At 33.9% G+C, this 234,412-nt stretch overlaps 4 long non-coding RNA genes across 4 annotated transcripts; 2 read left to right on the plus strand and 2 right to left on the minus strand.

Moving 5' to 3' along the window:
* Window positions 1-16,840: 16,840 nt before the first annotated feature.
* Window positions 16,841-23,792, plus strand: LOC146998555 (uncharacterized). The gene is made up of 2 exons (XR_015039537.1): window positions 16,841-19,298; window positions 22,389-23,792. It is a non-coding gene; the product is annotated as an uncharacterized LOC146998555 (long non-coding RNA).
* Window positions 23,793-53,834: 30,042 nt separating this feature from the next.
* Window positions 53,835-177,008, plus strand: LOC146998556 (uncharacterized). Its single transcript, XR_015039326.1, has 3 exons — window positions 53,835-53,886; window positions 54,555-54,617; window positions 176,366-177,008. It is a non-coding gene; the product is annotated as an uncharacterized LOC146998556 (long non-coding RNA).
* Window positions 123,943-129,802, minus strand: LOC146998557 (uncharacterized). The gene is made up of 3 exons (XR_015039325.1): window positions 129,729-129,802; window positions 127,088-127,177; window positions 123,943-124,077 (listed from the first exon to the last, which is right to left on the minus strand). It is a non-coding gene; the product is annotated as an uncharacterized LOC146998557 (long non-coding RNA).
* Window positions 177,009-198,848: 21,840 nt separating the features above from the next.
* On the minus strand, window positions 198,849-204,077 carry LOC146998558 (uncharacterized). The gene is made up of 3 exons (XR_015039327.1): window positions 203,987-204,077; window positions 201,415-201,504; window positions 198,849-198,984 (listed from the first exon to the last, which is right to left on the minus strand). It is a non-coding gene; the product is annotated as an uncharacterized LOC146998558 (long non-coding RNA).
* Between the last annotated feature and the right edge of the window lie 30,335 nt (window positions 204,078-234,412).

Below are 234,412 nucleotides of genomic sequence, written 5' to 3' on the forward strand. Positions count from 1 at the left end.
AATTCAATAAATGGTCAGCACTGCAAATATAAAAAATGCTGGTAGCATTGATGCAATAGCCTAGTTATCATTACTGTCATCTCCCAGATCCTAAGGCACATAAATTATTAACGGCTACAACAAACAGTTTCAGCCACAGCCACTTCAGGAGGTAAAGCTTCTCATGTGTGAATGTGCAGCTGACTCAGCAAAATCATCGACCAAATGTCGGTTGGTATTTCCTTTCATGATTTACGAGTTCTTACCAGTGTAAATTTGAACAGTTAGAAAAAATCCTTATATCAATTTTTGTCACGTAGCAAGGTCTGGATGTCTAGTTGAAGTTGAGCTCCTGCCATCTCTGCCTCGCAGAGCCCTCGTTTGAATTTTATATATGTTTAAAAGTGAAATTTACATATATGTGTGTGTATATTTTATGCGTATCATACAGATAATTAGTCATTCAATAACACAAATAATTTTTAACTCCCAGGTGAACTTAAAAAGATCGATATTTTTCTGTTATTCAGACTGAATTCAGAAATGTATGCTTGTACATACATGGACGCATGCACACACACATACATTTCTGAATGCAGTTCCAATAACAGAAACATACCAAAAGAACCATTACTATATTATTTATATATTTATAATACTTTATACTTGGTTATTAACTAGCAGGCAGACATGTAGTAATCCAGAAGTAAACAGCTTAACTTTGATGATGATTTCAGTAAGTCATTTCTGTTTTTCAGACATACCAACGAGAGCTTTTGGACAAAATGTCATCATTTTAGTCTTTTAAGATTCTAAACACTGTATTACAACAAAAACAAACAAAACAAAAAGTACTTCTTCTTGAGTACTATACAAGTTCGTCACATCTAAATATGAATATCCTGGATTCTTTGACAACATTCTTGAATTATGCAGTTAAGTGCACTATGAAAATCTTTGATATGTAAAAGTTTCAGTTACAAGTTTTCAGTTTACATTGTGAAAATCTGAATCATACCTATAACAATTAAACTCAGTCCATATATCAGCAGTTTACAGAATTCAACAAAATATTATGTAACTCAAAGTACACTCTAATGATTAAAATATGTTTACAACAGGAAGATATATTTTTTGCAAATTATCTACTTCAACATCTACTACATCTCTGTCTGCCAGATAACAAATATTATATAACCAATTATACACATTTACACAGAAAATGTTTTGCTCATTTCATTCCATATCATGAAGATAAGGAGAAAACTCCCAATTCAGTAGTCCCCCAAACAAATCAGAATGCCAACTCGAAGGATAATAAGCCTTAATAATGGCAAAAGAAAACCTAATGTCTAATGACAGTTGGACCCTTAGCGCGAATGATTATGGTTATGGCGCTTATCAATGTGTACATCGACAAAAACAAGGGAGTGTGCAATGCCAAGTTTGTGCAATTCTCTGATTTTTTTTAGTAAAAATAGGTTGATGTGTACATGGATACAGAGTTTGTGCAATTCTCTGATTTTTTACTTTATTTTATTTTATTTTTTAAGTAAAAATAGGTTGATGTGTACATAGATACCAAGTTTGTGCAATTCTCTGACTTATTACTTTCAAATGGCGACTTTGAGAAACGTGTGAAGCAGTGCGCACTTTCCCAGTTTGTCACCGAGGGCGTGGGCTCTCCTAGGATTTTATCAAATTGGGAGTTATGAGGGACTGTTAAATTATGTTTTCTACTAGAGACTGAATAACCTTAAAACTATCAAGAAGTAAATCTATATGTATAAAACAAATTTGTTGAAATAATGCTTATTGAGATTCAATATTTATTTAGTCTTGAATCTGACTAGGGAAGCAATGCTATTTACAGCGTCTCACAAAAGTGATGGGACACTTGTGCTTTGCGAAAGGAAACTGTAGTAAAATAAATTAAAAAAACATGTAAAAATATTTTGTGGGTATGTTTCATACTTAAATTTAGTAATAATTATTACATAACATACATTTTCTCAAAATATTAATTTAATAAAAATACAATTGTTTAGAACGGAGCAAAATATGGCTCACATAAGTGATGGGACATTTACTTTTCCATCAAATATTTATCCAAAAATTTTACTTTTTAAAAGGTTTTAATATTTTGTTGGATTTTCTTTTACTTTTAAAACATGATTTAATCTTCTTGGGATGGATTCGACTAATTGTTTTATGATTTCTTAAGCGATTTTACCCCGTTCTTCTTGAAGCACCGATTTTAATTGTTGCTTTGAAAAAATGGTGTGTTTGCGAATTATTGATTCCAATTCTTGCCAAATATTCTCTATGTGATTTAAGTCTGGAGATTGTGGTGGTGTTTTTATTATTTCACGATAGTTATACAGCAGCCAGAGTCTAATGTTCAAAGCAGTGTGCTTGGGGCCATTGTCTTGGTAGAATTTAAAATCGTTATGAAGGTTCAATTTTCATGCTGAAGATTTCAAATTTTGATTTAAAATGTCAATATACTTGTATTGATCCATTATACTGTAAATAAAAACGAGATTACCAACTCCAGCGGACGACATACACCCCCATACCATAACTCCTTCTCCACTATGTTTTACTGTTGGCACCAAGTTCTGTTTACGAAATTCTTCCCTGGGTTTCCTCCACCCCAAGATTCAACCGTCAGAACTAAATATATTAAATTTACTCTCATCAGAAAATATAACTTCATTCCAGTAATCAGAATTCTTATTTACATTGCATTTTGCGAAAGCCAGTCTGAGTTCTCTATTCTTTTCACTTACGAAGAATTTTTTCCTGGCTGCTCTACTGTGATATCCAGCTGATCGAATTACTCTTCTAATAGTCTCAGGATTAACAATTACTCCATATAATGCTTGTAAATCAGCAGCAACTTTAGGAGCACTCATTCTTGGATTTTTTTTAATATTTCGAACGATAATTCGCTTTATTCCATTGGATACCTTTGATGGTCGGCCAGGTCTTCTTTTATCCTGAATCATATCATTCTTTTTATATCGTTTAATGATATTGAAAACTGTTGAATGACTCTCAAGTTAACTGTTTCAGCAGTTTCTTTAATAGATTTTCCACGTTCAACATGCAAATTAATAACTAATTTTCGAATTTCAGGCAAAGTTTCTTTTCGTTTAGCATTCATGGCTGCACAGAGCTAAAAAACACAAAATTTCCAAAACAAACTGGAGAGAAATACTGCGGACGATTTTATAAATTATTGCTCATTGCTTTTGAGTAAAAATAAAAACCCCAAAAAATATTTTTATTGTAATACGTAGTAGTATCTAATGTGAGCCACTTATGTGAGCCATTTTTTGCTCTGTTCTGAACAAATGTATTTTTATTAAATTAATATTTTAATATTTTGGGAAAATGTATCTTATGTAATAATTGCTACTAAATTTAAGTATGAAACACACCCACAAAAAATTTTTACACGTTTTTTAAATTTATTTTATTACAGTTTCCTTTTCTAAAGCACAAGCGTCCCATCACTTTTGTGAGACACTGTACATCAGTATCAAAAATTCAAAGTATGTGATATAACCAGAAGTTATGCAATTGAAGTTGTAAGCTAATGTGGATGTGTTTTATTAGAATGATGTTCCCAATTTAGTAAATTTATGGAATAATTTATCTTATATATATATTAGATTAGAGATTACGGTTTAATCCTAGTATCTGGTGCTCACGGGATTTGGCTACTTTTGGCGACTTTATGATGAGCAGTAAAAAATGGGACATGTACAATGAGTAGTAAAAAGGTCATTCAAAGAATATATATAGTTATATATAGTATATATTATGAATATACACACATAGTATATAGACGTTCTTTGGATAATTTTTGGTGTTGGCGATAATTTTCAAAATCGTGCCAACGCTGCACCGTATACTAGGATTTTACCGAAATTACTTGGATTGTTATTCCAAGAATGGGAAAAGAAAAGGAAAAGAGATACAGACCTAAGGCATCACATCAAAACAGTCTACCTTCAAAAAAAAAAAAAAAAAATTAACAGACAATGGAAAATGCTCAAATGTCAATATCTTATGCCATAGTTTCATGATCTACAACTTAAAAGTTAATAAAATTAACTTTAAAATTTCATTATTATTCAAATGCAAACAAATTTGAATCAATTAATGCAAAAGTCAAAATTTTCCACGTATATTTAACTGCAAATAGGACAGTGAACATCTTCACACCCTTATATTGCATTTCCTTTATTAGTATACCATATGAATTAATTTCTGCAATATACTGCTATCGATGGCTAAAAATGGAATATTATTTTGAAAAAAAAACTATTCTATTCATAATTAAACTAAAAATTCCATGTAACTAAAAATGTATTTGGGAGATAAGGATTCCAATATCAAATAATAAAATTACATAAAATAAATCAATGTCTCTAAATTAAAGCATAGCTGGATTTTTATTAGCTCTTAAATAGAGCTAATAAAAATCTAATAAAAAGTGGAAAATCGAAACTGAAATAGATAAAAACATGAACTGATATATTTGCGCTGCAGAAGGTAAATATTACAATCCGAGATCAAAACTAAAGTCTCTATAGTTATGCTTAAATGATTTATAAGTATTTTAACACGTTAACACAGGGAGGAAAAGTACAATGCAACGAATAAATAAAAATTACACGACTGATATTATTATATTTTAAATTCTACAATTTTTACATTACTTTCGATAATTAAGATATGAACTAAAATGAATAAGAAAATAGCTGCTATGATACCGATTAAAAAATTTAAATGCAAATACATAAATAACGCCCAATTTCCACTCTGAGATTTCAGTTTACCCAAAATTTAATGCATTCAGAACTTAGTTCACACAGAAATATTTTAACCCCATCAAAATTGCGATAATAAATTTAGATTATTATTCTGGAATTACTAGGTAATTAACAGAATCTAAAAGCTTAGAAATAAAGTCAAGTGAACTTCGCACCTTATACTACAAATAAATCAGACATTCATTACATAAACATAGTACTACCATAAAGATCAGTAACAGACTAAATTTGTTAATGTAACTCATAACAGTAAGTACGTTAATGACTTGGACTATTCACACTTCAACTCCACGAATAGCTTTATACGTTCTTTCTCACCCAACGACAAAGAACGCTAGTATACCATTTTCAGCAACTTCATCAGCAATACATAATCATTTCCTACACATTTTTCGCCGTACCTTCGCATTTTCCACAATTTCGCAAAACATTAAAATTTCACTTTCTTCTCCGGGCCGCGTTCGAAGTGACCAACAGGTGGCGCTTGGATCAAAAAGAATGAGTGGGAGAAGAAGGCAAGCTTCCTATAGTTCCAAATGTCGCTGCACTGCTTTCGACGAGATCCCAGGAGAAGGCATCAAAGTCCGCAAAGCGATCAAAACACCATCAGATTGTTTCGTAGTGATATCTGTGGTATAGCTAGAGACGAGCGAGGGTGGACAACTGTCCCTGGGATGCCAAACTGACGAGTTTTAGAATGAAACAGTTTCCATACTTAGAAAACAGAAGGGTGTACGAAATCTGCAGTTGTCTTTAGGAGCTGAAAACTATAGCCAAGTCTTTAGCCATATTGGATGTCCAGTAATAGATTGCATGCATCTTAGGATTTCACCCACTGTCCCCACCGCGTATTTACAAACCCTACCCCACTTTTCGAATTTTTGACGTCATGGACAAATCGACTAGTTTCGCCTGGATGGTAATTCTTGAGCATGCGCTGAAGGGCGTAAACAGAACTTTCAACTTGTAAACATTATTAAGTATGTTGTCTGAAAGTGCATTCGTTTATGCAATTGCATAATTTTACTGTTTCTGTAATAAGAAAACTTCATTCAGATAAAATTTATTTTAATATTATTATTATCTTGGTATAGGATTATACGAAATGCTGAATACTCTAGGTCCTATCGTAATCTTCGCATAACCATTCCACATTGTATTTTGCCTCATCATTGTAAAATGTATTGTATTATAAAGATTAAAGCAAAGCAAATTACTTTGTTAGAAATGTGAATGTTCTAACTGATTTTTCTTTTTTATCACTTATTATTTATTTCCGCTTTGAAAACACATTCATATTTGACAAATAATTATCTCCGCTGGAAATTTTTTTATTCTTAAAAAACTATACTTGTCAGTAATGTAATAAAAACTCACTAATCTACTGCTTCAAAGATCAATATAACAACGAATTCAAAATGTTTTAAAAACATTTCCTTAATCTTTAGTTTGTAGTAGTCAATAGCAAAATTATTTCTATTTCAGTGAGAAATCCACTTTCAATGCTTATATAACAGAAAAATGTAACATAAGCATTTTATAAGTTTTAAATATAAGCTAAAGGTTTACTGTACAATTTTATGTAAGAAACGTAATAATTTACTTTCATTCATTTTAAATTGGCATATTCCTTTCCAATAGATAACTAAAATTTTTGGCTAGTTAGAGACTTCACTTGAACACACAGTATTCTGTCACTTAAAATATCAATTAATTGTGCTTTTTCATTTAGAAATACATTGGAATTGAAAATACCAAAGGCAAAATGAGTCACAGATCCAACGTAATTCCTTAAAAAATTTTCTGTCAGTTTTATCATATGTTGTTTTAAACAAGAAATCTGTATTATTTTCTTTAGTAAATTCTGAAAAACATGTTCCTGTTGTTTTTGTTCAATTCTCCTTGCCAAAGTATTAGCTTAGTTTTAAAAGCTTCAATATTTGTGCTCAGTATTAAAATGCTTAGGTTTTTAGAAAATGTCTACTATGTAACTGAGTTTTCCTAATTAATCATTGTTAATGAATGAACTTGCTGATGTATGTTTCTTTTCTTCCAAAAATATGTAAACTATACTCTTTAAATATGTAAACTATAGTCAAAAATATATCTCAGTATTTTTCGGTGTGAAAACCAAACGACTTTGGTAATAATGTCTGATATACAGAACTTATCTCATTACATGGTATTAAAAAGAGACAACTGTTTAGGATCTTGCCCTTTAATGTAATTAATTGCAGTAATAACATTGCAATATCTTGTGCAATTTTTTATCAATTTGCAACAAGAGCTTTTCTATGTGTCATACAGTGATGGAATATTATATGGGGAGCAATTTTCATTATTAATCCTGTTAGTCCTTTATAATTACCTGTTGATGCTGCAGCATCATTAGTACAAACTGCGACACAGTGTCTTTAGGTAAGATTATTCGTTTCAAAATGTCTGTTAATAATTTCAAATATTTTCTCTCCAGTTGCTTTTCCTTCCCAAATATTACAACATAAAAAATATTCTACTGCGTCATCTTCAAAATCGTATCTCAGATAAACGATGAATTGAGACATTTTTATAATGTCGGTAGTGTCATCAAGTTTTATAGTAAAGACTGGATTTTGTATTCTATTGTGTCTGTTATGACAGAAATTTGGTGAGAAACAGTATCTTTTTTTAATGCTATTGTTTTTAAATCATTAATATATTTTTCTGTATGCATAAATGATGTCATTTTAATTACTGAAGGAAGAATGAGCGATTCTCCAGTTGTATGAGGTTTTTAAATTTTTTGCAATTAAATATGAAACTTTTAAGATGCCTGTAAATCCTTCTCAGGAACTGTTGTATATTTTTTCAAAAATACATTTTAATTTTTCATGCTCTTGGCTCATTCCTTAAAAAAATTCTTCAGATTTATTTACTTAATCTTTATGTTTAGTTTCTGAGGTACTTTTCCGTTTCACTGGCGCAAATCTCGCCAAGCAGACTTTGTTGCCAACAACAAACAATATACATATAAAACATGTTAACAAACGTTAGTTCTAAGAATTTTTTATTTTGAAGGCAAAAACATTTTAATATCTTTTAAAATTTTGTAAAAAGCCAATAAATAAAGGCAATAAATTTGTAAAAAGACATTAAGAATTGACTGTTTCATGGCTCAACATCCTGATTTGTCGGTTTGTATCACGTGACCCCACCTGATCTCATCTCATGTAAACTATGCTACAAAAATCTAATTCTCTCAGTAATTATCTACATTAATGACAAGTTAAATCTTAATTTGGAATACAAGTTTAAATGCAAGAATTATTTCAATTTGTACGAATAGTTTACTCAGAAATTATGTAAAACCGGAGTGCTTTACTTCGCTAGTGCATTCTCATTAGAATTGATGAATTTAACCCTTGATTTTGCCTTTTCTATATTTTTGCCATCGGGTGAGTGGTGTGATTGCATTCTAATTGACTTAGTTACCGTGAATGGTCTTGGAGCATAAAATTTAATTATCTTCTAAAATTCTATGTAATTTTATGCCAGTACAATCAATCTGATAAGAAATGGCTGCGACTTGTTTTGTAAATGAGGCGTCAAAGGTTGCCAGCGAAGATATTCCGTTTGGCATCAGTTGTACCATTGTTGGCGACTTTATGGTTTGCGCCTGCAAAATGGAAAAGTACCGTTTCTAAATGTGTTTTTAATTTTGCAGGTTTCGTGCTTTCCATGTGCCAAGTTTTCACTGCATTTAACACACAATGGATATTTATTTTCCATTAATAATACAACATGTAAAACAGTATAAAATAAACTCTTTTTGATATTTACTCAATTTTTTTAAAAGTAGAAAGAGAGCAAATGAATTCATTATTGTTTGCATTTTCTTTAATAGTTTTTCTCTTAAAGTTTCTCGTTAAAGTTTATTTGATATTGGTCCATCCATCCAGTTTCTCTTGTGAACATTGAGTATCTATTTTGGGCCATCATGAACAGAACTGCAACTAAAACAAAATTGTTTTTATTATCCTTCGAGACACTACTGAATTTTCCAATACTTAGGAAATGTTATGTGCTTACTTGACAACAAATTTGATTAGAAATAAGAAACATAGTTTATAAATGATGCGTATTACAATTACATGCAAGACACTACTAAGATAGTCGAAAAAAACTACATCTTAGCTGCGCGTATGCAATTGCTTTGAAATTCGATACAAGCTGTTTGGAAATCATCAAGCATAACACACGAATCAAGTGGAAAGCAATAAAATCAAAATTAAAATATGGAAATGTTAAAAAACATCCAAAATTCTCTTCAAATTATGTATATCTTTTATTGTCAAATAAATTTCTTTGAATTTGGTGACACCCCCCCCCACAAATTTATTCATGACACCCAGGTTTAAATTTTGTAAAAAAAACAATACAAGTTATCAATTACATTTTGAAAAAAAAAAGTTTCGGGCGTGTCTTCAACAGAACAGCATGCAATGGAGTATTTTCAAAAATACGGAGAAGTACGACCTATGTGAAAATTGATAAACAATGGCTGTCCAATGTAAAAAGTGAATTATATTTTAATATGTTATGTTCATATCTTGTGTATTTTGATTATCTAACTAAATACAGAATGATCCATTCCATCAAACTTCTGCTGGAATAACTGCTAGAAAATCTATGCCATTTGAGATGAACAGAAAGCAAGCGTTTTATTCTTATTCAACAATTACAGTACTCTCGCATAATACTTACAAAGAATAAGTTAGGTTATTTAACTAAAGTGCAATCAATTTTATTCCTTATTTACATGAATGATGTATACCACAATGCTGTGTAGGCTGGTGACCTAGCGATGATGACTCAAAATGCATCTCTGCATTCAGGCATTCCTTACAAGAATATAACCATGCACTGGAGTCCTAGCTTCAGCAGGTACATTTTGTTGTGCTATGCAATCTCTTTGGGTCCTAAATTCTAAAAACTTTTCCACTCCTAAATTCGAAAAATTTTGCTACTTGATATTTCTGTAAATTCCAAAATTTTGTACACCTGCCATAACTGCACTGGCTGTGGCCTCAGTTATCCAATGTTTTAGCAAAATCAAATATTGTAACGTTATTTTAAACGACTTTCTTAAACTGTAGATCGCAACCCCTATCTACAGCAGGGGGTCGCAAAAAATTTTTAGTAGTTTTGGTATTTCTTAAACTTAATATAATAATTTTACAATTACCAAATATTTTTACACAATGTATCTGAAAATAGATAAAGATAAGACAATACAAAGAGAAAAACAAAAATATTTCAACGCATTCTTTTTATAATATAAATGTTCATTTTACTTGCTTTGCACGTGATGCTGTCATTTAATCTGTTACTTAAAATTTTCACATTGTTCTATGTCTTAAAATGAGAAATTAAAGATAATGACCTAAAACTGCAATATTATCTTACAGTACAAGTGAAAAAATTGATAGCTTCACTCACGCGTGTCGGATTTTCGCAATGCGGTCCCACAAATTTTTCATACAGTCAAAAGTCATTAATTCGGACACCCATAATCCGGAATGATCTATAATCCGGATCTCAAAGCTAAAAACTTTCTTCGCATGCGCGTAAGACCTTTATGACTGCGTATATGCGTGTGCGCAAGCGCAAAATACGTTTTTGCGTGCGCGTTTTATGTATAACGGACGGTATAAGCTAAAATTATCTATTTCAGTTAATGTTGATGATTGTGTTGTTCCTTAATCTTCGAATTGGATCGGCTTATTATTTTTTGCAGACTGCAAGAGCAATTTTATAAAAGTAAACTTGAACTTTCGATTATGTCAAATAGAATTTCCGATGCTGGAGCTCCCAAAGAATCTACAAAACGAAAGTATGTTTTGATGTCTATAAACAAAAAGTGGAAGTGGTGCAAAAAATGGATAAAGATATTAAGAAGGTGACAGAGAGGTTAGTGAAAACGAAAAAATTTCGATTGACAAGTTAGTCGGTATTCTCTGCACAGCAATTACAGGACTTGAACAGCGGAACTTTGTAACTGAACAAGAAATTATGTCTGTTTATAGAATTAAAGAGAAAGTATTATCACATAAAACGAAGCATCTTAAACAACTTACATTGAAAGAAATGTTTAATAAAGTAAACAAATAAATATTAAGCTTTTGTTTTTGTAAATTTTGATACCCTTTATATCATAATTGTTCTTTATTTCATAAATTACAGTTTAATATTTTTAATTTTAGAATTTCTGCATGCCATCTTATGAGATTTAAACTGATGATCTATAATCCGGAATCGCCGAAGTCCCGACGAGTATGGATTAACGACTTTTGACTGTAAATATTTTGGGGTCGTGGAAAAATCTATGATAAAAAAGGATCACGACTGAAAAAAAGTTTAAGAAGCCCTGTTTTAGACTAATCAGTTTCCTGATGCCAACCCATTTTTTTGCCTGTTTTGTTTCTGTGGGAATTTTTCTATATGTTTACTGTTTCAGTTGAATGGCAGGTATTTAATTATGGCAAAGCACACGAGGGCTATCTGCCTAGGGGGGGGATGCCTTTGTGGAGGATTTTCTTTGGGAACTGGCTCGTATACACGTTACACATGGGGAAAACGACCATGCAGCTAGCCCGTTTGCGGGATTCAAACCTCGGACCGAACTACCAGTGTTCAGCGACTTTACCGCTCGGCCGCTGGTGGGCCCCATTTCAGCTGAATGAAAAAACACGCTAACATGTTTCAAATGCCTATTAGGGTAAGAGGATCAAATACCCCACATTATTATTATCTCTATTTATCTCCTGTTTCAATTCTGAGTTGAATTATGTTTTTTGATAGAATTTTTCCATATTACATATTTCAGTTCAACAAAAAATCAACTTTTAAAATATTGAAAAGCATGTACGAAAATATTTCAAAATGAAAATGTGGGATAAATAAATATATAAATTACTTTTTTCTAGGAGTGTAGGAGTTCTTATATATATATATACAGTCAAAAGTCGTTAATTCGGACACCCATAATTCGGAATGATCTATAATCCGGACATCAAAACTAAAAACTTTCTGCGCATGCGCCGCGTTGACACATGCGCATAGGCGTTCACGCGTGCACGTAAGACCTTTTACGACTGCGCATATGAGTGTGTGCAAGTGCAGAATACGTTTTCGCGTGCGCATTTTATGTATAATGGACGTATAAGCTAAATAATTATCTATTTCAGTTAATGTTGATGATTGCGTTGTTCCTTAATTTTCGAATTGCATCCAGCTTATTATTTTTTGCAGACTGTAAGACCAATTTTATAAAAGTAAGCTTAAACTTTCGATTATATCAAATAGAATTTCCGATATATATTTGTTAATATGTAAAGGATCTAAAGCGAAAGTATGTTTTGAAATCCGAAATCTGTTTATCATTTTCACGCTGCTCGGCGGCGGGCGCGTAATGAATTGGAAGTTGATTTGTCAGCACTATCCTTATCTTCAGCGCAGATGTTTTTATTTTATTTGGCTTATAATTCCTTACCAAATGTAGTATTTCATCTCGATATGCTCCGTCTTCGATATGATTTAAAACAAGTTCCTCGTCATTTTAATTCGCTTCCGATAGTGAAGAAAAGTGACAGAGGTTATTGAAAACAAAAAAATTTCGATTGACAAATTAGTCGGTGTTCTTGACACAGCAATTATAGGACTTGAACGGCGGAACTTTGTAACTGAACAAGAAATTATGTCTGTTTAATAGAATTAAAGAGAAAGTATTATCACATGAAATGAAGCAAAACTTAAACAACTTACAATGAAAGAAATGTTTAATAAAGTAAACAAATAAATATTAAGCTTTTTCTTTTTGCAAATTTTGATACCCTTTAGATCATAATTGTTCTTTATTTCATAAATTACGGTTTCATATTTTTAATTTTGGAATTTCTGCATGCCATCTTACAAGATTTAAACTGATGATCTATAATCCGGAAAAATCGATAATCCGGAATCGCCGAAGTCCCGACGAGTCCGGATTAACGACTTTTGACTGTATAAAGAAATTTAGAACCAACTTTTCACAAAGACTAAAAAATTGAAGTTCAAATGATCTTCATTAAATCCTATAAATGTAGAATACGAATACTTTAAAATGTAAAAACTAACATGTTGCCTGCCGCGTGCATTTTATGCGATTTGCCCATGACGCCAACTTAAAATTTTTATTATGCGATATATATTATGATTATCGGCAGAACATAATGTTATATATAATCGCGCTTAATGCATTTTTCATGCTGGGGCATCTGTATACCATTTTTGCGATTTATAATTTAAATTTTTACGATTTATTATTTTTCAAATCATTATAGTAACGATGGTACTATTTAAAAATTTATCAGTATCGATATTTATTCTAATTATGTATTTTACTATTGGTCGCATTGCCAGTGGCACCCACAGTGCTGTAGCCAAGTCGTGCCGGTCACTGGTGACCCCCACAGCAGTTAACATGTTAAAATAAACCATCACAAGAAAAACCAAAAAATAGTATAAAAGAACAAGAAAGGCGAGGAATCCAACCAACTTCAGCATAATATCGTCAAGAGGAGGTATGTCAAATTTAATTACATTTCCCCTTCTAAAACAAAATCCTTGCTTTTCTGTATCCAGAACCAGTTGATGAACCATTTGAATATATTTTTTATCTAATAGTTCACCCGAAAATTCTAGTCCTCCTCAAAGCAAAGGAAAATCATTAAAAATATCTTCCAATTTAAAAATATTTTTCTAATCTAAAAAGAATCTTAAAAAAAAATGAAAAAATGCCCTTAAAAATGTAGAAAAAATTAAAATCTTGCAGTGGAAAATCTTTGAAAGTTCAAAATAATCTTAACATAAAACTTTACTAGAACCTCTTATCAAACAGCAGTAGCAAAGGGAAATTAGGGGGGGGAAGTAAAATCATTAAAAATATCTTCCAATTTAAAAAGATTTTACTAGTCTAAAAAGAATATTTTATATTCTACATTTACAGAATTTTATCAAGTTAATTTGAATTTGAATTTTTCTTCTTTCTGAAAAATTGGTACTAAATTTCTTTCTTTATATATTTACTGATAAATTTTTAGCAGCATAATGCACGAAAATTTTTGGAAGGTTTATAAATTTTTCTTTTAAAAAATTATTTGTGTATACATAGTCCAAACGCATCTGTATACAGTGGAATATGTTTAACGCGAAAACACTTAAGACAAAATATCGGTTGACACGAAATAATGCAACAGTCCCCACAAACTACTATGTATTTTCATGCATTTTGTTTCTTTTAACAGGAAATAAAAATCGCTTAACATGAAAAGATATCCTTTCTGGAAATGAACAAAATATAGAAACACTGGCATCGCAGACGAGATTTAAGCAGGATGTGAAATGAAAGGTGGTTTCACATATTTTGTAGAATAGAGGCTAATTTGGCTTTGAAATACCCTGTGACATGAGCCAGTTTTGTTTATCTATGCTACTTTCGCTTTTCGCCTCTACAAACATCTCATCTCTCATCAGTTAGCTTTGGAATTCGGTGACGAGTTCATGGCAGTGCGAGTAAAAATTAGTGAGTTTGGCTCATATGTTGCACTGCATGGAAATTATTTTCATTACACATGATTCTCAAAAGTATCAGATTCTTCGGCGCCGAAAGAAATGGAGAAGTAGGATATTGAAACTGAGCTGACACTTAATGAAATAATTGAGAAAGTTTCTGTATTAATGAACTGTCCCACTGTACTATCGGAAGAATTCGTTGCAGTAGTTTATGATAATGTGTGTACAGCCCCAATTATGGCAGACAAAGTTATTTTGGAGTTTGTTCAAAGCTAAAAAAATATCATTGGTGCAGATTCTGATGATGAAAATATAATGAATAATGCAGTTCCTGTTCCCACATCATCCGAAATAGGAACATCATAAAAAGTATGGGCAGTTATTTAGACGCTAATGGTGAAATCAATAACCAAATGTTTGACATTGAACAATTTGATGCTAAAAAAGACAATGCAAAGAAAAATATCAGATTATTTTCCCAAAACTCAAAAAATGTTTTGTTTTTCAAAAACTTGAAAATTTTGTATTGAATTCCATTAAGTTCTTGTGGATGTTTTTGTTTCATTGGTTTTTATTAAATACATGCATATATACATATCTATGTAAATAAAATGTACTCTAGTAAGCTTAATTTTGTTAAATATATATATTTTTTTAATATTCTTTAACACAAAAAAATACTTCAGTCCCCTCAGTTTTGTGTTAAATGATTTTCACTGTATATCTATTGCACATAAATCCCTTTCTTACATAAAATATAAATGTATGCATAAAATAACTAAATAAATTGTAAAGGAAGTTTAATTAGCAACTATGAAATCTTAAAAAAGTAGTATACAATTTATAATGGCAAACATTAAAATAGATGAAAGTAAAATTTAAATTATAGAATGTACTTTATAAAATTAATAAAAAGTGGTTAAAAATATATATTTTAATTACATAAAACATGGAAGTTATTTGGCAGAGATTGTTGGATATAAAGTTACTACTTAAAATTTTCAGATTACTGTTGCTCATGTTTAAAGTCTCAATTTGCAGTCTTAATCCACATAACAACCATTGTAAAAATCACCTGTTATCATAATTCAAAGATCAGCAGCATACATTTTTTTCAAAATCGTGCATAATATTAAATATTGGCTTTTGATTGTCAAGTTGATGCAAATAAGATGAACTGTTTTTATGATTTTAGACTAGTAGTTTATTCTTACATTCACTTATTACAGTATTTAATTTTTTATATGCTCGACTATCCAAAATTTCAAGAGCTTTCCGGATATTTTTTTAGTTGAGTTTTTAGTGTACAATCATTTCAGTATTTACATCGTCAAAATTGCACAGACACATACTTGAAGTGAATTTACTTTTAACACAGGAACTGGAAAATGAAAAAGTACTTATTCAGAGATTGTATTTCTTTTTCGTTCATGAAAATCAAAGTTCATTACACAAACATGCAATCACACTGCAAATTCTCAACACATTTAGTAATCCTGATAATTGATTACACATTTAGTAAATAAATCGGAAAATATTTTAATGTATAACAAATGAATAAAGTAGTTAAGCTTTTATAAAACAGAGCATAATACTACAGTTACAAAGATATTTAATGTTATAAAAGTTAGGTAATTTAGTAAATTTCAGTTTTTCACCAAAGCAATGAAATATTTTTAAAATTATGTAGTTCCTTGTATATCTTTATAAATGAAATTTATTGCTGTTTTAAGCAATTAAACAACTGTTCAAGTTATTTTAATACTTTTGAAATATATTCACTAAAAGAAACATTTATTAATCTATTTGTCAACCTTGATTTTGGCATAAAAGTCTGCAGAATGCTTCCTAGTTGTTAAGCACACAGAGGCACTGCAATTCTTTCTTATTCCTTGATCTGAAGTTTTCTGCAAGTGTTTTTTTTTTTTTTTTAATTAAAATATCTGTGTTGGCACACATACAATTTTTGTATAGTGACTTCAGATGTGGATAATTTTCTCGAACACTATTGTTTGTTTTACTGGCGTCGCTGAATTTTGCGATGAATGCATCACATTTATTGCCGAGTATCACCTTCAGATTTTTCATACTGTTAATGTATACATCAGCAGTGAATTATTCTCCTCTTTCCTCAAATACCCTACAGCGATAAACAATAACCATTCACTAAAGATATTGCGTAAATTTCCACTCGTAATAATTTAAATTGCGAAAATCTCACAATTAGCACCTAGACACACTATTCAGAACCACAATTCTTCTGAAAGCGCGCCGTAGTATTCAAAAGTGGGGTACGTTGTCTTGCCAGGTGAAACTAGTCGATATTTCCGTGACGTCAAAAATTCGAAAAGTGGGGCAAAGAATCTGTAAGGAGATTCTTTGAGTGGGGTAGCTCTAGGGTAGGGTTTGGAAATACGCGTCCCCACCACCAGATGATGGGGGTCATTAGCATAGATATCGCATCATTTAAAGACAGCTCTCCAGTGGCCGAGCGGTAAAGCCGATGAACTCGGGCCGGGTTCGAATCCCGGCGAGCAGATTGGCTGCTCACTAAGCGTTTTCATTGTTTCCATATGTGTAACCTATATACAGTCCAATTTCCCTTAGAAAGTCTTTCACGAAGCCATCCCTTCCCTTAGACAGGTAGCCCTCGAATGCTTTGCCATAACTAAATAAACTGAACCCAACTCATCATCTGTAAGAGAAGATATCACTTCTTCATATCCTGCCGTGGTTTTTTGTGGAAAACCACTACCAGGGTTGGATTACCAATTAAGGAAAGTAAGCACGTGCTTAGGGCATCAGGTAAAGGCTGCGTTACAAAAATGTGCTTAAAGATTCAAAGAAAGAGTGCAAAGGCACAACAAAAATAAAATTCTCACTGCAGGTTTTAGAAGGGAATACATAGTGCAGCTAATCCAAGGCCGAGAAAGAGGGAATGATGAGAAAGAGGCGTTATACTATGCCAGGTATGTGGAGGCACCAAAATCTTTCAAGTGCTACGGGCATATAAAAGTCTAATTTGGCAATGAGCATTACTAAACCTTTAGATAGCTGCTCCTTTTGTTCAAAATGTAATCCAAACTGCTGACATGATGTGTGCAGTCGCACTTTGGCCTTCTTTCAAACTTCCAGACAAAGTCGTCCAGGTACTGTCTATAGAACTGTCACGCTGAGATTACAAATCGATGTTGTTAAAACCAAATGTACCGTGCAGTAGCTTCCGTTCATGTTTTGAGAATATACCATTATCAAGCTTTATATCCTCTTCTACACCCCATAGATGTCATGCTATGTATATGTACAAGCTGTACAATACCGGACCCTTAGTGATCTCCTAATTGATCTTTTTGTTGCATCTTCTTGTTTATACTAACGTTACATTAATTTCTCCATTTCATTCTTAATTTTTAGGTATTATATATGTTATAAATATTGCTATTGCCATGAAGACAAACTGGGCAAAGTTAAAATGATACCAACAACAACAGCATTTAATTTATTATAGCTTTTTTCTTACTTTTACTAGAATTCTAATGATAAAATGATTAGTGCATTTAAATACATATTAAATGAAAATATTAAAATAGATATGGAGATGCATTAAATATGATTTGGACTAATTTAATTATGTATTCTTACATATATAGCTATGCACATTTAATTTTTCTCAATAAAAATAATTAAGCTATCCTTATTATTTTTATATGTCTATACATTTTTTAACTCTGCACATAGCTACTTAGAAAGAAAGATATATGGGTAGGATATAAGAAGATAAAAATTATTAATCTTCCTTTCAAAGTCAAATGGATATAGCTGTAGTATATGATTTCAAAAAAAGTAAATCATTAGAATATTAAGCTGAAAATATAAGTCTGAAAGAAAGAGATTTTTCTTAAATTCAAACTGTGCACAAAACATTTCAGATGCATTCAAACTCTGAACTGGAACATGTTAATTTACTGTTGTGGAACTAATATGAAAACAATATTGTTGACAGTATAGTAGTGTACCACCAAAGAATTTATGCTGGGAGAAGAAGCAAAGCTTCGATGACACCACAATGCCAAATGATAACTGGCTTAATTTTTACTCATTTTATGCATAAAATGTCATAGTTGTTAGTATCTCATTAAAATGTATTTTCTAATAATATAATGATTTGCAAATGATGGAAATTTACTTGTCATTAAAACATTTTGTTCTAAACATGCTTCAGCTTATCAAAGAAGTTAAAGCTATTCCAACCTATCCCCCATATTAAAGTTTTTTTGATTAAATCAGGTTCATGTCTAATGCATCAAAAATATAAATAAACTTTCTTTAGTATTTGTCAAACATCAGTTCTCATGGCCTTAAATTGGATGCAAGATTTATTTCACAAAGTTATGTTTTCACTTATGGGACAAAACTTTTAAATTTGTTATTTGAATCTGTTACATTAGTCTTTATTTTAAAGAATATATTGTATGTCATATGGCCATGAAGGCAACCTGGTTAAAGTAGAAATGAAATCAAACTTTCTAATTAATGTGATTTGAAGCCATTGTGTTATACTTCGAGGAATATGTTATATGATAAATATGTGTGCTCATGTTTTTCTGGAAAGGGCATAACATTTTTTTACAGAAATAAGTTACCAACCTAAATCTATTGTCATGGCAATTAAATTTTTCTGAAAGAGCAGGATTATTTATAAGCCAAGTGCTAAACCTTTGTATTGTTACCCTGATCATGAAATTTTAAATGGTGATTTAATTTCTTTTTTCAGGTTGAACTGCCCTTCAATGAAAGCTTTTGCTCGATGTGTGGCCTGTAATAGCAATAAATGGGACTTTTGTGAACTGAAATCTGTTAGGCTTTCCAAAATCCAGAAAGGTAAAGTTTAACTTTTTATTTAAGCCTAATGTTCTTAAAATATATTAGAATATCCATAGGTGTCATTTGATTATTGTTTAATAAAGACACCATAACAAAATAAGCTGATTGAATCACCAAATTTGTAACTTGTAACTTTTAAATATATCCAGACTGTCTGCTTTAATAAGGAAGTAACGTACAGTGCATATATAGTAGTGTTTTGATTTTCATTTATCATTTTATTCTGTTTTAAGTATGAGTTCAGCAATGCTCCAACATAAGGTATTCCAATTTATATGAGCTTTAAGTCGTACAGCTCCTTATTTTATTTTGCATATTTATACTTGTTGTTTTGAAATTGTCAATAATTCATAAAATGCTGATGAACAAAACATTACTATGCCTATATATAAGAATTAGCTTTAATGAAATAAGAAGCATCAAAGTATATGCTAATTGCCATAAAACTCCATACCCTTCTTCAAAACAGTACTTCAGTTATAACTGTGTTAACAGACGATGCAGTTGTTCAACATTTTTATACACTGTGCTGTTACTTTCATACTTTGGTTCAGGAAAGTAAATGGGATTTGATATTCTATATTTCTTCTTTTTTCCCCACATTATAATTATGAATCGAGTTATCAGAAAAGAATAATTAATTTTATGAAACCATTAGCATCAGAATAACTCCATTTCTTGCACATGTACTTTTTGTTTCCAATGGTGGATGCTTGCCTATGCCGGCATTGGCCATTCCTAAAATCAGATATGGTGATCTATTATGGAGGCACCTAATAGGCAGGCCACCTTTGCCTCCTATGAAGGGACAGATAATTTACATCCATGCCTTGTTCGTTATTCGAACCCGGGTCCCTCAGTATTGTACTCAGGCTTCCCTAATCAATATACCATCCGGGCAGCTACGACTTTATTTTAATATGCTATTTTGTATTGATATGTAATATGAAAAATACATTTTTATTATGTATTTTTTAAAACAAGTGCTTTTTAGTCATTGGTTCTATTTAACTAGAATTCACATGTATTGTTTTATATGCAAAATAAATACGACCCAGACTGATTGGAATCTGACTTCAGAGCTTTCGCTCGTTGCATCTGTCACATAGCTTCAGAGCTATAACTGTGTTATATTTAATTTTTAGTACTTAAATATTAATTTGTTAAAGTTAAAAAGTAATAAAGCTGAAGAATGTCAATGTGATATATATATTTCTTAACAATAATGTGCAGTAGTCCCTCTTTAAAAATGGTTTTGATTATCTGCAGACAATAAAAATTGAGAAAGTTATGAAAATTAGATTATTTTGTTGAATTCAAATTGGCCAAATGATAAAGATATACAGTCAAAAGTCGTTAATTCGGACACCCATAATCCGGAATGATCTATAATCCGGACCTCAAAGCTACAAACTTTCTGCGCATGCGTTGCGTTCACGCATGCGCACAGGCGTTTAAGAGTGCGCGTAAGACCTTTACGGCTGCGAATATGTTTGTGCACATGCGCGTTTAATGCGTAACGGAGGTATAAGCTAAGCTAAAATTATCTGATTCAGTTAATGTTGCACATTGCATTGCTCCTTAATCTTTGAATTGGATCCTGCTTATTATTTTTTGCAGACTTTTAGAACAATTTCATAAAAGTAAGCTTGAACTTTCGATTATGTCAAATAGAATTTCCGATATATATTTACTAATATGTAATTTATATCTACAAAGCGAAAGTATGTTCTGAAATTCGAAATCTGTTTATCAATTTCACGCCGCGGATTGGAAGTTGATCTGTCAGCACTATCCTTATCTTCAGGGCAGATGTTTTTATTTTATTTGGCTTATAATTCCTTACTAAGTATAGTATTTCATGTCTATGTACTCCGTCTTTGATATGATTTAAATCAAGTTCCTCGTCATTATAATTCGCTTTCGATAGTGAAGAAAGTGACCCAGAGGTTATTGAAAACGAAAACATTTCCATTGACAAATTAGTCGATATTCTCAACACAGCAATTATAGGACTTGAACAGCGGAACTTTGTAACTAAACGAGAAATTATGTCTGTTTAATAGAATTAAAGAGAAAGTGTTATCACATGAAACGAAGCAACTTACATTGAAATAAATGTTTAATAAAGTAAACAAATAAATATTAAGCTTTTTCTTTTTGTAAATTTTGATACCCTTTAGATCATAATTGTTCTTTATTTCATAAATTATGGTTTCATATTTTTAATTTTGTAATTTCTGCATGCCTTCTTACCAGATTTAAACTGATGATCTATAATCCGGAAAAATCTATAATCCGGAATCGCCGAAGTCCCGACGAGTCCGGATTAACGACTTTTGACTGTACTTGCATATAAATCACTTCTGCATATGATTGAAGCTTTACAATATGTGCTTGTTAACTTCAGTTGTCTATAGTATTATTATTATGACAGTTTAACACTTGATATTTGCAGCACATTACCTCAGATTAGAACTATAGGATAAAATGTAGTTGAAAACTTTGGGAGGTTATAAATGAAATAAACGCAGAAGAAATTAACTCAAGCCATTACTATTGTGAATGAATAACAGAGCAGTTAGAAAATTTATTATAATTCAGAATTAATGTTTAGTACTGGCAAAGAGAAAGTGAATAGTGTATTAAGTTAGATAGTTTTCACAATAGAAATATTAACTTAAATAAAAAGAACAAAACTATAAATTTTCCCTCATTAATTATTAATATTTTTATTATGTTTCATTATTAAACATGTTTATTACTTGTGTATCCTGCCAAATAGACTGGCTGCATGGAAGTTTTCATAATTTTCTCTATGTGTGACATGAATTTATGCATCCAAAATGCTAACCTTTGTATGCAACACTCACTCATTTCTAATGCTTTAAAGTCCCAATACTCGTTTAATTTAGCATTTGCAGTATCAGCGTTGTTACACTATGAGTATTATTAATATTTTAATTCAGTGCTGCTTTCTAATTACTTTCACATTTATTTTATTCAATAAATAAATTAACTAAAATATAAAATTTATTGTGAATTGATTTTGTAATTATTTATGTTTATAATTTTTATCCCTTCCAGCTGATTAGGTGTGCAGAAGCAGCAGACTTGTAAATGTGAAGGAGCTATTTGCTTAGTTATGCAGTAGAATTCACCACCCTGCGGCAAGCTTCATTAAAGCTGTGAACAGCCAAGCTAACCATCTTCAGGGCAAGTAGCTGCATCAAGCAAACCCAGTGACATTCCAAAGAGGAATGTCAGTCAAAATAAAAACTTAATACCTAAATCTCGGAAAATCAGACAATTAAGCCACAAATCTTGTGACCAATTTTTCAGTTGCTGTGCTTAGTGCAATAAAGTTATATGGCAATAAACTGAAAAGCTATGGCAGGTATTCTATTGTACCCTTTAATGAAATCAATTTAAAGCAAGCTTATCATATGATAAGCAAAATGATTGTATCATTGGATGGTAATGATTGCATTGCTGGGTATGCAGGCTATGGTTCTGCAATGAGCCAAATGTAATATCTCAGTATGCTGTGACTATTAAAATTATAAATTATGTATTATTACTTCATATTGGTCATTATGTTCCAAAATAAATGCTCTTTTTATATAGAACTATATAAATGTAGAAAATCTGAGAAGTTAATTTTATATGGAAAGCCTTCGTGCAAAATTAATAGCATCTTGTTAATTTCATATATGTTTTGTGAAAGTAATTGCTGCTGAATCTAGAATTAATGCATTATCTGAGATTTGAGACAAAATTTGTCAAATTAGAAGATAGTGAAATAGATAAATAGGAAATGAAACATGAAATTTATATATTTAATATTGAAATAAATATCTCAGTAAAGTGGCTGTATGTAAAGTATAATGATGCAATTTTTATAATTTTTTACTAAAATGCTAAAATTATGTGCTATGAAAATTTTATTTTCATTAATATTTATAATTTTTTCCTCGCAAATTTTTATCCAAGGTGTATATGTTTTAGCTATTTTAGATTTTTCTGTTTTAATGTTAAAAATATCTTCTTTATCAGCATTACATTAAAATCCATCTCATAATCATTTGAAAATGAAGGAAATTTCATTCTTTTCAATAGTTTAAGAATATTTTCATAAAACATAATTATAGAAAAAATGAACTGATACATTTTTAGTTATATATATGTAAAGAAAATTTTTTAGAAGGATCCTTTTTTCCATACCAGAAACATTTCATGAGCTGTAATATGTAATATTAGTTGGCCTAATATGTAAAAGGAATGTTTAATCAAATTATTTTTATTATGCTTTTATAAATATCACTATAATTTTAAGAGTTATTGAATTTAAAAGTGAAAGAAAAAGCTACAGTTATTTCAAGACTCTTTAATAAAACAATTCTTTATTCTTGTATTCTCGTATGAAAATTTTCTGTATATTTAACATAAAATTGTATGCATGTAAATAAATTTTTTAATTTATTATTATCATTCTGTTAGCTTCAATTTTTATTCTCAATAAATTTGATACATATATTTAATATTCAGCTAAGTTTTATTAACCATGACTGATAAGCATTTTAAATTTCATCCTGTCAAAAAATTTAAAATTCCCTTTTTTTCTTGTAATTTTTTCATACACCTCTCATTTTCTGTTTAATTGTAAATATTGCATACTTATAATTTTATAAAGCATAACTTCCCTTCCCTGAAAAAGCACACAGATTCATTCTTAATTTAAAATTCAATTACAAGTCCAATGTGAAAATGAATTAGCCAATGGAACAAAATAACACATATGTCTTTAATAGAGGACAACATATCAATAATTCCCTTAGTTTCATTTATCCCATTAGCTTCTTTACCTATTAAAAAAATTCTGTCCCCCCCCCTCATGGGGGAATCAGAATTTCAGTGTAAAGTCATAAATACCACTAATGCACACATTTACATATACACATTTGCTTCCCCTTAATGTAGAATAAGTAATGTTACTCTTCATTGATAATGTTTATTTTTATTTTAACTTTGCCTGTATTATTCACTTTTAAAATAAGCACAAATTTCTATTCTGTTTTTTTTTGGTTATCAGTATTTATTTCAAGATTCACACATCTGCAATTTCCAGCTTCATTTATTAAAATATATTATGCATTTTACTCATTATTTACATTATTTATACATTATTACTGGTATTAATCTTATTATCTTTTATGGATTGTAAACTGACTCTGGATGAAGGAAATTTCCATTATTAAATATTTTCTATTAGCTTAAATAAAACATAAATACACACACGCAGAATGTTTGAAATAGGTTTTATGCTTAGTATATTGACTGATCTAAGGATGGAAAAGTTGTACAAATAGAACATGTAATTTTGTAAAATCATTACATTTGTCAAAGTAAGAAATAGGGCAAACATGCAAAAATTTTATCTGTAGTGCCAGACTTAATTATCGATGCTCAGGATGGAAATCTCACTTGGTCACCCTATATCGGAATGATCACCATACAAAATGTCAACACAAATATAAAATTAACATTTATTTAATTAAAATTAAATATTTGAATTGATTTGAAAAGCAAGTCTTAAGATTAAGGGGAAAAATTACATTTAGAAAACAAATTTATATTTAAAAATGCTTATTAATCAGCTATTTTTGATGATTTAAAAAATATTGTTAACTTTTCTAAAAATAAAAAAGCTATAACTGTTTTTAGTGAATTTTGACTTACGAAAGTTTGTTTATAGTTTTGTCAAAAATTCATTAACATGTTTAGCTACCGTATGTTCAATGCAAAAAGACTGACAAGCCATTAAATCTTGGCACCTTGTTGATCGAAGATAGCTTTTAATCCACTTCAACTTCAAAAAGCTTCTCTAGCATGGAGCAACTGAAACATACACCGTCCCAAAGATATCTTTAGTGCCAATTATGAGTTAGGGATTGATTCTCCCAATACAGACCACATTTTAGCTTCATTTTTTTTAATATATACTTAAAAACTTAAGGTTCTTCGGAGGCCTCTCCTCTTAATCAGTGGCCTGGCTGTTCTGCTCCACCTGGTACTCTTCTGCCTAGCCAGAATATGAAAAAGGTGCAATACCCTAGCCAAATTTTCCATTGCGGTAATAAAGGAGAAAATTCCTTGCATTCTCCCCCACTTCTAGGGCGACAAGGAAGGTAAGGATCAGTTGCTAAATCCTGATAGTGACATATTATAGGCTACCACATTTTACTTCAGGCGCCAATAGGCAGGGAAAATATACGTTGCCCTCGCCGAGTTTCGAACTCCTAACCTCATGATTTCTAGGCGGGCGGGCTTCCGATTATACCATTAAAGACCGCTTTAAAGAGGAAAAAATACCTATAACTCTTCCTATTAATAATGATTAGTTTTTCTCAGACTTCGTTTGGCTTATTAAATTACGGCAAAGCACTCGAGGGCTATCTGCATTAAGGGAGGGATGCCTTCGTGGAGGACTTTTTAATGGAAACTGGCTCGTATACACGTCACACATGGGGAAAACCACGAAAACACCCATGCAGCCAGCCCGTTCGCGGGATTCGAACCTCGGACCGAACTACCAGTGTTCAGCGACGTTACCGCTCGGCCGCTGGTGGGCCCCTTGTTTTCCAGTTAATTAATTTAATGTGGCTTCATGTTTTATAGTTTTACTAGCTTTTAAACACGGCTTCGCTCGCGTTAATGTCCTTAAATAAGTTTCAACTTCGCGTGAATTTTAAAAATACACTCTGCGTAAAATTTCAGTAAATACTGCCCTTCTTCTATACCTATAGACCGCGGATATTTTGTATTTACGTGGAGTGTATCGCCATGAAATCTAGTAAAACTGCTACGTATATTTTCTTAATGACTGAAAAATTTTTGTGAAAGATGACCCGAAACCCGTAAATCCTGAAGGATTTCAAATAATAAAATTAAACAAGGATAATATTTATAAATGTTACGCTTTCACGCCTTAATTACTTAACGGATCATCATGAAATTTTCAAGAAATATTTTTGATATATTAGCAGTGGCGTAGCTAGGGTGAGGCTATCTGTCTCTGGGCCCAGCATCCAAGGGGCGCCTTATTGATGCTACGAAATTTTTGAATGAAATGTTTTCCATTTTTGGCACATAGAATGGGGCGCAAATGCTTCAGTTGTCCCCAGGCGCTGGAAACTCTAGCTATGCCCCTGTATATTAGAAAAGGTTATAAATAAAATGTTTATTAAATATTTATTGTCTATAAAATGTTTGCGTGGCTTAAACCACGCAAACATTTTATAGACAAGCCAAGCACCTGTGCGCGCAGACAAACTTTTATATCGTTTAACATTTAATGTTTATACAACGGCAATCATTTTAACTATAAAACTTATTGTATAGTTTAAGTTTCAACTGATAAGTTACATTATATAGCCTATAACCTTTTCTCATCTTTCTTGAAAATTTCATGGTGATCGGTTAAGTAATTAAAAAGTGAAAGGGTAATAAACAAACGCACAAACAAACTCGTATTCGCATTTATAATATTAGTTAGGATTATATAATATTAAAAACAATTTTTTTTTCGTTATGACATAATTACGAATAACCTTGCTTTGTTAAGTTCCCCCACTTTAAAGATAACCTCTCATATGCATCGCAAAATACAATTCATCTTTCTGTTATATATACAGGCTGACTCATCTTTAATAAAAATCAAACGAAATAAACCGTATTTATATGGGGCAACAAGGCCAGAAATGGAAAAACAGATAAATCTGTATTTTGTACCAGTGCTCCTGGTAGGCACTTGGAGAGCTTTCTGATTCCAACCACAGAGTATATACCGTTTTACGAATTCAGAGTTTGCAGACATTCACTTCGTGTATCAAACAGCTGACGGCAATGGAGGAGCCACTGTAAGAATATATGGGAAAAGGTGCCCAACCACGTGTGTATCATAATATTAATGTTTGCACATTTGCATCAGAACCTATTTCAATGAACATGGTCTCTTCAGGGTAAGAATATAGAATGTCAAATGGCAAAGATCAACCGAAACAACTGTTATATAGGAGGATGGGTCGCATGTTATGGAAGCTGTATATATGCTTATACCAAAATTAAAATGCATAGACATATATGCAATTGTGGCTCCAACAGGAGTATCTAGAATCAATGGATATTATGCAGCTCACCTTGCCTTTCTTTAATTTTATCTGCAATGTGCCCAGTTATTGCGATGATAATCTGCGATGTATGGTATTTTTTTGCGGTGGTTCTTAGAGACACCTTCATAATAGCACCCAGATATAATGGTGAATACACCTTTATAAAGATCGATCGCTGTTCGAAAAAATAAAATTCTTTGTAAGGGTGCCTTGGCATAAAGGCATGTGAACCTTACAAAAAATCAATCTGTAATTTTGAAAAATGCAACCTCTGTAAGGATACGGACAATTTAAGGCAGGTCTCTTTATGCGAATGGGGTTTTCATTTGCATTGCAGATTAATTAATTAATGATGCAGTGGATGGAATTAATTTTCGGCACTTTTGTGAAAAACAAGATCTTTCTACGGAAACGCTCGTCACACATTTCTCAAAGGGTACATTTATACAAAGTCCAGTGAAGTGAATTTGCATAAAGGTGCCGAAGATTTATTTGATCCTTCGCTTAATTAATTAGTCAGAAGAGGCGTAGCTAGGGTTTTCGGCGCCCGGGGAAAACCGAAGATTTTGCGCCCCTTTCTCTGTGTCAAGAACGGAAAACATTTCTTTCTAAAATTTCGTAACATCAATTTCGCGCCCCCTGAATTCTGCGCCCGGGGATAGATGTCCTCCCTTGCCCCACCCTAGCTACTCCACTGCTAGTCAGTAATGAAAACAAAAATTGAACTTACATAAGTATGCACTTTTATGAAGAGTGCTTTTCTGAAGTTAGAAAATGATACTCATCAGGGACGCTCGTCTTCAAGGCAGGCGCATTTCTAACAATTTCTTTAGGTAACAAGGATTATCAAACAACAACGATTTGCACAGGTGTGCAAGTATCTTTATGATGCAGGGCCGTTCCTAGTGAAGGTGGAGAGCGTAAAAGTAAGCGGGCTTCGAAAATCAGGGGCGGCCGGACTTCCGCGATACCTAAATATTTCAAATTCATTGTAAATACTTGTCATATTATGTCAGTACTTGTTATACAATGTGTCATATGTAAGTACTTAGTGAGTATGAAATCTAAATTTTATTAATCATTGAGCATTTTGTTTTAAATTTGGGGGCGGCAATCTCGAATGTACTCGGGCATCTAATGGCCTAGGAACGGCCCAGTTATGATGTACTCCTTATCAAACCATCTTGATTCAAGGCAAACTAGATATCTAGTTGGCTTGCTTGATTCTTTTAACAGAGCCCTTGTGATCTAGAATTTAGAAGCTGTATTTATAGATGATAAAGTCCAGTAAAGTGAATTTGCATAAAGGTGCCGAAGATTTATTTGATCCTTTGCTTAATTAATTAGTCAGTAATGAAAACAAAAATTGAACTTACATAAGGATGCACTTATGTAAGTTCAGTTTTCCTCCTTTCTTATAAAGAGGTCTTCTAGATCTCAGCGCAGACTGTGGATTCAGATGAACTCACTGCTACTCAGTCCCATGTTGCGTGACACCGCTTCGCCATTTTTAATATGTAAGTGGATGACTGTTTACTGAGCCTATACCTACTACTACCCAAGATGGGAGAGTAAGATTTTTGTAGGAGAGATTTCACATGATTTCTGAAGATAATCCCATGACTCTGAGCCACTGTTTATGATTCCAACCCGAGTGGCTCCAGCCCATTACGTCATTCATGCATGTGAGTATTAAGTGAAATTTTGTAAAGCAATGGGTTGGGGCATGATGAACCTCTGTCGAAGCTCCCATATTCACATGAATTATTTAGCACGAATTCCTTTCTGAGGAAGACACAAAGCTAGATTTAGACTTGATAAGGCTCTAGGCTGTTTGAAATATAGGGCCCTTTATAAGTCTGTTATACTATATTTTAATTTTAGGGGGGCGAAGAAAGTGGGGGCCCTAAGCTATATATAATAGTAGCTTATATGTGTAGCTTATACGTAAATCCTGCACTGGAAAGACACTTGACACCAATGTGCATTAAATGGCTGTTGTTTCTGATCTAGGGCTTGCTGGAATAACTGCAAAAGTAGCTACTATTAAGCTACGAAATTGAAGGTGTCTTTGTAAATATTTGGCAATCCATGTGGAGTTAATGACGGGGATGCATTACAGAAATTAGCTGAAATTTCAAACATCGTTTTTAAAACCCTATTATGCGGCTACAAGTTTTGTTAGCTGGTCTTCTTACGTTTATTCAATCGGGCCAAAGCTCTATTTATACTGTTATTAATGTTTGATAAGCCAGTAATAATATTTGATTCACTGTGATAATACAGATAAGTAAACTGGAATCATTCTAGCTAATAAATGAAGCTTTTAAAAAAGTTACATTTTCATTAAAAAAAAGTTTTTTTAATCTTGAATTTAATTTTTCTTTCCAAAAATGTAATTTAGAATTGTAAATAGGCAGACAGAAGAGCATCATGGATGATTAATAACTGCTCGGCGCTAAATTCTCAAATGTACATAAATAAGTACATTTAGTATAATTGTTTGCAGCGAAATAACCTATACCATTCTGTTTGAAATAAGTTACTGTATTTTATTTTAATCAAATTAGAAAGCAGTATTATTAATTATACATTCTGAACTGTAAAAACAAGACCTTAAATATAATCAAATGTAGATTGTGAATAAACATAAGAGTAGGAATATAAGAAAAATTATACTATATAACAATTTTATATTTGTTTATTGGCAATAAATAGCATGGCAATAAATAGCAGTTCTAATTTCAATAATTCTATTTACAAGAACTTGCAGAACTTCTTAATAAATTTTGCCAAAATTATTAACTTAACGATCCGAGTTCATCGTTCACTGCAACCGTAACTAGTAACCGTAACTTTGGGCGCCAAATCGATCGCGCGCGAATTCCAATACCTCCTCATTACTCTTCGCTAGATCATTCCCTCCTGTATAAGAAAATTAAACATTTTTCCATTTTGCATTTCTTTTGCAAATTAGTGCACTTATCTGGCAAATACCTATGGATTACAACCTTTCCTATGTAATAAAGTGTGTGCATCTATGAAAAACTGAAGATATCGGATTGTATCCTTGATTACTCCTCAACCTAAATCTACAACAAGCCACCTCCTTTCTACAGTACCTGATGAGCATCTCTTAAAACTATGTCCCAGCAAGCTACCCTGCCACAATGTTCGTTCACTTTAACTGCAATGGACTCAACGGTCGCCTTACTGCCATGCGAAATAGCAACCTTTTCACAAATGCGCATGCTATCTTCCTAAGCGAAACAAGACTGGGAAAGAAAAAATCTCCAAAACTAAATAAATTCATCTTCTATCGCAGAGACAGAGATACTTGCGCAGGCGGAGTCGCCATCCTTGTTCACCGAGATCTCCCTCAATGCGAAGTCTCCCTAGACCACCTCCTGCATGACTCCCGCACGGAAGCGATCGCTGTTAAAATCACCTTCAAAAAAAACCCCCTTCTCCTGATTGAAGTTTACAATCCCCCTCAGCATGTGCTCTCTGAAAACTTCCTTTGGTCTCTCAGCACCTTTTCCTCTATCCCTACTATTATTCAAGGTGATTTCAACGCTCACTCACCCTTATGGGGTTCCTCTAGCACAAACGCTAGTGGGGCCTCACTCGAAAAATTTCTTCTCCAGTCCCAATTCACCCTGATGAACTATCCTGCTCCCACTTACTTTCACCACTCAGGCACTACCAGCACTCTAGACCTTTCTCTAATCTCATCACACTTCGCACACCGTCTTGCATGGCATGCACACCCCCACTTCTACGGCAGCGACCATGTTCCTATCTATCTTCACTTTCCCTCTTCCTCTCCTCCTCAGACGGTCAAGAGAAAGATTCTTGACCACTCTGAGGTTGTCTCTAAAATTGCTAAACTATCTCACCACACCTCCTTCTATTCCCTATCTGACTGTGAGTCTTTTTTCTCTCACATTCAGAACGTCACCCGCGAGAGCTCCCATAAAATTACAGTACAGTCGGTCACAAAAGTATTCGAACACCGGTACCCATTCAGAAAATTTACTTTTCCGTTGAGAAACAAAATTGTCTCCAGAGTCTATCTTGGTTCGATAGAAAAAAAAAAACAAAAGGATGGCTCATGTCCAAAATTGGCTAGGTGCATGAAACAAAATACAACATGACCTCTCTGGGTGAGATGGGAAACAAAATGGCTGCTCACGTAATCCATTATTGCGCTCATAGAAAACGCAAAGTGTGGCTGCGGCTCATCTCGGTTCGCGAAGAGTGAAAACCCAAAACGGTCTGCAGTGTCTATCTTTGTTGAATGAGAAAACAAAAGGATGGCTCATGTCCAGTTTATTTAGGTGTGGGAAAATATATAACGTGACCTATCTGGATGAGATGTCTCCAGCGATCCAGTATAGACTTTTTCCCCATCTGCAATAGGTGACATCTATAAACAATTCCATTGAAATCTCCTCGAAATATAAGAAACAGCTAGCTCGTGAAATTGTAAAGTATTCCCAAAGAATTCCACTTCTTGAAGAAGGAAAAACACCCTAGCTGCAGATGAGGTAGAGAGAGAAAAAGCATGTTGCACCGTGGAGAGCCCGCACGGTTCTGAACAGAAAACGTGGAATGCTTTTATAGAAAAGAGTTGAAAGTGAAAGTAACAGCCGATTGCAAATTTTTCAATTGGTTGCCGACTGGGAAAAAATTTTCAGAGCTCAGAAAAAAAAATCTGAGATGTAAAAAAAAAAAAAAAAAAAAAAACTTTTTGTTAATTTTTATCATGTCTTCTAGACATGATAGAAATTAACCGTACCCCCCTTTTGTGTGGGAATGTTGTCTCACTGTTTCTAAAAATAGACCATGACTCATTCTAGGAATTATATGTTTTAAAAAGGATGAGTTTAAAGTTTATAAGATAAGTTTTTAAAAAGGATATGTTTTAAAAAGTCTTTGGGTTTCTCCATTCCAAAGTAAACAAAGTGAAGACATCAAATTAATAGAAAAAAAAGGAAGAGTTTTTTTTTTTTTTCTTTTTTTTTTTTTTTTTTTTTTTATATATATATAGCTCTGGAAATATTTTTCCAATTCAACAGCCAAGAAATATTTCCAGCCAATACAATTTCATTTTTACTTTCACTTTCAATTCATTTCTTATATCTATAAGAACATTTCATTTTTCTGTTCAGATCAGTGTGGGTTGTTCAAGATGCAGCAACTCTACTCCATCCCACAACCAGGAAAAAAAGATGTTCTTTCATGAGATGTTCTTTTGGCTTTCGAAAACAATGATGACATGATGATTGTAATACATTTCTGTTCTCATGTCCCATACTTGAACTCAGAATTATTTCCAGAACACTGAGAATTTTTCCTAGTCACCTCGATGACCCAACTTTCGTATATTTATTTTTTAAGCCACTCGAGTTTCGACTTCCCATCCGTGTGTGCTGTGCATTCAACCTGGAGACACATTACCTGAGCTCTAAGAAAATGTTTCTCAGCAGACTCAATCGCTGAAATGGATTAAAAATAAATTCTTTCATACATTTTTAAAGCTCAAGCGTGTTAGGTGTCATGGAAAGAGCCTTTTTTTCCCTGAGCTCTAAGAAAATGTTTCCCAGCAGACTCAATCGCTGAAATGGATTAAAAATAAATTCTTTCATACATTTCTAAATCTCAAGAGTGTTAGCTGTCATGGAAAGAGCCTTTTTTCCCCTGAGCTCTAAGAAAATGTTTCCCAGCAGACTCAATCGCTGAAATGGATTAAAAATAAATTTTTCATACATTTTTAAAGCTCAAGCGTGTTAGGTGTCATGGAAAGAGCCTTTTTTCCCCTGAGCTCTAAGAAAATGTTTCCCAGCAGACTCAATCGCTGATATGGATTAAAAATAAATTCTTTCATACATTTTTAAACCTCAAGAGTGTTAGCTGTCATGGAAAGAGCCTTTTTTCCCCCTGAGCTCTAAGAAAATGTTTCCCAGTCCACAGAATCGCTGAAATGGATTAAAAACAAATTCTTTCATACATTTTTAAAGCTCAAGCGTGTTAGCTGTCATGGAAAGAGCCTTTTTTCCCCTGAGCTCTAAGAAAATGTTTCCCAGCAGACTCAATCGCTGATATGGATTAAAAATAAATTCTTTCATACATTTTTAAACCTCAAGAGTGTTAGCTGTCATGGAAAGAGCCTTTTTTCCCCCTGAGCTCTAAGAAAATGTTTCCCAGTCCACAGAATCGCTGAAATGGATTAAAAACAAATTCTTTCATACATTTTTAAAGCTCAAGCGTGTTAGCTGTCATGGAAAGGCCCTTTTTTTTTTCCCCAGCCCCCTCAATCGCTGAAATGGATTAAAAATAACTTCTTTCATACATTTTTAAAGCTCAAGCGTGTTAGTTGTCATAGAAACTGAAATTTATGTCATGGTTTGTGTCTCACACGTCGTCAACGGTATGGTTTGAGGTGTCTTTCAATATCATGACATCTCCTTTCAAATAGGATTTTTCTTAAACTATGTTGAAATCTTTTTGCATCCAAACCACGGATGGGAAATTCTGATTCATGGATGGATCATCCAATTTCGCTAGAACCTGATAAACGGTTGCTGATGAAATCCAAACGAGGGGTCCTAGCTTTTCAAAATGGAAACATTTTCCCCTAAACAGAAGAATGATTTCTATTCTGTGAGACATTAAAAAGTGGAAAGAAACTTGTGTTCACAGAAGCTCTTTCTAGAAGAATGTTCCTGGGTCCAGATGAGATAGAGAAAGAGAAAAAGCATGCTGCACCTTGGATAGCCCGCACGGTTCTGAATAGAAAACGTTGAATACTTTTATAGAAAAGAGTTGAAAGTGAAAGTAAAAGCCGATTGGAAAATTTTCACTTGGTTGCCGACTGGGAAAAAATTTTCAGAGCTCAGAAAAAAAATCTGAGATGTAAAAAAAAAAAAAAAAAAAAAAAAAAAAAACTTTTTGTTAATTTTTATCATGTCTTCACTGTTTCTAAAAATAGACCATGACTCATTCTAGGAATTATATGTTTTAGAAAGGATGAGTCATAGTTTTTGGGTTTCTCCATTCCAAAGTAAACAAAGTGAAGACATCAAATTAATAGAAAAAAAGGAAGAGGTTTTTTTTTTTTTTTTTTTTTTTTTTTTCAGCTCTGGAAATATTTTTCCCATTCAACAGCCAAGAAATATTTCCAGCCAATACAATTTCATTTTTACTTTCACTTTCAGTTCATTTCTTATATCTATAAAAACATTTCATATTTCTGTTCAGATCAGTGTGGGTTGTTCAAGATGCAGCAACTCTACTCCATCCCACAACCAGGAAAAAAAGATGTTCTTTCATGAGGAATTCTTTTGGCTTTCGAAAACAACGATGACATGATGATTGTAATATATTTCTGTTCTCATGTCCGATGCTTGAACTCAGAATTATTTCCAGAGATCTGAGAATTTTTCCTAGTCACTCGATGACCCAAATTTCGTATATTTATTTAAGCCACTCGAGTTTCGACTTCCCATCCGTGTGTGCTGTGCATTCAACCTGGAGAGACATTCCCTGAGCTCTAAGAAAATTTTCCGAGCCCACTCAATCGCTGAAATGGATTAAAAATAAATTGTTTCATACATTTTTAAAGCTCAAGCGTGTTAGGTGTCATGGAAAGAGCCTTTTTTCCCCAGAGCTCTAAGAAAATGTTTCCCAGCCCACTCAATCGCTGAAATGGATTAAAAATAAATTCGTTCCTATATTTTTAAAGCTCAAGAGTGTTAGCTGTCATGGAAAGAGCCTTTTTTCCCCTGAGCTCTAAGAAAATGTTTCCCAGCAGACTCAATCGCTGAAATGGATTAAAAATAAATTCGTTCCTATATTTTTAAAGCTCAAGAGTGTTAGGTATTATGGAAAGAGCTTTTTCTTTTCACAGCCCACTCAATCGCTGAAATGGATTAAAAATAAATTGTTTCATACATTTTTAAAGCTCAAGCGTGTTAGGTGTCATGGAAAGAGCCTTTTTTCCCCTGAGCTCTAAGAAAATGTTTTCCAGCCCACTCAATAGCTGAAATGGGTTAAAAATGAATTCTTTCATACATTTTTAAAGCTCAAGAGTGTTAGGTATCATGGAAAGAGCTTTTTCTTTTCACAGCCCACTCAATCGCTGAAATCGATTAAAAACAAATTTATTCATGCATTTTTAAAGCTCAAGCGTGTTAGCTGTCATGGAAAGGGATTTATTTTTCCCCAGCCCACTCAATCGCTGAAATGGATTAAAAATAAATTCTTTCATACATATTTAAAGCTCAAGCGTGTTAGCTGTCATGGAAAGAGCCTTTTTTCCCAGCCCACTCAATCTCTGAAACGGTTAAAAAATAAATTCTTTCATACATTTGTTTAAACCTCAAGACTGTTAGCTGTCATGGAAACTGAAATTTATGTCACGGTTTGTGTGTCACACGTCGTCAACGGTATGATTTGAGATGAAAATTGAAAACCCGGTATGAAAAATCTCTTTAACTTCACTTTAGAAGAAGGTGTGGGATAGAGAGATTTCGTCATGGGAAAATGTCTTTCAATGTCCTTCATGGGAAAATGTCTTTCAATATCATGTCATCTCCTTTCAAATAGGATTGAAGGATTTTTCTTAAACTATGTTGAAATCTTGATGCATAAAAACCACGGATGGGAAATTCTGATTTATGGATGGATCATCCAATTTCGCTAGACCCTGATAAACGGTTGCTGATGAAATCCAAACGAGGGGTCCTAGCTTTTCAAATGGGAAACATTTTCCCCTAAAAGGAGGAATGATTTCTATTCTGTGAGACGTCAAAAATTGGAAAAATCTTGTGTTCACAGAAACTCTTTCTAGAAGAGTGGTCCTGGGTCCAGATGAGGTAGAGAGAGAAAAAGCATGCTGCACCTTGGACAGCCCGCACAATTCTGAACAGAAAACGTAGAATACTTTTATAGAAAAGTGTTGAAAGTGAAAGTAAAAGGCCAATCGTCTTGGCTGGAGAATTTTCACTTGGTTGCCGACTGGGAGAAATTTTTCAAAGCTCAGAAAAAAATTTTGAGATGTTAAAAAAAAAAAAGAAAAAAAAAATTTTTTTTGTTAATTTTTATCATGTCTTCTAGACATGATAAAAATTAACCCTACCCCCCTTTTGTGTGGGAATGTTGTCTCACTGTTTCTAAAAATAGACCATGACTCATTCTAGGAATTATATGTTTTAGAAAGGCTGAGTCATGGTCTTTGGGTTTCTTCATTCCAAAGTAAACAAAGTGAAGACATCAAATTAATAGAAAAAAAGGAAGAGTTTTTTTTTTTTTTAAGCTTTGGAAATTTTTTTCCATTCGACAGCCAAGAAATATTTCCAGCCAACACGATTTCATTTTTACTTTCACTTTCAGTTAATTTCTTATATCTATAAAAACATTCCACATTTCTGTTCAGATCAGTGTGGGTTGTGAACGATGCAACATCTCTACCTCATTTCACAACCAGGAAGAAAAGATGTTGTTTCATGAGGAATTGTTTTGTCTTTCGAAAACCACGATGGCGTGATGATTGTAATATATTTCTGTTCTAATCCGTGGGGTTTGTGGAAAATACATTCTCGGTACGCAATCCCCCACCCAGGAAGAACAGAAAATGTTATAAAAGGAATACTTTGGCCTGACTTTTGAAAAAAACAATGATCACAGGGCTGTTGGGATAAGATTGAGAACCCATGATGATGTTGTGCGATGGGGCTAATCGTTTTTACTTAAACGGATCTTCTAAACATCCAAGGTATGATTGTTTCCCTAGATGAAAGAAAACAATACTTTTTTTCTTTTTTACAAGAAAAGTATCCTCAATAATGTTACTGAAAAGATTAAAGCGATATTTTGTCATGTAACTATTAGACCGCTCGTCTATAGTCATGTTGCACCTTGGACAGCCCGCACGGTTCTGAACAGAAAACGTGGAATACTTATATAGAAAAGAGTTGAAAGTGAAAGTAAATCGCGTTGGCTGGAAACATTTCTGTTGGCTGTCGACTGGGAAAAAAATTCTCAGAGCTCAGAAAAAAATTCTGAGATGAAAAAAAAAAAAAAAATCTTTTTGTTAATTTTTATCATGTCTTCTAGACATGATAAAAATTAACTCTACCTCCTTTTATCTGGGAATGTTGTCTCACCCTTTCTAAAAATAGACCATGTATACCAATATACTACAAACGGACTTGAACGCGTGTTCTCAGTATGTAGCTATACAAATTTGAAGGTAAAATTAAAAAAAAAGACATCTTTTTTTTTCGGGGGGAAGGCAGTGAATTTGTATAGGAATATACTACAAACGGACTTTAAAGCCTGTTTTCAGCATATAGCTATACAAATTGGAAGGTAAAAAAAAGACATCTTTTTTTTTTCGGGAAATTAAGTGAATTTGTATAGGAATATACTACAAACTGACTTTAATGCCTGTTTTCAGTATATAGCTATACAAATTGGAAGGTAAAAAAAAATAAAAAAAAAAGAAATCTTTTTTTTTTCGGGAAATTAAGTGAATTTGTATAGGAATATACTACAAACTGATTTTAATGCCTGTTTTCAGCATATAGCTATACAAATTGGAAGGTAAAAAAAAAAAAAAAAAGACATCTTTTTTTTTCGGGGGGGAAGGCAGTGAATTTGTATAGGAATATACTACAAACGGACTTTAAACCCTGTTTTCAGCATATAGCTATACAAATTGGAAGGTAAAAAAAATAAAAAAAAAGACATCTTTTTTTTTCGGAAAATTAAGTGAATTTGTATAGGAATATACTACAAACTGACTTTAATGCCTGTTTTCAGTATATAGCTATACAAATTGGAAGGTTAAAAAAAAATAAAAAAAAAATATCTTTTTTGGGGAAAAGGAGTGAATTTGTATAGAAATATACTACAAGAACATCAATAAAAGAACATCATGGGTCCAAGAATTGAAACTGAAAGTCCAAAAACGAAATGTTAACGACTGGGAAAAAATTTTCAAAGCTGAAAAAAGATTTAAAAAAAAAAAAAAAAAAAACCTTCCTTTTTCTTTCTTAATTTGATGTCTTCATTCTTTTGACCTTGTAGAAATAAAAAAATAAATTAAATAAAAAATTTTTTTTTTTTTTTTTTTTTTTTTTTTTTTTTTTTTTTTAATGTATTAAAATTTTTCCAGAGCTCTGAGAATTTTTCCCAGTCGCTTTCTAGAAGCAACTCGTTAATGTATTTAAACCACTTGCGTTTCAGTTTCAGATCAGTCTGTGCTGTGCACTCAACGTGGATACACGCTTCTCACTCTCCTGGGAAGAGCTACTGTGAAGGTATGTGAACATTTTTTTCTTACTCTTTTGTATTTCATAGACTACAAATATTTATTGAGTCACCCATTTTATAGAAATGTATTCTTATTTCCTTTCAATACTTTGAGGTAGGGTAATATTTTCCCCCGTGCTACTGTTTTTGCTTTTCAAGGCTAGAAATGTTTTACTCAATAGCTGTTTTTATAGAAAACATGCTATTATTTCGTATACTGATATATTTTGTGAAACTTTAACAAATCCTTTTCAACAAAGCAAGATCATGTGATCCACAGCTGGCTAGACCCGTCAGTGTAATCGGATCACGATTGTTCCAGCATATACTGATATATTTTGTGAAACTTTAACAAATCCTTTTCAACAAAGCAAGATCATGTGATCCACAGCTGGCTAGACCCGTCAGTGTAATCGGATCACGATTGTTCCATCATATACTGATATATTTTGTGAAACTTTAACAAATTCCTTTCAAGAAGCCAAGATCTCGTGATCCACAGCTGGCTAGACACGTCAGTGTAATCGGATCACGATTGTTCCATCCTATACTGATATATTTTGTGAAACTTTAACAAATTCCTTTCAAGAAGCCAAGATCTCGTGATCCACAGCTGGCTAGACTCGTCAGTGTAATTGGATCACGATTGTTCCATCATATACTGATATATTTTGTGAAACTTTAACAAATTCCTTTCAAGAAGCCAAGATCTCGTGATCCACAGCTGGCTAGACCCGTCAGTGTAATTGGATCACGATTGTTCCATCCTATACTGATATATTTTGTGAAACTTTAACAAATTCCTTTCAAGAAGCCAAGATCTCGTGATCCACAGCTGGCTAGACACGTCAGTGTAATCGGATCACGATTGTTCCATCCTATACTGATATATTTTGTGAAACTTTAACAAATTCCTTTCAAGAAGCCAAGATCTCGTGATCCACAGCTGGCTAGACTCGTCAGTGTAATTGGATCACGATTGTTCCATCATATACTGATATATATTGTGAAACTTTAACAAATTCCTTTCAAGAAGCCAAGATCTCGTGATCCACAGCTGGCTAGACCCGTCAGTGTAATTGGATCACGATTGTTCCATCCTATACTGATATATTTTGTGAAACTTTAACAAATTCCTTTCAAGAAGCCAAGATCTCGTGATCCACAGCTGGCTAAACACGTCAGTGTAATCGGATCACGATTGTTCCATCCTATACTGATATATTTTGTGAAACTTTAACAAATTCCTTTCAAGAAGCCAAGATCTCGTGATCCACAGCTGGCTAGACTCGTCAGTGTAATTGGATCACGATTGTTCCATCATATACTGATATATTTTGTGAACCTTTAACAAATTCCTTTCAAGAAGCCAAGATCTCGTGATCCACAGCTGGCTAGACCCGTCAGTGTAATTGGATCACGATTGTTCCATCCTATACTGATATATTTTGTGAAACTTTAACAAATTCCTTTCAAGAAGCCAAGATCTCGTGATCCACAGCTGGCTAGACTCGTCAGTGTAATTGGATCACGATTGTTCCATCCTATACTGATATATTTTGTGAAACTTTAACAAATTCCTTTCAAGAAGCCAAGATCTCGTGATCCACAGCTGACTCCATTAGTCAGGAAAAACGGATCACGATTTTATCAATCGTATACTGATATATTTTGTGAAACTTTAACAAATCCCTTTCAACAGGGCAAGATCTCGTGATCCATAGCTGGCTAGAGCAGTCAGGATCAATGGATCACGATTGTTCCCTCATATACTGATATATTTTGTGAAACTTTAACAAGGCAAGATCTCGTGATCCACAGCTGGCTAGACTAGTCAGGATTAACGGATCACGATTTTATCAATCGTATACTGATATATTTTGTGAAACTTCTTTAACAAATCCTTTTCAAGAAGGCAAGATCTCGTGATCCACAGCTGGCTAGAGCAGTCAGTATAATCGGATCACGACTGTTCCCTCGTATACTGATATATTTTGTGAAATTTTAACGAATGACTTTCAAGAAGGCAAGATCTCGTGAACTGACTCAATCAGTCAGGATTAACGGATCACGATTGTTCCATTGTATACTGATATATTTTGTGAAACTTCTTTAACAAATGACTTTCAAGAAGGCAAGATCTCGTGATCCACAGCTGACTAGACTTGTCAGAATTAACGGATCACGATTGTTCCATTGTATACTGATATATTTTGTGAAACTTCTTTAACAAATGACTTTCAAGAAGGCAAGATTTCGTGATCCACAGCTGACTAGACCCGTCAGAATTAACGGATCACGATAGTTCCATTGTATACTAATATATTTTGTGGAACTTTAACAAATCCTTTTCAAAAAAGGCAAGGTCTTGTGATCCACAGCTGACTCCATCAGTCAGGATAACGGATCACGATGGTTCCATCTTATACTGATATATATTTTGTGAAACGTTAACAAATGACTTTCAAGAAGGCAAGATCATGTGATTCAATAGAATTGTTCAATCGTATACTGGCATATTCTGATAAAACAACAGAATGATCCAATTTTGAATACGATCCCAATATGTTTTTATAAAATCCATTTCATATTTTGTTAAACGTGAACGACTGACTTTCAAGCTGGCTGCATGGGTGTTTTTTTTCGTGGTTTTTCCCCATGTGTAACGTGAATACGAGCCAGTTTCCCTTCCAAAGTCCTCCACGAAGGCATTTCTTAAGGCAAATAGCCCTCAAATGCTTTACCGTCCTCCAAATCGACTTGACCTCTCTCCAACTTCCACGGTGTCATTTGAACGATCGAGTCGGCTGTTGGAAAAAAATGTCTGACAGCTGAAAACAATATCTCCACACACCTTCACAAAACCTCTTTTCAGGAGGAAGAAGCGTGTATTCAGCTCCAGTGCACAGCACAGACTGATTTAAAGCTGAAACGCGACTGGTTTAAATAGATGAGAACCCTCTATAGAAATAATTTGAATATATCTGGTTTTGTGAATTAAGCCGACTGGGAAAAGAAATTCTCAGAGCTTAGAAAAAAAATTCTGAGATGCAAAAAAAAAAAAAAAAAAAAATTCTGAAAGGATTCAGATTTTAGATTACGTCTAAAGGGGCATTGTCCCCGAAGGACTGTGATTGTGATTAATGATATGATAATTGTTTTTCAATAAAAATGATTTTTACAATAGTTTTTTTTACTAAGGTCTATTTTAATGGTTTCTTCTTACTGCGGTTGCTTAACTACCGTTTTATTGAGAATGATTACTATTCTATTGTTTCATACAACGGGAAATGGTAACTATATGGAAATGGAGGACAAGAGAGAGGAGGATGAGAGAGTGTGGATGAGTAGAGAGAGGAGGAGGATTAGAGAGTGGAGGAGGATGGGAAAACGAGGAGGATGGGAAAGCGACGAGTATAAGAGAGAAGAGGAGGATAAGAGAGCGAGGAGGAGAAAGCGGATAAAGATAAAAGAGAGAAGAGGAGGTGAGAGTGGATCAGGGTAAGTGCGTTATTTTGAAAAGTGATTCGCCGTCTACAGTTGTAAACGCAAAACGCCCAAACGAAACTAATAGTCCTTCGGGGACAATGCCCCTTTGGACTAAAAAACAAAAACAATCTTTTTGTTAATTTTTATCATGTCTTCTAGACATGATAAAATTAACTCCCTTCTCTTTTTGTCTGGGAATGTTGTCTCACTCTTTCTAAAAATAGACAATGACTCATTCTTTCTAAAGAATAGAATTCCAAGAAAAGATTGGATGAGTCATGGTCTATTTTTAGAAAGTGGGAGACAACATTCCCATACAAAAGGGGGGTGAGTTAATTTTTATCATGTCTAGAAGACATGATAAAAATTAACAAAAACAGTTTTTTTTTTTTTTTTTTTTTTACACCTCAGAATTTTTTTCTGAGCTCTGAAAATATTTTCCCAGCCGATCTCATTTCGTTTTTCGACTTTTACTTTCAAATCTTCTCTTTTCTATAAAAGTATTTCGAGTTTCTGTTCAAAATACTGTGGGCTGTTGAAAAGGTAACACATCTCCCTCTCTACATTAATGGGGAATCCAAGATGTTGTAAAGAAGAATTCTTTGAGAATCTCTTAACCTTTCTGAACTTTAGACGAGCTAGCTGGATATTTCTTCATTTCTTTTTCAAGTATGGGTTCAAAGGATTCTTTTAAATAGTTGCAAGTAAGACGTTGTATTATTTTCTGTTGATCATGAATCTATTAAAAAATTTCAATGCCTAATTTTAGGGCTATCTATACCCAACATGATTCATATGTTTTACTCTACGTTTTAGATAAGACCCTCTCTTAAAAACATGATTTTCCTATTCAAAGTTGAAATGAGTTTTCAAAAGTACATACTGAGAACACGCGTTCAAGTCCGTTTGTAGTATATTGGTATACATGGTCTATTTTTAGAAAGGGTGAGACAACATTCCCAGATAAAAGGAGGTAGAGTTAATTTTTATCATGTCTAGAAGACATGATAAAAATTAACAAAAAGATTTTTTTTTTTTTTCATCTCAGAATTTTTTTCTGAGCTCTGAGAATTTTTTTCCCAGTCGACAGCCAACAGAAATGTTTCCAGCCAACGCGATTTACTTTCACTTTCAACTCTTTTCTATATAAGTATTCCACGTTTTCTGTTCAGAACCGTGCGGGCTGTCCAAGGTGCAACATGACTATAGACGAGCGGTCTAATAGTTACATGACAAAATATCGCTTTAATCTTTTCAGTAACATTATTGAGGATACTTTTCTTGTAAAAAAGAAAAAAAGTATTGTTTTCTTTCATCTAGGGAAACAATCATACCTTGGATGTTTAGAAGATCCGTTTAAGTAAAAACGATTAGCCCCATCGCACAACATCATCATGGGTTCTCAATCTTATCCCAACAGCCCTGTGATCATTGTTTTTTTCAAAAGTCAGGCCAAAGTATTCCTTTTATAACATTTTCTGTTCTTCCTGGGTGGGGGATTGCGTACCGAGAATGTATTTTCCACAAACCCCACGGATTAGAACAGAAATATATTACAATCATCACGCCATCGTGGTTTTCGAAAGACAAAACAATTCCTCATGAAACAACATCTTTTCTTCCTGGTTGTGAAATGAGGTAGAGATGTTGCATCGTTCACAACCCACACTGATCTGAACAGAAATGTGGAATGTTTTTATAGATATAAGAAATTAACTGAAAGTGAAAGTAAAAATGAAATCGTGTTGGCTGGAAATATTTCTTGGCTGTCGAATGGAAAAAAATTTCCAAAGCTTAAAAAAAAAAAAAACTCTTCCTTTTTTTCTATTAATTTGATGTCTTCACTTTGTTTACTTTGGAATGAAGAAACCCAAAGACCATGACTCAGCCTTTCTAAAACATATAATTCCTAGAATGAGTCATGGTCTATTTTTAGAAACAGTGAGACAACATTCCCACACAAAAGGGGGGTAGGGTTAATTTTTATCATGTCTAGAAGACATGATAAAAATTAACAAAAAAAATTTTTTTTTTCTTTTTTTTTTTTAACATCTCAAAATTTTTTTCTGAGCTTTGAAAAATTTCTCCCAGTCGGCAACCAAGTGAAAATTCTCCAGCCAAGACGATTGGCCTTTTACTTTCACTTTCAACACTTTTCTATAAAAGTATTCTACGTTTTCTGTTCAGAATTGTGCGGGCTGTCCAAGGTGCAGCATGCTTTTTCTCTCTCTACCTCATCTGGACCCAGGACCACTCTTCTAGAAAGAGTTTCTGTGAACACAAGATTTTTCCAATTTTTGACGTCTCACAGAATAGAAATCATTCCTCCTTTTAGGGGAAAATGTTTCCCATTTGAAAAGCTAGGACCCCTCGTTTGGATTTCATCAGCAACCGTTTATCAGGGTCTAGCGAAATTGGATGATCCATCCATAAATCAGAATTTCCCATCCGTGGTTTTTATGCATCAAGATTTCAACATAGTTTAAGAAAAATCCTTCAATCCTATTTGAAAGGAGATGACATGATATTGAAAGACATTTTCCCATGAAGGACATTGAAAGACATTTTCCCATGACGAAATCTCTCTATCCCACACCTTCTTCTAAAGTGAAGTTAAAGAGATTTTTCATACCGGGTTTTCAATTTTCATCTCAAATCATACCGTTGACGACGTGTGACACACAAACCGTGACATAAATTTCAGTTTCCATGACAGCTAACAGTCTTGAGGTTTAAACAAATGTATGAAAGAATTTATTTTTTAACCGTTTCAGAGATTGAGTGGTCTGGGAAAAAAGGCTCTTTCCATGACAGCTAACACGCTTGAGCTTTAAATATGTATGAAAGAATTTATTTTTAATCCATTTCAGCGATTGAGTGGGCTGGGGAAAAATAAATCCCTTTCCATGACAGCTAACACGCTTGAGCTTTAAAAATGCATGAATAAATTTGTTTTTAATCGATTTCAGCGATTGAGTGGGCTGTGAAAAGAAAAAGCTCTTTCCATGATACCTAACACTCTTGAGCTTTAAAAATGTATGAAAGAATTCATTTTTAACCCATTTCAGCTATTGAGTGGGCTGGAAAACATTTTCTTAGAGCTCAGGGGAAAAAAGGCTCTTTCCATGACACCTAACACGCTTGAGCTTTAAAAATGTATGAAACAATTTATTTTTAATCCATTTCAGCGATTGAGTGGGCTGTGAAAAGAAAAAGCTCTTTCCATAATACCTAACACTCTTGAGCTTTAAAAATATAGGAACGAATTTATTTTTAATCCATTTCAGCGATTGAGTCTGCTGGGAAACATTTTCTTAGAGCTCAGGGGAAAAAAGGCTCTTTCCATGACAGCTAACACTCTTGAGCTTTAAAAATATAGGAACGAATTTATTTTTAATCCATTTCAGCGATTGAGTGGGCTGGGAAACATTTTCTTAGAGCTCTGGGGAAAAAAGGCTCTTTCCATGACACCTAACACGCTTGAGCTTTAAAAATGTATGAAACAATTTATTTTTAATCCATTTCAGCGATTGAGTGGGCTCGGAAAATTTTCTTAGAGCTCAGGGAATGTGTCTCCAGGTTGAATGCACAGCACACACGGATGGGAAGTCGAAACTCGAGTGGCTTAAATAAATATACGAAATTTGGGTCATCGAGTGACTAGGAAAAATTCTCAGATCTCTGGAAATAATTCTGAGTTCAAGCATCGGACATGAGAACAGAAATATATTACAATCATCATGTCATCGTTGTTTTCGAAAGCCAAAAGAATTCCTCATGAAAGAACATCTTTTTTTCCTGGTTGTGGGATGGAGTAGAGTTGCTGCATCTTGAACAACCCACACTGATCTGAACAGAAATATGAAATGTTTTTATAGATATAAGAAATGAACTGAAAGTGAAAGTAAAAATGAAATTGTATTGGCTGGAAATATTTCTTGGCTGTTGAATGGGAAAAATATTTCCAGAGCTGAAAAAAAAAAAAAAAAAAAAACCTCTTCCTTTTTTTCTATTAATTTGATGTCTTCACTTTGTTTACTTTGGAATGGAGAAACCCAAAAACTATGACTCATCCTTTCTAAAACATATAATTCCTAGAATGAGTCATGGTCTATTTTTAGAAACAGTGAAGACATGATAAAAATTAACAAAAAGTGTTTTTTTTTTTTTTTTTTTTTTTTTTTTTTTTTTTTTTTTACATCTCAGATTTTTTTTCTGAGCTCTGAAAATTTTTTCCCAGTCGGCAACCAAGTGAAAATTTTCCAATCGGCTTTTACTTTCACTTTCAACTCTTTTCTATAAAAGTATTCAACGTTTTCTATTCAGAACCGTGCGGGCTATCCAAGGTGCAGCATGCTTTTTCTCTTTCTCTATCTCATCTGGACCCAGGAACATTCTTCTAGAAAGAGCTTCTGTGAACACAAGTTTCTTTCCACTTTTTAATGTCTCACAGAATAGAAATCATTCTTCTGTTTAGGGGAAAATGTTTCCATTTTGAAAAGCTAGGACCCCTCGTTTGGATTTCATCAGCAACCGTTTATCAGGTTCTAGCGAAATTGGATGATCCATCCATGAATCAGAATTTCCCATCCGTGGTTTGGATGCAAAAAGATTTCAACATAGTTTAAGAAAAATCCTATTTGAAAGGAGATGTCATGATATTGAAAGACACCTCAAACCATACCGTTGACGACGTGTGAGACACAAACCATGACATAAATTTCAGTTTCTATGACAACTAACACGCTTGAGCTTTAAAAATGTATGAAAGAAGTTATTTTTAATCCATTTCAGCGATTGAGGGGGCTGGGGAAAAAAAAAAGGGCCTTTCCATGACAGCTAACACGCTTGAGGTTTAAAAATGTATGAAAGAATTTGTTTTTAATCCATTTCAGCGATTCTGTGGACTGGGAAACATTTTCTTAGAGCTCAGGGGGAAAAAAGGCTCTTTCCATGACAGCTAACACTCTTGAGGTTTAAAAATGTATGAAAGAATTTATTTTTAATCCATATCAGCGATTGAGTCTGCTGGGAAACATTTTCTTAGAGCTCAGGGGAAAAAAGGCTCTTTCCATGACAGCTAACACTCTTGAGATTTAAAAATGTATGAAAGAATTTATTTTTAATCCATTTCAGCGATTGAGTCTGCTGGGAAACATTTTCTTAGAGCTCAGGGAAAAAAAGGCTCTTTCCATGACACCTAACACGCTTGAGCTTTAAAAATGTATGAAAGAATTTATTTTTAATCCATTTCAGCGATTGAGTCTGCTGAGAAACATTTTCTTAGAGCTCAGGTAATGTGTCTCCAGGTTGAATGCACAGCACACACGGATGGGAAGTCGAAACTCGAGTGGCTTAAAAAATAAATATACGAAAGTTGGGTCATCGAGGTGACTAGGAAAAATTCTCAGTGTTCTGGAAATAATTCTGAGTTCAAGTATGGGACATGAGAACAGAAATGTATTACAATCATCATGTCATCATTGTTTTCGAAAGCCAAAAGAACATCTCATGAAAGAACATCTTTTTTTCCTGGTTGTGGGATGGAGTAGAGTTGCTGCATCTTGAACAACCCACACTGATCTGAACAGAAAAATGAAATGTTCTTATAGATATAAGAAATGAATTGAAAGTAAAAATGAAATTGTATTGGCTGGAAATATTTCTTGGCTGTTGAATTGGAAAAATATTTCCAGAGCTATATATATAAAAAAAAAAAAAAAAAAAGAAAAGAAAAAAAAAAAAAAAAACTCTTCCTTTTTTTTCTATTAATTTGATGTCTTCACTTTGTTTACTTTGGAATGGAGAAACCCAAAGACTTTTTAAAACATATCCTTTTTAAAAACTTATCTTATAAACTTTAAACTCATCCTTTTTAAAACATATAATTCCTAGAATGAGTCATGGTCTATTTTTAGAAACAGTGAGACAACATTCCCACACAAAAGGGGGGTACGGTTAATTTCTATCATGTCTAGAAGACATGATAAAAATTAACAAAAAGTTTTTTTTTTTTTTTTTTTTTTTACATCTCAGATTTTTTTTTCTGAGCTCTGAAAATTTTTTCCCAGTCGGCAACCAATTGAAAAATTTGCAATCGGCTGTTACTTTCACTTTCAACTCTTTTCTATAAAAGCATTCCACGTTTTCTGTTCAGAACCGTGCGGGCTCTCCACGGTGCAACATGCTTTTTCTCTCTCTACCTCATCTGCAGCTAGGGTGTTTTTCCTTCTTCAAGAAGTGGAATTCTTTGGGAATACTTTACAATTTCACGAGCTAGCTGTTTCTTATATTTCGAGGAGATTTCAATGGAATTGTTTATAGATGTCACCTATTGCAGATGGGGAAAAAGTCTATACTGGATCGCTGGAGACATCTCATCCAGATAGGTCACGTTATATATTTTCCCACACCTAAATAAACTGGACATGAGCCATCCTTTTGTTTTCTCATTCAACAAAGATAGACACTGCAGACCGTTTTGGGTTTTCACTCTTCGCGAACCGAGATGAGCCGCAGTCACACTTTGCGTTTTCTATGAGCGCAATAATGGATTACGTGAGCAGCCATTTTGTTTCCCATCTCACCCAGATAGGTCATGTTGTATTTTGTTTCATGCACCTAGCCAATTTTGGACATGAGCCATCCTTTTGTTTTTTTTTCTATCGAACCAAGATAGACTCTGGAGACAATTTTGTTTCTCAACGGAAAAGTAAATTTTCTGAATGGGTACCGGTGTTCGAATACTTTTGTGACCGACTGTACCTGTTTGGAAGAAAAACCTTACCTCTTTTAACAAATTATGCGCAATCAGAACGCGATACAAAAGGATTGCGTATCGTACTAAAGATCCTAAAGATCTTATATCATATCGTAGGATAAATGCTAAAATTAACCGACAAACCAAATATCTTACAAAAAAAAATGGGAACATGCAAGTCTCTCTTTCGATCCCAAAATTCCAAAATCTAAAATTTGGAAAATTATTAAATCTCTCTCCTCCTCGCCTATCCCAAATCCTGCTTGGCATAGCATCCTCGCTCTTGAAAACCGAGACCTAAATTCTGTCTGCACCCTCTTCTCTTCAGAATTTAACCCCCCTATAAATCCTATCCCATCCTTTCCTTTCCAACTCATTGAGTCCTATATTTTCTTTCATAAACCTCCTCTCAATCATGCCCTTGACTCTCCCTTTATCCCCTGCGAACTGCGTACCGCAATTCGTACCCTCCGCACAAACTCCTCAGAAGGGCCAGACGGCATTTCCAATAAAATACTGAAACTCTTTCCTCACAAAAACTCAGCCTACTTCTCTCAACCTTCAATTTCATGTGGACTAACTCGAAATTCCCCTCCTCCTGGAAACAATCTCTCATCATCCCAATCCCTAAACCGGGGAAAGACCTCTCATCCCCTTCTTCCTATCGTCCCATCTGTCTCAGCTCCTGTCTCGGAAAACTCTTTGAAAAACTTGTTAAGAATAGACTCTCTTGGGCCTTCGAAAACTTCAATATTTATAATCCTCATCTGTATGGATTCAGATCAAATAGATCTGCTATCGACATCGTCCTACTACTTACCCTCGACATCCAAGATGCTTTTCATCACAAAAAAGAGACTGTTGTCTTCTTCGACCTCAAAAGTGCATTCGACTCTATAAACCCAAAAGCACTCCTCTGCAAATTTCTTAAACTAGGATTTGGTAAAATTATTAATGAATATATCCAATTCTTTCTTTCTCCCCGTGATTCCAGTATTAAACTTGGCTCCCATCTTTCCAGCCCTTTCTCCATGGATCACGGCACCCCACAAGGAGGAGTACTTTCTCCCCTTCTCTTTAATCTTATGCTCAATGACCTCCCCTCCCTCATCAATAGCAACATCCGCATCGCCATTTTCGCCGATGATATTGCGATTTGGTCCATCTTGGACAAGGATGTTAACTTACAATATGCAATAGACCAAGTCTGTGACTATTGCACAGAATGGGGTTTCTCCCTAGCCCCAGAGAAATGCCGCCATCTATTCTTTTCCAAAAAACGACATCCATGCCCCCCCACTCTCTTAATCTATGACCTCCCCATTCCTCTCACCTCTTCTCACAAATTCTTAGGAGTCACTCTTGACAACAGACTATCCTTTATTCCACATATCAAACAACTAACCTCTAAAACAAAGTCTACATCTAACATTCTCAAATCCTGTACTGGCACTTCTATCGGCCCTAACCCACACTCGCAGCTCCTCCTTTATATCTCTACTGTCCGCTCTATCTCTATTTACAGCCTCCCCGTGCTATGTAATCTATCCACAAATAAGCTCAAACCCCTGGAGATTGCCCACAAAATGGCTATTAAGAGAGCTCTCGGACTTCTCCGATTTACCCCCACCTCTGAGGTGTACATCGAATCCCAACTAAAACCCATATTCCTTGAAGCCCAACACCAACTCCTCCATCTTCTTCACAGAGTGTGCATCTCAGCAAATAATCATCCCTTAGCTCCTCTGCTACTTTCATCTATGCGTTCAGGCAATATAATGGATTTCCTCAAAATTAAAATTCCAAATCTTTCCTTTCTTACAACCCCCCTGCCTCTCCTATCAATTCCCCAGCCCCCTGGGACTTCTCTCCAGCACCCTCTCGATGCTATATACCTTCCCTTCCCTCTAAATCTTCCCTTTCTTCATCAGCTATTCAGTCTCTCTGCCTGGACACTCTTACTAATCTTCCTCCTAATTCCATTTTCATTTTTACTGATGGCTCCCTTACACCTACCCACAATGGTGCAGCATATGTTATCCCAAAATTGGGCATTCAACAAAACTTCACCCTTCAAGACAAATGTACCATTATGGAGCTGGAACTCATTGCCATACGTGAGGCACTCTCTTGGTTCTCTTCTTCTAATCATCCCCATAGCTTTATTCTCACCGATAGCAAATCTGGCCTACTGGCCCTTCAAAAGCTCCCTTCTTCTACTTCCCTTCACACGCTTCTTTCAGAAATTTACTCGCTTTATAAGACTTGCATCTCGCTCAATAAATCAGTTAAATTTCAATGGATCCCCTCCCACATTGGCCTTGCTGGAAATGAAGAGGCGGATCGTCTCGCTAAACTTCCCATAGGTACTCCAATTTCTCTTCCACCTTCCGCCCTCCAAACCAAAAAATCTCTTATACTCTCTCTCAATACTGACTTCACCTCCTATCTACAAAATCATTCTGCCAACCCTTGGCGCCCCCTCTCTTCAATCACTCTCTCCAATAAGCTACTTTCTCATCCCCAAAAAAAAGTTGACATTTGCCTGCGCCGTCTGAGAACTGGTGCTATCCTCACCCGCGAATTACTATTTAAATTTAATAAAATTGACTCCCCCCTTTGCCTATTCTGTAAGGTCCCTGACACCCTCGAACACCTCCTACTTTATTGCTCTCTCTACTCCGTGCCCAGGAACTCCCTACAGACGCAACTTCTTACACTTTCTGAATCCCCCTCTATCCTTGCTGCACTCTACTCCACTTCCTCTACCATCCTCAAACTCCTAGGAGACTTCGTCAAAGACTGCAATTTCATAAATATGCTTTAAATCACCTCTTTATCCCTTCTACCTCCAGCCCTCTGTCTCCCTCAACCACTACTTCTTCACCAACCTCTTCTAGAGCTCTACATGCCTGCTGGCTTTCCTCCTTCATTAACATCTGTCCACTATACTCAACTTTCTTCTTCCTCTTCTCTCCCTACTACGCATTACTACAAGACCGAGAGTCCAAAGCACTTACTTCTGTAAGAGACAAAAATACTACTCGACTAATGTTCCTCAACCGAGAAACTCTTCTCCTAGCCACCTCCAACACCCTACAACCATCACCGACAAACCTCCGAAATAAGTAAGTATCCAAATTTATGTCTCTGTTCCTATTCTAATTTATATCTTCACTTCACCACGCCAGCTCATCACCTGCTCTACCTCCCTATTCTGAAATAGGTCATGCACATTTTCATCTCCGGCTCTTCTGCTCCCTCATTCTACTTCCATATTACCTCCATCTCCAAAATCCTGCTCTCTAAATATTCCTCCTCAAGATGCACTTACCTATACATCTTTTCACATATATCTGTCCTTACTCTTAAAAATCTTATCAATCACCTTACATGGGCAAGTTTGCACGAATATATAAATTAATGCTACATTATCTGAATTTTCCTGACCTTCCATCCTTCGTTTTCCCGGTCTCTCTCCTCTCTATTATAATTATTTACCTTATATATTCTTCTTCTCTCTAATAACCCGAAAGGGGCCACTCTATCTCCCCCTTTCCCTACTAAATAAAATTCTCCGTCCATTCCTTTTATCCATTTGGATTTAGACTCTGTGCCAAAGATTTCTGAAAATCCATGCACTAACCATTCTAGACTGATATCTAGATTCCAGTGTACTGAAAGTCATAGTTCTCTGGCATCGTCAAGTTCTCGGGAGCCGATCAGGACATCGAAATTGAGACGCCTAGCGACACAAGAAGAACCAAAACAAGGAAATTGGTTTGAGACACTCCTCCAAAACTGTAAGAACTTTCCTTTTTACCTTATCCCCCCCCAAAAAAAATTTATTTATTTATTTTTTTCAATAATTACCCTTTTATCTTATATTTATGAATTAAAATTAGTCTAAATTTTTCTTCTCTTTTTATTAATTTTTTACCCCTTTTTTGCATTTCTATCAAATGTGTAATTACTCAATTCTACTGAAGTTATTATATGATACTATAATTTCTATGCGCAACTAGATATAACTATCCTATGTTGTTAAGTTCTCCTTACCATGATTATATGCTGTATTTACTTGCTTATATACTTAAAAAATACATTTATTTATTTATCTATATATTTATTTATTTATAAATTGTTTTTCTTCCTCTACGTTCAACCTGATGGAATCTACCGTATATTCTATTGTACAGTATATATGAAAGAATACAACGTGAAAATTAAACTACTTATTAAACTTCACAAGTCGACATGCTCTATTACTGCATAATGTACTTATGTTTTCACCAGTTTTTTTTTTTTTTCCTTCCCTCTCCCTGTATATCGTGTAAATTTTTAAATATGTTAAATATTTAGTACCTCCTCGATGCTAACATTCACTGACTGTGGACACAACTATCTTAAAATAATAATATCTACCAAATTTTCTTACCTACACTCATCACATAGTTCCAGCGTCATCATACTCATACGTATTAGCAAATTAGGTTTTTCTTCTCTTCCTTTTCCTCTATTGGCCCTTTTTTTTTTAATATATATATATATACATATCTTTATAAATCTCTGTCCTCTCGATTTCACTATGGGCCATTTATTTTTTAATTTATTTTGTCCCAACTTTTCTTTCGGGCCTTTTGAACTCGTATAAAACAATACGAAGTTCCTTTTTACTATCCTCTAAATCTCGAAATTGCCCTCTTTCTATATACCTTTCCTTCGCACCTATGCTTGATTTTTCGCCCATCGGTGCAGAAAGACTTAGCGGGTGCAAAACAAGACATCTGTCTACTTTGTCTGTCTGTCTGTCGATCGCGCGCGGAAAGGATGTCTCGTGTACAAAGTAAGTGCTAATTTGTTATTAATGCAATTTAATATTATTATTTATATATATTATGATATAAATTAAATTTAATTTCATATATTGTCAGAGGATGCTAACGAGAATAAAGTAAATTCGTAGTTTAAAACGATTACTTAACTTATCCCTTGCTTACGATACTGAGAATTTTTTTTTGCTTTTACTGTATGTTTTAAGTATTTCTAGATTTATAAAAATAGTTTATGTATTTATAAAAGAGTAGGTTTCTTGATTAATTTTATGATAGATATTTCTTTTAGTTTTAAAGCATGAAACTATTTTGTAAAGCTGATTTCTGCAAATCGTATATTTGAAAACATTAAGTAGTTGTATTTAATGTAATTTAAGCAATTTCGTTTATTATTTCTTAAACTTTTGCCCAGCAAAAAAATATTATATATATATTTTTTTTTATAATCGCATATTTGAAAATATTAAGCAGTTGTATTTAATGTAATTTAAGCAATTTCGTTTATTATTTCTTAAACTTTTGCCCAGCAAAAAAATATTATATATATATATATATATTTTATAATTTGCATTTCTGCTAAGCAGTTGTATTTAATGTAATTTAAACAATTTCATTTAATATTTCTTAAACTTGTGCTCAGCAAAAAAATATTATATTTTGTTTTTCTTATTATTTGCAGGTATCCTGATAGATATCTGAAGGAACAGCGATGAGTAGCCTTCAGGATGGCACCATAAATTCGGTAAGTTAGTTTTTTCTTGTTCTTTCCAGGTTTGGTAGGTCAGAGTTGTTTTCCCTGTCCGATTTCCCTCAGACAGGGAAAACAATTTTGGCCGCCATCTAAAATGGCTCCAACTTTATCAAGGAAAGTTTTATTTCCGTCTTCTATAGAGGAACAGAATGTAAGTACTGCTATTAAACTTTTTGATGAAAAGACTTTAGCTGCTCTGCAAATTGAATCGCAGAATAATAGAACTTGGTATGGAAAAGATGTCTTAAGAACTAAACATTTTATTGATGTAATTTTAAAGTGGTGGAAAATTGTGAATGTTAAACACTCTAAAAAGGCCTTACAGTTTCGAGATGTATTTATGCAGCTTATAAGGACAACAGAAGATAAAAGCTTAGAATGTTTATCACAGTTTTGTTCGTGGCTTATATCATGGAACGATTTTTGCCTAACAACAAAAAACTGTAAGTCACAAATTGGGAAAACTGTCAAAAGAAGCCCAAGTTGCTCTTCTCCATACAACAGCAACATTGAATGAACTTTCAAAGTATTTGTTAAAAGAATTTAAATTACCTTTTATTCCTTCAGGAAAATTTCAGACAGATAACCTTGAGGGACGTTTTGGTCAATTTCAACAAATGAGTGGCTGTAATTATAATGTATCCTTACAGCAGATTATAGAGTCAAAAAGAAAACTAAAATTAATTAGTTTGCTTAAAATGCAATTTCTGAGAAAGGTTCATTTATTTTATAACATTTTTCTTGTCATGATATTGAAGATTTTAATGATGAACAACTTATTGATAAGGAATTTGGTGATGTTTTGCATCAATCCAATGATGTTAATGTTACAGAAAAAGATACAATGTGTCTAATTTACATTTCTGAATATGTTTGTAGATCTGTATTGAAGCATATAAATTGTAATCTCTGCAGGAAAAAATTAATTCTTGACAAAGAAATGATAGTTGAATATTGGGAAGATTTTGCGTACTTAGCTGCTATTGATCGAGGTGGTTTATTTTGGCCAACAGAATTCGTGCTTTTCATTAATACCTCTGCATTTAAAATATTTTCAATCCTAATATCTGAAATGTATGAGAAATTATATATTTCATCAAAAAATCAACATTTCTATATTAATAAGTCTCGTCACAGAGAAAGTTGAAAACAGGGTTATTTGGAATGATAATATTTGTGAATATGGCAAATCATTGCATGTCACATGCATTTCCAATATATTGCAGAATATTTACTGTAAGGTTAAAAATAACAATTTAAAGGAAACCAATGACCAAAAAAGAAAAATGGGTAAATTAAATAATTCTGGAATTTAGGTGAATTTTTTATGTAATTTTAAAGTTAAATAATTAGTATTTGCAAACTGTGCATAACTGAGCCATAGAAACTTGCTGCTGCCTACTAGTGGCTGAGTGGTAAAATAGCTGAAAACTGATAGTTTGGTCTGGAGTTCCAATCTCGGTGAACGAGCTGGCTGATAATTACCTTATATGAGCAAATAGAATTGATAATTACCTTATATGATCAAATAGAATCAAAAGTTAATTAAGTTTGAAAATATTGACAAGTGTGATAGAAGCTGATGAACCAACAAAAAGGAAGATGTTAATTTTAAAAGTGAAATAAAAACTTGGGAAATATGGGATGATAATGCGATAGCAAGAAATCTAATGAATTAGACTGTGACAGCTCCATAAGCGTTAAAATATGTGAATGAACAGAGTACAAAGAAATGATGGGAGAAAATAAAAAATGAAATGGCAGCAAGAATAGAAGATATTCATATCAAATGTAGAAAGAATTAGCTCAACTGAAAATGAGTCGAAATGAATCTGTAGATGCTTACATAAATACAGCTGTAATTCTGAAAAGTAAAAGCATTCAAGTTGGGATGAAATAAGAGATAAAAAATTATTTTCCTTCATACTAGAAGGACGTTAAAGTTGATTGTTGTTAAAATTATCAAAAGTAATAAAGAGAAAGATATAGCTTCAATTATACAAGCTTTAAGATAAACAAATTGTAGATCATGATTTAAAAGCAATTTTTACCAAAACTAAAGCAGAAGAAAAGATGAGCGAGAACAATGAAAAAAGATTATGTAGTATGATGTATGAAATGATAGAAAAACTAAGTTCAATGGAGGCTCATGAAGTCTGGAAATTAGTTGAAAGATCTATCAATAAGAAAATTACGATGTTTACGAAAACTACAAAATAAGATTTTTGATGTAAAAACTGCATATTTAAATGGATACTTGAATAAACCAATTTATATGGAACAACCACCTGGATTTAAATCAGATTCAGACTGTCAAGCATTAATAGATTGGATAAAAAAAACAAAACAAAGTAGTAGTTCAAGGCACATTAATCGAAATCCTTTGCCGTAAGCCAAATCAACTAGCTAAATCATGTTCATTTTTGTAGACCTCAAATCAGGGGCTACAATGATAAGCCTGTTTTGGCATTCATATTTCAAAAATTCGAATGGCAAATATTTGTTGATGTGAATTAATGATGTTTAACTTAATAATTAATATCTTATAACATTGTAATGATATGCTGGATTTTTCATTGCTTAATACTGCATGCATCTTTTACTATTTGTCTATTATTAAATAAATTTACAGTGTATATTTAATCAGATGTTCTTTCATAAGAATTTTTATAGCATGATATGGTGCTCATTGGGGTAGACTGCATAGTTATGATCTCACTTTGTTTTCAGGGAATTTTATAATATATTTTTGGATATGCTACAAGATTTCTCGTATAATGTTCATGCTTTAAAACATCTTTAAAATAAAACTTTTTTTGTCATATATTTCCCAAAATGTTCACTTGTATGTTTATAATTAAAAAGTACCTTAAGATATTGGATTAAATGTTGAAATGTTTTTATGGGAAAGAAAAAAAAAATGGCTTTTGCTTCAATAGAATTGCATGTAAAATCATAAATGTAAATCAAAATTTTATTTAAATTAATATGTTTATGAATTTTGTTATGAAATATCACATATCTTTTTAATATTTAAGCAGTATAAATCAATCTAATTAATTTAAGCAATACAAATTAATGTAGTAGTATGTGGTGTATAAAGAGTTTAAATATTTTTAAAAGAAAAAAAAAAGAATGTCTAAATTAATTGAATACTAAGCATCTGTAAACTATATCCATTTTGGTATATAGAATGATATAGATGATATATTGTAATATCAGTGAGTCGTAGAAACTTATTCAAATTTATGAAGTTTATTTTTGTGGACCTCGCATCAGAGTCTGTAATAATAATGTTCCATTATTAATATTTAAAAAATTCAAATGACAACTTATTGCAGACGTGAAATGATAATTTCAACTGGCTAATCAGTATCTTATACTATCGTAATGACTCGCAGGATTTTTCATTGCTTAATATTGTGTATTTTTAATGAGATGTATTAAGAGTGTATTTTTAATAAGATTTTCTTTCATAAGAATTTTTTGGAGCATGATATGATGCTCATTGGGATTGATTGCATAGTTATGATCTTGCTTTTTTTAAGAGAACTTGAAATATATTTTTGAATATTCTGTGTAATGTTTTTGCTATAAAACATCTTTAGAATGAATTTTTTCAATATGTAGACTAAACTTCAGATATACTTTTAATATATTAATGTATTAATAAGATTTGTGTATTTCACTTAATGTCCACATGTGTATTTATTATTAAAAAGCATCTTAGGATCTCTGATTGAATCTTGAAAAATCTTTATGGGAATAAAGAAAAGAGTTCATTTTGCTTCAATATCATTGCACCAAAAACAATTATAAAGCAATATTATATTAGAATTAATGAATTGATATTAATTTTATTATGAAATACTATATGTGTTTGTTTAGTATTCAAGCAGTATAAATCAGTCTTCATAATTTAAGCAATATAAAATCATCTGAGAGCTTTAACATATTTTTTCTTTTTATTACAAAATGAAAACATCTCCTGTTTAGTTCATTACATATGTTATATTTTCATTGATATTATCATACCATATAATTTTTATAAATAATTTTTGTGTCCATTTTATTTCCGTATAAAAGTTCAGATATGTTTCAGTTTAATTTAAATCAGCTCTGCTAAATTTACAATATCACTCAAATCTTATTTTTATTTTCTGTTTAATAAATCGGTATTTAGTATTTAAATATCATTACGATATAACATAGTACGTTATTATTCCTAAAATTGGAAATATTAGTTGTAAAAATTAATTTAACTTGACTTTTGTGTTGGAAATAAAACGCTGCGTACTACATAAATGAAACAGTCGGCTGCGTCTATCGTGGGAACGATCGCCTTCGATTGTGACGTCACAAATCGGTGGAGCAGGCCTGTAGATATTAGATATCTAGTTGGCCTTGATTGGATGCGGCTTATTATTTTTTGCAGACTGTAAGAGCAATTTTATAAAAGTAAATTTGAACTTTCGATTATGTCAAATAGAATTTCCGATGCTGGAGCTCCCAAAGGATCTACAAAACGAAAGTATGTTTCAGTGGTGTACCTAGGAGGGGGGGCATGGAGGACATCTGTCCCCGGGCGCGTATTTCCAAACCCAAGGAGGTTAGAATAGAAGGAGGGAGGGTTCGCAGTTTCCTTCACTATCAGGGAATGAAACTCCGCCGAACAAGCGGCGTCCATGTTTGTGACTTCAAAACATTGCATTACGGCAGTGACATGTACGTGTTTCTAAGCTGTTCCGTGCATTTATTTTCCAGTAAAAATATGTTAAATTTATAATGAAATCCTTCGCTATTGTTGAATTTTTGTTTTAAAGTAATAAAGATGATATCCATAATTTACTATGTACAGCAAATTATTAAGAAATAGTTCGAAATCTAAATGCATGCGCATAACATTAAAGCCTTTAAAAAAATGATGTTTCTGCATATTTCACGAATTTGCTTAGGTTAGAAAATAAATCTTAATAAAATAAAACAGATTTATGTGAATTCAATGATTTCAGTTTATGCGCATTTCATATTTATTAATCTCAAAGAAACTGCCTTTAATTAAGTTGAATTACAGAAATACACCTATATAAGTTTTTGGATACATCTTTCCACATGTTCAATTGTGTAAATATTTTACTTAATTTTATCACTATACTGCCCAGAAATTTGTAAGTTTATGCAAAAAATTTTTAACAACAGAACAGTTTATCTTAACTTAAAAAAATGAATAATAATTAATATATAAAGAAAAGCATTGCTTTATTTAACACCTTTACAATTAATAAAAATAGTAACAATTGATTTCTTACTTTTCATGAAAGTTATAAAACGAATTAACTAAAACGTTCAAATTATACAATTTAAATCCTACCACATAGCATTGTATCTTAAGGAACGAAGATACCAGCTATAAACAGAAACATTAAAATGTATTTAATATATTTTGATTATAGTTATATTAAATAACCTATTTTAAGTCCTTTTTTTTCACATCTGGAAAGAAAACCACATGACATTGTGATATTTTTGACATAGTTGTCATATTACATAAAAAAGAAAATTAATACTTACGTGTGAAAAACAATGCCCGGAATTTTTTTCGAGAATCTATTTGTGCATCCATATGCAATACAAGCTGACATGCTTCAAAAAGAAAAGAAAAAAATGTTGCAATGACGGATTTCCTTGCATAAGTCACGGTGATAACAGGAAGATGGCCGCCAAGCTTCACCGTCTGAGTTGAACCTTCCCTCCTTCTATTCTATTCTCGTTGTTCTAACCTCCTTGTCCAAACCGTACCCCACTTTTCGAATTTTTGACGTCACGGAAATATCGACTAGTTTCACCTGGCAAGACGCGTACCCCACTTTTGAAACAAGCGTCTAGCGCCGCATGTTCCTAAAACGTACTCGCCGTACCCCCTGCTGTGACAATGCTGAATCACTATTGGCTGACCGACTTGCTACGTAAAAAACGTCACTTGTTTGGTCACGTGACAAGCCGATTGCATGGATTCTGAACTGTTGTGAAAGTGTAATTTGTAGTTTGCTGTATAAGACGTAATAAATTTTGTATGCATATACAATTCTGAATTAATAATAAACCGCTAAAAGGTACAGCTGGTAAAGAATATAGAACACAAACCTTTTCAGACATAACGCTTGAAGTATTTTATTTGGACGGCATAAGATATGTTTACTAGGAAGACAAATTTCGGCAAACAAAATATATAATTATGCAAAAGAAATTTCGTTATCGGAGCATAAAAGTATTTATTATTGTACTTTAGATTTTCAAATATCAGAGGTTGTGATATAATGTAAGAGAATTTTGATTTAACATTAGAGATTCAATTTTGAGGGAGTTGGAGCTTGGCATGAAGGGATTTTTTATTTATTTTTTAATAAAACAAGATTGGTTTTGTATTTTTGAAAATTTTTGACAGAAGAACAGTTTAATCTTTTAATATTTCATTGGTATGTTAATATTTTCTGGAACTAAAATTAAAAAATGGAGGACTGTTAATATTTGCAGTAATAACCGATATTCTGAAAAAGAATATTGTTTTCGATTATTTAAAAATATAGAGCAACTTCTGATGACGTCTGTCTTTTAAAAAGGTACAAAAAGGCAAACTAGAACACTACTTTGTCACAAGTAATGTATCAAAAAACATTGTTTCAGTTTTGGATGTGGGTATTCAGTTGCATACTAATTTATGTGAATCACAGGAAAAAAATAAGCATTCAAAAACTTGGAAACAGTCATTATGGTATTTCTAGGCAAAGTTTGGCATGGTGAATTAATAATTTCAAAAAGTTGTGTAGTGGATTTGTCATTCAGAAAGCACTTTGCAAGGTTGGAATGTGCTCAGAATATCATGGTATGCCTTGTATAATAAGAAATGCTTACCAGCAAGGGTCAGAATTCAATAGAGCCAGGATTGTTGCCTATAGAGTGTGTGGATTATCATTCTGTGATATCGCCCGTTCCACTAGTCGACATCCAACCACTGTTAAGCGAATATGGCATGTATGGAATGCTGAGGATTATACTGAACGGCATGCAGGATCTCATTGCCGTCCCATGATTAATACCCGAAAGGACAGGCATATTGTGAGGTCAGTCCTCCAAATTTACAACCACATCACAGACCATTAGTCAGAAAACGGGCATATTTGCAGCATGCCCAGTATCTGCTCGTACGGTGTGTCAACGTTTGCATCAGCATGGACTATCAGCACAGTGTCCATTACTTTAGCTTTCCTTAACAATGCAGCACAGAGAAAGATGGCTACTGTGGTGTGTCCAACAACAAAGCTGGATATAGGAGGGGTACAATGTCGTCTTTTCAGACGAGTCCCGTTTCTGTGTGCATTATTCTGATGGTCGAATAAGTGTCTAGAGGCTCCAAGGAGACCGCACATCGCCTGGTTGCGTTCAGTATCATCATAGGAACCCTAATGTGATGGTATAGGCAGCCACTGAGCACATGGCACACACATCTTTAGTTCGGATCGATGGTAATTTGAATGCCAGATCGGTACATTTGTGACATCTTACATCCAGGGGTTGTGCCCTATCTTTGAGGCCTGCCAAATGCAATCTTCCAACAGGATAATTCAAGACCACATGTTGCACATTGTGTTCTGACCTTCCTCGGTATGCAGTGCATTTGATTGCTGCCCTGGCCTGTACGGTCTCCAGATCTGTCACCCATTGAAAATACATGCTCATGGTTTGCTGAGGACTGGCCTAGCAACCCTCTCCATCTAATACGATTGATGAAGTGTGGCATGGACTTGAATCAGAATGGAATGAGATGCCGATTTCTGTCATTCAAGTGAAATTCTACTCAGTGCCTAACTGGATAAGGGCTTTTTTTAGCTGCCAGGTGGAGCAGTTGTTTCGACTGATTTCGCACCCTTGTAAACCCCCAAGCTGCTTACAAATTTAATCATTTTATCTTCATGCCATACTATTTATGCACAACAAATATTTTTTTTTATTTGCTTTCCTTCATGCTATAGCAATTTTAATGGCTATTAGTGTATTATTGATTAACAGTTATCTAAGAGACTTCAAGAGTAAGTACTTTACATAGATTATAAAACTATTGCATATTTCTGAATAAAAAATTATTGATGCAGGATAGATAGCGCCTAAAGACTTCATGCAGCCATCAATGGAGTTGACAACACATTCATATTAGATGATTTTCTTTTATACTTTTCCCAACCACCAGTAGATTGCAAATAAAAAACAAAGTGACTTACAATTACAACATAGCCAAACTGTCCTGAAGTAAACATTAACAATATATACAAAGCCAAAATAATTATATTCGCATAATATGTGTATGACACTTTGTTACTAATAAATATCAGAGTGTCTTGGATCAAATTAATATTTGAATATATATTAATTAGGGATATCTTTGAAGATATAATTAATAGCATCATTACAACAAGGTAAAGTATAGTAAAACCACCCACTACTAGACAGTTACAGAATTGCTATATGTGTGTACAGTGGTTCTCTGCTTCGAAATCAGGAACTCTCTATTTAATGGGGTATATCTGATAATGTGAAGTGTGCATTACTGGAGGCTCGACTTACATTATCATCATGTTGGGAAAATATTTTCCATCATGACATAATTTGGTTTAATCCTAGTATCCGGTGCACACGGGATTTGGCGACTTTTATGATGAGCAGTAAAAACGGGACATATACGATGAGTAGTAAACGGGTATTCAAAGAATATATATAGTTATACATAGTATATACTGTGTATATAGTGATAGTATATAGAGTATAGTATACTATCACTATATATACATAGACGTTCTTTTGGTAATTTTTGGTGTTGGCGATAATTTTCAAAATCGCGCCAAGGCTGCACTGTATACTAGGATTTTACCCATAATTTATGTGCATGATAAGATACATAAAACTGTTTTGAGTGATATCAGCTGTAAATTTAGAAAGACACTTGGTACACTCCCTTATTAAAGTGGCTTTTCCATAGGTCTTAGGCATTGTTTTAGATTACATAAAGCAGTCAAGTTGATTCATGATGAATTACTAACTCTATCTCAGATTTTATTATACTTATGAAAGCTACAGATCGTGTTTAATAAAAAACACCAGAAATAATCACTGTCTTATTGACTAGCCATTTAGTCGCTCTCATACCATTTGCCATTGTGCATAATGATATAAAACTAATACCTTAGTAGCATTGCTCAGTCAACATCATGATATTCATGAAATTTTCTAAGGGATAAATCAAACAAAAATGTAAGCAAAAGTCTTCTAAAAGATTATCTTCCCTAGAAAATACCAGCCAGATTTAAGACAAAAATACAGCATGTCTTCTGAGAAGAAAATAATTACTTACAAAATCATGTTTCCAACACTAATAAAAGCACCTAATTATACAGTCAAAAGTCGTTAATTCGGACACCCATAATTCGGAATGATCTATAATCCGGACATCAAAACTAAAAACTTTCTGCGCATGCGCCACGTTGACACATGCGCAGAGGCGTTCACGCATGCGCGTAAGACCTTTTACGACTGCGCATATGAGTGTGCGCAAGTGCAGAATACGTTTTCGCGTGCACATTTTATGTATAATGGACGTATAAGCTAAAATTATCTAATTATCTATTTCAGTTAATGTTGATAACGTTGTTCCTTAATTTTCGAATTGCATCTGGCTTATTATTTTTTGCAGACTGTAAGAGCAATTTTATAAAAGTAAGCTTAAACTTTCGATTATATCAAATAGAATTTCCGATATATATTTGTTAATATGTAAAGGATCTAAAGCGAAAGTATGTTTTGAAATCCGAAATCTGTTTATCAATTTCACGATGCTCGGCGGCGGGCGCCTAATGAATTGGAAGTTGATTTGTCAGCACTATCTTCAGCGCAGATGTTTTTATTTTATTTGGCTTATAATTCCTTACCAAATGTAGTATTTCATCTCGATATGCTCCGTCTTTGATATAATTTAAAACAAGTTCCTCGTCATTATAATTCGCTTCCGATAGCGAAGAAAAGTGACAGAGGTTATTGAAAACAAAAAACAAGAGATTATGTCTGTTTAATAGAATTAAAGAGAAAGTATTATCACATGAAACGAAGCAAAACTTAAACAACTTACATTGAAAGAAATGTTTAATAAAGTAAACAAATAAATATTAAGTTTTTTCTTTTTGCAAATTTTGATACCCTTTAGATCATAATTGTTCTTTATTTCATAAATTTCGGTTTCATATTTTTAATTTTAGAATTTCTGCATGCCATCTTACGAGATTTAAACTGATGATCTATAATCCGGAATCGCCGAAGTCCGGACGAGTCCAGATTAACGACTTTTGACTGTATATTAAAATTTCAAAAGATCTACACAATTGATATTCAACTAAGTCTTGTATATCTATTATTTGGCTTCATAAAGTAATATGTTGTCTAAAATGAAGTAGTCATATAAAAACATAAAAACAATATATTTTTCTTAATGATGGTCATATAAAATTTCTTAATAGAATGGTTTTTCTGAGTAAATGAATTAGAGTTTAAAACAATAAATATAATAGTGCTATAATAAAGCTTCGTAGGACTAAGGCTGGATTTCTTGCTAATTTGGAATTTAGATTTTTTTTTTCTGCTTTGTGAAACTTTTCTCTTCTTCATAACATCATGCTTTTAATGTACCTTTAAAAGCTAATTAATTAATTTTGACAAGTATTTTGCTTGAGAGATGCTCTCATGGAGGCTACTAAATGATATTTGTCTCATACCTGCTTTTCTGAATAGAAAATACATGAAAGACCAAGCCAGCCATGACCTGCCTGAGATCAGTGTACAAATGTTTTGTGTCTTTAAATATGAAGCTAGGTTAAGTGATGTATGTTTAGTAAAACTCTTAATCTTTATAATAAAATATATATATCATAAATATATTATACCTACATAAATATGTATCACAGAACATTTGCTTAGATACAGCTAGGATAACTTCTCTTGTTAATGTTATTTTGCACAGATTTTTTAATCAAAATTGTGTCTAAAGTAATGTGCTATAGATTTGTTTTGAGATTTAGAATGATGTCAGACAAAACTGGACAAACTTTATATTTTCCTAGATCCAAATTTTCCAACTTAATGGAAATAATGCTTATTCATCACATGAAGTAAAATTCTGAGAAGGAAAAAAAAAACTTATGAAAGCATTTTAATGAAAAATTAATAACAAACAGCAATACCGGTTTCTAGGAAATTATGATTTAAGTGAAAAAAATATTAATTAGAAAATATGTAAACTGACGTTTAACATGTATGTTACAAAAGTGCATAAAAGATAAGTTAAGTAAAATGTGTTTCATCAAAGAGTAAAATCTTCTATTAATGATTTACTATGAATAAATTATTAGTAGTTAGTTATGTGTACATTTGAGAAAGAGTATGAAAATCATCAGTACAGCGAATATGTTCTACTGATATTATCACTTAACGCAGTTACCATTTGACTGTTAATAGACAAAAATATAAAAATTTCCTCAATTTATTTGCAGAATGAGTGTGGATGAATCTAAACAACATAGGAAAATTTCTTTAGATCAGGGGTTTTCAACCATGGTATACAAAGAAGCAAAGTATTTTTAACTATTAATTAAAAAATTAAAACCCAACATCCTGATTGAGTTTTTTTTCTAACACTCGTAAATTTATGTGATTTGAGCTTTGTTCAGGAGTGGTGGTGATATTAAAGGTTTTCAATTTTTGTTTAGATGGTACGTGTTAGTCAAAAGGTTGAGAACCGTTGCTTTAGATTAAATATTAGAAGAAAATGATAATTGCAGTTTGTCTAATTTGTAGATTTCCACAATGATTTAATATTTTGGGGGGTTAACATTAATATAAATAACTGTTGTAATCTTAAAACACTGATGGCCCTTAAAAGCATAACATTATTGAAGACGGGAGATAAAGCCATATTTATTATACAAATAAATTTTAATACATGGTTTAACTGTACACGTGTAAGCAAATCAGTTAGACGTAAAGTAAATGGTTTAAAAAACAGTTAAACTTGGAGTATACCACCTCATACAGCCATTGCATGAAGATAAACAGATACTGGATGTACACCTAGAATATGTGAGAAAAATAGATTTCAGTTATTACCAGTTTTCAGCTGATGTAGCCATGGGTAGACTGTGGTACATTAGTTTTTTTATAATCATAGGCCTGATATATTCAGTAGATAATAGATCTGATGAAATCATAGATCAAGGGATTAATAGATCAATAAAAAAAATGGTGGGAATTTAGGATTTGTTCTCTGTTATGTGCCATACATTCCTTGTTGATCACTAGTTCTAGACAACCTCTAAAGATAGACAGCAGTGAGCTTCGAAAACCTCAGAATAATAATAAATGATTCATCAGATTTTAAAAACACTGCCTGTTCATAAATGGTATACATACAATAATCAATTTTTGGAAATGAACTAGAAACTAAAAAATTACCTCGCATGCTACATACATTTTATGAACATTGATCACATAGCACACTTCCAAATGGCTATTGATTTCACATTTTTTGTACGAGTTTCCATACTGCATCATCTATCACATTTGAAGTCTTCGATTGGGCAAACATTAAAGAGTGCATTTTTGTACATAATGTACTGTTAATATGTTATGTATAAAATGCACCTGGTGCTCACATGGTATTTTTGTACATAATGTAGCTGGTGCTCACATAACATACACAGCAAAACATTTGTTGTACGTAAAGAAAATTTGGATAATTTCTCATTCTTTACTTGGATTCAATCATTATAATATGCATAATATTTTCAATATTAGAATTTTTAAATCTGATAAATCATTTACAGTAGCCCTAAACAATGGCGCCTGTTCAACTGCACATTAAACATGGAGGCTGTTTTTTTTGGGGGGGGTGTTTAATTTATTTGATTACAGTATAGTAACTTGGCTAAGGGTAGAGGTACTTTCAAAGAGAAGTTAGCTTATACATATTTCATATATGCAGAAAACTATGAAAACACACGTGCAGCCAACCTGTTCGCTAGAATGTAAACCCAGGTTGAATTATTAGTATTCAACTACTTTACTGCTTGGCTGCTAGCGAAGCCAGAGCTAGATATTTTATCACCTAAATAGAATAACTGCTGTTTGCAAATTATGCCTTCCAGTTCCTGCCAAAATTCTAAAAATTTTGACGCTCCTATGTCTTGCTGCCCATTGCACTCATACAGGTTGCCCTGGCCACCGATGAGCATTAAACGTGAAGGCAACTGGAATGTAATGGACCATACGATTACACTTGGTTTCAGACCTGTATGGGGATGCATAATGCATGACATAACGTGGCATTTTTTTGATGCAGACCATGGATGTGATCCTTGATGGTGTTGATGTATTAAGATTCATCTGGAAAAAATGAATTTATATTATTTATCCTTCTATTTGCAAAGTTCTATGCACAACTATAGCTGTAGTCACTTATAATGTTCTAACGAGGGTTTGGTTAGGTTACTTGAACATGGCAAAGCATCTAAGGGCTGCTTATTTTTTCTACCAAAGTTAGCTGAAACAATGGTCACTTTAAAAAAAACTACTTTAACTTTTTGCTATGTAGCACTTACTTAGTTCTGAACTGAAGAATAATATAACTGTAACAGCCATACATATAGATTATGTTATCTTAATCAATGAGTCAAACTAGTGAGTTCATTCACCAAGTCAGGTAGGAAAACCAGATCAAGTAGGATAGTGCTTTTTTTTTTTTTTTTAACATAATTAAATATAAAGCATATGTGCTTTAAAAATGATAATTCAAATTGTGACAAAGGTATCTATTTATTATTAATACATGTCAGATTTTTAGAGGTAGTTATTTCCCAGCAATGATGTCTGTGTGTTTTCTTTGGTGGTAAAATAAAAATCTCATAGATTGAAATAATAATCATTCCAAAAGCATATTGCAATGGTAAAGTTCTGATATATGCAAATAAATCATTATGTGGAAGAAAGGAAATTGGTTTGAGGGAAGCACAGCTTATTAATTTTTGTTCATCACAGTTCACAAAGTGTATAACTTACTCAAAATAATTCTAAAATGATGAATTTTGGTACTTTCTAATTTTCTGAACCTCACCAGAATGCTGTGAAAAAGTATTGATGGTCTAAAGCATGATGCGAAGAAATTGTGTTTTTTGTGTCTAAGAATACAACAATATTTTAAATATTTACAAATAAAATATTAAATTGGAGATTTAATTGGAGCCTCACGAGTTGCCTAGCATTTGAAGCTTGTTAAATACTAATTGTTTGTTGTGAAGTCTAACCCAGGCTGCATGGTTGGTTTTCGTAGTTTTCTAGGTTCTCTTTACAAAGGTTCTCTATGAAAGCATCTTAATCAAATAGCTCCCATGTTCTTTCTATGTTCAAATAACTAACTAACCTACTTTAAGCGCGATTTCCAAGGGAAGTTACTAGCAAAACCCGAATACTCATTAAAAATCATGTAGCTTGCCAATCGGGAGTAACATGAAAGATACGGCGCCAATAATTGCATTGCTGTTACGGTACGCTATTTCTAAACTTAGATGGTCATTCCTTAATTAAATAGCCCACCAGCGGCGGAGCGGTAAAGACGCTGATCATTGGTAGTTCGGTCCGAGGTTCGAATCTCGCGAACGGGCTGGCCGCATCGGCGTTTTCGTGGTTTTCCCCATGTATAACGTGTATACGAGCCAGTTTACCTTAGAAAGTCATCCACGAAGGCATCCCTCGCTTTAGGCAGGTAGCCCTCGTGTGTTTTGCCATAATTAAATAATCCAATCCAATCCTTAATTAAATATAATTGATTTGTAACTTCTACTGGAACTGACGGTAAGAACTGAAGTGCAAATAAATAATATCATGTGCAATCTTGATTAATATAAAATTTAAAATATTTGCATAGAAAAATATTTGCATTCAGACAGAAAGTTTTTTGATATATTTGCAATTACTTTATAAGAAGGATTTATTAATAACCGTAATAATTACTTATTATATTACTGATGATTAGGATTCTGTTCTTGACAATTACATTCTAAATTAGAATTTTAAGGATATAATGAAAATACGCTACGCACAAAAATACATTTTAGGATAAAAATGAGTTGGTTTTTTATGTTTTAAAATTTCTTAAATTCATTTAATAAACATCGTATCCTCATTGTTAATTGAATCCTGAATGTTGGGTGGCGTTTATAGAATTATTCTTACTTGTCCACAGAATCTGCTGACTTATCCAGCCATTAAGTAGCTGCAGATCATTTCTACATAACCATTGAACTTCCATTAATTCAGTCTCTAGAGGGCTGTATGTTTATATCATAATTTGACTTTTATAAAAATGATTATTCTAAATATTATGTTTCTATAAAAATATACTGTGCTTTAAAAATGTGGATGATAGTATCAGCCGCTCTTTCAGCCACTTCAAAAGCAAGAGTTTGTTTAGAAATAAATTATGCAGTTAATGTCATAAAATTCAAATAAATATCAAACGAAAATTCTCAGTTTTAGACAATTCGATTTAAACGAAGTAAAGTAGCAGACGATAAAACGCCGAAGGTAAAAATTTACTCTTATTACTTTTATTTTTTTAAAAAAAGGAAGATAGAGAGAAATTAAAAGAAAAAGTTAAAAATTTGAATAATATCATCTATAATTTTAAAAAAATAGCTTTTTATATAGTATTAATAAATATTTATTACGCTTCATTGAGGAAAAAAATGTCATATAATTAATTCTCCGTAAAATCTTACTTGAAATTTAAGGTTAAAAATAGCTGTGGCAATTCACTGTAACAAAAATCCATAGACCACATTTGGCGTTATTATCGCTCAAAAAAAAAGATGCCAAATTTCAAAACTCGAAAATATGTAAATTCGTATATATCTTAGAAAATTTTGAATAAAAAAGTCTAATTTTTTTGCAGATATGCTTAAAAATACACCTACTTTAAGATGATGGTAAAAATGTTATAGGTTATAATTCAAAATTTGTTTCGAAAGATTTATAAAAATTATTTAAAAATAGAAATTTAAAAAATAAAACACAAAAAATGGATAAATTTTATTTGGAATGAACCTAAATTTCGAAATGTGAGAGAAAAAATGAAAAAAGTTTAATAAAAAAAGAGATATTAATAAATATTTGCCAAATTCAATTAACATTGAGGAGCTAAAATTTTGAGAGCTAATATTTTAAAAACTACTCGTACGATTTTTACGAAACTTGGTATTCTGGCATAATTTGAGACGTAGAAACGAAATATGGAAAAAAATTGGTATATTATTTCAGAAAAAGTCCGATTTTGTGTCAAAATACCTATATTAGAATAGTGCTATATATAAATCTAATATATATCCTAAGTCGCACTTTCGAGACATGAAAAACGCAATTTGAATTTTGTCAATCGGCCCAGTAGAACGGGAGATATAGCACTGTCCCATTTTTTTTTTTTTTTTTTTTTTGAGCAGTGTACCTATTGATTATTTATTACATCTCAAATTTTTAGAGGTAGCTATTTCCCAGCAATGATGTCTGTGTGTTTTCTTTGGTGGTAAAATGCCAATAAATAGTACTATTTAACTGTAACAGTCATGTATAACTGACTTCTGATAATTGTGTATGTAATGTTATATTTCATTTTTGTTAGCCATGTTCTCATTTTATAAATATGGGTCTTTTTGATTTGCTAAAAATAATGAAAACAGAAAACTGTTCGTTTTTTCTAGTTTCAGTCTGCTATGTCATGGGATAGTAAAAATCTCATAGAATGAAATAATAATCATTCCAAAAGCATATTGCCATAGTAAAGTTCTGATATATGCAAATAAAATCATTATGTGGAAGAAAGGAAATTGGTTTGAGATCACAGTTCACAAAGTGTATAACTTACTCAAAATAATTCTAAAATGATGAATTTTGGTACTTTCTAATTTTCTGGACCTCACCAGAATGCTGTGAAAAAGTATTGATGGTCTAAACCATGTTGCGAAGAAACATTTATGTGGCTACACATGTCACTAAAAATCATTTATATGGCAATCCAAGTATACACATAGCATTCTCCCAGACAGCACTTCTCCAGATATTTTCACCAGTGTGGTTGCAGATTATGATCCCTCCTATGGGAATTTCAGTACTTCAGCATTCGGGTGGACCACATACCGCAGTTTCTGTTGTCTCTGTTAAAATCTTTGGCGATGTTGCTTTCTGCATGCATACAACATAAAAGGCATCACATGCCTCTCTTTCCTTTCTCATTTTAATTCTATAATTAATAATTTTCTCATTAGAATTCTGGTGCCAAAATTTTGCAATTTTCTGTTTTTTTTTTTTTTTATTTTTTTATTTTTTTTTTATTAAAATGATTTATAGGGAAAACAACGGTTGAAAAAAAGCCTAGAATTGTGCGTGTCTTGTATTGAAGAAGAAAAATGTAAAACAATAGGTGGTGGTGGATGCATCGTTGAAATAAATTTAAAGATATGCAAACAAACATCCCTCTCCTAACTCACCAACAAGTTTGCAAATGCTCTTCAAAGTTGCCAATGAGTTCATGACTTTTCAGTGCTAATGAGTTCATGACTTACCACATCTGTGGTAAGAATGTAAATTCCATATATTTTATGGCTGTTGTTAAAGATGGAATTAAACACAGGAATTTTAATTTAAATATAGGAATTTTAATTTAATAACTTATATTATTATATTTGTTTCCCTTAATGGGAGAGCAAACATAAATATTGGTGCAAAATGTAGTTTAAAATATTAATGGTAAATTTAAAATACATTCAAAATGCAATTTGTCACACTAGATCATCCCCATCTTAAAAAAAAAAAAAAAAAAAAAAAAAAAAAAATAGATAATGGAAATGACACTGTGTATTTTAAAATATAAATGAAAATTTAGGATAATCCAAGCAATGTTTATGTGTCTAAAAAGTATATTCCTTACTACCTAATGCATACTAAAAGTTACTGATAAAATTAACTGACAAGTTACTTTTAAAACAAGAATATTAAGAGCGATTCAAAGGTTATATTTAATTTTATGGACAGTATGCAATGTAGGCATATATATTTTGCTGTAAATTGACTGGCAAATGTTATTCAGTAAAGGCAAAGATCCCACGTGTGCTTTCTCTATATAACTACTTTGATCTAGTCCATCATTAACAATATTTTTCCTGGGATTCCATCTCAGAGTGAAAACTGAGATAAATTTAGGTGTATAATTGTAAACTTTGTAATCTTGTTCTTAAAAATGTGGTTGTATCACGATAAAAGATTAATAAACTATGTTAAATATTGTTTTTCCAACATTCCATTAGCAAAATGCTATATGGATATAACCCTCTCAAGCAAATAACCCATTTTCCTTCCTTTGTAATGATTCGGTATTTCTCAAGTGTGTATTGCATAAAGTGAAAATATATATTAACATATGAATTAATTCAGTTGTACATAAAATCACCTCTGACTTAACTGATTTTTTTAAAGGATTAAAACATAACCGCTCTAATCCGAACAAGTATGGCTGGAGTACGAGAAGCTTTACCACGTGACAAAACAAATGACGTCGAAAGCTCTATGTTACGTCTAAATTCTTCTAACCAATAGCAGCGAAGCAGCTCTCACAGCAGGAGGTACAGCGAGTACGTTTTAGGAACATGCTCTAGCCCAAAGCTGTTCAGATACTAGTTTCCTCCCGATTCCTCCCTGATCATTTGCGCAGATTCACGCGCAGCGTGTTTACTCCAAGGAGCTCGGCGTGGTCAAAGCCGATTTTTTTAAAATACCGTACGTTTAAAACGTTACGAACTGGGTCCGCGTTACTGAGTGTAAATTAATTTCTTTTGTTAGTTTTTCTGAAACAGTTTTCTTTTTAATTGGTATAAATATTTATTTGTTCAGATGTTTTATTATAAATCTTTACATAAAGGAAGAGTTCATGATTTATTCGTCTACAGATCATCACCCAAAGCTATTAGAGCTACAGATATCAAAACTTAGGAGCTTATTCCTTTTGTACCGAAGATGTCATTTAAGAAGCGATTTTTTAAGATTCGGTGGGCAAAACGTGTTTTTATGCTTTTTCATATAAGGAAGAAACAGATGTACATAAGGTTATTGCTTTAAAATGTATGGAATATGAATACCTAAAAACCAATTTCAAACGTTTTCAAAATTCGGCCCCGAAGGGGGGGAAACGTGTTCTTCACGTATTCCTTCACACATCAGATATCCATAAGATAAACTTATGAATTATTGCTGTAAAATGTAAGGAATACGAATAAATGCTGACATCAACATGTGTGGGGAGGGGAACTGATTGGCATAAAATACAAGTTTATGTAATGTACAAGTAAGCCTTATTAAAGGTACACACCAGAAATATAAAGCTAGTTAGTATAAAAAAAAACTTAAGGTTTCTATTATTTAATGTTATTAATAATTAAAACCCCAAAATAAAAATGTAGCAGCATGTGGCAATTCAAAAAACTGTGATGAGATTGTTACAATGTTCAGTTAATTTTAAACAATTCTACACACAATAAAATGGCCAGTGCACAACATGTGAATGAACATGGGGTTGAATAATTAGAAAATAAAAAACTTGACAAATATTAAATAGTGGAAAATATTGCTTACTGTTCAAATTTGGGATTGACTCAGTTTCTCCAAAATATATTTATCTACATTAAAACGTTTGGTAATAATCTATTGACTGAATAGTATAAAAGTCAATGAATGATTCATTATATGGACAATATTTGGTATTGTTGAACTTGGGGGGGGGAGGAAGGCAGTAATGCAAGGAGGATTAACAAAAATAGACTGATGAACAAAATATATAGACTGATGAACTCAAATAGACTGATGAACAAAAATAGACTTACTCATTAATCACAGAATACATCAGCCTATCACGAGGACCTGAGATAAAGGTTCAAAACCCTGTTCTGACCTTCTACATCTGTTCCTGATCATTTTAAGGATCAGAGTTTGAATTATCTTATTATTAAAGAGAAGTTCTGAAGAATGAGAGAGAGAGAATATTATATAAATAAGAAAAAAATATCATCTGACACATATAAAACACATACAGGCATTCATTATTTGATGTTCAGATTTTGAGCGTGAAGGTGCATTTGCCCCTCGCTCCCTATTTTAACTTCTCTAATTTTTCTTGTCCTTTATGCTTGATCAGATAACCTGGCTCAGTAAAAGTAGGCGGCCAGTGCAACATTGATTAAAAATCCAGTTATAACCACGTGCAGTGCTGATAAGGACCATGTGTTTCTGAGTCTCCTTCTCCTTTATTTTCTTCTTTCTAGGTATTTCTTTCTCCTGATGATGAGGGACCTTTAGCTGCCCTCGAAATCAATTGAGTGTTTCACTATACTTACGCTAAATACAAGGTTGTTTTTACGATTTTGATTCACTTTCAGGCAGTTGAAAGAACATATTTTAGATCATAGAAATGGACAAAAGGAATTGTGAATAGGTACTAATGACTATTGTTAAAATACAGTGGCTCCCAAAAGTGTTAGTACACTTATGATTTTCATTGAAATAGGGCTCTATCCATTAATCAAAAGTAAACTTTCTGAATGAGACTTTAATAATAAGATTTATAATCTATTTGTAACAAAATTACATGAAATATTTTTTAAATATAGCAAAAATTCATTTTTAAGAAATTAATAATCAAAAAATGACAAACATTTTATCTCACAAAAGTCTTCGTACACTTCAAAAAAAAAAATCTTGACATATTAGTAAATATTTTCATTTTTCGTTAAATTAATATCAGTAGGATATCCTTTAGCATCCACAACAGCTTTTAAACATCTGGGAATAGATTTTACTAGTTTTTTTTCGGGGGGGGGGAGGGTAATTTCTGTATTAATGTTCACCCATTCTTTCCATCATGGCTGTTTTGAGTTTGCTTTTCGTTTTGATGTTGTAATTTCATAATTCTAACCTCCAGCTCTTTCCAAATGTGTTTAAATCTGGCGACTGAGGTGGTGTTTTCAAAACCTGTGGATTATAGAGACACTACTGGCAAACGTTGATAGCCATATACTTAGGATCGTTATCATGATTAAAATTAAAGTTGTTTCCAATACCCAAATTTTGGGCTGATAATTTTAAATTGTCTCTTAACTATTTAAATAAAAAGAATGATTCATTATGCCATCAATAAATACCAAATTACCTAGTCCTGATGCTGTCATGCCCCCCCCCCACAAGAACACCTCCAACTAATGCCATGCTTAACTGTTCCAACTAAGTTCTTAGAATGAAGTTCCTCATTTTTTCTTCTCCATACAGTTATTTGACCATCGGAACCAAAAATGTTAAATTTGCTTTCGTCAGCAAATAGGACATTATTCCAGTACGTTTCGGGTGTATTTATCATTGATTTTTGCGAATGCTTTCTGTTTGCCTAAGCTTTCTGTTTTTCTCACTAACAAAATTATTTTTACGGGCAGAACGCCCATGTAATCCAGTTTCTCTGAGAACTCGTTGAACAGTTTCAGGTGAAATCGAAGTAGAAAACTTTTACAGAACTCAAACGTGGGTTTTTTACAAATTTTCTAAGAATAAATCCCTCATCACGTTTAGTTAACTTTCTCAGTCGACTTTTTCTTATCTTGTTTTCAATCCAATTTTCTTCTTTAAAGCGTTTTATCACATACTGCACTGTAGAATGGGGTAAATTAACTATTGATATTGCAGTATTAATTGATATTGCAAATTTATTTACCACTACTATGGTGAATAATGATCAATTTTCGAATGCTGTAATTTCTTTACGACTGCGACCCATTTTTCAATAATAAATATAATATTATGAAGTAAACAGTAAACAATTAAAGCAAATGATTTTTTAAATACCACCAGAATGTAAAAATTAAAAAAAAAGCAACTGATTATTCTAATTTTGATTTTATCCAAAAATATTTCAGTGTACAAAGACTTTTGCGAGATAAAATGTTTATCATTTTTTGATTATTAATTTCTTAAAAATAAAGTTTCACTATATTTCAAAAATATTTCATGTAATTTTGTTACGAATATATTATAGATCTTATTATTAAAATCTCATTCAGAAAGTTTACTTTAAATTAATGGATAGAACCCTATTTTAATGAAAATCATAAGTATACGAAAACTTTTGGGAGCCACTGTATATATTTTTCACTAGATGTGTTAAGTTTCTTCAGTGAAATTATGTGTAACATTTTTGTGATCCAAAATAATTTTTAGAACTGTATTTTTGTCTTCATTCTGTGAAGTTACTGTAGAAGTTTTTGTCAGATTCTTTTTCGTTTTGTATTTGAGAATCTTTTGGGTATTATATTTTTATTAGGTGGAATATCTTTATTAGCAGTTATAAAGTCAAGAGTGTGCGCAATGCCATTTTTGTGCAATTCTGGGATTTTTTTTTAAGTGAAAATAGGTCGACGTGTACATGGACGATACCGTATATGTGCAGTTCTTAAAAACACGGCAAGCAGTGGGCGATTCTGCACTTTCTCTCAATTTCCCACCTAATCTTCATCATGATTAAACATTTTTGTTCCATAAAAGTTCTAGTATAAGCATAATTCGGCTAGCAGATTGTTGGAAAAAATTTTGAGTAAAAAAAAAAAAAAAAAAGAAAGCCGTGAAAACAAAATGGCGTCCAAAACAAAACTAGCAGGTTGCTGTAGCAGAGTTGGTCGCCAAATTTTCGCCAAGTTACCATAATCCAAAGATTAAACGTTCATTTTTTGTATTCCACATCACATTGTTTGTCAGATTTTAATGAATCTACTAATTCTAAACATGTTAGTTCATTCTTTCTGTGTTCCAGTGAGACGGTCTGTGATTTTCTTTTTCTTTTTTTTTTTGGCTACTTAATTCAAAATTCATTTTCATCATCTATACTAAGTGGATAATTTATTATGCATTGTAGTTGTAGTATAAGTAGTAGTATTTCTAGTGTGCTGATGTAAGTAATGTATTTAATAAGTAGCAGTATTTCTAGTGTGCTTGCACATACTCCACCTAACATATAAGGTATTTCTCCCGCCTTCTTGGTGTGGTGGTCTGCACACTGGGCGCATATTCCAAAAGTCTGCGGTTCAATTCCTAGCGAAGCCATTGCTAATTTTTCAATCTCTCTTGCTTCCAATGTAAAATTCTAATGTCTGTACAGTGGCACTCGAACTAAAAGGGTGTTAGATGATTGTCCTCCACACCCAGGATTTGGCAATTAGGTCCCATAAAAACTCCAGTTGTCCTTTAAAAGGGGGAGATAAAGTATTTCTCCCACCTTCTTGGCATGCCTTCATGGTGTGATGTGTATCCAAAGGTCTGCGGTTTGATTCCCGACGAAGGCGTTGAATATTTTTCATCTTGCTTGCTTCCACAAAAATACCTAATATCTCTACAAACTGATGAATCAATACAGCTGCATACATATCAATGAATGCATATATTACACTCGGTGCACTGTATGTGACATGTACATGTTTTGTTACTTTCATGTATAGTGTATATTTCTGTATTATGTGTTTATGAAACAGACCACCCATTCTCATTCTGTATTACTTATAAACATAGTGTTTCATTTGTTTTCTGTCTGATTCTTAAATCCCAAATCTTACTTGTTAATTTACCTTTATTTGCTGCAATTAAGCGATTAATCATTTTATCTCTTACAAATTTCATAATACCATATATAGTGTTATCCAATCTCTTAAATTTTTTTGCATGAAAATAAATATATTTTAATGTTCGGTGCATTCGTTCGATGTGCATGTTTGTGTTAACACCACTGTGAAGTCTATAACAGTATGCCCAACTAGATGTATTTTGTAAATAATATGTTTCAAAGTAATTTGCAAATGCAATAGTGTCAGGATCTTAAGTAATTTTATTGATGCTTCTGTCAGTATATGAAAAGTATGAATGTCTTGTTCTTCTAAGAGAGATCTAATAATTTTATATGTTTTTGCCTGTTTTTCAACACCATTGATTTTTTTAAAAATTGTTTCTCCAGGCTCTATCAATATGCCATGCACAAAAAAGACGTTTCTGTAGTAAACCCATTTCAGACTCCCAAGCATTAAAAAAAGATTCAGCCAAGCCATATCAGACATAAATATTTGTGGTTGTATTTGCCCAACGTTTTCTTTAATACATGAAAAATAATAATAATAATAATAATAATAGCACTGGCTGACCACATCGATTAGAAATTTAAAATGCACACAGGAATCTTTGGTGTAAATCATCTATTGTAAGTAAAGTTATGAAATCTGTATGCATTCACCCCATGTGTACCATCAATACATATGCAAGTCAGAACAAAATTTTTTCAGTATCTCTCTTTGTGCTTCTGTCATCATTATCAAAACAAAATCATTTCCTTTTAGAAATGAATATTGTGTACAATATTCACTCATGCTATCTTGATCCCTGGGTTTTATAAAATGAAATGCATGGATGTTCAGGATTTTGCATTTGAGGTACCCGCGTATCTACACAAACCCAATCATTTTCATGTTTAACAGAATTAGAAGACAAATTGAAAGATTTTTAATGTTATGTAAATCTTGTTTTGCAAGTAAATGAACCCTCTCAAGCCCAGCATCTAATTTCATCTAAAATATTATCCAGAGAAATTTTTGCTGCTATCTTTGATGCAATATTTTTTATTTCATATGTTGTTAAAAATAAGTAACCTAAATCATTCCAATGGCCAATATGTATTTTCTGATATGACACTACACATTTGCCATCTGTATGTTCTGTTACTTTTAGCAGCTGGGCAATATGCATTTATTTTATTGCTACCAAGGATTTTTAAGTGACGCAAACCTTTACTTTCTGATATAAAATTTCCTAAACAGTGGCATTACACCATGTATATTAAATATGCTTACTCCATAAGAAATTTTGTCTTCCTATTATTTTCAATTTCTGCCTTCCATGCCAAAAAATCATTAAATGAATTAAATTCTACCTCAATATGATTCAAATCAACATCATGAACATTATTGAAATGAAATATTATTTCTCGCTTTTCAAAATTAGCATAACATATAGGACACACATAATTACCTGTTAGAAGTATGAATTTTATTTTGATGATATTTCCAATTTTTTATGTCACTAAATTTCAGATGGCAGTCCTCACATTTGCAGCTTGGTGATCGACCACTTTTTAAAGAATCATTAATGTAGTATTATTAGAGTGTAATGTGTTGGTATGCCGTTTCAAACTGCATTTATTTTGGTACGTTTTTAAGCAATCAGAGCATACAAAATTACTCTCAGCCACACTAAAATTATTTGCACAATCAACCAGTTTTCAGAGACTCAATTAATGTAGTATTATTGTAATGAAATTTATATGCATCGCGTTTCAAATTGTATTTATAGTTGAAAGTTTTAAACAATCACGGCAAACAAAATCACTCTGAGCTATACTAAAATCATTTGCACAATGAACCATATCACTCATAACACAACCAGAATTATCACACTGAATTATCGCTCACGATTACTCCTTCCTAATTTTGATTCGATTTAGAATCAAAAATACCTTCTGAGGAAACAGAAGTACTTGGCCCTAAAAGGGGCAGTTTTTCTTGATTTTGTGCAGAAGATATAATAATCGAAACAAAATAACTGTAGAGAGAACTGTATCTGCAATCACACGCTACAATACATAATCTTTGCTACCACAGCAGTAGAGCTGGAGCAAACCGCATGTATTCGTTACTGAGTAACGGGTACATCGGTTGACTCGAAGTACCGATTCGGTACTCACAAATCCATTTCGTTACTCGCATCTGTCGTACGATGCGGTTTATTCGAGTACGAATGATGCAGTTATCGTGCGAATACGAATGATGCGGTTGCTGTTCGAATACGAATGATACAGTTGCGTCACAATGCGCTCGTATTTTTCATTGATAATTTTGAATTCTTTTGGGCATCAGGAAAACTCTTGTTTACATTATGTGTTTTAGTTGAAATATTATTTAGTTGATATTTAAAAAGATGAGCAATTTTGATAGCGTGAAGCGTTATTTTGTATTTCTTTTTACATTAAGATTTATAGTGCATATTATGTTTGTAATTTGAAAATTTAGATGATTATTGATTTTTTTTTTCTTGAGCGTATCATGGTGAGATTTTATTGATTTGAAATATTTATATACTGTACTGAGGTATTGTTTATATAAGAATATGTAGGTTAATATAGGTTCTTTACTTCCTTGTACGAAATAAAAAGGAAGTAAGTATTGTAATCCAGGAAACTTTTGGGTATCATATTTCAACGGAAATATCCATTTTTGACTATTACGGAATCCATGTGAATTATTTTTTTGGGCGACGTCTGTACGTACGAACACAATGAAGGACTCTTTTTTTTTTTTTCCCTCCAAAAACGGATTGTTAAATGTAATCCCATTTACTCTAAGTTGATACCTGAAAGGGATTTTTTCGTGATGTGTAAGTACCTATGTATGCATTTCGCATAACTCAAAAACGATTAGTTGTAGAACGTTGAAATTTTGTATATGGGACCGTTATAACATCTAAATGTGCACATTCCTTTTTATTGCAATCGGTAATACTACCAAACGTAAATATGTATATATATATATTAAATAAATTATAATTAAATGTAAAGTACATATATATATGTCCTTATAATTAAATGTGTGGTGTATTTTAATTATGGCAAAGCACACTAGGGCTATCTGCCTAAAGGAAGGGATGCCTTCGTGGAGGACTTTCTGAGGGAAACTGGCTCGTATACACGTATACACATACATGGGGAAAACCACGAAAACACCCATGCAGCCAGCCCGTTCGCGGGATTCGAACCTCGGACCGAACTACCAGTGTTCAGCGACTTTACCGCTCGGCCGCTGGTGGGCTATAATTAAATGTAAAGTACATATATATATATATATATAATAAAATAAAAGCCAAGTAAGGCGAAAATAAAAACCGCAATCGTTGGTTGCAGTCAGGACTTATTTTTTAAAATTAGAAGTGTTGGAGCTCTATGGAAGGCCATCAGTAAAGATGAATAAATAAATAAATAAAATAACTATTACAATAATAAAATAATTAGCAACTAGAATATTAAATTATTATTATTATAATTCAATAAAAATTTAAAGACAAATAAAAATTTAAAGACAAAGAAAATTTAATTAATTTTTAAATTAATGATGAATAACTAAGTAATGAAATAAAATACCAGACATCGTCTTGTTTGGGGGCTGTAGCTGAAATTGCAATTTAAGAACTAAGCCGAGCATTAGCTAAATTTAGGCTTTTGATCAGCATATAATGTACTGTTTACCACAATATGGATAAAAATTTGGTTATGTAGCCCATTCTTCTAAAACGATGTTTCGTCGCTGCCTTCCACCACCAATTCCCTTTTGTTTTCGGTTTGGGTTTATTTGGTTACGGCAAAGCATACTAGGGCTATTGCCTACGGAGAGGGATGCAATCGGTAATACTAGATACTAATAATCGTGGAGGACTTTTTAAAGGAAACTGGCTCATATGCAAATTACACATGCGGAAAACCACGAAAACGCCCGTGCAGCCAGCCGTTAACCGGAAATTGAACCCTGGACCGAACTATTAGTGTTCAGCGGCTTTACCGCTCGAGCGCTGCTGGGCTCTTTTTTCGTTTCATTCGCTGTTTGAAAAACAGGTGTTCACTTTACGGTAAAGCAAGCACCTGTTTACTTCAATTAAAATGGGTTAGACGATATGATTCTTACTACTTTAATCTTAGCTTTTGATTTCTAATATTGATTCAATATTTTCTGTAGACAAAGTATTCTGATTAGAATAATGGATTTCAAACATGTTCAAAAGGTGTGTATCTGAATATAATTAGATTTTTAAAAGATAGGGCCCATTTTATTAGTTTCACATATTTCTAAAGCAATTGAACCATAATATCGCTGTTTTGAAAGAAAGTAAAATTGTGACAAATGTATAATTAACATTAATATACATGCTTTATTAGAAGTAGTCAGCCTTTTTAAACGTGACCGTCTATGCTTTTAGAATGATTTGGGAGCTCTGTGCATTTGCTCTGCCATCTTAAAAAAGCGATGTTCAATTATCAAAGTATGTTTACGTTCTCAAGAAATACGGGTCTCTCTCAGAAAGCGACCTCTTAGAAGTCGTCAATAAATGATAGAGTATAATTATTTTCTAATAGATAATAGAATTAATTTATTTTAACGTCAATTTAAAAATGGCTGCTTGTACTAAGAATTAAGAGCAATAAGACTCTAATTTTTCTTTCGCAATTAGCTGTTATGCTAGCTGAATTGTTTTCTGTATAATCTTTATTGTGTACAATTGAAATATTTAGTTACGCATTCAACAAATAAACAACAAATGTAAGACAAATCATTTAAAAAATTAAATTTTGAAACATTAATAATAATTTTTCTGTTATACATAATATTATTAATGAATGATGAATTTATATTATATTATATATAAATCAAACTTTAAACTCCTATTCCTTTATAATAAATTGAAGAAAAGGAAGTGAATTAATTTTTAAAAACAAGACGAAAATTTAAAAAAAAAAAAAAAATTTGTCGTATACCTAGAATCTAAAAATAACGAATACTGAATTTATCGGCTCATATAATAATAAATGCGTATTCATATTGTAACAGAAATTTTGTTAGAAGTCTAGCATATGTATAGTTATTTGTAATCTTTTAAAACTGTCGTAACATGATGCATATTTATCATTATCGTGAACCAAAACAGTATGCTTTACATCCTTACAAATATGCGTGATAGATTTTAATATTTATTTCTGCATATACTTAAGTTTCCCAGAGACATGAAAGCAAGTTAAGCAAATTTTTGTTGCATTAAGCAGACTTAAGTCTTAAGTTCTCTGTTAGCTAGTGTAAAATAATTTCGGATTTTATGAGCCTTCCAGAATTATTAGCAAAATAATGGAAATGTCTTTACAAAGTGTTTTGTAAGCAAACAGCAAATGTACACTGAGCAGTGATCAACTGATATATTTCTTAAATGATTTGGTTTAGTTGATTATGACAAAACACACTGGCACTATATGCCTAAAAGGAAAAATGCCTTCGTAGAGAACTTTCTAAGGAAAGCCGGCTCGTATGGTTCGTGGTAAGCTGGCTTGTAAGCAGGTACGTGGAAAAAACCACGAAAACGCCCATGAAGTTCTCTGTTAGCCTTTCGCCTGAGATCGAACTCAGGTCGGAAATGCCAGTGTTCAGCGATTTTACCGCTCGAACGCTGGTGGGCCATTTCTTAAATGAATGAAGCTATACTCATAATATTATGAAATAACACCGATTGAAATATTTAGTGCTTCACTATTATCTCTAATAAAGTAACATAAAAATTTTCCTACCTTTTCTAAATTTCTTTTACGTTCTTTATTAATTCGTACTTAACCTATACATGTGCAAATGTGTTTATCGATCATATTGTTAAGTGTAAAAAGCAATTTGACATTTATCATATAGCATTCCTTGTCTCAACAAAGAGTTTTTGGAAAGGGGGTAAATCGGGGAAAATTCACATTTTCGTCATTAGCGGTTCTGATGAAAAAATGGGGGGAAGCAGCGACCAAAACAACGAATAACGGACAAATAACAAAATCTAATCTTTAATGCAGTCTCCCAGTTTCTGTATTGTATTTGGGAAAGTTTTATGGTCATTATGAAAAGTGAATATTTGATATGGATACCACGACTTCCTTCTACGACTATTTAAATTATGCTTATTTTTGCTGCACTTCTTATTTCCTCGAATTATTCTAACTTAATTAAGCGATACCCGAAGGCAAGTTACAAATGGCATCAAAGATTGCAAATTTTGAAATTAAATTTCTCGGCCAATCTTTGTCCTACGGAACTCAAACTTCTTGTATTTTTATTTTTTCATAATGAGTATAAACTTTGGCAGATATAAATATAGGAACCAGAAGACAACATTAAAATTTAGATTTCATAATTTGTCCAAAATTAATTCTTTTTAAAATTTGACATTGACAAAATATGAATATTTTTGTGTTGTGCAGTGTCACAACTGCCAACACTTCCACCACAGCTCTGACCAATGCAAATTGAGTCCACGATGTGTAAAATGTGCTGGCCCGCACAGGACCGATAAATGTAAATCCAAAAGACTATAAGCAGTCAAGTGTTAAAACTGCGGAGAAACAGGCCACACGGCCAATTACAGAGGTTGTATCAAATTCTTCAAATTGATTTAATCAAACGAAAAAAATGTTAACAACCCCGAGGGGGGAAAATTCTGTTAAAAATATAAGTTCTACCTCACAGGTTAAACCAGGCACTTCTTACGCAAATGTTCTTAAGAATGGTCAAACAACTGTTCAGAAACATAAACTAGAATTGCCTGCAGCTGTTAAAAATATTAAGGAAAAATCTGACCATGGACTTAGTGCCGTCGCAGACATCTTTAAATTTGTTAAAGAATTAAGTGCTATTTTTAAAAACTGTTTTATTTCTAATATTTTACAAAAAATTGTAGCTAAAATGCCTGAATTCAAAGCTACCCGGAATCCTATTGATAAATTATTTATTTTATTTAACTTGTTTGAAGAAATTTTCATGGGTACCTCTGCTAACAATAATGAGTAGAATCTGTAAAGTTTTGAATATTGTAACATGGAAGAAAACGGATTAAATAGTAGTATGAATGAACTAAGGGATTATATAAATGAGTACAGTTCCGATAATGTTATTCCTACAAGACCATAAACTTAGCCCAGATACCCCTATTTATGTTGCTAATTATAATGTTTACAGATTTAACAGAGTTACTGCACCAAACAGACCAAGTGGAGGCACAGCACTCCTTATTAAACGCTGCATTCCCCATTACCCAGTTGCATTACCACAGCTTTCAGCCGTTGAGGCCTCAGCTATTGCATTCACAACAAACACTCCCATAACATACACATTTATCTCCCCCTCACGGAGGACATAAAGAAATTACTTAAAATTGGAACACATCTGATTTTAGGTGGAGATCTAAATGGACGACACCGCGCGTGAAACTGCTCAAATTCTAACAGCATAGGCACCGTAATCTAGAAGTTAGCCAATTCCGTGGCAGGATTACAAATTGCAGATCCAAAAACTCCAACTCGAGATATTACTGGTTCTACGGGAATCATAGATTTCTTCCTCCTCAGAAACACCAGTGTTCCACTGGATGTTTCTGTGCTGGATGAACTCTCATCCGATCGCAGGGTTCTACGGGAATCATAGATTTCTTCCTCCTTAGAAACACCAATGTTCCACTGGATGTTTCCGTGCTGGATGAACTCTCATCCGATCACAGCCCAGTTCGGATACTCCTGGACATCAGTAGTTATACAACAGACAAAAAAGCCCTTACTACTGACTGGCATAAATATATCAAAGCTGTAAACAGCATTCAATACACACTTCCAGCAATATAATCAGGGAATGACATTGACAATTTAGTAAAGAGCTTTATGGAACAAATTTAATTTGCATATAGCAGAAGGGAAAAAAAAGGAAAGAAAGAAATTAAAGCCAGAAACAAAGGTCGCACCAAGGAAATAGCTGAACTTATTAAACAACGAAATGCAGCTCGGAGAAAATTTCAACGCACCAGAAATCCTGTAGACAAAATTAGATTTAACCAATTGTGTAACGCAGTCAAATCTCAGACTAACGTACAAGCACAACTCGACTGGTCCAAATACCTTACATCACTCTCCACGGATGATAATTCGCTGTGGAAAGCTCTCAAAAGATATAAGAAATGCTACAACAACATTCCGCCCCTTAAAGGCCCCAAAAGGATCCATTACACTGAAACTGAGCAGAACATATTGCTGAGCATCTGAAATCTCAATTTCAACTTCACAACATACATGACACAACAACAGAAAATATCACTAGTTTTCAGAACAATTATTCTCCCAATCCACGCACTGACAACATAGCCCCAGTCATGCCATCGGAAGTCCTTGAATACATTCAACGACTTAAGAAGAAGAAAGCCCCAGGTCACGACAAGATCTCAGACCATACAATTCAAAAATTCCCAAAAAAGATAGTATCCATCTTCGTCAAAATCATTAACCTGATCCTAATTTTACTGAAGACTGGAAGCTTGCTACAAATAACCCCGATATTAACCATTTAACTGCTTAAGACGTGTATAAACCTTTTCAAAGTTTCCTTTAAAAATGCTTTAGACGTGTTTACACGAATTTCAAATCGCTCGAAAAATGTTTAAGACGTGTATACACGAAGCCCAAATTTCGCCAAAATTGCTTAAGACGTGTTTAGACGATGCGATCTGGTCTTCTTTCCCCTACCTTTCTGCCATGGAGGTAGGAAAGGGAGGAGGGGCCATTCCGCGCTTCGATAACTAACAACAGCGATTTTGATTATGAATTTGTTTTATAAGATTATAAGCTGTTGCACTACAAAAATATAGATTTTAAGAAAATTGCTAAAAGAGATCTGCCAAAATTTATTTTCTAGAAGATTTGAAAAGTTTGAAACTTGATGGCTAAATGTAAATATAAAATTATGTATGTTAAAATATTTGTAATTAGGCACATAGGTCAGATAAGTTTTTATTAAATAGAGTAACGCATGCAAGGGCTATCTGCCTAAAGAGAGAGATGCCATCGTGGAGGAATTTTGAAGAAAAACTGACCTCTGAGTGGGTATTAAAAATAATACTTATAATTTTCATTCAAATTATATTCATATATATTTTTATGTAAAACTTTCGGGTGTATGCTAAATTAGTGTAAATTACTTTATACGAAAAATATAGTGAATGCACAGAAATTAAAGATTTGCACATGCCGGAAATGATAAATAGGAAATATGTATGGGTATTTATGCATGTGCTTGCAAAAAGCATGTATCTGCCTTTGACAAAATACTTAAATATTCATTAAATTATTTATAAACGTATTTGAAATGAAGAATTTATTCACTTCTAAACAACTGTAAAAGTACTGTGAAGAAATCTAATGATTAAATGTATCTAATTTATAATGATTATAAATGTTATCTAAATATATAATAACCTTAATATTGAATAGTAAACATAAATTGAAATCATGTTGACAAATACGTTATAAAACTATTTAAGCAAGAATTGTTCGTATTGGAAAGCAATCTGTTAAAAGGTATTGTAAAGCAAATGCTATGAGATGCGCACTTAAGAACGTAATAAAGAGTTTTGGAATATGTATTGTTGAAATGAAGGGTAAAAAAAAAAAATCTGATAAGTATAATTAAAAGAATTATTCTCTTTACATTTTATAATAACTCAGTTACAAGTTTTAAATAATACTTAAAAAAAAACTTGTTTTATTCCCTTTCAGAAATGTTCAGAGAAAGTCAAATACTATTTAATACCTATTTAATTATTAGGAATTAGCGAAATACTTATTTAAAGTATTTCGCTAATTCCTAATAATTCTCTAATTTAAAATGAACCGAATAGAGCATTAATTATAAATTGACTTACATTTTTCTATTTAAAAGAAGCCAAAAAATCATGTCATATTTAAGAAAGTATTTTAGGAAGAAGCTCTATAAATAGAAAAGAAATAATGCATAATTTTAATATTAATAATACAATAAACTTTGATCTTAATTTTTGTACCTTAACCGAATAAAATCAAATTACCTTAATTTTTTTTCTAATGTAATTAACGAAAACTTGTGAAAATATTTCATTCAAATTAAACCATTCTGAGAAAACTGTCCTGTGAAAAGTATAGCATTTAATTCCGTTCAAAATGAAATGTTGTTTAAACATATGTTGTTTTCACATACTTAGGACTCTGAAGTGTTGTAGAAAAAGAAAATATATACATTTATATGTATATTTGGGACGTAATTACAAAATATTTACACCCGAACGCGTCAAATCCCATAGAACTCAATGATAAATGACCCAATGTTTTGGTCACCACGTAGGGATCGCCGGTGCTTCAGAGCAGGGTACGGAGAAACTTGTTTAGGGCGACTCCTTCTAAAGGCCCGTCCACACAAGGACGCTCCCGACGTAGTTGACGTAACTTTTTTGACGCCGGCGTAAGTTCGCAGGACGCAGAAGACGTAAAACTGAGTACGCTCCTGTTCAGCTTTTTCGCCCGCGACGCGCGCGTATAGCCAATAGCCGACCGAGTTCTTATCACGTGTCATAATCAGAAAACCTTCTTGCTTACCCGTTTCAATATGGCGTCAGAGCCACTCAGAGATGAGTTTTTGCTTAGAAATATAACTGTATACAGCAATAAAATAACCAGCATTGTTCACGCCATCTTCAGATTTCTCAAACCGTACATATTGGTATACATTTAAAATTCTCATTAAAGGGAAAAACTGTATATTTATAAAGCAATGATCCGACCAGTATATCCATATGCTTCACCTATTTATAACACCGTAATTAATAAGAACCTAAATAAATTACAGTTTCTACGAAATCAAAGTTTCTGCCTTGGAAAATTCTCCTTAATTATTATAAATATTGGCTATATCATGTGTAATAAAAAGCTCTATAAATATCCCAATATTAAATATACCAAAAACTAACTTCAGCAATATAACAACTTCTAAAATAAAGCAGTTCACTGTGAAAGAGTATTCAATAAAATACTATTACGAAATTTTGGAGGAAAGTTACAACTTGTGTCATACAGTAATTATTTATTGAAGTTCAATTAAATTACCTTTGCAGCAACTTCTACTTGTTACATTATTTTTCACAAACACTGCTATGACAGATAGCCGAGTGGTCAGCGCGCTGCTTTGGTGGCGGAGGAATGGAAAGGTGGCGAGTTCAATCCTCACCCGTAAACGGTATATAATTCAATTAGCTTTTCTCATTTTGAAACGTGTTTCTTATATTTAATCGTGAATCATTATATTCTTATTTTACCTATTATTATTGTTTTCATTTCTTATTTTATTTATTATTATTATCATTGTTTTTAATTTAGTTTAAAAATGTGCAGTGCAAATAGAAATCCTTATGTAGTAATATATCTGCATCTCTTTATCATATATCATCTATAAATTCTCTCTTTATTTTTACTTTATTGCATATTTTATCATACACAAAATTTCTCATAAACTGTCCAAAGTTTGAACCTCATTCTAAATTAAAAAATAAATAAAAAGAAAAACAAAAGACCAAGGGAGAGCGAGTTAAAAAAATATGAAGTTGGTTTTATTATATGGTGGATGGTGTATGTAAAGAGAATTAAGTAATTTAATTCTCTTTATATTCTGTATTCCAAACCAATTTTATAAATCCTAATTTTCATACGATATAGAATCTGCAAGTTTGTCAAACTGGTCGATACTCATGCCTAAAGGAATTAAAAAACAAGTAATATACCCCCCCCCAAAAAAAAGTTAAGTCAATTCCTACTTAGGTCCACAAAGAAAAGTTTAAAAATACAAAAATAAATAAATAAATAAATAAAATACAAACATAATTTTTTTAAATTAAAAATTAAAAAAAAAATTAATTTGTGAAAAAGCTGTATTAAGATCAAGTGTCATTCACTGCAAGTTTAAAAAATTGTATTGGAACTTGAGTGGATGAATAAAAAGCATTTTATGTACTGAAAATTTGAACAAGATATAGGGAGAGTGTGAGCTCATAGTAGGAATTTAATATTTCCGGATATTCCTTTCGCAAACGAGGCAGTAAAAAAAAAAAAAAAAAAAAAAAAAAAAAAAAAATCTAAAATCTCTTTGAACAGGTCGCTCTAAATAAATCTTTCGGACTCATTCTTGCCATTTTTTGCGGTTTTGCCTCTGCTTAATAATTGTACATAATAGTAAAGTTTCAGGTATAAAAAAAAAAAAAATAATAATCATCTGATTCGGACAACTTGCCGCAAACATACAGAAGAACAGCGAAGTAATAACATACGGCTCTGTTGACGCTATATTACAGCGTCATGTGATTTTTGCGCAAAATAATTCTATTGGTTAAACGCACTCTTCGCAAGCGTACTCGTTTGGACGCTTTTACGCTAGTAACGTAAAAGCGCGTTCGTCAGCTACGTTTCGAGCGTACTCGTGTGGACGGGCCTTTACTTCCTACCTCCATGCTTTCTGCAGGCGGCTGTCATTTGACACAAAGCTCTTAATAGGGTGTCAAGTCTGTTTGAAAAGAACACTTTACGGAGGAGTTCTGAGAGTTAAGTATCACTGTCAGACAGCAGGTGGGTGTTATCTTTCTCACGACTGCAAGCTTGTAAATGAAGATAAATTGTTTTACAACAGTTTGCATTGTGGTTATTTACGCAAATGAAAGTCAAACAGAATCGCTCCTTGTTATAATACATTACCGAAATTTAGAAGAAACGGAAATAATAAATCATATATTATACAATTAAATATTTTATTTTAGCATTAAAAGTTGATTACAATTTCTGATTCGTCAATAATAGGAAAAAATATAAAATGCTGCAAACATCTATCTTGTTTGCCCTCGTATTTTAAGTGCCGGTGTTTTTAATGGTATATTCTTCTTTTTTATACTTTGAAATAGGAAAACTGTGCTTTAATTATGTCTGATTTTTCTACTCGTATATGTGGCTGTGTGTTCCTTATAAAAGCGAACTGACATATAAAAATTTCTTGGATGTCGAAAGGAAGATATTCTACTCGAAAACTTCAATTAAACCGAATAAATTCATATGCCACAGGAATTTCTAGAAATATTTCTTTTTAAAATTTTTTATTATTAAGATTTGAAATACAAATTAGTTTTAAAATCTAGGGAAAAAAATATGCATTTCTTGGAACTTTTTTCGAAAGATATCTACCGGTATAAAATCGCTTAAAATTAATGAAGTTAAGTAAAACAGTTAATGTATGGAAGGGTTACATATACTGCGCACAAAAAATAGTCAGAGGACAATTAGCTAACGAATTAAATTAATTACATTAAAAGAATTTCGTTAGAAAATAACCTCTCCAAATGTCACTGTTGATAGCAGCACTATGAATAAAAGTTATTAAATTCCTAACTTAATTAATCCGTTGGTACTCAATAATTGTGGCCTACCAGCGGCCGATCAGTAAACGTCGCTGAACACTGGTAATTCGGTCTGAGGTTCGAATCCCGCGAACGGGCTGGCTGCAAGGGCGTTTTCGTGATTTTCCCCACGTGTAACGTGTATACGAAGCAGTATCCCTTAGGAAATCCTAAACGAAGGCATCCCTCCTCTTAGGCAGATAGCCCTTGAGGCTTTGCCGTAATCACATAAAACCAAACCAATTTAAAAACCAATAACTATGTGTTCGCGATTACTTTGCAAAGATTTTTTATAAAGATACAACAAAAGCCCGCAGCGACCTAGACAGCGACCGACCGACCGAAACTAACAGTTTGAATCGAGTTTAAATCCCGGCGCACATGGCAGTTTTCGTGGATTTTTGCTGCCTATATTTAACGCGAATATAAGCCAATCTCATTTAAAAAATCCTTCACGAAGACGTGCTCTGACTACGAGTCTTCGCTTGGGATTACGTTTGGACTGTTAGATTAATGACAAAGCTCGCAAAGGACGATCTGTTTAAAGAGGGTATGCTTTCGTGAAAGACCTTCTAAGGAAAACTATCTCGTACCGGTGTTACATATAGGTAAATTCACGAAAACGCACATGTGGTGAGCCAGTTCACAGGGGTTTCAATCCAGGTCAAACTACCAAATAGTCCTCGTGTATTTTGTCATGAGCTAAATAAAATAAAATACAATATCGCGAAAGTCACTTTATGCTATTGAAAAGGCAATAACTTCGTATTATACAGGCTATAATTTTGCCTTTGTTATGATATTTTGATCTTTTCCGTTATCCAAGCTAGCCCACAATGGAATACTGGTAGTTCTATCAGGGGTTCGAATCCCGGCGAAAGGACTAGCTACATGGATGCTTTAACATGGATGCTTTCGTGTCATTCTCATGTTTAACGTGTACACAAGCCTGCTCCCCTTAGAACGTCTTCCACGAAGGCAACCTTCCCCTTATGTAAATAACTCTCGAGTGCTTTGCCATAATTAAATAAACCAAACGATTACAGCATGCTTAAAATATTTTGTATATAAAAGTTTATGCGTCAAAGTTGGCCCCCCGTTAAATGAAATATGCTGTTTCTTTTTTTTTTCTTTGCTTTTATAGCAATGTTCTTGTTTTCAGAATATGAAATGTCAATGAAACATTTTGAATAATGTCTCATTCTGTTTCGTTTTTTGTTTAATGAAAAAATGAATTTAAGTAACAAATTTCTTATGCTTAGTAAAATTTTACCATCGTCGAAATGAGTTGCTGTCGAAGTGCATTTTCTTACTAGCGCATATATTTGTAAAGAGAAAAATATTTCGCGCGTGTTATCCTATAACTGAAAAGATCAAGAGAAATTACTATAGGGAAATAAAGTTACTAATTTTAAATAAAAAAATAAAGTTATTTGTAAATTTAATGTGTTTTGAGGTAAGAGTAAAAATACGAGATATGCGATGAATTTAAAATAACTATGTATATAATAAGGATTTTGCCGACAGACATTCCCCTCGAAATTTGCTAAAATTTTCTATATGTAGAATTAATGTATATTCCGTTTAGCATTTGAATTTAGTAATAAAACACCTCACTTTATCAGTGTAATTATGTATCACTTTATCAGTGTAATATCGAGATTTAGTTATGTCCGATACAAGCATTTTATTTTTGTTTTATAAATCTGGTTCGTTTACTGATATTATGTTTATTAAATACGATTTATCAGGTTTTCAAATTCTATCAGAGCCCACCAATGGCCCACCTAGCTAAGACCGCTGATTACTATTAATTCCACTCGCACTGAAACCAAAACGAACAAATTGGCTGCATGGTTGGGTTTCATAGTTTTTCCCATGGATATGAGTCACATGGATGTGAGTGAGTTTTACTTAGAAAGCCTACCACGGCGACTTGTCTATCCTTAGACAGACAGATCCCGTTTGCTTTGCCATATTCAAATAATCGGACAAAATTTGACAACAAAGGCTAATAAATGCATATACCGAAATAAAAATAATTTAAACGCATATTACAAAAATAAAATAAATGCATATAACGTAAAAAGTGATATCACAACAAATTTTTAATTATTTTAATGCACTAATTCCTAAATTACACTATTTTCAAATTTTATTTCATTTTTATGTAAGTATTAATGTATATTTTATATGTTCGAAAGTGCGATTGTTTAGTAAATTAAGACATTTTAATAAATTAGGCATTAAATAAATCTGATTTGAAAATACATGCACTTAGGTGAGATTTTCGTAACTTGAAAAACATTACTCGCAAAATAATATCTAAGAAAATATAATAATGTTTTATCTTCCTACTTGATTCTGTGAAAACCAATTTAAATTAGCTTATTACTCTTTTTTTCTATATTGAAAACAACTTGCTGTCAGACCGAAAGCATTTAGAAGTATAAAAGTGGTCTTTTTGAACACATGTTTCTGCGGTATTTCTTTACAGATGTAGATCAACAGATAAGAGGCCAACCCTTGATATAGCCATTGACAGATTTCACCACCAAAAGGCCTTTCCTCTAACATAGCGGAAGCCACTTTTATCTTCTTTTTAATGTAGTATAACTAAACCCCTTGGCCCTGTTTGTTCGAATAGCTTCTGAGAACCGTTCGCATTTGTGTGTGTGTGTGATTATGGCAAAGCCTCGAGGGCTATCTGCCTAAAGGGAGGGATGCCTTTCGTGGAGGACTTTCTAAGGTAAACTGGCTCGTATACACGTTACACATGGGGAAAACCACGAAAACGCCCATGCAGCCAGCCCGTTCGCGGGATTCGAACCTCGGACCGAACTACCAGTGTTCAGCGACTTTACCGCTCGGCCGCTGGTGGGCCCACGTTCGCATTTGAATGCGTCGGAGCTTGAGTGACTGAAAGATTACTTGTTCCCAAAGCTATCAGTCAGACACCAATAAAAATCTGTTGTCCGTATTTCTACTTTCACTCTCTGTGAGTTCTTCAAATCCACGAAAGGGTAATGCGTGCATTTGGGAGCATGTGAGAAAAAAAATTTCTATGCTTCATTTTGTATTACTTGTATAGTGAAACAACTCAAAAAACAGCTTTATATGCAAAGTTTTTCTCTGATGAATGAACTCAGCTGAAAACACGTTACTATCTTCTGTAAATCCGCTCCAAAAAGGATGCCCTTTTAAGTGAATTAAATTCTTATTGTGCTCTTATTACAATTTTCTAAATTTTTCTGTTCCCCTTTTCTTATAACACATAAGCAATTTTTTAAATATGCGTGACCCCTGAGCGCTAAGATCGGTAAGCTCGTTAAAGACTGGTAATTTCTATTAATATAAATTTTGTGCACACTGAGTTATAATATGAACGAAATATAATACTGTTAAGTGAACCTAGCGCCAGTGTCGCTATGGTAAACAAAGAGAGTGGATTTTAAAGAATGCATTTATTTTATTGTGGTTTATGCGCTGTCGGCGAAGTATATTTAATTCAATCAATAAGTTTAAACGAAATGCAAGAAAAAATGCGTATAATTAATATTCCGTACAAGGAAATCATGTGGTGTACACATCAGATTTTTATAATAAGGTAACATGCGCTAAACAGTTTTGAATAGAAAGAAACCGCTCGCGCTATTGGGCTTTCTCAGCTTACGAAATATGTATTTTAAGTTGGTTATTTACATAACAAAAGAACAAAATAAAATGACAGATTATAAATAGTGCATTTTTCTGACAAAATTTCTTTGGAAAAAAAAATAAATAAATAAAAGTACTGCAAAGAATAAGAACGATATAGTTAACTTAACGGCGGACGATTAATTTTGCTATTTAAATAATTTTGCTCGTGCTGTCGTATAACAAAAAAATATCCATAGATTACTTTTACAGTTGTTAAAATAGTCCTGGACTATCTGTTTTAAGAGAATACCTTCTTGGAAAATTTTCAAAAAAAAATTGGCTTGAACTCGCATAACGCATGAAGAAAATTATAAAGACACCAAGCCGCAACTTGTTTGGTTGCTAGCGACAAATCCAGAACAAACATCAAAATCCAGTACTCTTATTCACTCTAGTGAACGTAAATATTTGTTTGTATATTAGTAATAGTATTAAAATACAAATATTTATTCTAATAAAAGCTGTTGTTAAAAAATACACCCTTGTAAGGCATTTTCTTTGGTTAAGGGACTTCATGTGAATAATAAATTCTGCGTTGAAGCAAGACAATTTCTTAGAACTTAATGCTTCAAACAATTGAATGCTGGGATTCCTAGGGAAGAAAATATCCTCAAAAAGTATATTCCACAAAAAATATTGAATTATATTCTTATAATGACTTATTAAATAATTAATAATTGTTATTATTATTAAATATAATGCTTACTTATTTTTTACAAAATGTACAATAATACCCTTTATTTACAAAAATACCATACTGAACAACTATTAATAAAATAACAACATTGTATTGTTTCTTATTAACTATGTGTCATCTTTCCTTTTCAGTTTTCTGTTATAGGATAATGTTTATAATCCTATTTCAGACATAGTGTACTGGTGTTTCAAGGACGGGAAGGCAAGAATTTTAAAATTTAGTCAACAAATTTATGATCAACTGAAAATTCATAAAGAAAAACTATTTCAGGTTAAAAATCAATTTCAGAATATCTTGAATGTATATAAAAAAGTGAAATGCAAATTTGACACTGATATTGTCACTGTTTCAGCCCTTAAATAACTCCTAAATGTTTTGTTTATTGCTCTTAAAAACAGATCAGGTGTTTAAAAGTGAATACCATAATTTTTGTATTAAAAAAAATCTCGAAATTATTGCTAAAGAAAAAGCAGAGACAAAGGCATTATTATTTATTTATATTATTATATAATTTCTTTGAGATCGAGAAGGTATTTAAAGCAAATGTTTATGCTATATCCTGAAATTGTAGAGACATTAGGTATTTTTTAGAAAGAGGCAAGATGAAAAATTAACAACGCCTTCACCGAGAATCGAACCGCGAACTTCTGAAATACCGGCCCAGCGTGCTACCGTTACACCACGAAGGACGCTTGGAAAGTGGGAGAAATACCTTATATACTCCCCTTTTTAAAGGGCGACTAGGGTTTGAGGGGACCTAGTCGCCAAATCCTGGGTGTGGAGAATCTTCATCCACAACCCTTTTAGTTCAGGCGCCACTTGTAGAGACAGTAGGTTAATTGGAAGCAGACAAGATGAAAAATAAGCAATCGCCTTCGCCTGGAATCGAACCACGGACCTCTGGAATACCGGCCCAGCGTGCTACCGTTACACCACGAAGGCACGCTAGGGAAGTGGGAGAAATACCTTATAAAATCACCTAATTTTTTGTTTTCATAAATCAGATGAAAAAGTCACATTTGAAACCCATCCCTTTTTCAAATCAGCTAGCTATCCAGGTATAATCATGAAAATCTTGTTCCGCTCTTGAAATTAAGATATTCAGTTACCAAATCTTAGCTCGCTGAATAATTAACTTTACTTAAAAGAACATATTTGGTAGACATTAAGTATATATTGTTCATTCAAAAAACGAAATCTTTTCAGAAAATAACATCCGTTTTAAAAACTAAGTAAATTTCAGCATTAAATATGCCTTAAAAGTTTAAATTTTGAAATCTGCTTAATATTTAACTAGAGTTTCTCTAAAAGCAAGTTTAAAAGTCACATCAAGTTAAGTTGATTAAATGTGGCAGAAATAATAAAACAGATAGATATTTTTAATAGTAATTATTCAAATATTAGGCTAAATATCTTAAATTATAGGTAATATTTAAGTAAAAAGAAATTATTTAAAATAATTATTATCTGCATGTAAATGCATTACTAATTTATGATAAAAGCATGGAAAATCAGAAATAATATCAAATGCAATCGAACTATAAACATTGCTTTTCAAATGTTTCATCAATTTCACAGAAGGAATGAATATTGCACCAGATATTTTTTAATATGGATTTTATTAATAGCAGTTTAACCAATCTACATTGAAATTCAGATGATAATGAATGACCCAGAGATTTAGGTAACTTAGATTAAACATGAATAATAATGATAAAAGAAGAGCGGTAAAATTTTAAAATCAAGTTATTTCAAAATAAGAGTCTTTTAGGAAAGAAAGCTTTTAAGATAGTATTCGCACCTGTACCCTGCGGCATTCGAACGGTCATCACGGAGAAGCTATTATAGTCATTTGCAACTTTCTTGACAACTCACATCTACAGGTACTAATATTTATGGTAGTAATCCATCTTACTTACAGTCGGAACCCTTGATCTAGTATTCAGGGAGGGGAAAGAAATAACAATAGCAGTTACTACTGCAATCCCAGATAGCAGTAGCTGGCATTTTTCAGAGGTTTAGGGTTATTTTCCCGACATTTTAAGGGAAGTTCGGTCCAAAATTAGTGACAGTTTTAAAGGTATTTGTAGAAAATCACTCGACAGGCTAAGGGTTAAAGCTTGGAAAACCATCAAACAAACCCGATTCTTACAGGCCCATCAGCCTCCTGCCATGCCTAAGCAAAATCACCGAAGCAGTCATTCTACAAAGAGTGAATAAGGATCTGGAAGATAATAATATCCTCATCCCTTTCCAGTTTGGATTCCGAAAGAATCTAGACACAACAAACCAACTGTACAGAGTTGTTGAATTGATTAGTGAAGGAATAAAAAACAAGAAGATCACAAGTGGAATTTTCTTAGACATTTCCAAGGCTTTCGATAAGCGTATGGCTGGAAGCCCTCCTCTACAAAATGCACAATCTGGGTTTCCCAGATTACATCAAAAACATAATTAAATCCTATCTGACCGATAGATACGTCGTCATTCATGTTTTCGATCGTATTCTACACAACGTGTCATATTAGCAGGCGTAGCCCAGGGAGCCCTCCTGGCAACCACACCTTTTAATATTTATATGACCGACATTCCTACAACACCCAACATGACACTCGCAATATACGCAGATGACACAGCGATCCTGACGCAATCTGCATTTGTTGGATCAGTCATACAACGGTTACAAATCACATAAACATACTTGAGATTTGGCTGCAAAAATGGAAAGTCCTTGTTAATGTGGACAAGACGCATGCCATCTTGTTTACCAAGAAAAAGAAAATTGATAAAAACTTACATTTCTACGAAGCATCTATCCCCTGAGCTAAGAAGGTCCCTTATCTCGGGTTGGTTCTCAGTAATTCTCTCACATGGAGCACACACATAACATCTCCTTTACAGAAATTTCGAGCTCGTAAAGCAACACTATTCCCTTTAATTGCTCGAAACAGCGTTCTATCTATAGACAACAAGTTACTCATTTACAAATCCGTATTGCGTCCCATGCTTTGTTATGCCTGCTCAGTATGGGCATATTCTTGCAAATCGGACAGAAAGAGGCTCCAAACAGCCCAAAATTGTATATTACGTCAAATTTCAAACTCACCCTGGTACATTCGTAATTACCGTACCCATTTTGAAGTCAAAATGGACCAGCTTAATACTATATATTGTAAATAAGCAAGGAATTTTTTTTTCGAAAGCCAAAAAAATATTCAAAACCCTGCCATTAAAATGTGTAATTACGACGTTAATGATCCTGCTAACTACAAACGCCCTATGGCCATACTTAATGTAAATACTCATTGATGTCTTCTTACTGGTACCTGCATTATGATTCAGCATTTGTATTATATAGTGAAACTATGCGTATTGTTTTATGTATATACATTGAAATGACAAAAGTCATGGGATACCTCCTAATATTTTGTCGGTCCTCCTTTTGCTCGGCGAAGTGCAGCAACTCGACGTGGCATGGACTCAACAAGTCGTTGGAAGTCCCCTGCAGGAATATTGAGCCATACTGCCTCTATAGACGTCCATAATTGTGAAAGTGTTGACGGTGCAGGGTTTTGGGCACGAACTGACCTCTCGATGATGTCCCATAAATGTTCGATGGGATTCATGTCGGGCGATCTAGGTGGCCAGATTATTCGCTGGAATTGTCCAGAATGTTCTTCTAACCAATCGTGAACAATTGTGGCCCGGTGACATGGCGCATTGTCATCCATAAAAATCCCATCGTTGTTTGAGTACGTGAAGTCCATGAATGTCTGTAATCTCCAAGTAGGGGGAAATTATCCATTTCCAGTCAATGATCGGTTCAGTTGCACCAGAGGACCGAGTCCATGCCATGTAAAAACAGCCCAGACCATTATGGAACCACCACCAGCTTGAACAGTGCCTTGTTGACAACTTGGGTCCATGGATTCGTGGGGTCTGCGCCACACTCGAACCCTACCATCAGCTCTTACCAACTGAAATCGTGACTCATCTGACCAAGCCACGATTTTCCATTCGTTTAGGGACCAACCGATATGCTCACGAGCCCACGAGAGCCGCTGCAGGCGATGTCGAGCTGTCAGTAAAGGCACTCGAGTGGGTCTTCTGCTGGCATAGCCCAAGGAAGACAAATTTCGCCGCACTGTCCTATCGGACACGTCCCTCGTACGTCCCACATTGATTTCTGCGGTTATTTGACCAGTGTTGCTTGTCTGTGAAAATTGACAACTCTACGCAGACGTCGCTGGTCTCGGTCGTTAAGTGCAGGTGGTCGGCCACTGCGCTGTCCATGATGGGATGTTATGCCTGAAATTAGATACTCTCGGCACACTCTTGACACTTGGAATGTTGAATTTCCTAACTATATCCGAAATGGAATGACGCATGCGTCTAGCTCCAACTACCATTCCGCGTTCAAAGTCTGTTAATTCTCCTCGTGCGGCCATAATCACGTCAAAGCCCCCTGAAACAGAGCTCTTTGGCAGTATTTCCACCTAAGGCTCCTATATACCTCTAGAGGAGCCTTATTTCCCCCGACAATAGTACCACACCAGTCGAAAATCGGGTACACTTCGCATAAAAGAAACATTCATTGTTGGATGTTTGGATTCATTGTTTCAATTTGTATAGTTTAATGGCATTTACGAAATAAATACATCTTGGCTATTTTTCGATAAATTGCAACAATGATTTTCTTTATGAATTTGTCTTCTAAAATTCTAAGCTACTGGGTCCTCCACATAATATTGTAACATGTACTTTCTTTTTTAATTTTTAGACTTAATAGTTGCTCATTTTAAACTCATCATTTTATTTTTATGTAACTTGAAAATAATCACTTTGGGTTCAATAAAAAAAAAAAAGAAATTACCCTCGAAATCCTGTAATCCTCGTCAAAATTAATAAATACGTAGACAGATATGCTAATAAGTTAACTTTACCTTTATTTGTAATCACACATTCCATAATGTATTAAACCCCCTGAAATATTTGACGAAGAAATAGACTGGATTAATGAAACCAAATACCTTGGAGTCACCCTTGATCAAAATCTTATCTTCAGAACCCACTTACGGTCCGTAGTACAAAAATTTAAAATCACCACAGCTACTATGCGACCTCTTCTTGGTAGAAAAAGCAACTTATCTACTACAAACAAATTAATTCTATATCGCTCCATACTGCGCCCAGCCCTCCTTTATGCAGCACCGATCTGGGGACATGCAGCTAAAACCAATATTAAACAATTACAAATTCTACAAAATAAAATTCTACGAGAAATTATCAATGCTCCTTGGTATATTCCAAACATCTATATTCACAGAGACCTTCGAATCGAACTTATTCAAGAGTATATTAAACGATTAGCGGTCAACTTCTTTTATTCAGTACAAACCCACAGTAATAGCCTTATTAGCACTCTCAGACACTCCCCGCATCCCAGAGAAAAACATCGTTACCCTATGACATCCTTCCCACATAAGAATCACAACCTTAATTGATTCATTCACGCTAAACTGACTCTGCGATTTACCACCCGCGGCTACATCTTATAACGACACTAAACTTGCCACCCCCCCTTTTTTCGCCGCCTCTAGTGCGGACCTCACTCTCTTTTTCCTCCTCCCACACTCCTTTCACCCTACTCTTTCTCCCCCCACCCGATCCGCGTATTTCCAAACCCTACCCCACTTTTCGAATTTTTGACGTCACGGAAATATCGACTAGTTTCACCTGGCAAGACGCCTACCCCACTTTTGACTACTACGGCGCGCTTTCGAAAGACTTGTGCTGCTGAATAGTGTGTTTAGGTGCTAATTGTGAGATTTTCGCGACTTAAATTATTATGAGTGGGAATTTACGCAAAATCTTTAGTGAATGGTTATTGTTTATCGCCGCTGTATTTGAGGAAAGAGGAGAATAATTCACTGCTGATGTATACATTAACACTATGAAAAACCTGGAAGGTGATACTCGGCAATAAATGTGCTGCATTTCATCGCAAAATTCAGCGACGCCAGTAAAACAAACGAAAGTGTTCGAAAAACTTATCCACATCTGAAGGCACTATACAAAAATTGTATGTGTGCCAATACAGCAATTTAAATAAAGAAAACTTCAGATCAATGAATAAGAAAAAATTGCAGTGCCTCTATGTGCTTAAAAACTACGAAGCATTCTGCAGACTTTCGTGCCAAAATCAAGGTTGACAAATATATTTTATTGTTTCTTTTAGTGTATATATTTCAAAATTATTAAAATAACTTGAACAGTTGTTTAATTGCTTAAAACAGCAATAAAGTTCATTTATAAAGATATACAAGGAACTTCACAATTCATTGCTTTGGTGAACAACTGAAATTTACTAAATTACCTAACTTTATAACATTAAATATCTTCGTAATGCTCTGTTTTATAAAAGCTTAACTACTTCTAAAAGCTAACTACTAACTAAAAGCTTAGCTACTTACTATTCATTTGTTATACATTAAAATATTTTCTGATTTATTTACTAAATGCGTAATCAATCATCAGGATTATTAAATGTATTAAGAATTTCATACATGCTTGTGCAGTGTGAATGCATGTTTGTGTAATGAACTTTGATTTTCATGAACGAAAAAGAAATACAATCTCCGAATAAATACTTTTTTGTTTTCCAGTTCCTGTGTTTAGCTGTAAAAGTAAATTCACTTCAAGTATGTGTCTGTACATAGTATGTAATTTTGACGATGTAAATGCTGAAATGTATGTATAGTAAAAACTCAACAAAAAATATCCAGAAAGCTCTTGAAATTTTGGATAGCTGAGCATATAAAAAATGAAATATTGTAATAAGTGAATGGAAGAATAAACTACTAGTCTAAAATCATAAAAACAGTTCATCTTATTTGTATTAACTTGATTATCAAAAGCCAATATTTAATATTATGCACGATTTTGAAAAAAATGTATGCTGCTGATCTTTGGAATATGATAACGGGTGATTTTTACAATGGTTGTTATGTTATGGTGATTTCCTGTTATGTTTTACCACCAATCCTCGAGTTCCATATCACAGATTATGTTCTTACTGCATTAATATAAATATTAACGAGACATAGTGCACAATAAAAATTAAGCTTTATTTCGGAACTTCGCGCACACTGCACGACAGCCTGCCTCTCTTCGCTCTGCTCGCTACTCGTAAGAAACTTCTCCTCTAGGGTTGCCACACTTATCGGAGGGCGCAAGGCGCGCTCCTTATCGCCATCACCACAGAGTTTCCCCCCAGTTTCTTTAATGGCTATTCAAAGGAACGACATAGGTTATGAAATTATCTCAGAGGATCCGTACTGTCGGGTATTTTTTACATGATTATAAAATAAGAATATAAAATTAGAAAAGATCAAAATGCAATTTAATATATAACAAGGTATTGACACATATAATAAACATGAAATAACAAGAAATATGTTAAGATATGAATTTTAAAAAGAATGTTTTAAATTGTTATGTAAGAAGCAAGTTTCTTAGGGAAGTGAACATGTCTTCCCGATCTGGTGACAGTTTGTGTCTTAGAGAGTTCGTTTGCAGATTTATTCTGCTGAACTGTCTTTAAGTCTTTATTTGTTTTCAGTTCAGGCAATTTAGAGTCCGAAAGCAAATAGGCTGGTTTCACACGGTCTATAGACACAGTAGATTTCAGACCGTTAATATCAATTGTGAAAGTTTTGTCCGTTCTAGAAAGGACTTTATGCGGACCTGTATGTGGTTGGCACAGAGGTGGCTTTACTCGATCGACACGTAAGTATACATGCGTACACGACTTTAAGATAGCACTTACGTAACATTTTTCTTGGCAATGTGCAGATGTTGCTATTGGATTCAATTGTTGCATTCTATGCCGAAGATTCGTGATAAATTGTGTGTCATACGGAGATATCTTAGATGACGTTATCATATCACTAGGCAGCTTGAGAGTTGTGCCGTACATCAGTTCAGCACAAGATGACTGTAGATCTTCCTTTACGGCTGTACGAATACCAAGCATAACAACTGGTAGTGTTTCAGTCCAGTTATTGGTTTCGTGAGCCTTGAGAGAAGATTTTAAATGTCGATGAAATCGTTCAACAATGCCGTTGGACATTGGATGATAGGCTGTTGTTGTGATTCTGTTCGTACCTAAAATGCGCGTAAATTCTGCAAAAAGTGCGGATCTCATTTGAGAACCTTGGTCTGTTGTTATGATCGATGGGCAGCCAAAACGAGATATCCAACAGTTGAAGATGGCTCTGCAAATGGTTTCCGTTTTCATATCCGGGATGGGAAGGGCTTCAGGCCATCTGGAGAATCTATCTATTAGAGTCAAAAGGTACACGTTGCCTTCTGATGGAGGTAACGGTCCGACGATGTCCATATGGATTTCTGAAAAACGTGCATCAGGAAGAGAGAATGTGCCCAGTGGTGCTTTAGTATGCCTAGTAATTTTCGATTTTTGGCAAGATTCACAGGATTTCACCCAATTTTTGATATGACGTTTCATATCGGGCCATACATAACGAGAACAAATAAGCTTCGTAGTAACTGCAATTCCTGGATGTGACAGATTATGCAGATGATTAAAGATGAGTCTGCGAAAGGAATTCGGAACAAATGGACGAGGAATGTCTGTTGATATGTCACAAAGAATATTACCATCAGAATATTGGCACGGTTTAAATTCCAGTTTCAAAGATGATGTGTTGTTTTTGAGAAGGTCTTGTACCTCCGGATCATGCCGTTGAGCTTCCGAAAATTTTTTAAAATCCAAAAATGGAGATTTTGTTATGGAATCAATTTCGATTCTTGAAAGAGCGTCAGCAACGACGTTTTTTGAACCTTGCACATGCCTAATATCAGTAGAGTACTGAGAAATAAAATCTAAATGTCGCAATTGTCGAGGTGAACATTTATGAGGGTTCTGTTTAAAAGCGTATATTAACGGTTTTTGATCCGTATAAATTATAAAATTTCTGCCCTCTAACATGTGTCGGAATTTCTTAATTGCAGAATAAATTGAAAATAATTCCCTATCGTACGCGGACCATTTCTGTTGACTTTTATTGAGTTTCATAGAGAAAAATGCTATAGGTTCCCATGTTTGTTGAGACAATTGCATAAGTGTGCCGCCTATTGCGACGTCTGAGGCATCTACCCAGATGCTTAGCTGGGCTCCGGGAATAGGGTGTCTCAAAAGGGTAGCCTGAGCAATGGCATTTTTGGCAGCAATAAAGGCTTGTTCAGCATTCTCGTTCCAATTTAATTGTGGGGATGAATCCTGAACACGCGAACGAGATTTCTTTTTATTCATATAGCCTTCTAACAATTTTATTAAAGGAGAAAGAATATGTGCTGCTTTAGGTATGAAACATCTGTAAAAGTTAAACATGCCTAAAAATCGGCGAAGCTGAGTGAGAGTGGTAGGTTGAGGAAAATCTAAAATACATTTGACTTTGTCAGGAAGAGGTTCAATTCCGTTTTCACTAAGGTGAAAACCTAAGAAATCAATAGACGTTTGACCAAAGGTGCATTTTGAAACATTTATGCAAAGTCCATATTCCTGAAGTTTGGAAAATAAAGCTTTCAAATGCCTGCAATGTTCCTCAGAATCTTTAGAGGCTATGAGCAAGTCATCGACGAAAGCGTAAACACCTTCTAAATCCCGCGTGACTTCATCTATAAAATGTTGAAAAGTCGCGGATGCATTGCATAAGCCGAATTGCATACGGGTACTTTCGAATAAACCGAATGGTGTGCATATGGCGGTTTTGTGGATGTCGGCTGGGTTAATTGGTATTTGATGGTATGCCTTAATCAGGTCGACATGACTAAAAATTTTAGTACCGTGCAATGCAGCAGTAAAATCGGCTAAGCATGGAATAGGGTATTTGTCTTTTATCGTTTGAGCGTTCAATGCTCGATAATCTCCTACAGGTCTCCATTCCAGACTTCCCTTTTTTGGAACCATGTTAAGTGGGGATGCATAATTGCTGCTCGAAGGTCTCAAATGCCCCAATTGCATCATAGTTTGAAATTCTTGTTTTGCTATTTTTAAGCGATCTGGAGCTAACCGACGAGGTTTTGCAACCACAGGTGGACCTTTAGTTATGATATAATGAACGGTGTTATGTTTAACAGGTTGGTTAGGATCTGGTAATCTAGTAACTGAAGGAAATTCTTTTAAAATTTTGTGATATGGTGTATCACTAAATACAGTTTTTACTGAATAAATGCTTGCATTTTTCACGCAACCGACGGTTTTAAAATGCGTTTTTAAATCTTTGAGACATTTGTTTCTGAGATCAGGCACCAATTCAAAGAAATGGAGAAAATCTGCTCCAAGAATGGGTGTACTAACATTTGCTATAAGAAAAGTCCATGTAAACTGTCGTCTTAATTTGAAATCCAAAGAAAGTGTTTTTTGACCATAACCATGAATAGTAGAAGAATTAGCAGCGAAAAGTGTTTGTTGGGACGAATTCCGTTTTTGAGAATTATTTGCTGGAAGTAAGGACACGTCAGAGCCGGTATCGACCAAGAATGAAAGGTTTGTTCTACGGTCACGAACGAACAGGCGACGTGAAACTTGAGGCAAAGAATAAGTCGCCTCTATTCTTTGCTGGTTTCGTTTCCCTGCCATGAACAAGTTTTTGTACATTTGTCATCTCTACACTTTTTCCCAAAACGTCTATGATACCAGCAAACAGAATAATCTCTCCTTTTGGAATTGCTTCTTTCCTTATTGCTATCTCCGCGATTTGGTGAGCGACCACGAGAAAGAGAAATGCGATCAATACGTTTGTTTAATTTTTCTATTTGTTTAAATAATTTATCCTCAAGAGACTGATCGACTGTGCGAGAAACAGCACAAGTCTCTGGGGTTGGATTTACTTCTAAAATTCTGTCGGCAATTTCTGCAGCTTTATCTACAGTTAAATTGGAAACCGCTGCCAAAATAGACTGAACAGTCGAAGGCAAACGTTGAAGGAATAATTCTAACATTAAGTTATCAGGAACACTTAAAGATTCTGCTCGACGCTTCATATTTCTAAGCAAATCGGAAGGTTTTCGAGAGCCTAATTCTTCTCCAGATAATAATTGGCGAATTTCTTGCTGAGAAGATTCTCCTGAACGATTTATTAACTCAATTTTGAGCTTTGTATATGGATCAATAGGGTCTGGTTTCATAAGTAAATCCCGTACTATTGATGCAGTATCTGGAGGAAGATGAGCAACTATATAATTATATTTAGTAATGGATTCTGTGATAGGTTTGGGGGTGGCAAGAGCAAAGGTACTTTCACACATAATAAACCATAAAGATGGGTCTGATCGGTTATAAACCGGAATTTGGACGGCATGAACATCAGACATTGTGCAAGGTTTTTAAGCCAAAATAAAAGCAAAAATTTTAACTAAAGAAAATGAAATTAAATGATAAGTAGAAAACGTAATTATAAAATGATCTATAATTACTACTCATCTGTGATCCGGAGGATGAAAACCGATGTAATCCATTACTTCTGGTTTGGAGATCTTGAGTGATGGCTTGTAGTCAAAACCGAAAGTGCTTGAGAACTGTTCATACGATTTAACACAGTCCGGGTCACCATTATGGTGATTTCCTGTTATGTTTTACCACCAATCCTCGAGTTCCATATCACAGATTATGTTCTTACTGCATTAATATAAATATTAACGAGACATAGTGCACAATAAAAATTAAGCTTTATTTCGGAACTTCGCGCACACTGCCCGAGAGCCTGCCTCTCTTCGCTCTGCTCGCTACTCGTAAGAAACTTCTCCTCTAGGGTTGCCACACTTATCGGAGGGCGCAAGGCGCGCTCCTTATCGCCATCACCTCAATGTGGATTAAGACTGCAAGTTGAGACTTTAAATATGAACAATAGTAATCTGAAAATTTGAAGTAGTAATTTTATATCCAACAATCTCTGCCAAATAACTTCCATGTTTTAAGTAATTAAAAAATATATTTTTAACCACTTATTATTAATTCTTTAAAGTACATTCTATAATTTAAATTTTATTTACTTTCATCTATTTTTAATGTTTGCCATTATAAATTTCATACTATGTACTTTTTTAAGATTTCATAGTTATTTTATGTAAGAAAGATATTTATGTGCAATAGATATATAGTGAAAATCATTTAACACAAAACTGAGGGGACTGAAATATTTTTTCGTGTTAAAGAATATTGAAAAGAAAAAAAAAAAAAAAAAAAAACACATATATTCAACAAAATTAAGCTTATTAGAGTACATTTTATTTACATAGATATGTATATATGCATGTATTTAATAAAAACCAATGAAACAAAAACATCCACAAGAACTTAATGGAATTCAATACAAAATTTTCAAGTTTTTGAAAAACAAAACATTTTTTGAGTTTTGGGAAAATAATCTGATATTTTTCTTTGCATTGTCTTTTTTAGCATTTTCGCCTAGCACGGGTTTCTCCCCTATATCGGGCTCAAGAGGGAAATTTTGTAAAGCCTCTTTTCACGTCATTTCCCTCTAGGCGTTAAAAAAATCCTTCCGAGGATTTGGCGATTTTCGCCTATTCAAGATAGATGGTGGAAAAAATTGCGCCAAGTGCCGGTTATCTAAGTCTTCCCAACTACTGCAACGAATTCTTTCGATAGTACAGTAAGACAGTTCATTAATACAGAAACTTTCTCAAACATTTCATTAAGTGTCAGCTCAGTTTCAATATCCTACTTCTCCATTTCTTTCGGCGCCGAAGAATCTGATACTTTTGAGAATCGTGTGTAATGAAAATAATTTTCATTCATTCTTGGAGTCGCTGAATTCTATGCAGTGCAACATATGAGCCAAACTCGCTAATTTTTACTCACACTGCCATGTACTCATCACTGAATTCCAAAGCTAACTGATGAGAGGTGAGATGTTTGTGTGGCGTTTGTAGTCGTGGAAGGCGAAAGTCCGTAGATAAACAAAACTGGCTCGTGTCACAGGCTATTCCGAGGGTATTTCCAAATTAGCCTCTTTTCTACGAAACATGTGAAACCACCTCTCTTTCATTTCACCTGCACTCGACTTGGCTACAGCGCCGTGGGTGCCACTGACAACGCGATTAATAGTAAAATACATAACTAGAATAAATATTGATACTGATAAATTTTTAAATAGTACCATTGTTACTATAATGGTTTGAAGAATAATAAATCGTAAAAATTTAAATTATAAATCACAAAAATGGTCTACAGATGTTTGGAGGTCGCTGGTGACCCCCAGCATGAAGCACAATTATATAACATTATTTTCTGTAGATAATGTTTTGACATAATATATATCGCATAATAAAAATTTCAAGTTACCTTCATGGGCAAATCACGTAAAATGCGCGTGGCAGTCAACATGTTAATTTTTACATTTTAAAGTATTCTTGTTCTACATTTATAAGATTTTATGAAGATCATTTGAACTTCAATTTTTAAGTCTTTGTGAAAAGTTGGTTCCAAATTTCTTTATATACTATATATAAGAACTCTTACACTCCTAGAAAAAACTAATTTAAAAATTTATTTATCCCACATTTTCATTTTGAAACATTTTAGTACATGCTTTTCCTCAATATTTTAAAAGTTGATTCTTTGTTGAACTGAAATATGTAATATGGAAAAATTCTATCAAAAAACATAACTCAGAATCAAAACAGGAGATAAATAGAGATAATAATAATGTGGAGTATTTGATTCTCTTCCCCTAATAGTCACTTGAAACATTTTAGCGTGTTTTTCCATTCAGCTGAAACAGTAAAATGTATAGAAAAATTCCCATAGAAACATAATTCGGCAGAGAAACAAAACAGGCAAAAAATTGGGTTGGCGTCAGGAAACTGATTGGTCTAAAACAGAGCTTCTTAAACGTTTTTTCAGTCGTGAGCCTTTTTTATCATAGATTTTTTTCACGACCCCAAAATATTTATGAAAATTTTGTGGGACCCTATAAGCATTGCGAAAATCTGACACATGTGCAAGTGAAACTGTCAATTTTTTCACTTGTATTGTAAGATAGTATTGCAGTTTTAGGTCATATCTTTAATTTCTCATTTTAAGACATAGAACAATGTGAAATTTTAATTAATTAACAGACGAAATGACAGCATCACATGCAAAGCAAGTAAAGTGAACATTTATATTATAAACAGAATGCATTGAAACATTTTTGTTTTTCTCTTTGTCTGTATGGTCTTATCTTTATCTATTTTCAGATACATTGTGTAAAAATATTGGGTAATTGTAAAATTATTATATTAAGTTTAAGAAATACCACAACTACTGAAATTTTTTGCGACCCCCTGCTGTAGATGGGGGTTGCGATCTACAGGTTAAGAAAGTCTGGTCTAAAATAACGTTACAATATTTGATTTTGTTGGAACATTGGATAACTGAGGCCACACCCAGTGCAGTTATGGCAGGTGTGCAAATTTTGGAATTTACAGAAATATCAAGTAGCAAAATTTTTGGAATTTAGGAGTGGAAAAGTTTTTAGAATTTAGGACCCACAGAGATTGCATAGCACAACAAAATGTATCTGCTGAAGCTAGGACTCCAGTGCATGGTTATATTCTTGTAAGGAGTGTATGCCTGAATGCAGAGATGCGTTTTGAGTCATCATCGCTAGGTCACCAGCCTACACAGCATTGTGTGATACATCATTCATGTAAATAAGCAATAAAATTGACTGCACTTTAGTTAAATAAACTAACTCATTCCTTGTAAATATTATGCAAGAGAATTGTAATTGTTAAATGAGAATACAACACTTGCTTTCTGTTCATCTGAAATAGGATAGATATTCTAGCAGACATTTGAAGGAACGGATCATTCTGTATTTAGTTAGATAATCAAATACACAAGCTATGAACATAACATATTAAACTGTAATTCACTTTTCACATTGGACAGCCAATGTTTATCAATTTTCACATAAGTCATACTTTTCCGTAAATTTGAAAATACTCTATTGCATGCTGTTCTGTTGAAGACAAGCCTGAAATCTTTTTTTTTTTTTTTTCAAAATGCAATTGATAACTTGTATTGTTTTTTACAAAATTTTAACCTGGGAGTCATGAACAAATTTGTGGGAGGTCACCAAATTCAAAGAAATTTATTTGACAATAAAAGATATACAGAATTTGAAGAGAATTTTGGATGTTTTTTAACATTTACAAGTAATTTTAAATTAAACATTTCCATATTTTAATTTTGATTTTATTGCTTTCCACTTCATTTATGTTATGTTTGATGATTTCTAAACAGCTCGAATCAAATTTCAAAGCAATTGCATACGCGCAGCTAAGATGTAGTTTTTTTGGCTATCTTAGTAGTGTCTTGCATGCAATTTTTAATTGCAATATGCATCATTTATAAACTATGTTTCTTATTTCTAATCAAATTTGTTGTCAAGTAAGCACATAATATTTCCTAAGCATTGGAAAATTCAGTAGTGTCTCGAAGGATAATAAAAACAATTTTGTTTTAGTTGCAATTTTATACCCAATGTTCACAAGAGAAACAGGATGGATGGACCAACATCAAATAAACTTAGAGAAAAACTGTTAATGAAAATGCAAACAAAAATGAAACCATTGGCTTTCTACTTCTAAAAAAAAAAAAAAAAAAAATTGAGTAAATATCAAGAATTTATTTCATACTGTTTTACATGTTGCATTATCAATGGAAAATGAATACTACCCATTGTGTGTTAAATGCAGTGAAAACTTGGCACGTGGAAAGCATGAAATCTGCGAAATTAAAAAACATTTAGAAACGGTACTTTTCCCGTTTTGCCGCCGCAAACAATAAAGTCGCCAACAATGGTACAACTGATGACAAACGGAATATCTTCTCTGCCAACCTCCAACGCCTCATTTTCAAAACAAGTCGCAGCCATTTCTTATCAGATTGATTGTTTCTTTCAATACTGGCATAAAACTACATAGAATTTTTACAAGATAATTAAATTTAATGCCCCAAGATCATTTGCGTTAATTAAGTCAGTTAGACTGCAATCACTCCACTCACCCGATGGCAAAAATATAGAAAAGGCAAAATCAAGGGTTAAATTCATCAATTCTAATGAGAATGCAGTAGCGAAGTAAAGCACTGCGGTTTTACATAATTTCTGAGTAAGTATTTGTACGAATTGAAATAATTCTTGCATTTAAACTTGTATTCCAAATTAAGATTTAACTTGTCATTAATGTAGATAATTACTGAGAGAATTAGATTTTTGTAGCGTAGTTTACGTGAGATGAGATCATATGATACAAACCGACAAATCAGGATGTTGAAACATGAAAACATAGTAAATTCTTAATGTCTTTTTATAAATTTATTATATTTATTTATTGGCTTTTTACAAAATTTTAAAAGATATTAAAATGTTTATGCCTTCAAAATAAAAAATTCTTAGAACTTATGTTTGTTAACATTTTTTATGTGTATATTGTATGTTGTCACCAACAAAGTCTGCTTGGTGCGATTTGCGCCAGTGAAACCGAAAATTACCTCAGAAACTAAGCATAAAGATTAAGTAAATAAATCTGAAGAATTTTTTTAAGGAATGAGCTGAGAGCATGAAAAATTTAAATGTATTTTTGAAAAAATATACAACAGTTCCTGAGAAGGATTTACAGGCATCCTTAAAAGTTTCATATTTAATTGCAAAAAATTTAAAACCTCATACAGTTGGAGAATCGCTCATTCTTCCTTCAGCAATTAAAATGACATCATTTATGCATGCAGAAAAATATAGTAACGATTTAAAAACAATAGCATTAAAAAAAGATACCGTTTCTCACCAAATTTTTGTCATATCAGACGCTATATCCAGTTTTTACTATAAAACTTGATGAAACTACCGATATTACTAAAATGTTTCAATTAATTGTTTATCTAAGATATGTTTTTGAAGACCATGCAGTAAAATATTTTTGATGTTGTAATATTTGGGAAGGAAAAGCAACTGGAGAGAAAATATTTGAAATTATTAACAGACATTTTGAAACGAATAATCTTACCTAGACACACTGTGTCGCAGTTTGTACTAATGTAAGCTTTTAAAACTAAGCCAATACTTTGGTAAGGAGAATTGAACAAAAAAAAAAACCGGAAACATGCTTTTCAGAATTTACTAAAGAAAATAATACAGATTTCTTGTTTAAAACAACATATGATAAAATTGACAGAACATTTTTTGAAAAATTTAAAAATAAGGAATTAGGTTGGATCTGTGACCCATTTTGCCTTTTGTATTTTCAATTCCAATGTATCTCTAAATGAAAAAGAACAATTAATTGATATTTTTTTAGTGACAGAATACTGTGTGTTAAGTCTCTAACTTGCCAAAAATTTTAGTTGATTGGAAACTAATACGCGAATTTAAAAGGAATGAAAGTAAATTATTACGTTTCTTACATAAAATCATATAGTAAACCTTTAGCTTATATTTAAAACTTCTAAAATGTTTATGTTATATAAGCCCATTGCTTATGTATTGCTAAAATGCTTATGTTATATACCATTTTTCTGTTATATAAGCATTAAAAGTGGATTTTTCACTGAAATAGAAATAATTTTGCTATTGAATTAACATGGAGAGCTTTTTTATTGAAATATTTTTTCTCTGTGACATTACTTGCATCTACTACAAAATAAAGATTAAAGAACTGCTTTTATAACATTTTGAATTCGTTGTCATATTGATCTATGAAGCACTAGATTAGTGAGTTTTTATTACATTATTGACAAATATAGTTTTCAAACAATCAAAAAATTTTCAGCGGAAATAATTATTTGTCAAATATGAATGTGTCGTTGATCTTTACAATATGGTAACTGGTAGTTTGGCGACATTTTGGAGGCGATAAAGGTTACTACCTGGGACTTTGGTAATAATGTGAGCAGTACTCAGTTCCGATTACTCATTATTTTGCGTGAGGGAAATGAGAGATCATGGGATATGTCATGTGATATTAATGGACAAATTACGGTTCTTTAATCGGAAAAGGGGGGGAAATCGGGAAAAAATGTGGAAATTTTGTATTTAGCTTTATTCTGTGTTGTGTGAAACAGTGTTGTTTAATTTTTGGATCCCATGGCCCTAACTAAAGTGAATTCGAAATCGGTATTTAGGCATTGTGATAAAGAGAAAAATTTAAATGTATTTTTGAAAAAATATACAACAGTTCCTGAGAAGGATTTACAGGCATCCTTAAAAGTTTCATATTTAATTGCAAAAAATTTAAAACCTCATACAGTTGGAGAATCGCTCATTCTTCCTTCAGCAATTAAAATGACATCATTTATGCATGCAGAAAAATATAGTAACGATTTAAAAACAATAGCATTAAAAAAAGATACCGTTTCTCACCAAATTTTTGTCATATCAGACGCTATATCCAGGTTTTACTATAAAACTTGATGAAACTACCGATATTACTAAAATGTTTCAATTAATTGTTTATCTAAGATATGTTTTTGAAGACCATGCAGTAAAATATTTTTGATGTTGTAATATTTGGGAAGGAAAAGCAACTGGAGAGAAAATATTTGAAATTATTAACAGACATTTTGAAACGAATAATCTTACCTAGACACACTGTGTCGCAGTTTGTACTAATGTAAGCTTTTAAAACTAAGCCAATACTTTGGTAAGGAGAATTGAACAAAAAAAAAAAAAAAAAAAAAAAAATTGCTTTTTATTTAGCGGAGGAAGTATGGAGGAAAAATTCGCAGAAAAAATCTTTCAATAATTTTATTGAATGAATTAGAAAAGTGTATCCGCCACGTAATCAAGATTCTGAAGAAGATTAGGTAAGTTAGTATTTTTAATTATTTGAGGATATTATTTTTATGCATTGTTCTAAATGTAAGGTGGAAAGGAATTTGGTATTATTGGGAAAATTGTTATTAGCAATGATTTAGTTTAAAGTAATTAGGATTGTAAGGTAATTTTTATTAATTTAATGTATGTGCTCATTTATATTTTAAGTAGTGTTTTTGAATTTAATTCTATTTTAATGAAATGATAGTTATTTTGTGAATTTTATGTTTGTAGGAATTTGGTATATGTTTAAGTTGAAATAAACGTGCATGGAAATAATTTAAATATTTGATACTAAGTATTTGTAATGCTTGCGGTATGAATTCGTTGGCGACGTGTATAATGTAATAGATGATTTAGAGGTAAACGTTTTTGGATATTTTATTTATTTTATATGTGGAAATGTTCATATTTGTAAAAGGTAAATACTTTTTCGCGATCAGGTAATTTCATATATGTTCTTTTTACTGGGTTTAAAGATTGAGAAAATTGTCATGTATTTTCGTGAAATTTTTCTAATTTATGAGAAAAAAGCAGTGTACATGGATATAGTGAAGAGTGTGCGCAATGCCATTTTTGTGCAATTCTGGGATGTTTTTTTAAGTAAAAATAAGTCGGCGTGTACATGGTTTATGTGTATGTGTTATTTTGAAAAACGTGTAAGGAGTATGGTATTGTGCACTTTTTCCCAATTTTGCAGTGAATATTTGTCATGATTAAGCAGTTTTGTTTGATAAAATTTCTAGCATAAGTGTAATTCGGCTAGTAGATTGTTGGAAGAAGTGTTCAGTAGATAAAAAGAAAAGAAACATGTCTTTACTTCGTGAAGACAAAATGGCGGGGGGGAAAAAATAGAGGGTTGTTGTAGGAGAGTTGGTTGCCAAATTTTCGCCAAAAAATCGCCAAGTTACCATAATGTAAAGATTAACTGAATGTGTTTTCAAAGAGGAAATAAATAATAAGTGATAAAAAGAAAATTCAGTTAGAACATTCACATCTCTAACAAAGTAATTTGGGTGCTACTTTGGTAGACGGTTGCACGGATTTTTAGCGATTTACGTTGGCCGAATTGTTGGCGCGATTTTTACAAACGTCAGCCACTTTGAAAAACGCTGTTTTTATGCATAGTAAAGTATTCGAAACTTTAAAAATAAATAAATAAATATCGTTAAAACTGATGGATTAATTTTTTGTTGAAAATGTCATTTGCTTTGACTTAATCTTTATAATACAATATATTTTACAATGATAAGGCAAAATCCAATGTGAAAGGTTATGCGAAGATTACGATAGTACCTAGAGTACTCAGCATTTCGTATAATCCTATAACCAGATAATAATAATATTAAAATAAATTTTATCTGAATGAAGAAGATGAAGTTTTCTTATTACAGAAACAGTAAAATTATGCAATTACATAAACGAATGCACTTTCAGACAATATACTTAATACTGTTTACAAATGCAAGCCAAAGTTCTGTTTATGTCACTTCTCGCCCTTTAGCGCATGCTCAAGAATTACCATCCAGGCGAAACTAGTCGATTTGTTCATGACGTCAAAAATTCGAAAAGTGGGGTAGGGTTTAGAAATACCAAGGAGACCTCCTTGAGAAATACGCTCCCCGGGCGCAGCATCTAGGGGGCGCCAAATGGATGTTATGAAATTTTGTACAATTTTTTTTAATTTTTAAATGCAACAAAAAATAAATTTAAAAAATTCGCATACTTAGTCCATCGCCCCATCATAATAAGGATATCTTTTTCCTACATTTTTTTTTTTTTTTTTATGTCGTGTGATTAGCAAAAATTGAATAGAAAAGCTAGGTTTTCCACAGGGATAAATAGTCTTTTAAGTCCTGGTTTTTACATTTAAAAGTAAGGTCAATGAAAGTCATCCTTCCCCACAAAGCAAACGGCGAGAAAATACTTCGAAGGTTATGTGATATTTTTAAGTCGTAAAGCTTTTGTCCTTTTACAGCTTTGAATAACCCTCCGTATCCTGTCCCATTTTCTCTGTAGCTATCCAGTTTAGCGTCGCGATTCTTTGAAAGTGGAGACACTAAAATAGCACAACCCCTTTCATTTTGAACCAAATATTTAAAATCACAATGATTAAGAGAATTAAGTATTCCAAAAAAGAAAAAAAAAAGTAATTAGGATATTTAATTTTAACATTTATTAATTATTACACAAATATTGCACAAGAGAAGGGAAGAAGCTAAGTCAATTAAACGTATACAAAATATTAATTTATTTTACTTTATTTTTTTATTATTATTATTTTATAATACAGAGAAAAAGCCAACTTCGATGCGTTAAGTACAATGAATTTTACGCTATTAGTCATCTAGTAATTTAAATCCTCTGTTTAAAATTACTTAAGGGAGCAGATGTTAAATATACAGATGGTTTATATAGTTCATTAGTGGGTAGAATGTAAAAGTCTGGTCAACGGTGCTAGTTCGATATTGTTTATAATCTCAGCGAACGGGTTGACTGCATAAATACTTTTATAATTTTCCCTTATATGAAATGCAAATACAAACCAGTTTCCCTTAGAAAGTCTTTCATAAAGCCATCCCTTCCCATAGATGGATAACCTCCACTTGCTTTGCAGTACTCAGTTCAATAATAGCAAGCATATATAAAATGTATTTGTAAGGTTATATACATCATCAACAGCAAGCCAAAACTAAAAACTACATATTATTACAGTTTTATGCAGAAGATAAGAATTTCCCTCGTAAATGCAGGAGGGAATAATAACTTCCCCTCGTAAGTTTTTGGTATGGGCTTGATTTTGTAAAAATCGATGTTCTACACCAGGCATTCCCAAATCTTTTCTTAGATCGATCCCTGTTAAAGGTTTCTTCATCTACCCGCTTACATTTTTCTTTATGATATACAGTCTGCAACATAATAATAATAATAATTAAATATATGTGACTTAAAGATAATAATTAGAACTAAGAACATAAACAAAAATTGGTACTTTTCCGTTTCGCCGGCGCAAATATCGCCAAGCAGACTTTATTGGCGACAACATACGGTATACACATAAAAAATATTTAAAAAATGTTAGTTCTAAGAATTCTTTTTTTGAAGGCATAAACATTTTAATATCGCTTAAAATTTTATAAAAAGCCAATAAATAAAGACAATAAATTTGTAAAAAGACATTAATTTAAGAATTTACTATGCTTTCATGGTTCAACATCCTGATTCGCCGGTTCATATCACGTGAACCCAAACGATCTCATCTCACGTAAACTACTCTACAAAAATCTAATGCTCTCAGTAATTATCTACATTAATTTCAAGTTAAATCTTAATTTGGAAAACAAATTTAAATGCAAGAAATATTTTAATTCGTACGAATAGCTTACACAGAAATTATGTAAAACTGCAGTGCTTTACTTCGTTAATGCATTCTCATTAGAATTGATGAATTTAACCCTTGACTTTACCTTTTCTATATTTTCGGCTTCGGGTAAGCGCTGTGATTGCATCCTGATTGACTTAATTACCGAAAATGGCCTTAGACATAAAACTAAACTAGTATCTGATAAAAATTCTATGTAATTATATGCTAGTATTGAAAGAAACAATCAATCTGATAAGACAAAGCGGCGACTTGTTTTGAAAATGAGGCGTAAAAGGTTACCAGCGAGAATATTCCGTTTGGTATCGGTTGTACCATTATTGGCGACTTCATCGCTTGCGCCGGCAAAACGGAAAAGTACCCAAAAATTTTGAAAAAATGCACATATATGATTCAAAGATAATATTCAGACTAAGAACATACACAAAAGTTTTGAAAAAAATGGTTTACTAGATCAGTGCTCCGCAACCTTTTCTCACCTACGACGCACAAAAAATCTTTCTGGAATTTCGTGGCACACCAAAGAGTTCCGAGTTATCAAGGAAGTGCCGAAAAAATTCAAATGCTGACACACTTACAATCACACACACAACCACACAACAGTGAAATATATAAAAACATTTAAAATAGATATTATTAAGGAAAAAAAAATTGTCATTGTGTATTAAATACATGATAAAAAATTGCAAAATGTCAAATACATGTATTTGATTGCGGCACACCTATATCCTACTCATGGCACACCGGTTGCGAAGCACTGTACTAGATTTATGTTTTGTATAATTATTTTTATTAAGTTTACAAATATAAAAAGTTTTCAGAAAAAAATATATATTACAGATTTTAATTGCCTAAATGTTCGATTTTAATTACTGCCCTTCACATATTGATGCAAATTTTTAAAAATTTAGCATAAAATTGCTTATGCCGTATTATTCCTTGTTTCCCGTAATAAGTTATTGACTTGACTAAAACTTTCTTCAGTTAAGTAAGAAGACGGGAAAATCAATGGTTTTGGGCTAGATAAAAGCTTTTATTTTGTGATACTTCTTTCGGATAACTTTTATTCCAAGACTTAAAGTTATTATAATTATACTTCACAATTCAACTTATACGCATGTTTTGAATAAGTCTTGTCTTTCTGCGATATAGCATTATATGAATAGCGGATTAAATATCACTTTTATCAATAAAGTTTCGTAATCAATGGGATCATTATTGTGCCGATTATCTGCCCATGCAAATTCGACTATCGACTCTCATGTATTCCTTGATCATTCTTTACCTCCTTTAAAATTTTATCGACAACTAGGGGGTCAATACCGACCCCGCTGGAAACCTCTCTTCTACTCTATAATTCTAATACGTTTATCAAAAACAAATGCATTATACTTTTAATCATAAAGAAAAACAAAAAAGTGCAATATTAATATTAAAGGGTATCACTGATGTTCTCGGACGGGAATGCAAACATTTTCTTTGTTTTTTTCTGGATTTATCATATAATAATAGTTTAGATTTAAGTTCTAAAATTTTAAAATGTTAGTTATTCATTTTTCGATTCTAGACGTATTTATTCTTAAATATTTTTTCCCAGTTATAGAGCTTCTTTTCTTTTTTCACAGAAAGTAAACATCTAAATGTAGCAAGAAACTATTTTTCTATTTAAGAACAAAGGCGTGTGAACGAATAGAAGGGTCGCAATTGCAAGAATGACCTAAGGCGCGATCAGCCTTAGGGATAAGGGGAGCAGGAGGGGTGCAGCCAACTTGACCTGAGAATGAGAAAGTGAACAGTAAGGCTCTAACATCTTCGAAAGATACTTTGAAAATTTTCATAAAAACTTAGTTGTGTGTTACAAAACTAATGTTTTAATTTATATTGAGTTACTATAAAAAATTTAATATGGGTCGTCTTGAATAAAAGCAATTAGAAAAAAAAAAAAAAAAAAAAAAAAAACTGTTTTATGAGTATCCTCTAAGAAATTCTACATTTTCTAAGTGAATTCTACTTGGTGCACTTCTGTTTTGGAATAGGTAAGCAATTTCCCCCTTTTTTTGAAAGTTATGGATATTATATAATTTATAATAAGAAAAATAACTTTTTATGTCATTAAAAATTCATGCAGTTGTGTATTTAAATGTATTTACCTAAGCTGAAAATTTCTATTTCAGTTATGGTAATTTGTTCAATTATTAATTATCTGATTAAGAATTGTACTTTTTTTCTTTTGAAATAATCTCAGTTTTATTAAATATGCTATTCAGAGATGTTATTACACAGAGAGTTACTGATTCCTCGTTGTGCAGTTAGACAAAATCATTGTCTTAGCAAAATTATTCCTTCAATGTATGATATTAATAAGAGAATAGTTCTTTTAATTCATATGTAAAAATTTTTCTTCCAAGAATAGCTGATCACAAATGACTGATTTAATTAAGATTTGCTAATAATGCCTCAACTTTACTGATTTTATAGAGCTGTAGAGGGATAATATCTTATACTTATCTAGTATATGCCGAAACATTTTCATTGTTCCTATATACAGGAATTGAAGCGCTTGAAACTCTTATGCTGTATTAAAAATTCTAAGAAATGTGAGAACCACTGAATTAGTGATGTGGGAAAAAGAATAAAGCCCCCTTTCTAATTCTTTAGCAGTGAAGAATTAACTGTAAACAAGTTATAATCTTTGCTGCTTCCATCAATTAAAAAGACTAAATCGATATGTAATTTGACTTATAACTTACGAAAGAGTTAAAGTGTAATTGAGCATATTTAAAGTATTATAGCCCACATAGCACAAAAACATCCTTGGGATATCCCAAGGATGTTGCTCGCAGGATATGCGCACATTCTGAGGACATCCCGGAATATCCTGCGAACCTCCTAAACACCTCCTCCCGAGTGCTTAATGTCACAACACGGGATATCCTCAGGACATCCTAACCAAGTCCCATCGACAGAGTGCGGGATGTTATTAGGATATGAACTCCTACTTACTACATCCTCAGGACATCCCGTAATATCCCAATTTCCTCCTAAACTCAACCTCCTGAGCGCTTAATGTCACATCCCAGTATATCCTTAGGACATCCTATCTACGTCCCACCGACAGCGTATGGGATGTTATCAGGATTTGAAACACTAGTTACAATATCCCTTTAACCTCTTAAATACATACTCTCAACTGCTTAGTGTCACATCCCAGTATATATGCAGAGGAAAATTCCAGTGAAAGTATGTGAAGGTGCGATGATCTAAAACCTACTTTTTTTTACACAGATAGTCTCAAATCGTTCTCCAATGGTTACTATGGAAAAATCAGAAATGTTGAAAATATTTATACAACTTATTTTGTTTTTAAATCTGAATTTGTGAATAGATTAAAACTGAGCAAGGAAATTAAAATGAATTATTAATACAAAATATTAAAACTGAAAATTTTGCTTTTATTTTTAAGATATTAAAAATCTTTTGATCATTTTTAAACATCCAATAGCCCCCAAATTGAATTATTCATAATTAAATTATTTTACAAAATCAGTTTCTAATTTCAGTTTATTCGTATTAAAAATTGAATAATAAAATTACCCATTTAATAATCTTTACATAAATGAATCACCTTTCTTTAAAACATGTAAGGAATTTATAGTGTTTTGATGACACTGTTGGGAAATTGTTAAAAGGAATAAATTGTATTTTTAAAACTAAATCAATTCCTAGCCTCAGAATAAATAAATATGTTTTCGTAACATGAGAATGCTGCAGGCTTTTTTATATATTTAATATTTAGTTGTAAAAATTTGACATTATGTTAACAATTCTTTATATCATTCAAAAGGTAACTCATGAAGCTCTTCTAAAATTCTATCTTTCTGCTCACACAATTAAAAAAAAATCTGAAAGGCCTCAGATTTTAGCAGTCACTCAAAGAGGCTAAAAGTTTATGAATGCATAGATTATCAATACAGATGGGGCAGTAGAAATAGCAAAACATTTTATAAGATACTGACACTAGAAAGTTATATATCTTCTATATATTTGAAAAATGAAGAAATATATCATGTAATTATGTAGAAATATTAAAATGTTTTCAATTAGATACATCATGAATTAAATGCATTTTACATCAATCAGATTAAAAATTAAAAAAAGCATTGTTAAGAACTGTGTGTAATGCTTTTAAATAGCTTGACTTGTTAGTCAATAATATATTAGATTTTAAAGGTAAATATGTTAAATTTTGCCAAATGGAAAGACTTGAATGAAAAGCGAAACAAGTTTACGACTGACAATATGAAGTCACATTTCAAAACTAATAGCCCTTTTAGATTAAAAAAAAAAGTTCTGAAAATAATTTGCAATGTTTCATTGGTATTATTTTACGCAAAATTCAGTAAAATGAAATTTACCCGTTGAAATCAGCACCAAATTAAACTTTGTAAATTCTAGGACATGTTAAAGGTTGTCTCATCCAGAATTTTATTACTAACCATTCATTTCAGAGCAAAATAAAACAGTAATTGCCATTTATATGACAATCAATATCAAAAATTTAAATCTGCATTTTACGCAACATAGAAAAACTTCAAAAGATCTACTGTTTACCATGCAATTAAGGCATTTTATTCTGCTATCAAATCTACCAATTATTAATTCCATTAAGTATATTCAGTTTACTCTTTCTGCTCAATATATGCAATGTAAAATTTTCCATAAATTTATTAATTCATTTTATTTTGAAGTGAGCTTTTATTCAACTCTCAATGTCAACGAGAATGTTTAGTTCATTTTTTATTCGGTCTCAAAAGAGAAATCAAAATATGTGGATTTATGTACCTGTATTTATGAATCAAAATACATGAGAAATCACAGTGAGAAAAGCACTGCTACCTTAAACTGTGATTATATATAACAAATGCAGTGAATTATAGTTAAAAAATGGTGAAAATATTTATATTTCTGAACTATTTCATATCTAACATTTTCAGTTTCGCATATGTGGCAATTTAAGAACTTTTTTACGTATACCAATTTTTTGAAATATCTTCAAATTTTTGTATCTTCAAGGAAAGCTTATTCTTTCACCTTTAGTATATAAGTAATGGTAATTTACCAGATAAAATTACTTAATGGGGAATACAGAAAAATATCTAACCACTTACTTTTGTGACTTCATCTGCAAAGAGACTAAAAAAGTAGTTCAGCTAAATCTGCTATAATAAATATTTATAATAATGCTAAATTATGCAATATCTATTAATATGACAAATTTTTGTAAAGCTATTTATTTAGATGAAAAATAAACACATTCAGAAATTTATGGCACTATATTATGATTAACAGAGGAAAAACACTTTTCAAAATTCAAAATAGTTTTTATTAATCAAATTTATCACATTTTGTTTGAATTCATGAAAAACAATCTTATATCCATGTATTCTTATGTATATAAGAACTCTTGATAAATTGGATCTCTGTCATTGCCTTTCACAGCACCTAAAATAAAAAAAAAAAACACTCACAATTACTATATGTGAATATAATTCATAATTAAATTTAAACAAATGACTATTAGAATGCAAATTAAAGGAAACATTTAAAATATTTTAACATTTAGTACCTATAAACAGAGTAGCAATTATTTGATTTTTCGATTATAGTAACATAAACATGGGGGATGCCTTTTAAAATTTTTTATGTCAGAAAATAAACTCAAACCACCAGCTGAACATATGAGCAGTTTTATCAATCAGCCACTGGTAGGTAACCTGGATACTGAATCAACATATAAAGTTGCCAAGATAAAGAGAGAAACAAAATTATGATAATCACATCTTACCTATTCATAAAACTATTTTAAATTTAATGTGTAGGCAAGTCCAAAAAGAGTGAGAATGAATTTATTTTGCAACACAAAGTAAAGTCTTGCAGGAGCAAAAAAAACTTGTCTCATGAGATTGGCAAGTAAAAAATAATTAACTGCATCTGGTAACATTTATCTGACAACACATAAGTAATTGTAAGCTACGTGCAGAAAATAAAATCTGATCAGGGGCGTAGCTAGAGGGGGGCAAGGGGGGCATCTGTCCCCGGGTGCAGAATCCAAGGGGCACCAAACTGATGTTAGAACATTTTAGAATTAAATGTTTTCCATCCTTGGCAAGCAGTAGGGGGCACGAAATCTTCAGTTGTCCCTGAGTGCTGAAAACCCTAGCTATGACTCTGAATCTGATCATGTTAATGCAATTTTAAACTTTTGAATTTAACCGCAGAAATTTACCAAAGAAGTACTTGTAACAGTAGTACATGAAGATGTGGCTAATCTTTACTGTATGGTACACCTTGGTTTCTGTCTGAAAAAAAATCGCAAAGTGGTATTGGTTGTTTGTGAAATGTGGAATCCCATTGCGTCAAATAAGATTTTCGGTAACCCTAATGTTGATAATGTTGGCGAAAGTAGCCTTTGGGAAAAAAAAAAAACTTTTTCTTTGTCAATAAAAAGGAGTTATTTCTACAAATATTGCCAACGTGCTGTGATAAATTTAGTTTTGGGCTACTTTTTTTAATAGTAAACCTTTTATACGGTCCCAGGTTTTTGGTTCTTACCATTCTTTTCAATTGCTGTGTTTGGTTGCACGGAAGTGGTATGGTCTTGTATTTTGAACATGCTATTTATTATTTTGGTGTGGGTACCATCGTTTGAGTATGTCTGAGGTGACTAAGAGACGAAAAATTTAATTGAATTGCTTACCTGGAGGATGGTGGTGGGAAGCCTAAACATATGCATGTGAAAAAAAAGGTATGTTAAAAAAATGACGTTTAATTTATTTTTTTGTCTCTGTGTGTTAATTTTTGTTAGAAGATTTGTTGTTTAATGTTTTTATGTTAGGAAATATGTATTTTTGGTAACTTATTCCTCTCTGTTTGTGTATTTTTGGTTGTCTGTGTGTTAAGACAGTGGCGAATTGTTTTTGGTAACTGATATTTTTAACTTTCTGATTTTCTTAAAGTGAAAATAGATCAACGTGTACATGGACAAAATTAAGGCAGTGCACAATGCCCAGTTTGTGCAGTTCTCTGTTTTAATAGGTCGATGTGTACATGGACACAGAGTTTGTGTATGTCTTTGACTTCTTATTTTGGTTTTGTGTAGCGGCCACCTTGAAATTGGAGCCGATCCTCTCAGGTGACGATCTTGATATAAAAAAAAAGAAACGATTCGCCAAGGGTTACAGTAGAGTAAATTTTTACCAAAGATGTTCTACCATAATCACCATTTCAGTGGTTTAAACACTAGTGGAGCAGTATGCAGAGATGAAGATTTGAGTTTTGTTTACACAGCATGATGGTTTAGGCACTCCAGCCATTACAGTGAACAAAATTATAATAAACATAGCCACAATAATTGTCTATAAATATTGATGTATAACACTGCATTAACTAATATATTTCTTATGCTAGTATATACAGAATCCTTAATCAAAGGGAAAATCAGAAGACTGTGCATGCATTTTCCTTTAACTGAAACATGGATTTGACCATACAAATCTCAGTCTTACGGGACATGCCACACTATGCAGATAGACAGTAAAAAGTGCTTGTGTTGTTTTTATTTGTTAGAGGTATGAAATAAATATACTTCTAGATTTAAATTTTTTCTTTTCTTGTTTTACATTTGGATTACCTATCAAAAAGTAAGGAATTTTGATATTATTACAATATCGGAGTTAAAATAACAATTATTGGACATGAAGTTAAAGTAATGAAAATTTTAAATTAGGTTAAAAAGTAACCCTTAATGTGGCATATTTTTGAATTAAACTCTATCGACATTAAAAACAACAAAACGTCCCTTTTTATTAAGGACTTTAATTAACTAATTTTAAATACGGAGCTATGAATGAATTTTTTCCTTTGCATGTTATAATAACTGAAACAAAATTACTCTGATACAGTCAAAATTCCTAAATGCAAGTACATAAAATTTACTTTAGCAATTTAAAGAGATGAGACACACTGAACACATGAAAAAATTTCTATCAAAGAATAATTTATTAAATTTGGCCCGTTCCATAGTAAACTTTAACCATTAGATTACATTATTACACCGTGTTATCAGTTTGAAAAGCAAGTCATATGCCAGATCTTGGATGTAAAAGAAATGCACAAAATAATATACAGGTTATTGAAAAATGATGTATACCAATGTTTATAGATATGATTAAATGTAACAGAAAATTTACTGTCACAACCACATTTTTAAGTGAAATGTATTATTTTAACATTTTACAATATTTAAGGTATGGCATTAAATGCAACATTATGTGCCTGGATATAAGTTAGTAAATTTAAAAAAAAATAATAATAATCAAAGAATGAATGTCATGAAAAATTTCAAAAACAAGCAGAATTTAATTTAGAAGACCTTTAGACACTTATGATAAATAAATTTGAGAATTCTTCACCCAAAATTAAATTATAATTAACTAAAACCAGTTTGACTGACCTTCTACAAAATCCTTCAGCTGCAATTTTTTCTAGCTTGAAAACCAAATTCTTCTCCACATGGTAATAACATCTTAACCAGTTGAAATTCCTGCAGAAAGTTTGATAACACAGTAATAGAATTAATAGAATAGAAAAATTAACACAAAAGTATAGAACATCATTTAAACTTAACATTATTACAAATTTTGGTGCTTTCTGACTATCTGCAAAGCTGTGAAAATTGGCAAAATGGTTAGTTTATGGTTCATATCTACTGCTCTGTTCACAAGTAGTAATTCAAATAAGCACTTTATAAGAAACAAGAAATTTTAGGATGCACACACACAAAAATATATACACTGGGTCAATATTCACATATTTTTCATCCAATGGAATACTATTCAGAAATAAAGATTAAATATAAAGCATGTACATACATGTGTGTGGTATGCATATTCATAGTTTGCTATTATTGTGTGCATACTCTTGCTGTTTTAGCATAAGTTGAAGCTGTGAGGGCAGATGATAAGAAAGTATCAGAATTTTTCATGTATAAGAAAAGATTGCCCTGACAATAGTATCTCAATTGTTTAACACTGACATTTACATAGCGCATTAGAAATATATAGTAATATATGTATAATAAAAAGATAATTGCATATTATTTATTCATTTTTTTTAAATGCCAAACTTTAACAATTCTTTCACATATAATTAAACAGAATTCTTTCACATGAACATCTAAAATCCATTCTTAACTAAAGAATAAATAATAAAACCATGTAAATTTCTTATCAAGCCCATCATTTCCGAAATGTCTACTTCTGAAAGTTCCCAGCATTTCTCAATATATCATTAAATTACTAAACTAAGCATCAATGATCGTCTTGTTCGCTAATGTGGCAATATCTTTCACACTTCTTTGTTACCACAAGTAGCAAGTAGGCTTCAATAAATATTTAACTGTTACATGCTACTTTTGTCTAAAATTTGTACAAATAATAAAATTAAATGAGCTCTTTATAATATGCTAAAAGAAATAATTTTGTATGAAAATTTGTATGTTATATATTGGCCTGATTAATGATTCTGGAAATAATTCGGGTTTTCAAAGTGCTTCCAATAATTCAAATTTCAGCTTGTGTCAAAATAAAATCTATAACACAAAGATAAGCAAATTTCCTTATGAACAATGCATTTTAACATTATTCAATCACTGGCAATCACACAGTACTGATTGCTTCAATAAACATTACTGTAACTGTGTTATTTAAAAGACTAATGTTTTAATTATTTCCTTAATTAAAACATTACAGTCTTTTCCTCCTTCTAACACCAAAAGAAAACCCAGATAAGAAATATAAAAATATCAGTAAAAATAAATTATATTATTGAATGACACTTTACATTAATTACACTTATGCATATATTATTTTATTATAAATTATTTCAAAATCAAAGAAGAGAAGGAGAAACTTTAATATTGACATTTCTAAAATGATATAAACATTAATCATTTAGTACAGTTTGTTATTTCAGGCAAAAAAAATTCACTTTTCTGGATAGCATTTATATTTCCATCTCACTTTCAATGAAACATTAAGAGAAATGCATATAATTTAAACACCAGTTTATTTTATTTATCAGACAGATTATGTCAACTCGAAAAAAACCTATCAGTAAAATTCGGTAGTAATAATTCTGAATGTTAGGCAACTTGCAAGATTCAACAAAAATTATCAATACTTTTATTATAATGACAATACTACAGTAACATGAACATAAAATTAAACTGCATATAACTATAAAATAAGCCAGCATATAATAATGGTGCATTGGTTTCTAAAACAATGGGCTTGATGAAAAAATACATGTATTATGGTAGCTATTCATATTCTTCAGCTTTCCTAATATTCTCATGTTCACTTTACATAACTAAAGTATCTAAAATACAATAAAAATGCAAACAATATTTATGAGAAAATGTTAAAAGCAATCATAAGCATTTGATTGAATGACCATATTTTGTCTTCCTGCAAGTCGAATCTTAAAATGATATGCAGTTTGAAAAATGCTTAATCCTTTTATAAAATATTCAAAAAAAATTAAAAAAAGGACCAAAAAAGGTACTGTTCTGTTATCAGGACCGGGTTCAGAATTGTATTTATGTATGCTTGTATATTTGTATGTTTGTGTGTCTACATATACACATCTATGCACATACTTACGAACACAGGTTCATACATTTCCGATTCTGGTCCCAATAACAGAACAGGACCCCCAAAAAAACTTGAATTACAAACTAGATTAAGATAATGTTTCAACCATACATATTTTGGACAAAACAATGCAAACTCTTATTTTTATACATTTGTTCAAACTATTTAACATAAATTTATTGCTGCAATAAAATAATAAGCAATCTGATCACACATATTATTTTGAAACTGAATGCATAAACTAGACTAAAAAAAATTCAGTCATAAACATTTGGATAGCAGGGCAAATTAGATATTTGAAAAGACAGCCAGCCATTGAGATACACGTAATTCACGACAGAATGGTAACAATTCATAAAGCTGTGAAACATTTAACTGTCAAAATGACATAAATTCGAAAAGCAAAAAAAGTAAACATACAAGTATTGCAATTGAACTTACCTTTCATGCAACAAAAAATATCCATACAAGTTAAACTCAAGCGCAGCCATTCTGGATTTCGTTTCAAATCAGACAGATGTTTACGGATTTGCGGAAGAATACGAGGAACTAGTAGTTTGCCGGATACAATGTGCAATGACGCGAAAGAATATAGTTCTGTAGAACTTCCTACATTATTCCGTAATAAACAGTACTATTTCCTAATTTTTTCTTTATCTAATTAATTAATTAAAAGGGAAATAGTTAAATAATGCCGAATTCATTTTTAATGAAATGTAAAATTTTGCATGTATGGGACGACCACCTTCCGTCCAATATTTCTGAGAATATAAACAAATTTTGGAATCTGAGAGTATCAGTAAATAAATATATAGAATATCGCCTCTCAAACGACCACTTCTGAAAGTGACCAATAGTTCTGAGATTATAAATAAATATTGATATTAAGCATTATTTCTATAAGACGACCATCTCTATATAAGACCAAAGTTTCTAGAATCTTGGATAGTCATCAGAGATGTATCTTTACTGCGAAATTATCGCACGACTGTAATTCAATATCAATAACAGATCGCGCGATTGAAAAACATTTTCTGTCCTGTAATTAGAGGAAAAAAAATTTCCTTATGAGGTATTTCTCCCGCTTTCCTAGCGTGCCTTCGTGCTGTAATAGTTCTGCACGCTGGGCCGGTATTTCAGAGGTCCGTGGTTCGATTCACGGCGGAGGCGGTTGCTAATTTTTCATCTCTACGGCTTCCCAAAAAAAAAAAAAAAAAAATCCTAATGTCTCTACAGTGGCGCCCGAATTAAAAAGGTGTTGGATGAGGTATATCCACACCCAGGATTTAGTGATTGGATCCCCTTAAAAAAAAAGTCGGCCTTTAAAAAGAGAAGTAATATAAGGTATTTCTCCTAGCGTGTCTTCGGCCCACCAGCGGCCGAGCGGTAAAGTCGCTGAACCCTGGTAGTGCGATCCGAGGTTCGAATCCCGCGAACGGGCTGGCTGCATGGATGTTTTCGTGGTTTTCCCCACGTGTAACGTGTATACGAGCCAGTTTCCCTTAGAAAGTCCTCCACGAAGACATCCCTCCCCTTAGGCAGATAGCCCTAGTGTGCTTTGCCATAATTAAATACACCACCACCACACCTAGCGTGTCTTCGTGGTGTATTTCGTGGTTTTCCCCACGTGTAACGTGTATACGAGCCAGTTTCCCTTAGAAAGTCCTCCACGAAGACATCCCTCCCCTTAGGCAGATAGCCCTAGTGTGCTTTGCCATAATTAAATACACCACCACCACACCTAGCGTGTCTTCGTGGTGTAGTGGTTCTGCACACTGGGCCGGTATTCCAGAGGTCCGTCCTTCGATTCCCGGCGAAGGCAGTTGCTAATTTTTCATGTTTCCTGCTTCCAAAAAAATACCTAATGTCTCTATACCCAAATTAAAAAAAAAAAAATTCGTTTCCGTAATTAAATATATATATATCTAATTTTACCTATATTTGTAGTAGGGTTTGTAATCTGTAAGTAATTATACATGTAATTTATACATTTTTTATAAAAAAAATATATGTTATTTAGAATTTTGCAAATATTCTAGAAAATGCTAATCCATTGAAAAAAATCTTTTCCATGACTAAATAAATTTTTAAAAACGTCAGAAAAAATAGCAGTTAAAATTAATAACAAAATAACAAGAATAAATCATCAATCATATCAATATTTTTAATGTACAGCATTTAGAAACAACTTAGTAAAATACATATGAAAAATAAAATAATGTGCAAGTTTCAGATGTGCAATGTCAAAAAATTAAAACTGGTAAATTTGAGAACAAATATCCTCAAAATGTTTGACAATGAAAGTCCTCCGGACAATGCAGAATGAATGTCCTCAGGATGTGAAATTGGTGAACTCCTCAGGACATCTGAGAATCAACATCTTCAGGACATCCTGTCATATCCCGGGACATAGCGACTTAAATAAGACATCCTCAGGATGTTAAATTACGATCTCCTCAGGACATCTGAGAATCAACATCCTTAGGACATCCTAAGTATGTCCCGGGATATTGCGACTTAAATGGGACATCCTGAGGATGTTTTGTGCTATGGGGGAGAATCTATCACAAAATTCTAATTCATAAATTAGTAAACTCAGAATTAAAATAAAAGTTTAGAAATAATTTTAATTTATCTCAGTTAATCTCAGTGGTTTAAAAGTTAGTTAATAAAACTATATGATTTTTTAATGTTTTTTATGTTTAATAAAAACAATAAAAGGCAAAAATTTTTACTTCTTTGAACGAAAAAAAAAAAAAAGATATATTGTAATCATGAAGAATTTCGGGTATCACATTTTAAAACAAACCTTCATTTCGACCATTCGCTAATCAATTCGGACAATTTTTTTGTATGACGTCTATACGTAAGGACAAAATAAAGAATTATTTTTTTCGAAAACGGATTGTCAAATGGATTTAAAATATACTCAAAAGGGATATTTTACATGACGTCTGTACGTGGTACATATGTATCTCACATTAACTCGAAAATGATTAGCTGTAGAACCGTGAAATTTTCTATATATCTCACATTACGACGTATGTAACTCACATTAACTTAAAAGTTGAGTAGCCGTAGAACGTTGAAATTTTGTATATGGGACTGCTGTAGCAGTAACTGTGTATATAACACCTTCGTATTTATTTATTAATTATTGTTCATTGAACGGGAGTTAGTTTGTTCCCCTTGAAAACTAATTTCTGATCAATAGCAACGATTACTTGCTTTTAATTTAATTTCTTTTTCAAAGTTTGAAATTTTTGTTAAATTTCAAACTTTGAAAAAATGTTATTCATGATTTACTTCAAGTCCCCGTCAAACATTTTTATTTTAATTTAATTTCTTTTTCAAAGTTTGAAATTTTGTTATTCATGATTTATTTCACGTCCCCGTAAAACATTTTTAACAATTTACATTCAAGTTACTTTAAAAAACAATTTTCGGAATAAAACTTCCTACCTATGGATTCACTCTTTTTAGATACTTCTACTAAAATTAATATTAGGAGATAATATAATCAATATTTCTTTGGTAAATAAATTATTATTATTTTACTTTCCAGCTGTTGCGCAAGTATTATAATAACTTGTTTTCGAACTACGTGAATTTAAGATCATACAACATTATATATATATGATAGATTTTAATAGAGTTTATTTTGTTTTATTAATTATATGTATATTGACTCACCCCTTTACTCAGCCTTTATTTTCTCAATTGTTGGTCTTTTCATATATTTTCTAATTATAGTAGTGTATTAAATGAAGAAAATATTCAACTCTTCTCAAAAAAAGTATTAAATAAATGGCACAGCTTTAGTATAGCCCACCTGGAATTTTAAACAAAAAAAAAAAAAAAAAAAAAAAAAAAAAAAAAAAAAAATCCACCATGAGCGGCGATAAATGATATGATCTGGTAACCCATACTATTCGCCAAACGCAATGTAAACAAGAGGATGGAATTACGGTTACAGCTAATTTAGTAGTCAGTTATTCAATTTCAATACAAATTACCGACACATCCGTTTACTCAAAGTTTAATGCACGTGCCCTGTATTCTTACTTTTCCGGTATAGATTTCTCTTAAAATTTGTCTCGCGCTGCGTTGCAGGAGGAAATACAACATTTTAAATTAGAATTCTACTAAAATTAATATCTAAATACACAATTCGTAACACTGTTATTGGCGATTGTTTAACGCTCAGATACCGTGAATACTATTTTGTATATATACTTTTGGCTACTTGAGGTGATATTTTTGCGTTTAGTTATTGCTTGCTCTAAAACTGCTGTTAGTGATGTTGTAATTAAATATCAGGAGATTATAAAGGAAAATTTAAGGTGGGAGTTTTCAAACAAGCGTAAAATTTTGGGAACAGATATTTTATGTATGAATTAACAATAGAGTATGAACTTTTTAGAGGATTTTTGATGGATTGTCGATTATTGAAGGATAACGTTTTCTGTGAAAAATGTAAGATACCATTCTGATTAGTTAGTCAGAAAAAGTCATCGAATGGTAGTATTTGCAAGAAATGTACGGCTGAGAAATCAATTAGGCTAGGATCTTGATTCGCCTGTAGTAAGCTCAATTTTTCTAGAAACTTTTTTTTTTTTTCCCCAACGCGAATCAATGGAGTTGCTTATGCGCGAATTTCTGCAATTCTCCGATTTCTTTTAAGTGAAAGAAGATTTCTTAGTATATGAGCAATGCAGAGTTTATTCAATTTCTGATTTTTAAGTAAAAAGAGATCGCTATATACGTGGGCTAAGCCAATGCAGTGCGCAATGCTGAGGTTGTGCACGTGCCTAGTTTGTGCAATTCTAGGATTTTTTTTAAGTGAAAATAGATCGATGTGTACATGGGCAGAGCCAATGTAGTGCGCAATGCCGAGGTTGTGCGCGATGCCTAGTTTGTGCAATTCTAGGATGTTTTTTTAAGTGGAAATAGATCGATGTGTACATGGGCAGAGCCAATGTAGTGCGCAGTGCCGAGGTTGTGCGCGGTGTCTAGTTTGTGCAGTTCTAGGATGTTTTTAAAGTGAAAATAGATCGATGTGTACATGGGCAAAGCCAATGTAGTGCACGGTGCCTAGTTTGTGCAATTCTAGGATGTTTTTTTTAAGTGAAAATCGATCGATGTGTACATGGGCAGAGCACTACAGACCAGGCTTCCGGCCTCAGGTATAACCAATCGCAATAGTACCTGATCTGTAGAAATTATCTACTATCTACTTCCGCCACTGCCAGGGCGATCCCCGCAAACCAGCGGCATTTATTGAGTCTAAGTCAGAAGTTACCGATTCACAGTAATGGTTGTTACAATGCCACCTTTGCAGACGTTGTCTGCTACATGAAAAGATGTAAGTGCTGTACTGAGCTGAGTATTATTCATATGCGCGTGTAATTACAATTGCTCTGATTGTGTAATGTTCCATCGGCAGTAATGGGTTAAGAGCACTGCATGAAATTTAGTACATTGAGTTAGTAAGGTGTCCGGACTTCACTACAAATCGTTATTGGTGAACTTGGCTTAATCTATGCTGCGTATCTGTCCGTGTCACATACTAAAGACATACTGTACATACATACATACATAGCATGATGATATACATAGCATGAAGATTACATACATAGCATGCATATTATACATAGCACTAAAAATTACACATAGCATTAAAAAAAATATACATTGTATCAACATTATTACTGTTTTGCTCAATGAACAAATTATATAACTTACTATCCGCACAAATATACTCATTAGTAGCTGTGCACACAGAATATTATAAACATTAAATAGGTCCTAGCAGCCACACGTTATTTACATATTACATAATATATGCGTTTCATAATATGCGCTTACATAATATATAGGATTATAAGATAAATAATTAAATACTCGAATGCAGAACATTGCAAATTTGAATAGGTAAGTAAATGAATGATACTGAGATACTTTAATAACGATTAATAGTGAGTAACTAAAGAATAGTATTTAATACTAAAGCTCATAAGTGCATAACAAAGTTCGCAAATAGTACTATAAGTTTCAAAATTTCTTAATTTAATGCAAAACATACAGCTGTGTTTCAGGAATTTTGTGCGGAAATCGAAATGATGCAACTATCTTATAACTATTAATACTAAGTAAGCGCATGATAAATTCTAGATTAGATATGCTTGCTTAGTAGGTTACACGATTTGCAATAAGGCATAATTACATAGCAGTAAAATAATAAAGAATATAGGGAAGTGCTATGGCTGACATGACTTAGTGCGCATTTTGATTACATGACACTTCTTGGTAATATGCAATAAAAACATAAGAGATAAAAATGGCAACATACTGAGATGAATGAGTACTAATAATGAAGTTTCTGAGTACAGTAAGCAAAGCACAGAATACCATGGTACAATGATTAAACAAGCATGAAATTTTGTACAACTGGCAACACATATTATTGATACGCATACAGGATCTTACATTACTTATGGCAATGCTTAAATATACATAATATAATACATTCTTAAGATAATTTGCTTATGAAACATACTTATAAGAGTGTCAGTTCATTACTTAATGCTGATGGGAATCCACTTACATATATATACGTTGGATTATGTATTTACTACATTCAATTTAAGTGGAAGGCATAAGATAAGATTATAATGATTAAATTAATATATTAGACACGTTAATGTGTTGACAACATATACTGTAGTTACAAAATTCAGATTAAAATGAAAGCATATGATATCAATTATAATAATTAAGTTAATACTATAAACACATCGAGGATGATTATTACAGTCAAGTAAAAGTCACATAAAGTGTAGCATTTAAGGTAATACGTTAAATGCATCTAACGAATAGGATAAGAGTATGATGAAAATAATATGGACATAACAGTAGCAAACAGATATTACTTATCTGGTAGCAGGGTTATGCGCTGGGAGGTATTAGGTAACAAATGAAAAGTGTACCCTGCAGAACTTGATGATCTTGTGAAGCTTAAAGCACGCACCCCTCCGTTCTAGTAACACTTTTGTCCATTCCCTCCAATATCTATCTGAAGGAGGACGCATGTGGTGCGCCTCTGTCAATCTGCATGTAAATGCATAATGGTCTGGCGTTCCGATTAGTCCACATTCACAGAGATCACAGTCTCTAAGTCCAAATCTGTGTAGGTAATCACGAAACGGGCCGTGCCCAGAGAGGAACGTAGTCAATGAAGATGAGTTGGAGAAGACAAGGTCTGTAACTTTTGGGATAAATTTATACGTCCTTCGACCTGTCCGGGAAGTATCCCATCTTTGCTGCCATTCTGCGTAAAGGTCGCCGCGTGTAATCTTTTTGAGATAAGAGGAAGGCAGAGGTAGAGCATGTTCTGGCAGGAAGATACCCGAAGCCGCTTATTTTGCCTGTTCATCCGCCAGCTCGTTGCCGACTACACCTGTGTGCGCTGGTACCCAGCTAATGATTGGACGATAATTGAGTGGGAGGTTGACTAATGCCCTTTGTATGTTGAGTACGAAGGGGTCTCGGCTGGCTGGTCCTTCTATGGCGGCTATGCTCGACAGTGAGTCACTATAGATATAGACAGTTTCTTGGTGACCATATGAGAGATCGATTGCTTTTTTAATAGCTAACAATTCAGCTTGGTAGACTGTGTTGTTCGGATTGAGTCTACGTTTCCAGCGGTATTTGATTTCTCCATCGATCATTGTGCATAAGCCGCATCCAGTGCCATCCTTTGTTTTGGAACCATCCGTGTAGATGGCTATTGAGTTCTGCCGACAGAGAAGTGTCTGCGTGTATATATTTTCCGCGAGGTTATGCTGGGCTGGGTGGCAGGAATAGTCAAAGATCTTGTGCATATATTCCGAGGTATGCAAGTTCCTGTTCCAGAGTTTATAGTCTTTCCCAAGTCGGAGAGTATTGGAGATGGCCGCCTCTCGCTCTGCCACCAAGTCTAGTGGTGGTATCCCTGTTAGGACTTGCAGTGCCGCTGTTGAAGTTGTCCTGTATCCTCTGCTTATTTGCAAAAGGTGTGGGCGTTGGAGTGAGTTAAGTAGGCGCCTCTCTTGTACCGTTAGATGTTTTGCCCAAATGCCGGATCCGTATAAAACTATGGCCTGAGTAACGGTGAGATACCAATGTTTTAGCAGTTTCGATGGAATGCCCCAGGTTGGAGCCGCTGTTCTCTGCATGTAATTTTTAAGACTGTCTGTTTTTATTTTTAGATACTGAAGATACGGAAGCCAGGATAACCTTGAGTCAATGATTAAGCCTAAGTATTTGAGTTGTTTAACTATCTTGATGGGGTTGCCATAAAGTTTGATGGATGGATTCCTTTTGAGAGGTCTTTTGGCGCCTATGAGCAAAGCTTGGGATTTTGAGGCAGAGATCGTGATCTTGTGGTCCCTTGCCCAGAAGCTAAACTTGCGAGGTAGAATTGCGCTGTCATTTCTAATTTGGATCTTCCATGGACTATAATCAAGAAGTCGTCCGCGTAGGCCAGTATGTCACAGTCCTGGCAATTGTCATCAAATTCCTTGAAGATTGAGTTAGCAACTATCGACCAAAGTACTGGTCCAAGGCATGAGCCCTGGGGGCATCCTTTCTTTAGGTGATGTCTGACTATACCATCGTTCGCTGTATACTGGAGTGTGCGTTCGCTGAGGTAACTATGAATTAGCTCTTGTAGTTCTGCCGGGCAGTTCATCTGAAATAAAGCCTGTATAACGTCTGGCCACCACAGGGAGTCCAATGCTCCCTCGATGTCCAGACTAATGATCAAGGAGTGGTGCCCCTTGTTTCTGTTGCACTCTATCAAGTTCATTAACTTGGAGATGGCGTGTTCTGTAGAAAGTCCTCCTCGGAAGCCAAATTGCCTGGGGTCTATGGAATTGTTTCTTTGTAGGAAAAAATTTAGTCTTCCAAGTACTACCCTTTCTAGCAGCTTGCCAAACGAGGGGATGAGACATATTGGCCTGTAGGATGTGGGTTGTTGTGGATCTTTGCCCGTTTTATGGAAGAGTGCTACCTCTGCATTTTTGGTCGATTTCGGAAAGTGTCTATTCTTCCAACAGGCACCGATGTACTCTTCGACTAGGTCAGGCGCAAAAGCATAAATCATGCGTATTACGGCATTGTCTAGCCCGTCCGGGCCTGGTGCCTTCTTTGTGTTTAGGTGTTTGACGATAGCCTCTATCTCATGCCTAGTAGGAGGGGGTTCCAAAGAAGTCTGATATCTGGTGAAGTTATTGAATGAAGATCTTATCTCTGATTGCGCAAGGTTGTCATCTGTCGGTGGGTCTTCTTTGAAGAGTGACTTAAGTATGTAGCTGATTGCTTCGGTTTCACTAGTGGCTGTTGGAGCTATTGACAGGGGGATTTGTGTTGGTCTAAAGACCTTGTTGGTTGCAATCTTGAAAACCTTGTCGTATTTCTCAACGGTGCGAGAGCAGTATTCGCGCCAGGAGTCTTGCTTGGCTATAGAGATCTGTCGCTTATATTGCGCTTGTTGTATTTTGTAACGGGCGAAGAGTGTCCTGCGGACCATTGGCTCCTGTGTGGATTGAGCTTGCCGTCTCAGTTTTCTGAGTTTGCTCCGTTCCTGTGACAATTGGGGTGTCCACCATGAGGCTGATGTCCGAATTTTAATTTTTTTTGTCTTGAAAGTCTTGCGGCAGGCATCAGTGCATTGGTCAATTAATTGGTCATAGGCTTTGTCTAGAGCTACTCTGGTCGTGCTATTCTGAAGTGCTGTTTTAATAGAGGGGATGAAGGGAGAAAGGTGTTGTTCCAGTTTTTGTGTCCCACCATATGCCGTCTTAAATCTTTGTTTAATTACAATGCTGCGTGGGGATTGCAAGTTAAACATGATAGCTTGATGGTCACTAAGAGAAGGGAAGTCTGCTACTGTCCAGGCTGCAATATGTGAGGATAGCTGTGGTGTTGCTAAAGAGAGACCAGGCCAGCCTCTGGCACGTATTGTGTCAAAGGTGGGAGGGGAGTCGCTTTTATTGAGGATGACCAATCCATGAGAACTTATGAAATTTATGACAGGAAAGGAGCGAGGACTGTCTGTTGGTGAGCCCCAAAGGCGGTTAGCAGCGTTAAAATCCCCGCAGATCTGGATGTGGGTTAGAGGAGTATGGTGTAAGAAGTCAAGTTCAGTTAGGAGGTCGTTGATACTGAGACTAGGGGGAAAGTAGCATGAAATGACCATGAGGCTTCTCTCTATTGAGTCCAGAATGATGGCAATTGTGTGGTTTGTCGTTCTCCAGACCATGGGATTCATTGCACCGTTATAGACGATCATAGCTAGCTTGTTATGGGAAAGAAAAATTTTGTTGTGTGAAGTTGAGCCAACTGGAAGACCTTCTTTAGTAATATAAACCTCTTGAAAGATACCTAAGTCCGCCTGCTGTTGGAATTGGACATGCAGCATGTGACTTGTGGCTACTGAGGATCTTTGTAAGTTACATTGTATGACTTTGAGAACTGGAATTCTTGATCTTTGGGTGTTATCTAATGTTGTCCTGCTGTCCGCAGGAGTTTCTGGACCGCAGTCCTGTATACAGGACATTGTCTTGAACTAGCCGCGTGGTGGCAGTCGTGATCTGTACCTTGTTGCTGATTTGCCAATGTGCAGTTTTTGCATATAGGATGCTCCTTGCAGGATCCTATGGGCATGGAATGTGGGCCTGCGCACTGCACACAAGAGGGTTGTTCTTGGCAATTCCTGCTGATGTGGCCTAGACCTTGACAGTTGAAGCAACGAGGGACACGGAGGTATCTTCTAAAAGGGCAGGAGAAGAAGCCTAAGTAGATGCGGCCGCTAGATCCAAGCCTGTTGAAGTAGTCCCTATCCAATTGGATAATCCAGTTATTCTTGGAGTTGGATTGGTGTAGGGGAGTTCTTGGGTGGATAGTCCCTACTTTGTTGGACGGGAGATGTAACTCAAATGCCGTAACGATGTCTTTTGTAGTGAATTCTTCCGGTGCACCAAAGAGGATTATCGACTCTCTTCTTGGCTTTGGCTCTCGAAGGGTGAGTGAATCTTTTAAAGATGGTACTTGTTCTATTGAACTTTTCAGCTTGAGTAATTGCTCGCGGGTGTTACACCTGACTAAAAGCTCTTTGGATCTTGTGGTGCGAATCTGCTCTATAGGGATGCCCAATCTAGAGGGGTTTAGCTGAGAAGTAAGCTGCTTTTGGATGGCAATCGGGGAAGTGGTGGAATCTATGGGGGCTAGAAGTAGGACGTTGTCCGACAGCTTTTTCTGTGGCCGTTTCTTTGTCCGTTGAATCAAAGTGAATGGACCTCCCTTGTCTTCTTGAACTTCCTGCTGTGCCTCTGCAGTGGTGGGGAGATGAGAGGAGGTTGGAACAGAAACTGATGTTGAGGAAGGTTCGAATAATGTTAGCAATTTCTGCAGGGAATCTGCTTGTCCGTTGTAGACTTCCAGTTGTGCTTGATGGGAGTTTATTATTAATTCCTGTTCAAGCACCAATTTCTGAGCCAGGTCCACAAAGTCCAGGATTATTTTGAGATCCTCTTTGTTCAGTTTGCGTTTGGCGTTGTTGGCTGCCAGGAACCGGGAAATGAAGGCGATCTGAGCCAAAAAGTTCTGCGTTCTTGAAAGGGATGAGTCGATAACGGGTGGACACGGTAAGCCTTCTGATGTAACGGAGGGGGGTGTGGAGGGAGGGAGTGAGGAGTCTTTAGCGGCCATTAGAAAATGGTCATATGATGAAATGGCATACACAGTGATTGACAACAGTATAATGACTGATAAAATGGCGAATTAATAATAAAGGTACTATACACTTATTGGTGTAAAGTAACAGGTCTTAAATGCAGCTTTGCAAAATAATTAACAAGTATTTGGTGTAGGTGACAAAATGGCCGACATACAGAATTTAGAAAAAAAATTAAACATACATATGCTAATACAAAATCAAAACACTAATTAATGCAATTAAACAAAATTAATAATATAGAATGATGCAGTAATATATTCCAAGATAATAAATACTTCTTTAGATGGTAAAATACCAGAATTCATTACTGAGAAATTGATTTACAAAAATAAAGCAGTTGTTTAAGACTTAGAATCTGTCAACTGTAACTCTGTCAACTTTTAGATACTGTCAACAGGTAATATCACATATACGCTTATTAATATAGGCAATTAAAGAGATAATGCAGTACCAAATATAGAGATAACATAAATTAGCACTCTGGCTCAACAACGAAAATAGCCTAACGAGATTAATTTAACAATGAATAAATGATGTACTTAAGGTATAAATGCAACATTTTAGAGTAAACAATTAGATATATGAACAGTCGTTAGTAATGAAAATCATGAATGCAAGCATTTTAAATACGATTAAAACATCTGTAAATAGCTGGGATATTAAATAGAAAACTCCCCTTAAGTTTCTGAACTACCTAAGCGGCTAGGTTTGAAAATTAATTACTAATTAACAAAAACACATTTTAGCAAGAGATCATTATAAACCACACTAAAGTATATGTAGATTAAGATTAAGAGCTTAGTAAATGTATAAGAACATTTCAAATCAGTTAAAAATTGCTTAAAAGTGACTGTAGCAGCCGAATTTACTTCAGTAAATACTCTAAGACCTGGTTATGCTGAATAGAACCAGTGTTCATAAATTTTATACATATTAATTTTTTTTAATTAAACAAAAAGAATGATCAAAATTCTGCCTCGACAAGTTTGCCAAACTCGATCTACTATATTGATATAAAAATTTTGGTTGTTCTAAGTATATTAGAAAAATATGACACTTTATATTACAAGAGGTACATTGAAGAGTTGACACGCAGACGGGAACCAGTGAACATCTTACTATTAAGATTGCTGTTGCATACAAGATATTACAAAAACATAGTTATTAAACATTTAGATGTGATGTACAAAGAGAAACTTTCAGTTAAGAGTAGATAGGCGTATTAAATGCTAATAGCTGTATTACAATTAATATAAACTATTGAGTTAAAATTGTTCAATCATAGAAACTGTGATACAAAGGAAGTGCCTGTTACTAGGCTCTATTGAGCTGTGTATGTGACCTTTGCCAAGGACGAGTTGTTGTTGCGTCCTCTTGGCAAGATGGCTGACGTAAAAAATCAGAGTCAACAGTGCAAAATTACATAAGATATTACGATTTAACTAACAATGCTTTAACATGAATTATCAAAGATAATAGGAAAATACACAGCTCAATAGCAAGTTAAAAATTTGCCTACTTTGGTAATGATGAGATGAACTTGTTACAACGAGGTAATCCAAAGAAATGAATTTTACACAATTAATGCACTAATTTTGAGACTTAGAAAAAAAAAACCCATACACTTATCCTATGCTTCACAATGCTGTAAACACGCAATGAACGCTAACAATGACACAACAATAGACGAATCACAAGAACACTTATTACTTAAAAACTACTGCACGCACAAACACAAAACTTATATCGAATTGCTCCGCTAACACTTAGACAACTGATTATCAACTCTGTTTGCACTTTTAATTAGGATTTCCGCTAATTACGAAAGATAATCCAGGAACTTCAACACACACGTCTTTCCTCCTCGGCGGAGGGATGGGCTCTTGTGTACATGGGCAAAGCCAATGTAGTGCGCAATGCCGAGGTTGTGCGCGGTGCCTAGTTTGTGCAATTCTAGGATGTTTTTTTAAGTGAAAATCGATCGATGTGTACATGGGCAAAGCCAATGTAGTGCGCAATGCCGAGGTTGTGCGCGGTGCCTAGTTTGTGCAATTCTAGGATGTTTTTTAAGTGAAAATAGATCGATGTTTACATGGGCATCGCCAATGTAGTGCGCTATGCCGAGGTTATGCGCGGTGCCTAGTTTGCGCAATTCTAGGATGTTTTTTAAGTGAAAATAGATCGATGTGTACATGGGCAAAGCCAATGTAGTGCGCAATGCCGAGGTTGTGCGCGGTGCCTAGTTTGTGCAATTCTAGGATGTTTTTTTAAGTGAAAATAGATCGATGTGTACATGGGCAAAGCCAATGTAGTGCGCTATGCCGAGGTTGTGCGCGGTGCCTAGTTTGTGCAATTCTAGGATGTTTTTTAAGTGAAAATAGATCGATGTGTACATGGGCAAAGCCAATGTAGTGCACAATGCCGAGGTTGTGCGCGGTGCCTAGTTTGTGCAATTCTAGGATGTTTTTTTTAAGTGAAAATCGATCGATGTGTACATGGGCAAAGCCAATGTAGTGCGCAATGCCGAGGTTGTGCGCGGTGCCTAGTTTGTGCAATTCTAGGATGTTTTTTAAGTGAAAATAGATCGATGTTTACATGGGCATAGCCAATGTAGTGCGCTATGCCGAGGTTATGCGCGGTGCCTAGTTTGCGCAATTCTAGGATGTTTTTTTAAGTGAAAATAGATCGATGTGTACATGGGCAAAGCCAATGTAGTGCGCAATGCCGAGGTTGTGCGCGGTGCCTAGTTTGTGCAATTCTAGGATGTTTTTTTAAGTGAAAATAGATCGATGTGTACATGGGCAAAGCCAATGTAGTGCGCTATGCCGAGGTTGTGCGCGGTGCCTAGTTTGTGCAATTCTAGGAATTTTTTAAGTGAAAATTGATGGTTGTGTACATGGGGAAAGCCAATGTAGTGCGCAATGCAGTGTTTGTGCGCGGCGCCTAGTTTGTGCTGTTATAGGATGTTTTTTTTAAGTGGAAATAGATCGATGTGTACATGGGCAGAGCCAATGTAGTGCGCAATGCAGAGGTTGTGCAATTCTCTGATATTTTTAAGGTGGAAATAGATGGATGTGTACATGGACACCGAGCTTTGATGTTTTTCGGGCGAATACGGATCGTTGTTTACAAAGGAAAACGAGATAATGTGTGATGACGAGCTGTAATGTAACGTATTTTATATGCAATGTTTACATATCGTTTGTGTATTTTAAATTTGTATTGTTGTTTTAATTGTGAATTATATTTAAGACATCATTTTTCATTTAAATTGTATTTTAATGTTTTGGTTTTGATATGTTTATAATGCTTTCCGACTTACGATATATATCGATAGCCCGACGATCTACTCAACAGTAGCAAAACTGTAAACTTTGACCCTATAAGTAACTTTTACCTCATTATTATAATACGTAGTGTTTGCAATCCTAATCGCACTTGATAATACGAGTTCTTTGATAATACAATGTCTCACAAAAGTGATGGGACACTTGTGCTTTACAAAAGGAAACTATAATAAAATTAATTAAAAAAGCATGTAAAAATTTTTTGTGGGTGTGTTTCATACTTAAATTTAGTAACAATTATTACATCACATACATTTTCTCAAAATATTAATTTAATAAAAATACAATTGTTTAGAACGGAGCAAAAAATGTCTCACATAAGTGATGGGACACCATTAGATACTACTACGTACTATGCAACAAAAATCGTCTGAAGTAAGCAATAAAAATATTTTTTTGGGTTTTTATTTTTACTCAAAGCAATTGGCAATAATTTATCGCAATCGTCTGCAGTATTTCTCTCCAGTTTGTTTTGGAATTTTTGTGTTTTTTATCTCTGTGCAGCCATGAATGCTAAACGAAAAGAAACTTTGCCTGAAATTCGAAAATTAGTTATTTAGTTGCATATTGAAAGTGGAAATTCTATTAGAGAAACTGCTGAAACCGTTAACCTGATTCATTCAACAGTTTTTAATATCATTGAACGATATAAAAAGAATCATATGATTCAGGATAAAGAAGACCTGGCCGACCATCAAAGCTATCCAATGGAATAAAGCGAATTATCGTTCGAAATATTAAAAAAAAATCCAAGAATGAGTGCTCCCAAAGTTGCTGCTGATTTACAAGCATTATATGGAGTAATTGTTAATCCTGAGACTATTGGAAGAGTAATTCGATTTGCTGGATATCACGGTAGAGCAGCCAGGAAAAAATTCTTCATGAGTGAAAAGAATAGAAACCTTACCCTGGCTTTCGCAAAATCCAACATAAATAAGAATTCTGATTACTGGAATGAAGTTATATTTGCTGATGAGAGTAAATTTAATATATTTGATTCTGACGGTAAAATCTTGGTGTGGAGAAAACACAGGAAAGACAATTAATTAAAATAGGTGCTTCAAGAAGAATGGGGTAAAATCACTCCAGAAATCGCAAAAAAATTAGTCGAATTCATCCCAAGAAGATTAAATCATGTTTTAAAAGTAAAAGGAAATCCAACAAAATATTAAAACCTTTTATAAAGTAAAATTTTTGGATAAATATTTGATGGAAAAGTAAGTGTCCCATCACTTATGTGAGCCATTTTTTGCTCCGTTCTAAACAATTGTATTTTTATTACTCGTAAATTGATCTTTTAATATTTTGAGAAAATGTATGTTATGTAGTAATTGTTACTAAATTTAAGTATGAAACACACCCACAAAAAATTTTTACATGTTTTTTTAAATTTATTTTACTACAGTTTCCTTTTGTAAAGCACAAGTGTCCCATCACTTTTGTGAGACACTGTATGTGTGTGTGTATGTGAAGCATTGCTTAGTGTTCCTAATTTGTAGTATTTATTTTCTTATAATATTTTCTTTCATTGCGAGAAATTAAATTTTTTATTTATTTATGTGTAGAATTCTAGTATGCCTGCCTACAGAGAATATAATGTGATTTAGAAATTTAAGAACCTGTTTTTCATTAATGTGAAGTTTAAAATTTTTAGAAAATAATGAAAATTGTCTACTTACTGGTATATAAGGGATTATGTTGTTACGTAGCAAAACGTTAATTTGTAAATATGATAAAATTGATATGTTCCAGAGTATTAATTAAAAAAAAACTTTTTTTTATTTGTATAAATGCTAAAGCTTAAAAATCTTTGAAAATAAGGAAGCTGTATGAAATACAAGTATGAGAGACTGCGACGTTCTTTATCGTTGTAATAACTGGTAGAATTCGCTTACTGTATCATGATAATTTTAAATATAAACAATTTATTATACTTATTTTCAGTTACGCCTAAGCTCAGAAATGTAAATTTAAAGAATTTGATGTTGATTTACAATAATAAACAATTCATTATTTTTTTTAAAGAGAAAATACAAATTACGCGTAGCATGGAGAATACATTGTGACGTCACACCAAATTATTTATTAAAGGTGAAATAGCTAAAGATTTCCGGTATTGTTTTTAAAATTACATCCTTTTAACCTTAATCATTTTTATTAATCATTTCTTAATATTTCTTTCTCTTAAAACCGTGTATAACAGTCATAAACTTATTTCTATTATCCACGATTTCTGGTGAAATCAAGATGGCTACCATTTTTTTAAACACGGAGTTTCGTCGAAAATCTGGATGGCAACCATTTTTCAAAACAACGTATTTCATGTGCTTTGGCGCCAAACCAAATTCGCCAAACTTTGAAGGTGGGCTATACTAAAGCTGTTCCAAATAAATAAAATGAAATAAAAAATAATTTTCGTCGAGTATCGAAATCAAACTTTTATTGCGATCTCCCGGTTTCTATACTCCTTAAAAAATATACTCCCCAAAGTTTTATATTCCTTAAAAAAAAAAATTAGAAGTTTGGCTTCCGTACGATAAAAATTGACGAGGATATTTTATTTCAAAACTTGAATTGAGGGATTGGTTAATTAAGTTAGAATAATTCAAGAAAATAAGTTTAAATAAACTATAGCAAAGAATGTGTGTAATTTAATAGGTCGTATAATGTTTGCCGCTACATATCCACATAATAAAAACTATTTATCAAGACAAAATCTACGTTTTTAAATAATATAAATAAAACACTTAAATTGTACATTTAAATTAATAAATTCTTATAAGTCGTTTAAGTGAAAATTGCTAAGTTAAAAATTATAAATTCTTCAGGGTATTACCTGATAGAAGAGACGGACATATACACCTTTGGTGGTCGTGTGTGCTTAATGCATGATATAATTAAAGAAAATAAGAGTAGACAATCTCCTATAACAAAAGAATATATTAAGTACTAAATTACAATTTAAATTACATTGCAGAGATCAACACAGAGCTCGGAACACAGTTCATGCTACCGTCGCGTATAGTTTTCTCACGAGAAGTCTGAGTGAGTAATGAAGTCGCTTTGCTGCTCCGATTAAGAACTGGATTTTACACGTGGCGCCATCTCATGAATAGAAGTTGAAGTATCTGTCGGAACGCCACAGTACTCCCCCCCCCTAAGTACCATCGGTACGTTATAAGTACTTTGGGTTAAATTTAACCTTTCTTCCAGATCTGGTAGTTTTAGGTTGCTCTTTAACGGGATGTAAGCTTTCTTCCGGGAGTGATGTTGATGAAGAAGTTGTTGGATCTTGCATTAGAAATGCTGGTTTGAGACGATCGATTCCAATCACTGATTGTTTGCCATTGCAGATGATGGTGAAATGTTTCGGTGTTCGTTTGACAACTTTGAATGGACCATCATATGAAGGTGTTAAAGTTGGCTTAATTGCATCGTTGCGCACGAATACGTGCGAAGATGTCTCAAGCGCAGGATGTACAAAATAGCTTGGCTGGTTATGCGAAGATGCTGGGGTTGGCGAGATATTGCTTATGGTCTCACGTAAACGTTGAAGGAATGTTGGAGGGTCGATAACTGGAGTAGATTCTGGGTGAAAGAATTTACCTGGCAGACGGAGGGTTGCACCATATAACATTTCAGCACAAGTGCTACCAATGTCTTCTTTGAATGCTGTGCGAAGACCAAGCAAGACTAGGAGTAAGGCTTCTCTCCAGTGTGTGCTACTGTGGCACTTCAGACCTTGTTTGAGAGATCGGTGAAAGCGTTCCACCATCCCATTTCCAGATGGATGGTATGGTGTTGTGCGAATATGGCGAATGCCAAAAAGAGAGGTGAGGGATGCGAACAAGTGATATGGAAATTGTCGGCCTTGGTCAGTAGTGATGGTGGTAGGCATTCCAAATCTTGAAAGCCACTGGGAGATGAATGCTCGAGCTACAGTTTCAGCGGATATATTTTCAATAGGAATGGCTTCAGGCCATCTTGTGTACCGATCAATACAAGTGAGGAGGTAAGTGTAACCATTTGAAGGAGGCAATGGGCCAACCAAGTCTAAGTGCACATGATCAAAGCGTCTTGCTGGAAGGTTAAATTGTTGAACGGGGCTGTGAGTGTGACGGGATACTTTACACCGTTGACATCTAATACATGAACGAGTCCATTCTGTGATGTCTTGATTCATTGCTGGCCAGACAAATCTGTCTGCGATCAGCTTTTTGGTGGCACGGATTCCAGGATGTGCCAAATTGTGCAAGGCATTAAACACTTCACGTCTAAAATTGACAGGGATATTGGGACGTATTCTATTGTTCTCTATGTCACAGTAAATTTTAAGCGTTGGATCAATGTGCAGCGGTTGTAACTGAAGGGAGGTTTGTGGATTTGAGATTAGGTTCTTGAGTTCCTCATCATGCAATTGAGCTTTTGCAATTTCAGAGAAATCTGGGGTAGTGAGGTTGATATTGTTTACCTGAGACAAGGCATCAGCGACACAATTATCAGTACCAGAGACATATCTGATATCTGTACTAAACTGGGCGATGAAATCCAGATGTCGAAGCTGACGAGGAGAACATGAGTCAGAGTTTTTCCTAAAAGCGAAGGTTAATGGTCGATGATCGGTGAAAATGATGAAGTCGTGTCCTTCTAAGTTGTGCCGGAAATATTTAACAGCACAGTACAGAGCAAGTAGCTCCCTGTCATATGTGCTGTATTTCCTTTCTGCAGTAGTAAGTTTTCTGGAGAAGAATGCCATTGGGGAAAGTCCTTTAGTGGTATGGGCTTGAAGCACTGCTCCTATGGCCGTGTCAGATGCATCTACCATTATAGAGAGCTGATCACTAGGTGAGTGATAAGAAAGTGTGGCTGCATTTGCCAGATCGTGTTTGCATTGCAGGAATGCTGTAGATGCAGATTCAGTCCAAGGAACAGCTCGTTGATCTTTTTTTTTTTTTTTGCTATTCTTCAGAAACTCATGTAGGCAGGCTTGTGTTTTTGCGGCATTTGGCAGAAAGCGTCGGTAGAAATTTAACATTGCTAGAAAACGCTTCAGTTCAGAGATGGTTTTGGGCTGAGGTAGGTCGTTAATTGCTTTGACTCTTTCCGATAAAGGTTTGACTCCATTCTGGGTGATAAGACATCCAAGAAAGGAAACTGAGGGTTGACCAAGTACACATTTGGATGGATTTAGTTTTAATCCATGATCTTTAAGGCGAGTGAAAATCTGACGCAGATGTTGAAAATGTTCTTCCGCATCTGTAGATGCAAGCAGGATATCATTAAAATATGGGATGCAGAAATCGAGGCCAGACAGTACTTGGTGTATTAAACGCTGAAATGTTTGGCCAGCATTGCGAAGGCCAAATGGCATATATAAGTACTCAAAGAGACCAAATGGTGTAGTCACTGCGGTCTTGGGCACATCTTCAGCATGCACTGGGATCTGATGATATGCTCTGGCAAGATCGAGGGTAGAAAATATGTTTGTTCCATGAAAAAGATGGGTACAGTCTTGGATATGTGGGATTGGATATCTGTCAGGGACTGTGACGGCATTAAGTCGACGATAATCTCCACAAGGCCGCCAGTCACCATTAGACTTAACCATGTGAAGTGGACTGGCCCATGGACTTTTAGATGGGCGAATGGTTCCCTGTGCTAGCATGAATTCAAATTCTTTGCGAGCAGCTTTTAGCATCTCTGGAGAAATACGACGAGGCTTGGAAAATACAGGTGGGCCATGTGTTTCAATGTGATGATACACTTCTGGCTGATGAGTATGCTGCCCTTATTTGGATGGGTTTAAAATGTCAGGGAATTCTGCTAATAACCGATGAAACCGTGTGATGCGCGATACAACACTTATGTTGGTAGGTACGTTCGATATGTGAGAAGCTTGGCCCTGTGATATCAGCTGAGTTGTAGCTTCAATTAAGCAATTATTCTTGACATCCACTAGAAGGTGGAAATGTGTCAAGAAGTCGACACCAATAATTGCTTGAGTTACATCCGCAATAATAAATCGCCAGTTGAAAGTCCGGCGCAAGTTTAAATCAAGTGTCAATAGTTTGGTGTCGTAGGTTGCAATTTGGGTACCATTGGCTGCATACAGTACAAGTTTATTAAGTTGGTGAGCATTTGTTTTAGTTCTCGGGAGCACTGATATGTCAGCTCCAGTATCTACTAGAAAACATAACTGAGTTGAACGATCAGCCAGTACTATTCTGTCGATGTGGCGGACATTCTGTTGGCCAGCAGAAGACCGCCCATTTAGTTTCCCGCTTGTTCAAAAGTGCATGGAGGGGCACACTTGCGAGCTTGAGTGCCAAAATTCATATGATAAAAACATATGCCACTTGTGGGTTCTTTGTACTGCGTTCGAGTATTGTGACGAGATCGACTCCTTCTTCAGGCACGAAATTTATTACGTGGGCCCCGATTTGATCGATTGTATCTCCGTGAAGCATGAAGACTTGTAGAGAGTTCAGATACTTTTTTGGTCAATTCAGCCACTTGTTGTTCGAGGGATGAACTGAAAGGTGCAGAATTAGCAGCACTGACATAAGCTGGAGTAACAAGTTCATTAATTTTGTCAGCCATTGCTGCTAAACGGTTTAGATCTTCGTTGGAAGCAGCAAGAATTATTTGTATGTTATTAGGGAGACGCGAAAGCCATAGTGACTTCAACAAGTCGTCACTAAAATGGCTTCCTGCCAGATCACGCATTCGTGACAGCAAGTATGAAGGTCGCTGATCTCCAAGTTCAAGTCCTTGTAGTAAAGTACGTATTTTTGAAGATTCACTTTCTGAATAGATTTCAATGAGCCGCTGTTTCAGTTTGGAGTATTTATCACAATCAGGTGGTTTGAGAATTAAGTCATACACTGAATTCAGAATATCAGACTCAATTGCTGCAACTACATGGTTGAATTTTGTAGAATCCTCTCTAATGCGAGCTATAGAAAATTGTGCTTCGATCTGAGTGAACCACAATGAAGGATTATTTTTCCAGAAAGGCGGTGGCTTCACCGCAATGCGTGTGATTTGTGGCTCAGGTGGAATATCGTCGGGCATACTGATAGATAATTTTCACTTTAATTAATAAACACTTAACAGCACAAATATTGCAGCATGAGGATACACTATTGATATTTTACCATGATAACAATAAATATTTTAACCATGTAGAAAAAATTTACGTAACGATACACACACAAATAAGATAGGGTCAGCAATTACATACACAAATAATATTTTACCGAAATGCATTTGAAAAGAAACCCCTATTTGAGAAAAAATGATGCGTTCATTTTGCATTGCGCACACACAAAATCACCACTTCACACTGCTAAGGCACTTTCGAAGGAAAAAAGGAAATCACTCCTGTAGCACATGGGAAAAAAATTCACTACTTTCGAACACTGAGGGAAGAATTTTGCCGTAGTACGTTGCAGAAAAATTACTGATGTAGCACATTTAGCGAAAATCACTATTGTATCACATTTGTCACAAAAGTTGAATGATCGAAGAATTATTGCGAAGTCAGCGGAACGGAACAGATCACATTGATGATTTGCTGAAGCTCCTTGCGATGATATGCACGACTTTGAAAAAAACACAAGCAATATATATCAATATATAACGTTGCGCGCCTACAACTAGCACGCAACCTAGAGGTGACTGTGAAAGCTTGTATAAACCACAGAGTCTTATAAAGGGTTTAAGTCCCTTTTTATTCAACGTACTAAATTACAATTGCGTCCTCTTGACGCTTACAACTGTGCCAACTAGGCAGTCAAATAAAAATAAAAACCTGAAAAGAAAGTAAAGACAATATTCTAACTACGAGGCTCTCTAAAATAACTAACTCACCGCGTTTTACAAATACCGCAGCTAATTCAGCAGACTTGAAGCTCACTGGAACAATGGCAACTACTTCCCGCCAAGCACATAAGCCGCAACGCGGGGTTCTTTAATTCTCGATTTCTACCTCCGCGCTCGCGAAGTAAGAATAACTCCCTCACCGAACTTGTTTCCTTCTATTTAAATCATACTACTTCCGCTGATAATTTGAATGCTTGCGCGTTCTACTCAAATTTACATATTCTGGCATTGGCAGTTCCAGGGGAAAGTAAGGCTTGACAGGAAAGATAGTTTAAACTTAAAATAAATGTTAGTTAAAATAAATATAAACCCTACATTTGCCGCTGCCAGAATTTGGAAAACTTGGAAGCAGGTCCTACAAACGACCTGTTGTAAGTTTATCTAATTCTGAACTAACTGGCGAAAGCCTCGTTTACACAAAAAAAATCTTATGTAACAATTAAAATTCTGTTAGTCGTTACAAAGCTTTCTTCTTACAGCAACTTTTCCTGGACTTCATCAATCAATTTTGGTCTTTCCTTCCAGCATCTGGAAGGAATAAGTATCAGTATCTTTCTACATACGACATTATAATTTACACTTTCTTGACACAATAAATTTTTGTTTTTAACGTTTCGTTTTTCTTAGTTATTGCTTACTTCACATTCATTCAATTTTTCAAGCATTAATTTAACTTTACCCTGGCTCTCCACCATGTGTGGTGTCAAACGGGAATATTCGCGTTTTAGTCTTACAACACTTCCCCTAACCACCATGATTTGTTAGAATTCAACAACCAAATAGACACACCTTACTCGACATTCTACAACTCAATGAGCTACTTTAATATTCTTAAAAATTCAAATGTAGGTGGAGAACCCTACGAAACACATTCATTCTAACTTCCCCCTCATTCATCTTTAAACATGCAGGCTTTCGCTCTAAAGCATGACTTTACAGTTTAATACTTAAATTTTGACTTCATTGCTTTTAAGCATTCACTTTTAGCATCTACAATTTTATGCTTCTAGACTAAATTCTACTTTTACATAACATGCAAGTATTTACATACATTTACAAAAGTTTAATACATATGCTTTTTACAATTTACCATAAAATGAATAATAGAAAATAAATTTTTACTTTACTCATTCTTCGCCAAGCTGGCGGAACTGGAACTAAAATTCTTATTAGTACAAGAATACGAAGTTATTTTTATCTCCGGCCAAATTTTGGCTTTAACATAACAGAATTAGTCTTTCGACCAACAGAAAATGCTTGTTTTTAGCTTTTACACTTAAAGAAAATAATACTTTTGCCTTAGCTAAATAAAGTAAAACAAAACTAAGTCTCAACCGAGACATATTGACTTTCGTCAAAACATAGAACTTCGTACTTATGCATAACATTTCGGAACAAAAGAGAAAAAAATTTATAGAAGGTTTTAACTTATCTTTGAGTTTTCGATGCTTGAAACTCCGTCATCCGTTTTTGACAAAATTGATCCCAAGTTAGAGGTGTCATGGATGTCAATCTTCTCCTTATTGATCTCCGATTGTCGTCCCCGTTGTTCTTTCTTTTGCGTCCTCTACATGCTGGCCTCTTGACGGAGTAATCGTCTGGTTGTTGTCCTTTGCGTTTCTGCCTGGGACGGCTGGTCTTGACGTCCTCCGGTCTGGAGTCCTTCTTGAATTTCTTCTGTTCGTCGTATTTTTGTGCCTCCTGTTGGCGTTTCAGTTTCCGGAACGGCGGTCTTGCTGGCACCTGACTCTGTGGCCGTGTGCGCGTTCTCCTTGATGTGTAATTTCTCCTGCCATCTTTTGTAGGTGGTGTTTTCGTCTTTACCACGGTTTCTTTACCCGGTTCATCTGTATTTTTGTTTTTCTTAAACGCCGTAGTTTGAAAATCCTTTTTTCTTTTTGATACTGACGTCCGGGTTGTAGAAGTGCTAGGTCTCTCTTCAGTAAAACAAAACTAAGTCTCAACCGTTTCTTGGGTGGTGGAATAGTTGTTGCAGTCTCTGGCCCTTCTATTTCTTTTAGACTTGAGTCCTGCAAGAAACTTTTAAGGATTTCAAAATCATTTGGATTATAGTATTTTTTCACCTGGTCGGGACTTGCTTTACAGATTTCCCCTCTCTCGTTTTTAAGATATAAGACTACTCCTTTGATTTCCTGAATTACATAGGGGCCTTCAAACTTTGGAGCTAGCTTTGCCATAAAATTGTCTGGGGCACTTGATAAAGAAAATTTCCGTTTCAATACTTTATCCCCAACTTTAAAATCTGCTTCACGGCGTTTTCTATCATAATAAATTTTCTGTCTATTTCTTGCCGTATCCGAAGTTTTAAAGGCCTGATCAATTAGTTTTTGCACGTCCTTTTGTCTAAATTCCTGCTCTCTTTGTTGCACAAAGAATAATTTATCTAAAGGCGTAATTAACTTTCTGCCTAAAAATAATTTTGCTGGAGTTTTTCCCGTAGTATCATGATGTGCCGTTCTTAAAGCATAAGCTAATTCATTTATGTAGCCATCCCAGCGCTTGTGATGTGTGCTAACGTAACTGCGAATTATTTTTACAATGTTTTTATTAACTCTTTCTGCTATGTTAGCCTGTGGTCTATACGGAACCATTTTGATATGGCGTATATCAAGTCCATTGCATATGTTTTCAAATATTTGACTAATGAATTGTTTTCCGTTATCGCTAATGACTTTTATCGGTGCACCGTATTTTAAAATGTATCTGTGTAAGAATGCATCTGCGACTGTTTTGGCTGACGCGCGTTTAAGTGGAACAATTTCTATCCATTTTGAAAAATGATCTACTATTACTAAAAGAAAACGATTTTTATTTAACTCGCTCTGGGGGAAGGGACCAAGGAGATCTATGCCTAAAATTTCATTGGGAAATGTAGCGCGAATGCTATTTAAGTACCCGGCCGGGCTGTAATTAATATCATTTATTAACTGACATTGATTGCAGGACCTGACATACGCCGTTACTATTTTGTATAATTGCGGGAAATATACCGCCTCGCGTACCCTTTTTAAAGTCTTTCTGACCCCGAGGTGGCCCGCTGTTTTTTTTTTCGTGCAACTCCTTCAAAATGCTTAATCGAAGCGAGGCTGGGATGACTGGCTTATACTCAAGATTTTCGTTCGTTGTTTTCGTATAGAATAATAAATTATCTATTATTTCATAGGTTTTTGCTCTATTTCTTATCGCATCGATATCTGTATGCTCAAAGCCTTCGGGGTCTTTCAAATAAGCATAGATATTTCCAAATTCATGATCAGCTTTCAGTTCAGTAATAACCGTATCTCTAGAATCTAAAATTTTTGAAGTCAACACAGCGCATTTAAGTTCATTACCTTCATCGTCCAGTTTTATACGAGAAAGTGCGTCAGCTACATTGTTTTCCTTACCCGGTTTATATTTTATTGTGATATTATATTCTTGGAGTTTTAAAGCCCATCTTATTAACCTGGGCGTTAGGTTTTTTCCCGAGTAAAGTCTACCAACAGCCGCATGATCCGAAAAGACTGTTACTGGCGATTTGCCGAAATAAACTCGAAATTTGTGTACAGCCATTAATACGGCTAATGTTTCTCTTTCTGTAGCTGTATAATTCCTTTGTGTTTGATTCAATGTTTTACTAAAAAATGCCAGCGGATGGTTATTTTGCATAAGAACCGCACCCACCGCATAGTCTGATGCATCTGCCGCAATTTCCAGGTTTTCGTCCCCCTCAGGGAATTTTAAAACAGGGGCATTAATAAGCGCTTCTTTTAATCTTTCAAAAGCCGTGTTAGCTTCCGCTGTCCACGTAAATTTACTCTTTTTTCTTTTGATTACTAAGAGTGGTTCAACAATATTAGCGAAATCTTTTATGAAAGATCGATAGTAAGAACATAGTCCAAGGAAAGACGAAAGTTTCTTGGCGGTGTTGGGCGGTGGGAAATTCTTAATAGCTTTTATTTTTGAATCTTGCGTTTCTATACCCTTTTGCGAAATTTTATAAACGAGATATTTAAGTTCTTTAGTTGCGAACTTGCATTTTGAGGCGTTAATTGTAAGACCGGCCTCTTTTAATAATTTAAAAACTTGTTCGAGGTCATTAACGTGTTGTTCCAACGTACTACTCGTTATAATTATATCATCTAGATAAATTAAAGTTGATTTTCCTAGGACAGGCTTTAGAACAATGTCCATAGCTCTCTGGAATGTTGATGGGGCCCCACACAACCCAAAAGGCATGCGTAAAAATGCATAAGTGCCCGATTTTGTTATAAACGCGGTTTTATGTATATCTTCGGGTCTCATAGCTATTTGATAGTAGCCAGACGTTAAGTCCAAAGTAGACATATATCTTGTCGATTTGATCTGTCTAATGATCTCGTCTATAACCGGCAAAGGGTAAACTGGGAATTTAGTTATGCTATTTAGTTTTCTATAATCGATAGCAAACCTCCAAGCCCTTTTATCCGAAGGAGGAAACTCGTTCTTTTTCCTACATAATACGACTGGACTCGCGTATTCACTATTTATGGGCGTTATTATTTTATTCTTTAACATCTCCTGAATATGTTCTTCGATGATTACGTCTTTTTGTTTGTCATAGCGGTAAGGTTTAGTCCTACAAGGTTTTTCGGCATTTAGTTGAATCTTGTGAGTCACGATCTGACAGTTTCCCGGTTTTTCTGAAAACAAATGAGAAAAATTACTCACCACTTGCTGTATTGCTTTACTTTCCTGGTCATTCAAATGGCTAAGGTCCAATTCAGGTGTCTCCACCGGTTCCACCACCCTCTGGTCCATCTCCAGCACCACGGAACTATCTTGAAAATTTAATTTGGCCCTCGCGGCCCTTAAAAATCCAAATTTAAACCTAAAAAACCTAAAATAAGAGAGTGTTGGAGGTGTTTCACCACAAAAATTAATACTTTGAGATTTTCCTCTTTTACCTGTATGTTTAATGATACTTTCCCGATGCAGTGACATGTTTTTCCTTGCGCCGCTATAATTTCCGTATTTCTGGTTTTAAAGAGTCGTATCCTATAAAAATTCTTTTTGAAGAACTTTTCACTCATGAAATTTCCTTCTGCTCCTGTATCGATGAGGGCTTCTACTGGTACATCGCCAACCAGGACTTGTATAATTGGTAGCTGTGAGTTTTTTACGATGACTGTATTTAGATGTCTATTTGAGGGTTTTTCTAAAACTTCCGGGGTCTGGACCCTCCCTTTCACAGGCCCCTCTAGTCGTTTAAAGCTTTCCTTTCAATCTGTGTCTTCTGGGTACGCGGATGCTTATTTTCAAATTTTCTTTTTGGGCCTTGACCTTCAAGTTTCGATGCGTTAGCTTGATAGTTCTTTCCCCCATACGAGCGATTTCCATTTCTGGTTTCCTCCTTCCTTCTGGTACTTTGAGAATATGTTTCCCCTCTCGCTCTTTCCGCTATTCTGCGATTTTGAAATTTCACCGCCAATTCGAAAAGTTCCTGCAATGTGGTTGGGTTTCTAATTTCAAAGTAGTCTTGGACAGCGGGTAACAATCTTGGTAATATTATTTCAATAATCTCCGCATCGGCTTTCTTGCCATACAGCATATCCGTTAGCTGGATTTTTCGTAAAATAAAGTCCGTCAATTGTGCTGTATCCCGTTGATAGAAACTATATAGCTCGGCTTCCAGCCGTGCGCGATCTTTCACTATGGGGAAGGCCTTTACTAACGATTTTTTGAAATTTTCAAAAGTATACGTCGGGCTTCCAAATTCACCTAGAAGAAATTTGCCTATATTTTCCACCATAGCGCGGCCTGTCCTCTTAGTGCTGATGTGGCGATGGCGACTTTTTGTCTTTCAGGCACAGGGTAGAGCTGAAAGTGGTTTTCTATACCCTCTAAAAATACGGACACCGAATTTTTTCCGTCGAAATAGACGTTTGGCTTGATTGATGCTCTCAAAGTCTGGACCAGGTATCCAAATCCTTCTAACTGAGTTGTCATTTCTTGGTGTTGTCCAGCGGCTTCCATTCAATTTTCGGCCATTTCAGTTCGATAAGTGTTCGGGCGCCAATATAACGTTGCGCGCCTACAACTAGCATGCAACCTAGAGGTGACTGTGAAAGCTTGTATAAACCACAGAGTCTTATAAAGGGTTTAAGTCCCTTTTTATTCAACGTACTAAATTACAATTGCGTCCTCTTGACGCTTACAACTGTGCCAACTAGGCAGTCAAATAAAAATAAAAACCTGAAAAGAAAGTAAAGACAATATTCTAACTACGAGGCTCTCTAAAATAACTAACTCACCGCGTTTTACAAATACCGCAGCTAATTCAGCAGACTTGAAGCTCACTGGAACAATGGCAACTACTTCCCGCCAAGCACATAGGCCGCAACGCGGGGTTCTTTAATTCTCGATTTCTACCTCCGCGCTCGCGAAGTAAGAATAACTCCCTCACCGAACTTGTTTCCTTCTATTTAAATCATACTACTTCCGCTGATAATTTGAATGCTTGCGCGTTCTACTCAAATTTACATATTCTGGCATTGGCAGTTCCAGGGGAAAGTAAGGCTTGACAGGAAAGATAGTTTAAACTTAAAATAAATGTTAGTTAAAATAAATATAAACCCTACAAATACTTCTAGAAATAATTGAAAGGGTACGTTGTAGCATACGTTTAATGTCCATATTCGTTGTTATTTTTAGTCAGTTCTTCAGAATGCCTTGGATGCACGTGGATTAGGGTCGTTGAAAATCCATTGTCAGTAGCGTGCTCAGTCAAAAGGTCACCACTTTTGGTGGTCGTGTGTGCTTAATGCATGATATAATTAAAGAAAATAAGAGTAGACAATCTCCTATAACAAAAGAATATATTAAGTACTAAATTACAATTTAAATTACATTGCAGAGATCAACACAGAGCTCGGAACACAGTTCATGCTACCGTCGCGTAAAGTTGTCTCACGAGAAGTCTGAGTGAGTAATGATGTCGCTTTGCTGCTCCGGTTAAGAACTGGATTTTACACGTGGCGCCATCTCATGAATAGAAGTTGAAGTATCTGTCGGAACGCCACACACCCATGTCTTCTCCGGTATTCGAACCTGGGCCCTTCGGTCGACTCCCTGAATCACTATACCGTCTGGGGAACATAAAAAAACGCAAAATCGCGTTTGATAGCTTTACAGTTATTCGGTTTTTAGATAAAGTCTTTCCTAAAAATCCAGTTTTATTTGAAATACTATTATTTATATTGCGGTAAAAAGTGTGAAGTGAAACTATTATACGATAAGTTTTAAATAGTGTTTTCAGACGTTTCTTTTGTTCCTCAATGCAACAAAAAAAAAAAAAAAAAAAAAAAAAAAAAAAAGATTAAATGGGCCTTTTTTTAAGGTCCAAATATAGGACTATTTATACATTATTATGTGTTACATTTTAGTGGCTAACAAATTTGCATTTTTGAGTACACTAAATTCATAAGATGGCGTCATTCTCCAAAGCAAGACATTTTATTTCGTAGATAATTTTTAGTTATTTATAACTGAAAAGTGCAAAAACATTTCAGATATTGCTCTATTATGCAATTGCTTCATTATGCACCATGGTTTATAAATAAAATATTTACAATCATTTCAAGAATTATGTCTGATAATAAATTCGAAACTTTCGAAAACACATAAATTTTCATATTGAACAAGCTTCTAAATGGGCTATTATTTAATAATTGCTAAGTCATAAAATATTTAAAGAAAGGCAATCGAAGCGACAAACAGTGCAGAAGTTGAGAGTATTCCGCCAATATTTAATGCACAGAAGCAGAAGAAATATCGAAAAAATTAATAAATGTTTTTTTTACAAACACATTATGTAATTTAGTTATATAAAACATGTAACCTCTGTTTTCTATTACGTACCACATTTTATTTTGGATTATATAATAAAAACAGAGTTTCAAAGCTTTACGCATTCTGTCTTCTATTACAATTGCTTATATGCTCATAAATAAAACTGCTGAACACTGGTAGCTCGATCCAGACTAAATTTCCAGGAACAAGATGACTGAGGCATAGGCATTTTGTGGTTTGTTAAAGATTTTTAACGCTCTCGCTGAGTCTTTAGGCTGCTCTTACACTCCCATCTAACACCTGCTAACTCATGTAACTCCCATCTAACACCTGCTAACTCATGTAACTCCCATCTAACAACTGCTAACTCATGTAACTCCCATCCCTCCTGCTAACCCACTTTTATTTGTCTTTTTAGTTGTATTATTAAGCATCACTCATATTTTTAGAATTCCCGATGCAGTGTTAAATGTTGCCATATAATTTTATATTTTATTCAGTGTTTTCTCATTTCATATTATGAATGCTCAATTTTCTTAGTAAAAAACGTGTTTCCTGTCTTTTCATTACTAACTTAGTGTATTAATTCAGAAGTCAGACAACAAAAATCAGCGTTATACCTACAAATTTTCACAGGACTAGTTTCGATGGTTTTACCGAACCATCATCTTCAGCTGCAAAACCGCAAATGAACAAGATAGGAAATAATGATTAGATAAGATAAGAAAGCCTGGACAAGAATAAGCAAGTGGCGCCATCTGTTGGCGAAACCAGAACTAAAACATAATTTCTCTAAAAGCCGAAGGCAAATTTGGATTGGAATTAGGATCGTTAACTAGAACAGAAAGATTTTTATGAATGTGAAATGCCTCTAGAAAATCCAGTTCTCCAATGGAAGATGTTTTTTGAATAATTTTGGCAGCAGAAAAATTGAAAGTGTGATTTTCGGACCAACAATGTTGAGCAACAGAAGACTTCTGTGTTTCCTTTTTTCTAACATATGCCTCATGTTCTTTGACGCGAAATTTTAAGGCTCTCTTAGTTTGGCCAATGTAAATTAAACCACACTGGCAAGGAATCCTATAAATACCCCAGGAATTCATATCCGGAATGGGGTCCTTGAGTATAGAAGTTGGAATTTTATTGATGGGAGAATAAACAACCCGAAAGTTAAATTTCTGCAAAATATGTGCAATTTTATAGCTAATTGATGGAAAGAAGGGAATGACAACAGAATTTTTATAATCTCCTAAAATAAGAGTGTGGCTTTTAGTGTGTTGAGATGAGAATTTTTTAATTGCTTGATTAATAATGTTGGGTGAAAAGCCTCTGTCAATAGCTATTGCTTTTAAATAATTTAGTTCTTCATCAAGGGCTAGTTTGGAGGAGCAAACTTGAAGAGCACGGAAAACATAGGAATAAAATGAAGCTAACTTTTGTTTAGTCGGATGACATGATTTAAAGTGTGGTGGAAGGGAAACCGATGAAGGTTTACGGTAAACTGTAGTACTGAAGTTGGATGTGTTACGTGTGACCAGAATGTCGAGAAACGGAAGAGAATTGCAAGTCTCAAGTTCAAAAGTGAACTGAATAGCAGGATTAATAGAATTCATTGTTGAAAGAACTTTATTTAAATCATCTTTATTACCTTCAAACAGGGTAAAAGTATCATCTACGTAGCGGAACCATGCCGGGAAGTTTAAAGATTCAAACAATTTTGATTCATAATAATGCATGTAGATATCAGCCAGGATGGGACTGAGGGGGCTTCCCATGGCTAATCCCTCAGTTTGCTTGTAATATTTATTTTGGAAAACAAAATGTGTTTGTTTCAAACAGAGTTGAGTGAGAGAAATTAGCTCATCAATTTCGATGCAAGAGAAATGAAATTCGCGAAGTCTGGTTTCTAGACATCTTAATGCACCCTCCACTGGGACATTGGTGAATAATGATTTTACATCAAAAGAAACCATGAGTAAATTACTAGGAGAAATGTTTTTAACCTTTTTTACAAACTCTGAACTTACTTTACAAACTTACTTTACTTACTTTACTTACTCTGAACTTACTTTACAAACTTATAAATTCCTGAATCATCTTGACTTTTTACTTAAATGTAAATGTAAAAAATTGTTCCCTAATTTTATTCAAATCAAATCTAATCAAAAACCTTCGAGTCGCGTTTCAAGCATTCTGTTAAATTGCAAGCTTGCCTTACTTCGGTCCGTGATAAGGGATACACGTCAACAATTGTCCAAAATTGAACATGAACTCTATAAGCTTCATCTGGAACTCGCTAAATCATATCCAAAATTCACTGCCCTTGAAGAAAAGTCTTGGTCTAGAACGGAGAATGCAGTTAACCGTCATAAAAACACCCTTGCAGTTAAATTCGAAAAACTTCTTTTACAGTCTTCGAGTTCAAGTAGTTCAAAAAATCTTCCCATTGTAAACATCAAGCCAATAGTTAATATTTCTAATGTTAGTCTTTCAGAAGAACAAGAGAGAATTCTAAAATATAATTTTAACTTCTCACAAACCTGTAAACCCTCGATTCCAAAGATTTTGGCTCCTATCGAAAAAGCTTTCAAGTTCAGTAAAGTTTCAGATTCACAGAAAGAAATGATTAGGCATCTTATCGCTCATAATGTGAAATTCAATAATAAACCTTTGAAATCAAATCTAACTGCGAGAGAAAGAGCTACAATGCGCGAAATTCATTCTTACCCGGATATTATCATTTCAAAGGCCGACAAAGGTGCCAGATAGTCGTCATGGATAAGAACACTTACATCAATGGTGTCACTAAACTCTTAAACGAAGGACCACATAATCCGATCCCTAAAGATCCTTCACCTTCGGACTTATCCAAAATAAAAACTGCGATCAAATCTTCGCAAATCATTTCAAGCAACTTAAAACATTCGCTTATCCCATCTGTTGCGAATTGTGCCAGATTATATGCTCTTCCCAAAATTCATAAAAGTGGTATTCCTTTCCGCCCTATTGTATCAAATTTAGGTACTGCCTCGTATCCTTTAGCTAAATATTTAGTTTCTAGATTTTCCACTCTATTAGACAATAACATTTACACCATAAAAAATTCAATAGAGTTTGTAAAAAAGGTTAAAAACATTTCTCCTAGTAATTTACTCATGGTTTCTTTTGATGTAAAATCATTATTCACCAATGTCCCAGTGGAGGGTGCATTAAGATGTCTAGAAACCAGACTTCGCGAATTTCATTTCTCTTGCATCGAAATTGATGAGCTAATTTCTCTCACTCAACTCTGTTTGAAACAAACACATTTTGTTTTCCAAAATAAATATTACAAGCAAACTGAGGGATTAGCCATGGGAAGCCCCCTCAGTCCCATCCTGGCTGATATCTACATGCATTATTATGAATCAAAATTGTTTGAATCTTTAAACTTCCCGGCATGGTTCCGCTACGTAGATGATACTTTTACCCTGTTTGAAGGTAATAAAGATGATTTAAATAAAGTTCTTTCAACAATGAATTCTATTGATCCTGCTATTCAGTTCACTTTTGAACTTGAGACTTGCAATTCTCTTCCGTTTCTCGACATTCTGGTCACACGTAACACATCCAACTTCAGTACTACAGTTTACCGTAAACCTTCATCGGTTTGCCTTCCACCACACTTTAAATCATGTCATCCGACTAAACAAAAGTTAGCTTCATTTTATTCCTATGTTTTCCGTGCTCTTCAAGTTTGCTCCTCCAAACTAGCCCTTGATGAAGAACTAAATTATTTAAAAGCAATAGCTATTGACAGGGGCTTTTCACCCAACATTATTAATCAAGCAATTAAAAAATTCTCATCTCAACACACTAAAAGCCACACTCTTATTTTAGGAGATTATAAAAATTCTGTTGTCATTCCCTTCTTTCCATCAATTAGCTATAAAATTGCACATATTTTGCAGAAATTTAACTTTCGGGTTGTTTATTCTCCCATCAATAAAATTCCAACTTCTATACTCAAGGACCCCATTCCGGATATGAATTCCTGGGGTATTTATAGTATTCCTTGCCAGTGTGGTTTAATTTACATTGGTCAAACTAAGAGAGCCTTAAAATTTCGCGTCAAAGAACATGAGGCATATGTTAGAAAAAAGGAAACACAGAAGTCTTCTGTTGCTCAACATTGTTGGTCCGAAAATCACACTTTCAATTTTTCTGCTGCCAAAATTATTCAAAAAACATCTTGCATTGGAGAACTGGATTTTCTAGAGGCATTTCACATTCATAAAAATCTTTCTGTTCTAGTTAACGATCCTAATTCCAATGCAAATTTGCCTTCGGCTTTTAGAGAAATTATGTTTTAGTTCTGGTTTCGCCAACAGATGGCGCCACTTGCTTATTCTTGTCCAGGCTTTCTTATCTTATCTAATCATTATTTCCTATCTTGTTCATTTGCGGTTTTGCAGCTGAAGATGATGGTTCGGCAAAACCATCGAAACTAGTCCTGTGAAAATTTGTAGGTATAACGCTGATTTTTGTTGTTTGACTTCTAAATTAGTATTTATTCGGCGTGTTATTGTGTCTTAATTAACTTAGTGTATGTTGACTTTATTTATTAAATATAAACTTTCGTTACATAAAATTCAATTCAGCAGCGAAATCGCAAAATATTTGATAGTGAAAGATAAATATCCTACATTTTTCAAGGCACAAGCGGATCAAGCCAAAGTAGAACATAAAACAGGTAAAGCGACAACCTTGTATTTGTACATTTTGTAAATTCTCGATCGATGACTGGTTTGGTTTATTTAATTATGGCAAAGCACACTAGGGCTATCTGCCTAAGGGGAGAGATGCCTTCGTGGAGGACTTTCTAAGCTCAATCGATGAAAAGCGACCCGTTTGCCTTCGATTGAGAATTTACAAAATCTAAGCCCAAATCGAGGTGTCGGTTTTACCTGTTTCTTCTTACATTTTTCCGAATTGTAGCTGCCGAGTTGGAGATAAAAATGTTTTGTTTCGAAGAGTGTTACCACTGCTCGCTTTCAAATCGTTGAGATTGTTAATTAAAAATTAAAGTTTTACAAAATATCTAAAAATAATAAAACAAATTCGGAATTCAAAGTTCGTGCTTTCAGGTGAAGGATTACATTACTCAAAATTTGATGGCTCTACGTACCATCTTTTTTTTTTTTTTTTTTCAATACATGCAGATTATTCATTATTTAATTTCTTTAAAAATAATGCAGAGCGATAACATATTTAGTGGCAACAATCTGAAAAGTTACTAAACATTTAAGTGTTTCCGACGCAAAATCCCGAAACGAGACTAATAGCGCTTATGTGTTTTTACCTGTAAAAATTTAGCACAAAATACACATTTAATTTGGTGCTACTTTGGTAGACGGTTGCACGGATTTTTGGCGATTTACGTTGGCCGAATTGTTGGCGCGATTTTTACAAACGTCAGCCATCTTGAAAAACGCTGTTTTTATGCATAGTAAAGTATTCGAAACTTAAAAAATAAATAAATAAATATCGTTAAAAGTAATGGATTAATTTTTTGTTGAAAATGTCATTTTTTAAGATGGCAGGCAAGTGTAAATAAATACATTTACTATGAGTATAAAATACTAAAGTAAGGTTATTATTACTTTCATATAGCAAAGAAGAGAATAAAAACACCGCTATAAAAACTTTGGGCCAACGTTTAATTAGATTAAAATATTACTGAAATTGAATATCGAATTAAAAACCATCATACCGACATTTAAAAGAATTAGAATATTATTAAATTCAAATACTTTAAAATACGTTATATAGAATATAATTAACATTAAAACATGGACAATAATTATCTCAGCAATTTCTGAAAGTAGTGTATTAATTTTTTTAACAAAAATTGAAGTATACAATTATAAAATAAAAGAAAAATATGTACTAACATTTTTTTGAGTGTTTAACCTGTTGTTTATTGATAAGTAGCACAATAAAAAATCAGAATCATAATTTAGATAACATCTTTGAAGACATCTTTGAAGGAATTCGAAGATATAAATTAAATTTTAAAACGGGTCGGAAATGCACAAATTGTCAGTAACCAATCAGGGAGCTGATTACAGCTCGTTAATTCACAACTATTCTATAACCAATCAGAGAGCTTATTACATCACGGCTAGAATTAAAATTATTTAAAAATTCATACATAATAAAATCATTTTTAAAAAAAATGCAAAATTAAATTGTATTTTAATATTTAAAAGCCATAAATAATATTTTAAACACGGAATTTATGCACAATAAAACGCACTATTTTTTAAATAAAATGACAACAAAGTATCGGTTACCATAAATAAATTATCCAGCAATGGGTTTACCATAAGTTGTATTACTCGCCAAAGGAAAATCGCCAAAATCCGTGCAACCGTCTACCAAAGTAGCACCTTTAATTTAACACAAATACAAAATATACGAATTAACACAAAAATGATAAAAATATATCATTGGAGCAGCACTCTGCATCGTTCATTGGTGATCACTGAGAGTCAAAGAAACGCTGGAAATTTAATAGAACTTCTGAAGCTCATCGCAGAATTTGATCCAATTATGAAGGGCCACCTTTCGTATGTGCAGCAAAATCCAGGATCAACTATATACCTTTCGCAAGAAATGCAAAATGAATTTATCCAGTTTCTAGCAGCTGCAGTTAGAGAAAAACTTATGTGTGATACCCAACGTGCCAAATACTATGGTATACTGTTTGATTCAACTCTTGACGCTGTTAATCAAGAGCAAATGCCGTAAACTATTAGATATGTAGATATTGACTTTGAGGAAAAAACTGTCGTTGTAAAAGAAAGTTTCTTAGGATTCATTCAAACTCATAAAAAAGATGCAGCAAGTATAGCAGGTATAATATTACAACAACTAGAAAAAGACAAATTAGCTTTCAAAGATCACAATGTTATAACAATACGCCTGTAATGTCCGGCTACAAGTCAGGAGTGCAACAAAGACTCACAGCACTTAACCCAAAAGCTATATTTGTTAACTGTGATAAACATACACTTAATTTAGTTGAAGATCATGCTGCTAGTCATGAGGTAACTTCTGTGACGTTTTTTAGTATCAAACAAGCTATCTATGTTTATTTTTCAAGATCAACTTTCCGATGGAATAGACTGAAAACTGCTCTAGATGTATCGTTGAAGTCAGAGTCAGAAACTCGTGTGAGTGCCAGAGTAGAAGCCGTTAAACCGGCACATGATCAACTCGAAACCTTGGTAGAATTATTTGAAAATATTGCAGAGGATCATGATGAAAATACAGATACAAGAAGTGATGCAATTCAATTGATCTTAACTTTTGAGTTTTTTGTTCTTCTTTGATTCTGGAATACAGTACTTGTCTAGATTGACAGGGTTCAGAAAAGGCTTCAAGACCCTACTATGAATTTCCACAATGTTGCTCGAGATATTCAGGCTTTACAAGAGTATCTCCTACAAAACAGAGATGAGATATGCATGAAATCTCTCGGAGACGCCAAGGACCTGTGTAATGCTTGTGATGTCCAAGCTGAAAGACGACAGAGGAAGAAGAAGAAACTACCTGGAGAAATTGCAGAAAAAGGAAATGCTGCGATTGGTGAAAAGTATGCTGGACAAAATGCACATAGAAATGGTAGACGGATTCATCAACTTAAAGAAAGTAGGCTCAAATTTTGGCTTTCTTTTAGATATAAACGGACTAATGGCTAGAGGCAACGAAAGTAGATTGAAACAGTGCTGCATTTCTATGGAAAACGTTTACGATGCAGACTTGGATGGCTTGGAGATGTATACTGAAATAATGGACTGCCGAATGCTACTCAAGACAAGAACTAATGTTAAGCTTTCGACGCCAGAGGACCTGCTTCGCTTTATTGTACAGTACGGAGAAGATGTATTTTCCAATTTGAGAGTTGGTCGTTAGATTTTACTGACTATTGGAGCCTCCATCGCCAGCTGTGAAAGATCTTTCAGTAAACTAAAACTTACCTTGTTCTACCTGAGATTACCCATGGCACAGGAAAGATTGTCTGCCTTAGCTTTGCTCAGTGTGGAACAGCAGGTTGCCCAGAGTATAAATTTTGATGAACTAATCGATAAATTTGCAGCAGCTAAAGCAAGGAAAATTTCTCTTTGAAATTAGTGATTACATTTGAAGCATTATACATTAAACTGTTATTATACATTTTCAAGTTATTATATTATTATATCCAATATGATGTTTAAGTTTTCGGAATTTATATCAGAATAATATTTTAGAATAATCACATTTTCGAATTACCATTAATATCTTAATTATTTTACAACGTTCTAAGTTAGTGAATTTAGCGAAACCTTAAAAATATACGCTTAAAAGTGCTTTAAAAATTAAAATATTTAAAATTAAAAATATTTCGTATTTTAGAAAATTATTATTATTTTAAACAATTAAAATGTTATTATTTTTAAAGATTTCTTTTCGTTCCCCATTGCATTTAAGTAGACGGGAGGGGGCGCGAAATCTTCACTTGTCTCCGGGCGCTGATAACCCTAGCTACGACTCTGGTATGTTTCGATGTCCATCAAACAAAAAGTGGAATTGCTGCAAAAAATGGATAAAGACATGAAGAAGGTGACAGAGAGGTCCGGATTAACGACGAAAAAATTTCGATTGACAAGTTAGTCGGTATTCTCGGCACAGCAGTTACGGGACTTGAACAACGGAACTTTGTAACTGAACAAGAAATTATGTCTGTTTATAGAATTAAAGAGAAAGTATTATCACGTAAAACGAAGCAACTTAAGCAACTTGCATTGAAAGAAATGTTTAATAAAGTAAACAAATAAATATTAACCTTTTTTTTTTTTTTTTTTTTTTTAATTTTGATCATAATTGTTCTTTATTTCATAAATTACGCTTTCATATTTTTAATTTTAGAATTTCTGCATGCCATCTAACGAGATTTAAACTGATGATCTATAATCCGGAAAAATCGATAATCCGGAATCGCCGAAGTCCCGACGAGTCCGGATTAACGACTTTTGACTGTATTATTCTTTTTCTTATTTTTATGATAAATGATAATTCTTAAATGGATAAGAATGAATGCATTTATAAAAACAGTCATCTCACTCTTCATAATAAATGACACCTAAAGGTTTTCTCAAAATTTAATACAGTTATTCCCATACATGTTGATTTGGCATTCATAGTTGTTATGGCCAAACTATTATAATGCAAATAACAGAAGAAAAAAAATCAAAATACAAAATGCATTTTAAGTGAGAACAGGCCACATCATGCCAAAATAATTTGTACTAAAATTCCAATCATAAGCGCAAATATACAAGCATAAAATTTAAAAAAAAAAAAATAAAAATATTGTTCTGATATCAAATACAATACTGCTTAGTTTGCTTATAGTACTTAACATTTTATTCAGGGTTAAATTAAAACATCAAAATTATCAACATTAGAGATACAGAAACTCTATACATTAATAGATAGTTATTTTCTATTTTACTGACATATTAATAAATAAATATAAGGGAGGAGGATGGATGTGATATTTGCCATTAGTGATTAAACTGATTCATTTAGTTACAAATCTCACTGGTAAATTTAGGTAAGCAGCAATAGCAGCAAGAACTCCTAAAATTGATGCCATTCTTAGGAAGCGAGCAGGAAAAGGAGCAATTATTGATCAAGCAACGCGATAAGGAAATACATATTTGATGATAAAGAGGTTTTTCGAATTAAGAACTTTTTTTAGGAGATGTAGATAACCCTAATGTTTCACTAACAGAAAGACTGTGGAATGATCTTTCAGACTTGGAAACCCTTCTTTCTATACCGTATATAACCACAAAAAAGCTGCAATCTAAAGAATTGACAGGAGGTGAGAATGGAAGAATGGGATGTTTGTTCTTTCTGAAATGGAGTAAACCATCCATTTAAGAAAGAACAAACATCCAATTGCAGAAGGAATCATTTCTTCAATGAAGAAAAGAGAAACTAGTTTGCTAAACAATGAGATCGTGCTGGGTTCAATACATACAGATCTGAAACACCGAGTTTTCTTTAATGACGAACAAATTAAAAAGGCAAAGAAAGACATGTATGAACTTTCATTAAGAATGAAATTATTCTCAGAACAATTGGAGAATTCGAATCAGGACAATCAAACTGCAGACATTGCAATTGACTCTATCATCCTTTCCCATTGATGAATTAGATTTTGAGATATATTTTCGGATAATATTGAAACGGCTAAGACAAAGCGAATGAAAATAATAATAATAATAATAATAATAATAATAATAAAACAAGATCCTTTCAATATAAAAATGAAAAAATACAAACAAGATTTCTACACGGCCTTTGAAGAAATAGAGAAATATGATTGCGCTTGCAAGACACCTCTTTTAGAACTTATAAAAATCTATCCTGAAAAGTTAAAAGAAGTAGCCCTAACAGCAACAGCTCTTCCTCCTACACTTAAGTTAGTGTGGAAAGACTCTTCTCAGCTCTGAAGTATATCAAATTGGATGTGTGGCCCTCCAACATAGAAGATCTTGCCAAAGCTATACTGTTTCTTAGAAGTAACTAATGCCAGTTTTTCATTTCATAATAAATGCTAATTAATATAAATAATTTGCTATGCCATCATTTTTTTTCTGTAGCGTCTATTACTTCTTTTATATTAAAAAAATAAGCTGTAACCCATGTGTATATGTATATGTATATACAAAATAACTGACTCCCTTATATATATATATATATATAAGTGGGTCGGTTATTTTCCCTACCGACTCCACAGCCCTGATTTTTACAGTAATGAAGTGCAGAAATTAACTATACTTTCTGCTTCGAATTTCATTTTAGCTTCAGTGTCATTTGAGAGTTGAATTCCATGTTCATGTTCTCTTTCATCCAACAACAGTTTGTTAATTTCAATAATTGCAATGGAAAGGATCACAAACCAATGAAATTTGTTATGTTTAACCCTTGGATAATAAGTTTCAAACTGTGATCTCTCAGTTTTGATATGTGACAATATATTATTGCATAATTTTTTTCCACTGACAATATCATGTTCTACCAAAAACAAGTGCAAGGTTGAAAATATGTTTTAAATAAATATTTTTATTTATCACAAACCAAGCTTCCTCTGAAATCCCTTTATTTTATCATGGCACTGAGAACAATCACAGAATAACACTGTAAACAGAAATTTAATTCATCTAGTTTACAAGGTTCGAATCCCCCGAAAGGGCTGGCTGCATGGGCGTTTTCGTGGTTTTCTCCATGTGTAACGTGTATACGAGTCAGTTTTCCTTAGAAAGTCCTCCACGAAGGCGTCCTTCACCTTAGGCAGATAGCCCTAGTGTGCTTTGCCCTAATTAAATAAACCAAACCAGCTAGTTTAAAAAATATGCCTGAAAAACTTCCCATGGTGCTTAGCCATGTGTCATGAGCAAGAAATGATTTAAAATATATTAATTTCCTTTACAATATAGAACTTTCTGTTTTAATTCAGGCTGTTCTGAGGTTTTCGATTAATAAAGTTGATTATCTTAACCCTCTCCTGTAACAGAATTTTGAAGACATACCTGTCAAGTCTTCTTTATGAATGAAACTATGAATTCAGATAACATCAGGTGCCACAGCTGTAACTTTAGCTACTATGCCACTATGGCTACCGGCAAGTGCATGACTTCCATTCACACAAAAACCTACACATATTTTGCAATTAATTTCCTGGTCTTGCTTAGACTAATATAGGACTTTAAAAATTTGTTCTCCAGTTGTATAAATTTGCAGTGTTCAAAAATATCTTGACGAGCATCAATGTTCAACTCATATGGGATATAATAGTTACATATCAATCAAGTGGACTTCATTCGAAACATCTATTGTCTCATCTGTTATCGCAAAACGTCAGAGAAAAAACGTTTTGTGAAAGAATATGTTTCTTCTTAACACGTGCTGCTCAATTTCCTGTACACATCATGGAGGGGGAAATTCTCGCTGTCAGGTTCCACTGCCAAATTCCTTGGCAAATTTTCCCTCCACTTTCCAGTGGCATTTTAGCAAACTGGTTTACATTATATCTATAGAACCTTTCCTTCTTTACATAGACATTCTTTGGGCAGGGTTGCCAGATTTGGTGTGAAATAGCCCATTTGGCAATATGCCATGAATGGAGCAAGAACATTCTAGAACATATTATTAGTGGTTTTCTCTGGAATACTTTTGAAAACAGGTTATTCTCGGGAATACTCTTGAAAGCTATATATACCCTGCCTGTACAGGGAGAAAGTAGTGTCTTAAGTTCAGATAGCTTGAGAGTGATCAACCAAGTCAGGAGCTGTATTTTAGTGCAGCTCTTGAAGCTGTCTTCACTGTTATAGCTTGAAGGCTGTGTTTCTGATTGTTTCAGCATGTTTGTCTTTGGAACTGAGCTGTGTAATAGTGCTTACTGGCAAATAAATTGTGTTTTGATTCTTCAAGTGTTATCATCAATTACTCCAAGTCCATGAACCTAGAACCAAGCAAAATTTACAAAAAAAAAAGCTTAATATTTATTTGTTTACTTTATTAAACATTTCTTTTAATGTAAGTTGTTTAAGTTGCTTTGTTTTTTATGTGATAATACATTCTCTTTAATTCTATAAACAGACATAATTTCTTGTTCAGTTCCAAAGTTCCACTGTTCAAGTCCTATAATTGCTGTGTCGAGAATACCGACTAATTTCTCAATCGAAATTTTTTCGTTTTCAATAACCTATGTCCCTTTCTTCACTATAGGAAGCAAATTATAATGACGAGGACTTTGATTTAAATCATAAGACGGAGTACATCGAGATGAAATACTACATTTAGTAAGGAATTATAAGCCAAATAAAGTAAAAACATCTGCCCTGAAGATAAGGATAGTGCTGACAGATCAACTTCCAATTCATTGCGCGCCGCGGTGTTAAAGATAAACAAAGGATATGCCTTTATCCATTTTTTGCAGCAATTCCACTTTTTGTTTAATAGACTTCAAAACATACTTTCTCTTTGTAGATCCTTTACATATTAGTAAATATATATCAGAAATTCTATTTGACATAATCGAAAGTTCAAGCTTACTTTTATAAAATTGCTCTAACAGTCTGCAAAAAATAATAAGCCGGATCCAATTGGAAGATTAAGGAACAACGCGATCTGCAACATTAACTGAAATAGATAATTTTAGCTTAGCTTATACCGTCCATTATATATTAAACGCATATGCGCATGCGTAACGCATGATGCGTTTAAGCATGTGCTGAAAGTTTGTAGCTTTGAGGTCCGGATTATAGATCATTCCGTATAAAAGACTTTTGACTGTACTTTAAGCCACCTAGTAACACCATCTAGCTATCTCGGAGGGAAAAAAAGGCAACATTCAACTCATCCACTGAATGTCGTTTGTAGAAAACCTAAAGTGATCACTACCTATACGCTCTTATGCTGAGCTCATGTTCATTTCCACATTCCACTCTCCTTTTATCTCAAAAGCGAAACATGTGTTTTGAAAATGGATTAGACATAGTGGATTGAGGCTAATTTTGGTCATTGTGATTTTACTACATTATTAGTGAGTGTTGATTAAAGCGGTTATTTACTTCTAGCAACAGTCCCTGCTAGACGGAACTTTCCTGAGAAACAAGATTTTGGTAGCACTGGTTTAAATGGGAGAATTCTTAGAAAAAAAAGAATCCCACCTAGCTACAGAAGCAATGTAGCGGCTATGTGATATTTCTTCAAACCTCGCCAAAAATGTCTCAGCTGAAACTCTGTCCCAGGTAGAAATGAACCAATCAGATGAAAGTTCTGCTTCTGAAGGATCACGTGGTCCCAATCTGAGCGAGAATCGATTATTGTTTGGCGTTGTCTTTGTAGTAAGTGAAAATGGTAACCTAGCTACATGGGTTTCCTGGAAATGTGCGGGTTCTGAGAATTGCCCCTTTCATCATCCAGTTCGGCATAGCCGAAAGATAATGTAATTTTAAAAATTAGATAATGCTTTTTTTTTTTTTTTTTTTTTTTTTTTGTCAGTGTAATTTGTATAGATGATGGACACAAATTCATAAAGCCGCATTTGGAGATTACAGTTGATACTTAGTAGAATTTCAACAAGCATTTTATGATTGCATTGTACAAGAAAAGGCTTGAGAAAAGCTTTGAAAGAATTTAAAGATAATATGTGATTCCCAGAACCTCTGTAATTCTGCCTTTGAAGATGACGGCAATGATTTTATAAACGTGGAGCTTCCTCCACAGCAGGTTGATGAAGTTTTCTGATGATGGACTAGAGGCAGAATGAGGCATCGCTAGGAGTGACAAGTGTTATTTAAGATTCTGTACTTAGCAATGAATCATTACGGGCATTTCAATAGAGATTAAAAATTGTCTTCAGTTAGTCATTTATCTTCAGTAACATACGAGAGGATGCTGAACAGGCACTGGAAGCTGTAGACACTAATGTTTGTGAAAAATGCAACACCATGAAGGAATTGTCGGAAATGAATGCAATTTATTCCGCGTATTACCGATAGTGATACAAACAATTTATTCACATTTACAAAGGGAAAAAAAAAAAAAAAAAAAAAAAAAAAAAAAAAAAACGAAAGTTGGAAAATCAGTACTTTGGGCTTCTGTCATGCTGAGCGAGAGCCTGTACACATCGTGGCATTGAATCGTATAGGTTCTGAATGTAATCCTGGGGAATGGCTTTGACTTGATGTGAAAGTTCAGTTTCAGTGTGTGCCCCACTAGCTGTACGTGCGAGTCGCTGACCGATGAAATCCTAGGCATGCTGATTGAGCAACATATCTGGGGAAGATGCAAAACCTGTTGTACCTTAAAGAAAGCTTGTGCACAGGCATTTTTTCCCCCTAAAATATAGTGCCTGGAATGCATCGAATAATGCATACTCTGTCATCATTATACTCCAGATTGTAGCAAGATTTGTTGGAGAAAGCAACTTTTTGCCACAGAGCACGCCACGCACTGAGTTGCAGTGCTCACTGAATTCGGAGGCATACGTTACTCAGCGACAGGGCAATCCTGCGTAGAGAAACCCTTGCATGCAGTTCATGTTGCAGCAGACAGCGACGAACACTTGTAACCGTGCTCCAATATTGTACTAACATACGAGAGGATGCTCTACAATCCATCACAGACATGCAGATGAGGTGTTTGTCGTCCTGTGCTGTTGTGTGCCCCATTGCCAGGATTTCACCTTGTTTGGTTCTCGCTGTCCATTTCTTCCAAACATGCATCACTGTTGTGGCATTGTGCTGCATGCGGGCTGTGATTGTTTGATATGAAAGTCCACCCTCTTGCATACATACGATGTGGCCTCGTTCAAACTTGTTGGTATGGCATCCTCCGCTGTTGACGAGGCATACTGAGCACAAATTAAATGTTCACTGCAAACGGAGGTTGATAAACAGATTTCAGCACAACTTTACAGTCCTTTACAACTGCCAGTTCTCATTTCATGCATGCATAATCTCTTTGTAATTTTAATCATTTGTATGTCTTAACTCACTTTACATTTCATGTAAGTTTGGTTCAAAGTGCATAATTCCTTCATGGCTGTGATTTTCACAAACATTAGTGTATATTATGTAGTCTTAGCTAAAAAAGCATCTTGAAATAAAAGTATGCAGTTGTCCAGATCAAATGTTTATTTTACCGAAAAATATAAACAGCTTATGCATACATGCATTGTTTTTATAGGATTCTGATCATACCTGAATAATAATTTTTCACTAAGTTGTATTTTACAATAATTCTTTCAAATAAGTAACAGTTACTTATCCATTATTTTAATTAAAAGAATTTTGTATATATTTTTGTTCTTATCAACTAATTAATATGTATTAATTTTATAAAATTCATGTGAATGTATGCAAATAAATTGTTTATAAATGTCACATAAGTTTATACCTCCTTAAACCATTTTCATGTGAAACAGAAGCCTTATTCTTAACAATATAATCAAACATACCAAGGTATAATTTTATTAAGACCCTGAGTTACATCAGTATGAACTTATGATGGAACTATTGGAACAATACTCATCATGAGTTGAGGATTACTTATAATTTGTCAGTAGGCATGTATGAAAATGGGTTTTGTAATTAATATTGAATGTATAACTTTTTCTTTTCATATAAATACAGAAGGATTTCATGTCTGCAGATAATGTATTACAAGAGGCTGTTGTGTGCCAGTGGACAAGCTGGGGAGAAGCTGAACACTAATAGCTTGAATCCTGGTGAATGGACTGCCTGCATAAGCGTCGTCATGATTTTTCCACGTGTAATATTAATGAAAGCCAGTTTGCCTTAAAGCATCCTTTCTTGGAAAATATCTTCTAGTGTTTCATCACAAAAATCAGTCAAAAACTGTTTCTCATGATTTGAAAAATACATATAAAGGAAGTCAAATTTAATTGATAAATTGTGCATGCTGGGATTGTATACTATATCATATACATTTTTAATATATTTTCTGTATCTCTAATGTTGAGAATTTTGATGTTTTAATTTAACCCTGAATAAAATGTTAAGTACTATAAGCAAAGTAAGCAGTATTGTGTTTGATGTCAGAACAATATTTTTTTTTTATTTTTTTATTTTATACTTGTATATTTTTGCTTATGATTGGAATTTTAGTACAAATTATTTTGGCATGATGTGGCATGTTCTCATTTAAAATGCATTTTGTATTTTTTTCTTCTGTTATTTGCATTATAATAGTTTGGCCATAACAACTATGGATGCCAAATCAACATGTATGGGAATAACTGTATTAAATTTTGAGAAAATCTTTAGGTTTCATTTATTATAAAGGTTGAGATGATTGTTTTTATAAATTCATTCATTCTTATCTATTTAAGAATTATCATTTAACATAAAAATATGAAAAAGAATAATATATTATAATACTAAATAAAACATACTTTTATATATATATATATATATATCCAAGCTCACTATATACACACTCAAAGAGATACATTTCTTTTTTGTGATGATAATTTACTGTTAAGTATCTTAAGTTGTTCATAAATAGTGCTCATTTTTCATAACGCACAAAAAAAACCTCACATGATTAATTTAACAAAATATTATTGCAGAGACATATTTTTGAAATTGACATTAGTCCTCTATCCGTCCGTCCCATAGGGATAACTATGGGGCAGATTCCTACTGTCATCTACAATATGCCCAAGCCCTTCGCCAATGACAGTTACTTCTCAATACCCGTATTTTACAATTAAATTCACGAATCTGATCTGGCTGAGTTTCATATCAGGGGAATTAAAAAAGCAAAATACATTCATTACCTAAAACCATTTTTCTCCAACTAGCTGGATGATTATGTGATTGGTGTGCATGGATGGTAATGTGAAAGGATATGATTAGATTTCTTCTAGGTCGTAAAAGTTTTTAATAATGAAAAGCTCTTGTTCTTTTTTTCTTTAAATTCTTGTTTTTTTGTTTTTTTGTTTTTTTATTTATTTATTTCAATGCACACTTTTTTAAAAGCAAACTGAATTAGCTGGATGATCACTACGAGTTTCTTGACATATTTAAAAGTAAAATATTGCATCTATATTCATTTTGAATAAATTGTTATTACTATAGTCTGCAATCATTGAGTTCATTTTAATATTATTTGTCCTTTTTTTTTATTTGTGGAATAAGAGGCTGTATTTTTTAGATTTTCTGTTTATTTAGCCAGTTTTCTATATAATGGCTAACATAAAATATAATTTACGTTAGCCATTATATAGAAACTTATGTGCCCTGTTTTAAAAATTATGTATATCTTAATTCAAGTTTGTCTCATGTCAGATGAACAATGCTGCTAGTCTGGTTGAGAAATTAAGAAAGTTTGACCATTCCATGAAAAATCTTTTAGAAAGCTCACTGATTAAAATACATATACACACCAATTAACTGTGCTCATCAAAAGTGCTGTATTATTTAATGCTTCTTCTGATGAGCAAAATTCAAAGCATTATTTCTCTTGTTTTCTGTGTATGAAGTTTGTAGCAAAATGGAATTATTATTTTTTTAAATTTCATTCACTGATATCACTATTTTTATATGTCTGATAATGAACGCCTCTCATAGCTTATTGCCCAAGACTGGCTACATCATTTACTGACACTTACACAACCTACTTGCTCCAAAAATATGTCCCTTGTTGAGCATAAACCTACCAGTAAATTTGGTGAAAACTGTTAGTTCGACTGGTTTGAAATTCCAGCGAACGGACTGGTCGCATGGGAGTTTTTGATGTTTTCTCTTGCGCAATGTGAATGCCAGCTAGTTTTCTTCGAAAAGTCCATCATGAAGCCATCAAGAATCTTTGCTCTTGTTAGACAAATAGCCTTCAAGTGCTTTTCTAAAATCAAACAAACCAAATCGAACCTTTAAAAAGTGCTCCACAAAAGCATCCCTGTTCTTAGGCAGAAAGCCCTTGCGTGCTTTGCTGTGATCAAAATAATGTGACTTAAGCTCTATCTGGCCTGCGTAGGCTCAGTGCTTCGATGTCCTCAATGTGAAACACATTATCTAGCAAGTGTGGAATGTTTGCCATAGGATTATACGAGTGCCTGTTCAATTTATGCCTCAACGCATTGAGTTCAGTACTTAATTTCTAAAAGAAGAAGGACTATGAAAGGTCGTCAACAAAGATAAAAATAAAGAAAAAAATAAAAATAAAATGTAAATTAATAAATAAAATTAGATAATTCAATTTAATTAATGAAAATAGTTCAGTAGAAAATTGAAATACCGGAACTCATCTTAATTTAGACTCCAACAGGAATTATACTTTTGCTCAAAGAGTGAGAAGTACTGGGACTGGAGTTTAGGTGGATTAAAGACGTGACTATGACTTGAGATCGTACTGAAGATGATTGCACTGCATGCATATCCTTCTTTAATTGACCTGCTGCTCTGTTTTGATGAGCAGATCTCAAAACAAGAGAATAGATAAACAAGAGCTAAGTTCAGAATCCAGAAAGCAAACAGAATTAACATTTTTTATGAAGAGCATTGCTTATAGATTATAGGTCACATAATATCATGATAAAAGGTGTTTATTACGCTAACATGTTGACTCAACTTGTACTAGGTCCACCAGCGGCTGAGAGGTAAATCCGCTGAATGCTAGTAATTCGCTCAGAGTTTTATCTTGACGAATAGGCTATCTGCAGAGGGGATTTTGCTGTTTGCATGTATAAAGTGAATCAGAGCCAGTTTTCCTTATATTGTTCCTTTGAAAAGGCATATCTTCTCTTAGACAGATAGTTCTCACATTTTTTGACGTAATAATCCAATACTATTCCTATTAACTATAAAACTGTGTAGCAAACTCAGCAGTAAAATTCCGCTTTGCATAAAAACGCTGCAGCACACAAGACTAAAATTTGCCAGATTGCTGTTCCAGGAATGATAATTTCAGCTTATACCCTATGCACAATGTTCACTAGACCTTGTCATCATTCTTTTTTGTTTCAAAAACAGAAGAAGTATTTGTATATTTCATACTGCAGTCTGATGATGATTTGAATGATGTTCAAGAATGATCTGAATAAAAAATATTTTTATATTGGAATTCAATGCGTAATTGATTGCTGTACTAAATGCATTTAAGTCTACATAGGAAACTGAAAATGGAATTTTAGACATTTATCTTCTACAAATTTATTATGCTTAAACTTACTGAATATCTCTATATATGGAATAAAATTAAACAGAGAGAAGGAATATTTCACAAATGGCATGACATGATAAAACTAAAATGTACATAGGCTGTACAATGAAATTTTCTACCATTATGAAGATGTAAGACACAGAGCTCTTAAGTTGTCTGAATAATTTAAAAATAATACACTTGTTATGAATCCAGGTAAACATTGAAATTTAAAATGGAAGTTAGATTTTGAATGTTGATCATAAGTTTCAAGGCTATTAAGTTAAACTGCAGAAAACTTTTCAAAAGAGAAATTAAAAACTGAAAACAACAAATTACAGAATTAATGTATTCACAAAAAAAAAAAAAAAAAAATTCACAGGAGTTTACCAGACAAACCAGTTAAAAAAAAAATAATAATTGAACTAAGGAAGTAGCTGTTATTTTGGAAACAAATGAACAAAAACTTTTCATTTGAATAATAATAAAAAAATATAGAGAGATTTTAAATCATTAGTGAAAAGATCATTAAAAATGCCAGTGTGGTAACTGTATAAGAAATCTCAGCTCTTCTACATATAAATCCATTAGTAACTTTAAATAAATAAATAAAGGTAATACAAGACATTCTAATGGTTCTGATGAAGTCATACATGTGTGCTGATTCATTGCAGTTAGCAATATTTCTTGAAATGTGTTGGTCCTGAAATCAGTTTCTCATGTATTTCAAGGTTTTGAAAAGAAGTAAAAAAAGTATCAAATTGGTTAAAATTTATTCAAAGGGGGTTAAAACAAAAAGAGCGGCATTTATATCATGTACATATTTTAATTCTTTTAGAACTTGTATTTTAGAACCATCAAAAATTGTTTTCAGATTTTTTCATTAAATAGCTTCACAAAACTCACTTCATTCTTTAACGACTGAAAGTATTAAATTATATTGCTTGTATTATTTGTTACTGTACTAAAAATGGTCTGCCTTAATATATGTTGTGTATTATTTATTTTTAGATTATTATATTAGATTAAGTTTACTCTTAAAGGAAAAAAAAAGTAATAATGTATATATGTGCAAGATAAGTTGATAAAAAGGTTAATTTTTTTGATTGTTTACTTAAAACATCCAACAGAAGTCATACACTTAAAATTTATATGTATAAATTGATTCACATATTTGCATTAAACTGAATATTTTTAAATACATTATCTTAGAATAATAATGTACTTATGTAGAATTTACTAATATTTTACTCTATATACATACAAATACTATTGCATTATTTCAGATGTCACATCTGTAAATAGTATAAAGCAAAACTCTTAAAAAAAAAAAAAAAAAAAAAAAAAAAAAAAAAAAAGGACATTTGAAGTACAGTTCTTATACTAGAAATTAGGTGCTTTGAACCTATAAGTTCTTTTGATAAAGTTAATGACAAGACATAGTGCTGCCATTTATTTCTTAAACAGAATATATAAATATGTCATCTATTACTTGAATATAATATATATATATTAATATATAAATATGCTTGAATATAATGTATAATTATTTTCAGGAAAATATTCATAACATTATAATTTTTCTAACAAAAATAATCATCTGTTATCATACTTCAATACCATAAAATATATTTGGAGGTAAAATGACTTTCCTGTATAAAGTTTTATTTTTGAGCTTATGGGAGCAGGATATGATAATAAAACAAATACTGCATAAGTCATTTGCAAGCGATTATTTTCTATATTCAGAGTGTGTAATCAGTCACATATATTTATAAAAAAATACCTTAGAATTATCTTTATTATAATTTTGTACATATCCCCCTCCTTCTTTTCAATATTAAATATAAGAAAGTCAATTGTGTTTTTAATAAATCAAGGTACACTATCAAAAGGTAAAAAAATTTCTCGTCTTTATATTAAGATTTGAGTTCTAAGAGTTTAAAACAAACCCACACACAAAAGTTTGCTGTAGAAACCAAAATTATGATAAAAAATTTCTAAACTTTTTTTTTAAGGAGCTGGGTGGTTTGTTTACATTATTTTTCAGCTAGACAGTTTTCGAGACCAGACTCAAAAATGTATGTATGCATGTATATCTGTGCACACACACACAAACGTATGTACACACATATACATATGCTACATGAACACCTACATCCGTACATACAAGCATATGCACATACATTTCTGAATTAATCTCCTGAACACACTCTTTATGTATATAAATGCTTCTGTATGCAATTTTATAGAAATATTTAGCTACGCATGACTGAAAAATTACACAAGGTTTTAAGACGATTTTTCAATTTCGTTTCATAAGAATGTGATTTTGCTGCTTGCATGCATGATTTATTTAAATCTGTTGATAAGAATTTCAAGAAATTTTGATTATTTGTGTAAACTCCGCATCAGTATAAAATGATCAAACATTAGCAATTTAAAACAAGAATAATATTCAGATATATTCAAAGTTCTTTATTTTATATAATGTTTAATGTTTTAGATATCTATCAAAGAATGATAGTAATTAGTCATCAAACGAAATAAAAAATAACTTTTTCTTGACATTCTAGCACTACAAGGAAAAGCAATTCACCCTTCCGATAATCAACACAAATGTAAACAAACATCTCTTTACGACTGGTCGGAATGCTCAGAAATCACGAAAGTGTCTCTGCGCAACTAGTCGTATGTTTAGCATTTTTACCATGTTTCAGCTAAACGTCCGACGTCGTACGGGTAGACACAGCCAAGCATATCAGCTATTCGTCATCGATGGGGAAAGGCAAGGTCCGTAGAAAGATATTTATTGAAGATAAATTGTGTAATTTGAAGATGTTGCCGAGTAAGGCCATTGCAATTATAAAACGCAAATTTAGAATAGTTGAGTCTATTGTAGTTATGGTAATTTCTCATCTGATTTGTATTATTCATGGTTGATAGTATCATAGATCTTTAACGCTTCAAAAGCAACCATCATTTTTTTCTGTAGTGGTGGACGCTTTGCAAAAATCGTCGTATAATTCGTATATTGAGGACATAAACATAATGAATTGATTTAAGTTTTCTTCTGTGCGTTCAAAATTTCCAGTGTTTCTGTTGTTTACATTAGATTTCATAGTGGGGTTAGAAGGCTGATTATTTGGCTGCTGTTTAGTTGTTTTTCGTAAGACGGCGGAATACGTATTGATATTTCCTGATTGGTCCATTTGTTCACGTGACCTATTTTCAGTTTGTGGAGCATTGGCATACTGTCTGTCTACGGTAAGAACAGCCCCCGCCACGGTGTCTGGCGAGTGGCGGTCACTATAGCAACAGGGCTAGTATATTTCAAATAGGGACGAACCAAGGGTTGCTTTATTGTTATTTTGTTTTTGGCGACTGTTGGCTTAAGGGAAGTTTATCATTCGTCTTCTCGGCTTCATTCCAGCTGCACGCATCTTTTCTTAAGCCTTATATTATTACTATTAGCTATTTTTATTCTCGTTGTTATATCTTTTGTGCTAGCATTTGCTCAAGCTTCTATTTAGCTTGATTTTCGTAGTGCTTTGTTAATCGCCAATTTTTTAAAATGCCCTTCCAGTTTAAGAAAGGTCAACCTTTAAAGTCTCAGTCACGTCAAATCGTGTATAATGTCGCAGAATTTTACGCTTCTGAAGCTTCGGCGAACTCTTTAATAGCTCCTCTTCCTTAAGTTTTGAAGAGCGAAGTATCAACAATGGGTGAAAATAAACTTCTGAATACACTTGGAAAGAAATGTAAAAGCCCTGCTAATCATAATTGTGAAATTGACGATTTTGACAAATGCGTTCTACGGCAGACAATACAAGACTTTTACATCAAAGAAAAGAAAGTGCCATCTGTGCGGAAATTACTGCCTGTCTTGAGGCAAAAAATAGACTTCCCGTGGCAAAAAGACTCTTTGTGCAAAGTTTTGTGTTCAATGAATTTTCGTTGGAATGCGTAGGAAAAAAAAAAATTCTTATCGAAAGACTTCACATTGTATTTTGGAGGAACAATTATTTACGCGAAATGAGAAAACTCAGAGCAAGTGAACGCCACATCGTTTACATCGATGAAACATGGATTGACAGCAATTTAGCTTTTAAGAAATGTTGGCAACATGATACGGTTTTGGGCGCACAGCCAGTTTTCCTTAGCAAGCCCTCCATGAAGGCATCCCTCCTCTTAGGCATTTAACCCTAGGGGCTTTCCGTAATCATATAAACCAACCCAAACCACTGGTAATTAAGCAAAAAGCAGTTTTGATTTTAATTCACCTTTGCTTCCTTCCGCCATTAAATTAACCAGCTTTTGGTTTAGTTTAAAGGTATCGGAAAAGAAGAAATGTTCGCAAAAAGTATTTATTGAGAGCATGGGTATGTAAAAAACGCTCTTACTTTCAAGATGATTCCATATACATTTAATGATAAAATTTTTAGTCATTATTAAGGCACAAGCAATAAATTAACAGAAAATTTTGAAATAAAAACATAGCAGAACGTCATTTAAAGACTGAAGAAATTGCTTTGAATGTTCACGGTAGATCAGCTAGAGGGGAGAACTATAAAAATTAAATTTATTTTATATTTATGAAGTGCGTCTATACTATATTACAGAGAATGGTGCAATCAAGTAGATTTCTAAGATGTCATCTATGAATTTGCAAGCAAACAAATAAACAAAAAAGAAGCAAAATAATAGCATGATTTTTTTAAATGTCAAAATTAAAATTTTTCTTCAAAAATAAACACGGATTTTTAAATTTATTTCCCTACAAGTTTATTTTTACTCATTGTACATCTAGAGGGATGGCAAATTCCGCGACTTGTACCTCACACGGCAAAATCAAAGACCGTTTCTTGACTGCAAAACCTTTATCTACGCCATCGAATTTTCATTTTCGGAAATTGGATGTCGGGGTCGACGCAAAGGGTCAATGATAATTTTACTTGAAACTAAAACAAGATGTGAATATCGCCAAATCATCTTTAAATGCGCCAAGGTGGCAAACTCAGAAGTAAGTCTTCAAGACACCCCTATGAAAAATGGGTTAGGGCTCGTTTCTACGACAACAGACAGCTGCAGACAAACTGGCGAGAGCTGTTCTTACCATAGACAGACAGTAGTTATTTGAACGGATGGTATTGTTGTCAATAGTTTTCATTTCAGAATATTGAATATTTTCAGGGTTTGTAACAATTTTACCATTATTTTGATTGTTGCCTGGTCATCTAGGACAAGTTATTGAGGATGCTGGATGTGGTCCGTGACAAAGGGCACATACAGCATCATAATTTTGCGTGCCCTTAGAAGGGCAGAGATGGGAACGATGGTTCTGAGCACAGAGTACACAGCGAGGTTCATTATGACACGCACGCTGTGTATGGTTGTAGCGCTGACAGTTGTAGCATTGCGTAGGTCCTGGTTTAGAATTATATTTAATTACGCGAACCCAGAGGCCAATAATTTTCTCAATATGCATAATTTTCTTGCCTTCCTCTGTACGAGGGACTTCTATATAATAAACAGGGATATAATTTGATTTTCCTTCCGTTATTTTGGTAAGATGTTTTACTTTGATAATAGGGATACCTTGAGCTTTGATGTCTTCTTCAATCTCTTGCTCAGTGAGATCATTAGATAGGTCTTTAATAATTGCTCGAACAGTTTTTTCAGAGTGCAGTATGAATGAATGATATGTAATCTTCTTCTCTTTAAAATATTCTTGTATTTTCCTGTATTCCTGTAAGTCGAAGACTTTGATGATTAAGTTGCCTCCTTTTAGTTTATCGTCTATTTTAGTTATATTATATTTATCAGCTAACGTTTTATTTAGCTCTTTCCAGGTAACATTAGTATCAGTAATTACAAATGGAGGAATTTTATTTGCATATCTTTGAGGTTGCTAAAATTGATTATTACTGTCGACTTCAATTGTAAGGGGTCTAGTCTGGACACCGGTCGAGATCGATATCGGAAAACCAGTCGGGATTCTCTTTCCACTCGACAGCAGAAGGGAGAGCGAGTCTGGCCCCTTCAAATTCCGTCGGCGGAAAGTGAAGTGGAAATTCCGTGCGGAAGTGACGTTTATTGCATAGCAACCAGTCTATCTCACCTCTACATTGCTCCAGGCTCAGGGAAGAGGGATAGTTTGTTGTCAAAGGGGCTGTTTCGCACGTGCTTATTACTGAGGATGGCGGTAGAAAAAAATTGAGTTTGAGTAAATGGTGAAATTTTTCCAAAAAATACGCTGCTAGATTTAGTAAAGAGTATGGAAAAAAGAAATGGGGAACGTTAATGGATATTTTAAACGCAGAAAGAAATGGCCTTTTCAAAACTTCAGGTATGTGAAGAAACGTAAACATAATTTTACGTATGATCTTTTGCAAAATGGAAATTTTCTAAAAGGTTACATGTTTGTAAACTGTTTGTTAACAGAAATTTTATGATTAAAACACATTATTTTCTCTGGAAAGGTTATGCAACAACGTCTTTAAGTCAAATCATTGAAATATAGCACCGCGTACGCGTGTTTAATATTCCTAATGATTTTTAATCAAAAAAAAAATTGTAATTTTTAGCAACCCATGATTATATCAATAATTTTATTTATTCAAGAATTATACCTATCACGTAGCTACAAATATACTATGTATCGTACATACCAATAAGCAGTGAGTAAAAATATAACAAACATTTAACAAAAGTAATACGAAGAAAAATATAAAAAAATTAAATAACTATAGGTTAAATCATAAAACATATTATCTTGCACACACACACACACACACATATATATATATATTAACATATGCAGTGAACGGAAATTGCAACACATATTCCTATTTATACCCTTTTTAAATCGATCTCACCAGTGACCGTGTGGTAAAATCGCTGAACACTGGTAGTTCGGTCCTAGGTTCAAATACTGCGAAAGGGTTTGTTGCATTACCAACATATCTCTGATAACCAATATATCTGTCATTACCAACATATTTCTCGTAATTTCCAAAAGCATAAAAAAATAAGGCATACAAAACCTGTTTTAAATAAATACCTATATGTAATGTATTATAAATATATTAATCTATGCAGTGAAAGGAAATTGCAGTACATATTCCTATTTATGCCCTTTTTAAGTCGATCCCACTAGTGGCCGAGCGGTAAAATCTCCGAACACTGGTAGTGCGGTCCGACGTTCGAATCCCGCGAACGGGCTGGACGCATGGGCGTCATTACCAATGTATCTGTCATTACCAATATATCATTGGTAACTTCCAGAAGCATAGAAGTTTAAGGTACAGAAAATCTGTTTTAAATATATATATTGTTGCGTGCGTACGGGTTCGTTATGAAATGAATGCACAAGTCCGATGAAAAATGAACAAAAATTTATTATTATCACAACAAAAATGCTTAAATTTTCTCAAATTATCACGCAGTATTACAATATCTCACAGTAGTTTTCTTTTAACTACTCAAATGTCCAATAGAACGTAATTCAAAACAGCTAAAGAACGCTAATCCGCGAATTCGCTACAATCAACAAGAGCAGTTTTCTAAACAACACCAAACTAAGCAACTACTACAAACTGAGATGTTTTCCTCCTTTTATAAGATTTTTAAAATCACGCGCTAGAATTTTCCAGTACTTTCTCGAAATCAAAAAGAGATATTTATTTATTTAATGCATGCGCTTTTGTATTTTCAATTTTCCGGCTTAAGGCCAGTTTACATCTGTCAAAGCTGCTCGTAGCGAGCCGCTTGTCCGGGCGTTTCGAACCGAGTGAACGGACCTGTACTCTGATAGATTGTTTACACCAATCAGAGTGGACTGACAACTCGCCTCCGTTTGTTTACGAAATGGATACCGACGTCGCAGCTGCAGGAAAGAATATGCATTGAACATACATAGATGTTCTTAAGCTGCAGTGCTTGAAGTCTGCGAAGCAGTTTCAAACGAATTAATTTCTGCTCTTGGGAGGGGGGGGGAAGAAGGAAAAAAATGGGTACGTGATTGGGTAGCTTGCCGCGATGAATTAGGAGTATCAAATGAACAGTAAGGATCTTAAGTTTTACTAACGTTTATTTTATTTTAAATCTTTACTATCACTTCTTATTTTCTACTTCCGCCCAGAATTAAAAGCGTTAACTTATTTATGCAAAATTTGTCTGGCGAACGCCAAGTACTTAAGTTGTGGCTTTTTGCCAAGCGAGAGAGAGGAAGGAGTTAGTCGAAGCAGGCCGCTTGCCTTAGAAGTTTTACTCGGTTGCTGGTTGCCTTCCAGGCCAGAGGTTTAATCCTCGTGATAATTTTAAACGTATTGTAGTGTTAACAGTTCTCTGTACTACATACGGCTTCCTGTTAATATAAGGCCAATCTTCCACGTTTATTATTCCAAATTTAAGTTAGAGTTTAGTTATATTTTTATATTCTTACGTTCAGACCACAAGTAGTTGGTCTCTGTATTCCGAAGTACGGAAATTATTGTAAAGAGTGAAAAATAAAGGGTTTTGTATACCCTTCCTGTGTATCCTGTCTACTTCCCACATTTATTGAACATAGTGTTGCGTGCGTACGGGTTCGTTACGAAATGAATGCACAAGTCCGATGAAAAATGAACAAAAATTTATTATTATCACAACAAAAATGCTTAAATTTTCTCAAATTATCATGCAGTATTACAATATCTCACAGTAGTTATCTTTTAACTACTCAAATATCCAATAGAACGTAATTCAAAACAGCTAAAGAACGCTAATCCGCGAATTCGCTACAATCAACAACAGTAGTTTTCTAAACAACAACAAACTAAGCAACTACTACAAACTGAGATGTTTTCCTCCTTTTATAAGATTTTAAAATCACGCGCTAGAATTTTCCAGTACTTTCTCGAAATCAAAAAGAGATATTTATTTATTTAATGCACGCGCTCTTGTATTTTCAATTTTCAGGCTTAGCTCTCTTTTAATATTCGTCACGCGCTGCACTGCGCGAGAAATAAAACTATTTAATTTATAATTGAACTAACATTAGCTTTTTAAATACCAAATTCGTAACACTGCCCCCTTCCCAAGGACTGCACGTCCCGGGCAGTACAATCCCTGGACAGGAAGCTAAACTTATAACTGTGGCATAAATGCATTAATAAGCATTTCATTACAATAATAAACAACATGAACAATAAATGCAATACAAAAAAACAAATCAAATGCTATCAAATACAAATCAAATACACATTTAAAAACAAAATGGACCATGGTCTTATACTATTTACAATTATTTACATTATGTACTATGGCCATAGTAATGAGCTAACCTGTCGTAATGAACGACTTTAGGTTTAGAGTTCGAAGACTTACGAATCCGAACCACGACGTCATTCAGCCTGTTTAGCACTGTGTACGGCCCATCCCAAGGTGACTGTAATTTCGGACAAAGTCCTTTCCGTCGAGTCGGATTCCACAACCACACCTTGTCTCCTTCGTGGAATTGATGTTCAGTAGCTCTTGTGTCGTATCGGGTCTTCATCTTCTCTGTCGCCAAGTTGACTCGCTCTCGTGCAAAATTGTGCATCACTTCAAACCGGGCCTGGAGATCTTGAATATATTCCTCAGACGATGAAGGAGCATCCGGAGGGCGGCCAAACAATAGATCACAAGGCAGACGAAGGTCACGACCGAAGAGCATCTGTGATGGAGAGTAGCCGGTAGTCTCGTGGACAGCACTGCGGTAAGCCAGTAAAAAGTGTGGTAATTTCTTGTCCCAGTCCTGTTGGTTTCTGGAAACCACTAATGAGAGGTTATTAAGGATGGTTCGATTGAACCTCTCTACCATGCCGTCCGACTGGGGATGCAATGGCGTCGTTTGAGTTTTGTCAATGCCAAGCAGTTTGCATAGTTCTTTGATTACTGCCGAGGCAAAATTCCTTCCCTGATTGGAATGTAACTGAAGAGGCACTCCGAATCTGGAAATCCAGCGCTGTATCATTACCTCAGCTACTGTGACTGCCTTTTGATCAGGAATAGGATAAGCTTCAGGCCACTTGGTGAAGTAATCAATGACAATGAGTATGTATTTGTTGCCATCAGCAGTTCGTGGCAGAGGTCCCAGGATGTCAAAGGCGATACGTTCAAAAGGCGCACCTACGTTGTAACGTTGCAGTCTGCCTCGGCTGCGTTTCCTCGGTCCTTTTCGACCTGCACAGGCATCGCAAGATCGGCACCACTTTTGCACGTCATTCTTTGCATTATTTCAGTAAAGCGCTCACGAACTCTCTGTAAGGTCTTCATAATTCCAAAGTGACCTCCTGTAGGGCTGTTATGTAGTTCTTTGAGGACGTCAGGAATCCGGGATCTTGGAAGTATCAGTTGCCATCGGAACGTCTTCCCATCATCCGACTCGAATTTCCGGTATAAGACGCCGTTTCGAATGTGAAGTGAATCCCAGAGTGCCCAGTATTGTTTTGTTGTAGGACTACAGATAGAAATGTCCTGCCATGTAGGTTTTCTGTTTGATGACTCTATTAAATCAAGTATGGGTTTAATGTCGCGGTCTTCCAGCTGGTCTCTCCTGACTTCATCATCACTCCACGGGTCTCGATCAGCCGATGTTGATGTTGTAATTTGTCTTGCGACCGGAGTCAGCAGCTCGTATTTCGCTTCCACCCTGGAACAATATCGGCAGCTTTCTTGGCAAGGTCTTGTAGACAGGGCGTCGGCGTTTCCGTGTGATGATCCCTTACGATGACGGATAGTGATGTCATATTCTTGGAGTCTCTGTATCCACCCGGCTATTTGACCCTCAGGATTTTTGAAATTTAAAAGCCAGGCCAATGAGGCATGGTCCGTGCGGAGGAGGAATTTTCTCCCGTATAGATAATGATGGAAATGTTCTACAGCTTTGACTATGGCGAGTAACTCTTTCCTTGTGACACAGTAATTCCTCTCCGGTTTAGACAGGCACTTGCTCCAGTAAGCTACTACCCGTTCTTGGCCGTCTATTTCTTGGGACAAAACAGCACCGACATTTCATTGCTCGCGTCGGTGTCGAGAATAAATGGTCTGTCGAGCTGAGGATACGTCAGGATTGGAGCAGATGTTAAAGCTTCCTTTAAGTTGTTAAATGCATCCTCGCATTCCTTTGTCCACAAGAATCTTTGCTTGCTCTCTGTCAGCTTGTGAAGTGGTCTTGCGATGGAAGAAAAGTTCTTCACGAATCTCCTATAATAGGTGCAAAGCCCTAGGAAGCTCCTCAGCTGATGGACATTTTCGGGACGCGTCCAGGATTTAACCGCTGATACCTTTTCAGGATCCGTGCGCACACCTTCTGCAGAGATGACATGTCCCAGGTAAGTCACTTCCTTTCGAAACAATTTGCATTTAGCGGGAGTCAGCTTCAGATTGGCCTCTTTTAGTTTCTGAAGCACCTTTCTAAGATTTTCTAGATGCTCTTCAAAACTCTTTCCGACGATGATGATATCGTCCAGGTATATCAGACAGGCTTCGTAGGAAAGGCCTTTCAAAACAGTCTCTATAAGACGTTCGAATGTTACCGGCGCATTACACAGTCCAAACGGCATCACTTTGAACTGCCAAAGTCCTTGTCCCGTAGTAAATGCCGTCTTTTCTCGGTCATCAGGATGGATTTCTACCTGCCAATACCCACTCTTTAAATCAAGTGTTGAGAACCACTTGCTTCCAGAAAGAGTGTCTAGAATGTCATCAATTCTAGGAAGAGGGTAACTGTCTTTCTTCGTAACCTCATTCAACCGGCGATAGTCAACGCAAAATCTTGTTGAGCCGTCTTTCTTTCTGACGAGAACGATGGGAGATGCCCATGGACTCGCTGAAGGCTCGATGACATCGCCTTCTTCCATATCTTTTAACAGTGTTCGCACCTCTTCCTGTTTAGCAAACGGTAGACGTCTTGGATGTTGCTTGATCGGGGGATGATCGCCAGTATCTATTCTATGTTGTGTCAAACTAGTTCGACCCACGTCAGAAGACGAGCGGGAGAAAACAACTTGAAGATCTTTAATGACGCGATCGGCAGCATTTTTCTCCTTATCGTTTAATTGTGCATTCTGCAATAACTCCGATGTAATGCTCTCTGAGGACACGGATTCTGGGATGTTACTCTTTCTTTCAACGCTGGTTACTGGAGTACATGTTGCAACCACTTCACCTTTCTTAATAACTCTCGACTTTTCAGTTACATTGGCGACTCTCACCGGGATAACCGTTCTGGATAGGTCGACGAGTGTTGAGGCTATTAATACTCCTTTTGGGATATTACAGTTATTGGGATATTCTATGATGCCGTAGCAGAAATTTCTATTTTCGGCTATGGATCCAGGAAGTAAAATTTCTGTTCTTGCCGGTATTGTAATATAGTCTTGTGCTATGATTTTATGGACAGATTTAACTTCTTCATCATTAACGAGAAATAACGCTATGTCCTCAGATGTAGAATGCAATTCGTTATTTTTAAAATCCAAGGAAAAATTGTATTTCCTTAGAAAGTCCAATCCGAGTATGCAAGAATCAGTGATCTCTGCTACATATGCCGTGTGATGGTAAGCGGCACTTCCAAACGTGATGTTAACATTTACTTTTCCGTCGATGTCGATCTTCTCACCGGACACAGTCTGGAGGGTAACGCAGGGCGGCGTCCAGATGAGTTTGTTTCCTAGTTGTTGAGCCAAATCTTTTTGGATGATGGTGACGTTGGCTCCTGTATCTATAGTCATATTGCACGGAACTCCATTAATATGTCCTATTATGAAAAGTCCATTGCTGCCGCCTCTCACTGCAGAAATCTGAAGCGCTTTAAACGGGGGCTTTTCATTATCTGGCAACCTCCGCCCCACGAGATGGCCACTAATTAGTTTCCCTGCTGCTTGTTAGAAGCGGTCTTAACATCAGTACCCTGGGGTGTTTTGCAGTTTCGTCGTATGTGTCCTTCAGCACCGCAGTTCCAGCACTTAACGGTCGGTTTCTTCTCACCAATATTCCGTCTCAAGGCGTTCAGTTGTCTAGTTAAATCGTCAAGTCGAGCGGTGACTTGATCCCCTGGCTCCTGGACTTGAGCAGCTCTGACTGGGTGGCGGTCTCGACGAGTGGCTTGCTGGGCTGCCTCAAATTTCATGGCGTACACTAGAGCACTTTTTAAATCTTTTACATCCGCCATTCGTAGAGCTTTCTGTATTTCAGTATCTCGGATGCCGTCGATAAAGTATTGCAAGGACAGGATTTCCCTTGTTTCTGTCGGGCATTCCGAAAAGGCGAGATGGGACAGCATTTCAACATCCGCGGCGAGCTCCTGAAGTGTTTCGGTAGGCTTCTGTTGACGAGATTTTAATTGGAGCCTGCTGTAGTCTTTTAAACATTTCTCCCCAAAGCGAAACTCCAAGGCGCCGGACAGAGCTTCGAAATCTAACCTTTTGTTTTCGGGAAGCGTCTGCAGGATATCCGCTGCGTCTGCTCTCAGAGAAGCGGCGAGATGACTGGCCTTAGCTTGGGAATCCCATCCATTCGCATCCGCCACGATAGAAAACTGGGTCTTATACACTTGCCAGGATGTCTTCCCATCATATGTGGATAGCTTCAGAGATGGACGAGCAGGCATGGGTAAGAATTTAAAATCATCACTCTTACTCCCAGCCGTCGCTACGAATTTCTTTCAAGTTTCCAGTTCTTTGGCAACCGCACAAACCCGGTCATCAATTTGTTGTTCGATTTGTTTCTGAACGGAACAAACTCTTTCTTCTATTTCTTCTTTAACAGAAGAAACATTTTCCTCAATTTGTCCCACTTTATTCTCAACCACATCTATTCTGTCTTCCATAGCATCGAATTTGGTTTCTATTATGCAGGCAATTTCTCTTTTCATTTCGCATTGACTTTCTTCAATCTTGACTTGAACAGCTTTTATTTCTTCTTTAACAGATTCCTTAACAACTTTTATTTCGTCTTTAAAAGTTAATTGACCAGTTTGAATGGCCTTCATTTCTTCCATAAAGGATTCTTGGCCCAATTTCTTCTCGCCTTTAATTTCTTCTTTAACGGAGTTGACGGCTCCTTCCATCTTTTCTTGGAAAGCAGCAAATGCAGTCATCATTTGCCTAAATTGTTCTTCCATCGCTCTTGTTATTGGCATTCAAACCCCACTCCTGACACCAAAAATTGTTGCGTGCGTACGGGTTCGTTACGAAATGAATGCACAAGTCCGATGAAAAATGAACAAAAATTTATTATTATCACAACAAAAATGCTTAAATTTTCTCAAATTATCATGCAGTATTACAATATCTCACAGTAGTTATCTTTTAACTACTCAAATATCCAATAGAACGTAATTCAAAACAGCTAAAGAACGCTATTCCGCGAATTCGCTACAATCAACAACAGTAGTTTTCTAAACAACAACAAACTAAGCAACTACTACAAACTGAGATGTTTTCCTCCTTTTATAAGATTTTAAAATCACGCGCTAGAATTTTCCAGTACTTTCTCGAAATCAAAAAGAGATATTTATTTATTTAATGCACGCGCTCTTGTATTTTCAATTTTCAGGCTTAGCTCTCTTTTAATATTCGTCACGCGCTGCACTGCGCGAGAAATAAAACTATTTAAGTTATAATTGAACTAACATTAGCATTTTAAATACCAAATTCGTAACAATAGCTTTAGTAAGCTCCCTGTTCCGAGTCAGGTCCTTGCATGTTCCCAAAGAAAGTAAGGCGGAACATAGAACCTGATAGTGGCGCCCAACGAAGAAGAATAACCATGGCCGAGTTTCAAGAAGAACCTGTGCTGCCTGCAGAAGCGGCTCAGAATCCAGAAATGCCAGCTGCCGCCCTGGAAGGATTTGGTTACATCGTCCAGACCATGCGCGCGTCGATGAAAAAAGATGCAACATTTAATGGAAACTCACCGGTAACCAGTTTTTTGGAAAAATTGGATGACCACTTCATGCTCTACCCCGTGCACGAGTTTCAAAAAGTTACCTTAGCTACCAGCGCTTTGAGGGGCCAAGCGCTTAACTGGTTCAAATGTATAGGCAGAAGTCTCTTGGGTCAAGCAGGAAGTCCCACCTACACTTACGAAAATTTCAAGAGTGCCTTAGTAAAAGCCTTCCCTGTCGTAAGGGATCGTGCGAAGTTAGAAACGGAACTTTTCAGCATATATCAGCAAACAATCGAAAATCTCTCAAGCTTTATTTTAAGAAAACTTCACGTCTTCAAACTCTTGTATGGAAACCGTCCGGATCCTGAGATAATTCACGTGATTTTGCTGAGGTTACTTCCCCAAGTGCATGACTTTATTGAATTAAGAAATCTGACTACACTGGAAAAGTTATTTGAGCTAGCAATCCAGTTTGAAAGTTGAAGAACGGCGGACATTGAAAGAAGACGCCAATATCAAAAACGAAACCAATTTGGTGCGCCAAGACCACAGCAAAGTCAAGCACACGGCTACGGAAGCAAAGCAAATCAGTGAGCAAGGAAACCCGAGCATTCAAAAACAGCCGGCGAACGTCGACAGTTCAATAGCAACCCAGGAAAAAAGTCTCAAGGCCAGTGGAAAAAGAAGGAAAGCATGGAAACAAAAAAGGATTTAAACTAAAACGGATTTCTGCTGACGGGAGGGTGCGGAAATCCGAAGGCCAAGAAAACCCCTCTTCCTACAAGTTAAATACAGTAATGGTGAAAAATTTGACTCTTCCGAAGATTGAAGTGTTGGTGAATAATATCCCAGCCACCGCACTCCTGGATACAGGCGCGCAGTGTTCCTGTGTGGCAGAAGATTTTTTTAGGAAGTATTTTCGTAAATATCGCATATATAATTCGGATAATACGACAGTGTTAGCTGCGCAAGGAGAAAGATGTAAGTGCATAGGTAAATTACCACTATACATCCGTATCAAGGACGAACAAGTAAAGGTTATGTTTTTCATAGTAAAGAATCTGCAAGCACATATTATCTTAGGAATAGATTTTCTTTCAGAGGCTCAAGCAACGCTGGATTTTAATGAAGCGTCCCTTAAGCTAACGATGAAACCAGTTCGAGAAGAAAAGGCTGAACTGCCGATGTTAAACCTTGACCACCTGCCTAATGAAGAGCAACGAAGAATCCGACAAGTGGTAAGTGAATTTGCTTCGTTATTCAGTGATATTCCAGGATTTACTCAGGTTACTTACCATAGTATTGACACCGGAGATTCAATGCCAGTTCGCCACAAAGCATACCCACATAGCACAGAAACATCCTTGGGATATCCCAAGGATGTTGCTCGCGGGATATGCGCACATCCTCAGGACATCCCGGAATATCCCGCGAACCTCCTAAATACCTCCTCCCGAGTGCTTAATGTCACATCCCGGGATATCCTTAGGACATCCTAACCAAGTCCCATCGACAGAGTGCGGGATGTTATTAGGATATGAACTCCTACTTACTACATCCTCAGGACATCCCACAAACCTCCTAAGCACATCCCATTATATAATAAAAACATCCTATCTATGTCCCATCGACAGCGTATGGGATGTTATTAGGATTTAAAGTCCTACTTACTACATCCTCAGGACATCCCGTAATATCCCAATTTCCTCCTAAACTCAACCTCCTGAGCGCTTAATGTCACATCCCAGTATATCCTTAGGACATCCTATCTACGTCCCACCGACAGCGTATGGGATGTTATCAGGATTTGAAACACTAGTTACAATATCCCTTTAAACTCTTAAATACATACTCTCAACTACTTGGTGTCACATCCCAGTATATTCCAGTGAATTAGTTAATTCCACTGAATGAGGAAAATTCCAGTGAAAGTATGTGAAGGTGTGATGATCTAAAACCTACTTTTTTTACAAAGATAGTCTCAAATCCTTTTCCTATGGTTACTATGGAAAAATCAGAAATGTTGAAAATATTTATACAACTTATTTTGTTTTTAAATCTGAATTTGTGAATATATTAAAACTGAGCAAGGAAATTAAAGTGAATTATTAATACAAAATATTAAAACTGAAAATTTTGCTTTTATTTTTAAGATATTAAAAATCTTTTGATCATTTTTAAACATCCAATAGCCCGCAAATTGAATTATTCATAATTAAATTATTTTACAAAATCAGTTTCTAATTTCAGTTAATTTGTATTAAAAATTGAATAATAAAATTAGCCATTTAATAATCTTTATATAAATGAATCATCTTTCTTTAAAACATGTAAGGAATTTATAGTGTTTTGATGACATTGTTGGGAAATTGTTAAAAGGAATAAATTGTATTTTTAAAACTAAATCAATTCCTAGCCTCAGAATAAATAAATATGTTTTCGTAACATGAGAATGCTGCAGGCTTTTTTATATATTTAATATTTAGTTGTAAACATTTGATATTATGTTAACAATTCTTTATATCATTCAAAAGGTAACTCAAGAAGCTCTTCTAAAATTCTATCTTTCTGCTCACACAATAAAAAAAAAATCTGAAAGGCCTCAGATTTTAGCAGTCACTCAAAGAGGCTAAATGTTTTTGAATGCATAGATTATCAATACAGATGGGGCAGTGGAAATAGCAAAACATTTTATAAGATACTGACACCAGAAAGTTATATATCTTCTATATATTTGAAAAATGAAGAAATATATCATGTAATTATGTAGAAATATTAAAATGTTTTCAATTAGATATATCATGAATTAAATGCATCATTTTAAATCAATCAGATTAAAAATTACTGTGTGTAATGCTTTTAAATAGCTTGGCTTGTTAGTCAATAATATATTAGATTTTAAAGGTAAATATGTTAAATTTTGCCAAATGGCAAGACTTGAATGAAAAGCGAAACAAGTTTACGACTGACGATACGAAGTCACATTTCAAAACTAATAGCCCTTTTAGATTAAAAAAAAAAAGTTCTGAATATAATTTGCAATGATTCATTGGTATTATTTTACGCAAAATTCAGTAAAATGAAATTTACCCATTGAAATCAGCACCAAATTAAAGTTTGTAAATTCTAGCGCATGTTAAAGGTTGTCTCATCCAGAATTTTATTACTAACCATTCATTTCAGAGCAAAATAAAACAGTAATTGCCATTTATATGACAATCAATATCAAAAATTTAAATCTGCATTTTACGCAACATAGAAAAACTTCAAAAGATCTACTGTTTACCATGCAATTAAGGAATTTTATTCTGCAATAAACTCTACCAATTAATTCCATTAAGTATATTCAGTTTACTCTTTCTGCTCAATATATGCTATGTAAAATTTTCCATAAATTTATTAATTCATTTTATTTTGAGGTGAGCTTTTATTCAACTCTCAATGTCAACAAGAATGTTTAGTTAATTTTTTATTCGGTCTCAAAAGAGAAATCAAAATACGTGGATTTATTTACATGTATTTATGAATCAAAATACATGAGAAATCACAGTGAGAAAAGCACTACCTTAAACTGTGATTATATATAACAAATGCAGTGAATTATAGTTAAAAAATAGTGAAAATATTTATATTTCTGAACTATTTCATATCTAACATTTTCAGTTTCGCATATGTGGCAATTTAAGAACTTTTTTACGTATACCAATTTTTTGAAATATCTGCAAATTTTTGTATCTTCAAGGAAAGCTTATTCTTTCACCTTTAGTATATAAGTAATGGTAATTTATTAGATAAAATTACTTAATGGGGAATACAGAAAAATATCTAACCACTTATCTTTGTGACTTCATCTGCAGAGAGACTAAAAATGTAGTTCAGCTAAATCTGCTATAATAAATGTTTATAATAATGCTAAATTATGCAATATCTATTAATATGACAAATTTTTGTAAAGCTATTTATTTGGATGAAAAAAAAACACATTCAGAAATTTATGGCACTATATTATGATTAACAGAGGAAAAACACTTTTCAAAATTCAAAATAGTTTTTATTAATCAAATTTATCACATTTTGTTTGAATTCATGAAAAACAATCTTATATCCATGTATTCTTATGTATATAAGAACTCTTGATAAATTGGATCTCTGTCATTGCCTTTCACAGCACCTAAAATAAAAAAAAAACACTCACAATTACTATATGTGAATATAATTCATAATTAAATTTAAACAAATGACTATTAGAATGCAAATTAAAGGAAACATTTAAAATATTTTAACATTTAGTACCTATAAACAGAGTAGCAATTATTTGATTTTTCGATTATAGTAACATAAACATGGGGGATGCCTTTTAAAATTTTTTATGTCAGAAAATAAACTCAAACCACCAGCTGAACATATGAGCAGTTTTATCAATCAGCCACTGGTAGGTAACCTGGATACTGAATACACATATAAAGTTGCCAAGATAAAGAGAGAAACAAAATTATGATAATCACATCTTACCTATTCATAAAACTATTTTAAATTTAATGTGTAGGCAAGTCCAAAAATAGTGAGAATGAATTTACTTTGTAACACAAAGTAAAGTCTTGCAGGAGCAAAAAAAACTTGTCTCATGAGATTGGCAATTAAAACGTAATTAAATGCATCTGGTAACATTTATCTGACAACACATAAGTAATTGTTAGCTACGTGCAGAAAATAAAATCTGATCAGGGGCGTAGCTAGAGGGGGGCATCTGTCCCCAAGCACAGAACCCAAGGGGCGCCAAACTGATGTTAGAACATTTTAGAATTAAATGTTTTCCATCCTTGGCAAGCAGTAGGGGGCACAAAATCTTCAGTTGTCCTTGAGCGCTGAAAACCCTAGCTATGAATCTGATCATGTTAATGCAATTTTAAACTTTTGAACTTAACCGCAGAAATTTACCAAAGAAGTACTTGTAACAGTAGTAAATGAAGATGTGGCTAATCTTTACTGTATGGTACACCTTGGTTTCTGTCTGAAAAAAAATCGCAAAGTGGTATTGGTTGTTTGTGAAATGTGGAAGCCCATTGCATCAAATAAGTTTTTCGGTAACCCTAATGTTGATAATGTTGGCAAAAGTAGCCTTTGGGAAAAAAAAAAAAAAAAACTTTTTTTTTGTCAATAAAAAGGAGTTATTTCTGCAAATATTGCCAACATGTTGTGATAAATTTAGTTTTGGGCTACTTTTTTTAATAGTAAACATTTTTTACGGTCCCAGGTTTTTGGTTCTTACCATTCTTTTCAATTGCTGTGTTTGGTTGCACGAAAGTGGTATGGTCTTGTATTCTGAACATGCTATTTATTATTTTGGTGTGGGTACCATCGTTTGAGTATGTCTGAGGTGACTAAGAGACGAAAAATTTGCATAACATAAGCCTAAACATGTGCATGTGAAAAAAAGGTATGTTAAAAAAATGACGTTTCATTTATTTTTTGTCTCTGTGTTTTAATTTTTGTTAGAAGATTTGTTGTTTAATGTTTTTATGTTAGGAAATATGTATTTTTGGTAACTTATTCCTCTCTGTTTGTGTATTTGTGGTTGTCTGTGTGTTAAGACAGTGGCGAATTTTTTCTGGTAACTATGATATTTTTAACTTTCTGATTTTCTTAAAGTGAAAATAGATCAATGTGTACATGGACAAAGTTAAGGCAGTGCACAATGCCCAGTTTGTGCATTTCTCTGTTTTAATAGGTCGATGTGTACATGGACACAGAGTTTGTGTATGTCTTTGACTTCTTATTTTGGTTTTGTGTAGCGGCCACCTTGAAATTGGTGCCGATCTTGATATAAAAAAAAGAAACGATTCGCCAAGGGTTACAGTAGAGTAAATTTTTGCCAAAGATGTTCTACCATAATCACCATTTCAGTGGTTTAAACACTAGTGGGGCAGTATGCAGAGATGAAGATTTAAGTTTTGTTTACACAGCATGGTGGTTTAGGCACTCCAGCCATTACAGTGAACAAAATTATAATAAACATAGCCACAATAATTGTCTATAAATATTGATGTATAACACTGCATTAACTAATATATTTCTTATGCTAGTATATAGCAATTTAAAGAGATGAGACACACTGAACACATGAAAAAATTTCTATCAAAGAATAAGTTATTAAATTTGGCCCGTTCCATAGTAAACTTTAACCATTAGATTACATTATTACACCGTGTTATCAGTTTGAAAAGCAAGTCATATGCCAGATCTTGGATGTAAAAGAAATGCACAAAATAATATACAGGTTATTGAAAAATGATGTATACCAATGTTTATAGATATGATTAAATGTAACAGAAAATTTACTGTCACAACCACATTTTTAAGTGAAATGTATTATTTTAACATTTTACAATATTTAAGGTATGGCATTAAACGCAACATTATGTGCCTGGATATAAGTTAGTAAATTTAAAAAAAATAATAATAATCAAAGAATGAATGTCATGAAAAATTTCAAAAACAAGCAGAATTTAATTTAGAAGACCTTTAGACACTTATGATAAATAAATTTGAGAATTCTTCACCCAAAATTAAATTATAATTAACTAAAACCAGTTTGACTGACCTTCTACAAAATCCTTCAGCTGCAATTTTTTCTAGCTTGAAAACCAAATTCTTCTCCACATGGTAATAACATCTTAACCAGTTGAAATTCCTGCAGAAAGTTTGATAACACAGTAATAGAATTAATAGAATAGAAAAATTAACACAAAAGTATAGAACATCATTTAAACTTAACATTATTACAAATTTTGGTGCTTTCTGACTATCTGCAAAGCTGTGAAAATTGGCAAAATGGTTAGTTTATGGTTCATATCTACTGCTCTGTTCACAAGAAACAAGAAATTTTAGGATGCACACACACAAAAATATATATATATTGGGTCAATATTCACATATTTTTCATCCAATGGAATACTATTCAGAAATAAAGATTAAATATAAAGCATGTAAATGCATATTCATAGTTTGCTATTATCGTGTACACACTCTTGCTGTTTTAGCATAAGTTGAAGCTGTGAGGGCAGATGATAAGAAAGTATCAGAATTTTTCATGTATAAGAAAAGATTGCCCCAAAAATAGTATCTCAATTGTTTCGCACTGACATTTACATAGCGCATTAGAAATATATAGTAATATATGTATAATAAAAAGATAATTGCATATTATTAATTTATTTTTTTTAAATGCCAAACTTTAACAATTCTTTCACATATAATTAAAGAGAATTCTTTCACATGAACATCTAAAATCCATTCTTAACTAAAGAATAAATAATAAAACCATGCAAATTTCTTATCAAGCCCATCATTTCCAAAATGTCTACTTCTGAAAGTTCCCAGCATTTCTCAATATATTATTAAATTTCTAAACTAAGCATCAATGATCATCATGTTCGCTAATGTGGCAATATCTTTCACACTTCTTTGTTATTACAAGTAACAAGTAGGCTTCAATAAATCTTTAACTGTTACATGCTACTTTTGTCTAAAATTTGTACAAATAATAAAATTAAATGAGCTCTTTATAATATGCTCAAAGAAATAATTTTGCATGAAAATTTTGTATGTTATATATTGGCTTGATTAATGATTCAGGAAATAACTCGGGTTTTCAAAGTGCTTCCAATAATTCAAATTTCAGCTTGTGTCAAAATAAAATCTATAACACAAAGATAAGCATATTTTCTTATGAACAATGCATTTTAACATTATTCAATCACTGGCAATAACACAGTACTGATTGCTTCAATAAACATTACTGTAACTGTGTTATTTAAAAGACTGTAATGTTTTAATTATTTCCTAAATTAAAACATTACAGTCTCTTCCTCCTTCTAACACCAAAAGAAAACCCAGATAAGAAATATAAAAATATCAGTAAAAATAAATTATGTTATTGAATGACACTTTTACATTAATTACACTTATGCATATATTATTTTATTATAAATTATTTCAAAATCAAAGAAGAGAAGGGGGAGAAACTTTAATATTGACATTTCTAAAATGATATAAACATTAATCATTTAGTACAGTTTGTTATTTCAGGCAAAAAGAATTCACTTTTCTGGATAGCATTTATATTTCCATCTCACTTTCAATGAAACATCAAGAGAAATACATATAATTTAAACACCAGTTTATTTTATTTATCAGACAGATTATGTCAACTCGAAAAAACCTATCAGTAAAATTCGGTAGTAATAATTCTGAATGTTAGGCAACTTGCAAGATTCAACAAAAATTATCAATACTTTTATTATAATGACAATACTACAGTAACATGAACATAAAATTAAACTGCATATAATAATGGTGCATTGGTTTCTAAAACAATGGGTTCGATGAAAAAATACATGTATTATGGTAGCTATTCATATTCTTCAGCTTTCCTAATATTCTCATGTTCACTTTACATAACTAAAGTATCTAAAATACAATAAAAATGCAAACAATATTTATGAGAAAATGTTAAAAGCAATCATAAGCATTTGATTGAATGACCATATTTTGTCTTCCTGCAAGTCGAATCTTAAAATGATATGCAGTTTGAAAAGTGCTTAATCCTTTTATAAAATATTCAAAAAAGATTAAAAAAAAAGGTACCGTTCTGTTATCAGGACCGGGTTCAGAAATGTATTTATGTATGCTTGTATGTTTGTGTGTCTACATATACACATCTATGCACATACTTACGAACACAGGTTCATACATTTCCGATTCTGGTCCCAATAACAGAACAGTACCCCCAAAAAAACTTGAATTACAAACTAGATTAAGATAATGTTTCAACCATACATATTTTGGACAAAACAATGCAAACACTTATTTTTATACAATTGTTCAAACTATTTAACATAAATTTATTGCTGCAATAAAATAATAAACAATCTGATCACACATATTATTTTGAAACTGAATGCATAAACTAGACTAAAAAAAATTCAATCATAAACATTTGGATAACAGGGCAAATTAGATATTTGAAAAGACAGCCAGCCATTGAGATACACGTAATTCACGACAGAATGGTAACAATTGAATTCATAAAGCTGTGAAACATTTAACTGTCAAAATGACATAAATTCGAAAAGCAAAAAAAGTAAACATACAAGTATTGCAACTGAACTTACCTTTCATGCAACAAAAAATATCCATACCAGTTAACCTCATGGCGCAGCCATTTTGGATTTCGTTTCAAATCAGACAGATGTTTACGGATTTGCGGAAGAATACGAGGAACTAGTAGTTTGCCGGATGCAATGTGCAATGACGCGAAGAATATAGTTCTGTAGAACTTCCTACATTATTCCGTAATAAACAGTACTATTTCCTAATTTTTTCTTTATCTAATTAATTAATTAATAGGGAAATAGTTAAATAATGCCGAATTCATTTTTAATGAAATGTAAAATTTTGCATGTATGGGACGACAACCTTCCATCCAATATTTCTGAGAATATAAACAAATTTTGGAATCTGAGAGTATCAGTAAATAAATATATAGAATATCGCCTCTCAAACGACCACTTCTGAAAGTGACCAATAGTTCTGAGATTATAAATAAATATTGATATTAAGCATTATTTCTATAAGACGACCATCTCTATATAAGACCAAAGTTTCTAGAATCTTGGATAGTCATCAGAGATGTATCTTTACTGCGAAATTATCGCACGACTGTAATTCAATATCAATAACAGATCGCGCGATTGAAAAACATTTTCTGTCCTGTAATTAGAGGAAAAAAATTTTCCTTATGAGGTATTTCTCCCGCTCTCCTTGCGTGCCTTCGTGGTGTAATAGTTCTGCACGCTGGGCCGGTATTTCAGAGGTCCGTTGTTCGATTCACGGCGAAGGCGGTTGCTAATTTTTCATCTCTACGGCTTCCCAAAAAATCCTAATGTCTCTACAGTGGCGCCCAAACTAAAAAGGTGTGGGATGAGGTATATCTACACCCAGGATTTAGTGATTGGATCCCCTTAAAAAAAATGTCGGCCTTTAAAAAGAGAAGTAATATAAGGTATTTCTCCCGCTTTCCTAGCGTGTCTTCGGCCCACCAGCGGCCGAGCGGTAAAGTCGCTGAACCCTGGTAGTGCGATCCGAGGTTCGAATCCCGCGAACGGGCTGGCTGCATGGGTGTTTTCATGGTTTTTCCCACGTGTAACGTGTATACGAGCCAGTTTCCCTTAGAAAGTCCTCCACGAAGACATCCCTCCCCATAGGCAGAGCCCTAGTGTGCTTTGGCATAATTAAATACACCACCACCACCACACCTAGCGTGTCTTCGTGGTGTAGTGGTTCTGCACACTGGGCCGGTATTCCAGAGGTCCGTCCTTCGATTCCCGGCGAAGGCAGTTGCTAATTTTTCATGTTTCCTGCTTCCAAAAAAATACCTAATGTCTCTATACACAAATTTAAAAAAAAATTCATTTCCGTAATTAAATATATCTATATCTAATTTTACCTATATTTGTAGTAGGGTTTGTAATCTGTAAGTAATTATACATGTAATTTATACATTTTTTATAAAAAAAAATATATGTTATCTAGAATTTTGCAAATATTCTAGAAAATGCTAATCCATTGAAAAAAATCTTTTCCATTTCTAAATAAATTTTTTAAAAAGTCAGAAAAAATAGCAGTTAAAATTAATAACAAAATAACAAGAATAAATCATCAATCATATCAATATTTTTAATGTACAGCATTTAGAAACAACTTAGTAAAATACATATGAAAAATAAAATAATGTGCAAGTTTCAGATGTGCAATGTCAAAAAATTAAAACTGGTAAATTTGAGAACAAATATCCTCAAAATGTTTGACAACGAAAGTCCTCCGGACAATGCAGAATGAATGTCCTCAGGATGTGAAATTGATGAACTCCTCAGGACTTCTGAGAATCAACATCTTCAGGACATCCTGTCATATCCCGGGACATAGCGACTTAAATAAGACATCCTCAGGATGTTAAATTACGATCTCCTCAGGACATCTGAGAATCAACATCCTTAGGACATCCTAAGTATGTCCCGGGATATTGCGACTTAAATAGGACATCCTGAGGATGTTTTGTGCTATTGGGGTACCGGTATGATAAGAATAAGGAAAAAATTATAGAATGGCATATCACCGATATGCTACGTAAAAAGATCATAACGCCCATCTCAAGTAGTTATGCTAGCCCGGTGGTTTATGGAAGAAAAATAATGACTATCCATTGACACATCCAAAAAGGTGGAGATTCGAGATTGACTACCGTAAATTAAACTCCATAACTAAATATCCGGTATATCCGTTACCTATTATTGAAGAAATTCTAAGGAACATAACATCGACCAAATATATGACGACTTTAGACTTAACGACTGGTTATTTTCAAATAGGGGTTAGGCCTGAGGACGTGCCTAAGGCTGCTTTTATAACCAAGTCTGGCACTTATGCATTTCTGCGTATGCCGTCTGGCCTTTCAGGGACACAGGCAACATTTCAGCGATGTATGGACATTGTGTTAAGGCCTGCTCTTGGAAAGTCCACATTTATTTATTTAGACGATATCATTATTACTAGTGATAATCTCGACCAACATGTACAGGATTTAAGACAGGTGTTTTCTTTATTAAATGAGGCCGGTCTAAAAGTTAATGTCGAAAAGTGCAAATTTGCAGCCCCTGAATTAAAATACTTAGGTTACAAAATATCTCAGAAAGGAATCGAGACAGACGAATCAAAAATAATTGCTGTACAAAAGTATCCGACTCCAAACACGACGAAGAAGCTCTCTTCTTTTCTAGGACTTTGTTCATATTATAGGTCCTTTATAAAAGATTTTGCAGCTATTGCTGAACCATTGTTAAAATTAAAAAGGAAAAAGGCAAGATTCTCGTGGACGGCCGAAGCCAATAGTGCTTTCGAAAAATTAAAGCAAGCATTAACGCAAGCCCCTGTGTTGAAATTTCCTGAAAAGGATGAGAATTTAGAAATTTCAGCGGATGCTTCGGATTATGCGGTAGGAGCGGTACTTTCACAAAATCAGCAGCCCGTGGCATTTTTTAGCCGAACTTTAAATCAAACACAAAGAAACTATTCCGCGACCGAGAGAGAGGCACTTGCAGTTCTGTTAGCAGTGCAAAAGTTCCGAGCCTATTTTGGAAAGGCGCCAATAACAGTGTACTCTGATCATGCGGCGGTAACTAGATTGTACTCAGGGAAAAACGTATCCCCAAGGTTAATAAGATGGGCACTCAAGCTACAAGAATATAATCTGGTAATCAAGCATACCCCCGGAAAGGAAAATATCGTAGCAGATGCCCTATCCAGAATGAAAATAGATGAAAAAGGTAATACTGTAAAGGTGGCAATGCTCACAGCATGTACAATAAATTCCCGAGAAACTGTAAAAACCGAACTGGGTAAGGATCCTGAGTTTGGAAGCATTTATGAGTATTTAAAGGATCCTGAAAATTTTAGCCACCAAGATATTGTGGAGATAAGAAATAGGGCGGCCCATTACGAACTAATAGATGGTCTATTATTTTATACAAAAACTACAAATTCCAACAACGAATTTCGACCTGTTACCCCAGCTAGTCTTAGATTAAATATCCTGCAGGAGTTACACGACAGCCCATTAGCTTCTCATGCTGGTATTCGAAAAACTATCCAACGCGTACGCGAGGCAGTCTATTTTCCTGAACTGCAGAAGTCAACAAGGGCGTATGTCCAGTCCTGCTCAACATGTCAAGCAGTTAATTATATTAATTTCCGCCCGGCCGGGTTTCTAAATAGTATTAAACCCGAATTTCCAAATGAAATAATTGGCATCGATTTATTGGGCCCTTTCCCAAAAAGTCAGTTAAATTAAAGTCGCTATCTCCTTGTTATGATTGATCATTTTAGTAAGTGGACCGAAATTGTTCCCTTAAAACGAGCCTCCGCGAAATTAGTTACTGATTCTATTTTAAATAAATATATTTTAAAATACGGGACGCCCCTAAAAGTTATATCGGATAATGGTCCTCAATTTGTAAGTAATGTATTTGAAGACATGTGCCAAAAACTGGGCATACGTCATTTAAAAATGGTCCCGTATCGGCCGCAATCAAATATAGCGAAAATTATCCGTAGTTATGTTAAAAATTTTCATAAAAGCTGGGATAACTATGTCAATGAATTTGCTTTCGCCCTTAGGACCGCAAAACATGATACAACGGGCAAAACAACTGCTGAGTTATTTTTAGGCAGAAAGATTATAACGCCGTTAGATAAATTATTTTATGTGCAACAAAGAGCCCCAGAATTTAAAATGGGTGATATAGAAAAACTAATTAAAGAAGCAAAAAAGAATACGGAAGTAGCACAGAGAAAACAAAAGCTGTATTACGACTTGAAACGACGGGGAGTAACTTATAAAGTAGGGGATGAAGTATTAAAAATTAAGCATTCACTTTCTTCAGCGCCACAAGATAAAACTGCCAAATTTTTTCCACGATTTGAAGGACCATATGTCATAGAAAAAATAACTCACGCTGTAGTAGTGTTAAAAGCCAGAAATGATGAAACCTGCTCCGCAAACATTGATCAAATCAAACCCTACTATGATCGTAATAAAATGCAAATTTTCAAAGATCTTTTGCAGGATCCGGCACGGCAGACACCGCAGGCACAAGCTCCAGAGGTGGAACAACGACAAGTACAAGGGCAAGCCATTAAGAGGCAGGAGCAAGTGAAAAGAAAGTTTCCCCGCGGGAAAATTGAAGGTAACAAGAAAAAGAAGCCGTTCCACCGTCCAGAAAAGAGAGCTCACGAACACCCCCAGAATGAAGAAGGAAGAAGTACGACGAATGCAAAGAGAGCCAGGAGAAATAACGGCAACTATAACCCGGCTCCCAAACGGAAGATCAACTCATCGGACAGGACTCTCCGCAACAAATGTCGCCGAACTGCGGAAGGGCCACCAGCGGCGGAGGAAAAGTTACAAGGAATATTTGAACGGCCAGCAACGAGGTCCAAGCAGGAACGCGAAAGAAGTCTCCCGGTTCCGCCAAGACCAGCTGCCATCAAACGGCCAAGACCACAGGTAGAGGCGAAAAAGAAGGTATTCAAGGGTGACTGAACTGGAGGAAAAAGAAAGCTTCTAGAGGAAGGCACTGAAGGGCGAGCCCGCACAAGAAGGAGGATAAATCAAACCAGAATCTGCGCTACCTTCCAGGACTGGGCTCAGAAAAGAATGTCCGAATATCACAAAGATAAGTAAAATTTTATGTTACTTTGCAAACTTAAGTTAATCTTTCATTCGTAGTGCAAGTGGCAGATTTCAAGAAGTTTTACCTCATGCGAAGTCTACCTTTATCGCCAAAAGGGCGAGAAATGAGTTGTTACCGATTTTGGTATTATGTTTTTCAATTACTCGCGCGTAAAACTAAAGTTGATGTATAATAGCGATGTGTAAATACTTAAATATTGTAAAAGTTATTGTATAAATTTTATTTAAAAACATTCTGGCAAGAAAGAAGTTTTAGTCTGAAAGACTTTTTAAAATGTAGTATTTCAATGTAGAAGAATTGGCACGTGCTCGGAAAAGAATAGAAGTTAACAATGTACTACTAATGTATGTTTTAAAATGCGTAAAATTAAAGGCATGTTAATATGTTCTTATATACAATGTGAACTGTTATTTTAAATGTTAAGAAATACTGTGATATGGTAAAAGTGAAAGTAATGCCAAAAAATTTTTTTATTCGTGTGACTGTAAAAGACCAAATTATGGTGAATATGTGTTAAAGGTTGAATGAATGTAGTTAGGCTCTCTGACGCTACACTTTAGAGTTAGCCACTTTCAGAATAGTACCTCAGGGTTTAGAGTTGAAGATAGGATGTGTTACGAGGTCTTGTCATGTTGAATTTTAACACGTTAGTGTTTTGATTGTAGGAGGCAGTGTTGAATACGTATACATAAACACATTCGTGTTTGGTGTTCTTTTACAACACATGTTACCGAGCACGGGGAGAGATAATTAAAATAGTCATGAATAAAATAAGAATGTTAAGAGAAATATAAATATGCATGTTACTTGCCATTTCATTGTGTAACATTTCATTAAACTAGTTTTCCTTCCAGATTTGAATAAAAGCTCCTGTTTAGATGCAGTACAGATGAAAAATTGGGTGTCCATGGAGCTGCTATTGTAAAAACAAATTTTTTTTAAAAAAATTTCTAGTTTCTAGTGAGAAATGTTTGCAAAAGATTGGCCTCGCGTTAGATTCTAGAGCTAAAAGTTTTCAAAAAGGTCGTTTTAGACCTCAGTTTCAAACTAATTAACTCTGGCGGGAAGTATGTAAGGATGTTAAGTTTTACTAACGTTTATTTTATTTTAAATCTTTACTATCACTTCTTATTTTCTACTTCCGGCCAGAATTAAAAGCGTTAACTTATTTATGCAAAATTTGTCTGGCGAACGCCAAGTACTTAAGTTGTGGCTTTTTGCCAAGCGAGAGAGAGGAAGGAGTTAGTCGAAGCAGGCCGCTTGCCTTAGAAGTTTTACTCGGTTGCTGGTTGCCTTCCAGGCCAGAGGTTTAATCCTCGTGATAATTTTAAACGTATTGTAGTGTTAACAGTTCTCTGTACTACATACGGCTTCCTGTTAATATAAGGCCAATCTTCCACGTTTATTATTCCAAATTTAAGTTAGAGTTTAGTTATATTTTTATATTCTTACGTTCAGACCACAAGTAGTTGGTCTCTGTATTCCGAAGTACGGAAATTATTGTAAAGAGTGAAAAATAAAGGGTTTTGTATACCCTTCCTGTGTATCCTGTCTACTTCCCACATTTATTGAACATAGCTTTAGTAAGCTCCCTGTTCCGAGTCAGGTCCTTGCATGTTCCCAAAGAAAGTAAGGCGGAACATAGAACCTGATAGAACTATTAACTGAATTTCGGACGAGAATGTCCAAAGTTACAAAAACACTGCATATCAGATACAAGAATTTAAAAGAAACTCAGTTTGAGAGAAGTTATTTAGTCAACTGTGTTTACTGAAAGTCAAATTAACAAAGTTTTTCTTCTATATACAACTGTTTATTTACACGTAATTAATCATTTACAAAATAATGTAAAAGTAATAATGTGTTTTATTATTTATTAATAGAAAGAATATATTTATTCATCCAGAATCCACAGAATCAGTAGCTCTCTGTGCATAAATTTATTATGCAGAGTTCTGACTGGAACTGTGTTATTTCTAGAGAAGAATGCAAAATTAACACATGGAATATTTATTCAAAGCTACGATTAACACGACAGAAGTAAACTGTATGATATCTACCTAATTATTCAGAAAATCTTAAATAAATAAGAAGTAGCAAAAAACTTGGGAGCATTACATATATTACCACAGGTAAAGAATATATATATTATGACATAGTTCCAAGAGGAAGATATTTATCGCAAATTGTTACTTTTGGATCCTACTGAAATTGTGTTTCTGGACAACACACAAAGTGATATCAACAAAATTAATAATGCGTAAGTATAGTGATTATACTTTTAAAATGCTAAAACGGATAGTTTAAGGAGATTAGAATTCATTTAGCATAATTTGTATAAACCTTAATACACCTTCAGTACTTGTACTCACACATCCAAGCTGAACATGTTTCACATCCAAGCTGAATTATAGCCCAGAATGTTTTTATACAAAGCAAGAAATTTAAATATCCCCAATAAAACAGATCTACATATCTTTTTCATAATTTTTTTTTTATTTTTATAGTTTATTATATATTTATTGCATCCTCATGTAGGAATGCTTGTAGAAAAATGAATATAAGCTCACATAATTATAGAAGTTAAACACTTCATAAGATGCGTATGCATTAAAAAAAATGCCATAGTTTATCTCGAATCGTTTAATCTCGAATTATAGAACTCACTGTCACGACGTCCCTGCGAACGCTGCTAGGAGTAACTGCCCGGAGAGATTTTTCAACAGGTTCAAAGTAGAAACGGAAGCGCTGACTCATCTCCCCAACGGTTGTACTCCGTCGAAGTGAGCGTTTACATTGTCAAAGTAATCGTAAGGAGCGACTCGCTCCGAGCCGCTCTGACAGGTGTAAACTGACCTTTAGCTTTCTTTTAATATTCGTCACGCGCTGCACTGCCCGAGAAATAAAACCATTTAATTTATAACTGAACTAACATTAGCTTTTTAAATACCAAATTCGTAACACTGCCCCCTTCCCAAGGACTGCACGTCCCAGGCAGTACAATCCCTGGACAGGAAGCTAAACTTACAACTGAGGCATAAATGCAACTGAGGCATAAACATTACATTACAATATGAAACAACATGACCAATAAATGCAATAACTACTTTTAACAAATCAAATGCTATCAAATACAAACCAAATACTAAATACAAATCAAATCAAACACACATTTAAAAACAAAAAGGATTATGGTCTTATACTATTTACAATTATTTACATTACGTAGTATGGCCATAGTAATGAGCTAACCTGTCGTAATGACCGACTTTAGGTTTAGAGTTCGAAGACATACGGAGACGTCATTCAGTCTGTTCCGCACTGTACATGGACCATCCGAAGGTGACTGTAGTTTAGGACTGAGTCCTTTTCGTTGAATCGGGTTCCACAACCAGACCTTGTCTCCTTTGTTGGATCTATCTCCAGTAGCTGTCGTGTTGTATCTGGTCTTCACTTTCTCCGTCGCCAAGTTCACTCGCTTTCGTGCGAAACGAGGCATCACTTCAAAACGGGCCTGGACATCTTGGATGTGTTCCTCAGGCGATGAAGGCGCATCCGTACGGCGATCAAACAGGCGGTCACAAGGCAGACGAAGTTCTCGACCGAAGAGCATCTGGGCTGGAGAAGAGCTGGTAGTCTTGCGTTTCTTTTCGACCCTAGTATGACTTCGGCAGCTTCCCAAGCTGGATCTTTCGGACAAGGAGTCGGCATTTCCAGGCGAGGATCCTTTTTGAGGATGGATAGTCATGCCATCAGATGCTGAAAGCAGTTTGTTGTTTTTCGAGTCTAAGGAAAAATTGTATTTCCTTAAAGCCCGATCCGAGTATGCATGGATCTGTGATATCCGCCACATATGCCGTGTGATGGTAGGCGGCACTTCTAAACGTGATGCTTACGTTTAACTTCCCAGTTATGTCGATCTTATCACCAGACGCAGTCTGAAGTGTAACACAGGATGGCGTCCAAATAAGTTTATCTTTAAACTGTTCAGCTAAATCTTTCCTAATGATGGTAACATTAGCTCCTGTGTCAATGATCATATTGCAAGGAACTCCATCGATATTCCCATTAATGGACAGTCCGTTACTGTTGTCACTCACTGTATAAATTTTAAGCGCTTTAATACAAGGTTTTTCATTATTTGGCCACCTCCGTTCCTCGATATGGTCACTAATTTGTTTACTGCGTCGTTGCTGGGAAATGGTCTTATTTTCCGTACATCGGGGTGTTTTGCACTTTCTTCGTATGTGGCCTTCAACTCCGCAGTTACAGCACTTTAGAACTAGTTTCTTTTTACTTCTGTTACGTCTCAAGCCACTGACTTGTCTGGTAAAATCATCTGCTTTATATTCCGTACCCTGGGGCGTTCTGCAATTCCGTCTTAGGTGACCTTCACTACCACATCTCCAACACCTTAGAGCCACTTTCTTCTCGCTCCTACTCCGTATCAAAGCGTCGACTTGTCTGGCTAAATCATCTAAACGAGCCATCAGTTGATCCACAGGCTCATCGACTCGCACAGCTCTAACTGAGTAGCGATCTCTACTAGTTGCTTGCTGGGCTGCCTCGAACTTCATGGCGTACAACAGAGGGATTTTTATGTCCTTTACATCTGCCATTCGAAGAGCTTTCTGCATTTCAGGATCCCGGATGCCGTCGATGAAATATTGCCGCGGCAGGATTTCTCTTGTTTCTGTCGGGCACTCCGAAAAGGCGTGATGTGACAGCCTTTCAACATCCGTGGCGAGCTCCTATAGTGTTTCGGTGGGCTTCTGTTGACGGGATTTTAATTGAAGCCTGCTGTAGTCCTTTAAACATTTCTCGCCAAAGCGCAGCTCCAATGCGCCGGATAGAGCTTCGAAGTCAAGTCTTTGGTTTTCGGGAAGCGTCTGAAGGATATCCGCTGCGTCGGCTCTTAAAGAAGCGGCGAGATGACAGGCCTTAACTTGGGAATGCCATCCATTCGCATCCGCCACGATAGAAAATTGTGTCTTATACACCTGCCAGGAGGTCTTCCCATCATATGTGGATAGCTTCAGAGGTGGACGAGCAGGCATTGGTAAGAATTTAAAATCATCACTCCTGCTCCCTGCCGACGCAACGAATTTCTTTAAAGTATTCATTTCTTTTGCAAATGCAGAAACTCTCTCATCAATTTGTTGTTCGATTTGGTGTTGGACGGTACAAACTCTTCCTTCAATTCGTTCCTCCACAGCCAAAACTCTCCCTTCTATATGTTCTTTTACAGAAGAAACTCTTTCTTCTATTTCTTCTTTCACCGAAGAAACTCTTTCTTCAATTTGATCTTTTACGGAAGAAACGTTTTCTTCAATTTGTCCAACTGTATTTTCAACTGCGTCAATTCTGCCTTCCATAGCTTCAAATTTATTTTCTATTATGCAAGTAATTTCTCTTTTCATTTCTTCTTGACCAGCTTAAATGGCTTTCATTTCGTCCTTAACGGAGTTGACGGCCCCTTCCATCTTTCCTTGGCTAAATTTCATCTCTTCTTTCATTTCTTCTTTAAACGAGGCAAAGGCTGATATCAACTGCCTTAAGTGCTCTTCCATCGCTCTTGTTATTGGCATTCAAATCCCACTTCTGACACCAAAAATTGTTGCGTGCGTACGGGTTCGTTATGAAATGAATGCACAAGTCCGATGAAAAATGAACAAAAATTTATTATTATCACAACAAAAATGCTTAAATTTTCTCAAATTATCACGCAGTATTACAATATCTCACAGTAGTTTTCTTTTAACTACTCAAATGTCCAATAGAACGTAATTCAAAACAGCTAAAGAACGCTAATCCGCGAATTCGCTACAATCAACAAGAGCAGTTTTCTAAACAACACCAAACTAAGCAACTACTACAAACTGAGATGTTTTCCTCCTTTTATAAGATTTTTAAAATCACGCGCTAGAATTTTCCAGTACTTTCTCGAAATCAAAAAGAGATATTTATTTATTTAATGCACGCGCTTTTGTATTTTCAATTTTCCGGCTTAGCTTTCTTTTAATATTCGTCACGCGCTGCACTGCGCGAGAAATAAAACCATTTAATTTATAATTGAACTAACATTAGCTTTTTAAATACCAAATTCGTAACAATATATATATATAAAACTGTATAAATATATTAACAGACGCAGTGAAAGAAATTGCAGTACATATATATTTTTACCCTTTTTAAATCGATCCCACCAGCGACCAGTAAAATCGCTGAACGTCCAAGGTTGGAATCCCGCGAACGGGCTGGTTGCACGGACGTTTTCGTGGTTTTCCCCATGTGTTACGTGTATGCGAGCTAGTTTTCCTTAGAATGTCCTCCACGAAGGCAACCCTCACTTTAGGCAGATAGCCCTCGAGGCTTTGCCGTAATTACATAAAACCAAAACTAAGCACTTTTTAGATCTGAATAAATATACACAAAACTGATGTAATATCTAAAAGTACACCACATTAAAAAATCTGATAACTAATTATAAACCTTGCATTATAATATTGACAAGAATTTAACCGAAAATCATACAGGAATTTAACTTGTTTTATACAGGAGATTCTAGAAACTATTTGAAATAGACATTGATATCGATACAGTTAAAACTACTTATATAAATTTTTTAACTCATAGCAATTTAATGTAACTGTTGAATTTAGGATGTGCATAGTTTGAATTATATACTGCATATTCTTTAATGCATGTCTAATGTATTACATTTTTATACACTACAAATTCAAATAAAAGTAGAGGGAAAATACATTATAATTTAAAACATAAAATTTCAAAATTTATAAATTACTCATCAAAACATGAAATTAAGTACATTGATATATACATTAGTTTAAAAATTACAATTTCAAATTAAAAGTATGCACCTCTTCTTCATATGTGAAATAGGAAAACACTAAATATATTATTTTCGCTAAAATTTAATTAAGCCATTGGTAATGTAGAATAAATAAATAATGTAGAATCGTCAGCATCAAATGCGTTATTTCTATAGCGAAATACTCGAATTTTTCACAAATCTTAAATAAAAATATCTATTACGTACACTTTCAAAAACAATCCGTGACCACCGCCGTCCTCAGTTTAGCTCTAAAACGACAGTCAGAAACTTAAACGGCAGCTGTCCAGCTGGCGGAAAAATTAGCCGACCCGTCTATCTCTGTAATGATCGAGACGATGACACCAGACTCGTTCTCTGTCGAGTAGATCGCAAAAAAAAAACGATCCGTTCTTCTATCTCGACGGTGTCCAGACTAGAGTCATAGTATTTTCGGTATTAATTGGATTGGAATTATTAGTATTGTTGCGTGCGTACGGTTTCGTTATGAAATGAATGCACAAGTCCGATGAAAAATGAACAAAAATTTATTATTATCACAACAAAAACGCTTAAATGTTCTCAAATGATCATGCAGTATTACAATATCTCACAGTAGTTTTCTTTTAACTACTCAAATGTCCAATAGAACGTAATTCAAAACAGCTAAAGAACGCTAATCCGCGAATTCGCTACAATCAACAAGAGCAGTTTTCTAAACAACACCAAACTAAGCAACTACTACAAACTGAGATGTTTTCCTCCTTTTATAAGATTTTTAAAATCACGCGCTAGAATTTTCCAGGACTTTCTCGAAATCAAAAAGAGATATATATTTATTTATTTAATGCACGCGCTCTTGTATTTTCAATTTTCCGGCTTAGCTTTTTTTTAATATTCGTCACGCGCTGCACTGCGCGAGAAATAAAACCATTTAACCCTCCAGACGGCAAGGCCGTATATATGCGTTCGAAAATAATGGCTCTCATAGCGGCAAGGCAGCATATATGCGTCCAAATATTTTTGTCCTCATGGCGGCAAGGCAGCATATATACGTAAACCTAAATTTTGGCACGAAACGGCAAAGCAGCATATATACGGCCTGTCTCAGAATGCCCTCCCCTCACTGCTCTTAATGTAAACTGACAGGTGATAATTTTTCTCTGCGGGAGGTAATTGAGGAGAGGAAACTATCTATTCGCTAGGGGCAAATGGGTTTTATCGTTAGGTTTTGAATAACAGTTCGAAATAAATAGCCCGTTCAAAACTTCCAGCTGTTCCAGCTGTTCTGTGCTTATACCAGCTATAGTAAACTTAAATGTTTATATATAAATGTAAAGAGAATTTTCATTTTCCAGCTTAATTATTCTCCAAATTTTAGATGCAGTTTGGCAAAATGTAATTGGAATTAAAATTAAAATTGCAAGAAACTGCAACAATATTTTGAAATATGTGATTTCAATTATATTGCAATTGTAATTAGCTTCGCAATTACAATTAGAAAGTAAGTACTTTTTAAATGCAACAATAATGTATGTAATTGCATTTTAATTCTTAAGTCTTACAATTACAATGCAATGATAACCACAAACATTATAATTATATAATCTAATTACAATTAAAAATTTTATTGCATCTAATCACAACTACGGTAATATTAGCTAATTATAACGTAATTTTAACTGCAATTGCAGTTGGTAATTATAACTACGTAATTAGGAAAGTAATTGTCTCTGATAATTAGAATTACTTAACATAGTGAAATTATGATGATAATTGTAATTCTAAGTGTAGTATGCAATTGTAACAAAATTATGCAATTACTAAGTAGTTATAGTTAAAAAGTAGCTGTTTTTTTAATTACAATTACAATTTACGTAATTTCATTTAAATTACAATTACTTTATATTTGTGAAATCCAATTTCATATTCAATGCAACTGCAATCATATAATCTAATTACAATTAGACTGTCATTGTAACTCCAGTAAGTAATTATAATAATGTAATTAGGATAGCAATTGTTTCTGATAAAAGCAGTTACGTAGCCCAGGAAAATCATGATCTTAATTGCAAATGTAATTTCAGAATGCAATTGAAAACAAATAGTAATTGGAATAATATTATGCAATTATCTTGCAATTAGAATGTAACAATTTTTAATTACATATACAATTTACTCATATGCATTTTAATTATAATTGCATTTTAATTGTGAAATCTAATTGAATAAACAGTATAACTGTAATTATATAATCTAATAAAAATTACAATGCAATTGTAATGACCTCTTAATTAAAATTGCGCAGCAGATGATTGTAACTATTTAATCAGAAAAACAACTGCCCCTTATAATTTCAGTGACATAGGCTAAGGAAATCGTGATAATTTTTGAAAATTACAGTCAATAATATTATATTCGAAATGTTTCTGCATTTTGGATAATGAGTTTTTAAATAATACAACGGGATAATCACCTATAAGAAAAATATTAATATTTTCTGTCATGTCTTCTGAATCATCTTACATATATTGTAGTTTGTGGTACCAGCATAAATAGGAGTTTATTTAAAGGAAATATTTTATATAGACCGAAATGCACATAACGTTAGTAAGCAAATATGTATGTTTATGATCTTCGATATACATGTGAACTTAAATTACAAGATTAAGGGAAAGCAAGCAAAGAGTTTATGCCAGTGCAAAGGGATGTTTTCGCAAAGGATATGTTACGGGACGCTTGTCTTGTTTACATTACACAAGAAATAAATCATAAAAATTACATTTATCCTTTTCTTTTCAGAAAGGTTTGGTTTGGTTTATTTAATTATGGCAAAGCACACTAGGGCTATCTGCCTATGAGGAGGGATGCCTTCGTGGAGGACTTTCTAAGGGAAACTGGCTCGTATACACGTTACACATGGGGAAAACCACGAAAACAGCCAGCCCGTTCGCGAGATTCGAACCTCGGACCGAACTACCAGTGTTCAGCGACTTTACCGCTCGGCCGTTGGTGGGTCTCTTTTCAGAAAGGAGATCATCAAGGACTAAACTAAGCCTCATAATTTTATCCAACCTATTGCTTTAGCTGGTAAAAAAGGATTCTGATCAGCAATCAGTATGCTTAATTGCTGTGTGTATTAGACATTTTACTAAATCCATTTATTATGAATTACCGCCCAGACAGTAAAGCGGTTCGTGACTCTGGTTGCCGTACCGAAGAGCCTGGGTTCGAATCCCGGATAGAGCATGAATGTAATTTCTTCGTCCTCTTCATAGGTGGCAACGGTGGTCCACGTATTAGTTCCCTCCTTAATAACATCACCGGCCTTAGTAGTGATCAATGTCTATAAAAGGCTACTACCTGCCATTGGAAAAAAAAATTTACGAATTGGTCTTTTATTCAACATAACACACATTTTCCATAAATAGTTAAAATGCATTATTCAGTTACAAGTGAAAGTACTTGCATGAACTATTTTCCATCATTGTTTCACGTAAGAACAAATAAAAGTACAATTTTCTTATGCACCGGTGATTGTCATATTATTTGGATTACGGTAAAGATTGCAAAGATGCTTCTGTGGAGGACTTTCTAAGGGAAACTGGCTCATGTTCACATCACCCGTTAATAAAAGCAGAAAAAGATCTTTACTTAATTGAATGCAACGAAACGTTTAAGAAGAATGATGTACTCATAGAGAACTTTCTAAAATAAAATGATTTGTATTCATGTTACACATAAGGAAATCCACGGAGCTATCTAAACATTTAGATTGTTTGCCAAAATGGGCATCCGATTTGAACTAGTAGTATTCAAAAGACGACTTATTACTCTGCTGAGCGAAAAATCTAATTGCTTTTGAAGTTATATTGTAATTCGAACAATCATTGTGTTACAATTATTATTATTATTTTTTCCCCAAAGGCAGATTGTGAACAGTTACAGTGCAACACATTCCATTAGTCTATACAAGGCCAGAAGTTGCAGTCACTTTATTATGGAGGCATCTAATATGTGGGATCATCGCCTCCTATGAAAGGACGAACAGTTAAAGCCATGCCTTCTCCGGGGTTCGAACCCAGGCCCTTCGGTATCGCAGTCAGGCTTCCCTAACCACTATACCATCTGGGCGGCACAATTACAATTATTAGTTGTAGTTTTAACTACAATGAATAACCAGCTTTTCTCAGTCAATAACAGATAGCTTAAACTTTAAAGATAAATGGAAGGTCTTATAATTTGTCGAATAGCAATATTCTACGAAAATGTAGTCTCCAGGATTTTCGAAGTTTAATTACAGTCTTACATTTCGCATACTCGCAGCACTTGCCCAAAGGCTGTTCCAAGATTATTTCTGTTCACCTCATTCATTAATTTTGGAGCAGAATCATGTCTAGAGACATTTTTTTCTGAGGACAGTATTTTATATAATAGAAAAAAATAATAATAATAATAATAATAATGCGTCTCCCTCAAGGTGCAGGAAACAACAAGTACTGATAAATTCAATTGAAATTACAATTATAATTTTAGTTAATACAAATACAATGTTACTTTAACGGTTAGAATTACATTATAGTTCTAATGGCAAAAATATCAAATGAGTGTTATAGATTAGTATACTTTTACTTATCACAATATTAAACTTTTAATACCGTTTTATTTTATTTAGCTTATCACAATATTGAGCTTTTTAATACCGTCGGTACTGAAAAAATGTTTTACTACTGTCATGAAATGTATATTCGATAATAGTTTCTCATTGATGTTTTTCTTATATATTTTTCTGCATAATTCATAAATGTTTGCAATAGAAATAATTCTCAGGCTTTTATAATACTTCTAAATTTTCATGAAATAAAGTTCCATTAAAGTTTACTTGAAGGAGACTCTCAGTGCAAGCACTCGAAAAGAAGTTATGCTACATTTACATATTATGAAACGGTTGAATGTACAGTATTTACTTGTAACAGCGGTGCTCAATATATCGCATTTTCTGAAAGAATGCATATGTTGCCTAAAATCGAATTTAAATCACTATAATCAAAATAATTGGCTAAAGTATTAAATTGTAATTTTTACAACATCAATCGAATTAGTGGATTTTATTGAAGATAAAAATGTGTTGATATTGACAAGCTATATTAGTTTTTGTACTATAATGAATGCTAGCTAGTAGCTATATGAATATAATGAATGTACTATAATGAATGCTACCTAGTAGATACTCTAGTTAATAGCTAGAGTAAAACTCAGGATATGGTAACATTAAATAAATAAATAAATAAAATTTAAAAAAAAAAAAAAAAAGAAGAAGAAGAAGAAGAAGAAAACGAAAGCGAAAAGGAACTGAATACATTCGGAAAGAGAAGGCTTACTATGGTGAAACATTAGAAACGTGTAGACAAAGTGTTAATACTATATGTGAGAAAATACTAAGGACAAATTGAAATACATCATAGCTACGTTTGGTGCTTTCTATATTATTTGTATCAATATTAATATAAGTACCGAAAAATACTTAAAAAATAGGTATTTTCGAAACTTTAAAGGAACAAAATTGCAGTCTGAAAATTTATAGCAGCGGAACTTTTGAAGTAATTTCATGCCTTCTGAAGGTCGCCATGAACATACCAATTTATAACTGTCAGCTTTTACAACTAGGAATCAGATAAACTCTATTGTCTGGTAAACCGGACTGTCTAGTAATGTTTTCGGTACTGTCTAGTTTCCTGGAATGGCGATGTATGCAAGCTTTTTCCTCTTTCTGCCCTAAGAATAAACAGCTGTTAGGGGAATTCTGAAAAATATATAACCCTTTCATATATGTACTCATACCCTGATATTTACAATAGCGTTTCTTTATTTAGATAGCTTTGAGCATGCAAATTCAGTAAAAATCAGAAAACAAGTACCATACTTATAACAAAGCAGGTTATCTCAGTAAATGAAGGGAATTAAGTACCGGCGATGGCAAGATTTTCCCATGGTTTGAAGACTAAGTAATTTATTCCTTTCAGATAATTTTCTCGGAAAGCAAATCATCACTTACGGATAGAAGAATGTTCTAAGAACTACGGGACAAATTTATAATGGGAATAAAAGAATGAAAGAAATCGGAAACTCTTTTCTAGTAATCATTTTACTCCTCGAAAGTTGGTTTCAGTATCACCTTTTTAAGGAAATGACACATGAAATGGATTTCAGAAACTGAATCTCGAAATCATCAATAACTATCCAATATTCTGCATTTGTAAATATTTATTTAATTTGCATTTCAACCAAATGTTGAAAACGAAGCGGAAAAAAATCTCCTTACAAAAGGAAAAAGAAAAAAAAAAGATTCCCTTTTTTTTACAGTGATATTCCATTAAATTATATCAGAAAATCATATCACTGATGGATGCAATAAATACTAATTTCAGACATGTTGCCTGTTTATGTTGTTAACTCTCTTTTGCAACTGAACACTGGTAGTTTTGCCTAAGTTTGAATTCCGGCGAATGCGTTCGTTGCTTGGTATTTTGGTGAATTTTAGGTTGAATATATCAAACCAGTTTCTCTGAAAAAGTCATCTACAAACGCATCCTTTTCCTCAAGCAGGCGCCCATCGTATGCTGCCTGACGAATGTGCAAGAATTTTTCTTCTTTTACACAGCTTTCATAATCATATATTACCCACCAGCGGCCGAGCGGTAAAGACGCTGAACACTGGTAGTTCGGTCCGAGGTTCGAATCCCGTGAACGGGCTGGCTGCATGGTCGTTTTCGTTGTTTTCCCCATGTGTAACGTGTATACGAGCCAGTTTTCCTTAGAAAGTCCTCCACGAAAGCATCTCTCCATTTAGGCAGATAACCCTCGTGTGCTCGTGCACCATACCAATAATATCATAATCACATATTATATTATTGAACATTTTTAATTTGCAAAACTATAAGAAATGGAAAACTCAATGACATGTTTATTTAGATAAATAAAAAGATAAAAATTAAATGCGTCATCGACATCATTTTGTTAGTAATATCATTATATAATCTATTGTACTTTTTTTTTTTTTTTAGTGTACTGGGGAATTAAAGAAAATTTCTCAAAAGTATCATCATGTTTTCGTAAACTGATATATAGTGTTAAATTATTTTATTAAATTTCAGTTTATTATAGCAGAAATCGTAAATAGCTGCATTATGTATAGCTCTTGCTTCGCTGAGCTTTCAGAAGTTAATCTGCGTCCATCCGCATAATCGAGGAGCAGGTCGATTTGTTTCTCAGTGCAATCGCTGTGGGATCTACTGACCGATGTTCTATAAATTTAAAATATTTTGCCCTGCCTAAATTTTGTAGCTCTCTACATTCTAAAACTTTTGCCGTTGTCAAGTGCCAAATTCTTAGAATTTCGCCATCCCTAAATTTTCTTGTTCGATGCCTCTTTAAATTCTAAGAATTTTTCAGCCATTCATCTGCCTCCTGGCCAGACGTGTTTTTCGATGCCACATATGTCACTGAAAAAGGTTGAAAAATCGGAATTTTAAAAGCAAACTTCCTACTTTTCATCAAATAAATTTTATCGATTAGCAGTGCTATGGAAGCATTAAAACATTTATGTAATAAATACACAAATACTTCAGAAACATTTTTTTCTCTCTACTGAAGAAAGGCCTGTCTCTGACTACCTGCGAATTTGATTAAGTTTTATCCAAAATCTACGTCAAAGCGTTTCTTTTTGGCCTAATATTAAATTTTACATTGGCGTGTTCCTGTCCCTGCTTGATGTTGACAAGATTTATTCAAAACTTACTGTTCTTATTTTTTATTTTAAAACAAACAATTTAAATGGAAATCCTCAGCTCGCTTTTATTTATTTAAATAATAACATTTGATAATGTGAATTGAGATCAAGAAGTAATTTGCGTATTTGAACCCAAAAAAATGTTAAACACCAATTTTGAAGCTTTTGTTTTGGTTTGCTTTATTTTTCCTTCAAAGCACGCGAGAACTATCTGCCTAAAGGGAAAAATGCCTCCGTGGGGGACATTCTAAGAAAAACTTACTCGCGCCCACATTATGCACAGAGAAAACCACAAAAATTCCACTTTGAAAGGTAAAAGTGTCTAATTTTTTAGAGCGAGATTTTCCTAACAATGAATTTTAGCAATTTAATAAAAGTGCTATATTTAATTAATGTTGTATCATAAATTATAATACGACGTTTAGCTTAAGAGAGCTTCTCCTGACGCATGCGCCGTTCGCGTTTATCCGCGCGGTGATGAATGATGACGTAACTGTTTATTACGTATGTATGTATATGTGTACTATTCTTACTTCTTCGCCTTTTTGCTCTGCTGTACGCAACTATGTTTAAGTTAATCTCTGTCATTAAAAATGTTCATTGATATTACAATCTATTTAGGCTTATTTATTTCGTCAATGGTTATGGGCCCAGGAACGTTTCAACTGTGCTTAATTAGCAAAATACTTATTTTAAAATGAACATTTTGAAGTTTTCGAGCATTGAACTCTTAAGCCTAATTCAGTGCAAGAACTGTTACGTCTAATCAACGGTAAGAACTGATCAGCGTTTAGTTAAGCCTATTTTTATAGCGATCAATCTTGTTTTTATTTGGCTGTGAGAGACTGTATTACATTATGTCGCATTTGACTACTATAGATAAGCTCGGAAAAGATAATTTTGACAGTTGGAAATTACAAATAGAAGCAGTATTGATTAAAAACGACCATTGGGATTATGTGACCGGTAAAGTGCTAAAACCTGCTGAAGGAACCGAAGACGAAAAGAAATGGCTCCAAACTGATCAAAAAGCTCGCGCAGATATAATTCTTGCTATTAATCCTGGTGAACTGTGTCATATAAAGCATTGTGTGACATCAAGTGCTGTGTGGAATAAACTCAAAGCCGTATATGAATCGAAAGGACCTGCGAAGAAGGCTACATTATTAAAACAGCTTTTATTTAGAAAAATGGTGGAAAGCGAAACGATGTCTGAACATTTGAATAATTTCTTCGAAATAGTTGATAAGCTTAAACAAATGGAAAATGACATAGCTGATGATTTATTATCAATTCTTCTGCTCTATAGTATTCCAGAAAATTTTGAAAATTTTAGATGCGCCATCGAATCAAGAGATCAGTTACCTAGTCCCGAATCTCTGAAAATCAAAATGTTAGAAGAATGGGAAGCAAGAAAAGGGAAAACGTCTCAAGATTCACAGAATGCATACTATACTAATTATAAAAGAAGAAACCAAGAACAGAAGAAAAAGGAAAAATGGAACGTAAATTCAAACAAAAATTTTCCAGCTGAAAGAAATTTTCGAAACTTGAAGTGTAATTACTGTTCGAAAATTGGGCACAAGGCATCTGAATGCAGAAAGAAAATAGCTGATAGAAAATATGCGCAATCAAATAAGGGAAATCAAGGTTCTATGATGGCTTCTAATTATGAAGAGCAGATTAGTTTAGCAGTAAACAATGCTTATCAGAAGACCTTCTCATGGTGCTTAGATAGTGGCTGTACATCTCACATGTGCAATGACAGAAGGTTATTTTCAGAATTTCACCCTCGAACGAATTCAACCATAAAGTTAGCAGTTGACAAAACATCAAAAATTACAGGAATTGGAACTGTCCTTATAACAGTACCTAACGGAAATAAGACAATTAAACTTACGCTCAAAAATGTGCTATGTGTTCCGGAATTAAAATGTAATTTGCTGTCAACATCTAAAGCTACTGCAAATAATCGTTCAGTGATTTTTACAGAACGACATGCTAGAATAATAGAACCAAATGGATCTATACTAGTGCAGGCTATTCGTCATGGTGATCTTTATTATATACTTTCAAGCACTGAAACAGCTGCAATAGCACAGGTAAGTGATTTTGTAAAGTGGCATCTTAAATTAGGTCATTTAAATGAGTCTGATTTGAAAAGACTTAAGTCTGATAACATGGTTAGAAATTTAAATTTTAATAACACTGAATCTCTAAAAGACTGCAAAGTCTGTATCCGAGGTAAACAAACTGTGCAACCTTTTCAAAAAGAATCAAAATTTCAAAGTGATGAATTACTGTACTTGATTCACTCAGATTTGTGTGGACCTATGAGAGTCCCATCCCATGCTGGTTCGCGTTATTTTGTTACTTTCATAGACGACAAATCGCGTTATGTGGAAGTCAGTTTTCTTAAAACTAAAGATGAAGTGAAAAATGCATTCATTAACTACAAAGCTGCGGTCGAAAATCGTCTAGGAAAGAAAATAAAAATCCTTCGGACTGATAACGGTCTCGAATATCGCGGAGAAGAATTTAATAAATATATTCAAGAATGCGGGATTAAACAAGAATTCTCTGCACCAATGACTCCTCAACAGAATTCGAGAGCTGAACGCATGAACCGAACTTTAACTGAAATGGCCAGATGTTTGTTGCTACAAAGTAATCTTCCCCAATCCTTTTGGGCTGAAGCCTTGAACTGTGCTGTTTATATTCGTAATCGTTGCCCGAATCGAAGCCTGGGAGTAAACAAAACACCTTATGAATTATTTTTTGGCATAAAGCCAACTGTATCTCACTTCAAAGTATTCGGACAGAAATGTTTCGTACTTAATAAAAGGTCTAAAGGGAAATTCGATCCTCGATCAGAAGAACATATATTTGTAGGATACTCAAATGAATCGAAAGCATATAGGCTGTGGAATAAAAATTCCAGAAAAATCGTTATAAGCCGAGATGTTAGATTCATTGATGAATTTGAAAACTGTACTAATTATAATAAAGATTTAGAAGTTTTATTTCTCGAAAATATTCCTGATAAAAAGAAGGAAGAACCTCTGAATGTAAATCAAATATCGGCTGATGAAATAACAGAAGACCCCTCAAATGTGGCAGAATCATCTGCTGAATCATCTGATAATGAAGATTCTGATTCCGAAGCACTACCTGAAATGCAGATTAAAAGGGGGGCAGGTCGTCCAAAGAAAGTCAAGACTGGGAAGCCAGGAAGACCAAAAAAAAGAGTACCACAATATAAACATAGAAAAGGAAGAAGCACAAATTGCTGAAGAAGATACAAATCCGACATTAGAAGAAGCATTAAATGGAAGTTATGCTGAAGAATGGCATAAGGCTATGCAAAGTGAGTATGAAGCACTTGTTAAAAATGGTGCATGGAAATTAGTAAAGCGACCACACAACAAAAAGGTAATAGGATGTCGCTGGGTTCTTAGAACGAAATATAATGCAGATGGAACAGTTCAAAAGAGAAAAGCTCGATTGGTTGCTAGAGGATTTGCACAGGAACCTGGAATTGATTTTAATGAAACCTTTGCTCCGGTAGCCAGAGCAAGTTCTATAAGAACTGTGATTGCATACAGTGCTGAACAAGACCTTATGTTATATCAACTAGATTTTGTTATGGCTTATGTTAACGGAGATTTAAAAGAAGAAATTTTCATGGAACAAGCTAAAGGTTTTGAAGACCAAAATAATCCTGATTATGTTTATGCTTTGCAAAAGTCTCTTTATGGTTTGAAACAAAGTGGAAGACAGTGGTATGAAAAATTAGACAAAAAACTCAAAAACTTTGGATTACAACCATTACCATCAGATAAGTGTGTATACAGGATGAAAACATCTCAAGGTGAGTTAATTCTAATTTTATATGTTGATGACTTAATAACAGCAACAAATAGCTGTGATTTATATGCTGAACTTAAAGGTTATCTTTCTAAAGAATTTCATGTTAAAGATTTAGGCAAACTTCATTATTGTCTTGGAATAGAATTTAATCAAGATGTAAATAATAATTCTATTAGTTTATCTCAGCAGAAATATGTTGATAATATTCTACGAAGGTTTAATATGCAAGATGCAAAACCAGTAGCAACTCCTTTAGATCCTAGTGTAAAATTAAGTAAAGAAATGTGTCCTTCTGAAACTGAAAAGGAAGAAATGAACAATGTACCTTATCGCCGTCTAATTGGTTCGCTTATGTATCTTTCTGTGTTTACTAGGCCGGATATTACATATGCTGTCAGTCACCTGAGCCAATTTAGTAACAATCCTGGAAAATTACACTGGTTGGCTGCAAAGCGCGTTCTTCGTTACTTAAAAGGAACTAAAAATTATTGTTTAAAATTTCGAAAGACTGGAAAAGCACTTATTGGATATACCGATGCCGACTGGGCGTCTGATGTTAATACTAGAAAATCGTATACAGGTTACCTATTCAAGCTTGCTGGAAATCCGATAACATGGGAATCACGAAAGCAACAAACTGTTGCATTATCAAGTACTGAAGCAGAGTACATCAGTCTTTCAGAAAGTGCCAAAGAAGCAGTTTATTTACGTCGTTTTCTTAAAGAATTAAATTTTACTGCTGATTATCCAACCATTATATATTGTGATAATCAAGGTGCACAGAAGCTTATGAAAAATTCTGTTTATCACTCACGCACTAAACACATAGATATTAGACATCATTTCATTCGTGAAATTTATGAAAGAAATGAAATAGACGTTAAATATGTGCCAACAGAGAAAATGCCTGCTGATGTACTGACAAAAACACTGACTGCTTCGAAACATTCTAAGTGCTGTAAATTAATTGGAATAACTGTAAATGATTAATGTTTATTTTTTTTTCAGCCGCCAAACGTCGAAAGGGGGATTGTTGTATCATAAATTATAATACGACGTTTAGCTTAAGAGAGCTTCTCCTGACGCATGCGCCGTTCGCGTTTATCCGCGCGGTGATGAATGATGACGTAACTGTTTATTACGTATGTATGTATATGTATACTATTCTTACTTCTTCGCCTTTTTGCTCTGCTGTACGCAACTATGTTTAAGTTAATCTCTGTCATTAAAAATGTTCATTGATATTACAATCTATTTAGGCTTATTTATTTCTTCAATTAAGAATTAAAACAATGTTCTTTTGTGATTAACGTAAGGTAACTCTTTCTGTCAAAAATAATCATATGAAAATGTACCGAATTTCAGTACCATGTAATTTAGTTCGGAAACTGAGAGGTATCTGTGACTTGTTGTCTATATGTAGAAAATTTTTAATAAGGTTATTATAACTGAAATTTGTTTCAAAATATTCAATATTTCATAACTTCTATCAACCAATAAATGCGATAAAGGTAAACTCATCTTTTATAAATATGAAACAAGATAAACGAAATAAATTTGTGGTAAAATGAATTACAAACATTATGTCGAAATGACTGACACTGAGCATGTGTTTGTTATTTTAATAGTAATTTAATTATCAATTACATGTAACTTTCAATAGGAATTAGGTATTTTAAGCCTCTTATAAATTTTTTCTTAGCGTTAAAGCTCGATTAACATGAATCAAAAGCAGAAAATTAGTTAAACTACACTGTCTCACTAGTCGTAAGATTATATTACTGAAATATGCATATAAAAACAAATTAACATTTTATAAACGTACATTAAAATACCGAAACGCAATAAAAATCAATAACAATTATACTTAAAAAGCAACAAAGCCGGACTCATGTGAATCACTAGAAGAGGCGCCAAATTGGCTATACGAATTCGAAAATTACCTTAATTATTAGAGGAAATAGGCTTCGTCAAACTTAAATCAATAAAACAAACCAAAAAAATTGCAAGAAAACCTGGAAATTAATGCAGTATGCATTTCAGTGTTATTTCTTATTTATCAAAAACGAATTTTTTAACGTTTTCATTTGAAAATTATAAATAATTGGCTACATTATTTCTCTGAATTTATAAAACTACGATTAAAAAATACTTTAAGAATTATGGTATAATTATGCTATAAGAGTTATGACATTTTGATTTAATACAATTACTTTTGCTTAAATACAAGTGTAGCTATTTTTATATTTATATGGACGCGCATTGACCTTTCTGCCTCAGGTGAAAAATTATCTTGGCACGGCTCTGGTAAGCAATTAAGATTAGAAATATGCACAAAATTAGTAACAAGGCAATACAAAACTTCCATTTTGGATTTTCTTTTCTTTTTGGATTTTCTGTTTTGGATTTCCAGAAAAAAATATCTTTTTTCGTCTAACCAAAGCATGGACACAAAACGTGTTCCTTCCTCCGTAAGGGCAAAAGCAGCCCATCTGCTTACTCGCCTCTAGGCGGTAATCAAAGGACAGTAGGAAACCATCACTTAAGTGAAACGACTTGTTGATCGCCCTACAAGAAGGGGGGGAGAAAATCTAACAAAGGCCGTTTTCAGGACAATTTTGGTTCACACTAAATGAAAAAAAAAATTGTAAACATGGTTAATTTTTACTGCAGTTTTCGAGACGTAAATAGATTTGAATGCGAGCCGCCCGGTGGGTTAATTTATAATTGAACTAACATTAGCTTTTTAAATACCAAATTCGTAACACTGCCCCCTTCCCAAGGACTGCACGTCCGGGGCAGTACAATCCCTGGACAGGAAGCTAAATTTACAACTGTGGCAGAAATGCAACTGAGGCATAAACATTACATTACAATATCAAACAACATGAACAATAAATGCAATAACTAACTTAAACAAATCAAATGCTATCAAATACTAAATACAAAACAAATACTAAATACAAATCAAATACTAAATGTAAATCAAATACCAAATACAAATCAAATCAAATACACATACTATTTACAATTATTTACATTATGTACTATGGCCATAGTAATAAGCTAACCTGTCGTAAGAGTTCGAAGACTCACGGATCCGAACTACGACGTCATTCGTGTTCAGCACTGTATATGGACCATCCGAAGGTGACTGTAATTTAGGACTCAGTCCTTTTCGTTGAATCGGGTTCCACAACCACACCTTGTCTCCTTTGTTGGATCTATGTCTAGTAGCTCTTGTGTCGCATCTGGTCTTCATTTTCTCCGTCGCCAAGTTGACTCGCTTTCGTGCAGAACGATGCATCCTCTCAAACCGGGCCTGGGCATCTTGGATGTGTTCCTCAGGCGATTAAGGCGCATCCGTAGGGCGACTAAACAGGCGGTCACAAGGCAGACGAAGGTCTCGACCGAAGAGCTTCTGGGATGGAGAATAGCTGGTAGTCTTGAGTTTCTTTTCGACCCTGGTATGATTTCGGCAGCTTCCCGAGCTCGATCTTTTGGACAAGGCGTCGACATTTCCAGGCGAGGATCCCTCTTGAGGATGGATAGTCATGCCATCAGATGCTGAAAGCAGCTTATTGTTTTTGAAATCTAAGGAAAAATTGTATTTCCTTAAAAAGTCCAATCCGAGTATGCATGGATCTGTAATATCCGCTACATATGCCGTGTGATGGTAGGCGGCACTTCCAAACGTGATGTTTACGTTTAACTTCCCAGTTATGTCGATCTTTTCACCAGACGCAGTCTGAAGGGTAACACAGGATGGCGTCCAAATAAGTTTATCTTTAAACTGTTCAGCTAAATCTTTCCTAATGATGGTAACATTAGCTCCTGTGTCAATGATCATATTGCAAGGAACTCCATCGATATTCCCATTTATGGACAGTCCGTTATTGTTGCCACTCACTATAGAGATCTTAAGCGCTTTAAAACAGGGTTTTTCATTATCTGGCAACCCCCGTTCCTTGATATGGTCATTAATTTGTTTCCTGCATCGTTGCTCAGAAATTGTCTCAATTTTCGTACTCTGGGGTGTTCTGCAATTCTTTCGTACGTGGCCTTCAGCTCCACAGTTCCAGCACTTTGGATTCTTGTCAGTCCTTTTCCTTCCCGTGGCATTTAATTGTCTGTTTAAATCGTATGCCTTATTTTCCGTGCTCTGGGGAGTTCTGCAGTTCCTTCGTAGGTGGCCTTCAACACCGCAATTCCAGCACTTTAGGGTCGGTTTTGTTTCACACTATTCCGTCTTAAAGCATTCACATTATTATCCGTGCCCTGTGGTCTTGTCAACTCATCCGTTTTATTATCCGTGCCCTGCAGTGTTCTGCAATGCCTTCGTAGGTGACCTTCAGAACCACATCTCCAACATCTTACAGCCACTTTGTTCTCACTGCTACTCCGTATCAAAGCATCGAGTTGTCTGGATAAATCATCTAAACAAGCCATCAATTGGTCCCCTTGGTCGTGGACTCGCACAGCTCTGACTGGGTAGCGATCCCTAAGAGTTGCTTGCTGGGTTGCCTCCAATTTCACGGCGTACAACAGAGCGCTTTTTACATCCTTTACATCTGCCATTCGCAGTGCTTTCTGTATTTCAGGGTCCCGGATGCCATCGATGAAATATTGCAGCGACAGAATTTCCCTCGTTTCTCTCGGGCACTCCGTAAATGCGAGGTGGGACAGCCTTTCAACATCCGTGGCGAGTTCCTGGAGTGATTCGGTGGGCTTCTGTTGACGGGATTTTAATTGAAGCCTGCTGTAGTCCTTTAAACATTTCTCGCCAAAGCGGAGCTCCAATGCGCCGGATAGAGCTTCGAAGTCAAGTCTTTGGTTTTCGGGAAGCGTCTGCAGTATATCCGCTGCGTCTGCTCGCAGAGAAGCGGCGAGATGACAGGACTTAGCTTGGGACACTATAAATGTCGTTTCCCTTTTTAAACTATTGTCACCAAATATTAGAGCCAAAAGAATTAAATAACGATCCAAAGAAATAATATAAGAAATATTACATCCCATAATTAATGAAATTGCACGTCAATTTTTAATTATACCTACTTAGATTAACATGACAGCACAATATTATATTCTTTCACACAATATTTTAGGTTTTATTCCAAACATTTTTGCTCATAGAATAAATGATGTATTTTAAAGAATTTTTTTTTTTACTTTTTGTGAGATTCATACTATTTCTGTGGATTATTGGGTAATAAAAATTCATAGATAAAAGACAGAAGGACAATTGAGTTTCTAATTCATACATATAATCTTATTGGTTTAAAAAAATCAATCAGCACTATAAATGAAAAATTTACCTGCATTACTATATGTTTCCCATCAACAGCTCCAATGCAGTTTGGAAATTCCCACTCATTGTTTATAATAGTAGCTATTTTCCTCCACTTTTCTGTTGTAGGTGGTTTTAATACCACTGGAGACAAGTCAACCCATATAGCATCACACACCTGTCTAACGATTTTTGAAACTGTTGGTTTCCCAACACGAAACAGGTAGGAGATGCTGGTCATGGAATCACCACTCGCCAAGAATCTGGAAAATAATATACACTTGAAATGTCAAAGAGAAAGATATACAATTATTATCTTTCCAACATAAAAATAAAAGATGCTGCCTTTCCAATAAATTTAATTAGGCTAATTCTACTTATGTATTATATGTTTGCTATTTATCATACAGAATATCTTTATTGTAAATCATTTCAACCAAGGAATTAAACAGATTACTTTACTGGCTTCTTTTTATTTTTATTACTGTCACTAAATATATACAATAATTAATAGCATGCAGATTAAAAAAAAATGAAAGTAACTAATTAATTAAATAGATTTATACATTGCATTATAAAATAGTTTTTTTATAAATATTAAAATAAATGACGAAATATGCTATGGAAAATAGAATTAAAAAATGAATTTTAAATAGTGAACTCTACTTACGTTATGGTAATAGCTAATCTTTCTTGTGCAGAGATGGGATTCCTGAATGAAGTGGCCTTCATTGTAATTCGTGAACCAACAACTGATAACAATTCATCAAATTTTTGCGGAGTCACCCGGAAGAAATTAAAAAATGACTCAGTATCCTGCAGTCGCATTTCGTTTATCAGATTTTGTTCCGCCTCTTGGTCTTGTCGATTTAGGTAAATCGGTCTAACCCACCATTTCCTTTCAGAACCGCTCCGTTTTGCTTCCCGTTTCTTTGATAGTAAAAGAAACAAAACTTTTCTGCGTTTTACGTCAGGATCCATATCAAATTCAAAACAAACAGCAATCGCTTAGCGGGAAAAGATCAGATGTTCAGCGTACTCTCGCGAACAGGTTGTTTGGCGCCAAAATATTACAGTGACACCTAGCGGCGGTAAATGAAAATATTTTACGGTCGCAGCAGTGGAAACGCTTGTACGGATGCCGTAGGCGTGTCTTCAATTGACGCAACGCGTTCGTACGCAGTAGTGGAAACGGGCCTTAACACGGCTGTTCACGTTGTGTGTTCTTAATTATTAACAGCTCTAAGAACAATGAGGTTTCCAACCTCTAAAATAATTTGTTTCCGTAGGCCGCAAAAATATGCATGTGCATTTTAAATAATTAAATAATGCTTTTATTTTTATTATTGGTTATTGTCATCTAAAATTATGAGAATAAATCAATTTTTATGGCGTAAAATTTTAACAAGTTAATATATTGTTAATGCTTTTCTAACAATAACCTTTCAGAGGATGGTAGGTGTGACATAAATAGATGATTAAATTGAAATAAAAAAATATTATTGATTATCT

The sequence above is a fragment of the Stegodyphus dumicola genome, chromosome 2 (genome assembly GCF_044657685.1).
Source record: "Stegodyphus dumicola isolate Sdum_Otavi_A_Nest chromosome 2, ASM4465768v1".
Taxonomy (NCBI): domain Eukaryota; kingdom Metazoa; phylum Arthropoda; class Arachnida; order Araneae; family Eresidae; genus Stegodyphus; species Stegodyphus dumicola.